General features: G+C 46.7%; 1 protein-coding gene and 1 non-coding gene across 2 annotated transcripts; one reads left to right on the forward strand and one right to left on the reverse strand.

Moving 5' to 3' along the window:
• The first annotated feature begins 25,688 nt into the window (after positions 1-25,688).
• Positions 25,689-196,025, forward strand: LOXHD1 (lipoxygenase homology PLAT domains 1). The gene is made up of 42 exons (XM_056849078.1): positions 25,689-25,741; positions 26,555-26,712; positions 37,485-37,599; positions 42,747-42,827; positions 44,157-44,341; positions 59,247-59,345; positions 60,362-60,510; positions 64,329-64,452; positions 69,660-69,910; positions 73,106-73,241; positions 78,414-78,574; positions 81,521-81,607; positions 83,965-84,100; positions 91,363-91,517; positions 97,511-97,671; positions 102,616-102,692; positions 105,708-105,904; positions 107,097-107,289; positions 108,097-108,257; positions 109,562-109,856; positions 113,028-113,179; positions 115,868-116,001; positions 116,498-116,643; positions 119,464-119,568; positions 125,071-125,199; positions 126,537-126,701; positions 131,623-131,804; positions 134,524-134,640; positions 141,812-141,974; positions 147,680-147,834; positions 149,190-149,399; positions 152,703-152,817; positions 154,018-154,226; positions 161,699-161,884; positions 163,630-163,757; positions 167,459-167,581; positions 173,631-173,803; positions 180,838-181,023; positions 187,274-187,444; positions 188,365-188,503; positions 191,005-191,172; positions 195,545-196,025. Exons 1-42 carry the CDS (start codon positions 25,689-25,691, stop codon positions 196,023-196,025), a joined length of 6,711 nt encoding a protein of 2,236 aa, XP_056705056.1.
• TRNAA-CGC (transfer RNA alanine (anticodon CGC)) lies at positions 161,020-161,091 on the reverse strand. The gene has a single exon. It is a non-coding gene; the product is annotated as a tRNA-Ala (tRNA).
• Positions 196,026-212,277: the final 16,252 nt, after the last annotated feature.

A 212,277-nucleotide genomic window follows, 5' to 3' on the forward strand; every position in this document is an offset into this window, starting at 1 on the left:
GCTGAGTGGGCCTCCTTACATCAGGGTTGGGAAGGGTGGTCCCGCCTCCTGCCCAATGACCTGCCTTCCCACAGGTCTGGGACAGGTGACCCCTTCCCCCCCACAAAGGGGCTGGTCATCCCTCAGGGTTGGAATGGATGCCCCCTGCCCCCTGTCCAACAGCCAGTTCACCTCAGGGTTGGGACAGGGGACCCCTTGCCCCCCACCACATGGGCCTGGCTACCCTCAGGATTGGGACTGGGGCTCCCCTGCCAACTGGGCCTGGCTACGCTAAGGGTTGGGATGGTGGCCCCCTCCCCCCTCCGACCGGGCCTAGTATTTTTCAGGGTTGCAACAGATGGCCCACTGGGTCTGGCTTCCCTCGGGGTTGGAACAGGTGGTCCAATACCCTCGCTGACTGGTCAAGGCATCCCTCTGGGTTGGAATGGGTGGCTACCTGCCCAATGGCCTGCTTACCTCAGGTTTGAGATGCCCCCCCTGCCACCCCCCTAATGGACCTGGCTATCCTCAGGATTGGGACTGGTGGCCCCCTGCCAACAGGGCTGGCTACTCTAAGGGTTGGGATGGTGGCCCCCTCCCCCCCGCCGACCGGGCCTAGTTTTCTTCGGGGTTGGGATGGTGGCCCCCTCCTCCCCGCTGTCTGGGCTGGTCATCCGTCAGGGTTGGAATGGGTGGCTACCTGCCCAATGTCCTGCTTACCTCAGGCTTGGACTGGTGGCCCCCTGCCAACTGGGCCTGGCTACTCTAACGGTTGGGATGGTGGCCCCCTCCGCCCACTGACTGGATTGGTACTGGTGGCTACGCTCAGGATTGGTACAGGCAACTGGGCCTGGTTACTCTAAGGGTTAGGATGGAAGCCCCTTCCCCCCGCCGACCGGGCCTAGTTTTCTTTAGGGTTGGGACAGATGGCCCACTGGGTCTGGCTTCTCTCAGGGTTGGGACAGGTGACCCCTTACTCCTGCTGACTGGGCGTGGCATCCCTCACGGTTGGAATGGGTGGCTCCCTGCCCCCACCCAACTACCTGCTTACCTCAGGGTTGGGATGGGGACCCCCTGCCCCCCACCCCATGGGCCTGGTTACCCTCGGGATTGGGAGTGGTGACCCCTACCCTCGCAGACTCGGCGTGGCATCCCTCAGGGTTGGAATGAGTGGCCCCATGCCCCCGTCCAACGTCCTGCTTACCTCAGGGTTGGGACAGGGGGGCCTTGCCCCCCACCCCATGGGCCTAGCTACCCTCAGGATTGGTACTGGTGGCCACCTCCCCCCCACCGACCGGGCCTAGTTTTCTTCGGGGTTGGGATGGTGGCCCCTTCCTCCCCGCTGACTGGGCTGGTCATCCGTCAGGGTTGGAATGGGTGGCTACCTGCCCAACGGCCTGCTTACCTCAGGTTGGGGACGGGGGGCCCCTGCCCCCCACCTCATGGGCCTGGCTACCCTCAGGATTGGGACTGGTGGCCCCCTGCCAACTGGGCCTGGCTACTCTAAGGGTTGGGATGGTGGCCCCCTCCCCCCCGCCGACCGGGCCTAGTTTTATTCAGGGTTGGGACAGATGGCCCACCATGTCTGGCTTCTCACAGGGTTGGGATGGGTGGCCCCCTACCCCTGCTGAGTGGGCGTGACCCCCCTCAGGGTTGGGATGGGTGGCCCCCCACTCACACGTCCAACAACCTGCTTACCTCAGGGTTGGGATGGGGGACCCCCTGCCCTCCACCCCATGGGCCTGGTTACCATCAGGTTTGGGACTGGTGACCCTTGCCCCCTGCCAACTGGGCTTGGCTACGCTAATGGTTGGGATGGTGGCCCCCTCCCCCCCGCCGACTGGGCCTAGTTTTCTTCAGGGTTGGGACAGATGGCCCAGTGGGTCTGGCTTCCCTTAGGTTTGGAACAGGTGGCCCCATACCCTCACAGACTGGGCGTGGCATCCCTCAGGGTTGGAATGAGTGGCCCCATACCCCCCATCCAACGTCCTGCTTACCTCAGGGTTGGGACAGGGGGTCCCTTGCCCCCCACCTCATGGGCCTAGCTACCCTCAGGATTGGTACTGGTGGTCACCTCCCCCCCGCCGACCGGGCGTAGTTTTCTTCGGGGTTGGGATGGTGGCCCCCTCCTCCCCGCTGACTGGGCTGGTCATCCGTCAGGGTGGGAATGGGTGGCTACCTGCCCAATGGCCTGCTTACCTCAGGTTTGGGAAGGGCCCCCCCTTCCCCCCAGCTCATGAGCCTGGCTACCCTCAGGATTGGGACTGGTGCCCCCCTGCCAACTGGGCCTGGATACTCTAAGGGTTGGGATGGTGGCCCCCTCCTGCTCGACAGATGGCCCACTGGGTCTGCCTTCTCTCAGGGTTGGGACAGGTGACCCCCTACTGCTGCTGACTGGGCATGGCCCCCACCCAACAACCTGCTTACCTCAGGGTTGGGATGGGGGACCCCCTGCTCCCCACTCCATGGGCCTGGTTACCATCAGGTTTGGGACTGGTGACCCTTGCCCCCTGCCAACTGGGCCTGGCTACTTTAAGGGTTGGGATGGTGGCCCCCTGTGTCCACTGACTGGGCCTAGTTTTCTTCAGGGTTGGGACAGATGGCCCAGTGGGTCTGGCTTCCCTCAGGGTTGGAACAGGTGGCCCCCTACCCTCGCAGACTGGGCATGGCATCCCTTAGGGTTGGAATGAGTGGCCCCATGCCCCCCGTCCAACGGCCTGCTTACCTCAGGGTTGGGACAGGGGGTCCCTTGCCCCCCACCCCATGGGCCTGGCTACCCTCAGGATTGGTACTGGTGGCCACCTCCCCCCCGCCGACCGGGCATAGTTTTCTTCGGGGTTGGGATGGTGGCCCCCTCCTCCCCGCTGACTGGGCTGGTCATCCGTCAGGGTTGGAATGGGTGCCTACCTGCCCAATGGCCTGCTTACCTCAGGTTTGAGATGGCCCCCTCTGCCCCCCACCTCATGGGCCTGGCTACCCTCAGGATTGGGACTGGTGGCCCCCTCCCCCTTGCCGACTGGGCCTAGTTTTCTTCAGGGTTGGGACAGATGGCCCACTGGGTCTGGCTTCTCTCAGGGTTGGGACAGGTGACCCCCTACTGCCGCTGACTGGGCATGGCATCCCTCTGGGTTGGAATGGGTGGCCTGTTGTCCCCCACCCAATGACCTGCTTACCTCAGGGTTGGGATGGTGGACCCCCTGCCCCCCACTCCATGGGCCTGGTTACCCTCAGGTTTGGGACTGGTGACTCTTGCCCCCTGGCAACTGGGCCTGGCTACACTAACGGTTGGGATGGTGGCCCCCTGCGCCCACTGACTGGGCCTAGTTTTCTTCAGGGTTGGGACAGATGGCCCAGTGGGTCTGGCTTCCCTCAGGGTGGGAACAGGTTGCCCCCTATCCCTGCTGACTGGTCGTGGCATCCCTCAGGGTTGGAATGAGTGGCCCCAGGGCCATGACCCCATCCAATGGTCTGCCTACCTCAGGGTTCGGGCAGGGGTCCCCCTGCCCCCCAACCCATGGGCCTGGCTACGCTCAGGATTGGGATGGTGGCCCCTTCCCCCCCCGCCGCCGACCGGGCCTAGTTTTCTTCAAGGTTGGGACAGATGGCCCACTGGGTCTGGCTTCTCTCAGGATTGGGACAGGTGACCCCCTACTCCTGCTGACTGGGTGTTTCATCCCTCAGGGTTGGAATGTGTGGCTCCCTGCCCCCCACCCAACGACCTGCTTACCTCAGGGTTGGGATGGGGGACCCCCTGCCCTCCACCCCATGGGCCTGGTTACCATAAGGTTTGGGACTGGTGACCCTTGCCCCCTGCCAACTGGGCCTGGCTACTCTAAGGGTTGGGATGGTGGCCCCCTGTGTCCACTGACTGGGCCTAGTTTTCTTCAGGGTTGGGATAGATGGCCCAGTGGTCTGGCTTCCCTCAGGGTTGGAACAGGTGGCCCCCTACCCTCGCAGACTGGGCATGGCATCCCTTAGGGTTGGAATGAGTGGCCCCATGCCCCCCGTCCAACGGCCTGCTTACCTCAGGGTTGGGACAGGGGGTCCCTTGCCCCCCACCCCATGGGCCTAGCTACCCTCAGGATTGGTACTGGTGGCCACCTCCCCCCCGCCGACCGGGCATAGTTTTCTTCGGGGTTGGAATGGTGGCCCCCTCCTTCCCGCTGACTGGGCTGGTCATCAATCAGGGTCGGAATGGGTGCCTACCTGCCCAATGGCCTGCTTACCTCAGGTTTGGGACGGGTGGCCCCCTGCCTCCCACTCACTGGCCCTGGCTACCCTCAAGATTGGGACTGGTGGCCCCCTGACAACTGGGTCTGGCTTCTCTCAGGGTTGGGACAGGTGACCCCCTACTCCTGCTGACTGGGCGTGGCATCCCTCACGGTTGGAATGGGTGGCTCCCTGCCCCCACCCAACTACCTGCTTACCTCAGGGTTGGGATGGGGGACCTCCTGCCCCCCACCCCATGGGCCTGGTTACCCTCAGGATTGGGAGTGGTGAACCCTACCCTCGCAGACTGGCCGTGGCATCCCTCAGGGTTGGAATGAGTGGCCCCATGCCCCCGTCCAACATCCTGCTTACCTCAGGGTTTGGACAGGGGGGCCTTGCCCCCCACCCCATGGGCCTAGCTACCCTCAGGATTGGTACTGGTGGCCTCCTCCCCCCCGCCGTCCAGGCCTAGTTTTCTTCGGGGTTGGGATGGTGGCCCCCTCCTCCCCACTGACTGGGCTGGTCATCCATCAGGGTTGGAATGGGTGCCTACCTGCCCAATGGCCTGCTTACCTCAGGTTTGAGATGGGCCCCCCTGCCTCCCACTCACTGGCCCTGGCTACCCTCAGGATTGGGACTGGTGGCCCCCTGACAACTGGGCCTGGCTACTCTAAGGGTTGGGATGGTGGCCCCCTCCACCTGCTGACCGGGCCTAGTTTTCTTCAGGGTTGGGACAGATGGCGCACCAGGTCTGGCTTCCCTCAGGGTTGGGACTGGTGGCCCCCTCCCCACCCACCGACCAGGCTTAGTTTTCTTCAGGGTTGGGACAGATGGCCCACCATGTCTGGCTTCTCTCAGGGTTGGGATGGGGGACGAGCCACCCGTTGACTGGGCCTGTCATCCCTCAGAGTTTGGTTGGTGCTCCCATATCCCCCCGCCCAACGGCCTGCTTACCTCAAGGTTGGGACGGGGGACCCCCTGCCCCCTACCAAATGGGCTTGGCTACCCTCAGCTTTGGTACTGGTGGTGCCCTGCCGCCTGCCATCTATGCCTTGCTACTCTAAGGGTTGGGATGCTTGGACTCTCCCCCACCCCGCCAACTGGGCCTAATTTTCTTAAGGTTTGGGACATATGGCTATCCTGCCTCCCCCCCCTCCCCATACCTTTCCCTTATCCTCAGGCTGTTGATCCTCCAGGTTGAACACTGTCAGGAACTGCTCCACGGAGACGTGGTGAAGACACCTCTCAGTCTTTCTTGGGCTTTCGGGACTTATCCTATGTTGTCTCTTCATCTGCTGTCAATGGGAAGAACACCATTTTCACTCGCCTTGCACACCCCAGTTGAACCGCTCTGCATTCATTAACCAGCTCCCTGCTGGTCACCAATCCCAGCCAAATATACTGCTTTCACAGCCATCTTTGAGGAAACAGGGGTGGATCACCTTTCCCTGCTTCAGCCCTATACTTGTGCCCTAGACCTGGTGCCTGGAGCTGTTCCGAACCCAGGTTGGCCACGCTACGGGACTTCCTGACCAGGATCCATCCAATTCCCCTACTTCAGCTCTAATCCTATTTGTCAAGGAGAATTGTGGGGAATTGTGGCTATGCAATGACTATTGTGCTTTGAATAAAATTGCTATCCTCGGCAGGTACCGACTATTCTTGATTCCTGAACTACGGGAGCCAGCATGGTGTAGTGGTTAAGAGCAGTGGACTCTAATCTGGAGAACTGGGTTTGATTCCCCACTCCTCCTCATGAGCAGCAGACTCTGATCTGGAGAGCTGGGTTCAATTCCCCACTCCTGCACATGAAGCCTGTTGGGTGACCTTGGGCTAGTCACAGTTCTCTCTGGACTCTCTCAGCCCCACCTATCTCTGTTGTGGGGAGGGGAAGGAAAGGTGATTTTAAGCCACTTTGAGTTTCCTTAACAGTGGAGAAAAGCAGGGCATAAAAACCAACTCTTCTTCTTATTTCCTAATATCCAGCCGGAACCATTCTGTCTGCAATTTAAACCCATTCTTGTGAGACCTATCCTCTGCTGTCAACTGGAACAGCTCCCTGCCCTCCTCTAAGTGACCACTCTTCAAATACTTCAAGAGAGCAATCATGTCCCCCCTCAACCTCCTCTTCTCCAGACTGAACATTCCCAACTCCCTCAGCCTTTCCTTGTAGGGCTTGGTCTCCAGGCCCCTGGTCATCCTCATCACTCTGGAAACACAGTTTGCTACAGAACCATTGCTTTCTCTGCCACCCAGACTCCCAACTGTCCTTTGTGGTGGAGACCGATACGTCCAGCGTGGCATCGGTTCTGTCCTGTTGCAACAGAACTCCCCAGGTGACTCCGAGACCCTGTGCTTATTTCTTGGGGCAACCTAGCCCTGCAGAGCACAATGGTATGGCCTGGGAGAGTCCGTTGTTGGCAATTGAAGCTGCAATTCAATTCAATTCAATAACCTTTAATAGGCATAGTACAAAAGACAGCTCATACAGATTCTCATGATCGAAAACAGATCACACAAATCCCTGATGAACAAACCGGGCCCCCTACAGAGTATACAATACAATTAAGTATGAAATATATAAAATGTACCATATTTTGGGATTAAACAAAAGGTTAAAATAAAGGATTAAAATAATCTAACCATCCAGCCAGACTGTGATATAATAAGCAATGATGATCATGATCATTAACCAATCTCTAGATCAGGGATGGGGAACCTCCGGCCCGGGGGCCGTATGCGGCCCCAAGGACATTTTTTGTGGCCCTCGGGAGCTCCAGGGCCCTGCCGCGGAGGCAGGGCACAGGGCGGCCCTCCCCAAGGGTGTTCCTGGGGCTGTGGCTTACAGGGGCACTGCGGCGCCCTTTGGACCTCCTCTCACCAACTGTCGGCTGTTGGTCGGCGAGAGGAGAGGGGAGGGGGAGGGACGCTTCCCTAAGGCTGCCCCCTACAGCCATGGCATGCAGGAACGCTGCGGCACATTGTAAACCCCTCTCGCTGCCTGTTGGCTGTTGAGCGGCAAGAGGGAGGGGGAAAGAGGCTGGCAGCTCCCGGCGGCACAGCATGCGTGCAGGAGCCGATCGGGCTTCAGGGAGGCCTTTTGTGGACTCTGGGGGGGGGAGGGCATGGAGACTGGGGCCCGGTCACGCAGGGATCCATGTGCTGCCGTGTGTGTGTGGGGGGGAAGCGGGGAGGCTGTGGCCCGGTCGTGTGGGGCTGGCGCGCACGGGTGTGTGTGTGTGTGTGGGAAGGCTTTTCTCTCTTTTCTTCCTCTTTTTCTGTCACTCTTTCTACTTTCTCTCCCTCTCTTTCTCCCTCTTTTTCTGTCTCTTTCTTTCCCTCCATCCTTTTCTTTCTCCCCCTCTCTCCATTTCTTTCTCCCTTTCTCTCTCTTTCTTCCTCCCTTTTCCTCTTTCTCTGTTTTCCTTCCTTCCTCCCTTGCCGATCGACTGCTGGCTGTGCCCCTCTGGCGCCTCGTTTGCTCGGGCCCACTGCTGGTTGCCCTCCCGCCTGGGAGGGGGGAGCGGGGGCGCCCTGCAGGTCTTCTCTGTGTGGCCTCCCCTGGGGTTGCCAATTTCCGGGTGGTGAATGGAGACCTGGCAACCCTAGCCTCTCCCCCACACACACCCCGTGAGTTCTACACCTGGTATGGCCCCCGAATGATGTTATAAATGTGCAAATGACCCTTGGAAGGAAAAAGGTTCCCCTCCCCTGCTCTAGATAAACCACATCACAGCAGCAACTTGAAATATTAGGCAGGCTTCATAGATCCCCATCTCAGTAAAATTACCAAACTTTTTGCAACCGAGGCAGTTGTTTCAGGCTTGACATCGGACAGTAGAGCAGTTAACATTTGGCTTTTATTATTGACTAAATCAGTATCAAGCAAATCTAATAGACAGTCATTACGAAGGCCCTCACCCAGGCGACATTCCAACATAATAAGCGAGTCTGGAGATCCTGAACCACAGGGGCAGAGTCTCTCCTGATACAGAATGTGATTAAATCTACCTTGTAAGACCTTCGATGGAAAGGCATTCATATGAGCTAAGAAAAAGGCTCTTCTTTGGTCTGGGTCAGCTAAATTATGAAAGTAATGAGCCATGGAGCTTGGCTGGCTAGAGATACCAGAAAAAGCAGGTGAACATATATACGCCTTAGTAGGGAAAAAGATTTGCAGTTCATGATCCTAAAGCCTTTGCTTGATTACTCAAAAGGCGGATCAATTGAAGCTGCTTTTGAGGTCTGGCTCCGTCACTGGGAGGGTGCCCGACCGTGGCATCTCAGGCCAGCCTCAGCGCTGCCACCCAGAGCCAAACCCGTGCTTTGGAAGCGTCTACACAGCCCCAGCAGAGGACCCTGCAGAGCAAGTCGGCTTGGTGGCCATTTTCTCCCGGGTTGGTGTGTGGACTTGTGGGTCTCTGCTGGGAGTCTTGCCAAGTTTTGGCCTGCAAGGGGTAGCTCCAGGACCCCATCCCTGGGGGTAGAGGACCGTCCCTCCCACCCACTGAACAGGACAACGCTTTTCCTGTCATCCTGCCAGCAAATTCGAGCCACTCCTGATGGCGAAGTTAAACTCCTCCTTAGGGTTGCCGACCTTCAGGTGGGGCCTGGAGATCGCCTGGAATTACAACTGATCTCCAGAAATACCCCTACCGCTAACTATAAAACAGTAATATCTCTAAGATCAACATCTCTATGTAAATTCAAACAAAACTTACTCTCAAAGCATAAAAATCTCAAACAGGCTTGTATCTACCTTGAAGCAAGCAAGTACTGTTAAAATGATACCAGTGAAACTGGAAAAAAACCAACGCATCCACAAATACACATGAAGCTACCTTATATTGGGCCAGATAACCGGTCCATCGAGGTCTACTCAGAGTGGCAGCAGCTCTCTAGGGTGTCAGGTGGAGCTCTTTCACATCACCCATTCAGTTGGAGATGCCGAGGATTGAACCTGGGACCTTCTGCGTGCAGCATGGATTCTCTGCCACTGGGCCACGTCCTCTCCCCAGTAATAATAATAATAATAATAATAATAATAATAATAATAATAATAATAATAATAATAATAATAATAATAATAATAATAATAATAATATTAAACCTTTATCTCCCTACGAAACTTTAAGGAAACTCAAACCAAACAGAGCCATTAAAATATAACCAGATCAGCTGAGCCTGGCTCTTTAGCTAAGCTAACTGACCAGCGCATGTACCGCCTTCTCGGCCCCAACTGACCAACTGCCCAGAGAGCCAGCAGGGGGTGATGTCACAAAGAAGGATGTGTTACCGTTACCTGGGTAACCACAATCCACGCTGGATAGGGTTGCCAACCTCCAGGTAGTCAGCACAGAGATATCGGTACAAAGTGGACACAGTGTAGTGATATTTAAACATATATTGAAACTAAGTGCAGTGATACATACAAGAACACATACAACTATATACAGATGTACAGTTCTTTTTCTGATGCCGTCTTTATGCAAAAAGATATTTTTGCGTGATAGTAATTGTAGGAGAATTCTTAAAACAGTCCATAAGGTACTTCAATAAATATCTTCATAGGGAAATAGTAGATGGGGGGACGGCCGTTACAAGAAAATTTCTTCAGCCCCAATTAAATTCAATCTTACAAAGTATATCACATATCTTATACTCAGTTAGCTGGTTCCCGTAGGATACTCCTCCTGAGTGCAGTAAGATTGAATTTAAATGGGGCTGAAGAAATTTTCTTGAAACGGCCGTCCCCCCATCTACTATTTCCCTATGAAGATATTTATTGAAGTACCTTATGGACTGTTTTAAGAATTCTCCTACAATTACTACCACGCAGGAATACCTTTTTGCATAAAGACTGCATCAGAAAAAGAATTGTATATCTGTATATAATGTATCACTGCACTTAGTTTCAATATATGTTTAAATATCACTACACTGTGTCCACTTTGTACCGATATCTCTGTGCTGATTTCCTAACCTTACGGTACTAGCACAGGCGTGCTTTATTTTTGTGGTTTGCTAACCTCCAGGTAGTAGCTGGAGATCTCCTGCTGTTACAACTGATCTCCAGCCAATGGGGATCAGTTGACCTGGAGAAAATGGCCACTTTGGCATTTGGACTCTATGGCATTGAAGAAGTCCCTCCCTAAACCCCGCCCTCCTCAGGCTCCGCCTCAAAAATCTCCAGGTCTTTCCCAACCTTGAGCTGGCAACCATAACATTGGATACTGCCTGGAATCTCCACATGGCCTTATGAAAAAAGAAAGAAACTGAAAAAGCCCAGCTTTTTGTCCACATGAATCATTGGATACATCTGCTCCATGTTTGCTTTGGAGTCAGGAGACATTTTGTTTTCAATTCGTTGGGGTGGCAGAGAGTAGCCAGTAATTTCACCCAACACATAGGGTTGCCAGGTGCCACTTGGCCACCGGTGGGAGGTTTTTGGGGTGGAAGCCTGAGGAGGGCGGGGTTTGGGAAGGGGAGAGACTTCAATGCCATAGACTCCAATTGCCCAAGTGGCCATTTTCTCCAGGGGAACTGATCTCTATCGGCTGGAGATCAGTTGTAATAGCAGGAGATCTCCAGCTAGAACCTGGAGGTTGGCAACCCTACCAACACGTATGGCCCTCCTGTTGAACAAGTGACATTCTTTTTAAAAGATTTCTTTAAAAAATGTTTATTTATTGAAACATTTATATCCCGCCTTTCCTCATGGTTCAAGGCGGCTTACAATAATCGTATAAAAACCATTTCAGTTACAACAAAAAACAAAATGCCTAAGGATCACACTGCTTTCTCCTGCACCACTATCTCTTTTTCCTCCTCCTCTTCCTCCTCTTCTTCCGAGATGACTTGACTGCTATCTTTACAGTGGTTTACTGTCCGCCTTTAGATTGCTTTATTGGGTTGGTAGATTTATTGAGCGTTTTTCGCAGCTCGCATTCATGAAATATTGAAAGGGCAACTAATCCCCCCCCCCTGCTTAAATCAACAAATAAGGCCAGGCGGGCCCAACTGGGGAGGCGTAATATCAACTTCCCTCTGCCAGAAAAGGTGAATCCAGCTCTGGTTTCTAGTATGTTTAATAAACCAAAATAAGAAAAGCCAGGATCAGATAGCCTTTCGGGGATGACGCCTGCCATTATGAACCGTAACTGGCCGCCGTGAGGTCATGTTCCTAAAATAGCCCTCACCTATTGACACCTTTGGCATTATTTATTTATCAGGCTGTGTATTTAATGGTTAGCATCCCGGTACCATTGGCTGGCTCATGTGATTTTGTAGCATCCATAGATGAAAAGGGAAGCCTTAATTCTCATTGTCAGCATGCTCTATTCAGCGAGTGTTTTCTCAGCCATGGCTCAATTCAATTTGGCAGCTAGCGCAATGAGCTTGCTTACAGCTGGTTAAGAGAATGAGCTGGGATCCAGGAAGTCTAGGGTTCAAATTTTAATCCCACAAACACATGAACACATGAAGCTGCCTTCTACTGAATCAGACCCTTGGTCCACCATAGTCAGTATTGTCTACTCAGACCGGCAGTGGCTCTCCAGGGTCTCAGGCGGAGGTCTTTCCCATCACCTACTTGCCTAGTCCCTTTAACTGGAGAGGCCGGGGATTGAACCTGGGACCTTCTGCATGCCAAGCAGATGCTCTACCACTGAGCCACAGCCCCTCCCCAAACTGTCAAGGTGCCCTTAGGGAATCCTTCTCAACTGCAACAAGAGAGATTAATAATATTAAAAGGTAAAGGGAGTCCCCTGTGCAAGTACCGGGTCATTCCTGACCCATGGGGTGACGTCACATCCCGACGTTTACTAGGCAGACTGTGTTTACAGTGTGGTTTGCCCTTGCCTTCCCCAGTCATCTTCCCTTTACCCCCAACAAGCTGGGTCCTCATTTTACCGACCTCGGAAGGATGGAAGGCTGAGTCAACCTTGAGCCGGTTACCTGAGACCGACTTCCTTCGGGATCGAACTCAGGTTGTGAGCAGAGCTTTTGACTGCAGTACTGCAGCTGACCACTTTGGCCTACCATTGAACACATGAAGCTGCCTTATCCTGAATCAGACCCTTGGTCCATCCAAGTCAGTATTGTCTGCTCAGACCGGCAGCAGCCCTCCAGGGTCTCAGGCTGAGGTGTTTCACATCGCCTACCTGCCTAGTCCCTTTATCTGGAGATGCCGGGGATTCATTAAGGGGTGTTGTAAGGAATACAAGAAAGATAACGAAAATGGCTGCTTTGGAGGGGGGACTCCTATGCCATTATGCCCCGCTGAGGTCCTTCCCTTGCCCAAGCACTGCCCTCCCCAGGATGCCCCAAGGTTAGAATTTCCTAACCTAGAGTTAGCAACCATACATAGAAGAAGAAGAGTTGGTTTTTATATACCGACTTTCTCTACCACTTAAGGAAGAATCAAACCGGCTTACAATCACCTTCCCCTCCCCACAACAGACACCCTGTGAGGTAGGTGGGGCTGAGAGAGCTCTTAAAAGAATTGTAACTTGCCCAAGGTGACCCAGCTGACTTCGTATGTAGGAATGGGGAAACAAATCCAGTCCACCAGATTAGCCTCCGCCGCTCATGTGGACGAGAGGGGACTCAAACCCGGTTCTCCAGATCAGAGTCCACCGCTCCAAACCACCACTCTTAACCACTACACCGTGCTGGAAGGAAAGTGAAGGGGAGCAAACAGAGGACAAGAGGCCCTTTTGTTACGTCCGCATTGCTCTTAGTGCTGCCTCTTGGTTTTCACTTCTATCGTCTTCCCTTCTCTCCCCAGATTAGGTACTTTCTGGCTTCATATTTTTTTAAAGGCCTCATTAATTCTGAAAGGGCTCTCTGTCGGCTGATGCTTAAATGCCAGATGTTAGATCTGGCCTGTCTTGACTTCTGGCTGGTGTCGCTCAAGCCTGCTTTGCCAGCCAAGCCGGACCTGGGGTAGCCAAGGACTGTCGACTCTTATTCCTTGGCGATAGCTCTGGTCAAGAGACCTCAAGGCATCCGGGTGTCGAGAAGGGTGGCGTGACATGCGGTGGAGGAAAAAACATCATTCTTCAGGTTCTCAGACTGGTAGGGAGGCATTCGGGAGGTTTTTTTCCCCACGGTGGGATGTGTTTTGTAGGCTGTTGTGTGAGGTAGAAGAAAAAGAAGAGTTGGTTTTTATACCCCGATTTTCTCTACCTTAAGGAGCCAGCGTGGTGAAGTGGTTAAGAGCGGTGGTTTGGAGCGGTGGACTCTGATCTAGAGAACCGGGTTTGATTCCCCACTCCTCCACATGAGTGGCGGAGGCTAATCTGTTGAACTGGATCTGTTTCCCCACTCCTACACATGAAACCACCTATGTGACCTTGGGCTAGTCTCAGCTCTCTTAGAGCTCTCTCAGTCCCACCTACCTCACAGGGTGTCTGTTGTGGGGAGGGGAAGGGAAGGTGAATGTAACCCGGTTTGATTCTTCCTTAAGTGGTAGAGAAAGTCGGCATATAAAAACCAACTCTTCTCCTTCTCCTCCTCCTCCTCCTTCTCACAACACTCACCTTGTGAAGTAGGCAGGGCTGAGAGAGTTTGGAAAGAACTGTGACTAGGCCAAGGTCACCCAGCGGGCTTTATGCATAGGCGTGGGGAAACAAACCCGGTTCTCTAGACTAGAGTCCACCACTCTCCACCACTACACCACGCTGGCTCTCCACACCTCCCTCTGGAGTCTATCATGTTAGCAATCAAACTGATATCTTCCTCGTGTGAAATATCATGGACACACAATTCTAGAGAGCAGAGCTTATGATGCACCAAGTAGATGCACTAGATTGGTCCAAGTTGGTTCCTAGAAAACATTTCCCAAGCTGAAAGAGATCCAGCACCACTCCAAGCTAACTACAACAGCATGTAATTCTATGTTTCAATTAGAGAGGAATGGTATATATTGTGGAAATTGGGGGAAGTTCTCTGTTTGAATGCACCAGTTGGTATCTAAGGGAGTTCTTTAGAGATGAGTTGGTGGAGAAAATAGTGCCTTGAAGTATAGGGCTGATGATATTAATATAGGGCTGCCAAGTCTCCCCAGCCACTGTCAGGGCATGGGGGTGGAGTTGCCAGATCCAGGTTGGGAAACTCCTGGAGATTTGAGGATGGAGCCTGGGGAGGGCAGGGAACTCATTGGGGTACAAGGCCATAGAGTCCACCCTCCAGAACATCCATTTTCTCCAGGGGAGTGGATCTCTGTAGTCTGGAGATGAACTATAATTCCGGGGGATCCTCAGGTCCCACCTGGAGGCTGGCATCCCTAGAGGTGAATGAATTTACATTAAGGCTATATGTTCAGCTTTGCATTTTGTGCAACTGAGCAATTTTGTATTAACCATGCATGCATAATTTTCTTTGTGACAAACTGTCTTAATCATTCAGTTTTTGTGTTCATTTATTTTTGACTTTGCCCTATACAAAATTAAGACTTTTCCATCTGCCTCAGTGTATGTGTGCACATATAAATATGTATGGATAGCCCAGGCTAGCCTGATTGCGTCAGATCTCAGAGACTAAACAAGGTCGACCCGGGCAAGTATTTGGATGGGAGGCCTCCAACGATTATCAGGGTTGTGACATGGAGGCAGGCAATGGCAAGTCACCTCTGAACGTCTCTTGCCTTGAAAACCCCACAGGGTCGCCATAAGTCAGATGTGACTCGATGGCAAAAAATAAAAATGGAAAGAAAGGTCATTCATCTTGTTGGAAGTGACTTGACGGCATGTAGCACACACACACATATAGAAAGAGCTGGAAGCTGAATGAGCTGGGTATGTTTAGCCTGAAGAGGAGACGACTGAGAGGAGATATGATAACCATCTTCAAGTACTTATATGGGCTGTCATATAGAGGAGGGTGCCGAGTTGTTTTCTGTTGCCCCAGAAGGTCGGACCAGAACCAACGTGTTGAAATTAAATCAAAAGAGTTTCCGTCTAGAGACATTAGGGAGAATTTTCTAACAGTTAGAGCAGTTCCTCAGTGGAACAGGCTTCCTCGGGAGGTGGTGAGCTCTCCTTCCCTGGACGTTTTTAAGCAGGGGCCAAATGGGCATCTATCAGCAATGCTGATTCAAAGACAGATCATGAGAGGGAGGGCATCTTGGCCATCTACTGGGCATGGAGTAGGGGTCACTGGGGGTGTGATGGGGGGAGATAGTTGTGAATTTCCTGCATTTTGCAGGGGGTTGTACTAGATGACCTTGGTGGTCCCTTCTAACTCTATGATTTTATGATTCTAAGAGTGACAGTTAAATCAGCTGTAATGATTTGCAGTGCCGCCCTAAGCAAGGTCAGCGGTGCTAGAAGGGTATAACTCTGCTTTGGTTGGCACCGTGATGTAGTTTGTGCGAGCTGCATTTCACGAGAGAGATCTATGGAAGTTTGCTGGGTCACTGGTAGGGTTGCCAACCTCCAGGTACTAGCTGGAGATCTCCTCCTATTGCAACTGATCTCCAGCCGATAGAGGTCAGTTCACCTGGAAGAAATGGCTGCTTTGGCAATTGGACTTTATGGTATTGAAGTCCCTCCCCTCCCCAAACCCCACCCTCAGGCTCTGCACCAACAACCTCCTGCCGGTGGGGAAGAGGTACCTGGCAACCCTGGTCACTGGGCTTGCATTGGAGTGCAATTTGAACTGAATTTGTGCCAAATTTCATAGTGAATAGCCTCCAGTTAATTTTCTGGTGTGTTGGATATTCAGTATCGACATTTGGCATCCAATGCTTTTTCAGAACCAGCCAATATTTGGCAATGTCTGATAGCATTTAGTATTTTTTTAAACTCTCAATTCTGCCATTCAGGAAAATGCCTCCTTGAATGGGCAAAACAAATGGCTGGAGGGGTAGAATCCAATGGGTAGCCGTGTTAGTCTGTCTGTAGCAGTAGAAAAGAGCAAGAGTCCAGTAGCACCTTAAAGACTAACAAAATTTCTGGCCGGGTAGGAGCTTTCGTGAGTCACAGCTCACTTCTTCGGGGTGGGGAGGATCTTATAATTACCTAGAGTTGCCTGCCTCCAGGTAGAACCTGGAGATCTCCTGGAATTGCAGCTATCTCCAAACCACAGAGATCAGTTCCCCTGGAGAAAATCGCTGCTTTGGAGGGTGGAATCTATGGCACTATACCCCACTGAGGTTCCTTCCTTCGCCCAAACCCTCCCTTGCCCAGGCTTCATCCCCAAACCTCCAGGAATTTCCCAGCCCAGAGTTGGCAACCCTATATGCTACCATTGATGAAGCAGGGCTTTAAATTTTTCACAGCCAATGACCTCATCTGTCTGAGGTTATGCCTCCTTTGTATTCGTTAACATTGGCCCTTTCTGTGTAGGATTTTCCCCTTATCAGTTTCCAAGGCTTGAGTTTCTTCTTACTGTAGCCCCTGTGTGAATGCTGAGGCTGCTGTTGTCTCTCTGAGATCAGGCACCCTAATGTTGCCATTGTCTCGGGGCCTTTTCTTCTGGGGAGGGGGGCGGCAAACCGGTGTAACTGTATCGTGCTGCTCCTATTTCTGGAGCCCGCTTGCAAAGCGGCAGGGCATTCTTTTATAATCCTGCCAAGCCCCTACTTAGATGATATTGCTGATTAGTTTTAAGTAACATCTCCAGACGCTTGACTACTTGGCGCTTAAGGATGTGAAGGAGGTAGCAGGGCTGTAATCCTACCAGAGTCTGCACCAGGGAAACCGGGAGGAGGGGGACCCCAATTGATCGCCAAAAAAGGCATGGCGTAGGGTTAAGAGCGGCAGACTCTAATCTTTTGAGCTGGGTTGGTTTCCCCACTCCTGCACATGAAGCCTGCTGGGTAGGGTTGCCAACCTCCAGGTAGCGAAATCAAAATTATGCACTTGAACAAAGCTTCAATAAAGCACATACACAGCAACTGCAATTAATTGTATTTTGAGGAGGAGCCTCACATCACAGTACCCCAAGGGTAAAATTCCAGAGCAATGAATGCAGTCTATATAGAATACAACAAGGTAAGTGTATATACAATAGTAAATCAGGTGCAAAAGGTTAACAATTCCCAACTGGAAATAACCATAGAAATACAAAGAAATTTTCAATCGCACATGGAGGCACGGAATAATATTCAATCGCAATGGGCTTCTGGTAAAATCCCCATTTCAGAGCCTTCATCAAGCTTCAACAAGTATCCATGTGCCAATGTAACCTGCAATGAAATGCAAACCTACATAACATTTAAGCCACTTTAAAACTGTATATCATAAATAAATTATTACACATAGAAAAATATTTTATATACAAAAATATACTTTTTACATACCAATATTGGAAAGAGACGTCTATTCTGCTGTTCTATCTAAGCTGCTTGATCTGCGTCTAAGGTGAATCTTACTCTATCAGTCTTAAAGCTTTCATGATTCCACAGGTGCATATGCTTTTCTCATGAATGCTAACTCTTGTTACCATAAACTCTAGAAAGGAGGTGACCTACTTCAATTTACTAAGGAGAGACTAAAGAAAACTGGAGAGATCCAAACATGAATTTAATCCGTTCGGTATTAGAGTATCAAAAAGAAAAATGAAGCGTGATTCCTGTTGTGCTAAAATCCTATCCACATTTTGGTTATGAAAAGGTTTACCCCGATACTGCCAAATAACAAAAAATTGCATGTCCATATCCGAATGTTTTAACTCTTTGTAGTGCACTGTCAATGGGGCTTCTAAATTAGAATTTCCTTATTCGGGATCTGTGTTCCCCTATACGAAGTTTGATTTCTCTCTTCGTCTTGCCCACGTAGAGAAGACCACACGGACAACGGATTAAATAAATAACTTCCGAGAGCTTCGTACCATCGCTGCTGCTGAGGGTGCTTCATGCTATGTGAGCAAAACAGCCCTCTAAGCACCAGCTGGCCTCCATTTCCTTCTGCCCTCAAGCCAAGGTTAGGACGAGGAGAGAGCGTAGCCAGAATAGCTCCCCTCCCCTGGCTATTTAGCTGAGCTTCCTCTCCTGTCACCCTGCGTTTGCGTGATCCGCATGGCAAACATGGCACCGATTTGCCACAACGCCTCCGTGCAAAGGATCCGGGGGGAAGGAGAGGGAACGTGTACAGTGGGTGGCAGACGGAGACAGGCGGCAGATAATCAGCAGTGCCTTGTGGAAGAAGCATGACAGCCGGGTGAAAGAGGAGTAGAAGAGCTCATGAAGTGTGGGAGCTTTATCACATCTGGCCTCCGTCCCCTGCAGGACTTAAGGTTACCAAGTCCAGGTTAGAGATTTGAACATGAACACATGAAGCTGCCTTATACTAAACCAGCCCCTTGGTCCATCATAGTCAGCATTATCTACTCAGACTGGCAGTAGCTCTCCAGGGTCTCAGGCAGAGATCTTTCACATCACCTACCTGCCTGGTCCCTTTAACTGGAGATGCCGGGGATTGAACCTGGGACCTTCTGCATGCCAAGCAGATGCTCTACCACTGAGCCACAGCCCCTCTCCACATGGAGCCTGGAGAGGGTGGGGTTTGGGGAGGAAAGGGACTTCATAGAGTCCACCCTTCAAATCAGTTGTTTTCTCCAGGGGAAGAAGAAGAGTTGGTTTTTATATCTCAATTTTCTCTACCTTCAAGGAGTCACAAACCGGCTTACAATCGCCTTCCCTTCCTCTCCCCACCACAGACACCTTGTGAGGTAGGTGGGGCTGAGAGAGTTCTGAGAGAACTGTGACTAGGCCAAGGTCATCCAGCAGGCTTCATATGGAAGAGTGGGGAAACCAACCCGGTTCACCAGATTAGAGTCTGCCACTCATGTAGAGTGGGGATTCAAACCCGGTCCTCCAGATTAGAGTCCACCGCTCTTAACCTCTACACCATTCTTGCTCTCGCTGTTGTCTGGAGATCAGTTGTAATTCCAGGAGATCACCCCACCCCACCTGTAGTTTTGCAACCCTACCTGCTGCCACCCTTTCCCCTCCCATGCCATCTGTCGACTTTTTCACCTTTTCCTGAAAAATTTGATCATTGACATATGATTGTAGTATTAGACTGTGATCGCTGTATGTCACTGACTGATGTTATAAGATGAAGACTGAAAGAGTCCTCCAGTGGTGTGTGAGAGCAAGCGTGGTGCAGTGGTTAAGAGCAGTGGTTTGGAGAGGTGGACTCTGATCTGGAGAACTGGGTTTGATTCCCCACTCCCCGCACAGGAGCGGCGGAGGCTAATCTGGTGAACCAGGTTGGTTTCCCCACTCCTACAAACAAAGCCAGCTGGGTGACCTTGGGCTAGTCACACTCTCTCAGCCCCACCTACCTCACAGGGTGTCTGTTGTGGGGAGGGGGAGGGGATTGTAAGCCGGTTTGATTCTCCCTTAAGTGGTAGAGAAAGTTGGCATATAAAAACCAACTCTTCTTCTTCTGAGAAGAACAAAAGTTAAATTTCATCTATGCATGAGCAGGAAAAAAAGGCACACTTCCCCATCCACGCTGGCATGGTGTAATGGATAGAGTGTGGGATTAGTATCCTAGGAAACCCAGGTTTGAATCCCTGCTTCTATCATGGAAGCTCGCTGGGTGACTTTCTCAAATTATCATCCTGGCCTACCTCACTGGGCTGTCGTGAGAAATGGAGGAGGAGAGAACCATGTTCTAAGCTGTTTTGAGTCCCAACTGGTTAGAAAAGCAAGATATAAATTAAACACATCCACCCAGTTTAGGGTTGTCCACCTCCAGGCAGGGCCAGGTGGTCTTCCAGTATTACAGCTGATCTACAGACAATAGAGATTAGTTACCCCTGGAGAAAATGGCTGCTTTGGAGGGTGGACTGTATGGCATTGTAACCCACTGAGGTCCCTCTTCTCCCCAAACCCCGCCCTCCCCAGGCTCCATCCCCCAAATCTCCAGGTATTCCCCAACCCAGAGCTGGCAACCTTAACTTTGCTGCAAAGGCACTCTGACTGCGATCCAAAAGATTGTACCGAACCAGGTTCTGGAAAGGTCTCAGCAAAGTGGGGGAGAAACGTGGAAGCAGGAGGTAAAGAGGCCGACGTTGTGTGGATGAGTCTGCCAACTGTGGTCCTGTTAGGTGAAGCATAGTTTAATTGTGGAACTCCCTGCCCCGGGGTGTGGTGAGGGCTGCCAATGTGGAAGGCTTTAAGAGGGGAGTGGATGTGTTCATGGAGGAGAGGGCTATCCATGGCTACTAGTCAAAATGGATACTAGTCGTGATGCATACCTATTCTCTCCAGGATTAGAGGAGCATGCCTATTATCTTGGGTGCTGTGGAACACAGGCAGGATGGTGCTGCTGCAGTCGTCTTGCTTGTGGGCTTCCTGGAGGCACCTGGTTGGCCACTGTGTGAACAGACTGGTGGACTTGATGGGCCTGGGTCTGATCCAGCATGGCCTTCCTTATGGTCTTATCCATGTGGAAAGAGCCATGGATCTCTCAGAGCTGCCTTCGGAGCCTTCTTCAGTAACCTGCTTTGCCAGGAGGGTTGCAGCCAGTACCAGAGACTCCTTCTCCCTCCCCACATCCACTTCACCCACTACAGTTGCTTGTTTACCTCCTTCCCCTTCAGCAACGAATGCCAAAAAGCAGAAGACGTTGCCCTCTTCCGTTCTGTTTTGTTCCTTTTCATTCCTTTCTACTATCTGCCTAAGTGTGTCTTTTGGAAGTAGCCAAACGGCCAAACTGTGCAAGACCAGGGGGATGATTTTATCTGTTAAAACAATAAAATATGCACGTCTGGTGGTTTTGTAAAAAAATAAGGAGGTTTTGGAGATTAGTTTTGAATGAAACTAATAATTTGATTAATTTAAAAATTAAGAGAGATCCCGCCTTTTGTTTATTGGGTGTTCCAAAAAAAGATTTAGATAAAGGTGACAGAGTCATATGTCAATATAGTTTTGCAGCAGCAAGAATTATAATTGCAAAAAAATGGAAGCAAACAAATAAACCTTCAATTAAAGAGTGGAGAGAAAAATTATGGATGTATATGCGGATGGCCAAAATTACAGTTTTTTTACATGGTAAAGATATGGAGGAATTTAAATGTACATGGGCAAAGGCCGCCGCATACTGCGATAAAGTGGCAAAAACGGATTTTAAAAGTATAGTTAACGAATTATAGTACAATATGATTTTTAATATGATATAATAATAGAAATTTTTCTTTTTCTATTGCCATAACACTCCATCGGACGTTCAGTGGTGAAGGGCACTGTGGTGGTGGGGGTGGGATTTGGATTCAGGGCACTATGGAGTTTATAAAGAGAATAGAATAATGTTTTAGTAGATAATTAATGCGCTGTACAGGTATTTTCTTTTCTTTTCTTTGTGTAAGTGTATTTTATGTTTTTTTTCTTTTTTGTGTTTTTATGTGTTATTATAAAAATAATAAATTTTTTTTTAAAAAAACAATAAAATTGGAAACATCAGCCATGAGGGGAGTACTCCAGTCCCAAAATTGGGGCTGCTGGTGTGTCTGTATCACATCAACTTTGTTCTTACTGGGTCGCAGCATACTAAGAATTTTAACATTTTGTGCCAGGAGAGGGCACTCTAACCTTAGTCGGAGAATCCACAGAAATCGCTGTCCCTTCTGAAAACAGAAATGCCCTTCTATGGAAGGAACTGTGTGGCTGGATACTTGCTTAACAAGGAAAACTTCTGCTTCAAGAGATTCGTTTGTCTTTAGTGCCGCCAGACTCCTTGTTCATTGGGCTTTCACAGGTGTGCAGTGCAGTCCTAAACACGTATAACCACTCAGACGTTTGTTCCATTGAGTTCAGTGGGACTTATTTCCTAGTAATAAGTAATCCTAAAACAGGTGCCGTTAAGACATGTACATAGGGTTGCCAACCTCAAGGTACTAGCTGGAGAGCTGCTGCTATTACAACTGATCACCAGCTGATAGAGATCAGTTCCCATGGAGATAATGGCCGCTTCGGCAATTGGACTGTATGGCATTGAAGTCCCTCCTTTCCCCAAACCCTGCCCTCCTCAGGCTCCACCCAAAAAACCTCCCACTGGTGGCAAAGAGGGACCTGGCAACCCCAATGATTTTCCAGGGCATTGGTTGCCAGTGCCATGTTTGAATAGGTTGATACTTGCACACAACTTATGTGGGAGACATATACAGCCCAGCATAAAAACCTAAGACAATCCTACCGGATGTTGGTGTAATTGGTAATATATACAACCTATACATGCCTAGTCTGTTGTGTATTGCCTGTATATGCAATGCAAATATATTTGTAATGTGTGTGCATGTTTTATATATGATTTAAATAGACCACTGAGGAAGGCCATATAGGCCGAAATGCATTTGGCTTGTGGTGACAGACATCAACCTTAAGAAATGCCATTGTGCTATTTTAACTGTTTTTAAATAATTTTAATTCTTATATACCACTTCTAATAAATTATATATCTATATATCTATATCTATATATATCTATATATATCTATATATCTATAGATATATATATATATAGATAGATATATAGATATAGATAGATAGATAGATAGATAGATAGATAGATAGATAGATAGATAGATAGATAGATAGATAGATTTCCATTCCACCCAACCTTGGGTACCCAACTTATGTTTTCTAGGATGGGTTCCATTCCCCTCTTTTTTCTTCTATAACCTTAATCTTCAACATAGCGGTGCTTTATTCTGATTGGTGTATTCTGGTTAACATCATTTGGGGCCCTGGCTGCCTTCCAGGCCATAGCAGCTGGGCCCAGCTTTCTGTGGCGGTGGCAGTCCCAACCAAAGAAAGATGGGCCCGGCTGACGGATTCCTCCCCTCCCACGAGAGGGAGATCAGATTCCTCCCCATCCATGAGTTTTGCGGGTCCCCACTTGTCATACATAGTTTGGCCCTCAGTCAACCCTATGGTCTGCTTGCTGTTGCTTCTACCACCTCTGTGTCCTTCAGGTCTAGATCTGGGTACAACTGCTTGCAGACCCAGCCAGGTCCCGACACAGTTTTGGGTGCCTTGTTGGGAGAAAAGCATCATAAAACAAACAAACAAACAAATGTATGACTTTGTATTTTTGGGGATGGTGTTTGGGAGCAAAGTTTGGCTTGAGATCGTTTAAGGGAAGCCCCATGAAGAACATAAACCCATTATGAGTCCTGCCAACAGTTTTAAGTAACTGTTCTTGCCCGTGTCTTGGTTGCTTTCCCGGTCATTCTCTATGCGCCAGTAATCTCCATTGTGTTCCCTCTGCCCATCTGCTATTTGAAGAAAGGAGGAAAAGTTTGGAGTGTTCTTCGGCGACTTACTTTTAATTTAGTTGAGGAAGATATCAAGAACAATGACTTTGATGGAAAACGGTGATCTTTGGCTTGTTGTATTCGGTCGTTGTATTGGCTTATGGTATTCATTTCCTAGAGGGCAACATACCGTTTTGATTGGGCATGTTGGATTTTCATCGGCTGCCTCCACTGGCAATAATACCTAAAATAATACCTAAAATCGAGTGCAGACATGACTTTTTCAGGAGAATGGCAGAGAAGAGTTTCAGGAGGATAGGGTTGCCAACCTCCAGGTGTGGCATAGAGATCTCCCAGCATTGCAACTGATCTCCAGGTGTTAAAGATCAGTTCCCTCAGATAAAATGGCTGCTTTGGAAGGTGGGATCTATGGCATTATACCCTGATGAGGTCCCTCCCTTCCCCAAACCCTGCCCTCTCCAGGTGGTCCCCAGGCTCCACCCACAAATCTCCAGGAATTTCCCAGCCCATAGCTAGTTGGAGGACAGATAACCTGCCCCTTTTAAGCAGAGGAGAAGACTGAGAACCTACTGGGAGAAGACTTCTTGTAGGGCTTTTTCTCTTTTTGTAAACAGCTGTAGGAGGCACTGATTTGGAGAGGGCCTCTGGTACGATGGTGATTGTAAGCCAATTTGATTTTGCCTTAAGTGGTAGAGAAAGTTGGCATATAAAAACCAACTCTTCTTCCTCTTCCTCTTCTTCTTCCTGATCTCTATTGGATGGAGATAAGTTGTAATAGCAGGATATCTCCAGCTAGTACCTGGAGGTTGGCAACCCTAGGAAGGGGGTTCACTCACTGGAGCTGAGCAGCAGTGTGGGTGTTTCTGTAGGGACTTGATCCTTTGCCCCATGGTGGGGTGAGTCTGGCCTACTGGGATCAGGTAGTGCCATAGAGGGTATCTGTAACACTCTCCTTCAACACCACATTTCAAAGGAATCTACTTTCTTCCTATCCGCTTTCTTCATTGTCCAGCTTTCACACCCATACATAGTAACACATAGTACAGAAATAGAGTATCTGATATCAGTAAAAAATATCTATAGTTTAAGGCACTGAGAAAAAGAGGACAAGGGAAAATATACACGATACGGTTCTGACATAAATAAAGGTGAGAGTGTTTCAGAAAGTAATCTCAAAATGGCCTCTGCAATATGTTGAAAATTACTGATGCTGCTTTCCAGAATACCATCATAAATGCATCTATTATCCCAGAAAAGATAATAAAGGTCTTTAGGCCAGCGAGGTTCCTCTAGGCATATGATTATTTCAGTGGTTTAAAAAAGGAGAGGGCTGTGGCTGATGGAGAGCAATATTACCAAAAGTCACACATTGAATACAAAGTTTGATGCGGGGGATAAATCCTGATTTAGTGCATTGCAGATACAAACCAAACAGGTCTCCTTTCTCACAAAAGATATATCACTATATGTGGAAAACTAGTCTTTCAAGGAGAGAGTTACACTTTTACTTGGCATCCAGTTTTTGGGGAGAGTGCTAGAGCGTCCCCAGCACGATGCCGGCACTTCCATTTCAACCCGGAAGTGACATCATCATTAGGGTTGCCAGGTCCCTCTTCACCACCGGCAGGAGGATTTTGGGGTGAAGGCTGAGGAGGGCGGGGTTTGGGGAGGGGAGGGAATTAAATGCCATAGAGTCCAATTGCCAAAGGCAACATTTTCTCCAGGGGAACTGATCTCTATCAGCTGGAGCTCAGTTGTAATAGCAGATCTCCAGCTAGTACCTGGAGGCTGACAACCCTAGTCATCATATCAGGCATGCAGATTGCTCCGCCCCCTTCTGCTGGCCTTCTTCTGCCCGCCGACCAGCTGAGGCGCGCCCTAGGCAAAGATCATTTCGTCAGATATCCTGTTTGACAAAGTAAGCATTGACTCACGAAAGCTTATACACTGGACTAAGGCCTCAAGGTGCTCCTGGCCTCGAATGTTGCTCGTTTGATTTATATTCTTCTCAGAACCTTTAGGAAAGCAAGGGATTGAAAAATTAAATACCAGTTCTAAAAAATATCCACTGTGAACAGGTGTTCTTGCAACTGGGGGAAAAGTAAAACCACTTTGCAAATATGAAGTTGGAGGGGGGAGGCTCTAAACCCCCCTCCCCGACTCAGAAAGGCTCACTGTGACAAAGTTTGAGGTCCCCTGCTGTAAAGCAATCCTGAGACCCATGAATAATGGAGTTGGAGTTGCAAACCAGCCAGATAAGGTAGCGAGATGTCTCGGTCTCTTTTCACCCAGCTGTCTGTCTTAGGGTCACCTGACCACAGGTAATGTTTGTCTTCTGAAACTCCCTAGGTGTACTCTGAGAAATGCAGCAATAGGTTTTCTCCCCCTTCCTAAGTCTACCTCTGTGCAAAGGGCCAGCTAGCGTTTCACGGTGTATCTCCTGCTGACCTATATTCTACCGGATCCTCACTTTCATTGGCCAGGTGTGATACAGTAGACCCGTTGCATGGTTTAATCTAGACAGAGGAAAGTGCTTTTTTGGGGAAGAAAAAACCACGTAGAAGGAAGAGGAGGAGGAAGCCGTCTGCTCAGGCCAATGAATAAATAATGGTGCCGAAAAAGGAGACAAGGCGAAGGGAAGGAGAAACTGAAGATGAGAAAGGGAAAAGAGAGTTGACCGAAGAGAGGAGAGACAGAAGAGATCAAGGGATGGGATAGTTACAGAGATAATCCACGACTGAGGAGGAAGGAATATCTGTGACACGAACATCAGGGAAGAAGGAGGGATAGAGAGGAGAAGTTCGAGGCAACCAACGATTCAGGAATCCACGAGAAGAGCATCGATTGTAGAAAGTGCCAAAGAGGCCGGGAGGAAAAGTTGCGTGTGATGAATAGAAGACGGATAATGACATGAGGGACAATTGCAAAGGCCGATCGTCAGAGGAAGAAGAGGAGGATGAGGAGATGGAGGAAGAGGAGGAGGAGGAGGAAGAGGAGGAGGACAGGAAGAGGGTGAAGCGATCCAGGGGGTCGTCGAACGAGGAGAACGACAGCAGTGAGGAAAGGAAGAAGAAGAAGAAGAAAAAGAAGAAGAAGAAGAAAGCGTGCAGCGACAGCGATGAATCTGACGGCAGCCGGAAAAAGCGGAAGAAAAAAGGCAAGAAATCCAAGACCAAAGAGAAGAAGAAAAAGAAGGAAGAGGAGAATTTTGCAGAGATGTATGAACAGGAGCTTCGAGATTATCGATCGGAAGAGTCCCACGAAACTGAAGATGAATATAACAAGAAAAAAGGTAAGAGTGGATGGTAGTGGGAAGGTCTGTTGTGACCTGGAGCCACAACCATCTCTGAGACCAACCTGGCTCATAGGATTGTTGCGATCATAGAACGAGAGAGGGAACAGGCCGTGTATGTTGGCTTGGCCTCCTTAGAAGAAAGGTGGATACCAATCTAATGCCTAAATGATACCCTGGGTTCGGTAAGCCCAAAAGAGGTTCTCTGCCTCAAGGAGCTTACAGTCTATATTTAGAGATAGGGGAGGCAATTGAGGGAGGACAGGGAATGCCTAGGTAGCAAAGGATGACTGTAAACAAATACTAAGCTTTCAAGTTCAGTCCGGGTGAGGGCCAAGGGCGTCGTGGGAGAGGTGGGTTTTGAACTTGCATCCGAAGGAGAGAGTGGAGGCAACGCATGGCGTTTGGGAGGAAGTTTACTTTTGGGAGAACGGGCAGAGCTTTTTAAGAGGACAGGAGACTCTGGCCGAGTTGGAAGAGTGATAGTGTCAGACTGGGATATGACAGGAAAATAAGGCCAGCACAATTAGGGACCTTTCTGAATTTCTCATCCTGGCTGGCTCTCTTTGAAAATCCTGATTTTGATTTTGCTTCTCCCTTGTGCGAATCGAACCTACGAGTCTTTGTTTTCTACGTCATTTTTCTGATTCTTCCTGTTGATTCCCCCCCCATTAATGTTGTAACATTATATTTGTGTTATTTTTGTCATATAATGGATAAATAGTGGGAAAATGGCATAATGTAAGCGAATCAGGAATATCAGGAGTGCGGTGCAGTGGCTAGAGTGGCTATGATCTGGGAAGCTCCAGGTTTGAATCCGTGCTTTGCTGTGGAAACTTGCTGGGTGACTTTAGGCCAGTTTCACACTCACAGTCTAACCCAGGGGTGTCAAACATGTGGCCCAGGGGCCGGATCCAGCCCCTTGAGAGCTCCAATCTGGCCCATGAGCCAGCCAAGACTGGTGAGGCATGGCCTGGCCCGACCAAGTGACATTGATGTTGTATCTGGCCCGCCTAACAAATGGTCTAACCTATTTTTCAGGGTTCTTGTAAAGATAAAATGGAAGAGAATGAGGTAAACCACTTTGGTGTCCACATAGGGGAGAAAGGCAGGGTATAAATGAACTAACCAAATAAAATGGGTGGAAAAGCCTCACAAAGACAAAATATGAAAATAAACAGAAACACTGAACTGCTTTTTCAAACTTCTCCATCAGCTAGAGATCAGTTGTAATAGCAGGAGATCTCCAGCTAGTACCTGGAGGTTGGCAACCCTAAGACTGACCTTGATGGACCAAAGGTCTGGTTCAGTAGAAGGCAGCATCATTTGTTCATGTGAGTTGTGAAGTCTGGAAGGAAAAGGCAGGAGAAGAGGCAGGAGAGCCAGCATGGTGAAGTGGACTCTAATCTGGAGAACCAGGTTCGATTTCTCACTCCTCCACATGAAGCCAGATGGGTGACCTTGGGCTAGTCACCGTTCTTTCAGAACTCAGTCCTTGTTTTCTTTGTATTAGGATTCACTCATGTTGATCTGTTCCTGTCTTTTACAAAGTTTAATGGGTACATATTTAGCTGCCCTTTTCTTCTGAAATGGAGATGCCATTTTCATAAATAATAACGGCCTGTTATTGAACACCAAGGGGATCAGAGGGCTCATAAACCTTATTTCAGGTGTCCTTACGCAGCCTTGTAAGGTTGGGCAGTATTATTGCTCTCCTTCCTGCTAATTGGGGGGTTTATAAGCCACCTTGAAATATGCAAGGAAGAAAGACAGCTAATAAATGTTTTAAATAAAATAAATGTGTGAAAAGGCCTTCTAAAGGATGTGTGCAGAAAGCAGCTGCTTACACCCTGGTTGATTGGTGCATAACTAAAGTTGTGAGAAGTAGGGCTGTTGAATTTTTAAAAAATCATTTTAATTTGGATTCGGGGTTAAATGGCCTTTTTTTCCCGAGGAACCCCAAATTCCCCTATGTCGGGGTAGGTAGAATTCAGGTTTAAATTCGGGATTCCCAAAAAATTTGGCCATTTAAAGCCATTTAAACCCATTCGCGGTTTTCTGCGGCTTGGGGTGGGGGCATCTTTTGAGCTGGAGATCTGTTTGCCTCACCTTTCTTCAGCTATTTGGAAGGCAGTTTCTCAAGAGCTAGTTGCAGAGGGTAAGCTGGAGACGTATACAAATGCAAAATAGGCAATCTCCTTGCGATTCATATGCAGATTGAGCCAGCTTCAAGCACAGAGGAAAATGTCCTTTTAAAATCCAAGCCTCTTGCATGGGATGAAACCGGCTTCTATTCATTCCAATGGGTGGATGGGGGAGACCCCTTCCAGACCCCATAACTCTGAAACCCCTGACCCAATCTTCACTAAATCTGGGGGTTCTTGCAAGGAGGGTCCCGCCAAGCTACCCTGAACATTTGGGACCTCCAGCTCAAAAGATACCCCCCCAGGAGCCATGAGAAAGGTTTTCCTATTCTTTTCTGGTACATTTTTGTTTAAAATACTTCCTTGTTTGCGGTTTCACACTGTAGCCGTCCCACGCCCACAGTGTAAACCACAAAAGAGGCAATGTTAGCAAGAAAGTTCCCAGTTCAAAATGGAGAATCCCTTCTGATTGGCCAGAAGAACCAGCTGGCCACTGCTGGTTGGCTGTTTGTTTGTCTCCTTAAGAACATAAGAAAAGTCATGCTGGATCAGACCAGGCCCATCAAGTCCAGCAGTCTGTTCACACAGTGGCCAACCAGGTGCCTCCAGGAAGCCCACAAACAAGACGACTGCAGCAGCAACATCCTGCCTGCGTTCCTCTGCACCCAAAATAATAGGCATGCTCCTCTGATACTAGAGAGAATAGGTATGCAGCATGACTAGTATCCATTCTAACTAACAGCCATGAATACCCCTCCCCTCCATGAATATGTCCACTCCCCTCTTAAAGCCCTCCAAGCTGGCAGCCATCACCACAACCAGGGGCAGGGAGTTCCACAATTTAACTATGCGTTGTGTGAAAAAAATACTTCCTTTTATCTGTTTTGAATCTCTCACCCTCCAGCTTTAGCAGATGACCCCGTGTTCTAGTATTATGGGAGAGGGAGAAAAACGTCTCCCTGTCCACTCTCTCCAAACCATGCATAATTTTATAGACCTCTATCATGTCTCCCCTCAGCCACCTTCTTTCCAAGCTAAACAGCCCTAAGCGTCTTAACCGCTCCCCATAGGACAGTTGCTCTAGTCCCCTAATCATTTTGGTTGCTCTTTTCTGGACCTTCTCAAGCTCTGTAATATCCTTTTTTAGGTGTGGTGACCAGAACTGTACACAGTATTCCAAGTGTGGTCTCACCATAGATTTGTACAAGGGCAGTATGATATCAGCAGTTGTATTCTCTATTCCTCGTCTAATTATGGCCAGCATGGAATTTGCCTTTTTTACAGCAGCCGCACACTGGGTTGACATCTTCATTGAGCTATCCACTACCATCCCAAGATCCCTTTCTTGGTCTGTCGCTGCCAGCACAGATCCCATCAGTGTATATGTGAAGCTGGGATTTTTTGTCCCAATATGCATCACTTTTCATTTACTCACATTGAATCTCATTTGCCATTTTAATGCCCATTCTTCCAGTATGCAGAGATCCTTCTGGAGCTATTCACAGTCCAGTTTTGTTTTAACCACCCTAAATAATTTGGTGTCATCTGCAAACTTGGTTACTTCACTGTTTAACCGCAACTCCAGGTCATTGATGAACAGGTTGAAAAGCACCGGTCCCAACACAGATCCCTGAGGCACCCCACTGCTCACATCCCGCCATTGCAAGAACTGACCATTGATTCCTACTCCCTGCTTCCTATTTTTCAGCCAGCTTTCAATCCATAAGAGGACTTGTCCTCTTATCCCGTGACTATGAAGTTTGCTTAGCAGTCTTTGGTGGGGGACTTTGTCAGAAGCTTTTTGGAAATCCAAATACACAATATCCACAGGCTCATTCCTGTCCACATGCTTATTGACGCTTTCAAAAAACTCTAATAGGTTAGTGAGACAGGACCTACCCTTACAGAAGCCATGTTGGGTTTTGCCCAGCAGACCTTGCCCTTCTATATGCATGACAATTCTATCTTTAATAATGCTTTCCACTAATTTACCCAGAACAGACGTTAAGGTAACTGGCCTGTAATTTCCTGGGTCCCCCCTGGGACCTTTTTTATAAATGGGTGTTACATTGGCCATTCTCCAGTCCTCTGGTACAGAGGTTGATCGAAGGGACATATTACATATCTTTGTTAGAAGTTCAGCAATTTCCCATTTGAGTTCTTGAAGAACTCTAGGATGAATACCGTCTGGTCCCTGTGACTTGTTAGTTTGCAGTTTGTCTAGACGTGCTAGGACTTCCTGCCTTCTTACCACTATTTGCCTCAGTTTCTCATTTTCCCCTCTCCAAAATCTCTGTTCAGGAGAAGGAATCTGCCCTGTATCTTCAACAGTGAAGACAGATGAGAAGAATTCATTTAGTTGAATTCTTGAAGACTGCCTCAAGGAGGAAGAGCTTTCTTTGTTTCAAATTATTTCTAATTGAAACAAAGAAAGCAGGCGCCGCCTCGGCTGCATTCCCTGAAGTCGAACTTGACAAATTCAAAGCAGAGACTCCCTGAAGCTGGCAAGTTCAGATTCGAGAATCTCTGCAGTTTTTGCTTTAGGTTCATAACGAACTGGGAAGCCCCGATTCAAGCTTGCTTCAGGGGATTTCCAGTTCAGCACGAAACGAATCGACAGGCCTAGTGAGAAGTGACATCAGGCAAAAGTTGTGGGGACCTGTGTGTGAGTTATGGCTGTGGTGAATATGCTGAATCCAAAGACCCCAGAAAGTCGGACCAGAACCAACGCATTGAAACTAAATCAAAAAAGTTTCCATCTAGACATTAGGAAAAAATTTCTAACAGTTAGAGCACTTCCTCAGTGGAACAGGTTTCCTCTGGAGGTGGTGAGCCCTCCTTCCCTGGAGGATTTTAAGCAGAGGCTAGATGGCCATCTGTCAGCAAGGCTGACTCTATGACCTTAGGCAGATGATGAGAGGGAGGGCACCTTGGCCATCTTCTGGGTGTGGAGTAGGGGTCACTGGGGGTGTGTGGGGGAGGTAGTTGTGAATTTCCTGCATTGTGGAGGGGGTTGGACTAGATGACCCTGGTGGTCCCTTCCAACTCTATGATTCTATGATTCTACCTAACATCTGAAAGATCCAGTAGCTGGAAATACCCTCAAGATTCCTTTCCCCCTGCTCTACTAGGATTTGTGACTCCATTTCTACCAAACATGCGTTCCGGCTTGTTTCACATTGCAGGGGACCTTTTTTTCTTTTTGTGGAAGCAAGCAACGGGTGTTGTTAAATGTTTTATAAGGTCTGAGCTGTGGTGTCTGTTGTGCCTGAGGTCATCTTTATCTTCTTTTCCTTTCCTTCCCATCCTTTTGTTTCATTGGCCTGGTTGATGTATACAGATGGAGAGCTAACATGGAGGGGAGGGGGGGGGAACTGACAAAGCTGTACTTTAAGCCAGCGGTTCCCAAACTTTTTGAGTCATGGAGCACTTTTCAGGAGAGAAAAGTGCTTCGTCCCGGAGCACTAATTTTCACCTAGCACCTATATACTAAACTAGATGTTTCTCAGAGCACCAAGTGGTTCGTGGAGCATAGTTTGGGAACCTTTGCTTTAAGCAACAGGACTGGAATAGCTTTTATTAGGACCAACCAAAATATCAGAAAATAATGAGCAAGCTTTCAGATTCTCCAAAACTCTTAATCAGGCTGGTTATTAAGAACAAAGCAAGTGGTGTAGTGGTTAAATTGTTGGGCAAGGATCTGGGAAACTCAGGTTCAGATCCCAATTCTGTGAAGGGAGTTTGCTGGGTGACCTTGGGCCAGCCACACACTCTCAGCCTTGCCTACATAATAGGGTTCTTGTGAGAATAAAATAGGAGGAGAGAAGAATGATGATTATTACTTCCTGTAGAGCGTTTGGTCCGAGCGCCATTGTTTCCTGGGGGCTCCCAGGAAACACCAAGAGTCGTTTAGATTTGGAGTGCAAAAAGCACTCCAACTCGGTCCTAAATAGTGGATCGGGAAGCAGGAAATTCCCCTGCAGCCTTCAAGAGTGGTTTGGACTCCCATATTCTCCGAGAGAGCTTTTTTAAGCCTCCCGTTGAGTTGGAAGTTGTCCCCGCCGGCATAGGGGCTACCATTGCCACGGACGACTCTTTGGATTATAGGCTTTGACCTCCTCTATACATTAACATCAAATAATCTATGAAAAGAACAAGAAGCCTCACCTTTGGAAGTCAAAGTGAGTAAAAAGACACTTTTTGCCTTTATCTTGATTGAGAAGACCTGAATGACGATAAAAACACCTACGAAAACCGGCGACTCCCTGCCCAGCGTAACGAGACTTTTAAAATAAACAAATGCCATTAAATGAACTGACTAAGACCTTATCAACTTGATCAGTGAGTAGACGCAATAAAAGGGACTTCTGAATGACTTTACAACTACCAATTAAATGCTTTGAGGGGAGGGAGGGAGACGAGAACCTTCCCCCCCCACTTCCGGCTTCTTTGATTCAATGTCCAGCCACGTCGCCTCTTAAGACCGGAAGATAACAAGAAGGGCTTTGTTACCATCGAAAAGACAGGGCAGATTGGAAGACTTGAAGTGAATCTCCCCGGTGTAACCATCAAATCGTTCCTACTACTTAACCACCGAGAGGAGACGACGCAGGGTCTATGATACTGCAGTTTCCTGTCTACTTTCTTTTCTTTATCTGTGCTGCTTTGAAGCATAATTGAGGATATCTTGAAAATTACAAAGCCTGCTTCTATATAAGAATACAAGCAGATATGTCAAACAAGAGGTTGGAAGAGATGTTACTCAAACAAATGGACATGTTTGCAGTGCAACAAGATTTAGTCTTCGAAAAACAACAAGCGCTCTCACATCAAGCATTTCAACTAGCTGAGGTGATGAATATCCTATTTAAATCAATTAATGGAAAACTGGACACAATTATTGAGGAGATCCACAATATGAAGACCCAAGATTTTAAAGAGGTAGCTGCAAGTGACCAGTTGGCAAGGAGAGAGAGCAACATGAAAGAACTCAATACCTCTACAATTTACTTGTTTGAGTCACTGCTGACAGGAGGAGCATTATTATCCCAAGAAAACACTTCCTGGCAGCCAGCGATGGAGGGAGACATGATGAAGGATTTTACCAAGAAGATGCTGGAAATTTTAACAAGAAGCCAATGGATACAATCACCGGGATCTTCTTTTACATCTTCAGAGGCCAGAATTGCAGCTACTATATTGAAAAACGGGGGGTGGGGATTGGGAAATAAAGAAGGACTGGCAGATCCCCTCCCAAAACAAGATAATGGCTAAAATGATGCTTATTTTTGGGGTGTAAGGGAGCCACGGTGGATTTACTTTGATGAATTTTTAATGGGAAAATTTGTTTATGTATTGATCTAATCCCTTTAATTTAGAATAATAGAATGTTATATAGAGACAATGATGATAATATTATAACTAGGTAGGACTTGAAATTGCTTATAGAAGTAGTATAGATAGCTTAAAGCAAGTCTGTATGAGAGAAAATAAGGATTAGAAATTAATTTGAAATGCAAAAGTGTTAACCAGTAGAATTAGTGACTGAAGAAGATGCGGGGAAGTCACATATAGTAGATAGCATAGAATATTATAGATAACATATTCTCAGTAATAGCAATGAACTTTTTTTGTTACAAGCAGTTACAACTGAATATATTGTTGAGATATGTTTATTTTAGTTGAATTGTAGAAAATAATAAAAATAATTTAAAAAAAAAAAAAGAAGAATGATGATTAGAAGAAGAAGAGTTGGTTTTCATACCCCACTTTTCTCTACCAAAAGGAGTTTCAAAGTGTTGTGACCCAATTATCTATAAAGTCCAATGAAGACAATAGGGAGGAGGTTGGATGAACTACAGCTCTTTTATTTGGCCAAAGCAGAGAACCGGGTGCACAGACTCCAAAGCAAACAGAGTCGGGAGCCTGCCACACCCGGGCAAAGGAGACACAGTACTTCTTATACCATGAAGGCGGTTACATTCCATTAAAAGATATATTCGACCATACGGTCTCCAGCCGCATCATTGCCTATTTAAGATACGAAGTCGGCACTTTCATTTGTGCAGGCGCGCCTAATCGGTCTTTCGCTATATTGAAGGAACAAAGCAATCTATGTGGGATCAGAGAGTTCTTTTGTGTGCACGAACGGGAAAGGAGGGAGGGTGGTTTCTGTCCTTGGGTAAAAGACAGTTTAATCGGATGTGTGTTTGTGTCTGCAGCATCTGCGCTTTCAACAATGGAGTGTGTGTATGTGAGTGTGTGACTGTGTGTCTATATGTACCGTTTGTGCTTTCAAGCAATGGAATGTGTGTGTGTGTGTGTGTGTACGTGTGTGTGACCTGTATGATTTTCACGGACACAACAAAAGCGGCCTACAATTACCTTCCCCTCCCCACAACAGACACCTTGTGGGGGGGGTGAGAGAGTTCTGAGAGAACTGTGACTAGCCCAAGGACGCCCAGAGGCTTCATGTGGAGGAGTGGGGAATCAAACCGAGTTCTCCAAGAGAGCCAGTGTGGTGTAGTGGTTAAGAGCGGTGCTTTGGAGTGGTGGAGTCTGATCTGGAGAACCGGGTTTGATTCCCCACTCCTCCACATGAGCGGCGGAGGCTAATCTGGTGAACTAGATTTGTTTCCCCACTCCTCCACACGACCTTGGGCTAGCCACAGCTCTCTCAGCCCCACCTACCTCCCAGGGTGTCTGTTGTGGGGAGGGGTTTGATTCTTCCTTAAGCTGGTTTGATTCTTCCTTAAGTGGTAGAGAAAGTCAGCATATAAAAACTAACTCTTCTTCTTCCTCCTCCTCCTCCTCCTCCTCCTCCAGTTTATAGTCCGTCGCTCTTAACCACAGTGCCATGGGTTGTGTCCCCATTGGGGAGAATGGTGGAGTAGAGAATAAAATTTGAGGTGGGGGGTACAAAACAACAACAATCTTGCAGGGCATTGTGAAGGAGCCACAAATCAACAGGCCTTAAGATTGGACAACTTGAGGTTTCACCGACTTTAGATGGTGCTGGGCAAGAAACAGGTCCCCCATTGCGCCAAAGTCTTCTGGGACGAGCAAACAAAAACTGTCTTTATCTCAGTAAAAACATAACAGCTCAGCATAAAGCAGATCTCTCTCAAGCATGAATGGGAACCCCTGGGTCCCCTGTAAGGCAGAGAACAGAATTTTAAAAACCAGGAACAAGGAAACCAGAAACAATATGAAAAATATAAATAATACGCCTCTTTTTGCCAATGCTCTGGCCAAAGTGGGCTTGCGTAACAGTCTGTGGAAATAGTTGGCAGCTTTTCGTGATGACTTGCAATGCAGGCAATTCCCTCTACTCACAGTCTCATATTACTGTTTGTGGTGAGCTTTTCCAGTTTTGCACCCCATAATAGTTCATAAAGGGCCCCCACTTACTGTAATATTTTTATGTTTAGAATTTTTTCCCCCCATAAGAGGGCACGTGAATAGAATGATACAAGCAGGGGACACACGAGGACTTGCGGGGGGCGTCTCAGGTGGGTCCCACACAGGAGGAAGAGTTGGTCTTTATAGGCCAACTTTCTCTATCACTTAAGGGAGAATCAAACTGGCTTCTAATCTCCTTCCCTTCCTCTCCCCACAATGGACACCTTGTGAGGTAGGTGGGGCTGAGAGAGTTCGGAGAGAACTGTGCTTCAGCTCTCCCTCCCAGTTCTGGACAACATTTTCCTGGAGCCTGTTTCTTGCTCGCAGGGGTGTGGGCTAGCAGGTTGGAGGAGTAAGACACGATGCTGGGTAGTAGACAGATCGCTAACGGTATGGATGTAGCATTTCCCAATGTTGCCTCATTATATGACCTAGGGCTGCCAACTTCTTGCTGTGGTAGCAAAATAGGTAAATGGGCTTCAGCATCGTAGACCGCTATACAAAATTAGTGCAATATACAATATTAGTGCAATGATGTTTATATTAAATAAACATAGACATAGGTTCTTGTAGGTTATCCGGGCTGTGTGACCGTGGTCTTGGTATTTTCTTTCCTGACGTTTCGCCAGCAGCTGTGGCAGGCCTGCCACAGCTGCTGGCGAAACGTCAGGAAAGAAAATACCAAGACCACGGTCACACAGCCCGGATAACCTACAAGAACCAATGAACTCTGACCGTGAAAGCCTTCGACAATATTTTAAACATAGACATAAATTGACCATATCTATCCTACAACCTGACAATACAACTAAACAGCAACCTGACAATACAGCTCAACAACAACGTGCGTAATAACCAAACAAGAGAGGAGAGTTCGAATTCTTCACCCGGTGAGTGTCTGTCTGTTAAGGCTGCAACAAGCTGGCCAAAGTCTGCAAAAAGGCTACTTTCTACCAGCGCGTATCATTTTGCTTGTAACTTCTAGGTGAGGCCTGGAGAGCTCCTGGAATTACAACAGATCTCCAGACCGCAGAGATCAATTCCCCTGGGGAAAAGGGGCTGCTTCGGAGGGCGCATTCTGTGGCATTGCACCCTGCTTAGGGGCCTACCCTTCCCAAACCCTGCATTTTGATAAACAGTTCCTTGCCTGACCCTCTCCATACAACCCCTGACAACAAGACTAGGTCTTTCTTGGGTTTTCATGTCCTGTCTGCTCTTTCTTCACAGTCTACGAAGTCGTGACGGTGACGGGCGATGTCCGAGGAGCAGGGACGGACGCCAAGATCTTCGTCACTCTCTTTGGAGAATTTGGCATCACCCCAAAGGCCCACCTGACTAGCAAGTAAGCATCTTGGGAGGTGAATCTGATGAGCTCAGTGGTTAGGGTTGCCAGCTCCGGGTTGGGAAATACCTGGAGATTTGGGGGGTGGAGCCTGAGGTTTGGTGGAGCGGGGTTTGGGGAGGGGAGGGATTTCAGTGGGTTACAATGCCATAGAGTCCCCATTCCAAAGCGGCCATTTTCTCCTGGGGAACTAATCTCTGTCTCCTGGTGATCAGTTGTAATAGTGGGAGATCTCCAGCCACCACCTGGAGGTTGGCAACTCTATCGGTGGCCCTTTTCAGTAAACTATTGGAGTGCTTTGGTTGCAAAATATGATAGTTTCCTTGCTGATGGATGGAGCACATTTCTGAAAGCATGCAAAGCTTGTAAGACAAATTTACTTAGACGTGCATGAATTACTTGAGCATGAGTGAATCCGCACATGTACCTTAACCCTTTCCCTACCACTTCTTTGCAATGCCCACTCAAAAGTTGGTGTTCTCTTTATGTCTCATCCAGAGATACAACCCAGCAATTTCTGTGACATCATATGAAGTTTCCTGTAGTGAACTGAGCCGCATTGAAGTGGATTAATATACCCAGTGTGATTATTTTTTTAGCTGCCCATAGGTGGAGATGTTTCTTTACTTAATGCTGTTTGCAGACTGGTGTGCTCAAGGGAATAGAACTGGTGGCTTTTATGTTAAGAGCTAGGTTTTTTTTTTTTTTAATGTACAAATTGCATTGCCTGCTGAAAGGTAGGTGGTGGACATAATGAAATGACCTCCGCCATGTGGCCAGCTTTGAGTGTGGCTTTACTGGACCCACATCTGGGCATGTGCAGAATACCATGGGAATTATAAATGGGGTAGGCCATCTGTTGACTCCGTAGAGCTTATTCTATTTATTTTCCCCCTGGCCTACTTCTGTAAAAGCAAACTGTCTTTGAATTCCCCACTGCGTAGTTTCTTAATTCTTTGCAAAAGAATCTCAGTAGGAAATGATTAAGCCTCTCCTATCTGTGAAGTCCGATCTGAGAAGTGCCTCTGTGCACGTCTTTGGATGTCAATGTTTTTTTTTTTTTTAATAATGTTAATCTTGAATCATAACTTCACATTTTCTCCATTTCAGCTCCGGCAAGAGGTACCAGCAGCTAATTTAAATTTTGCCCTCAAAAGCGGTTCTCTCCCCCAAATGAAGCAACTCAAACATGAAAATCTTGTAAAGGCAAATAATGTGGGACTGGTAAAGAAGATACATGAAATTTCAGACCTCTTTGCCATATGTGATGTAATAAATAGGGAGTCAATGGAGATTGTCACTTTCATTGCACCCATTCAGGACAAAAAGAGGTTTTCGTTGAGGAACCATCGCCCCTGCTTACAAAGCCTTGACTAGGATGGGGAGTGTTTTTGCCCCTGTTTTTTAAGGTCACATGTGAGTCTTCCTCAAAAACTGGCTCTAGTCTGTTTTGGTAACATTGTACCTGGGTTCAAATGTAGTGGTGAGAGTGTCGGACTAGGACCTAGTAGACCCAGGTTCGAATCCCCACTCTGTCATGGAAACTCATTGGGTGACCTTGGGCCAGTCACACACTCTCAGCGTAATCTAACTCATTTGGTCATTGGGCTTTTCCACACATGTTATTTCATTGCTTGTGTGCCCCTATTGGTCAGTCCCCCCCTTTTCTGCATGTGCTTTGCTCCCTCTAGTGGTCTCTTCGATATTTCATCGTCGTATCACCGGTTTACCCCCAAGCACTTTAAAAGCAATGAAATATCGAAGCAACCACTAGAGGGAGCAGAGCACATGCAGAAAAGGACCCCCCCCCCCCCAAGCAGTACGGGTACACAAATTAAGAAAATAATAAGTGCGGTCAAGGCCGTTGGGGAGGATAAAACGGAGGAGAGGAGAATGATGTAAATTGCTTTGAGTCGCCACTGGGGAGAAAAGTGGAGTATAAATGATATAAATAATTAAATAAATCCACTCATCTCTCTCAGCCTAATCTACTTCACAGTCTTGTTGTGGATATAAAATGAAGGGAGGGAAAGTACCTCTTTGGATGCCTTGCATTTCTTGGAGAAAGCACAGGATAGAAAGATAATAACGTGAATGTGAGTAAATAATTGCAGGACCAGATCCCACGTACGTTTACTTGGAAACTAGTCCAACAGGATCTATTCCTGTGTAACAGTGCATAGGCCTGCAGTCTTCAGATACCCAGCCTTTTTTTCGTGTCTATCTTTAATCAATTTAATTTTTCAATTTAATCATGGGGCTATACGAAATTTCCCTCGTTGAGAATATTCGTCGCTTCTAGAGATTTCTCTCCTTTCCGAATCCTAAAACAGCAACCTAAGGCAAAAATCGGTAGCAATGTTTGCTTCTTCTGTATCTCCATTTGGCCTTTGTTATGTTTTCGTTTTTGCTTCCTGATTCCAGTTTTTTTCCTCTGAGGGTCTCCTAAGTGTTCCCATGGGAGTGGGGGGGCATTTGGAGAGGGGGAAAAAGACCCTTTTGGCAAAATGAGGAGAGGTCTGTTTCCATTTGTTAGTCCTGCTGTGTTTTACAGTATTAATGGATTTCTTGCTAACTCTTGGGATGCTTTGTAAGGGGGGGGGGAACATTAGTGGCTCCCAGATTTGTTACATTGCTCACAGACTATGGCAAAAGGATGGAATTTCACGTATCTTCCAATGAGCTGTTTTCACACTGATGAAATGACTTCCAAAATGCATGACATTTTATATCCCTGGTTGTTTTTCACGGCATCGATGAGATAAAATACCATGCATTTCCTCAACCAAGGTACCTTTCTGGCTGATCGTCATGCTGCTTTTGTCTTCCCTCCCCTTTCACGGCTGTACACTAGCAGTAAAATGCATGGCAATTTCCACCAATGCGTTTTGCTTATGCGCTTGTGAATGGTCACTATAAGGCATGCGAATGTCTTACGAAGCACCCTGTATTGTAAATCACGCAAACGCTTGACAATTTTCTAAGCTACTTGTCATGAGGAATTGAAGTTCTGGAGGTTCCCAAACTATATTTGGTTTAATTCATATTTATGTAGTTATGGTGTCTATAACCCATACTTGCTTCTGGGTTTCCTTTCTGTACTGGGCCAAACCCAACCAAAGGTATATTGATCACCGTAGCAGAAACCCAAATGATACTTTTCTCCTCTCCTTTTATCAACGGGTTGAACTTTTGTTTTTCTCACTAATCAGTGATTAAATGCCAATCATTTTGCATTTTGAAAAAACTTTAACAAAGGCGCCTTCCTGAAATACAGGAGGAAACGGACGCAAGCTTATAGTTAACTAAATTGGAAGAGGCTACTCATTTGAGCACTGGGCCATTTCCATGCAGGGTTTTTTCCTTGGGTGGGACACAGCATGCCCCCACTTTTCTGTCTGTCTGTCTGTCTGTCTGTCTGTCTGTCTGTCTGTCTATCTATCTATCATCATCATCATCATCATCATCATCATCATCATCATCATCATCTTCGCTTTATTTATACCCCTCCTTTAATGGCCACCTAACACATGCACTGCTGGATCAGATGGTCTATCTTGTCCACTGTTCCATTTCTTGCAGTAGCCGGCCAAATGCCCCTGGCAAGCCCATGAACAGGGGACAAAGGCCAAAATAAGGCTGCCTCCTCAGCTGTGGATGTTCAGGGGTGCTTTGCCTGGCCACTGTCAAGGTTTCATCAAGCCATCATGACTAATAGCTGTGGACAAGGCCTGTCTGAATTTATCTGGTACCTTTTTAAAGCCCCTTAAGCTAGTGGCTGTCACTACATCCTGTGGCAGCCAGTTCCCGAAGTTATTTATGCCTTGTGGGAAGTGCTTCCTTTACTCTGTGCTGAATCTACGGCCCACCACCTGCGTCAGTTTCTCACTATCCTCTTTCTACACTCCTCACTTAACTTTATAAATCACTGTCATGTCCCCCCCTTATTCATTTTTTTTAAAATTTAGTAAGTTTTTTATCCCGCTTTTCTCCCGTATGGGGACCCAAAGTCTTGTACATGTGTGAGAATTTTTGTATATCCAGCAGCGATGTGAGCTTTCTGCACCCCACCCCCTTAATGGTCCCTCTTTTCCTCGATTTTCTGCTTGTCTTCTCAGGGCTCCTTGCTTTTTACCTATTCTGGGATCAGATTCTCGTGTTTGATCTGCTGCTGGTCCCACCCCATCTCTTTGGCTGCCATGTCTATAGCTTCTGTTGTTTCATGGGATCTTTTCTCTTTCAGCCTGTCTGCTTTGCCAACACATCTCTTTCTGCCCCTGGAGCCAAGGTTAACTATACCTTAGAAGAGACTTCCTGTGCACGTTCCACACTTCCTGTTTCGTTCATTCTGTTCATTTTCAAACATGTCGAATAATTCACTTTCAATCCACTCTCAATGCACTTTGCAGCTGGATTTTGCTGTTTCACGGTTGCGAACAATTGTTAAAGTGCACTGAAAGTGAATCGAAAGTGCATTATTCAGGATGTATGAAAGCGCCCGCTGTCTGACTTAGTATGTTCATGAACATCCTAAGACATTGATCCTCAGTGTGGGGCCTGTGGGTGCCGTGGTACCCACCAGTATATTTCCTGGTGCCCACTTCCTTCTACTCCAAAGCATCACTTCCCCAAAGCAAAGAGCCAGTCCTGGTGTTCTCCCACCTCACTGGAGATGCTTCCAAAAATATAGGAAGCATCACTTTTGGGTCTTCAGAAACCATTAAGAACCCACTGACTCTGCCATAAACCAATGCCTGGCTTGGAACCTCCTGACGTTTTGTGACTGGTCCCAATCAACGTGGAAGCCATTTTGTGGCTGCCTGTGCCCCACCCATGGCAGCCATTTTGGAGTGGCACCCACTAATTGTTGACACAATTTCAAAGTGCTCACAGGCTCAACAAGGTTGGGGACTCCTCTTCTAAGACATTGTGCCCGAGGGTTAAACCTCCCTATGCAATACAATTTTGGTGACGGGTTCATCACATGGAAGTCTTTGTGGTGCAATCCTGTGCAGAGCTACCGCAATGTAAGCCCGTTGATTTAAGTGGGTTTAGACTGGAGTAACTCTGCATAGGATTGCACTGAGTAGGATGTATGTGTATGTATGAATCAATCCTAACTTTTTTTTGGTGTGTGTATATTTCAGGAGTGAGAGTGCATTTGAGAGGAGCAAAACAGATGTCTTCCGAGTGAGAACCAACAACGTTGGAACGATAAGGAAGATAAGGTATTGTAATAGAATTAATGCCATCCTCTCAGTGAACTGGCTGGAGTATAGTCCTAGGGAATAAGTACGGCAAGCGGATGACGGTCTCACACAATTCCTAAAGGCTGTCCTTCTGATCGAAGTTGGTATTGATGATGGATATGCCAAATTCCTGATTAGCTGCCCATAAAGTAGACAAGAGCTGTACTCTGTACTACTACTACTAGTAGTACTGCAGCAGTAGTAGTAGCAGTAGTAAAAAATATGCTTCACATCTCTCTTAAATAAAGGAATTCTCCATTGACTTCAGTGGGATATGTTTCATACCTGATAATTAGGCCTAATTTTGCTTATATAGTGGTGTAAGGGAGGTGAACAACCTGGAGAAAAAATGTCCTGCCCCCTTAGGTAAAGGTAGTCCACTGTGCAAGCACTGGGTCATTCCTGACCCATGGGGTGACGTCACATCCTGACGTTTACTAGGCAGACTTTGTTTACAGGGTGGTTTGCCATGGCCTTCCCCAGTCGTCTACACTTTTACCCCCCAGCAAGCTGGGTGCTCATTTTGCCGACCTCAGAAGGATGGAAGGTTGAGTCAACCTTGAGCCGGCTACCTGAAACCGACTTCCATCGGGATCGAACTCAGGTCGTGAGCAGAGCTTTTGACTGCAGTACTGCAGCTTACCATTCTGCGCCACGGGGCTTTATTTATCAGATTATGCTTGCTGTTCAAACAAATAAGACTTGCAATGCTATATTTGTTTATTTGCTGCCATACAGTATATTTGCTAGTATTTATAATATTTGTTTATATTTCTGGGGATGAAGCTTTAGAATTTTGTATTCAATCACTGGGGAGGGAAGGAGGCATGGTATAGCCCGATCTCCTCAGCTCTTGGAAGTCAAGCAGGGTCGGTACTTGGAAGGGTGACCACCAAGGAAGACTCTGCAGAGAAAGTAGCGGTAAACCACCTCTGCTTAGTTGCTTGCCTTGAAAGCCCCTTGCTGAGGTTTCCATAAGTCGTCTGCAACTTGACTGCACTTCACACACACACACACACACACACACACACATTCAATCACTGTCTATTGATCTCAAGTGTTTACCCTATAGCCATTTCTCTTGGGAATCCTGTAATCTGCAATGGGTCAATTCCTGTCAGAGGATCTATGACAGACGCCCCAAAAACCATGCTTAGGATTGTGCTGTAACAAGGCTACAAGCTGCAAATAAAACACAATATTAACAATCAAACAAATAAAAAACCGCACTGCCAGATCTCTCCAAAACATTCAATCTGAGTAAGATCCCACACTTGAATCTGATTCCCCTTCCGACTTGCCTTTCAGAATTGAGCATGACAACACGAGTATGAATCCCAGCTGGTTTTTAGATCGTGTGATCGTCACCGACATGAACAGGCCGCACCTCCGTTTTTATTTCCCGTGCAACAACTGGCTCAGCAAGGATGACGGCGACGGGCTGAACGTGAGAGATCTGCTTGGCACCCTTAATCCAATGGACGTTCCTAAAGGTATTGTTCTGGATGACTCTTGCCAGGCCCGATTCAGATATAGGCTCGGTTCTGAGAAGCCCAAAGCCTCCGCTTAGCTTTCCTATATCTGATTGTTAAATCTCCTGGCAAGAAGTACACCCAACAACGCTTTTTGGTTCGTTGTGGGTCAAGAATGCAGGCAAATACATTCTTGAGAGTGTTGCATCCCTTCTATCTTTTACTTCCATCTTTAACACCGACTAGTTTGTAAAAGGATGATAATACCACCCATTAATTCTGTATAGATAATTGTAGGACAGGAATTACACGAGTCGTCAAATGTGTTAACAGGATCAACAGGCACGGAACATCTTCTAAGACACTGATAATTAGTCAGATTTCCATCTATATAAGCTTTGAGAATCATCTCAAACTGTCCCGCTTGACTGGGCGCACATTCTTGGCTATCTAAGATAGGCACAAAAAACAAACTTCGAAGATCTATACACATGTCTCCTCTAAAATTATATAAATAATAATTTATGTTTATAAATTATAATTTTATATAAATTGTATAAATATGCCCCATTTTTGAACTATATAATCTTGCTACTTTTAGTCACAAAAAATATCAAAAATAATGATTACGAGTTTCTCATACAGATGATAATCTTTTGGGCCACCTCCATTATACCCAGTCCTTGAACTGTATTTTCACTTCTTTCCGTGGCTAGAAACTCTCACGACCTTTCTTGTACCTGAACCCCACCGAATGCATATTATATCTAGTGATATGAGCTATACTGTTTCTAATCAACTAGTTGTACTGTTTCTAATTGATTATTTTGCAGCCTCTTTGTCTGTCTCCAAACCTGCTTCATCCTCAGTTTCTTGATTCGCCATTTAACATGGCCTTGCAGAGATACTCCATGTGGAGCAGCAAAATCGGTCAAATCACCACCACCCCCCAGTTTGGTTTTTGCACAGGAAAATGGCTTGAGGGGATGGCTGGAGCCCTTCCTTTCCACATGGCGCCGTTCTGAGCCCATTTGGGTTCTCCTTTTAAAAAATTATCTAAGAAGCCTTTCTCCACAGCTGCTGTGAGGAACTATTTAAAAACTGTAATTGGTAGCCCTCAGAATTGTACCTTGGTGAGGGTGTTGAGAATTCTCTGAATTCTGTCCCCTTTCTTAGAAATACAATTGCCAGAGATCCCTGGTGAAAGAGCGTGACTATGACATTAGCTTTATTGAACACAAGAAAGAAACTTGCCTAACCCATCGGTCTGCTCGTTGAGCTCAGAGCTGTCTGACTGAGCAAATGGAGGTCCTTCAAGTTGAGATGCCAACGGCCAAATGTTGGACCTTCTGCAGATGAAGCAGAAGCATGATTCCATGGTGTCGATCTGTTATTAGTTTAATGGTGTTGACTTCATCGGACAGGCCACACCTGGAGTATTGCGGGCAGTTCTGGAGGCCTCACTTCAAAAAGGACAGAATAGAGCGGTGTAGAGGAGAGCGAAGAGGATGATCAGGGGCCTGGAGACCAAGCCCTACGAGGAAAGGCTGAGGGAGTTGGGAATGTTTAGTCTGGAGAAGAGGAGGTTGAGGGGGGACAGGATTGCTCTCTTGAAGTATTTGAAGGGCTGTCACTTAGAGGAGGGCAGGGAGCTGTTCCTGTTGGCAGAAGAGGATAGGACTCGCAATAATGGGTTTAAATTGAGGGAGGAAAGGTACTGGCTGGATATTAGGGAAATTCTTTTTACAGTAAGAGTTGTTTGACAGTGGAATCGGCTACCTAGGTAGGTGGTGAGCTCCCCCTCACTGGCAGGCTTTAAGCAGAGGCTGGACAAGCACTTGTCAGGGATGCTCTAGGCTGATCCTGCATTGAGTAGGGGGTTGGACTAGATGGCCTCTATGGACCCTTCTAACTCTATGATTCTATGACTTAAATCCCACACAGTCTGCCAGCCGCCTGTGGGTACCCCTCAGTTGACACCAGCGCAGTCAGCCTGAGGAGCTTATAGGTAACATGAGCAAAGGTGTGACCCCGGTGTCAGGATTGTGAAAACAGAGCCTGAAATGTGTAGGTGAGCAGTTCAGCTCTGGCAGCTGAAAGGTCGACTCGAGGAAACTGAACTTGGCTTACCCTCTCCCCGACGAGGCGGATTTCTAACTGGCGGATTCGCGTCGGATGTAAAGGTTTAAAACTGTGGCGGGAGAACGGGATGTTAGGCAGGAGAAAAATCTCTAGCAAATAAGCAGTTTTAAACTATTTCTATTATCAGTATGAAGCTGATAGTCCCTTACGAGTTCCCAGCTGAACAGTGTTCGTTTCTCAGGGAGACGATGTTGCATTTGATGGCCCTTTGTTCCTCCTGTCGATTTCGCAGGCTGCCATATGCGCCGCGGATGTTCTGACGGTTATGCCACGGTGGATTCTTATTTACCTAAGTGCTGCCGTGTAGGGTTGGTTTTAACTTGCATTGTGGGTATTAATTACAAAGAAAGGGATATTGTTCTGCCTCGTGCTATTTCCTTTCCCCTAATAAATTCTTAACTCTGGGTGACTTAACTTTGAATAGCTGCGAAGGACAAAGGCCCTTCTGTCAGGAGCCTGTTCAGCTAATGGGGAGTTTCCACACTGGGTTCAGCAGGCATGTGGATCAGGGCCACAACAGAATCAGACAAAATGTATTCCATTCATCATTATAAAGTAGTGGTGTTGGTGGCTAGAATCATAGAGTTGGAAGGGACCACCAGGGGCATCTAGCCCAACCCCCTGCACAATGCAGGAAATTCACATCTACCTCCCCCCCACACCCCCAGTGACCCCTACTCCATGCCCAGAAGATGCCCAAGATGCCCTCCCTATCATCTTCTGCTTAAGGTCATAGAATCAGCATTGCTGACAGATGGCCATCTAGCCTCTGCTTAAAAACCTCCAGGGAAGGAGAGCTTACCACCTCCCGAGGAAGCCTGTTCCACTGACGAACCACTCTAACTGTTAGAAAATTCTTCCTAATGTCTAGACGGAAACTCCTTTGATTTCATTTCAACCGTTGGCTCTGTCCCGACCTTCGGGGCAACAGAAAGCAACTTGGCACCATCCTCTATGTGACAGCCCTTCAAGTACTTGAAGATGAAGACTAGTTTAGATGGCTTTAGAAATAGCTGCTTTGGAGGGTGGACTCTATGTCATTATGCCCCACTGAGGTCCCTTCCCTCCTCAAACCCCATTCTCTCCAGGCTCCGCTCCCTAAATCTCCAAGAATTCTCCCACCCGGAATTGTCAGCCCCACCCCTGACTTCAGCAGTCGATGACTTGAGGAAAGATTGGGAAAATATGCTGAGATTACAACATGTTATAGGTTGTGATAAACTATGCATGACCAGGAAGGAAGAGAAAATGATGAGGCTCCTGCCAGTTCTATCTAACTATGAACGTATTGTTCCACCCTAACATACTAGACGCAATGGAAAAGAGCAAGAGTCCAGTAGCACTTTAAAGACTAACAAAAATTTCTGGCAGGACATGAACTTTTGAGAGTCCCAGCTCACTTCTTCAGATATCTGAGATCTGTGACTCACGAAAGCTCATACCCTGCCAGAAATTTTGTTAGTCTATAAGGTGAACATAAGAAAGGCCATGCAGGATCACACCAAGGCCCATCAAGTCCAGCAGTGTGTTCACACAGTGGCCAACCAGGTGCCTCTAGGCAGCCCACAAACAAGACAACTGCTGCAGCATTATCCTGCCTGGGTTCCACAGCACCTAATATAACAGGCATGCTCCTCTGATACTGGAGAGAAGAGGTATGCCTCATGACTAGTGTTCATTTTGACTAGTAGCCATGGTTACCCCTCGACTCCATGAACATGTCCACTTCCTTCTTAAAGCCTTCTGAGTTGGGAGGTACTACTGGACTCTTGCTCTTTTGTACTACAGACAGACTAACATGGCTACCCATCATGATCTATAGAAGAAGAAGAAGAAGAAGTAGAAGAAGAGTTGGCTTTTATATGCCGACTTTCTCTACCTTTTCAGGAGACTCAAACTGGCTTACAATCTCCTTCCCTTCCTCTCCCTATAACAGACTCCTTGTGAGGTAGGTGAGGCTGAGAGAGTTCTGAGAAAACTGTGACTAGCCCAAAGTCACTATACTATACTAGACCCAAGACAGCCTCCAAACTTATTTCATAGCCTCATCTATAGACATTGGCCCCGACTAGTTAATCAACTCAAGTGTCAGTTGATTCACCTGCTGATTAAACAAGTAGTCCACGGTGACTCTGCATGTCATAGTGCCCACTAGAGGCTTCCTGTGGCTCTCTTCCCCAAAGCAAAGAGCCAATCCTGGCTTTCTTCCATCTCATGGAGCAGAAGGTGCATCCCTAGAAGGCATTTCCATTGGATCTACAGACAGGGAGCAGCCATTTGAAAATAGCCGCCCCCATCAACGTCTCCTGTTGACTTATTGTAATTCATAGGGTTCCCAACCTCCAGGTGCTAGCTGGAGATCTCCTGCTATTACAACTGATCTCCAGCCTATAGCAATCAGCTCACCTGGAGAAAATGGCCCCTTTGGCCATTGGACTCTATGGCATTGAAGTCCCACTCCTCCCCAAACCCTGCCTTCCTCAGGCTGCGCCCCAAAAACCTCCCGCCGGTGGTGAAGAGGGATCTGGCAACCCTAGTAATTCACCCCTGGCAGCCATTTTGTGACTGGCCTCCCATGGCCGCCATTTTGTGGTGGCACTACCACCCCCTCTCAAAATCCCCCCCCCAAAAGGCTCACAGGTTCAACAAGGTAGGGGACCCCCCACCCCGCCACCCCAATTAAACTAGTTAAATTAAAAGCAAGCAATCATGTTTTTATAAAACCGTGGGCCTTGCCTCTTGGCTATCTCAAACGGGTTTGGCGCTACGGGGGTTGCGGCAGCTGGCTTCTTGGCTGCTGAAAAGGTGGCTAAAGAGGAGGCACAATGGGTGTGAAATGATTCGGATAACAGTTTGTGTCAACCCGGAGATAAGGCCGCTCATTCAAAAAGACGGTTGTAGCTCGTGAATGGCCGGAAGCGGCAACTGTCTTCGGTTCCCATAATTAGCGCAGATTCTTTCTTTGGGTCGTGTTTACACCTGTCTGGTGTTATTAATAATAAATATGATTACAAAGAAGTCCGATTAGGTCCCCAAATTGGGAAAGAATGCCATGCCGGGGCGGTTTTCTTCTCTGTCAACAAGTAGATGAGAGAGCATCTTCCACAGGAAGAGAGAGAGAGAGAGTGAGTACAATTAGGAAACAAAACAGGTTTATATTGTTTTAATATAATCTATAATCTACAGGTTTTATATTGTTTTCCTCCTGATATGAAGTGGGGTTTCCACACTATGTCACTTCTGAGGAGGGTGGGGTTTGGGGAGGGACTCCAATGCCATAGAGTCCAATTGCCAAAGCGGCCATTTCCTCCAGGGGAACTGAGCTCTGTCGGCTGGAGCTCAGCTGTAATAGCAGGAGATCTTCTGCTATTACCTGGAGGTTAAAATGAAACGGCAGCACCAGGGCTCAAGTCTGACAAAGTTTTACGGCAAAGAAAATCTGCATCCTATAAACATACTATAAAATTGTCCAAAAACCCAAGTTCGAAGAAATAGTTCAAAGTAATAAAGGGCTGGTTGCTTCACCTGGGTAGAAATTGGCTGGCTGTTTCACCAGAGCAGAAAAGTACCAAGGACAATGCATTCCCACAGAATATGCAGAATTCAATCTTCAACAATGCAAAATTCCATCTTCAACTAACAAAACGGCACCTCCAGATTGGTGTTCATTTCGCAAGGGTTTGCTTCATCAGTTGATTTCCTTGTAAGTTAATTTTCTTATAATTCATACATAAGGCTTCTTCAGTTTATTCCTAAGGGCACAAGTTTATTTATAAGGGTACGACGACCCCTCCTGGGTGTAACACCTCTGTAATAAATAAAACATCTTAGCTAATACAGAATGTTACAAACCTGGGCTATGCATTGCACATCATACAGCTTATAATATAATGGAAATTGCAATATTGCTTACCACGTTCAAATCTGCGGAGCCACCTTTCGTGGCTCCCGTCAAGTGTTATTAGGAAGTAGTGGGGGCTTGGGACCAGTAGGAGTCCTGTTTGGCTGTGCAGATTAAAACGTATCCTGTTAACCAGAGCTTTTGCCCAAATGTTGGAAGGGTTTCTATGAGAGTTATGCATAACCTTGTTCCCTGGTCGTGCCCACCACCCGGTCTCAGAATCCCAAAGGTGCCCTCAGGCTCATAAAGGTCGGGGACCCCTGCTCTATGGTAAAACCATAGCTTCCGGTGATTCCTAGAGTTACCCTACATCACCTGTTTGTTTTTCTGGAAGTGATGCGTCAATGCAGCTGACATCGTTTTTAAAACATTTTCTCAGAGCAGTGGTGGGAAAAGATGGCTGCCAGCAAACACACTAGTCCTGTTCACAAGTTACCATGAATGCATGTGCAATCTGTGTGCAATGTACACTTGATTTTCCTTTCTTTAGGTGTTGAGTAATTCTCATATTACATGTACAGCGGAACATATGATTGAAACCCCACATTTACCCAGAAACTTGTCCCCAGTTTTATTTGCAAAGTGAAGACATGTGGGCTTTTCTTACAAACAGGCGCACACATGTCCATGCAGGTTGTAGGTGCGTTCACTGTAATGTGAACAGGGCTACACATACAATAAGATAACTGGCAATATTAAGTATATAACCAGTACTGTAACTTTTTAAATTACCAGAGTACCTTTGAGAATGTAGAGTGGTGTAGTGGTTAAGAGCGGTGGTTTGGAGCAGTGAACTCTGATCGGGAGAACCGGGTTTGATTCCCCACTCCTCCACATGAGCGGCGGACTCGAATCTGGTGAACCGTGTCGTTTTCGACACTCCTACACATGAAGCCAGCTGTGTGACCGTGGGCTAGTCACACACTCTCAACCCCACGTACCTCACATGGTGTCTGTTGTGGGGAGGGGAAGGGAAGGTGATTGTAAGCTGGTTTGATTCTTCCTTAAGTGTTAAAAAAGTAAAGGTAAAGGTCCCCTGTGCAAGCACCAGGTGATTCCTAACCCATGGGGTGACGTCACATTCCGATGTTTCCTAGGCAGACTTTGTTTATGGGGTGGTTTGCCAGTGCCTTCCCCAGTCATCTTCCCTTTACCCCCAGCAAGCTGGGTACTCATTTTTCTGACCTCGGAAGGATGGAAGGCTGAGTCAACCTTGAGCCGGCTATCTGAATCCAACTTCCGTCGGGATCGAACTCAGGTCGTGAGCAGAACTTGGACTGCAGTACTGCAGCTTACCACTCTGCGCCACGGGGCTCCTTAAGTGATAAAGTCAGCATATAAAAACCAACTTTTCTTCTTCTTCTTCCTGCCTGCCTCCCTCCCTCCCTGCCTGCCTGCCTATCTACCTACCTATCTATCTATCTATCTATCTATCTATCTATCTATCTATCTATCTATCTATCTATCTATCTATCTACCTACCTACCTACCTACCTACCTACCTACCTACCTACCTACCTACCTACCTATTATGGCAGAAGTTCTGCTGCTAGCACCCCTCTTTGCCCACTATCACTTGGAATGGCAGCAGGAGAGAAAAATACACCACATTGGTGGCATCACAATTTCACTTCCAGGAAACACCCAGAGGAGGGGCTGTAACTCAGTGGCAGAGCATCTACTTGGCATGCAGAAGGTCCCAGGTTCTATCCCTGGCATCTCTAGTTAAAGGGACTAGGCAAGTAGGTGATGTGAAAGACCTCTGTCTGAGACCCTGGAGAGCCTCTGCTGGTCTGAGTAGACAATACTGACTTTGATGGACCAAGGGTCTGATTCAGTGTAAGGCAGTTTCATATGACATGGAGTATTTCTAAGAATTTCCGGAAACTCTATGGCTGAAGTTGCACCCCCGTGTCCCCAGACTTCCTGCCTGGCAACGCTAGTCCCGGACGTTCGATTCCAAGCTTGGATTCCCTGAGTGCATTCTCAGCATTCTTATTAAACTACAATTCCCAAGATCCTCTGAGAATAGTCGTATATGGTCATTGATGCATGGTCGCTTTACTCTCCTTTATTCCCTGTTTCAGCCAGGATCAAATTTTTCAGTATGCACATTATGCCGTTTCAACGCAAAACAAACCCGGCTTTTCCCATTCCTCTTCCGGCCTGAATTAAACCGTGCATCCTGGCTCGTTCTGGAATCACTGAGCGAGCGCACAACTTTCTCGGGTTGAGCTTCGCCCCACCCTTTTCCAAACCCCTCTTCAAGGCAGCGTGCCGATAGCCAAACAGGGGAAGCACAGAAGATTGGCTTCTCTCACAGCCAATCACAAAGCGGTATGTAAAGAGGCGGGGATTCAAGTGTTTCCTGCTACCTCGGAGCTCTTTCTGAGCGAAAGAAAGGCTTTTTAAAAATGAGGCTTGGATTCCTCCCCCCTTCTTTCAGATTGCTCCGTTTTTTTGTTCTTTGTTCTTAAAATGCTTTTTAATGCGGCAGTTGAGTCTGGGGGGAAGGAAAGCTTCTGTCAGGGTGAGTACTTTGAAGTCAGCCAATTACAGAGCCGCATTTAAAGGGGTGGGACTTGATTTGAACTTGGGAGACTGCTTTTCTGTATTTATGCCTCTATTAGCACACAGTTTCGTCCCTGATCATTCCAGCCAATGCATACAGTTTCCCCCAACCCGGGTTACTTTGATCCCGGCTGAAATGGGGAATAAAGGAGGTTAAAGCGACCATGCATAAATGACCTAAATTTTTAGTTTAGATACGCCTGAGTTGTGATTAGAGAGGAGCCAGCGTTATATCTCCTGCAGCTGACAGAGCCGACATACAGTTTGCTGAGTGACACAGTAATTATTTCCCCTATTCCTCCCACCCATTTTGGTTTCCAATAGACATTTTCTATAGAGTGCTGGAAGGATTACCTCCCCCCCACACACACACACATAGGCATTTGGAAAATCAGTCCTCTCCATCTGTTTGAATTTCAATTCATTACTGGTTCCTTGCACTGTTTGCCAGGGAGCTGGTGTGGATCTGAAAACTAGGAGCTTGTCCAGGTCTAATTAGTCTTTCCTTCCTGCCAGAATCTGTGCTATCACTAACAGCTTTGCAGAGTGAAGAATGACCAGAGCAATGCCCGCATAGCTTTTCCTCATAGATTTCTTGGATAGCCTTTCTTGGGCTGCCAGGTACCCCCTGGCTACTGGTGGGGAAGGGGGGGGGTCTTACCAGGTGCAAATTGAGGCCTAGGCTTCGATGCTGTTGGCGCATTGACATCACTTCCTGAAGACCCCCACCCGCCCCGCTGAACAGCACCAGGGGGAGGGGGCCCAAAGTGGGGGATCCCCCGCCCCTGGCGGGAGTCTGGCAACCATAGGCCTTTCCCAAGCACAGTATTCTAAATGTAATAAAAGTGAAGAGGTGTCCTTCCGTTACCGATATCTAGCATCACAACCACCTGGTTGGCTAGGGTTAACAGTTCCAGGTTGGGAAATACCTGGAGATTTGGGGGCGGAGCCTGGGGAAGTCAGAGTTTCAGGAGGCAAAGGAGCTCCATGGGGATGTGATATCAAAGAGCCCACCCTCTGAAGATGCCATTTTCTCCAGGGGAACTGATCTCTGTAGCATGGAGATCAGCTGTAATTCCGGCAAAAGCCCAGTCCCCACCTTAGGCTTGCCAGCTCTGGGTTGGGAAATACCTGGAGATTTTGGAGGTGGAGCCCAAGGGGGTCAGGGTTTGAGGAGGGAAGGGACTTCAATAGAGTACAATGTCATAGACTCCACCGAACAAAGCAGCCATCATTATAAAGTAGTGGTGTTGGTGGCTAGAATCATAGAATCATAGAGTTGGAAGGGACTACCAGGGGCATCTAGTCCAGCCCCCTGCACAATGCAGGGAATTCACATCTACCTCCCCCTCACACCCCCAGTGACCCCTACTCCATGCCCAGAAGACGCCCAAGATGCCCTCCCTATCATCTTCTGCTTAAGGTCATAGAATCAGCATTGCTGACAGATAGCCATCTAGCCTTTGCTTAAACTCCAGGGAAGGAGCACTTACCATCTCCCAAGGAAGCCTTTTCCACTGAAGAACCGCTCTAACTGTTAGAAAATTCTTCCTAATGTCTAGACGGAAACTCTTTTGATTTAATTTCAACCCGTTGGTTCTTGTTCGACCTTCTTGGGCAACAGAAAACAACTCGGGCCATCCTCAATATGACAGCCCCTCAAGTACTTGAAGATGGTTATCATATCCCTTCTCAGTCTTCTCCTCTTCAGGCTAAACATACCCAGCTCCTTCAACCTTTCCTCATAGGACTTGGTCTCCAGACCTCTCACCATCTTTGTTGCTCTCCTCTGGACACGTTCCAGCTTGTTTACATCTTTTTAAAATTGTGGTGCCCAAAACTGAACACAGTACTCTAGTTGAGGTCTAACCAGAGCGGAGTAAAGCGATACCATCACTTCACGTGATCTGGACACTATACTTCTGTTGATGCAGCCCAAGAAGGCATTTGCCTTTTTAGCTACCGCATCACACTGCTGACTTATGTTCAGTGTTTGGTCTACTAAGACCCCAAGATCCTTTTCACACACACTACTGCTCAGACAAGTCTCCCCCATCCTATAATTATGCATTTGATTTTTCCTACCTTAAATGCAGAACTTTACATTTGTCTTTGTTGAAGTTCATTTTATTAGTTCTAGCCCACTTCTCCAGCCTGTCAAGAGCATCCTGCATCTTGGCGCTGTCTTCTACCGTATTTGCTACCCCTCCCAATTTAGTATCATCTGCAAATTTAATAAGAATCCCCTCTATTCCTTCATCCAAATCATTTATAAAGATGTTGAACAACACAGGGCCCAGGACAGATCCCTGAGGAACTCCACTAGTCACTTCTCTCCAAGTGGATGAGTAACCATTAACTAGCACTCTTTGGGTACTATCTGTTAGGAGTTGGATTTGTGTTGTACATACTTGTTGTTGTTGCCTAAATTTGTATTTGTGTTTCTTTATAAGTGTGAGTCAAAGTTAATGGTAACGACTATTCACTAATAGCTTGCAACCATGGCTTGAAGTACATTTCACGTCCACACATAACACACGCGTCAGGAAAGGAAGCATGCCAGGAATCTAGCCTAGCTTCTTCCTTGACACACTATATTTGGATATGCAGGGTTGTTTTTTTAAATGGAGGAACATTCAAACATGATCCTCTACCTTTATTCTGACGTGATTTTCATGATTGTGCCCCTTGTGATGAGGTGAGCTGGGTAACGTGCCATCTTGTATCCCACTGTACATGTTCACCAGAGGGGATAACATTGGATAGGAAAAAGCTATTGATGTTTTAAAAGAGCTACAGTACGTTGTACCTCCTTGTCTTTAACCTAAATAGCTCTTCCCCCTTTTTCATCCAATGGCTCTCAGATTTAAGTTGGAAAACAGAAGGAGATGGTGAGCTGCTAGTATTGGAAAATTAATGGAACAGTTTTCAGGAGGAGTTGAAGGAGCAGAGAACTGTACCAGCTATAATTACTATTTTTTGCTGAAGCAAAATCTTAAATTAAACCCATCCCACCCCTAAAATCTTCAGATAAATCTTCTGTTAAACATTGGGCTTTTCCACATTCTCATTTTCCTCGCTTTTAAGTTCCTGTTTCTTTTTTTTTGGGGGGGGGGTTTCCAGTTCCGCACGTGTTTTGCTCCTTTGAGTGGCTGATTCTAAAACAGACAGGTTTATGTCTGGCATATCTCCCTGCAGATTTAAACTGCCGGTTTTTTATGCTAGACATAAACCTGTGTGATATCAAATCGACCACTAGAGGGAGCAAAACATGTGCAGAACAGGACAAAAACCCTTGAAGAGACAAGAATTTACAAGCAAAGAAAATGAGAATGCGGAAAAGCCTGTTTATTCTGAATTAACCTTTTTAAGGCTGTTATTGTAATAGTTTGACAGAGATTTAAGATGAAAATCAGACTTGGCACCTGCAAGTCATAGGAAAGAGAGAGGAAACCCAACTCCCTATATTTTAGGGCCAAACTACATGTTACAGCATCCATGGGTCCAACCCAAGGCCTCTCATGCCATTTAAGAGAAAAAATCAGCCATTTAAAAATTGTAATGAGGGGTCAGTTCTTATTGTGCCCATGCTGTGGTGGCACCAGACAATCTTGTCCCCCACCATGACGTTTCAAGTGCCAAACCTTATCACAGCTGTTTCAGCACTTAAAAATGTGCAGGGAAAATACGATAGCCTGGTGCTGCAGTAGCATGTGCTTGCGGCCATTTTTAAACGGCTACATTTCCCTCTAAAATGTGTTTGTTTGTTTGTTTGTTTTATACCCCGCACCCTCTCCACGTCGGGGTTTCAGGGCAGCTTACAACATTTACAAATACAATCAATACAAATACAGTACAAATAAATAAATGCAATACACAGAGCAATAAAACCAATTAAAACATCAACTCAACAACAGACGACTCATAGAAATTAAAAACAATTGGCCAGTCGCCCGATTCGTAACGTTAACCAAAGACCACACGAAAGAAAGCAGCCTGACATGCCCTACGGAATTCTGGGAGATCCCGCAGGGCATGAACGTCCCCAGGGAGCTGATTCCAGAGAGAAGGGGCAGCCACTGAAAAGGCCCTTACCCTGGTGGCTGAAAAGTAGGCAATTCAGGGGCCAGGCACCTGTAGAAGGCCCTACGATGGTGACCTAAAGAGGCAAGGGAGGTCATACTGGGAGAGGTGGTCCCGCAGGTAGGACATGGGTTGAATTTATGACTGCCATAACATGCAGTTTAGTACAGGAGCGAATATTATTGGAAATCAACAAATTCTTATTGTGACTACACACATATATATTACAAAAATAGTCACGTTGACCATCAACATACAAAACGCAACATGCATCAGACACTAAAGGTGGGTAATAAATAGGGTGAGTACACTTCAGTCATAACAGAAGTCTCATACATTCCTATGTTATCATCCATGTTGCACAATCCCTTTAGGGTAAGGTTGCCAAAGTATTGCAATATCAAAATATCCCAAGCAGGGTAAAATTCAAAGTTCCTTCCTCTAAGGGTAAGCCTTTTTCTGACCTGTGCAACATGGATGATAACATAGGAATTTATGAGACTTCTGTTATGAAGGACTGATGAAGATTTGAATTTTGAGACTTCGAAACGATCGTATCCTCTTGATGAACTTGTGTCCATTGACATCCTTTCGTCCATACAAACCTGCTCCTGTGGAAAAAGAAACATAGAAAGATTATTGACTGGAGTGTACTCACTCTATGTATTACCCACCTTTTGTGTCTGATGCATGTTGCGTTTTGTATGTTGATGGTCAACGTGACTATTTTTGTAATATATATGTGTGTAGTCACAATAATAATTTGTTGATTTCCAATAATATTCTCTCCTGTACTGATTTTCTTATCCCCTGGATATTTGTACAGAGGTGTCTTTTTTCCTTCTCCACATAATATGCAGTTTGACTGTTGTTTATTGTTACTAGAACATGTGTATTATACCTACACATATAAAGTGAGTAATTACTTCCACTTGGTCCCTTCAGGTACCTTATTTTTATAGTCCTTATTGTCTGTGTCTTCAGTTTGCTCAGCAATGTTACAGATAGTTCCCCCACTCTTGATCTTGACACCTGATTCCTCCCCCGCCACCGCATTAAGTCATTTTTGAGAACAATCCTAAGTAAGACCATTGAGAAGTAAGTTCTCATTTTCTTCAACAGGGCTTACTCCCAGGAAAGTGTTCCTAGGATTGCACCGTTGGATTCTTTGCATAATGAGCAATCATAATGCATCTATTTTTGATTGTACAGTCATCCCCCCCCCCCATTAGCAAGTTCTCCAGATGCTCAATTTTAAAAAGAATAACTACAATGGCAGTTCAAATCATGTCTAGCCAGCAGGGGGAGCCGATGTACTACTTTTTAGAAATTTGCTCTAAAGGATTTGTTTCAAATGTCAGTGACATGCGAATGCTCTTCCACCCAAGGACCATTCCCAGAACTTCACCCACCTTTGAACGACTGAGGATTAAGAATCTTTTCAAAGATCAGGCTTAAAACAGTTGTTTGCTTTAATACTTTTTGCGCTGAGAACGCACAGCCTGCATTAGCTAGAATGGTAAATGATGTTACATACCCTGTCCCCACTGTCTCTTCTACGTTAACAAGAGTGGAGCCAACGATCACACAGGAAAGACTCAAAGGCCGTTGAAGGCATTAGGGCTGCCAAGAGCCACCATGGGCCCATGGGCAAAGATCCCATCTGAGCCCCTACCCTCATATGACCCTGATCCAAATGAATGAGATGCCCTTCAGTTAATCCTTATGGGTCGCCTGCTTGTTTTAGTATGCTTCTATCTCAGGACCACCGTGGACAAGCAAAGGACTACCGCCAATCTGATGCCTTGGGTGCACCTTTTGTCTTTCCACTTACTGTTCATGTGTTACTATTTAAACATACATCTTCCGTTGCTTACTTTACTGCAAGGTTATATTCATTTTACGATAGAGCCAGGCAATCTTTGAGAAGGCCAGAGTAGCCACCAAGAAGTTGGCCACCGCTGTTCTAGAGGAACGCATGCACCTAACTCAGAGCAGCACAGGTAGCTTACTCCAAGCATCACATGGGAAGAGGTGGTACGTATCCTGGGGTAAGATGAATTTATCTTTCGTAAATGGCGTAAATGAAAGACTTTGCATGAAGTGTTCATAGGTAAGCCATTGGTATGAAGTAGATGAGATTTAATACACACCTAATATCAGTCTTCATCTTGCATTGTTATTGAGAATGTGGTTTTTCTCTCTCTGTCTCTCTCTCTCTCTCTGCAGGAAATAAATATATTGTCAGAGTATACACAGCTGATATAAATGGCAGCGGAACAGATGCTGATGTTTTCATTAATATCTTTGGCCAGTATGGAGACACAGGTATTGTCTAGGCATGAGCAAAGGGCCCATATTGCATTTGTTTGTATATTTATATATATACTTATTGGCACTTTTGGTGTCCTCTGGTTTTTGGTGCTGGTTCTTTACATTTGTTTGTGTTGTGTCCGCATGCTGTGTGGCGTGCACATGCAATTTATATGTGCAACATATGTCACTGATCTGTATAAGGGCACATATCCTGCTGTCCTCTACTAACACCAAAGCCATTAGCATGGGTGTTTTTTGTTTGTTCGTTTGAAGTTACAGTACACTGTCACGCAAAGCAAACCCTGTTGGAGCCGAAGAAGTATGTCCATTTGGACAAGGCAGAGTGCTCGCAATAGACGTTTGATTTAATTATTGTTTTAATTTTAATTTTTAATTTAATAATGCAGTGAAAGAATGGTATTTCCAAGTGGGAAATGGTAAGTGCTTATGATTGTGGAAGGATCAGGCCTCATCCAGTGCTGCCTCTTGTTCAACGGTCCCTGTTTTAATGGCACACCGCTTAGGTGGGGATGAACTTCGCCTGGAAGATATATGACAATATATGCGTACTGTATAATTCGTGCACAATTAATGTTGAAAAACGTGCACATTTAATGAGGAAAATGTGGGGCAATGAAAAAGGAAACTGGGTGGAAACAAAGACTCCTGGGTTCCATTTGCATAAGGAAAAGGAAAATGGTGTAGTGGTTAAGAGCGGTGGTTTGGAGTGGTGGATTCTGATCTGGAGAACCGGGTTGGATTCCCCACTCCTCTACATGAGCAGCGGGCGCTAATCTGGTGAACCAGGTTGGTTTCTCCACTCCTCCATATGAAGCCAGCTGGGTGACCTTGGGCTAGTCACAGCTCTCTTAGAGCTCTCTCAGCCCAACCTACCTCACAAAGTGCCTGTTGTGGGGGGCGGGGGAGAGAAGGCGATTGTAAGCCAGTTTGAGACTCCTTAAAGGTAGAGAAAATTGGGGTATAAAAATCAACTCTTCTTCTATTCCTTTGCTTCTTGTTTCGCTCAGGAGAGAGGAAGCTGGACAACGATAACGATAATTTTGAGAGAGGGCAAGAAGACAAGTTCACCCTGGATGCTCCTAACATGGGACGGCTCCGGAAGATCAACATCGGCCACAATAACAAGGGGGGCTCTGCGGGTTGGTTCCTGGACAGGGTGTGTACACTGGGACAAAGTCTGCGATTTGGGGTGGGGCTGTGTGGCTCAGGGAAAGAGCCTCTGCTTGGCACTCGGAAAGTCCCAGGTTCAATCCCCGGCATCTCCAGTTGAAAGGACCAGGCAGTAGGTGATGGGGAAGACCTCAGTGGCTCGGTGGTAGAGCATCTGGTTGGCATGCAGAAGGTCCCAGGTTCAGTCCCCAGCATCTCCAGTTAAAAGGATCAGGCAAGTAGGTGATGTGAAAGACCTCTGCCTGAGACCCTGGAGAGCCGCTGTTGGTCTGAATAGACAAGACTGACCTTAATAGACTGATGATCTGATTCAGTAGAAGGCAGTTGCATTTAGCAAGGACCGGTGGCTCAGTTGCAGAGTGCCATGGCTGAGTGGTTCCCGGACAAGGTATGTGCAGCCTGACAAAGTCCGTGATTTGGGGTGGGGCTGTGGCTCAGTAAAAGAGCCTCTGCTTGGCATGCAGAAAGTCCCAGGTTCAGTCCCTGGCATCTCCAGTTGAAAGGAACAAGCAGTAGTAGAAGAAGAAGAGTTGGTTTTTATATGCCAACTTTCTCTACCACTTATGGTAGAATCAAACCGGTCTACCTTCCCTTCCCCTCCCCACAACAGACACCCTGTGAGGTAGGTGGGGCTGAGAGAGCTCTAAGAGAACTGTGACTAGCCCAAGGTCACCCCGCTGGCTTCATGTGTAGGAGTGGGGAAACCAATGCAGATCACCATATTAGCATTCACCGCTTATGTGGAGGAGCGGGGAATCAAACCTGGTTCTCCAGATAGAGTCCATCGCTCCAAACCACCGCTTTTAACCATGCTGGCTATCCACCTGAGACCCTGGAGAGCAGCTGCCAGTTTGAATAGACAAGACTGACCTTGATGGACCAAGGGTCTGAATCAGCATAAAGCAGCTTCATGTGTCCATGTGAGAATAAGGGCCAACAAGTAGAAAGAGAGCCTGGTCACTGTAATTAAGATAAGGAGATGCAAATCCAAGGTTAAGTAGAGTTAAGGTCATACAACTGAATGTACCCAGCACCAGTGATAATGAAATAAAAGAACAGATCAACTCCCTAGCAAGCGAGGGACCATGGCTCAGTGGTAGATCATCTGCTTTGCATGCAGAAGGACCCAGGTTCATTCCACAGCATCACCAGTTGAAAGGACCAGGTGGAAGGTGATGTGAAAGACCTCAATGGTTCATTGGTAAAGCATCTGCTTGGCAGGCAGAAGATCCCAGGTTCAATCCCTGGCATCTCTAGTTGAATGGACCAGGCAGTAGGTAATGTGAAAGACCTCAGCCTGAGACCCTGGAGCAGGGGTGTCAAACATAAGGCCCGCGGGCCATATCCAGCCCCTTGAGAGCAATTACTTGGCCCACAAGCCAGCCAAGGCAGCCACTTCCCCTACTCTCGATCTGCGCTGGCGAGGCCTGGCCCAGCCCGATCACGTGGCATTTATGTCATATCCGGCTCTCATAGCAATTGAGTTCGACATCCCTGCCCTAGAAACTGCTGCCAGTCCGAGTAGGGAGTACTGACCTTGATGGACCGACAGTCTGATTCAGTATAAGGCAGCTTGATATGTGTTTGTGTGTGACTTGCTTATTGAAGGCAGTGGTCTTGAAGACTATGGCTGTACTTTCGAGATAGAGTTAAGGGAGACCCAGAGATGCATTTAATTGTTGTGCATAACCAAAGCCTATGTAATGACCTGGTGGGGACCCTCTTTGCTGAGAGCTGCCCAACCTTGGTCATTTATGCCTGGGAGTTTTACCGGAGGTTCATTGCTTGCCGGACCCACACTTAGAAGCTATGCACCAACAGTCTCCAAACTCAAAACAGGAACCCCACTCCTTGAAATGCTGCTCTGTGATTGGCAGTAGTTCTTTCTTTGAGAGAGAAGTCACCCCCCCTGCGGAAATCCAAGCACCCAGCCAAGATGCATTTTAAAAGACAAACACAAAACAGAGCACCCTAAAAGGAATTTGGGGGGGGAAACCCTAGCTTCATTTTAAAAACCAATTCTTCTGCCCAGAAAGAACTCCCAGGAAGTATTTGAATCCCTGCCTCATTACACACTGCTTTGTAATTGGCTGTGAGAGAAACCAAGCTTGCAGGCCCCACACTTTGCCTTATGCATGGGGATTTCACCCGGGCTGAGATGGAAGGAGAGGGAAGAATCAGGTTAACAGAGGGACGGAAAGTCCTGGGATCTGCGAGGGTTGGCAGTGAGGTCATCTCTGATGGCGGGTAAACTCATGCATAACTCCAAGGAACAACCGAAACAGACCAGGGGTGAACGTGAGTGAAAGTACCCATGAATAAACTACCCTCGTTGTCTGCCGTGTGACACTGGTACCGTTCCACTTCAGCCACAGAAGCAGCAGGGACACTTCCTGGTTTGGATGGAGAGGCTCAGTTACAATGCTCGCTGGTGTTCCCCAGACCACACACACACACACACACACACACACACACACACACACACACACACACACACACCATTAGGGTTGCCAACACTGGGTTGGGAAATTCCTGGAGATTTGGAGATGGAGGGAGCCTCAAAGGTTGAGCTGAAAACTCTAAACTAATAACAAAATAATTATATTTATTACAAGGTGTACACAATAAATTTGTTACATACACCAGGCCTTGAATGCAGGCTACATATAAAAACATCAGTGACAAAAATCTCATACATGGTGGATATACATTCAATATAAATGACCAATACAGGACCATACACATTTTGCCTTGAATAGGCCTTCCTCAGTGGACATAAATATTCAACGTGATTATTAAAAACACATCTGGAAGTGAACCTTATGGGGTATTTTTATCTTTTATCTTGTGTGGCCTGATGTAAGCTCTTAACCCAAACCTTGGGTCTTGGCACATGGAAAATTGCTCACACACCAATCTGGTATAGAACTGTCAGTGTTTCCGGAAGTGTGTACATCAGCCAGGGATGCTGTAGGCTGATCCTGAATTGAGCAGGGGGTTGGACAAGATGGCCTGTATGGCCCCTTCCAACTCTATGATTCTATAACGAGGGATTGATTCTATAATACTATAATGAAGGATATAGAATCAGAGTTTGAAGGGACCACCAGGGTCATCTAGTCCAACCCCCTGCACAATGCAGGAAATTCCAAACTACCTCCCCACACACATCCCCAGTGACCCAGACTCCACGCCCAGAAGATGGCCAAGGTGCCTTCCCTCTCATGATCTGCCTAAGGTCATAGAATCAGCATTGCTGACAGATGGCCATCTAGCCTCTTCTTAAAAACCTCCAGCGAAGGAGAGCTCACCACCTCCCGAGGAAGCCTGTTCCACTGCAGAACCTCTCTGTTAGAAAATTCTTCCTAATGTCTAGATGGAAACTCTTATTTATCTTTGTTGAAGTGCATTTTATTAGTTTTAGCCCAATTCTCCAGCCTGTCAAGATCATCCTGTAACCTGGTTCTGTCTTCTACCGTATTTGCTACCACTCCCAATTTAGTATCCTGCAAATTTAATAAGCATCCCCTCTATTCCTTCATCCAAATCATTTATAATATATTGTTTGTATTTTATGTTTGGACAACATATGGTGTTTGTGCTGAAAAACTGAAATCCCCAGTACTGACTGTGGTTTTTTAGATGGAAATAACATGATGACTGTGTTAAATGTCTGTATGTTTGTTTACTTCGTTTATAGTCCCTCTTTCTCCTGGAGAGCCGAGGTGGGCTGCCCCTTCCTTGTGCTCATCTGTCCTCTCCCTCGAACATCTCTGCCTAAGTTCTGTCCTGCTTTCACCCAAGGTCCTCATCGAAGACATCGGCAACAAAGCCAATTATGAGTTCCCGTGTCACCGTTGGCTCGCGCTGGACGAAGACGACGGCAAAATTCAGCGGGATATCCTTGTGGGAGGAGCGGAGGCCACAGGTAACTCTTCTTGGGGACTGAGGCTAGTGAAAATGTTTAACTTTAGAGGCCATGAGCCGGATCCTTCAGTACGGAAGTCTTTGAGCAGTCTTGCTTGGACTTCATAATCATAGGAAGTCCATGTGAAGGGAAGGGGCTGTGGCTGAGTGATAGAGCATCTGCTCAGCATGCAGAAGGTCCCAGGTTCAATCCCCAGCATCTCCAGTTAAAGGGACTAGGCAAGCAGGTGATGGGAAAGACCTCTGCCTGAGACCCAGGAGAGCTGTTGCTGGTCTGAGTAGACAATACTGACTTCGATGGACCAATTGTGTAACAGTTAGAGGGTTCCTCGGTGGAACAGACTTCCTTGGGAGGTGGTAAGTGCTCCTTCCCTGGAGGTTTTTAAGCAGAGGCTAGATGGCCAGTTGTCAGCAATGCAGATTCTATGACCTTAGGCAGATGATGAGAGGAAGACCATCTTGGCCATCTTCTGGCCATGAAGCAGGGGTCACTGGGTGTGTGTAGGGGAAGTAGTCGTGAATTTCCTGCATTGTGTAGGGTGTTGGACTAGATGACCCTGGTGGTCCCTTCCAACTCTATGATTCTATTCTAAGGGTCTGATTCAGTATAAGGCAGCTTCATGTATTCAGAGCTCTATTTGGGGGAAGGGCCAAAGCTCAGTGGTAGAGCATCTGCTTGGCATGCAGAAGGTCCCAGGTTCGATCCCCAGCTTCTCTAGTTAAAGGGACTAGGCAAGTAGGTGATGTGAAAGACCTCCGCCTGAGACCCTGGAGAGCTGCTGCCTGTCTGAGTAGACAGTACTGACCTTGGTGGACCGAGGGTCTGATTCAGTAGAAGGCTGAATGTGTTCATGTGTTCATATAATAGTCTTGCCGGGCCACAGTTGGCAAGCCCTGGGAGAAATGGGGGGGGAGGGGCTGATGTGCTGCTGCCACGATGGTGTTCTGATGCAACTTCCAGTAAAAACTGGAAGTGATGTCATTAGGCACTGTTGAAATTACAAAAACCAACTATGGTTTTATCATAGGGTTTTTGTACATTCTAGAGCAGGGGTCCCCAACATGGTGCCTGTGGGTGCCATGGTATTCACTGACACCTTTCCTGGTGCCTGCCAAGTGTTTTTAGAAAGTGGGCAGGGCCAGGTGAGGATTTTGTTCTGCAGTGTTTCTGATTGGCCACAGGTAGGGTTGCCAGGTCCTGCTTCCCAACCGGCGGGAGGTTTTTGGGGCGGAGCCTGAGGAGGGCGGGGTTTGGGGAGGGGAGGGATGTCAACGCCATAGAGTCCAATTGCCAAAGGGGCCATTTTCTCCAGGGGGACTGATCTCTTTCTGCTGGAGATCAGTTGTAATAGCGGGAGATCTCCAGCTGGTACCTGGAGACTGGCAACCCTAGCCAGATTGGCTGTGTAGGTTTTAAAGATGGCTTTGGCAGAAGCTGCCACCGCAACACAAGGATCTTCCCTGTGTGACTAAAGGGAAGCTGTGATTATGCAAGAAAGTATCTTTAAACAATGTGTTCGTTTTAAAAGGCATCCTGTTAATTAGAGGTTCTGGCTGAAATGTTGAACCGTGGAGGGCAATGCCGTTGAGTCAATCCTCCAAAGCCTCCATTTTTTCCATGGAAATTAATCTCTGCAGTCTGGAGATAGGGTTGCCAGGTTTCTCTTCTCCACCGGCAGGAGGTTTTTGGGGTGGAGCCTGAGGAGGGCAGGGTTTGGGGAGGGGAGGGACTTCAATGCCATAGAGTCCAATTGCCAAAGCGGCCATTTTCTCCAGGTGAATTGAACTCTATTGGCTGGAGATCAGTTGTAATAGCAGGAGATCTCCAGCTAGTACCTGGAGGTTGGCAACCCTATCTGGAGATGACCTGTAATTCCGGGGGATTCCCAGGTCCCACCAGGAGGCTGGCATCCCTAACCCCAGTGGGGTACAGTACCATAGAGTCCACCCTCCAAAGCATCCATTTTCTCCAGGGGAACTGATCTCTGTATTGTGGAGATGAGGTGTAATTCCCAGGGGGATTCCCCAGGCCCCACCTGGAGGCTGGCATCCCCTAGTCTCTTGTGTGTGTTAAGTGCCGTCAAGTCGCTTCCTACTCACGGCGACCCTATGAATCAACGTCCTCCAAAAAGTCCCATCTTTGACAGCCTTGCTCAGATCTTGTAAACTGAGGGCCGTAGCTTCCTTTATTATTGAGTCAATCCATCTCTTGTTGGGTCTTCTACTTTTCCTGCTGCCCTCAACTTTTCCTAGCATGACTGTCTTTTCTGGCCTCCTCCTCTGCATATTGCTGAAAACTGCAGAGGAGATTATTACAAAGCCCCCGCCCCCGAGCATCCGAGACCTTCTCCCGAGAAGGAAACAGGAGCTCCAGAGGTTGCCCAGAACTTCCTACCCCCTGGGAGAGGGAAAGAGCACAGAGTAATATTTTAGGCTGCGAGGCATCTGTGCAAACCACAGGCCTGCTGAGGAGGGCTACTGGGAACCTGTGCTTAATTCAGGCTTCTCCCGGTTGAACAGCGGCCTCCGTCATGTGAGGCGCCCTTTTCTGAGCCGCTTAATTATTTATTTGAGCCTCTGATGGATGCGCCGCTGGCGAGGTCCATATCAATCAACGTTGCGCCTCTTGGCTGGGAAGAAGCCGAGTCTTCCTTCTTGAGCTCCTGGGGTTCCGACCACAGTGTGAGGCCCGACACTGACATTTTTTAATTATCTGGCTTAATTAAAACCCCTGCTAACAAAGGCCGTATCCTCTTTGGACAAAATAAGCCCTGAACTGGCTTAGCAGCCTGCCACAAAGGCAGTTGGAGCTGTTCCAGGAGGTCTTAGATAGCCTTCCTGAGAGCCAGCGTGGTTTAGTGGTCAAGAGCGGTGGTTTGGAGTGGTGGGCTCTGATCTGGGGAACCGGGTTTGATTCCCCACTCCTCCACGTGAGCGGCGGATGCTAATCTGGTGAACCGGGTTGGTTTCCCTACTCTTCCACGTGAAGCCAGCTTTGAGCTATTTACAACTCTTAGAGCTCTCTCAGCCCCACCTACCTCACAGGGTATCTGTTGTGGGTAGGGGAAGGAGATTGTAAGCCAGTTTGATTCTTCCTTAAGTGCCAAAGCGGCCATTTTCTCCAGGTGAACTGATCTCTGTTGGCTGGAGATCAGTTGTAATAGCAGGCGATCTCCAGCTAGTAGCTGGAGGTTGGCAACCCTAATCATGCATGCTGTTTCCAACCATCAGAGGTCACCTTGCTCACTCCCTGAGTTCCCCCGCATTTTGTGTGCATTTTCAGGGACCTGTTTTATCTTGAATTTTAAAACTCGGGGAAAGGCAGGGGGAAAGCGAGGCTACCTCTGATGGTTGGAAACGGCATGCATAATCACAACAAAGACCCGAAGTCATCGGAGGGGTGATTGCAAGTGAAACAGCCATGCTTAAAAGACCTTAGAGATTGCCTCCTTCAAGTCTCCTCCGCATACGCCCCTGACTTCTATCTCCTTTACTGGCTGTATTCCAATTCCTAACCATTTCTCTCCAGCCTCCACCTGAGCATCTGGGCTGTGTTCATAGTTTAGAGCCGCCAGCTTTAAAAACCTGTTGATGCTGATTGAAGAAAGCATCTAACCCACAGTGCCCGTTGTAAACATGTTAAACTATTAATGATGGAAGAGATTAGGAAAAAAGGTCATTTCCTTCCTCGATGATCATGACAATATTGTTTGTCTCTTGGGAAAAGAATATGGGATGGGAAGTTGGGGCAAACATGCTGTTGGCTATACTGACCGTAGGATATAGAGCAGGCTATTTATTTTTCATTGTCTTATTTTATTTATGTTAATTAGAGTTCATCTTGCTCACCGAGACTCAAGATGGGCCAGTGTGGTTAAGAGTGGCAGACTCTAATCTGGGGAACCAGGTTGGTTTCCCCACTCCTCCACATGAAGCCTGCTGGGTAACCTTGGGCCAGTCACAGTTCTCTCTGAACTCTCTCAGCCCCACCTACCTCTTAAGGTGCCTGTTGTGGTGAGAGGAAAGGAAGGCGATTGTAAGCCTCATTGAGACTCCTTAAAAGTAGAGAAATGCATGGTATAAAGACCAACTTTTCGTCTTCTTCCTCCTCCTCCTCCTCCACATTGTCAATCAATAGGATCAGCAGGCTGGAACATCCAATAAACTAGGGGCCCCCAACCTTTTTGAGCCTGTAGCAATTCTGACACAGTGTGGTGGGCACGGCCACAAATGGCGACCACAAATGGCTGCCGCAGGAGGCACAGCCAGCCACAAAACGGCTGCAATGCCTTACCTTCAGTCCTTCAACGAAGATCCTTGTTCTGGGGTTACTGCTGCTGCCAAAGCAACTTTAAAAAAATCTCCATAGCCAATCAGGAGCCTTGCTAGGCAAAAGACCCTCCCACTTTCTAAAAACACTTGGCAGGCTCCATGGTGCCCACTGGTACCATTTTGGGAACCACCACAATTAACAATGCCGTAGGGTTTAGGATTGCAGAAGTTTGAAAACAAGCAGAAATTTATACAGAGCTGAAATGATGCTGACAGAGCAGAAGTATTTAAACATGCCACGCTAAACAATGTAGAAATTACCTAACAGGAACTTACTTACAGCAGCAGACAGTAAATAGTCATCTAGTCCACATTTACCATGAAAAAGAATGGCAAAGCACTTATACAAGATAAAAGGTGCCATGCAACTAGTAAGTTCTAGTAGCGTCTTGCAGACTTCATTTAGCCTGGAGAGGAGAAGACTGAGAGGAAATATGATTACCATCTTCAAGTCATATAGAAGAGGGTGCCGAGTTGTTTTCTGTTGCCCCAGAAGGTCGGACCAGAACCAACAGGTTGAAATTAAATCTAAAGAGTTTCCATCTAGACATTAGGAAGAATTTTCTAACAGTCAGAGCAGTTCCTCAGTGGAACAGGCTTCCTCGGGAGGTGGTGAGCTCTCCTTCCCTGGAGGTTTTTAAGCAGAGGCTAGATGGCCATCTGTCAGCAATGCTGATTCTATGACCTTTGGCAGATCATGAGAAGGAGGGCACCTTGGCCATCCTCTGGGCATGGAGTAGAGGCCACTGGATGTGTGTGGGGGAGGTGGTTGTTAAGTTCCTGCATTGTGCAGGGGGGTGGACTAGATGACCCTGGTGGTACCTTCCAACTCTATGATTCTATGACTCTGAATCTAACGCCTGTTGTACACTTCAGGTATGGTTTATAATGTTGCCGTTTCGACGGGGGACGTCAGAGGGGCCGGGACCAACTCCAAGATCCACATGGTCATGCATGGCTCCAAAGGGTTGAAAAACAGTGGGAAGGTTTTCCTGGAGGGAGGCGAGTTTGAACGGGCCAGGACGGACCTCTTCAACATCGAGATCGCCGCTCTTCTCAGTCCCTTGAGCCGCGTCTCCATTGGACACGATAACGCCGGTATCAGCTGTGGCTGGTATTGTGAGAAGGTGAGAACAGGTCACTTAATGCCTCGGGACAGCTCTCCAAACGTTTCCCCGTTTGCAGCCCAACCGGAGCGACCTTGGAAGGTTTGAAAAATGCTGCTCTGATTTCAATTACGAGGCTGCTAGGTTAGCCGGTCAATATACGTATCCCGTGAATCCAATTTCTCCTAATATATGCTGTGAGACCACAGCCAGATGCAAAAAAAAATTAAATTAGTGATGTGCCTGTTAAATCGATGGCTCTTCTGTGGTTGCAGGGGAGGGTGATGTTCCATACTTTATAAATGCACCCCTAGAATTAAGCATATAAAAAGCAACTTCTCCTCCTCCTCCTCCTCCTCCTCCTCCTCCTCCTCCTCCTCCTTCTCAGCAAACAAGCTAAGCTTTTCCAATGATTGCTGGCCTTAGATCTGAGCTATCTAGACCTTAAATCTGAGCTATCTAGCATGCTTAGCTTGGTATAAGGGCCAACTGTCCTGACCTGCACTCACATGTGACTTTGGGGGACTACGATTCCCAGGGCCTGAATTGGCTTGGGAGTGTGGCCCAAAGGCCCCATGGTCATTTTGTGCCAGGAAACCTGTGTGGGAAGGTAGGCTGAAGTCTCTTCCTGTCTAGTGCTGCACTCTGAAGAAGAAGAAGAGTTGGTTTTTATATTCCGACTTTCTCTACCACTTAAGGGAGACTCAGATCGGCTTACAACCACCTTCCCTTCTCCTCCCCACAACAGACACCCTGTGAGGTAGGTGGGGCTGAGAGAGTGTGACTCGCCCAATGTCACCCAGCTGGCTTCATGGTAGGAGTGGGGAAACCAACCCAGTTCACCAGATTAGCCTCTGCCGCTCATGTGGAGGAGTGGGGAATCAAACCTGGTTCTCCAGATCAGAGTCCACTTCTTCAAACCACTGCTCTTAACCACTACACCCCAATCAATCAATCTTTAATTTACTGCCATTTGACCAAATCAAAAGCCACTACACCATGATGGCACTCTGATTTGAGCCCCAGAGCTCTTGGGAATGTTACTGCCCTGAAATAGGGTTGCCAACCTCCAGGTATTAGCTGGAGATCTCCCACTATTACAACTGATCTCCAGCCAATAGAGACCAGTTCACCTGGAGAAAAAGGCTGCTTTGGCAATTGGACTCTATGGCATTGAAGTCCCTCCCCAAACCCCACCCTCCTCAGGCTCCGCCACCCAAAACCTCCCGCTGGTGGCGAAGAGGGACCTGGCAATCCGACCCTGAAGACATATATGACTGCAAGTCAGGTTCGGGGCTCCTCACCTAAGGCAGTCAGGCCTCCCAGAGTGGTTGCAGGAGAAATTGTTTGTAAAGTGTCTCCACTGAGTATGCTGTGATGTCACTTCTGGGGAAACATGGAAGTGAGGTCAGGTAGCTCTAGGAATCACCAGAAACTCTATGGTTTTTGCCATAGAATTTCCGGTGATTCCTAGAGCTACCCAAAGTCACTTTTGTTTTGTCCCCAGAAGTGATGTTATGGCATGCACAACCCTGTGCCCCTCCATCTCCAAAGCTCAACTCTGCCCTGACCCAACACATGTTACAGTATCATCTAGTTTGGCCCTGACTTGTAGCACAATGGAAAATCTCCTCATTTGATTTTTTCCCCCTAATCTGTTTGGTTATTGTTTTAACATTCTCAGTCATGTTGTTGGATTTGAAGGTACCACAAAAACAATAAGCTTTGAAATAATCAGTATTGAATTGTCAAGCTGAACTAGACCGTTAGACTAATCTTTTGCTATTTAGTTGCAAGGAATTCCCACTGTGTTCAATTGGATTTATTTTCTACTAAGTATGCACAAAATTACAGCCTTAGGATTTTTGTTTAAAGTCCCTTCGAGCCAAATCTGAATACTTTAAACTTTCCCATTCTAATCTTGATCATATTTGCAATTTATGCATGGTTTTTGTTCCTGTTGAAGTCTTGAAGAGTGATTTAATCTAATGACTCTGCTCTGGAAAATTTGAATTGCCAATAGTTTTACGCAGAGTTGGTGTAATCATAGTGATTACAGCTATGAGTGTGAAGCCCTTGGATCAAATTTAAGGTCCGTCATTGGTTAGGAGGTTGTTGGGTTGCCAGCTTCAGGTTGGGGAATTCCGGGAGATTTGGGAGTGGAGCCTGAGCAGGCTGGGGACCTCAGCAGGGTATAATACCATACAGTCCATCCTCCAAAGCAGCCGTTTTATCAGCAGATCTTTGTAAACTGGAGATCTGTTGCAATTCTGGGAGATCTCCAGGCTCCTGCTGGAGGCTGGCAATTCTAGGTTCTAGAAAAGCCAAAACTTTCCAGCGTCAGCTCTGAGGCTAGGGTTGCCAGGTCCCTCTTCGCCACCAGCGGGAGGTTTTTGGGTTGGAGTCTAAGGACAGTGGGGTTTGGAGAGGGGAGGGACTTAGAGTCCAATTTCAAAAGCAGCCATTTTCTCCAGGTGAACTGATCTCTATTGGTTGGAGATCAGTTGTAATAGCAGGAGATCTCTAGCCACCACCTGGGGGTTTGGTAAACCAAAGTTAGCTTGCTGTATAGTGTTGCCCAGGGGCAACATCGGAACCACAAGGCTACAGACGCTGAGAGTACTGCAAAAACGTGGGACGTTCCAACGCATTTAATAATAGGAACTATACTCAAGCATCTAGGACACGATAGCTGTTGGATATTATTTCAACTGATTTTGTAGCTTGTGTTAGAAATTGCCGTTTCACTATTACATGATATGACTGTTAATATCATGAAAACCTCTAAGCTTACATAAATTATAAGCATTGGTTTCAACGCAACAATTGTTGTAAATTTGAGTGGGCTAAACAACTGCTGGTTTTGTTCCACACCACCTGGAGGTTGGCAACCCTATATGAGGCCTACCTTAGAAAGTCATTATAAGGATTACAAGTAAGGCTGTTTTTATGTCTTTGTATGTATGTTAACTGTTTTTAATTCATTTCGATGATGTGTGTTTGGGGGCTTGATTTGAATGGTTTTAAAATGTGATTTTATTATGGGTGTTTTAAATCGTTATCCGTCTTGGTGGCCCTTATGAGGGCAGAAAAGAGGGATACAAATGTTGTGAATAAAGAGATAATAATAATACTAGTTGGGGAAATGGGTAAAAGTAAATTGGGATTATTTATTGTGCCGGGTTGTTCCCCCCCCCTCCCTTCTTCTCCCACTAGGTGACGGTGTATTGCCCATTTACTGGCATTGAGCAGACGTTTCCTTGCGGGAAGTGGCTAGATGAAGATGAAGGTGATGGGCTGGTGGAACGGGAGCTCTACGAAATGCTCTCCATGCGCCAGAAGAGATTGAAAAGTAGGTGCCCAAGACCGTGAAGCTTGAGATGTTTTGTTTCCCCAAGCAAGGAAGAAACCACCCCTTCCTGTGCTTGAGCCACCACAAACCAGGTCTAAGCCTAGGGTTGCAAGGTCCCTCTTTGCCACCGGCAGGAGGTGTTTGGGGTGGAGCCTGAGGAGGGCGGGGTTTGGGAAGGAGAGGGACTTCAAGGCCATAGAGTTCCCCCCAGCGTTTCCCCACATTTTACCCGAGTTTTCAGAGACCTGTTTTATCACGAATTTGAAAATCCGGACAAAATGTGAGGAAATCAGGGAGAGAGTGAGGTGACCTCTGATGGTCAGAAACGGCACACATGATCAGAAAAAAACACCCAAATTGGAGGGGTGACCATGAGGGAAACAGCCAAGCATAAAAGGCCTCTGTCAGAGGAGAGCAAGAGTCCAGTAGCACCTTAAAAACTAACAAAAATATTTTCTGGCAGTCTGTTAGTCTTTAAGGTGCTACTGGACTCTTGCTCTTTTCTACTACTGCAGACAGACTAACACGGCTAACCCACTATAAATTATCTGTCAGAGGAGACTGTACTGAGAGGGGTGACTTAGTATGAGGCAGCTTTGGATGTTCATGTAATGAGAGCCAGTGTGGTGTAGTGGTTAGGGGTTGCAGACTCTAATCTGGAGAACTGGGTTTGATTCCCCACTCCTCCACATGAAGCTATCTGGGTGACCTTGGGCCAGTCACAGTTCTCTCCAACTCTCTCAGCCCCACTTACCTCACAAGGTGCCTGTTGTGGAAAGAGGAAGGGAAGGTAATTGTAAGCCAGGTTGAGTATCCTTGCAGGTAGAGAAAACTGGGGTATAAAAACCAACTCTCCTTCTCCTTCTTCCTCTTCCTCTTCCTCTTCTTCTTCTTCTTCTTCTTCTTCTTCTTCTTCTTCTTCTTCTTCTACTACTACTACTACTACTACTACTACTACTACTACTTCACTGTACGGGGAGCCAATGTGCAAGGATAGTTAAGCATGGGAATTTCTCACCTCAAGGTGAGATTTGAAAGAGAGGAAGAGAAATTGTTCTCACTTCTGTGGTTTTGCACAGACATGATGGAGCAAAATTTGGAGGTGACAACAGCAGGTGGCAAAGGGTCAGTGTGCCTGGATGCCGTTGCTGCGTTCTCCCACCCTGCTTGCAGCCGCTGCCATGGCAGGTTTGCGGTTTTCGCTCTTCTCTGTGGAAGCAGCTGTAGACACAACTGAACAGTGACTCCGATGCTCTTTTCAACGATACGTACAGAATATGTAAACCCCTTTGAATAATACAATCATAAGACAACTAAGAGGTGCTTCAGAAGAAAGCAGAAAGGCTCGCCACCTGGCCAGGAGGATTCCAGCTCTCTCTCCGCTCCCTAATCATGTTAGGCTATGAACACTTTGGAAAATGGGTTAGGGCCCCGTACACTCAAGATGCTTTTGCAACGAGCCGTTCGTCCTGTTTAAGAGGCAATTCAGTTGAAAACAAGCTCATTACCGCAAATATTACTTAATGTTGCCGCCACTATCTCCGCGCAGCAGTCCATTCAGCGAAAGTATTTATGACCTCTAAACTGCCCCATTATCCACCTTGATTGCTATTGACAGTGTAATTCCTTTGTGGCTGCTGTATATTAAATGGGCGGGAAGCGCTGGCCTGAAGTCAATGGTGCCCTTTCGCGGCCGTGTGGTGGGATAATTCCTATTGTCATCTCACCTGCTTCCCTGCCAGGGCAGGAGCGTTCCTCGCGTTCCCTTTTCGAGACCTCTGACGGAATTAATTTTCCAACGCGGATGCTGACAAGTCTTCCCGAGAAAGATTAAAAAGAAAAGAAAGAATAATAGTGGCACGGTTATTATTCATGGCTACAGTGCATTTCATTTGTATCACAGCCTTTCTCCAGGTACCTCACATGAAGCTGCTTTAATTATTTATTATTAAGGGTGGTAGGGGAAGGGCTGTAGCTCAGTAGTAGAGCATCTCCTTGGCATGCAGAAGGTCCCAGGTTCAATCCCCGGCGTCTCCAGTTACAGGGACTAGGCAAGTAGGTGATGTGAAAGACCTTCTCTGCCTGAGACCCCGGAGAGCTGCTCCCGGTCTGAGTAGACAGTACTGACTTGGATGGACCAAGGGACTGATTCAGTTTAAGGCAGCCTCATGTGTGTTTATGTGTTCAGGTCTACATTTATAGCCCACCCTCATTCCCAGCCAGAGCAGGCTCAGAGTGGGTAACAACATTTAAAACCATAAAACATCAGCTAAAACCACAATAGGAGCATGTTAAGCTGCAGTACTGCAGTCAAAAGCTTTGCTCACGACCTGAGTTCGATCCCGACGGAAGTCGGTTTCAGGTAGCCGGCTCAAGGTGGACTCAGCCTTCCATCCTTCTGAGGTCGGTGAAATGAGTACCCAGCTTGCTGGGGGTAAAGGGAAGATGACTGGGGAAGGCACTGGCAAACCACCCCGCAAACAAAGTCTGCCTTGGAAATGTCTGGATGTGACGTCACCCCATGGGTCAGGAATGACCTGGCACTTTCACAGGGGACCTTTACCTTTTTTAAAACCACAATATCCAACACAGAGAGAGATAAAATAACAAGATGGCATTCTTATAATAAGGGAATAGCAGCCACTAAAGACTTGGTCGGGCGCAGTAACCCCCACACTGGAAAAAAGAGGGTGGGAGAGGATGGGGAGTCCAGCAATGATGTAAAACTTCACCTTATACTGAATCAAACCCCTGGTCCATCAAGATCAATACTGTCTACTCTGAGAGGCAGTGGTTCTCCAGGGTCTCAGGCTGAGGTCTTTCACATCACCTACTGACGGGGGTTGAACCTGGGACCTTTTGCATGACAAGCAGATGCTCTACCACTGGCCCATGGCCCCTCCCCAAACACATAAAGCTGCCTTACATTGAATCAGACCATCAAGTCCACCAAGGTCAGTATTGTCTACTCAGATGGGCAGTGGCTCTCCAGGGTCTCAGGCTGGGGTCCTACTTGCCTCACCCCCTTAACTGGAGATGCTGGGGATTGAACCTGGGACCTTTTACATGCGAAGCAGAGTCTCTTCCACTGAGCCACAGCCCTTCCCTAACCTCAAGGCAACACACAGTGAGTTCTTTACGGGGTTCATTTTATCTGTACAAGAAGTCCTCAAAATAGGTCGGCTGAGGGGTCTCTGTGCTGCATCACTTCAGAGTACATGACACGGGGTTAGATCCAGCAATCATTTTCATTTGAATGGATTTCTGTTAGAGGAATGGGTCATTCTTGCCTCCTCTGTCTTGGTGATGCCCCAAATGTTCCCCGAAATAGTGGTTCTCGGGGTCGGGGACCCTCAGGATCAGTTTGAAGGGTGAATCAGAGGTCTATGGTGAAAATCTTCCCCCTTTCCTATTATTGGAAATTTAGCACTGGATCCATCCCCAGATCACATGAAGCTGCCTTATACTGAATCAGACCCTTGGTCCATCCAAGTCAGTATTGTCTACTCAGACTGGCAGCAGCTTGCCGGGGTCTCAGGCAGAGGTCTTTCACATCACCTGCTTGCCTAGTCCCTTTAACTGGAGATGCCGGGGACTGAACCTGGAACCTTCTACACGCCAGGCAGATGCTCTACAATCTGAGCCACAGCCCCTTCCCAATGTTCCCCAACGCAACAAAGGTAGAAATTCTGCAAAGTTAGAATGGGCTCGTGATACAAATCTCCTTTCAACTCTGAGTGAGTCTTGCAAATTATTACTCCATTCACCTTGAAAGTCAGATGTGCCCTGCCTCAAATTTGCCTTTTCCTGGTCAGGAAACTTGTAGGAAGTGTACAATTATTGACTGTGGCTTGAGGCCAGTATAATTGGCAGGGTGAAGAGGACTTTTTATTAATCAAACGGAAGCCTTTCCTTTTCACATCACTGCATCTCTGTGCTAAGAAAACCTCCGTCTGTTATTCCAGTATTTTAGCACGAGTAAGAGCTTAACATAAATTAGGTGCATACACTTACAAAAACAGTCAGTGGTGCGGGGAAACAGAGCTTCACAACAATCAAGAAAACTGTGACAATCCTTTCTCTCTCCCCTACCCCACTGAGGGGACGCACACAGCCTCCTAAGATTTTTGAGATCTAGGTTCATCTTGAACTATAAACCTTCCCCTCAGTTTCCAGGTTTTCTGAAAGTAGCGAGTGCATAGGCTGAGGGCAGAGTATAGGCTTTAGGTTTGTTGCTGTGAGGAACGTTTTGTGGTGTACAAGGAAGAAGAAGAAGAGTTGGTCTCTCCAAACTCTCTCTACCCCACCTACTTCACGAGGTGTCTGTTGTGGGGAGAGGAAGGGAAGGCGATTGTAAGCTGGTTTGATTCTCCTTAAAAGGTAGAGAAAGTCGGCATATAAAAACCAACTCTTCTTCTTCATCCTCCCTCTCCTCGAAGGTGACTGGATGCTGGAGCTCATCTATGGGTTCATCTGAGTGGCTGATTTTCCCTTCAGGGGCTGGTCAGCCTCCTGACCGTCACAAAGTACTTTAACAGAAGCAAGGGGCTCAATAATACAGTTATGCACGTTGGATTTACGTACCTAGCATTCTGAACCCTGACTGCACATGAACAAAATCCCTGCTCACACATGTGGCAGTTTGTCACCAGCATTGCCTTTTCTGGTTTTATTTTATTTTTACTTTTTCAACATAATATAAAACATACAACAGAAAAACACGCAAACTACACCACACAACTGTTCTACCTATCAATACAGGTCTTGGACAAGTTGCTGTTTATAAATAGCTGGAGTGAATATAAACCTTCTAACCTCAACTAATATAAAACCATTGAATACTTACAAAGCATAATATTAGTTAATTAACACCCTATTGTCCTGTTGTATACATACATATATCTATATGTATATAGGTATTTTACCTAAGAGATTGCACTTTCATGTTTACTGATGTCAGAAATTTACTTATATAATATTTAGCATGCAGAATACTAATAAAAGAAAAAGTAAAAGTAATAAAATACTTTCATATATCATAACCTTATTTAGTTATCTCATTAGAATGTAATTATTCTATATAATAACACTAAGCTATCTTCAATTGTTAATTGCAGGACAGAGCCAATATTGCCTTTTCAATGATGTAGAATCTTTTCTTTTTGTTTGTAGAAAATCCTTGGTCGCTGTGGATCTGGACAAGCGACATGAGGGGGGCAGGGACAGATGCCCCCATCTTCCTCCAGATTTTTGGAGACAAAGGGAAGTCGGACGAAATGAAGCTGGACAACAACTCCGATAACTTTGAAGCGGGACAAACGGACAAGTTCATGGTAGGGCTTCTCGTCTAGCCAAAATTTGTGCACGACCCTTAGACTACTTTTGCTACTGTCCAGCATGAGAATCAGCCCAACTTATTACACTTGTTGTTTTCAGCTAGTGCTGCTTAGAAGGCACAGAAGAATAGCCAGGCCCAGGCTGTTGATGTGAAGGGACTGAATACCCTTCAGAAGAGGTTAATAGAAAGCATGTTGACATTTTTGTAAGATGCTCTAAACTTTGAGACTCTGAATAGCGCATGTAAGGAGAGGCATACATCAGAGACAGGAGAGATGCTGGATGCTGACTTAGCGGCTGCCTTTATGGACAGCTGTGGAACAGGTTCATTGTGAAGGCAATCAGAGAATTTGGGATTTTAGCAGCAGGACCCTTTCTTCCAGGTTAGATTGGCCCAGGGATCTTAGAGGGTTGTTGTTTTTTCTTCCTTCCTCTGGGCACAGAGCAGGGGTCACTGGAGGAGTTGGGGGGGGAGGTAGTTTTGAATTTCATGCATTGTGCAGGGGGACTTAGGGCTGTTGAAAAAAAAATTTGGTATAGTTCGGCTTCGGCAAAATTCGGCCCGTTTTTATTCGGGCCGTGCCGAAGTCCGAACTCCCCCGCTTCGGATCCCCGGAAATTTGGGGTGATCTGGAGTTCGGGGGAAAATTCGCCCCTCCCGCGCGCCTTCAGGGGGATTCCCTGAAGGCGCGTGGCGGCCCTTTAAACAGATCTGCGCCACCCAGCTGGGAGGCGCAGATCTGTTTAAAGGGCCCCCAATCGCCTTCAGGGAAGCACCCTGAAGGCGCGTGGGGGGCCCTTTAAACAAGCCCCTCTGTGCTGTCTGCGCAGGCAGCGCAGAGAGGTTTAAAGACCCCCCTCCCCCCCTCCCGGGACTCCCGGGAAGGCAGGCGGGGGGCTGTCAAGCGCCTCTGCGCCCTCTGCGCAGACAGCACAGAGGGTTTCCAGACACCCCCCCAGCCCTGCCTGGACTCCTGGCAGGGCTGGCGGGGGGCTGGCAAGACCCTCTGCGCTGTCTGCGCAGGCAGCGCAGAGGGTTTCCAGACCCCCCCCCAGCCCTGCCGGGACTCCCGGCAGAACTGGGGGGAGCTTTAAATAGATCTGTGCCTCCCGGTAGGGAGGCGCAGATCTCTTTAAAGGGCACCCTGCGCCCCTTCAGGGGGCTCCCCTGGAGAGGCGCGAGGTGCCCTTTAAACAGATCTGTGCCTCCTGGCCGGGAGGCACAGATCTGTTTAAAGGGCACCCCATGCCCCTTCAGGGGGCTCCCCTGGAGAAGCGCGGGGTGCCCTTTAAACAGATCTGCGCCGGAGGCGCAGATCTGTTTAAAGGGCACCCCGCGCGTCTCCAGGGAAGCTCCCTGAAGACGCGTGGGGTGGGGGAAAGTGCCCGAATCGGCCGAATTTATTCGGGAACACCCTGAACTCGGCCAATTCGGCTCCCCGGTTCCTCCCCCTTTTTGAGTTCGGTTCGTCCAAACCAAAAAACCACCGAATTGAGAGAAATTCGGCTGTTTTTCTGTTCGGGCCGAACCGAATCAACAGCCCTAGGGGGACTAGATGGCCCTTGAGGGTCCTTTCCAGCTCTACCTTTCCAAGTCCACAGCCAGTCTTGTTTTCCTGCTCAGTTTACCAGGAGTCAGTTCACTCCTTCCATATAATCTCCTAGGTCAGCGGTTCCCAACCTTTTTGGTATGGTGACCCACAAGTCCAATTTTACTTGGTATCGTGACCCATCCAGGGCTTCTGGTCCAAGGTTTCTCAGAGCCTCAGAAAAACTGTGACCTCGGCGCCCATCTAGTTCAGCATTCCATTTTCTGCTGTGTATATTTAAGTGATTGGCTACTTGACCCAGTTAACCTGCTCAGACATGAAAAATAACTGTATATTTATCTCTGTACGTGTGCAGATATTTTCTGAGACCACTGAGGAAGGCCTTTTGGCCAAAATGCATCTGGTCACAGTGGTTTATGCATGCTACCAAATTGTATTGTTTATATATGGTGGTTTTAATACCACTATGAGGGTTTGGTTTTTAATCTTTTTTAATGGATTTGTGCACACAATAAAGAAACTATTATTTTGGGTATTCACGCTAGCTCAACCTAGAAGGAGATTGAGACTGGGAAGGGCAGCCATGAAGGAGCTAGAAAATATTCTGAAGTGTAAGGATGTGTCACTGGCCACCAAGATCAAGTTAATTCATGTAATCGTATTCCCTATTTCTATGTATGGGTGTGAAAGAAGGACAGTGAAGAAGGCTGATATGAAGAAAGTAGATTCCTTTGAAATGTGGTGTTGGAGGAGAGTGTTACAAATACTGTGGACTGCCAAAAAAAAATAATCAGTGGGTTATAGATCAAATCAAGCCTGAACTGATCCTAGAAGCTAAAATGACTAAACTGAGGCTATCATATTTTGGTCACATGATGAGAAGACAAGAGTCAATGGAAAAGACAGTCACATTAGGAAAAGTTGAGGGCAGCAGGTAAAGAGGAAGACCCAACAAGAGATGGATTGACTCAATAAAGGAAGCCACAGCACACAATTTGCAAGGTCTGAGCAAGGCTGTCAAAGATAGGACATTTTGGAGGACATTGATTCATAGGGTCACCATGAGTCGGAAGCAACTTGATGGCACTTAACACACACACAACCTTTTTTGATTCCTAACATGTTTTTTGGGTTTGGGTTTGGTTCCCTTCTTCCTTGTTTGAGATTTCCTTGGAAAACCAAGAAGTTTGGATTGGGGGGAAATACATTCTCCTGATGTAGGTAACATAGCAGAGCTGTCTTGCTTTACTCCCACTGACGTGTGCAAGAACCCTCTGGTACAATCCAGCTCCCACTCTTTTCAGTGAGCCTTGATCAAGAGTAGTCCCTGGTGGTGGATTCCCCCCCAGTGGGATGATGCTACTATGAACTTCTTGGTGCTTCTTCCTGCAGATCGAGCTCCCAGATCTGGGCACCTTTTACAAGATCCGAATATGGCATGAGAAGCGGACCCCGTTTTCTGGCTGGCATCTGCAAAAGGTAATGAGCCCACAAGATGGATTGTGCCATGGAAACTAGATGGACTCCTGGTTGTGAGCAATGTGCAAAGTTCTAGTCCAACTCCCTGCTCGATGCAGGATCAACCTGGAGCATCCCTGACAAGTGTTTGTCCAGCCTCTGCTTAAAGACTGCCAGTGAGAGAGAGCTCACTACCTCCCTAGGTAGCTGATTCCACTGTTGAACAACTCTTACTGTAAAAATTTTCCTAATATCCAGCCAGTACCTCTCCGCTTGTAGTTTAAACCCATTATTTCGAGTCCTATTATCTGCTGCCAACAGGAACAGCTCCCTGCCCTCCTCGACGTGACAGCCCTTCAAATAGTTAAAGAGAGCAATCATGTCCTCCCCCTCAACCTCCCCTTCTCCAGGCTAAACTTTCCCAATCAAATGCAGTTCTCCAGATTAAAGTCCTTTGCTCATGTGGAGGAGTGGGGAATCAACCTGATTCTCCAGATTAGAGTCCGTTGCTCTTAACCAGTGCACCACGCTGGCTCTCTAAGCCTACAGGCTTTCAAATGTGTTCCTTTTACTACACAATCCCTATTTACTTCCTAATGAGGTCAGGCTGTTTCTTGATCTCAGCATTTGGGTCTCTAATGCAAGTTGATAGGTTTCTGCCCCCTTTTGTGCTTAAGAGGATCTAATGGGGTTAATAAACCATGAAGCCCCACAGGGGTAGACCAAATGGTCATTCCTGCCTTGTTAGCTTTGGTCTGCTGTCATGTCCATTCCCGAATGAAAGGGTGGCATTCAGCCAGAAAAGGCGACTACCTGCTTCCTCTTGGTCCAGAAGACCGAGGTTAGGTCAACAGACACCCTGTGAGGTAGGTGGGGCTGAGAGAGCTCTTAATAGAACTGTAACTTGCCCAAGGTCACCCAGCTGGCTTCCTGTGTAGGAGTGGGGAAACACATCCCGTCCACCAGATTAGCCTCCGCTGCTCATGTGGAGGAGTGGGGAATCAAATCTGGTTCTCCAGATCAGAGTCCACCGCTCTTAACCACTACACCACACTGAAGGTAAATGAAGACTGGAGTTTCGGACTCCTTGCATTCTGGTCCGTTAGGGTTGCCTGGGAAAGTCGGGGATGATGTGGCTTCCGGCGCAACCTGGAAATGATGTCTTTGCTATGGGTCTATAATGGGTGAATCCTAGATTGTCACGCATTGTGGTGACATCACTTCCAGGTTGCGCTGGAAGCGGTATTATCACGTCAGAGACGCCAAACATGTTCCCCATTTTGCCAGACATTTTCTCCAGGCATTTGCCCATCTGAGTGGCAGTGGTCACTGGGAGCAGGGGGCGGGAGATCTCCCATCCCCAGCAGGAATCTGGCGACACTGTTCTCAGTCCATGTTTGGACGAGCAACTTGCTGGAATTCTCAGCATCTGAAAGCGGTGCTGTGGGAAAAGCTCTGTCCCGCCCCAACCTGCTCTTGCCTCCAGCCTTGTGAAGCTCCAAATGTATTTTAAGATGTAACTTTTGCCTATAGAGTCCTCAGACAAAGGTGTTTGCAGCATAAACGAAAGCAAAATAGATTTTGTCACATGTCAGATGAAGCCTGTCTCCCTTTGCATTCTGAGAACAAAGAACCTGACAGCATGTTTAGCTGAATTTCCAGGTTGCAGAGGACAGAAAGTCTTAGAAGCATCCTAGCAATTAGCTCAGATCCTCTCACCTTGAGATCTAACCTGTCTGGTAACTGACTTGCATTGTTTGTTTACCCCTGCATACCTATCTCTCTATCTTTCTACCTTAGGGTTACCAGCTCCGGGTTGGGAAATACCTGGAGATTTTGGGGGTGGAGCCTGAGGAGGGCGGGGTTTGGGGAGGGGAGGGACTTCAATGCCATAGAGTCCAATTGCCAAAGCAGCCATTTTCTCCAGGGGAACTGATTCCTATTGGTGGGAGATAGGTTGTAATAGCAGGAGATCTCCAGCCACCACCTGGAGGTTGGCAACCCTACTCTATCTGTCTCTCTGCTTATCTATCTATCTGTCTGTCTGTCTGTCTGTCTATCTGTCTGTCCTCTCTCTCTCATCTCTCTCTCTCATCTATCTGTCTATCTATCTATCTATCTATCTATCTATCTATCTATCTATCTATCTATCTATCTATCTATCTATCTTCCTCTCTCTCATATCTCTCTCTCTCTCTCTCTCTCTCTCTCTCTCTCTCTCTCTCTCTCTCTCTCTCTCTCTCATCTGTCTGTCTATCTATCTATCTATCTATCTATCTATCTATCTATCTATCTATCTAGTTTGTTCATTCATATCTTCATTTGTTCATTCATTGTTGCTGCTGTGAATTCTGATGGCATCGTTGCTTAATTAAAAGGTAACCCTCTTGAAAACGTTGACCAAAGAGAAGTACACCTTTAAGTGCAATCGCTGGCTGGACTCCAACGAAGACGACAGGGAGATTGTGAGGGAACTCCCAGCCGAGGGACCGCTCGTGAAGGAGGTCATGCCAGGTAAGAAGAGGGAAGTTCTCATCAGGACTTCAGTATCACTGACGAGTCGATTTTGGTTAAGCAGTGCCTAGAGAGGTTGAGGCCCTTGGTGTGGGCTGTTTCCCTTTATTGGCACAGTCTCTGCTGCCGTTTTTGCAAAGGCCTTTAGCAGGATGAATTCTGGGAATAATCATCATCGGCTTCTCCAAACGTTCGGAAGACCACGCATTACTGGTTCTGGGTTGTGGGACATGTTCAAAGAATTAGAATGACAACTGATGTTTTGGCTACATCTTCACCATGCAGAGCTCCTTCCAGGAAAGATTGGGTACACATTTCATCTAAATTAAGCACATTCTTTAGAGATTGGGAGGGACGAGGAAGGAACACATTTTTGCACACCGGTAGAAAAGGGTCTTTGCTGCTCCTAGCCCTTCAATCTGGAAGTCCAGCTTTTCCTGCTCTTTAGCTTCTGGGATTCTGCTTAGACACAAGCCATGTGGTTTTCCAGCTCATTGCCAAAACATGGGTGTTTTCCTGTTGTTGTTGTTTTTTTAAATCTCAGGTTCTTGAAATGCTGACTTTTCCCCAAGTAAGTGGATGTCTTCCTCCCCCACATAATCCAAGTTCTCCATCTCTCTAATGATGCATCCTAGACCTATAAGGCTGTACGTATGTCCTCTTACTATTCAGCCCAAAGCAGACTTTCCCATCTTTCTCCAACTGGTCCATCCACAAACCCATTCAGAGCTCCCCAGATTCATATTTGCCAATAGACCTATCTTGTAACATACATCAGATAACAAATGGGTCATTGTCTTAGCCAGTCACAGCCTGGCAGTCGATGGGAGATAAACCCAGCCTGGTTTACAACCATCAAAATATAAAATAGTACCCAACTATATGGTGTGAATTTATATTCAAAACTCACAAAGTATTTGTATATAAATATGAATTCAATAGTAGCCAAGGTACATATTACATTTGTAATGAAAGTCTTACAAAATGACACCTTTTAATACAGAGTGAATATAAAATCATTCTTTTATACAGTGCTTCTTCATATATCATATGCTGCAAGTTGTCTCCTTCATGTAGCAGCCAAATTCTGTGTTGTTGACAAGCTCCTAGGTTTCACTTGTTTCATAGGGGTTAACTTTCTCAGAACATTCTCAAACTTCCAAACTTCTTTCTAACAAAATTACAATGACAAATCAAATACTTTAAAAACTTATTATCGAAATGTTTCACTATATATTTCTGAATAGTATATTACAATAATTGTACCTGATCAGGATCTTAATAGGATATATTAGTATATACTAATATATACTATACTGGTATATACTAATTAGTATATACTAATATAAATGAGCCCCGTGGCACAGAGTGGTAAGCTGCAGTACTGCAGTCCAAGCTCTGCTCACAACATGAGTTCGATCCCAACGGAAGTTGGTTTCAGGTAGCCGGCTCAAGGCTGACTCAGCCTTCCATCCGTCCGAGGTTGGTAAAGTGAGTACCCAGCTTGCTGGGGGTAAAGGGAAGATGACTGGGGAAGGCACTGGCAAAGCTTCCCATAAACAAAGTCTGCCTAGTAAACGTCGGGATGTGATGCCACCCCATGGGTCAGGAATGACCCAGTGCTTGCACAGGGGACTACCTTTACCTTTACCTATATACTAATATATATTTACAACCATGGCATGTTTTTAAAAAGTTCACTCCCGCATGGACTCCAGATACGACTCAACTTGCCATAAGCTCAGAGCAGCCTTGGATTTTCAGCCAAAAGCAGAGGTTTGAGCTATGTGGATCTGAGCCACGTTTGGTAGTTCCATCTTGCTTGTTGATCAATATGCAGAGGAGGCCTGTTCCTGAGATGTTGTGAGAATGATTATAATTGCAAATGCTGTGATTAAAATGTCAACAAACCTTTGATGGAGTTTATTTTTAATCCACTGTGAAGCAGTTGATGGAGAGGAACTGCAGACATTTCCCGGATGGATGCTCTTTGCCAGCTGCATGGGGCAGTGTGACCCACCCTGGTGGAAACTCTTGTTTGTATACTGAAGAATATACAAAAGCCGCTGAGACCCAGGGCAGATGGCATGCTGTTTCCCTGGATATTATGGTTTGAAATCTGGAGCTGCCCTGAGAACATGCATGTCTTCCTTCAGTGTCATTCACAACGTTCCTTTCCTTTCATTATAATTTTAGGCTTAGCGTGGGTTTAGATAGGATTAGATGTCTAAGTAGCACAGAGGTCGTTTAAGCCTGGGAGTTTTACCTGAGGTTCGTTGCTGCCTGGACCCACGCCTTCCTGTTGGTAGTCTAGGCACCAGCTGTCTCCAAGCTCAAATCAAGTCCTGCCCCTTTAAATGCTGTTTTGTACTTGGCTTACTTGTAGTGCTTACTGTGAGATAGGGCTGTTGAAAAAAAATAAATTCGGTAAAATTCGGATTCAGCAAAATTCGGCCCATTTTTATTCGGAAAATGCCGAAGTCCAAACTCCCCCTATTCGGATCCGTGGAATTCCGCATGAAATTCAGCGTTCCCAAATAAATTTGGCTGAATAAAGCCATTTAAAGCACATTTGCGGCTTTCCACTGCTCCAGGGGGGCATTTTTGGAGGTCGAGTTCCCAAACTTTCAGGGTAGCTTGGAGGGACCCTACTTGCAAGAACCCCCAGGTTTGGTGAAGATTGGGTCAGGGGGTCCCGAGTTATGGGGTCTGGAAGGGGTCCCCCCATCCACCCATTGGAATGAATGGGAGCAGGCAATCCTTAATATGCATCTCGAGAGCGGCAAATCCAAGGCAAAACCTCCCATTGTTTCTCGTTGGCTATTTATGCACGGGAGGTTTTGCTTTGGATTTTCCGCTTTCTAGATGCACATTTCCCCCATCCAAATTCTCAAAACTTTGCAGGGGGGCTTATTGTTGAGATTTGAGAATTTGGATGGGGAAAATGTGCATCTAGAGAGCGGAAAATCCAAGGCAAAACCTCCCATTGTTGCGGACTGATAAAAGGCGTCGTCGTTTACAATTCGCTCCGCTTTACCTTGGGAGCAAAGCCCCACCGCGGTTCTTACTTCTGAGTAAGCAGGCCGGAGGATCAGGACTGCCCGCCCTTTCCTCTACATTTTGCTTCCTCCTGTCACCGCTTCCTCAGCCACGGGGGCACCCAAAAACAACAAAGACCAGGGGGGAGTTGAGGGAGGAGTCAACATGGCTGAGCTGTCACTGTCAGGGGAAAGGAGAAATCCTGAGCAGGGACACCCGGGGGGGGGGGGGGCGGAGAGGGGGGTAATAAGCAGGATGCTGCATTGTATGGCACACAACACCACTGGCGCATACACACATGCACGCCCGCTACACGCCATTCCCCCCCATCGCGCAAAAGAAGGCAAAAGCTCGGATTCTATGGACACGGCCCACAGAGACAATCAACCCCCCCCAAGCAGAACAGCCCACCCCCCGCGACAAGAAGACGCAAATTCCAAACAAAGGAGAACAACGGGGTAGCCAGCGAGAGAGACTCACCGACCCACACTGACCTCCAGGCGAAGGTGGCAACCAGTGAAAACAGCAAAAAAACACTAGTGCAGAGGCAATCAACCCCCCTCCAGCAGAACATCCCCCCTTTGGCTTCCCCCCCACAGAATCTCCCCCCCATACACACACAGAGGAAAAAAGTTATAGAGAAAAGCCCCAAAATGGGTCAAACTGTGGATGTCTTCTCTTCCAGCAGAAGCAGGGGTCAGGAGGAGTAATCCAATCTGATTCCAGCAAGCAGCAGCAGGTCACCTCAGCTCAGGATCTCTCACGATCAGCACAGGAGCAGCACAGGAGCAGCAGCGATGGAAGGAATGCAGACTCACACACACAGACTCTCTGGCCATTTATGCACGTGAGGTTTTGCCTTGGAATTGCCGCTCTCTAGATGCACATTTTCCCCGTCCAGATTCTCAAAACTCTGCATGGGAGCTTATTGTTGATTTTTCAGAATTCGGATGGGGAAAATGTGCATCTAGAGAGCAGCAAATCCAAGGCAAAACCTGTGCATATATGGCCTCTCTCTCTCTCCTTCCCTCCCCTGGCCGCACATGCACCCCACACACACACACGGGGATCTCTCTCTCACACACACAGACACTCTCTCCCCCCCCCAGGCTGCGCAGCAACCTGGGACCATGCACATGCCCCCCCAACGGGGATCTCTCTCACACACACACAGACACTCTCTTTCTCTCCCCGGGCCACGCAGCAGCCGGGCTCATCCGCGACTGATTGGCCAGAAAAAGACCCAGCTTGGCCACCTATTGGCCGCGGGAGAATGCTGATTTGGGGGCGCCGAAGTTGTACGAATTTATCCGGTGTCCGCCTGAACTCGTTGAGTTCGGCTCGTCGTTTTCCCTCCTTTTTTGACTTTGGTTCTCTCCGAACTAGAAACCGCCGAATCGGGGCAAATTTGGCTGTTTTTCAGTTCGGATGGAACCGAATCGACAGCCCTACTGTGTGTGAGAGAAACCCCCAAACCCAATTGCCACATAAAAAAGCATTTTAAGAACAAACAAACAACAAAAACAAACAGAGCAATCTGAAAGGAGGGGTGGGGAGAAATCCAAGCCTCAGAACGAGCTCTGAGGAAGCAGGGAGTATTTGAATCCCAGCCTCTGGACATGCTGCTTTGTAACTGGCTGTGAGCAAAACCAAGCTTGAGTTCTCTGCACTTTGCCTTCTGCATGGGGATTTCACCCGGGCTTTCCTCAGGGAAAGAGTTGGGCTAACAGAGGAATGGGAAGACCCGGACATTGCAAGGGCTAGGCATGAGGTCATCTCTAATGGACGGAAAACTCTTGCATAACTCCAAGGAACAACCTAGACAGACCGGGGGCAAACATGAGTGAAAGTAACCATGCATAAACGACCAGGAGATGCTGAAATAGCCCAGACTAGTCTGAGCTGGTCAGAGGTCAGAAGCTAAGCAGGGTTGGCCATGGTCAGTACTTAGATGGGAGACCACCATGGAAGACCAGGTTGGCTATGCAGAGGAAGGTAATGGCCAACGATTCCTACTCTCATGTCTTGCCTTGAAAATCCCATGAGGTGGAATTTCATGGGGTCACCATAAGTCAGGTGCGACTTGACAGCACTTAATTATTAATTATTAGATCATTTTGCCATTTGCCTGCTGGCAGCAGGCAGTCTCCAGCCTAGGGTTGCCAGGTCCCTCTTCCCCACCGGCGGGAGGTTTTTGGGGTGGAGTCTGAGGAGGGTGGGGTTTGGGGAGGGGAGGGACTTCAATGCCATAGAGTCCAATCGCCAAAGCTGCCATTTTCTCCAGGGGAACTGATCTCTATCGGCTGGTGATAAGTTGTAATAGCAGGAGCTCTCCAGGTTGGCAACCCTACTCCATCCCTCAATCCCTACTGTTGATAATCTGAGAAAAATGGCATTGAAAAAATTGGGAGGATGGCACTGATGGCGACACTCTAGGAAGTTCCCCTGGTTGCTATGGTCTTTACCATAGAAATAAGGGCCCTAAAGTGGGGGATCCCCTGCCCTCTGAAGGGGTTTGGCAACCATATTCCATTTTAGGAAATGGAGCAGGCCTAATTTTACTTTTAAGCAAAAATACCTGCAACTTGGCCACTAGGTGGCAATTCACATGAACATATTTTTACATGCGCTCATCTGGTTTGAGATGCTAGTTAAATCATTCTGTTCAGTATTAAGCATGAAGAGTGTTGGTGAAAATACAGCACTAAAACACGGTTAGGGCCCACATAGGAAATGGAGGGAGGGGAATTTGCAAGACCAGCTCCCAATTTGCACAGCACAGTTTGCCCAGAACCACTTCTGTACAGGAACGTCAGATCCAATGGCATCTCTTCCAGGCACTTCGTTTGAAAAGGCACTAAGTAATCTTAATTGGACTATTCTTCGATTGCTTCAGTGGGTGCTGGCCAAGGCGGGGAAGGGATAACTTTTAATCACAGTGCATTGTGGTCTATTCACATGAATAGGGTTTGCATTTTAGGGACTGTAGATGGAAGCCCAGATCTCGGAAGCTAAGCAGGGTTGGCCCTGATTAATTCTTGAGTGGGAGACCACCAAGGAAGTCTAGGGCTGCTACACAAAGGCAGGCAATAGCCAACCACCTCTGTTGGTCTCTTGCGTTGAAAACCCTACAGGGTCGTCATAAGTCATTCGACATGACAGCATTTCCCACCAATACATAGTTGCCTTGTCCTAGATGGGTCATGCTATCCCAGTCTTGTCAGATCTCAAAAGCTAAGCAGGGTCAGCACTGGCTAGCACTTGGATGGGAGACCATCAAAGAAATCCAGGGTCACTAGGCAGAGGCAGGCAACTGCAAACCACCTCTGTTCGCCTCTTGCCACTAATCACACTGACTCTCTGTGAACACTCATCTGTGAAGAATTATTTATGCATACAAGGTGGGGTTGCCAACTTCCAGGTACTAGGTGGAGATCTCCTGGTATTACAACTGATCTCCAGCTGATAGAGATCAATTCACCTGGAGAAAATGGCCGTTTTGCCAATTGGAGTCTATGACACTGAAGTCCCCCCCTTCCCCAAACCCCACCCTCCTCAGGCCCCACCCCAAAAACCTCCCGCCGGTGGCGAAGAGGGACCTGGCGACCCTAATACAAGGACATAATCTCTTCAGGAGTCCATAAGTCTCAACTGGCTCAAATATTCTCAAGGGATTCCCCTCCCCCCAGTTTATGCTATTTTGAGCCACTGAATTCCTGATCAACCCAGTTTCCACACAGCATTTTGATTAAACAACTATTCTGTTAACCTGAAAGGAAGACTAGGGTTTTCCCCAGGAGTGGCGTCCAAAAAAACAGGGGTCATCTTAAATTCTCATACGAAGTTACAAATACATATGGTAATAAAACTCTTCTTTATAACCTTTTAAAGGGAGAGTCATCTTACATTCAGGGTTGTCTTCCTTTTTGTTAAATATGGTAATAAGCGAGTGGGACAAAATCAATGTGTTTTATGACATATTCATTCAGCAGCAGGCTACTTTCCACTGTTGCTCAGAGCCTCTGCTTGGTTTTATTATTCTTGCGGGGATGACCAGCCTCGTAGATGTCCGAAACCCAATAATACTTCAGGAGAATTGCCCTGTGGGAATCGCGTGCTGTGAAGTAGAACACCCTGCTCTACAGCGACAGCAGTCAACCATATGGAAAAAGCTGAACAGCTTCTTCGGGGGATTTTTTTTTTATTAACCTGTGCCTTTGCAGTGATAAAGTACCGAGTGACTGTGCAGACCGGGTCGGTGAGCGGAAGCGGGACAGACGCCAAAGTCTTTACTTGTCTCATCGGCGACCAAGGAGATACCGGGGACCGGATGCTTATCAACAGCGTGAACACTACCAATAAATTTGAGAAGGGCAGTGTAAGTTTACGTGTGTGTGTGTGTGTGTTTGATTGATTAAAAACCTTGTGTAATAGATGTGACAGGAAGAAAGTAGACTGCTTTGAAATGTGGTGTTGGAGGAGAGTATTGGAGAAGAGTGTTACGGATACCATGGACTGCCAAAAAAAAAAAACCAAATCAGTGGGTTATAGATCAAATGAAGCCTGAACTGACCCTAGAAGCTAAAATGACTAAACTGAGGCTATCGTATTTGGTCACATTATGAGAAGCCAAGAGTAACTAGAAAAGACAGTCATGTTAGGAAAAGTGGAGGGCAGCATGAAAAGAGGAAGACCCAACAAGAGATGGATTGACTCTATAAAAGAAGCCACGGCCCTCAATTTGCAAGAGATGAGCAAGGCTGTCAAAGACAGGACATTTTGGAGGACATTGATTCATAAGGTCACCATGAGTCGGAAGCGACTAGACGGCACTTAGCATACACAATAGATGTGGAGAGGCAGTGAGAGAGATAGTGAGGGCCAGCCCAGCTAACAGACCCAGAGATTGAGTTCTACCAGGCTTTTGTGGGAATCCTGAGCAGCAGGGAATGCAACTTTTAGTCATCCCAGGACTATCTGGGGGCTGGTTGGTTGGTGTTCTGTCTAAGGCAGTGATGGCGAACCTTTTAGAGACAGAGTGCCCAAACTGCAACCCAAAACCCACTTATTTATCGCCAAGTGCCAATACAGCAATTTAACCTGAATACTGGACATTATTGCTAGGGTTGCCAGGTCTCCAGCCACCACCTAGAGGTTGGCAGCCCTAGTAGGGGAAGGGGGAGGGATGGAGAAAGGAAGGAACTGGGAGAGGAAAGAGAATGAAGGAACTGGGGAAGGAAGGAAGAAAGGAGAAAGAAAGAAAGAAAGAAAGAAAGAAAGAAAGAAAGAAAGAAAGAAAGAAAGAAAGAAAGGGGGGAGGGACAGAGAAAGAGAAAGACAGAAAGAGAGAGAGAAAGAGAGAAGAGAGAGAGAGAGAGAGAGAGAGAGAGAGAGAGAAAGAAAGAAAGAAAGAAAGAAAGAAAGAAAGAAAGAAAGAAAGAAAGAAAGAAAGAAAGAAAGAAAGAAAAAGGAAAGAGAAGGAAGGAACTGGGGAAGAAAGGATGTAAGGAAGGAAGAAAGTGTCCTGGGTCGGGCCTCAAGCCCCACCCAGGACTTGCTCCAGGATGCACACCCGAAGTTCTCCCCCCCCTTACCGGCAGCTCTGGGGAGGCGGCGAGGCGACGGCATGGGACAGCGGAGACGTTGGGCCCCGTCGCAGTGGCATTGGGCAGGGGAGGAGGGGCGGCGAGGGCGAGCGCGCCAACACTTGCGACCCCGTCAGCCTGCGGGCGACCTTAGGGGGCGGGGAGGGAGAAGGCAGAGGCCATGCAGCCACGCCCAAGCCGGAGGACTCGAGGGTGGCTCTGGCTACCCCACAAGCTTACCGCAGGAGTCAGGGATGAGCGCGAACGGGGGAGAGGGGGAGGACGGCGGGAGATGGCAGGCCTTTCTCCGGCGGACGCGCGGCTGTTGAGGGGCCGCCTGGCCCTCCACGAGCGCCCGGAGGAGGAGGAGGTGGGCGAAAACAGCAGGGGGAGAGGCGCCTGAGGAGGAGGAGGATGGCGGCGGCAGCCTGGAGCTGGACTGCTGGGAGCCGCCTGAGGGGGACAAGGAGGAGGAAGGTGGTGAGGAGGAGCTGCTGCTGGAGCCTAGAGGAGAAGGCCCCGCCTCGTTGCTGCTGGCCTCCCCGCCGCCTATCAGCTGTTGTGGGGCAAGAGGGGGGGAGAGGAAGAAGCCAGCCGTGTGCGTGCGAGGCAGGAAGTTGACCCGACGATGCACGCATGGTGTGGGGGGAGCTCAGCTGAGAGAGGGAGGGGCACAGACGACCCAGGAGGCCTTTTGGAGCTCACCCACGCGTGCCGGCAAAGAGGGCTACGTGTGCCGGAAGTGGCACGCGTGCCATAGGTTTGCCAACACGGGTCTAAGGCAAACTCATTAGTCAACAGAGCCAAATATCAACAGTACAACGATTGAGATTTCTTTTGAGAGCCAAATTTCTTAAACTTAAACTATATAGGTAGGTACGCTGTTTATTAACTTAATAAACTTTAACTAAAGTTTTAAGTCTTAATTAAACTATAGGTACACTGAATAAAACTTGATATCATACTTAATAGCGATCTTATTTATTGATAAAAATTTAATTGTAAGTAAGGTATCCATAAAATTAAATCATGACAATGACTGACAAACACTGTACATTTTCCCCGTCTGCATTCTCAAAACTCTGCAGGGGGGCTTATTGTTGAGTTTTGAGAATCTGGATGCGGAAAATGTGCATCTGAGTGGCAAATCCAAGGCAAACTTCCCATTCATAAATGGCCAATAACCCCCCATGCAGAGTTTTGAGAATCTGGATGGGGAAAATGTGCATGATTCAAACATGGCTTCCCCCCCCCCCCGGGGCCCAACCTCCTCCTCCTCGCCGCCGCCTGGGCTCCTTCCTTCCTTCCCTCCCCGGCTGGCCTGTCATCCGCCCGGCCGCCCCTCCTCAGCACCTCGGCCTCTGAGGAGGAGAAGGAGGAGGAAGAAGAGGAGGAGGAAGGCGGAGAGGCGTCCTCCCCCCCTCCCCTCTCGCAGTCGTTCTCCAGCGGCGGAAGGGAAGGGCAGGCCACGAGGGCTACGCACTGGAGTTTGCAGGTGAGGAAGGTGGGGGAGGGTGTGTGTGTGCTGGATTGGGGCCTCCCTCCCTCTCCAGCACGTTGCAAAGACCCGCCCCCCAGGCGCGGTGGCGGCGACGGCTCTGGGCTGGCGGAAAGGTGGAGAACTTTTGCAGGACTTCTGCATGCGCGCAGAGCCCGGCGAGGACGGGGAAGGGACGCCAGGCTCTCCTCCGCCACGCCGCGCAGCCCCGATCCTCCGCCGAAGGAAACCAGTCCCCCCGCGCCCTCCGCGCCTGGGGAAGGTGGCTTCTCTCAGGTGGGCGGCCTCGATCCTGCAGTCCAGAGCCGCACTCAAGGGGCCAAAGAGCCGCATGCGGCTCAGGAGCCACGGTTTGCCGACCACTGGTCTAAGGTTAAAACTCTGGGTTGGGAAATTCCTGGAGATTTGAAGCCTGGGGAGATTTATGTATGCTAGAGATAAGATTTACACTCATTTTGATGCTCAGAGGACATGTTCTCCGCTTGCCCTGGGCCTGTTATCTAAGGGTAATCTTCCTTCCTGTATGGATTCTCTGGTTAGTCCAAAGTTATGTAGAATCTTTATGCATTCAAGATTTAATTGCCCTTTTTCAATTATTTTGCTAGGTCATATGCTAATCTGGCCTGGAGGAAAATTGCTCTCCAGGGTCTCAGGCAGAGGTCTTTCACCTGGTCATCTCAATGGGAGAAGAAAAAGAAGAGCTGGTTTTAATATGCCAACTTTCTTTAGCACTTAAGGAAGAATGAAATCGGCTTACAATCTCCTTCCCTTCCCCTCCCCACAACAAACACCCTGTGAGGCAGGTGGGGCTGAGAGCGCTCTAAGAGAGCTGTGACTAGCCCAAGGTCACCCAGCTGGCTTCATGTGTAGGAGTGGGGAAATAAATCCAGTTCACCAGATGAACCTCCGCCACTCGTGTGGAGGAGTGGGGAATCAAACCCGGTTCTCCAGATCAGAGTCCACCTCTCCAAACCACCACACTACACCACGCTGGGGATTGGACCTGGGATGTTCCATGTGCAAAGCAGCTGCTGTGCCCCTTCTGGCTCTCCAAGGATGTTGTGGGGCAGATTTTGGATGCCACTGAAGAGGAGAAAATGATCAGCTGCTGTAATCTGCCTGTCTGTCTCTCACCAGGCAGGGAGGATGGTCTACCTCAGCTTCCAAAATGTTTAGAGCTGGCAGCAGGTGATCTTCTTCTCACTGGCTGGCACATCATTTCGTAAAGTGATTTAATGCTGCTTCTGCGGGAGGGCTGTCTCCCCTGACAAAAGCCAAGGAAGCCGTACCATGAGACAACAGGAAACCGAAAAAGGGAACATCTCTGGGAGCTTGTAAATAACCTCAGAAGAAGGCTGGTTGAAAAAAAGAAATGGAGTTCCTATGAGAAGCCATGGCTGAGATTGACAGACTCTGATCTGGAGAACCAGGTTGGATTCCCCACTCCTCCACATGAAGCCTGCTGGGTGACCTTGGGCTAGTTACAGTTCTCTCTAAACTCTCTCAGCCCCACCTACCACACAAGGTGTCTGTTGTGGCGGGGAGGGAGGGGTTTGTAAGCTGCTTTGGGACTCCTTAAAGGTAGAGAAAAGCGGGGTATGAAAACCAACTCTTCTTGTATAGCAGCATTTATAGAAGCAGAGTGGATCGCAGCAGTGGCTGGAGACCCATGCAAAGAGAGTTCACATTAAATATACTGATAAGCAGCTTTGGACCTTTCCTTTTATTTTGGGGACTGTGATGTATAAGCCCCCGTGGTTGCCAATTTCCAGGTGGGGCCTGGAGTTCTCCCAGAATTACAATTCATTTCCAGAGTACAGAGATCAGTTCCTAGGGTTGCCAGGTCCCTCTTTGCCACTGGTGGGAGGATTTTGGAGTGGAGCCTGAGGAGGGGAGGGGCTTCAATGCCATAGAGTCCAATTGCCAAAGCGGCCATTTTCTCCAGGTGAACTGATCTCTATCAGCTGGAGATCAGTTGCAATAGCAGGAGATCTCCAGCTAGTACCTGGAGGATGGCAACCCTAAATGCTGCCCTGATCTCCTTCTAAGGAAGGTGGGATGATATCCTTGCCATGCATCAAACAGGGCTTCCATTATCATGGAAATACCCCCCAAATCTTCCATTGTTCAAGTTCTTGACTGTCATTTCTGAGTAGGTTGGTTTCTTTCAAAGACTGTCATATTTGTGTTCTCACAAATTAATTTGGAGAAGATACCAAATTTGTTATTGCAGGAGGAGGTTTTAATTCAGCAGTGACACCGCTAGTATAAAAATTAACTCAGAAAGGTGCCGGGAGGTGGCCATTTTGAATATCCTCTGGGGCCCACATGTCAACTGTCAGCTGACTGTTCTTCCCTAGTTGGCCTTTCGCATGTGTTGCTTAGCTAATAAGAATAATAATTTGTCTTCATTAGTATGTACTGGTTTAAGCCACGGCCTGTCTCAGTTGATTAAGATGAAAGCAGACTGCAAGTCTATGAAGGTAGCACAGGACAGGAATACCTTTTCCTCCACCCAACAGATTTGAGGTGGTGCAGAGTAAAAGATTATCGCTCTTCTGGCCTTTGGGCCCAGTTGGTTTCCCTCAGATTTCCATCATTGATTTTCACCATACAACGTGTTTTCTGGTCCTTGTCTCATTGATTCCTGTGACAAATCCCATTGCCGTTTTTGTAAAGAATTGCTCTGTGTTTATGACCGTCCACCATCCTTATGAGGTGGGCCCACGTTCCATACGTTTTACAAATGGTGGAACTGAGGGAGTCTTGCTTGTTGTAGGGCAGGGGTGTCGAACCCAGTTGTTACGAGGCCTCGCCAGCCCAGATCGAGAGTGGGGAGGGTGGCTGCCTCAGCTGGCTTGCGGGCCAGATAGGAGCTCTCAAGGGGCCAGATCCAGCCTGTGGGCTGTATGTCTGACACCCCTGTTGAGATGGTGGAAGAGATAGGACTTGAACCTGATTTCCTCAGGTCCATGCCTTGCTTGCTTGCCCCTATCTTGTAGGGTTGCCAGGTCCCTCTTCGCCACTGGCGGGAGGTTTTTGGGGTGGAGCCTCAGGAGGGCGGGGTTTGGGGAAGGGAGGTACTTCAGTGCCATATACCTGGTGGTTACACAAGCAAGAATTCACCAATACTATAAAGTAGATTAGATAAAGTAATAGTACTCGGCTCTGATATGAAAACACATGGTGGTTGGCAACCCTACTTTCTTGGCATGACGTGCCTGTGTTTGTTGACCTTCCTGTCCTCCTCCTTAACACTTTCCTTTTTTTCCTCTCCTTCCACCAAAGATCGACGAGTTCATCATTGAAGCGGTCGACCTGAAGCAGGTGAGAAGGGTGAGGATAGGGCATGACGGCAGAGGAGGAAGCAGTGGCTGGTACCTTGGCAAAGTGATAGTGAGGCAAGATGGACAGCCAGAGAGTGAGGCTGTGGACTTCCCCTGCTACAGGTACTAGAAATGAATAGGCTCTGCAGTGCTCTGTCAACTGGCTCGATCAGGCAGTCCTGCTCATGGGGAAGAAAATCTTATTCTAATTAAATGGGACTTACTTCTTAGTTGGACTGAAGGATGGGGCCGTAAAGTGGAGGTACTCCAGAGTCTTTGTACTTTGCGAATACAAGGTCTTAATTTTCACATTCCCATGTGAATCTTGAGGGTCTCTTGAAAATAGGTCATCCAGAGTGGCCAAAGCCTGCAGAACCCAGCGTGCAAGGGGAGACATATGACCCTTGCAAAAGGAGGAATGGTCCCTCACCTGTAAGCACTTGGCAATTATTTTGGGGGGCAAAATTACAGACATGTATTCTTTCCTTTCCCCCTTTCAGTCCAGTGGCCATGAAAAAACGAGAATGCGTCCTGCCCAATAAAGCCATAATTTGGGTTTCCTTTTCACATCATCCACATCAGGATCAATCTGTAATTTCCCTTGCCATTATGCAGGCCGGCAATACAACACTGCAAAAAACGGGAACACAATCCCATCACGTACATCAGCGTGAAGGCCCAGACTGTAAGAACCACATCTTTTTTGCCCAGTGGGAGGGCTGCTACTGAAATAGGGTTGCCAACCTCCAGGTACTAGCTGGAGATCTGCTATTACAACTGATCTCCAGCCGATAAGAGATCAGTTCTCCTGGAGGAAATGGCCGCTTTGGCCATTGGATTCTATGGCATTGAAGTCCCTCCCCTCCCCAAACCCCACGTTCCTCAGGCTCTGCCCCAATAACCTCCCGCCAGTGGTGAAGAGGGACCTGGCAACCCTATACTGAATACAGAATTGTCCTGAAAAGCACGCATGAGCCCAGTCTGCCTTCTTGTTTGGAGGCTTCAGGTCCCAAGGTGATGCGCATTGGTTCATTTGGCAATGGCTGCCATTGACACAACATTGTGTGGGGCAATCCCAATCATGTTTGTTCAGAAGTAAGACCTGCTGTGTTCAGTGGCGCTTACTCCATAAGACTGCAAGCTAACACTTTCCTGAGGCAAATCCACTGAAGTCACCGCAAGGCGGAATTCATACACAACCAGTATGATTTCAGACTTGTAATGGAGACATTAACATCTTCAATAGCAATTTAAAAAAAAACAAAAAAAACCCTCCTATGCTCATTAAAAGCACCCCAGTTCCATGCTCAGATACTTTTCTTTCTACAATTACTCCTGCCCTCCATGAGTACAAATACTAAAAGGCAAGGTTATCTGAACATTATCTTCTCTGGTAGTTAGTACAGACGCTTTCAAAATAAGGGCGATAGCTTTGGGAAATTTTGTATCGCAATTTGGGAAAGGGGTTAAATCCAAAACTCTTGTTTCAACTATTTATTAGGCATTTTCTTTCCCTTTTCCTTCTCTCACACAAAAAACCCGAGAGAACAGAAAGGGATACAACCTTGGATACGAACCAATTTCATGCGCTTGTGGCCACGCGCAACAGAGTCATTGTTCCACTGAAGGATTATCCTGTTCTCCACTGACCAAGCGAGATTGTTGTCTCTTAGGGAAATGTGCTCTGCTGTCCTTGAACCTCTTTATCCGAGTCAGATGGAAGTGTCCCATGACTGCCTGCCATGGAAGCAGCCAGACAAAAAGGCTGCCTTCCGTGTGACGGTCACGTCATGGGCTCTTGAGAAATTTGAAGACGAAGGTACGCGGCTACTGCATCCTCCTCCATTCTGAAGGAAAACCACCTCTCTCCATGACCTGCCGATTTTGGAGGGCTCCCCCATTCCAGTCCTGCTGGTCATGGAAGGCTTCCAAATGCTTGCTTTTTTTTTGGCTTTGAGAGGCTTATTTCTTCAGGATACACATTTGACTGGACTATAGCCAATAGGTCTCTCTCTCTCAGGGCCGGTGTGGATCTTACACTCACCACAGAGATAGCCCAGAAAAAACCTTTCTGTGGTGAGTGGCCCTGAGTGTAATGGGGACCCAAATGGGAAAGTGTTAATGCTAATGTAATGAGAGCCAGCGTGGTGTCGTGGTTAAGAGCGGTGGTTTGGAGTGGTGGACTCTGACCTGGAGAACCGGGTTTGATTCCCCTCTCCTCCACATGAGCAGCGGGGGCTAATCTGGTGAACTGGGTTGGTTTCCCCACTCCTCCACATGAAGCCAGCTGGGTGACCTTGGGCTGGTCACAGCTCTCTCAGCCCCACTTACCTCACAGGGTGTCTGTTGTGGGGAGGGGAAGGGAAGGTGAATGTAAGCCGGTTTGATTCTTCCTTAAGTGGTAGACGGTATATAAAAACCAGCTCTTCTTCTTCTTAAAAAGTTTCCAAATGACAGAAAACAAGAGGAGTCTAATTTGGGTGTGTGTGTGTGCGTGTGGAGAGGGGGTCTTATTCAATCTGACATGAGTAGATAAGGACCTTTATCCATCCCTTCTGTCACTCTTCCTTTTTCTTTTGGTACATGGCGATCTTTTGTGCTCGTTTCAACCACCACCATCTTTATTCAGGATACCAGGCCATTGATGGGTAAAGGTTTTGTTTCAGTGGATATTTTCTGATTATGCTGTCTCCTCATGCAAGTAGTAGTGGCTATTCATCTATTCCCACACACAAAGTTTTGGACCATGCCATCTTCCTGGTGTGGGATCTCCAGCTTCCATCAACACCAGCCTATCTGCTAGCGGCAGGCCAGACGGCTTGCAGAATGTCACGGTTCAGATTTAATCTGCGCCTACTGGCATCGCCGACTGCCGCCTTGAAAGCATGGCTTTGAATCCTCATGGCTACCAGGTGAGCGATGGGATCAAGGGCATCATCTCAGGGAGCTTTTCCATCGATGTGTTACCCATGTGGCAAGATGTCTTTACCGTTGTGATGACTTATCCTCTAGTCGTTGGACCCTGGTCCCAGGATGGGAACCCTGAACCAGCATCAAGGACTGCGTGGTACACAAGTACTCAGGACTGGTTGTGTCAAGGTAAAATTAAAAACCAGTGCCTTTGAAGACTCCCTTTCTTAAGGCACAAAGGATCCAGGTCACTTCTTCTTGTATCTTCCTTACAATTCACACTTGGTTCCATTCTTGGCCTTGTTCCTCAAAGTGGAGGTGGTTCTGACTTCTTTATCTCTGTCACAAGACTTCTCATCCATCACAGCAGAGGATTATCATGCCTGATCCTAGACTCGAGCGGAAGATGCTTCACTGGCCTCCAAACCTCTCCGGAGACCTTGTGTGGCCACATCTTTTAGGAAGTGAAAGGGGAGAATACTGCCTTTCCTTTAATGGTACCGCTCCTAGCAAATAGGCTGTAAGCTAACCTCACTGAACTGTTGGGCAGAATTTTAAAAATTATTTTATTTTATATAATTCATTTAATTGTGTATATGTTCTTTAGCTTATCCTTATGTCTCTTAAATTCAAATAAGCCCAAATCAAATTTCACTACTGGAACTGTGATAGCTGAATCACAACCACCCAACAGGAATTGTAACTTACTAGCTACAGGCATGGCTTTATCAGGAATTAATGGATTGATCAGCTGTGTTCTTAAGTGCTTATATCTTTCACAATAAAATAAAACATGCTCCATGGTTTTGATAGAACCAGTTCCACATCCACATAGACACCCGGGGTAGGGCTTTTTAGAATAGCGCCCACTCAAAATGGCTGTGGGTAATTCATTGAATCTTGCTAAAAAGAAGGCTCTTCTGTAGACTGGGATGGTTAAGAAATCAATATACGGACAATGAGAATTTCAATATGTACACCCAAAAAGAAGGGAAGAATACTGGTTAGAGAACATCTGCCAGTGAGTTTTCGGCAGCTAGCGACTGTTCAGCAAGGGAAGTGGAATGATAAACATAAAGACCCCTTGATTTTCCATGAAGATAATTTCAGCCATTTTGGTCTGCACTAGAACAGTTAGATTGGAGTCCAGTAGCACCTTAGAGACCAACCAGATTTTCGGAGTATAAGCTTTTGAGAGTCAAAACTCCCTTTGTCGGATACCTCAAAACATTATACCTCAAAAATCTGGTTTGTCCCTAAGGACTTGAATCTAGTTGGTTTTCCATGTTGCCTATTCTGCTGGGTTTTTTTTGGCAAGGTTCTGGCTCTTCTTCATTCTAGGGCTAGAACACATGGCTAGCAGATTTATGGGGTTTATCTCCTGCTGGACTGCGCCACTTTGGATCGTAGGGGGGAGATTAAATATATGAAATCTCTGCCATATTAAAAAGAAAGCCCTATACAAGCCAAACCAGTTGAGGAGAAGAGCTCGAGGCTAGCCTCTTCCCTGGCTTGCCAGCTGTATGTGATGGAGCATTCCGTCATTAGATCCCCCTCCTGCAGTTTGAAATGGTACAGCCCATCCATAGATAACATTATTTTAATGCTGCTTGTCATGTAGTCAAGCTCGTATTTTCAATATCTGGGGGAAAAACTTTTTGGGTTGCACCATGTTTCCTTTGCTGTTATAAAAGTCTCATTATACAGTATTTACAATTTTATCATTATTATTGTATATATATAAGTACTTGTTGCCACTGCATGCTACAGTTCCTACGGCGTGACTCTTTGGTGATCCTTCACTGTGTGGGAGGAGATGCTAATCCTTGCGAGCAGATTGGAGCTAGGAGTGTTTGGTTGAGGGATTTGCTCCTCCTTCCCTCTTGATTCCTTTTCACTATAGTCGAGAACTGCTGCTCAGCTCAGAGAGCACCAGGCTAGATGGACCACCAGTTAACACTTTTGAGTTCTTATAAATCACAGCAGAGGGAACTTGCAAAGAGGTTGAATCAGGCCCTTTGTTCTAGATTCCCCCCAACGACGTCTCTAAACACACAGCGCTGTCTTTCCATACGCATTGTGCTTTCCTGGATTTTGGTAAACTTTCTCACAAACGGTCGGTATTAGCAGATAACCAAACTTTTGTTTGCCAACCAGATGGTTTGACAAAAACGAGGACGATGGCCTGATTATTCGGGAGTTAGTGCCGGAGGGGAAATCGTATATTCTGGAAAGTGAGTTTGTTCAGTTTTTGCTGAATCCCTTGGGCTATACTATTCCTTTTCCGTTTGTGGGAAAACATTATTTTAATCTGTCCCTTTTTCTGAACTGTATCGGGGCTCCTGGCTTAGAATGGGGAGGAGCTCTGTCTTTGAGTCTTGGGGCTCTTCTGCACTCTCATTTTCGTTGCTTGTGTGCCCCTGTTGCTTTGAGGGAGGGAGAGTTCTTTCCTGCAAGTGTTTTTCTCCCTCTAGTAGCCGCTTCGATATTACATCACTGTTATGTCCAGCTTATTTCTCTGAAGGGAAGTATACTGGAGATACAGCTATGTAATATGAAAGTGAGGGAGCAAAATGCATGCAGAAAAGGGGGGAAATGAAGCAATATAGGCACATAAAAGCAACAAAAATGAAAGTGTGGAAGATCCCTTTACTGTTGCTAAGGTTTGCTCATTAGCTCTAATCAACTCCCTTGCTATGTTTGTTCTTTTTTCCATTATCTTGCAGATCTACATAGGGGTGTTGTACTCACACCATATGGTCCCTTCCTCACCCAATCGCTGCCCAAATTTCTGAACGTGCCCCAATATTTGTAGATCACCCCATTAAGAATCATTGGTGCAGAGTAAGGACAGAATTACACATTAACGTAAAAAGCTGGGGCTACCACCCCAAAAGATAACCTCATATCAGGCTTTCCTTTTCAGTCCCGTAATTCATCTTCCTCTGTGCCCTGACATCATCACAATAGACCAGGGTCTCCAACCTTTTTGAGCCTTTGGGCACCTTTGGAATTCTGACATAGGTGGTGGGCACAACCACCAAATGTAGGGTTGCCAGGTCCCTCTTCACCACTGGCAGGAGGTTGTTGGGGTGGAGCCTGAGGAGGGCGGGGTTTTGGGATGGGAGGGACTTCAATGCCATAGAGTCCAATTGCCAAAGCAGCCATTTTCTCCAGGTGAACCGATCTCTATCGTCTGGAGATCAGTTGTAATAGTGGGAGATCGCCAGCTAGTACCTGGAGGTTGGTAACCCTAACAAAATGGCTGCCCAAGAAATGGAGCCACACACACGCACAGGAGAAGCCCAAGTGCAGGGAACAAGAGGAGTAATTTTTTAAAAATACTCTGGGGAAAGAGGTATGGGAGAGAGAGAGAGAATAAAACCAACACAGTTATAACTGCTGCCACCAAAGCGACATTATTTTAATCTGCACAGCCGGTCAGATCCCTAATGGGCAATCAGAAGCCCTGCTGGACAGGAACCCTGCCTGGTCCCACTGACTCTCTAAAACACAGGTGTTGAACTCAATTGTTACGAGGGCTGGTTTGGCCTGGCCATGCCTTGCCAGCCCAGAATGAGAGTGGAGTGTGTGTGTGGCTGCCTTGGCTCACTCACGGGCCGGATAAGAGCTCTCAAGGGGCTGCATCTGGCCTCCGGATCTCATGTTTGACACCCCTGCTCTAAAAGCACTTGGAAGGCACCATGGAAGGTGTTGGTGGGTGCTGTGACACCCATGGGCATCACACTGGTGACCTCTGTAATAGACATTTCACAACCATCAGGCACAGTCCCACTTCCCTACATGTGCATACCATGTTCGTGAATCTGAATGTGGGCACAAGGCTCCTGACATCTCAGCTGACTTGACCTGTAGATGATGGAGGGGAAGGGGATACTGTGTATATATGGAGCTCCTATTTTCTGAGGCAGCTTATTGTTTATTATTTATTTTATTTTATTGGATTTATATCCTGTTCTTTCCTGGCCTAGGCCAGGTGTAGGGCGGCTTACAACAATAAATATTAATACAATAAATATAAAAGTAAATTGAATAAGAAAATACAAAAATATATACCAATCAATCTCAATACAGGTTGAGTATCCCTTATCCGGACTGCTTGGGACCAGAAGTGGTCTGTATTTTGGATTTTTCACATATACATAATAAGATGTTTTTGGAATGGGACCCAAATCCATGTTTTATATACACTTTATTCACATCACCTGAAAGTAATTTTAAACAATATTTTTAATAATTTTATGTACATTGAACTATCAGAAAGCAAAGGTGAAGATATCTCACCAGAATATCTGCACCAGCTGTTAAACAAGAGCAACAACTAACAACTAACAAACTAACAATGGCAGGCTTTCAGTCTCCACCTTTGATACAGAGTACACTGTATTTTTTTTTTTAAGTGAAAGGAAACGCTGAAAGCAGGCAGAATGGATCTGCCTGCATGCCGGCTCAAAGGGCCCCATATTCAGATCAGTCCGGATATGGGATGTATTGGGATATCTGTATTGATATCAATGTATTATAAAAGATAAGGTTGCTATTGCAACTGATCTCCAGCCGATAGAGATGAGTTCACCTGGAGAAAATGGCCCTCCCCAAACTCCGCCCTCCTCAGGCTCTGTCCCAAAAACCTCCCACCAGTGGAGAAGAGGGACCTGGTAACCCTATTAAAAGATGGCCCCATATCTAAATCTCATACCTTATATTATATTAAAATCAATATTTTCTAGCAGGACTGAATAAAAACCCTAACATGTAATGGTCCTGGTGACAGTAAGAAGACTAGAGGAGACTTCAGGAGAAATGGGGGAGTCCAAGGGAGGGTCCAGAAATGGAGTCCGGCTCAAGGTTGACTCAGCCTTCCATCCTCCCGAGGTCGGTAAAATGAGTACCCAACTTGCTGGGAGTAAAGTGTAGATGACTGGGGAAGGCACTGGCAAACCACCCCATAAACAAAGTCTGCCTAGAAAACGTCGGGATGTGACGTCACCCCATGGGTCAGGAATGACCCGGTGCTTGCACAGAGGAACTTTACCTTTTTAATTCTAAGCAACTAGTAGTTGTAGATTAAATCTCCCTTTCCTATTTGCCCTAACTCAGTATTCTGAACCAGATATCATTGCCTGCCTTCTCTGTTTCCCACGGGTCTCCCTCTACTTTGATCCTCGATAAAGCGTGGGGACGGTGACTTGTTATGCCCTTGTATACACATGTTAATATCTCTGTAGATGTCGGTTACCACATCAGCATAAAGACTGGAGATGTCCCTGGAGCCAGCTCGGATTCCAAGGTTTTGATCAAGATGTATGGAGAAAAAGGAGACACTAAAAAAGAGTTTCTCTTGGTTTCCGATAATGACTTGGAAGATTACTTTGAACGTGGCCGGATCGATATCTTTACTCTAGACACAAGGGACATTGGAAAGGTATGAAAGGGAGTGCAAATCTGGATTGAAGTCATTACAAGGAGTGATTTCATGGCCTTTGTATCGTGAAGGTCCGCTTAAGCGTTGTCAGATTGACTTCAAAATGCCTCCCCCCACCACCATGGCTTTTCAAACTAGAGGAAATTTAATGAAAGCAATATCTAGGACCAGAGTGTTAAAAAGACCATTTGCATCTGTATGAACCTGCCCCCCCGATGAGTTAAGATTGTCTACTGAGGCCTCATCTCCTGATGAGAGTTGGTTGGCCACCAGAGATAAGTCCTTTCTTTAGTGGTACCTCAGTTATCCATCCACTATCTCAATTTAAGGAAATGGGTTAAAACTTTGTTGTTTAACCAGGCTTAATACATTTTTTCCCATTTAACCCTCAAAATACATCATGGTTAAAATTGGTGGGTGCCTTTTAACCAAGCAAGCTGACGATTTTCATTTCAATTTCAGAATTTATAATGACTTTTTGATGTACAAAATCTAGGGTTGCCAGATACCAGGTAATGGTGGGCAATTGCCCACCAATTAAGGGGGCTGCTGGAAGCTGGCCAGCTGAAGGGGTGCGATTAATGTCACTTACAGGTTTACCCCGGAAGTGATGACGACACCCTAGTCCAGTCCTCCAAAAACTTGTTGGAAATATTTTTGGAGAAATGTGGTACATCGTCCCCTTTGCTTCTGGGGTAAACCCAGAAGTGACGTTATTGCGCTAATCACCCCCCCAGCCCCACCACAAAAAAGCTAGCACCTGTGGCAAGGGGGGGACCTAGCAACCCTAACAAAATCCCTTGCTAGGGAAAGAGTGATTATTAACATGAACTTTAACATTACTAAATTTGGGATGTTTCCAGGATAGGAAGTAGAGGAGCCAGACTTCCTTCCTGTTATTCTGCACCACCACCCTTGGTTGGAGGTTGTACTGCTGATACTGTCCCAGAAGAGATCAAGTTTTATAAGCAGCCATCTGTTTCTATAAAGCTGCTGATACTGGGCTGGCTGCTCAGTCTTAGCTGCTACCCAGTCCTTTTCAGTGCTTAGTTGGACTACTTATCCCTGTGTGCCTTCTTGCCACCCAAATCCCCAGGCCTGGTTTTTTTCCATCCCTAGTTCTACACGATTTAAAATAAATGTCATTCCTTCATAACACACACAAACTCTCTCTGCCCTTTTGTTTCTCAAGATCAAACGGCTCCTGATCGGGCATGACAACGTTGGGCTCCAGGCTGGCTGGCATCTTGGCAGTGTTCAGGTTAACATTCCAGTCCACGGCCTGCAGTACAATTTCCCTTGCAACCGGTGGCTTGACAAAAATGAAGCCGACGGGAAGGTGGAGATAGAGGTCTACCCGAGCGAGATCATACCGATCGAAATACGTAAGAGACGCCCAGCGCTTTCTTGGTGATTAGGTTAGAATTTGGGGTGAGAAAAAGGAATGAAGGAACAGCTCGTTTGGTTTGCCTCGACTGGAAGTAGAGAAAGATAATCCAGTGTGGTGTAGTGGTTAAGAGCGGTGGACTCTAATCTGGAGAACTGGGTTTGATTCCCCACTCCACCACTTGAAGCCAGCTGGGCAACCTTGGGCCAGTCACAGTTCTCTCCGAATTCTCTCAGCCCCACCTACCTCACAAGGTGTCTGTTGTGGGGAGGAGAAGGGAAGGTGATTGTAAGCCGGTTTGATTTCTCCTTAAGTGGTAGAGAAAGTCGGCATATAAAAACCAACTCTACTTCTTCTTCCCTCCCTCTCTCTCACCCTATAGCTGCCAATGATGGAAAAGAGCACGGAGCTATTCAGGACACTAAAACTCCCTCTCCAACCTTCTGTGACCATTTTTCAGCCTTCTGGCTTCTGAGATTTCAGCATGCTTTCATTAATATCTTCACAATCATTAGGACTATAAACCTGATATAAAAGTAATTGCTGAGGTTCTCAGGAGATCATCACCTACTGCCATATTTTATGCATTTTCTGTGCTCAAGAAAACATTGCCTAGACAAGATTGAAATAAAACAATGTAGGGAATCTTCAACCATCCCTATCTCAGGGTGTTTTTTTAAATGCCTGATTTTATGCCAACTGTGACATTTTCAATCTTTGGGTGTAGAATTCTGCAGCATCTGAAAACCATCTTAATTTCCATAATACCATCATTTGTTTGTTTCTTCCTCTGCATTGAATATAGTGATAAATTATGAGGTGGTTGTAGTGACTGGCGACGTGCGGAATGCAGGCACCAATGCCAACATCTTCATGCAGATGTATGGGGAACTCGGGAAAACGGAGGTGCTGATTTTGCAGAACAGGTCAAACAACTACGAGAGGGGAGCAACAGAGCTCTTCAAGGTACACTGGTAGAAAGGGTTTTCACTGTAAAGCTTGGGGCTAGCTTTTCCTTTCCTACCAATGTTGTGCAACTGAATCTTTGCGAGACATTGAAATTAGGTGGGACTTCAGATCCTGTTCCTCTAAGGCAGGGGTGTCAAACATAAGGCCTGCAGGCTGGATCCGGCCCCTTGAGAGCTTTTATCCAGCCCACAAGCCAGCCGAGGCATCCACACACACACCCTTGGTCTGGGCTGGCAAGGCATGGCCCAGCCCGACCAAGTGACATAAGAAATCGATCCCAAAAGCTCTGAAATATAACACAAGCACATACAAGATTGTGTGGGAGGGGTCATGCCTCAGTGGTAGAGTATCTGCTTGGCATGAGGAGGGTCCCTGGTTCAACCCGCGGCAACTCCAGTTAAAAGGACCAGGGAGTAGGTGATGTGGAAGACCTCTGCCTGACACTCTGTTGAGCCATTGCAAGTCTGACTAAATGGACTGATGGTCTGATTCAGAGATGTAACACACAAACCCCCAATTTCTGGGGCTTCAGTGGTAAATCAGCCACGGCGATGCTGCGCTTCTGGAAGTAAAGCCAGAAGTGACGTCATCGCATGCATGTGCCCATGCACACACACGATTGCCACTCCAGAGTGGCTGGGTGGATTGGTGGGCAATTGTCCACCAAAACCACCCAACTGGCAACCCTAGGGAACAGCCACAAAATGGCAGTCACAGGAGGCAGAGCCATCCACAAAATGGTTGCCACAGGAGGGGAGCCAACTGCACAGAGGAAGCTCAGGCACGGTGGAGAAGAGGGGTAATTTTTTAAAAAATACACTGGGGAAGAGTAGTGAGTGAGAATAAAACCAACTATGTGGCAGCAGCTGCTGCAGAAAAAAACTTTTTTTAATCTGCGTAGCCAGTCAGATCTCCGGTAGCAAATCAGAAACCCTCCTGAGCAAGTGTCCCACCTAGGGTTGCCAGGTCCCTCTTTGCCACCAGCGGGAGGTTTTTGGGGTGGAGCCAGAGGAGGGTGAGGCTTGGGGAGGAGAGGGACTTCAGTGCCATAGAGTCCAGTTGCCAAAGCGGCCATTTTCTCCAGGTGAACTGATCTCTATCGGCTGGAAATCAATTGTAATAGCAGGAGATCTCCAGCTAATACTTGGAGGTTGGCAACCCTAGTCCCACCTGATCCCACCCACTTTCTAAGAACAATTGGTGGTCACCTGGAAAGGTGCTGGCAGGCACCATGGCACCCCTGCTCTAAAGCATAAGATATAAAGAAAGCTTAAGTAACAATAATTATCGTTATATTAAAGATAGAGGCAGCCGACGTTGGCAAGATCTACAAGATCCGGATTGGCCACGATGGGAGTGGCATTGGGGATGGCTGGTACTTGGAAACAGTCAGCATTAAGAAGTTTGCCACCAAGGAAGAGAAGAAGAAAAAGAAGAAGAAAAAGAAGTCTGGCGACGAGGAGGAAAATGAGCTGCCCTCGATGGAAGGCACCATTGAGACTTACGAGTTTGCAGCCCACCGCTGGCTGGCCAGCGATGAAGAAGACCGGGAACTGGTGGTGGAGCTGATGCCGGAGGAGGGATCGGAACTGGAGGGTAACTTTTATTTTATAATCTTTTTTTATTTTAAAATTACATTCAGAATCAGATTTATTAGTACAGCATACGCCAGGAAAACATTTGTATCATCTATATATAAGATAAAAGATTACATTTGTATCATCTGTACATAAGATAAAAGATTACATAGATTTTTTAAAAAACAATACCCGGTTAAAATTCTTGACTAATATTTAATCAACTAAAATTCACTAAAATTATATTAACGTACACATAAAACAAAACATACATCTTAACATATAACCTAACTACAATCTAACATAACACAACATAGCAGATGAGCTTAACTATCTCCTAAACTGACCAACTATTCCAACAATTCTTACTACTTTCCAAGATATCATATTATAATATTATCTATATTTCTCCTTATGTTCTAATATATATCATTTAAAACTAACTATTAAAATTATGTTAACTTTCTTAAACATCTGTATTTAGGGTTGCCAACCTCCAGATAGTAGCTGAAGATCTCCTGCTATTACAATTGATCTCCAGCCGACAGAGATCAGTTCCCCTGGAGAAAATGGCTGCTTTGGCCATTGGACTCTATAGCGTTGAAGTCCCTCCCCTCCCCAAATCCCACCCTTCTCAGACTCTACCCCAAATACCTCCTGCTGATGGCAAGAAAGACCTGGCAACCCTATCTGTATTAAACCTTTCTCCCAGCTATCACACCTATTTTTTATCCTCTAGTATTTATTGTTTACTATAGATTATATGTATCTGGAGAGTAACTTTTGATCACCTGAGCTTGTTTGCTTCTAAATGTGTCCCATTATACCTACTTTTCTGGGAATATGGCCACTGTGTCAGGAGCTTAGTGAAGAGGTAGAAATCTGTGCAAAGCTTAAACAGCGTCTCCCAGTTTTCTGAGAGTTGAGGCATACTTTTTTTGAAATTAACATTGAAGGAACACTCAAAAATGTTTAGTTTTAGGCAGGGGTCCTGAATCTTGTTGAACCTGCGGGCGCTTTTCGGGTTTCGAGAATGGGTAGTGGGCGACACGGGGGAAAACCATCACAGGAAAAAATAACAAAACATTGGGAGGTCCCACAAAAGGTTAAGACCCAAGACTGAACTATTTATATCAGCTGTCATGGAACTACAGAACTAATCTCTGGAGTCACTCTAAACCAGGGGTGTCAAACATAAGGCCTGGGGGCCAGATCCGGCCCATTGAGAGCTCTTATCTGGTCCGCGAGTCAGCTGAGGCAGCCAGCCCCCTCCACTCCTGATCTGGGCAGGCGAGGCATGGCTCAGCCCCCACCAAGTGACATTTATGTTATATCTGGCCCTCATAACAATTGCATTTGACACCCCTGCTCCAGACAAAGTAATTTGGGGGAGCGAAGAACTCAGATGGGAATATGCCCTTCGATCAGCCTCTGTGGACTGGAGAACGGCCAATGTAACACCCATTTATAAGAAAGGTTCCAGGGGGGACCCAGGAAATCACAGGCCAGTTAGCTTAACGTCTGTTCTGGGTAAATTGGTGGAAAGCATTATTATTGTCAAGCATATAGAAGGGCAAGGTCCGCTAGGCAAAACCCAACATGGCTTCTGTAAGGGTAGGTCCTGTCTCACTAACCTATTCGAGTTCTTTGAAAGCGTCAGTAAGCATGTGGACAGGAATGAGCCTGTGGATATTGTGTATTTGGATTTCCAAAAAGCTTTTGACAAAGTCCCCCACCAAAGACTGCTAAGCAAACTTCATAGTCATGGGATAAGAGGACAAGTCCTCTTATGGATTGAGAGCTGGCTGAAAAATAGGAAGCAGAGAGTAGGAATCAATGGCCAGTTCTCACAATGGCGGGATGTGAGCAGTGGGGTGCCTCAGGGATCTGTGTTGGGACCGGTGCTTTTCAACCTGTTCATCAATGACCTGGAGTTGGGGTTAAACAGTGACGTAGCCAAGTTTGCAGATGACACCAAATTATTTAGGGTGGTTAAAACAAAATCAGACTGTGAAGAGCTCCAGAAGGATCTCTGCATCCTGGAAGAATGGCATTAAAATGGCAAATGAGATTCAATGTAAGTAAAGTGATGCATATTGGGGCAAAAAATCCCAACTTCACATATACACTGATGGGATCTGTGCTGGCAGCAACAGACTAAGAAAGGGATCTTGGGTGGTAGTGGATAGCTCAATGAAGATGTCAACCCAGTGTGCGGCTGCTGTAAAAAAGGCAAATTCCATGCTGGCCATAATTAGACGAAGAATAGAGAATAAAACTGCTGATATCATACTGGCCTTGTACAAATCTATGGTGAGACCACACTTGGAATACTGTGTACAGTTCTGGTCACCACACCTAAACAAGGATATTACAGAGCTTGAGAAGGTGCAGAAAAGAGCAACCAAAATGATTAGGGGACTAGAGCAACTGTCCTATGGGGAGCGGTTAAGACGCTTAGGGCTGTTTAGCTTGGAAAGAAGGCGGCTGAGGGGAGACATGATAGAGGTCTATAAAGTTATGCATGGTTTGGAGAGAGTTTTTCTCCCTCTCCCATAATACTAGAACGTGGGGTCATCTGCTGAAGCTGAAGGGTGATAGATTCAAAACAGATAAAAGGAAGTATTTTTTCACAGAACGCATAGTTAAATTGTGGAACTCCCTGCCCCAGGATGTGGTGATAGCTGCCAGCTTGGAGGGCTTGAAGAGGGGAGTGGACATATTTATGGAGGAAGGGGGTATTCATGGCTATTAGTTAGAATGGATAGTAGTCATGCTGCATACCTATTCTCTCTAGTATCAGAGGAGCATGCCTAGTATTTTGGGTGCAGTGGAACACAGGCAGGATGGTGCTGCTGCAGTCGTCTTGTTTGTGGGCTTCCTAGAGGCACCTGGTTGGCCACTGTGTGAACAGCCTGCTGGACTTGATGGGCCTTGGTCTGATCCAGCAGGGCCTTTCTTATGTTCTTATGAGGTGGCAAAGACCATTAATAGTGGACCCAGAATGTAGCTATACACATTAAAAGCATGATTTAAAGAATGGAGGTGAGTAAAATTTTAATTCATGCTGTAAGACTGTGTGCCAAAATCGTCCTTGATGAGTCTGAGCCCCCCTAACTGGAGGAACATGGATTCCTCCCACGGAAAGAATTAAGTGAATGAATATCTGATTATGATTTAATTTCCCCAGCAAACGTCTATGAAGTCCATGTCATCACCGGGTCTGTGACGGGTGCGGGGACAGACGCAAATGTTTACGTGGCCATCTACGGGGAAAGGGGAGACACCGGGGAACGTCACCTGAAGCGCTCAGACCACATGAACAAGTTTGAGAAGGATCAGGTAAGAGCATCACATTTGCTGGATACAGACCAAAGAACCATCACCCTGAAGAAAACCAAGAGAGGCAACATGTTCTAAGCAGAGGTGGTCCTTATCAGGAGGACACCTTTAAGAACAAAAGTATATCAATGGTTAAAAAATTAGCAAAGAGTAAAAATGAATATGTATTTACAGATTCCCTGACCTGGATAGTCCCAGGCTAGCCTGATCTCATCAGAGCTCAGAAGCTAAGCAGGGTCGGCCCTGGTTAGTATTCGGATAGGCGACCTCCAAGAAATACCAGGGTTGGGAAGTGGAGGCGGGAAAGGGCAAACCACCCCGAACGTCTCCTGCCTTGAAAACTCTATGGAGTCACTATAAGTCAGCTGTGACTTGAGGGTACATACACACACACACACACACACACACACACACACTTGCACAATAATTGTGAACATTTTTACAACCAATTACACATCTGAAGTTCCAGCCACTTTACTCCAACATGTAATTTGGTGCAAGGCAAAGATCTGCACTGATGTTTTGGTATATGTGTGAAGGTGATGGGGGTGGGGGGGAACCCCCACAGCATTCTGCAAAACAAAAGTTTTAAAAAATCATGGTTAATTTCTCCCTCTTCTGTATAATTTGTGCAAGGCTGGGTGGAAGCAAAGCTGGCATAGAGCAGGGAGTCACTGGAGGAACTAGGTGACCCTTGAGGTCCTGCTCTATGTTTCTGTGTTTCTGTTAGAGAGGCAGCATGGTGTAGTGGTTAAGAGCAGTGAACTCTAATCTGGAGAACCAGTTCAGTTCCACACTCCTCTACATGAAGCCTGCTGGGTGATCTTATGTCACACTACAGTACCTCGTTGCGTTTCTCTCATAAGGAACTTCACTCCAGACATAGTCGCGAGTTTGAAAGTTTTATTAAGAAAGCCAGCGGGTTCAGTAAGTCCATAGAAACATAAGGCTAGAATACAGATGTGGGGAAACACCAGTACATTTATAGGGTACATACAATAGGAATGATTATGTTCAGGGTCTAACACAAAAGGACGAGGTGCAGCAGAGCTGTCTTGATAGTTCAGATACAAGGAAATAATACAGAAGGTAACTGCCGGTAACTACTAATTGAAAACGCATACAAGGAATTAACGCATGAATTAGCTAGATGATCTCCAGGTCTCCCCGGCATTGTTCTGCGGGACCTGGTATCATACTAGCGATTATCCTGGGCGGGTCTCCATTGTGGTGCAGATGCTGGGTGGGGGACAGAAGCCCTAGCTGACACCTTGGGCCGGTCACAGTTCTCTGCGAACTCTCTCAGCCCATGTGGAAGTAGGCAACGGCAAACCATCTCCGAACGTCTCATGCCTTGAAAACCCTACGGGGTCACCATAAGTCAGCTGTGACTCGACGGCAGACCCACACATTTTTATTTGCAATGATTCAACATTTGTCAGTATTTTCCATTTTACTATTCAAAGTTCAATTGTGAAATTTCCAACAAATTCTGAACATGAAAATTTTATCTCCACAATTTGAAGTTTAAATGTTTTATGGTCTTCTTAGCAATATCAGGTCTCAATTAAATATGAAACTGTATATGCTGCTTGTTTGTAAAATATAGAAAAGTATTGCATATCCCTATGGCGCAGAGCGGTAAGCTGCAGTACTGCAGTCCAAGCTCTGCTCACAACCTGAGTTCGATCCCGACAGAAGTCGGTTCCAGGTAGCCGGCTCAAGGTTGACTCAGCCTTCCATCCTTCCGAGGCCGACAAAATGAGTACGCAGCTTGCTGGGGGTAAAGTGTACACAACTGGGGGAGGCAATGGCAAACCACCCCATAAACATAGTCTGCTTAGTAAACATCGTGATGTGATGTTATCCCATGGGTCAGTAATGAGCTGGTCCTTGCACAGGACATTGTGTGTGTAAAGCACCGTCAAGTCGCAGCCAACTTATGGCGACCCCTTATGGGGTTTTCAAGGCAAGAGACTAACAGAGGTGTTTTGCTGTTGCCTTCCTCTGCATAGCAACCCTCCTATTCCTCAGTGGGCTCCCATCCACATGCTAACCAGGGTTGACCCAGCTTAGCTTCCGAGATCTGACGAGATTGGGCTATTCTATGCTTTTTTCTCCCTACACAGGGCACTACCTTTACCTTTACTGCATATCCACCATCAATCACTATTTAGTACAGTGGTTCTCAACCTTTTTTGCGCCATTCCCCCTTTCACCATTGTTCAGAATATAATCCCCCCTTCCCAAAATAATCATAAACTTTATTGAAGATTAAATTAAAAACAAACTACAATTTTGCAGATTGTACATAATCTACAGGACATCACACTTGGCTGAATAGTGGTCCCAATTCCGCCCCCCCCGTAACCTGAAAATTCCCCCCGGGGGGAATTCCCCCCTTGTTGAGAACCCCTGATCTAGTATTTATTACTGGAATTAAATACATCGTGAATATTCATTAAAAATGTTGAATATTCATTAAAATATTGAAATTTCAGAAATTGTTGGATGAATATGTGAAACCATCCTTCTCAGATGAGAAGTATTTGGAGGGGGAAAACAGTTTCATCTCTAATGCAGAACTGACAGATATTAAAACACTTACAACGTTGGGGAATACAGAGTTCAAAGCATCAGCTCTTTTACAAACGTACAGGACTGTAATTCGTTCTTGCTGTTCTGCAGGTGGATATATTCACTGTCAAAGCCGTCGACCTTGGAGAGCTAAAGAAGTTACGTATCCGACATGACAACTCTGGAAGCAATCCAGCTTGGTTCCTGGAGAGAGTCGAGATTATCGACACCAAGGAAGAAACCACGTAAGACAATTTATTTATTTTTATTTATTTAAAAAACATTTATTTGTCGCCTTTCTTGCTTGCGGAATCCAAGGTCCCTTGCAATATAAATAAAACAACGATGATAAAAACACATAAAAGGTCACAGTTTAAAAACTCCAGTTAGGACTGCCAATAAATGAAAACTCATGCTAGGAAAAGTCCAAGGCAGCAGGAAAAGAGGAAGAACCAGTGTAAGATGGATTGACTTAATTGAGGAAGCGAGAAAAATGAAAATGTGGAAAAGCCCAGCACTAAGGGGCCCAAATCAAAGATTGGCTCTGGGTTCGCATTCTCCCCCCCCTTTTTTTCCTTTGGAGATTCTTCAACAGCGTCTGCTCTTTGATTGACATTCAGATTCTCTGGAGGTCCAACAGCGGAGTCCCCTTCATCTCGAACTGCAGAGGTCTCTTTTTTTGGAGAAGGATTTTCACCAGATTTTGCAAAGGCACACGACTCATTAGTTTTATTCTTGCAGATGTTATTTCCCATGTCAGAGATGGTTGGCTGTGGAAGAGGACGACGGGCAGGTAGCGCGAGAACTGGTGCCGGTGGCCGAAGCGTTTGTGAAGAAGGATCCAAACAGTTCCAGTTCTGCAGCGACGCTTGGCCTGGAGCAGAAAGGTTGGCCATTGGCCACTTTTATTTCTTCCCTACTAATCCTGAAAATGAAGCCAGAGCAACTGCTGAGATGGAGGAAATTCCGATTTTCTTTCAGGACCAGCACGACTGGCTCTGCCCCGTGTTTGGAGGCCTTCAAACATTATAGCATAGAAAAGGGGCATCCTCTGCATTAATGGAACATTTAACACTACACATGAACACACATGAAGCTGCTTTATACTGAATCAGACCCTTGGTCCATCAAAGTCAGTATTGTCTACTCAGACTGGCAGCGGCTCTCCAGGGTCTCAGGCAGAGGTCTTTCACATCACCTCCTGGCCTAGTCCCTTTAACTGGAGATGCTGGGGATTGAACCTGGGACCTTCTGCAAGCCAAGCAGAGGCTCTACCACTGAGCCACGGCCCTTCCCCTAATGGAAAATTTGACATGTAACAGAGTTTATTCCTGTATAAAATTTCCAGTATAAACTTTCATGAGTCAGTCCCTGTTAGGTTGAAATTGGGAGGTTGGAAATGGGGACATCTCTCATCATTAATGAAGTGTAACAACCACATCTCTTCCAGTCTCTTTTGTAGGGACACTCAATGGGTTTACAACATGTCAAATCATGGTGTGGTTGGTTAGGAGTGGTGGACTCTAATATGGAGAATGAGGTTCGATCCCCCACTCCTCCACATGACCAGCAGACTCTAATCTGGACAACCGGGTTGGTTTCCCCACTCCTCCACACGCAAACTGGTTAGGGTTGCCAACCTCCAGGTACTAGCTGGAGATCTCCTGCTATTACAACTGATCTCAAGCCGATAGAGATAAGTTCACCTGGAGAAAATGACCACTTTGGCAATTGGACTCTGGCATTGAAGTCCCTCCCCTCCCCAAACCCCACCCTCCTCAGGCTCCGCCCCCAAACCCTCCCATTGGTGGCAAAGAGGGGCCTGGCAACCCTATCTATATTAAAACTTTCTCCCAGCTACTACACCTATTTTTTATCTTCTACTATTTATTGTTTAATATAGATTATATATATCTGGAGGGTAACTTTTGATCACCTGAGCTTGTTTGCTTCGAAATTTCCTCTGGTGTCTGTGGTAAAGACCATAGAGAGTAGTGAAGGCAGCCTACAGCATCACCCAGAAGTGACATCAGATCCTCCGCAAACACCCCCCTCTCCAGGCACCCCTAAGATTGCCAAGCTTGGCAACCAGCAGGAGGTTTGGTGGGGCAAGGTCATGGGGGAGCATGTGAAGTTGGTGACATTGCCAACGTCACTCATCACTGCCTGGTAAAACCATAGAGTTTCCAGTGATTCCGAGAGTTACCCATTGTCACTTCCAGGTGTTCTCCTACTGCTGCTCAGAGTGGCAGCGGGCAACAGTAGCAATTGGTGGGAGGCCTGGCAAACCTAGGCACCCTTGTCACAATCAGTGGGCCAAACTAGAGGTGGGCCAAACTAGAGGTGACAGCACCCACAGGTCAGACCCATGGACACTGCCATGTCTAGTTTGGCCCCGTGCAATGGTGTTTCTTCTGTTCCTCCAAGATTTTCCAAAAAGGGTACCTCAGACCTTACCCTCCGCCCCCAAACCTTGAGAACTCAACATTGCTTCCAAAACACATGCCAGTTTTTCCTATAATTTCAATCAGCCTCTCCCCCGTCAGGCCTCACTGGCACCGTGCTTTTGGACAATCCTTTGGCAGAGATCCTGTTTCTCCTCATCAAGTGTCACGGCAAACGTTACTTATAAGTAATGATTGCTGGGAAAGGACAGCTCATCAAGCTCAGCCCGTCTGTCCCCTCTGATGTGGCGGCTTCCTGGTTAATTGCTGAGCCACAGAGCGTAACAATGACAGCATCATCTTCTCTTATGATGAGCCTCAGGACCGGGAAGCGCGGGGGGAGGTTAAAGCCCGGTGGGGGGTCTTTAAACTCCTCTACGCTGCCATCCCAGGCAGCGCAGAGCACTTTCAAGACCCCCCGCCTGCCTTTTCCTGCCTTTAAAGACCGCCCGCCCGGTTTCCTTGGAGTCCCAGGAAATTGGGCGGGGCGGTCTTTAAACTGCTCCATGCTGCCTGGGCAGGCAGCACAGAGCAGTTTAAAGACCCACCGCCCCACTTCCCAAGTCCCAGGAAACTGGGCGGGGCGGTCTTTAACAGCGGGAAAAGGCAGGCGGGGGGTCTTGAAAGTGCTCTGCGCTGCCTGGGATGGCAGTGAGGAGGAGTTTAACCTCCCCCCAGCACTTCCCGGTCCCAAGGCTGCGCTGGGCGGCTGGGAGGGGCCTCCGGCCCCCTGCTGGCTGGTGGCGTCTCAGCTGGCTCCCGGGGCGGCCCGGCTTCACACCCCGCTGCTGGTGCGCTGGGCGGCTGGGAGGGGCCTCCCGCCCCCCAGCTGGCTGGCGGCTTTAAAGCCAGCTCCCGGGGCACGTGGGCTCCGCACTGGGCTCCCGCTGTGCTGGGCGGCTGCTGGGAGGGGCCTCTGCCCCCCAGCTGGCTGGTGGCTTCCTAGCTGGCTCCTGGGGTGCGCCGGCTCTGCACTGGGCTGCAGTGGCCGGGGGTCGGCCGTGGCTCCCAGGGCCTCTCGCAGCTTTGCCCTTCTCCCTGGGGGCCGGATTCACACACATTCACTCCATAAGACGCACAGACATTTCCCTTCGCTTTTGAGGAGGAAAAAAGTGCATCTTATGGTGCAAAAAATACGGTAATAAAAGTTTTGTTTTATTTTGATTCCCAAGTCCCATAAAATTACCCAGTCACAGGAGAAGAAGTACCACTCACATTCACTCAAAAGCCACCCTTCCCAAAAGAAATTCTTCTTTTTGACAGCTCAGTCCACTACATACACCGTGACTGTGAAAACGGGGGACAAGAAGCATGGTGGGACAGACTCCAACGTCTTCATTGTGCTTTATGGAACCAAAGATGATACAGGTAAGAACCAAACCCAGTGGGATGTGGCTTGGTGTTTGTTTAAGAGTGGTGGTTTGGAGTGGTGGAGTTTGATCTGGAGAACCGGGTTTGATTCCCCACTCCTCCACATGAGTGGTGGAGGCTAATCTGGTGAACTGGGTTGGTTTCCCCACTCCTACACATGAAGCCAGCTGGGTGACCTTGGGCCAGTCACAGTTCTCTCCGAACTCTCAGCCCCACCTACCTCACAGGGTGTCTGTTGTGGGGAGGGGAAGGGAAGGTGATTGTAAGCCGGATTGATTCTCCTGAAAAGGTAGAAAAAAATCGGCATATAAAAACCAACTCTTTCTTCTTCTTCTTCTTCTTCTTCTTCTTCTTCTTCTTCTCCTCCTCCTCCTCCTCCTCCTCCTCCTCCTCCTCCTCTTCCTCCTCCTCCTCCTCCTCCTCCTCCTCAATGTCATGAAGATAAACATTATGGTCCTAGGTTGAAGTCTATTGTATTACTTTGAAAAATATGCAATGCTGGAGCAAATGCTATGCATATCTTAAATGTGATTGTTGCAATACTTGCCAAAGAATATACAGGAACAAGGAACAAATGCAGTTCAAAAACTGACTGAGAAATAACAGCGACATTCAAATCCAATTCAAACATAACAGTGACTGAGGAATGATGACAAAGATAATGATGAGTAAGGAATAACAATGACAAGAAAACAGGAATCCGGATGTAAGCTTGTTTCATAGGATTCTTCAATATACAAATAACAAGTAGATGAAATTGTTGTTCTGATTTCCTGTGAAGACATTCACTACAATAAGTAACAAACAACATTCAAGCTAGATATTATTTTTTAATTTTTTTGATGTAATAAAGAAAAAATTCTACAGAAACTTATTTAATCAGGCTACAATTTCAAATAGTTTCTTTTCATTTAATTTTTGTGTTCTTTTGTTGTTGTTGTTGTTGTTGTTGTTGTAAAGTAGCAACCCACTTGTGGTGACCCCATAAGGTTTTTAAGGCAAGAGACATATAGAGGTGGTTTGCCATTGCCTGTCTCAGCATATCGAACCTGGACTTCCCTGGTGGTCTCTCATCCAAATACTAACCAGGGCTTATCCTGCTTAGCTTCTAAGATGATGAAGAAGAGTTGGTTTTTTATATACCAACTTTTGCTACCACTTAAGGGAGACTCAAACTGGCTTACAATTAACTTCCCTTCCCCTCCCCACAACAGACACCCTGTGAGGTAGGTGGGGCTGAGAGAACTCTAAGAGAGCTGTGACCAGCCCAAGGTCACCCAGCTGGCTTCGTGTGTAGGAGTGGGGAAACAAATTCAGTTCACCAGATTAGCATCCGCCACTCATGTGGAGGAGTAGGGAATCAAACCTGGTTCTCCAGATCAGCGTCCAGTGCTCCAAACCACCACTCTTAACCAGTACACCACACTGGATCTGATGAGACTGGGCTACTCTGAGGTATCCAGTTCAGGGACATTAGTTTATTTGCTTCATTTATGTCCCCTTCCTTTTCCCCAATGGGAACCTAAAATGACGTACATCATTCTACTCTCCTCTGTTTTATCCTTACAACAACCCTATGAGGCAGGTTAAGCTGAGAGTGTGTGACTGGCCCAAGATCACTCTGCGTGCTTCCATGGCAGAGTTGGGATTCGAACCTGGGTCTCCCAAATCCTAGCTCGACACTCTAACCCCTGCACCATGCTGGCAGTCCAAGCTAGTATTTAATAATGCTGACCATTTTAGTAATGCAAAATTATTCACTCCTTATCTGCACCCAGCCTGAAACGAGCTACACAAATTCACTAAATTGGAGTGCATTCTTTTGCAAGCATTGTGATAATTACATTTAATATATTCCCAGAGTTTTGCTGTGGAATCACGTTTTATTCTGTCACTCAACACTATGAGTGTTGCTCTAGGTATCGTTGAAAAGGAATTCTGGCAATTGGGCCTTATACTAAGTGTGTGCATATCGATAAATCCGAACCGAAAATAAACCCGAAATTAGCCATTTCGGTAAATTTCCAGTTCAGGTTTACCAAATGCACAAACCTGGGGAGAAAGCTGAAGCCTAATAGGGAATTCTGGAAAAAGCTGATTAATATTTTGGCTTTTTTGGGTCCTGGGGTGTGTGTCATTTTTTGAGATAGAGCACCCAAATTCACAGTGTAGCTTGAAGGGACTGTCATTGCACAAACCCTAAAGTTTGGTGAAGATTGGGTCAGGGGATCCGATTTTATGGGGTTTGGAATGGGTCGCCCCCTTCCTCCATAGAGAATCATTGGGAAGTTTGGAGGAGGGGAGAAGCCCCTTCCGGACCTCATAAAATCGCCCCCCTGACCCAATCTTCACCAAACTTTGAGGGTCATGCAAGGAGAGTCCGTTCAAGCTACATGGTGAATTTGGGGGCTCTGCCTTGAAAAATGACACACACCCCCAAGGAGCAATTTCCCCCTGAAATCTGGAAATAAGCCGAATGCCCAAATTTACCAGTATGGGTATTTGGGTTATTTAAGGTTTCCCAAAAAAAATCAGGCCAATAAACCCAAAGCCGAAATTTAACAGATTTTTTTTTTTTGCGCAGTCCTACCTTATACAAATTCACACTGTAAGCCTGTTAAGAGCAAGTGCGATTCTTCCATTCCTTTCCTGGATTGTTCTGGGAGTATTCTGTGTACGGTGCTCATTCGCCGTTTTAGAAATCCTCCCCATTATCCTGTAGTTTACGTACATAAGAGCCATCAAGTCACAACCAACTTATGGCAACCCCAGCAAGGGGCTTTCAAGGCAAGTGAGAAGGAGAGGTGGTTTGCCATTGCCTTCCTCTGCAGAGCCTTCTTTGGTGGTCTCCCATCCAAGTACTGACCCTGCTTAGCTTCTGAGATCTGATGAGATCAGGCTTGCCTGGGACATCCAGGTCAGGGCCGGGAGATCAACTACCTCAATATGTGCTGTCAAGTTGCAACTTACTTATGGTGACCCCAGCAAGGGGCTTTCAATGGAAGTGAGAAGTAGAGGTGGGTTGCCATTGCCTTCCTCTGCAGAGTCTTCCTTGGTGGTCTCCCATCCACGAACCGACCCTGCTTAGCTTCCTAGATCTGATGAGACCAAGTTATACCACGCTGCCTTCCCTCCGATCCTGTAGTTTAGAAGGGATGAAATATAGCTGAAGCGTGTTCAATTAGCCACACCTTTCAGATCCTGTTCCATTTTCCCCCTTTCTGCAATATGATGCACGTGTATGCAATGATAAAATGCTGCAAAAATGGTATCTTGAGGTAAATTGGTATAGTACAATTGCATCAAGATTCTCTTTGTGTGTTGTTTTACTGATCCACCAACAACAAAGGGGGGGGGGAACGTAATCCTAAAAACAACAGAATTAAGTACCCAAAGGTCAAGAAAAAAAATCAACATCCAAGGCCAAAGGTTATACAATGTAAGGGTTAAATCAATACAAAATATGTATATATTTATTACAGGCCAAAATCAATATATAGGTCCTGCAATAGCCTAACAAACCACAATTTAAGAAGGATGTTGACAAGTTGGAGCGTGTCCAGAGGAGAGCGACCAGAATGGTGAAAGGTCTGGAATCCATGCCCTATGAGGAGAGACTTAAGGAGTTGGGTTTGTTTAGTCTGGAGAAGAGAAGGTCAAGGGGTAACATGATAGCCATGTTTAAATATTTGAAGGGATGCCATGTTAATGAGGGAAATAGCTTGTTCTCTGTTGCTCCAGAGACTAAGACACGGAGTAATGGATTTAAACTAAGAGAAAAACGATTCCACCTAAACATTAGGAAGAACTTTCTGACGGTGAGGGCGATTCAACGGTGGAATGCGCTGCCTGGGGGTGGTGGAGTCCCTGTCTTTGGAGGTCTTTAAGCAGAGGTTGGATGGACATCTGTCGGGAGCGCTTTGATTGTGGGATCCTGCATGGCAGGGGGTTGGACTGGATGGCCCTTGTGGTCTCTTCCAACCTTGTATGATTTTGTGAACCAACATGTTCATGTAAATAAACAACCCAAATAGACAGATCACAGAATTAGACTTTGACCAAACGTGTTTTGGTCAAATGGCCTTCTTCAGTGGTCAAAGCAATCACAGTTCCAGATTAAAAATGTACACGTCTTTCTAAAAATCTTTATGACTGTAGGTATGTTATGTTCTGCAAAGCTTCCTCATCTGTTTTAGGCTTCCATACAAATGGGCAACTAATTCCCTGTGTGTGTTTCCCTCTTAATGAGGAGATGTTATATTTCAGCCATAAATAAAATTGTCAACATACTTTATAATGGCTCCAGACTTTGTGACATTTTTATGACTAAGATTGCTATAACCCTTACATTGTACAACCCTTGTTTTACTGATCCATCCATGCACACCACACAGAAAGAATCCTGATGCATCCGTATGTTGTTGTTGTTGTTTTGCTGTGTTTTATCGATGCACCAGTGTGCGTTGGTAATGTAGAGGAGAGGGAAAGACACATGAACCAAAATTAATGTCATTCGTTCTTTCAACAAAGTCCAGAAATCAAAAGAGAAAGACAGGGAAATGTCTAATATGCCTGCTCCATTTTAGAAACAATGCCTGTGATTCAGAACTACAAAATGTGAGGAGAAATTCAGTTAAGGAAAATGTTGTGAGCATCCCTAATGTGTATCCACTCTTTATTGGCACATTTGGAGTTCCACTCCATGGAAGTGTGATGTTACTGTGACAAATTGTACTTCAGAGACCTCAGGGGGCACACTTCCATTTGATCTATGGACAGCCAAGTCTTTACGCAATGAGTGATTAAAATGTGGAATTCGCTGCCAGGGGATGTAGTGATGGCCACAGGCATAGACGGCTTGAAAAGTGGTTTAGACTGATTCACGGAGTGGCTACTAGCCATGGCGACTGAAGGGACCCTCCATATTTAGAGGCAGTAAACCTCTGACTACCCATGCAAGGAGGCAACATGAGGAGACAGCCTCGGCCTCTATGCCATTTTGTTGCCTCTCCAGAGTAACTGATGAGACAGGATGCTAGATTAGATGGAGGACTGGTCTGATCGAATAGGGCTGTTCTGATGTTCTTGTGAAGACCTCAGCCCTCCAGAGGAACTGGTTCCCTGCTGTTGGCCCGCCAGAGGAACTGGTTGGCCACTGTGTGAGAGGGATACTAGGCTAGATGGATGACTGGTCTGATCCAGCAGGGCTCTTCTGATGTTCTTGTGAAGGCCTCAGCGTCCATTCCCTGCCATTGGCCTTCCAGAGGAACTGGTCGGCCACTGTGTGAGACAGGATGCTGGCCTAATGGATGACTGGTCTGACCCAGCAGGCCTCTTCCAATGTTCTTGTGAGGCAAATGGCCAGCTTTCTAATGAAGAGGGGGACCTGGCAGCACTGTTTGTGGGGGTTCAAATGGTCACTGCCTGACCAGATGTGCAAGTGTGGTGAAGACAGGGCCCTGCCTTCCTCTCCCATAATCTGTGATCGAAACAAAACAGGAACAATCTACTTGATGGCCTCCAAGACGAACAAGAACAAATTTGAACGAGGGAAGACTGACATATTCACAGTGGAGTGTGTGGACCTTGGAGACTTGAAGAAAATAAAGATCGGCCATGACAACTCAGGTATGTCAGGTTGCAACGATGCAGCTGCCCTTCCTCAGTTTTGTTGAATAAATTTCAACCAGAAAGTTTTAGTTTGATTTTGAATAGATGTGCAAATAATTGTTACTGTTCTGCAATTTTTTTGTTATTATCTTCTTTAGTGAGTCGTGCAAATCCCTAATGCTTTTTATAGGATAGGGTAGGGGGCTTTGGGGTTGAGTGAAACCAAGGAAAAGTGACCCGAAAGGTTTGGGAACCACTGCTCTAGATCAACGGTGGAGAGTAAAGTTGTGAGGGAAGTCCACATTTCTGTCTAACCTGTCACTGGGACTGTCTTTAGTTCCAAGCTTCTGTTGCTCATGGTGATCACGCTAAAGACAATGTGGTTGTGACAAGACTGTCTCATAAATGAATATGCACTCATATGGATGCTGACCAGTTTGTAAAATACTTTTTTGTTCATATACGGGTGGGGGGGGATTCTACCCAGGAAAGTGCAGTGATAAACAATGGAGGGTCCATGGTGGTGAGAAGGGGAGAGGGGACAGAGAAAGGGATGGGCATGGCTAGGGTTGCCAGCTCCAGGTTGGGAAATACCTGGAGTTTTGAGGGGTGGAGCCAGAGGAGGATGGGGTTTGGGGAAGGGAGAGGCTTCTATGGAGTATCATGCCATAGTCCACCTTCCAAAGCGGCCCTTTTCTCCAGGGGAACTGATCTCTGTCACCTGGAGATCAATTATAATAACCGGAAGTCTACAGCCACTAGGGCTGTTGGGGGAAAATATTCAGGAAAATTCGGGTTCGGGTTTAATTGGCCTCCCCCTCCCCCGCCGGGGAAACCCGAATGCCGAATTCCCCTATACGGTAAAGGTGGGAATTCGGCTTTAAATTCGAGAATCCTGAAAAATTCGGCCATTTAAATCCATTAAACCCATTTTGTGGCTTTCCGCAGCTCCTGGGGGGCATTTTTGCAGGTAGAGGTCCCATATGTTCAGGGTAGCTTGAAGGAACTCTCCTTGCAAGAACCCCCAAGTTTGGTTAAGATCGGGTAAGGGGGTCCGAAGTTATGGGATCTGGAAGGGGTTGCCCCCTTCCTCCATTAAAACCAATACAAACTGTTTTGAATGCATGCCTGTGGAGAAAAGGGGAGGGGGCTTTCACGGTTAGAAAATTCTTCCTAATGTCTAGACGGAAACTCTTTTGATTTAATTTCAACCCGTTGGTTCTGGTCCAACCTTCTGGGGCCACAGAAAACAACTTGGCACCAACGTGTTGGTCTCTAAGGTGCTCCTGGACTCCAACGTAGCTCACCCAACACACTTTGCGTGGAAAGTTCAGGGTTTTTTGTTTCCGCTGCAGGTAAAGCTTCCGGTTGGTTTCTGGAGTGGGTCGAAGTGGATGGCCATTGCCTGGGTCTGTGCCTTGTGTTCCCATGTGGCCGTTGGCTGGATAAAACAGAAGACGACGGCTCTATCGAAAGGGTCCTCTTCCCTGCAGAGCTTCAGTCAAGGACCTATGTCCCATGTGAGTAAGAAATGCCAGCTTTGTGCAGTGGTTAGAGCAGGGGTGGGGAACCTTTTTTCTGCCAAGGGCCATTTGGATATTTATAACATCATTCGTAGGCCAAACAAAATTATCAACTTAAAAATTAGCTGACCAAGCCCCAAGCAGGCAGCTGCCCCAGATGACCCGCCCACGCGGGCAGGCATCCAACTAGTGGAGCACTCACCCACCTGGTGGCACAGGATGGTCTGTTGCACCAGCCAGGCATAGCCGTCCAGCCACACGCCGTTGCTCCTGCTCCACATGGTCAAGGCCGGATTCTACAGCCAGCTCCTGCTACCTCCGCCTGCAGGGGTGAAATGAGGACACACTGGCTAAGAACTTGTCCCCGCCACACACACATTCTGGCCCTGCCCCCTTTAACCCCTCCATTGTCGCCACTTCCGCCCCCAGCCCTCTTGTAGTACAGAGGGAATACGTTTCTCCATGGCCCAGGTGGGAAAGGGTTAACACAGTTTCTTGGGTGGTCCTAGCAGCTCCATAGCTAACGACTCTTCTGCAAGGGGGGAAAAAGGTTCCTTTTCTCAGCAAAGCAAACTCACATCCGCCTTGAATAGAGGCTATTCCTGTCTGCGGGAGGGGCTGGATCACCAGTCTTAGATCCTTCTGAGCTAGAGATCTGCCAGGACCCACAACTGGCCATACCAAATGATTTTGCGGGCCTTAAATGGCCCCCTGGCCTGACGTTTCCCACCCCTGGGTTAGAGGGTCAGATTAAGATTCGAATCCCCACTCTCTGCAATGGGTAAACTTGGGGCAGTCACACACACTCTCAGCCTCACCTACCTCTCAGGGTTGTTGTGAGGGTAAAATGGCAGAAAGGAGAACTTCACTTTTACTTTATTTTAGACTTATACCCCTCCCCTGCCCTGGGTCACAGGGCCCGGGGCGGTTTACAGCATTCGATAAACAATCAGCCAGCAAAGATAAAAAAGTACAAAACCTTACAATACAGTTTATAAGATAGTATCCTAACTCAGGCCTCAATTTAACACATAGTGAACTTGTGGAACTCCCTGCCCCAGGATGTGGTGATGGCTACCAACTTGGAAGGCTTTAAGAGGGGAGTGGACACCTTCATGGCGAGGGCAGGGTTCGGGGATGGGAGGGACCTCAGAAGGGTATAATTCCATACAGTCCACCCTCCAAAGGAGCCATTTTCTCCAGGGAAACTCTGCGGACTGGAGGTCTGTTTTAATTCCAGGAGATCACCAGGCCACACCTGGAGGTTGGCAACCCTATTTCCAAGTGATTCAGGATTGGCTACATCTTGAGCTGCAATATACTCATACTAAGCTCAAATGTTTAATGTAGTTTCATCCCTGGCCTCAAAATTGACAATGAGCTGGTCTTAGACAGTCTAGGCCAGGAAGGGATACTCTCGCCCTAGCGGGCTTCCACATGGTCGCTCTGCTTAAATGAATACTTGGTGCTTCTAACCATAATCCAATTTTCCGGACATTAACCTCACAGATATAGTTAGTTGGCTGGAAGAAAAGAACCCATTGCAGGAACGTTTGGCTGTCGCCACGAAGGAAGAGTCTCATATGCCATTGCACATCCCAGTTAAATTTGCACGGTAGGGCATGTGGCTGGGAAAACCGCACCGTGACACTGACTGTAGACCGAGGGTCTCCGACCTTTTTGAGTCTGCGAGTGCATTTGGGCCCCTGATATAGCATGGCGGACGCAGCCAAAAAATGCCCGCTGTCCCCGCCAAAGTTTGGGAGGGCAGCATAGGAAAAATGGGTGGGGAAAGCATTGTTATGCCGATGGCATAACATCATACCGTCACTTCCTGCACAGACCTGAAAGTGATGTCACCATGTTGGTGTGACACTCTTGGATTCCCCCCCCCCCATGTCATGGTGGCTCACTGTTGGTATGATGTCATTTCTCCAGCCCTGCCCCCTCCCTTTCCCACTGGTGGCAGCCCTATGCAGAGGAACCTTCATTGACACTCTGGGATTCCCCCCCCCCCAAAAAAAAACCCTCTATGGCTTTATCATAGAGTTCTGGGGGGGATCCAAGAGTGTCACACCAACATTGTGACACCCCTTTCAGGTCTGTTTCAGAGAGCGTTTGGGGGAGGGCAAACAGCTTTGGCAGATTCGGCTGTCCTTTAAATCTACATCCTTGTTTCTAAGCTGGGCAGCTTTTCGAAACATGTCTGTGTGTCAAAATCATTATTTTTAATTCGTATTTGTTTTTAACCATTTTGTTTTGAACTTGTGGGCTTGTTTCCATCTGGTTAATGTGTTGCTGTCATAGTTCTCCCGGCATTGCGACTGATTTTCTGACTTCGGAGGTCATCTCTCTTGTAGGAGGGGACAGCTTTGGAGGGTGGACTTTATGGCATGACAACCCTGCTGAGCTCCCTCCGAAAATTTCCCAGTCCAGAGTTGGCAACCCTAGAAAGAATAATAGAAACATAGAACTGGAAGGGACCTCCAGGGTCATCTAGTCCAACCCCCTGCATAATGGAGGAAATTCACAACTACCACTCCCCCAGTGACCTCCTACTCTGTGCCCAGAAGAAGGCAAAAAAACCCTCCAGGATACCTGGCCAATCTGGCCTGGAGGAAAATTCCTTCCTGACCCCAAAGTGGCAATCGGCATTACCCTGGGCATGCAAGAAAGGGCCAAGAAACCCAAGCACTGACTGGGAGCCAGTGTGGTGTAGTGGTTAAGAACTCTGATCTGGAGAACCGGATTTGATTCCCCACTCCTCCACATGAGCGGCGGATGTTAATCTGGTGAACTAGATTCGTTTCCCCACTCCTACACACGAAGCCAGCTGGGTGACCTTAGGCTAGTCACAACTCTCTCAGCCGCACCTACCTCACAGGGTGTCTGTTGTGGGGAGGGGAAGGTGATTGTAAGCCAGTTTGATTCTTCCTTAAGTGGTAGAGAAAGTTGGCATGTAAAAACCAACTCTTCTTCTTCATCACCCCTTTGTGCCCTCACTTACATGATCTGCCTAATTTCACAGAATCAGCATTGCTGACAGGTGATCATCTGTGTGTGTGTGTTTGTGTTAAGTGCCGTCAAGTCGCTTCCGACTCATGGTGACCCTATGAATGAAAGTCCTCCAAAATGTTCTATCTTTGACAGCCTTGCTCAGATCTTGCAAATTGAAGACTGTGGCTTCCTTTATTGAGTCAGTCCATCTCTTCTTGGGTGATCATCTAGCCTCTGCTTAAAATCCTCCAGGGAAGGAGAGCCCACCACCTCCCGAGGAAGCCTGTTCCTCTGAGGAACCACTCTGTCAGGAGGTTTTTCCTAATGTTGCATTGGTAGCCTCCATGAGGCTAAAGCAGTGGTTCCCAAAGTGGGCAGTACCATCCGCGGGGGAGGGGGTGGTGGGTTTGCCTAGGGGGGCACTAAGAGTCAAAGGGGCAGCAGAGGGGGCGCTAGAGGTGGGCCCCTTCAACTGTGTTGTTCACTAATTTACAATCGATCAAGCTAATGCACCATGCTGGCAAATTTGGTGGAAACTATCAGAATTTTTTTCAGACTTTTACGAGCTGGTACCACTGGATCAAGACCCTCAGTTTTGTTGAATACATTTCAACAAAAAAGTTTTAATTTGATTTTGAATAGATGTGCAATTAATTGTTACTGTTTTGTATTGTTCTTATCTCCTTTAGTGAGTCATGCAAACCCCTATTTTGAATAATGCTTTTTATAGGATAGGGTAGGGGGGCACTGGGGTTGAGTTTGTGGAGCCAAGGGGGCAGTGGCCTGAAAAGTCTGGGAACTATTGGGCTAAAGAGAGAAGGTGGGAAGTACATGTTTTAAATTAAAAACAAAAAACCAATAAAGGGCCGCATGGAGCCATGTTGCAGCCTGCCATGAGTTTCTTACCCCCTTTACTCCCACTTTCTAGTTCACTCACCACAAGGGGCATCAAAACACGACTTTGGGTAAACGTTTGGGGTTCTTATCCTTTGACTGGATTGGTAAAATGTCGTTTGACTGTTCACAGTGGCTGTTTATGCTTGGTAATTAGCAGCGCATTCCAGGCTGAAGTGCCCGGCATGTTTTTTTTAGTTTTTCACGCTGAACCGTCATTCAAGAAGTGACTGCAAAGCCGGCGCATACCTGCTTTGCATTTCTTAAGAACCCCTTTAACATGACCTTTTTGTGTTTGCTCCACCCCCACCTCGAAGAATCCCCTCAAGGAAGCATGCAAAATCACAGCCTCGTGTTAGCTATGCAAGCGGCGATTGCTAATGGCTATGGAAACGAAGGAACGAAGGAGTAGGCAATTGTGGGGGTGGTGGAATTTCTCCTTTTGTGGCGGGACAGTGAATAGGCATTTTAAAGGTTTCATTTAAAAAATGAGCTCTGAGTGAGCATCAGCATTGTGTGTTGTCTCATCATAGGGTTTTCAAGGTAAAGGTTGGTCAGAAGTGGTTTACCAGTGCCTTCTTCTGCGCAGTACTAACCAGAGTTAGCCGTAGTGGCACTGCCGTTGTCTACGAAAGATCTTCCGCCAGTGTCACCTTCCACTACTGCTGCTGCCCAGTAGCTAACCTTCAGGGATTCCTCTACCCCCATCCCCATTGGAACTGCCTGTTCTCTTCTGCGGATGTGGCCATTGATCCCTTAAGGGGGTGGATGCATCTTTGGTGTCTCAGCTGTGACCATTCCGTCTTGAGTGACTCTGCTAGGAGTTTAGTCTCTTGATAGAGTCTAGACCCCTTACGGTATTGCTCTCAGCTTCCCTGACACTCACAAACCCCCTCACCACGTTAAGGTGTGCATCCAGAAGGGGAGCATCAGCATTAACCCTGTGTAAATGGCCAATGAGAAGCAAAAATGGTCCTTTGTGGTTTTTGCCTTGGCACATTCTCTGCTCTTCCTGCCCATTTTGCAGTTGTTCCCTACGAGGTTACTGTTTACACGAGTGACGTTTTTGGAGCTGGCACCGACGCGGATGTTTTCATTATCCTGTACGGAGCTGATGGGGTTTGCACTCGACAGAAATCCTTATGCCAAAACAAAAGGGAGCGAAGGATGTACTTTGAGAGGAAGTCGGTGAATCAGTTCATCATTGAGGTAATGTAAAAAGATGTGACACAATAAAGGTGTTATAAATTTACACTCTTCCCTGCGTGGTGTAGTGGTTAAGAGTGATGGTTTGGAGCGGTGGACTCTGATCCGGAGAACCGGGTTTGATTCCCCACTCCTCCACATGAGTGGCGGAGGGTAATCTGGTGAACTGGATTTGTTTCCCCACTCCTACACATGAAGCCAGCTGGGTGACCTTGGGCTAGTCACACTCTCTCCGCCCCACCTACCTCACAGGGTGTCTGTTGTGAGGAGGGGATGGGAAGGTGATTGTAAGTTGGTTTGATTCTCCCTTAAATTGTAGAGAACATTGGCATATAAAAACCAACTCTTCTTCTTGTGACAGTCATTTTGTGGCTGGCTCCGCCTCCCTTGGCAGCTATTTTATGGCTGCGTCCACCATTCTGTGCCAGAATTCAAAAAGTGCCCACAGGCTCAAAAAAGTTGGGCACCCCTGGGTTAGGGAGAGAACAGTTTTAATAAAATCTTATCCCTGCCCCAAAGCTCTTACAATCTCCAAACTGAAGGCAGACACACCACAAAATGGAAGGTGGAGGGAGGTGGAAACATGGATAAACAGAGGGAAAATAGGCATTTGTTCCAGTTACAAGTACTTGGTTTGCCTCGGGGAGGAGGGATAAAGGCAGGAAGTGAAGGAGAACGGTAGGAAAAGGAAAGCGAAATGCCCGTTTTCTGTCACTTGTGAGAATCTGTAATCTGAAGTTTAATAGACCTTGAAAACAATTCTTGGAGACCAGATCACCCAGAGCCGTGGATTGCCTTTTCTTTCCTTTTAGTAGTTTTACTGCCCAGCCTGCTTTGCATTCTGCAGACGGCGTTCTAGAAGCATTTTGAAAACCATTATCAGCTACACTTCTAGGAAGTGATTTGCTGGCAACATGCGAGGCTGTGTAATAAATACACTGTTTGAGCTGCGTTGTGTTTGAGTTTTCTTTCTTTTTTTGGTAGGTTTATGTCATTGCCTGTCTTGAAAGTCACATGGCATTTTGTCTCTATGTATAGAACAAAAGCCGGCTATTGCTTTGCAACGGGCAGAGGAGAGAGAAAATAATTTCTTTCCTGTGTGGTTAAAATGTGTTCAGATAAAGGAAGGAGATTTTAAATGCTTCCTTCTCCCCAGCCATTGACTAAGGCTGCGATTCACAGAACACTTTCCACTGAATAAAAGGGCGCTTGCTTCTGAGTGGACCTACTTAGGATTGCTCTCTAAGAGCATCACCTCAGCCAGTCAAGAGACAGTGGAAGAAGAAGAAGAAGAAGAAGAAGAAGAGGAGGAGGAGGAGGAGGAGTTGGGTTTTATATGCCGACTTTCTCCACCACTTAAGGAAGAATCAAACCGGCTTATAATCACCTTCCCTTCCCCTCCCCACAACAGACACCCTGTGAGGTAGGTGGGGCTGAGAGAGCTCTAAGAGAGCTGTGATTAGCTCAGTCACCCAGCAGGCTTCATGTGTAGGAGTGGGGAAACAAACACTGTCCACCAGATTAGCCTCCTCCGCTCACGTGGAGGAGTGGGGGAATCAAACCCGGCTCTCCAGATCAGAGTCCACCACTCCAAACCATGGCTCTTAACCACTACACCATTATGGCTCTATCTATCTTTCACTTGAGATTAATTTTTCAGAGCTGGGTGCCAGGTGGATCTACCCTAGTTGCAAATTTTTGATCGACAGTAAAGGCAGGAAATTCGACAGCGCAACAGGAGAGGGGTTGTGGCTCAGTGATAGAGCATCTGCTTGGTATGCAGAAAGCCCCAGATTCAATCCCCGGCATCTCCAGTTAAAGGGACTAGGCAAGTAGGTGATGTGGAAGACCCCTGCCTGAGACCTCTGGAGAGCCGCTGCCGGTCTAAGTAGACAATACTGACTTTGATGGACCAAGAGTCTGATTCAGTATAAGGCAGCTTCATGTGTATCACTGCCCATATCTCAGTGGTCCCCCATCACCCAGAGACTGTCTCAAGGAGCTAGCGGATTAGATTAGAGTCCTCAGGATACAATCCAGAAACGCCAAGCTACAAAAACCAGTGTTTGTTTATTTACAGTGCACAGATTATTTACAGCAATCTCCAACACTCTTGACTTCCACCAAAATCTCCCCACACCCAGTCACAGGGTAATAGACATTTATACCTTTCACAGGCTTCAGGAACCAATCAGCTTACAGCTGAGTCATTGCTTAGTCATTGCTCCTATTTCACCTTATTTCATCAGCCATGGTTACCACCTGTTCTAACCAGCTCAAGGCAGTCTCCCAGGATGCAGTGTGTTCCTGAGCTTTCAGTTTCTGATATGCCATGACTTGCAATTCTTGACAGTGACAACCGGAGAAAAGACTCCATCCTGCAACAAGATCGGAGCTCAGTGTAGTGAATGTTCTTGAATGTCTGAATGTTTGAATCAGCCATTACATTCATGTAGATTTTGTCAAGTTTCCTTCACTTGCACACATCCTAGTGGCCCAGTTCACAAGCTCAGCGGCTCTGTCAACGTCCTCAGCTAGCCATACAGAAACGATATCTAACATGCTTCTGGGTTTGGGACACCTTGAGAACCTCTGCCCGAGATTGGTCCCATGAGGAAAGAAGAGATGAAGGAAAGGAACGAACAACAGGTTTGGGGATCGAGAACATGAAGCCAGGCTCACTTTGTCATGTTCCCCCCCTGCCCTTAATTTTTTTTTCCAGCTGGAGGACATCGGAGACATTACTGAAAAGATTCGCATAGGGCATGATGGTGCGGGAATCAATCCGGGGTGGCATCTGCATAAAGTGGAGGTGCGCAGGCTTCTACCCAATGGAAAGGTGGGTGTGGAGGGCAACTTTTGTTCCCTGCATTCATTTCATGTTCTTATGAGAGGGCTATCCATGGCTACTAGTAAAAATGGATACTAGTTATGATGCATACCTGGAGACACCTGGTTGGCCACTGTGTGAACAGACTGCTGGATTTGATGGACCTTGATCTGATCCAGCATGGCCTTCTTGTGTTCGCCAGAAGCAGGTGTGGGCTGTTTTGCTTGGTAAAGCACAGGTGGGAATTGGAGACTATTGCAGAACCACAGTGAAGGGAATGAAAGGCATGACATTTCCAGTGCACATCTTAAGTCTGCCAAGAGCTCACTAGGAGGTTTTAGACCTGCCCCTTTCCATCAGCCAATCAATCCCTTTCCCTCCCACTCCATAATATGTTGTTAGCTAACATCTGAATTATTGCCAAGGCTATTGACAATAACCTTGGGTTATGGTCAATAACCAAGGGTTACTGTCAAGGGCTACTGAGATGAAGTGTGCTCTTCAAAGCTAAACAGGGTCAGCCTGGTTACACTTGGATGGGAGATCACTAAGGAAGTCCAGGGTCACTATGCAGAGGCAGACAGTAGCAAAGCACCTCTGCTCATCTCTTGCCTTTGAAAACTATCCAAGTCAAGGCAATAAAGATTACCCCATAAAAGAAATTGATCACCTCTGAAACTACAATTTGCACAGCAATCAGAGATCAGCAGTCAAGCAATGCCCTCCAGAACAGAGCATTAAAAACACAAGACAGAAATGAGTTTGGGAGTCACGAATGTGTCTTGGAAGGTGTACATTCTGCTGAGCTGGGAGGCAGAAAGATGCCCCAGTGATGGAATGGTGCATGCAGTATCAAGGGGCTTTGGGGCAACAGCAGCAGCTCTAATCCTTCCTGCCCTGCAATCTGCAGGCAGGCCCAATCAAGTCTCCTCTGGAGCAATGCCCTCAGGCATGGAAGTATCAATACAGACTTCCGGTGCTGACGCTGGGCTGATTGCCACGTCCTCCCAGGGGCTCCTGGGGAGAATCCAAGTTTGCGTGTAATTTGGGGTGTTTTACCGCACCCCAATCCAGCCCTTGCAAGTGGGCTGAGAAGCAGGAATTCCCTGCAGCCATATATGCGGTTTGATCTCCTGAATACTCCGAGGAAGCTTTATTAAGTCCCCCGGAGTTTCAGACGTTTGATCCCGTGGGCACGAAGGGATTGAAATCGCCAGCGCGCAACTTCGGCTTTAGAATCTACCCCCCAGCACCTTATAAACATCATAAGGACTACATCAAGATTAAAACCTCACCTCCAGACGCCCAAGTGAGTAGATATGAATCCTTCGCTTTTCACTGGCGTTATCGAATAACAGGGGGTTGAAGAAAACATTCCTGGTAACCGTTTCCCTCCCTTAATTGAACTGGATGATTTTGCTGCATGAGATCCATCAGACAAAGCAGCAGGAGCCTTATCAAACTGATCAACTTAAACTAAAACAACGAGCTTGAATGATTGACGTAAGATCTGCCAATCCGACGCGTTCTTAAAGGAAGGGGAGGGAGAAACCTTTGAGAATTTGCTTGGGGTAAAAAAGGTCCTCCAGCCACGTTTTACAACAAAGAGGATTTCTTGACCGGAAGACTCTGTGCTTCATTCAATATCCCTCTCTATTGTTCTACAAGCAAATCAACAGGAAGAAGGTCGTAGGACCGGAAATTCGTCTTACTCGTGTTACACCAAAACCATTCCTGAAGGTAACAACCATAGAGAAGAGACGATAGAAGGTCCGCGATTAGGCAACTCCTAGAATACTTCCTGGTTCTGCCGATCTAGAGCGTCTGGTAAAACTCATTGGTATTTTCAACTTTAAAAAGTTATTTTAAGCTTAAATACTCACTTCTTCAACCCAAAAAAGATATTAAGCTGGTCAATGAAATATTCTCTATCAACTACATGTAATGGACTCCTGCTAGATGACCATCAATTTTTTAACTAAGTTACATATGTAAATGTCTGGAACCTCTCCCTGATCTGGCTAAATTCATAGCCCTGCCCTTATGAAATTAAAGGAAACTTTACAGAATTTAACCATGGAAAAAAAAGTACAGGACATGCTTGCTAAACATTCTGAGGCGACAATTAAACAAGTAAAACAGATATCAACACAGATGGCTCAACTGATTTCAATGATGATGACTCTTGACCAATCATCACAGATATGTAATCAGAAGTTGGATCTGGTTACAGAAGACATAAAAGTCATGAAAACTCAAATGATGGCCACAAATACAGACATACAAGTAATGGATTCTTCTGTCCAAAAAGTCATGGAAGAATACAAGGATACAAAGAAGAAGACAGAAGTCCAAGAAGGTAACCAGCTGGTGACAAAGAGATCAGACATACAAGAAATGGACTTTTCATCTAAAAAAGTCATGGAAGGACGTGTGGATATAAGGAAGAAGAGAGCAGGTCAAGGAACACAGATTGAAGCCATGATGGAAATGAAGCCCAGAAAGAATTATTTTTGGACACGCACCCTGTCTGAGGAAATGAGAGAGAATAAAGAAATCCTGTTCCCATACCTGACTGACTTATTTCAGTTGCAGAAGGAAGTATTAGACCATGGTTAAAGGACTGATTTAAATATGATTGCTGGATTGGAAGGCTTTGACAGTGTGGATGGGTGGCATGGCTATTAACGATGTAGTGGAATCAAGATTTAGACATCATTTTGGGATTATGTAAACAAGTCCTCCTTATATAGACTATCAATTGATATAAAAGTATACTGGAATATGTGATTATTACTTTAAGGAAAATGTTGGAATGTACTAAGGATATTGGTTTTTTCTCTTTTTTTATAAGGGGTGGACTTGTGATATGGATTTGGGATATGATTTACACTGAAATAAGATCAATTAAACAGGAAATATCCCTAAAATATTGGAGAGGATGTTGTTTAATATGATTAAATTTATGTTATACTGGCTGCAATCTTATGCAGCCAAATGGAAAGGGACAAAGGTTTCAGAATAAAGGGATTAAATCATTTAAATGTTAGAACTGGTGGAGTTGGAGAAACTAGGGAAAAGGGGAGAATTGAAGGAATCATTGTGATAATGTATAAGATCTGGGAAAAATGAAAGGTTACTTTTTACTCTGATCCAGAATGTAACATTTTATATAACATGAAACTTTAGAATGAGATTAATACTAGGATCAGAATATGTTAACGAAAGATAATAACACTTCATTAAGAGGTAGATGGAGGTGATGGGGAAGTCGATTTATTTTTTATGTTTAATGGTAATCAAGACAACAATTAATGTAATTGTGATTGTGATATTATTTTTACATTGTTGTTAAAATTATGAAGAATTTATAGTTTTAAAAAACCAATAAAAATTTATTAAAAAAAAAAAGGCATGGAAGTATCAATAGGTGCTGGAACTGGAGGCAAGCAGCTGGAACACAGGCTTGCATCTAGTGGACCAGTTGATCCAGCAAGGTAGTCTTCCCTGGTGTTAGATTAACAATCCTGGAAAGTAATTGATCCCTTTGGCTCTGCTGGCAGGTGTTGGAGCTGCAGATGCTGCGCTGTGCTCCCAGGATCCTGCAAGGAAGTACTTCTCTCAGAGCACGGCTCTATATCCACAGAGGGGTTGCGCACAGCCAGTCTGGTGGTTGGCCTTCTTTGTGCCATCTCAACCCAGGCTTTCTGCCATCATTATTCCTGCAGAGTGAGTGCGATCCTTGGGGGGTTATGGGCCCAAGTTCATGTCCTTTCCAGTGGAGACCTGGGGAGAATTTCAGGGTCTGGTTGCAAGGTGTCTGTCATGGCCCAGCCTGGGCATAGGGCCAGCAAGGATTCTGAGGAGGAGGAGGCCTGTGAATACAGACCACAGTCGACTTCAGGGGATCAACCTGCTTGCTCAGAGGCACAGCCAGAAGATCAACCACAGGCACTCCCAGACGCACAGCTGTCAGGAAGTTCAGAGGTACCCCCTGACCTCAGGACAGTGGATCAGCCTCTGAGCCCCAAGTCCCCAACACCCCTGGAAGCACACAGGAAGCAGCTGAGAGCAGACATGTAAGCTGGAAGATGCAGAGTGCGCTTGGCTTGCACTCCAGGAACTACAGCTGGAGAGTGATTAATTGCTCCTAAACCCAGGAAAACATCAGCTCTAGGAACGAAGAAGGCCTGACTCTGTACATGAGCCTCTGCAGGCTGTCTCTAAGACGCTTTGATCTCCCTGGCAGAACCTGCCGGATTGTTCGCCTCCCTCCTGTGCTGGTTCCTGGGCTTCTCTTGCCATGCTGTAATGAGGCTATGGGAGGGGAAGCTGAGCAGAAAGGGCCTCTGAGGAGCTCAGGGGGCCAAGGGATGAGTGGCAAGGGGCTGAAGGGTAGGCTGTTAATTGAGAATCAGTGGGGAGAGGAGAAAAAAATGAATGGATCAGGGACAGGGCAGAGGCACCAAGAAGAGGCAGGGGGAGCAGGAAGCTGAAAAAAGAATGATAGAATCAAATATAAGAATCATAGCGTTGGAAGGGGCCATACAGGCCAGCTAGTCCAACCCTCTGCTCAATGCAGGACCAGCCTAGAGCATCCCTGACAAGTGCTTGTCCAGCCTCTGCTTAAAGACTGCCAGAGAGGGGGAGCTCACCACCTCCCTAGGTAGCCGATTCCACTGTCAAACAACTCTTGCTGTAAATTTTTCCCCTAATATCCAGCTGGTACCTTTCCGCTCTCAATTTAAACCCATTATTGCAATTCCTATCTTCTGCTGCCAACAGGAACAGCTCCCTGCCCTCCTCTAAGTGACAGCCCTTCAAATACTTAAAGGGAGCAATCATGTCTCCCCTCAACCTCCTCTTCTCCAGACTAAACATTCCTAACTCCCTCAACCTTTCCTCATAGGGCTTGGTCTCCAGGCCCCTGAGCATCTCGTCGCTCTCCTCTGCACCCACTGAGAAGGAATCTGTGTTCCTAGGGGGGGCGAATGCCTCATGCAGAGTCTGGAGACAAGAAGGGCTACCTAGGAAGAATGGTTAGACTGGAGACCGCAGCGCAAGGGAACTGTGAGAGCTAGATTGCATTTAATCTGCCACTTCTGGCATACGGTTAGAGTCAGCACTCTGGATAGCTCCCTTGGCCTGAGGCCTTTCTGTTTCCATTCCTTCTCGGTGTCAAACCAGCTCTTTGCAACCCAGAAGAGCAGCAGGCATCGTGTGCCTCTAGGAGCTCAGAGAGCCACATGGGTATTCTTGCTGAGCTTTTGGATTTGGGCGATGACGAGGAAGAGGAGGAGAAGCCAAGAGAAGTCAAGTGCCGCTCCATCGTGCCGTCATCCGCTGCAGGATGCTACGGCCTGCCATGGGATAGCAATAAGCTGCCCGATCTCTGGAAATCCACGCTACCTGATTAGACTGTTAAGATGTGTCTGTGTTCCCGGAGGGCGGGGAGAAACGAGGTCAGGCTAAATTGGTTGCGTTTGGGCAGGGCAAGCCGAATTCACTGCCGAGAGCTAAAGGCATGCTGTCGCTTGCCAATTACGTCTCATAATTATATTTCATCCTCTGTGCTGGATGTTGAAGGGAAGGGCAGGCAGATCAGGGCATTTTAGTTCTGTCATCATGCAGATGAGAACGGGAGGGGCTGTGGCCCCAGTTTGTAGAGCATCTGCTTGGCATGCAGAAGGTCCCAGCTTCAATCCCTGGCATCTCCAGTTAAAGGGGCTAGGCAAGTAGGTGATGTTAAAGACCCCTGTCTGAGACCATGGAGAGCCGCTGCTGGTCTGAGTAGACAATGCTGACTTAGATGGACCAAGGGTCTAATTCAGTATAAGGCAGCTTCATGTGTTCATATCTGTTCCCTGGGGAGGGGCTGTGGCTCAGGCTGAGCAGTAGAGCCTCTACTTGGCATGCAGAAGTTCCCAGGTTCAATCCCCAGCATCTCCAGTTAAAGGGACTAGGCAAGTAGGTGATGTGAAAGACCTCTGTCTGAGACCCTGGAGAGCGGCTGTCGGTCTGAATAGACAATACTGACTTTGATGGACTGAAGGTCTGATTCAGTACAAGGCAGCTTCATGTGTGTTCATTTGAGAATCGCATTGGATAGCAATGCAGTGATTCTGACAGTGTGGGATATGGGCAGTTGATGGACGAGGCTATTTATTTATTGACATTTTTCATTTATACCCTGCTTTTCTGCCCGCTGGGGACCCAAAGCAGCTTACAGTGTTTAATCCTCACAACAACCTTGAGAGGTAGATTAAGAGGATATAGAGCGACCTGGCCTAGGTCACCCAGCGAGCTTCCATCACAGACCAAAACTGGATTGCATCCAGTAGGTTGTTCTGCTTGGTTTGAGATTATAGTTGTGTAAGGGTTGTGTTATTGATTTGCTTCTTGGGACTGCCATGGACTGTTTTGCTGGAGAGGTGATGTGTAAATATTTTAAATAAATAAATGTGTTCTGGGCCACAGCCTCTCCAAATATACCAACAACTGGATTTGGTATATATAATATATATATTTGTGCAGTTAAAAAACTGATCTACCTTAAGACACATGCAGGGACTGAGCAACTACAAGGTGTGTGTGTGTGCGTGTGTGTGTGTTAAGGGCTGTCATGTTGCTTCTGACTTATAGTGGCCCTATGAATTAATGACCTCCAAATGCATAGTTAAATTGTGGAACTCCCTGCCCCAGGATGTGGGGATGGCTGCTAACTTGGATGGCTTTAAGAGTGGGGTGGACATGTTCATGGAGGAGAGGGGTATTCCTGGCTACTAGTTAAAACGGATGCTAGTCATGATGCATACCTATTCTCTCCAGGATCAGAGGAGCAGGCCTATTATGTTAGGTGCTGAGGAACACAGGCAGGATGGTGCTGCTGCAGCTGTCTTGTTTGTGGGCTTCCTAGAGGCCCCTGGTTTGCCTCTGTGTGAACAGACTGCTGGACTCGATGGGCCTTGGTCTGATCCAGCAGGGCTTTTCTTATGTTCTTAAACTGTCCTATAGCAGGATCTGAAAAGTCGATTTAGTCGAATGTTCAAAATTAAATAAATGAACTGAGTCCAAGCAAGCTCTGCCCACTATCAGAACTTTCACCCCATAATCTAGGTCAGCCCCGGGTGCAAGTATTGTTCTGGTACTAAAAAGCTTATTTGTTTCCTCTTTGCACCAGGGTTCCGAGAAAACCACCTTTCCGTGCGACAAATGGCTAGCAAAATCCGAAGAGGATGGAGAGATCATGAGGGAACTGGTCCCGTCCCACATCTTTACCGAGAAACTCCTGAAGGATGGGACGCTTAAGCAGATCCATGAAGAAATTGAAGATGCCCTGGAAAGTATGTCCGTTTTCAGCTGTTGTCCCGTTATGGATATCTTTCTGGGAGGAGTCGGCTGGTAATGATCGAGGCTGGTGGGTGGATCCAAAACTGTTACTTCTCCCTGCCGGTGGGACATGAACCGCCCTCGAGAATGCTGTGGAATATTGTCTGCCATTGGTATATGAGAAACCCCCTGAACACAAGAACATGTGAAGCTTCCTTGACCATAACAAGTCTTAGCAGTAGTGTGTGCAAAAAGGATCTTGGGGTCTTAGTAGACCAGACACTGAACATGAGTCAACAGTATGATGCGGTAGCTAAAAAGGCAAATGCTATCTTGGGCTGTATCAACAGAAGTATAGTGTCCAGATCACGCAAAGTGATGGTATTGCTTTACTCTGCTCTGGTTAGACCTCACCTAGAGTACTGTGTAGAAAAGAGTAGGAGTCCAGTGGAACCTTAAAGAGTAACAAAATTTCTGGCAGGGTATGAAATTTCGTGATCCACTGCTCACTTTTTTCAGATACCTAGAGTATTGTGTTCAGTTTTGGGCACCACAATTTAAGAAGGATGTAGACAAGCTGGAACGTGTCCAGAGGTGGGCAACAAAGATGGTGAGGGGTCTGGAGACCAAGTCCTATGAGGAAAGGTTGAAGGAGCTGGGTATGTTTAGCCTGAAGAGGAGAAGACTGAGAGGGGATATGATAACCATGTTCAAGTACTTGAGGGGCTGTCATATTGAGGATGGTGCCGAGTTGTTTTCTGTTGCCCAAGAAGGTTGGACCAGAACCAACGGGTTGAAATTAAATCAAAAGAGTTTCTGTCTAGACATTAGGAAGAATTTTCTAACAGTTAGAGCGGTTCCTCGGTGGAACAGGCTTCCTTGGGAGGTGGTAAGCTCTTCTTACCTGGAGGTTTTTAAGAAGAGGCTAGATGGCCATCTGTCAGCAATGCTGATTCTATGACCTTAGGCAGATCATGAGAGAGCATCTTGGCCATCTTCTGGGCATGGAGTAGTGGACACTAGGGTGTTTGGGGGGGGGGAAGGTAGTTGTGAATTTCCTGCATTGTGCAAGGGGTTGGACTAGATGACCTGGTGGTCCCTTCCAATGCTATGATTCTATGATTCAAAGTCACACCACAGGCCATATATGTTGTGAGCCGCCCTTGGCCGGGGAGCGAGGGCCAGATACAAAACTAATAAAATAAAAATAAATAAATAGAGCTCAGGATTTCCTGCTCAGACTGGCAGAAGCTCTCTTGGGTAGAGGGTCTTCCTCATGAGATCCTTTGATGAGCAGCCGCCAGGTAGTAAACTTGGGACTTTCTGCATGCAAAGTGGGTGCTTGACCACCAAACCACGACCCCTCCCACCCTGCACTGTGACCGTTGTAATGTATTAAGGGGCAGACATAAGAAGAGCCCTGCTGGATCAGAACAGCGGTCCCTCTATTCCAGCATCCTGTCTCAGGCCCCTTTCTCATTGCCGTTCTAAGCCGCTAATTATCCTCTGTTGGCCCGATTCTGAGTAAAGCGATATTGGGACGAGGGTTTCATCCAGCATAAGTAAATCCATTTATGGGCTGTATCTGAAAGCTGGCAATATAGCTATATTGGTCTAGCACAGAGGTCCCAAACTTTTTAGGATTGCCAGGTCCCTCTTCGCCACTGGCACGAGGTTTTTGGGGGCGGAACCTGAGGAGGGCGTGGTTTGGGGAGGGGAGGGACTTCAGTGCCATAGAGACCAATGGCCAAAGCGGCCATTTTCTCCAGGGGAACTGATCTCTATCGACTGGAGATCAGTTTTAATAGCAGGAGATCTCCAGCTAGTACCTGGAGGTTGGCAACCCTACTGCTAAAATGGATTATAAAGGCTCTTTGAAAGGGGCCTCACGCAGTGGCCGGCCAGCTCCTCTGGAGGACCAACAACAGGGCACAGAGGCTGAGGCCTTCCCCTGATGTTCTTTCCTAGCACTGGGGTTCGGAGGTTTACTGCCTCTGAGTGCAGAGGTTCTAGGGTTGCCAGGTCCCTCTTTGCCACCGGCGGGAGGTCTTTAGGGTGGAGCCTGAGGAGGGTGGGGTTGGGGAAGGGGAGGGACTTCAATGCCATAGAGTCCAATGGCCAAAGCAGCCATTTTCTCCAGGGGAACTGATCTCTATCGCCTAGAGATCGGTTGTAACAGCGGGAGATCTCCAGCCACCCCCTGGAGGTTATATAGTACTAGGCTCAAACCAATTAATTTAAATAGTACACAAGCAAACTATGCAAACATATATTGTGAACAATGTGTAACATCTACAGACAAGTGAAAACAGCAGTGATAGTATGTACAAGCAAATCTAAGATGGAAAGTCTTTTTCAAGGTAAGTAAGAGTCTTATCTCTAGGTTGTTTTCTTCAAAAAGCTACACGAGGAAGGCTGAAAAAGTCCACAGTAACGCGGTCCGGATGCACACTAGCGTTTCACTGCAAAATTGCAGCTTCATCAGCTGGAATCTTCATAGATATTAATTGGTTTGTCTTTGTAGATGCAATAATAGCAATCTAATACAGAGAGAATAATTCAGTAGCCATTTTGAGCAGCCTTTTTGGTGCAACAAGACTGAATTATTCTCTCTGTATTAGATTGCTATTATTGCATCTACAAAGACAAACCAATTAATATCTATGAAGATTCCAGCTGATGAAGCTGCAATTTTGCAGTGAAACGCTAGTGTGCATCCGGACCGCGTTACTGTGGACTTTTTCAGCCTTCCTCGTGTAGCTTTTTGAAGAAAACAACCTAGAGATAAGACTCTTACTTACCTTGAAAAAGACTTTCCATCTTAGATTTGCTTGTACATACTATCACTGCTGTTTTCACTTGTCTGTAGATGTTACACATTGTTCACAATATATGTTTGCATAGTTTGCTTGTGTATTATTTAAATTAATTGGTTTGAGCCTAGTACTATATTTTCACTACTATCCCAGTAGTACTTGTGCATATTTTTCTCAGACCCCCTGGAGGTTGGCAACCCTAGGAGGTTCCCTTCAGTCATCATGGCCGGCAGCCGCTGTTTAAAAACACATGCATCCATCAGGGAACCTGCGATTCGCTGACTGTGTGTTCAGTCGCAAACCCTGGCTTATTGACGTGAAAAACGCACAACAGCACTTAACGCTTGGGTTAAACCGTGTAAATAAATGGAAAACAGTATCAGGTGCAGGGCCTTCTAATTCTCAGCATGAATGGCTTATATAAACAAGTGCTTACAGAACGTGTTAAAACCAAACCAAATATTGTCCAAAGAGCTTCCAGAACGGAATCCTTTTCACTGGTAATTTTTCTTTTCCCTCAAGCACTCATTTGGACGCAAGTTTCCTTTTCCAAGTTCGTCTCGATGCTTTCAGGCCTGCCCTTTTGGAAAACAAGGCAGTGCCAGACGAGATTAAACCCTTTAAACGTTTATGTTCTTAGCTTTGTTTCTTGCATCGAAGTGATGTCGCTGTCATTTAGGGACGATTGAGGGAAGCCAGCTGACGAGGGCCTGATGAATCTCATCAAGCGAACCTTGTTTCCCCAACAACAACAACCCAAAAAAAACGCACAACCTTCAAGATCTTGTCCCCCCAAACACTTATGGGTGCCGAGAATTGAAAAGGGAGAAGTACGTATTATTCCTGCCAGTTTCCATCTCGGTGATAGAGCATATGCTTTGCTTGCAGAAAGGGATCTTTCTTTAAAAGATCTCAGGAGGAAGGTCAGAGAAAGAGAGACCCTGGAGAGCTCCTCCCAGGTCGTGTACGCATGGGTCCTTTCACTCACGTCTGAATCGGTTGTTCCTTGGAGTTATGCATGAGTTTTCCATTCATTAGAGATGACCTCGCTGCCAGCCCTTGCAATGTCCAGGACTTCCCGTTCCTCTGTTAACCCCACTCTTCCATCTTCCCTGAACAAAGCCCGGGTGAAATCCCCATGCATAAGGAATAGAGTGGGACACACAAGCATGGTTTTGCTCACAGCCAACTACAAAGCAGCATGTCCAGAGGCGGGGATTGAAATACTTCCTGCTTCCTCAGAGCTCTTTCTGAGCAGAAGAAAATCTTTTAAGAACCGAGGCTTGGATTTCTCCCCCACCCCCTGTTTTCAGAGTGCTTTGTCTTTTTTGTTGTTGTTCTTAAAATGATTTTTTATGCGGCAATTGGGTTGGGGAGGGGAAATTTTCTCTCACAGTAAGCACTACACGTAAGCCAATTACAAAGCAGCATTTAAAGGGGCGGGGCTTGATTTGAGCTTGGAGACTGCTGGTGCAGAGATTCCCATCAGGAAAGTGTGGGTCCAGCAAGCAATGAACCTCAGGTAAAAACCCCAGGCATAAATGACCTTAGTCTGCTGTAGTAGAACAAAACGCAAGCCCATTAGCACCTTGGAGGGGGTGGAAAGTGCAGTCAAGTTGCAGCTGACTTATGGCAACCCTGTAGGGTTTCAAGGCAAGAGATAAACAGAGGTGGTGTGCCATTGCCTGCCTCTGTGGGGCAACCCTGGACTTCCTTGGTGGTCTCCCATCCAAGTACTAACCAGGGCCAACCCTCCTTAGCATCCCAACAAATTTTCCCAGGGTATAAGCTTTCGTGAATCAAAGCTGGCTTCGTCAGAGATCCAATGAAGGGAGCTTTGACTCACAAAAGCTTGTGTGTGGGTAAAGTGCCGTCAAGTCGCAGCTGATTTGTGGCGACCCCAGCAAGGGGTTTTCAAGGCAAGGGAGAAGCGGAGGTGGTTTGCCATTGACTTCCTCTGGCATCTACCGAGTGCTTTTAGACAGTGGGCAGGGCCAAGTGGTCTTTAGCCAAGCAAGGCTTCTGATAGGCCACTGGAGATTTGATTGGCTGTGCAGATTTTTTTTTAAAAAAAACCATGGTTTCAGCAGTAGTTATCACCACAACACAAGAATCTTAATTGTGTGACTGACTGTTAACTGTTGCAGCCATTTTGTGGCTGGCTCTGCCTCCTGTGGCGGCCATTGTGTGGCTGCACCCACCATGCTCTTTCAAATGTGCCTGCAGGATCAAAATGGTTGGGGACCCCTTATTTAAGCCATCTCGAAGCCTTTCCTTAGCCGGTGGGGTACAGTGTTTTAAAGAAAGAAAGAGATAAATCAGTCAGTAGCCCGCATAAGGGAGTTTGACAGATGTATGCAGCTTAGCAGGGTCAGCTAAGCAGGGTCAGCCCTGGTTAATACTTGGATGGGAGACCACCAAGGAAGTCCAGGTTCATGGTGTGGAGGGGCAGGTGATGGCAAAACACCTCTACTCCTCTCTTGCCCTGAAAACCCTATAGGGAGGCTTCCTCCGGAGTTGGTAAGCTCTCCTTCCCTGGAGGTTTTTAAGCAGAGGCTAGATCGCCATCTGTCAGCAATGCTGATTCTATGACCTTAAGCATATGATGAGAGGGAGGGCATCTTGGCCATCTTCTGGGCATGGAGTAGGGGTCACTGGGTGTGGGTATGGGAGGTAGTTGTGAATTTCCTGCATTGTGCAGGGGGTTGGACTAGATGACCCTGGTGGTCCCTTCCAACTCTTTGATTCTATTATTCTAGGGTTGCCACAAGTCTGTTGCAACTTGATGGCAACAAAAAAATAATGCAGAAATGAGTTTCGAATTAAATAAAGGTGGTAGCTGCTGACTCCTCTTCTCTAAATGCATAAATTAATCTTGTTTTTGTTTGTTTGTTTTTGTACAGTTTGTTCATACAATATTGTTGTTTACACGGGAGATATTTTTGGTTGCGGAACGGATGCCAACGTGTTCTTGACCATATACGGAGATCTGGGAGATACAGGGGAGAGAAAACTGAGCAAATCTGCCACTAACATGAATAAGTTTGAAAGAGCACAGGTACATACGTTACCGATGACAGGCTTTCCCCCCTCAGGTGTGGGTTCTTAATTAAGTTGTCAACTCTGGATTGGGAAATTCTTGGAAATTTGTACGTGGAGCTTAAGGAGGGACCTCAGCAGGGTATAATACCACATAGTCCATCTTCTAAAGCAGAGCTAATCTTTGTAGTCTGGAGATCAGCTGTAATTCTGGGAGATCTCCAGGTCCACTTGGAAGGTGGTAACCCACTTCTTACATCAGGGGTGGGGAACCTCTGGCCCGCAGGCCATTTAAGGCCCACGACATCAATGGCTGTGTGTGTGTGTGTGTGTGGGAAGCCAAGAAGGCTTCCCCCGATCGCCGGGACACTAGCGCAGCCTGACAAGTGTGTGTGTGAATGTGTGGAAGGGCTTCCCCCGATCGTGCACGTGTGTGTGTGGAGGGCGGGAAGGCATGTGTGCATGGGGGGGAGAAGCCTCCCTCCCTTTCCTTCCTTCCTTTCCTTCCTTCACTCCCTCTCTCCCTCCTCTGCATAGCCTCTGCTAGGGTTGCCAACCTCCAGGTGGTGGCTGGAGACCTGGCAACCCTAGCCTGCCTGCCTTCCTTCCTTTCCTTCCTTCCTTCCCTCCCTCCTCTGCATAGCCTCTCCTAGGGTTGCCAACCTCCAGGTCGTGGCTGGAGACCTGGCAACCCTACCCTGCCTACCTTCCTTCCTTCCTTCCCTCCCTCCTCTGCATAGCCTCTCCTAAGGTTGCCAACCTCCAGGTCGTGGCTGGAGACCTGGCAACCCTAGCCTCTCCCCCCTGCAGGGAGATCTACACCTGGTATGGCCCTTGAATGATGTCATAAATGTTCAAATGGCGCTTGGCAGGAAAAGGGTTACCCACCTCTGTCTTAAATGGTGCACTCTAACAGTCCTCCTCTTCTCACTGCAGACCCTTGAAAAGCCACTAGGGATGCCAGCCTCCAGGTGGAGTACGGAGATCTCCCAGAATTACTAATCTCCAGACGAGAGGGATCAGTTCCCCTGGAAAAAAGGGCTGTTTTGGAGGGTGGACACTATGTATCACATCTCTGCTGAGGCCCCTCCCTTCCCAAAACCCCGCCCTCTCCAGGCCCCAGCCCCCAGAATCTCCAGACACTTCCCATCCCTGAATTAACAATCCTAACAGCCACTCAAAAAAGGGTCAGGGGACCCTCAATCTCAGACTTCAGGGCAACACAAGATGCTTCGCAGTAGGAACAGGGAACTCAGAGAGCAAATCCAGAAATGACAGGGTTCTTAGACAGGGCTGTTTTCATAGGACCACATGGCTGGATGGCTTAGCAACTGTAGTACTGAAGAGAGGGACTGTCCGTTTCTGTTCCAACAGGAAGACATATTCCGAATGCAGGCGGTGGACCTTGGCATGGTGTACAAAATCCTGATTCGCCACGACAACAGCATGCCGCGACCTGACTGGTACCTGGACAAAATAGAGGTTGTGAACGAGAACACCGACGACTACTTTTTGTTTATGTGCGAGCGCTGGCTGTCGAAGAAGAAGGAGGACGGCAAGATCGAGCGGATCCTTTACGAAAAAGTAAACCGGAATGGTCTTGCGTGCCGCCGCTGAGGGTTCATTGCATTGTTCAAAGGCTGGCTCTGGAAAATACCCATGATTAAATTTCGAATTAATTCCTGACCTTTGTTTCGGGATCTGTGGTTCAGGAGGTTTGCATGTAGAAGGTCCCCGGTTCAATCTCTGAGTATCTCCAGCTAAAAAGGGATATTGGATAAGCAGGTAGGACCTTTCTCTGCCTGAGATCTATGACAGCTGCTGCCAGTCTGAGTAGGTAATACTGAACCAAGGGGACTAGAGGGAAAGGGGTTTGTGCCTTTGGCATGCATAGCTAGCTCAAACAGGCCCATTTTGCTGTTACATGGAACATTCACAATCAGCGCATAAGCACAGGCGACTAACCTCCACAAGTAACTTCTCATTCAATTATGAACTATATGAACAGTACGGTTGCCAACCCCAGGTTGTGAAATCCCTGGAGATTTGGGGGTAGAGTCTGGGGAGGGCAGGATTTGGGGAGGGGAGGGACCTCAGCAGGGTACAGTGCCATGTCCACCCAACCAAAGCAGCCATTGTCTCCAGGGGAAGAAGAGGGGTTGGTTTTTATATGCCAACTTTCTCTACCACTTAAGGGAGAATCAAACTGGCTTACAATCACCTCCCCCCCCCACAACAGACACACTGTGAGGTAGGTGGGGCTGAGAGAGCTCTAAGAGAGCTGTGACTAGCCCAAGGTCACCCAGCTGGCTTCATGTGTAGGAGCAGGGAAACCAACCCGGTTCACCAGATTAGCCTCTGCCGCTCGTGTGGAGGAGTGGGGAATCAAACCTGGTTCTCCAGATCAGAGTCCACTGCTCCAAACCACCACTCTTAACTACTACCCCACTCTGGCTCTCTGATCTCTATCACCTGGAGATCAGCTGTAATTCCAGGAGATCTTTCGTACCATCTGAAGGCTGGCAATCCAAACCTTTGGAGGAACGAAGTAGACAACATTGTATTGTCGAAGGCTTTCACGGTCAGAGTTCATTGGTTCTTGTAGGTCAGAGACACTGTCCTTCAGTGTTACTACTCTGAAGATACCTGCCACAGTTGCTGGCGAAACGTCAGGAAAGAAAATTCCAAGACCACGGTTACACAGCCCGGATAACCTACAAGAACCAATAGACAACATTGTTTCTTCCTTTTTCCTGAACTGGACATCTGACAAGTCACCTTTTCGTCTACTTGGGAAGGCAGGAGGCTCACATAATGCCTGCATTACCTTTCACTGGGTTGGATCCAGACCAAACTGGCAATTCCCACCAATTCCTCCTTCACCGTGGTGAGTGGTTAAGAGCAGTGGTTTGGAGCGGTGGGGTCTGATCTGGAGAACCAGGTTTTATTCCCCAGTTCTCCACATGAGCGGCGGAGGCTAATTTGGTGAACTGGATTTGTTTCCCCACTCCTACACATGAAACCATAGAGTTTTTGCCAAAATACCAGAAGGTCCCCACATCACTGCCAACAGGATGACATCGCTCCCAGTGTACGCAGAAAGTGAGGTCGCTGGCGACAGGGGCCTAGGCCTCAGTTTGCTGCCTGCAAGTTCTCCCACCTCCCATGCCTTGCCAGTTGCTGGAGGGTACTTGGCCACCCTACCCGTTGCTTCTGGGAGGAAAAAAAAAAGCAAGCTCTTACATTCCACAGCCACTGAAAATGTAGCTAATTAACATTCGAAGGATGTGGATCAATTAACAGGATCAAAATTAATAGGTGGCGCCTGCCCTTTTACCCAGCAAGGGCCTGTTCTGGTGGTAACCAAAGCTGGTTTTCTTTGCCAGGGCTTGTTCAACAAGGCAGGGCGATGTTTTAATTGCACGTTTGTGACTGAAACGATTACATATTAACACCGGGGCAAACGGAGCTCCCCTGGGGACGAGCTTGATGGGTTGCGTCTAACACATGGCGTGGCTGCCGAGAGCTCTGGTGGGACCAGGCCGACTTACTTGCTATTATTAATTCCTTTGAAGGAGGCAAAACTAATTAGGTTTAGCAAAAACAATTTCCGCGAATGTGCAATGGGATTTTCACTTTTCGGCACGCTGTTCCAGCAGCCCGAACCCCCTACCCAATAATTTTTATTGCTATTTCCCCTTCTTATAACACTTTGCCTATTAAGAGTGGTGGTTAGGAGCGGTGGACTCTGATCTGGGCTAGTCACATCTCTCTTAGAGCTCTCTCAGCCACACCTACCTCACAGGGAGTCTGTTGTGGGGAGGGGAAGGGAAGGTGATTGTAAGCCGGTTAGATTCTTCCTTAAGTGGTAGAGAAAGTCAGCATATAAATACCAACTCCTCCTCCTCCTCCTCCTCCTCCTCCTCTTCTTCTTCTTCTTCTTCGCTCTTCAGAATTCTTAGCTCATTGATCCTTACCAACCCCCTTTCAATAGGAGATATAATGTCCTGTAGTAGGATTGATGCTAATGCAGCATATGCTCTTCGGAGTTACACAGAACCTGGCAACCCTACTTCCAAGGTAGCTTAGAAATCATAAAGCATCACACATATTGTAAAAACCCAGATACAGCAAAAAATGCATTAACATTAAGGGGGAAATGATGTAAAGGGAGAGAAATTACTGTGAAAAGGTGCATTGGTTTGAAACGAAAACAAAATGGTGATATTCAAATCCAACCGGCTAGTTTTTGAAATTCAGTCCCATTTAGAGTTGCTAGGCATGGCTTGACAACCAGTGGGAGACTGGGAAGCAGGGACGTGTTGGGGTGCCATCAGCATGACATCACTTATGGAGAAAACATCATGCCTCTCTAGGAATTGCTGGAAACTCTGTGGTTTTTCCTAGAGAGGACTGACATCACTTCTGGGGGAAATCCAGAAGTGATCTCAGTCCTCTCTAGGAAAAACCAGAGTTTCCAGTGATTCCTAGAGAGGCATGATGTCACTTCTGGGTTTTCTCCAGAAGTGATGTCATGCTGATGCCGATGGTACACCAACATGTCCCTGACATCACTTCTGGGTTTCCTCCGGAAGTGATGTCACACTGTTAAGCCTATACCATTTGTTTGCTTATTTTTCTTCCACCCCTGAAAAACGGGAGACAGAGGGATGGCAGCCCTAGTCCCATTTTCAACGTGTTTCTATTTAGGATAATAATAATAATTATTATTTCAAACCTTTTTATGCCACCTTTCCATTTGATCAGGGATAATGCATGCCTGTAATTGTGGCACTATTGTTCTTTGAGGTGGAAAAAAAACCATTTCCAGGTTCATGAGAAGGATCTTGATTAATTTGCTGGGTGTGTTTTATTCTCTCCTATTAGAGCTACGATCGTAACCAGAAAAGCATTGGTGACTCATCCCTCAGTAAGGACGACAATGCAAATGTGAAAGACAAGACGTCTGATGGCGTGGCTGGATCTCCTGCGCAAGGAGCAAGTAAGGAAATGCTACATGGGGCGGGGAGGAAGGACACATGGCCATACCGTAATAATTAAGTGCCCAAAAGGTCAAGAAAAAATAAACATCCAAGGCCAAAGGTTATACAATCTTAAGATTATATCCATACAAAATGTGTATATATTTATTTCAGGATAAAATCTAATATCATATAGAACACATATGAGGCTCATGCTCATATAACACAATAAGACAACAATAACACAATAATCACACCATTTGGCTCTGACCATATGGGTTTCGGCCCTACAGCCTTCTTCAGTGGTCTAAGCAATCAACATTCCAGACTCAAAGATATACATAGGTATAAAAAAAATCTTTATGACTATATGTGCATTGTTTTTGCAAGATAACAATTAAAATGTATAACTGCAAAACGTCTTCCTCTCGTTTTAGGCTTCCGCCCACAAGGGAAACGAATCCTCGTGTGCGTTTCCCTCTTAAGTGAGGGGATGCACGTTTGCAGCCATAAATACAATTATCAGCACCACATAGTCATGAACCAGTCATACAGACCGGAATAGTAATCGAGAAAAAAACCAACCCATAATAATACTTGAACAAGGCATGTTGCGAAACGCCTCCCAGAGTGAAGCCTAATTCTCATTGAGGGAATGAAATTGTGTCTAGGGTTCCCCTACTTCAAAGTGCAGGTCCGAATGTCCATTAAAAAAAATCCCTTCACATAGAAAAGTAGGCTGCCAGTGAAATGGGTTTTAGCCTAGCTTTCTCCTATGACATGTTAGCTTTCTTGGCGCAGGGTTTGTTTTTTTTAATGGAAGGGCACTCCATCATAGGCACTCTCACCAGCAATCAGAAGTGGACAGCCCTCATATGGCCAATAACCACTGTGGCCTCACAGTGGTTAATAGCCCATTAAAAACATCAGTAAAATAATACACAGAAAGAGCCCCGTGGCGCAGAGTGGTAAGCTTCAGTACTGGAGTCCAAGCTCTGCTCATGACCTACCTCACAAGGTGTCTGTTGCGGGGAGGGGAAGAGACGGTAAACCAGTTTGAGTCTCCCTTAAATGGTAGAGAAAGTTGGCATATAAAAACCAGCTCTTCTTCTTCTCAATCAATCAATCAATCAATCAAGTTTTATTTCAATACAATATCAGCTCTACCTTCTCCTTCCCCTTCCAGTCTTGCCTTGACCGAACGTTTTGTTTGCTTTCAGTAATTCCTTACCATGTAATCATCACCACCGGTAGCGAGGTGGGCTCCGACACCGACAGCCGAGTTTACATTATCATTATGGGTCCTGGGAAGCTTCGGACCCACCGCCTATGGCTGGATCTCCCGGACGGCCAGACAGAATTTGCAGACGCATCAGTGGAGAAATTCTCTGTTTTGGGGTTGGATGTGGAAGAAGTCAAGAAAGTGGAGGTAACTACATGACCGAGGAGTTAGGTTCAGGGAATGGACGAAGATGGTATTAGTCACACTTTCGGAAAAAGGGGGCAGAGAAATCATTTTTTTCCAATGACTCACATGTCAGTGCTAAAAAAACAAAACATTAAAAATATTAAAATTAGTCTCTGGAGAGCCAGTGTGGTGTAAGTGGTTAAGAGTGATGGTTTGGAATGGTGGACTCTGATCCAGAGAACCAGGTCTGACTCCCCATTCCTCCACATGAGCGGCGGACACTAATCTGGTGAACCAAGTTTGCTTCCCCACTCTGCCACATGAAGCCAGGTGGGTGAACTTGGGCAAGTCACAGCTCTCTTTGAGCTCTCTTAGCCCCACTTACCTCACAGGGTGTCCATTGTGGGGAGGGGAAGGGAAAGTGATTGTAAGCTGGTATGATTCTTCCTTAAGTGGTAGAGAAAGTTGGCGAATAAAAAACCAACTCTTCTTCTTCAACTGTATAATTTATTCTACTATTATTTCTGTTATGCATAATTTATTCTGCCTCTGTGAGTCAGGGAAGGGGCAAAAACCTACATAGGTCAGGTGGGTGGAATTTGGATCACTGTCACCCCAACCTTAACCCAGGAGTCCCCAATGTGATACCTAGGCTTGCCAACCTCCAGATACTTAGGAAAAAGTAAAGCACCGATACTAAATAGACAAGCTGTGAGAAATAATAGTATCAAGCTCACTAAGTTATATGCAAAAGTGTGATTATATTATGTACAAGTGCAAGGAGCCAACAATGATAAGGATACATACATGAACATAGGAGGAAGGACATTTTAAACTTCATCTGGCAAGGGAAAAAACCTAGGATTGCTTATAAATATTTGGTGGACCTTAAAGTCAGAGGAGGTTTAGCATTACCAAATTTTCAACTTTACGCTGAAGCGGTAGCCTTAACATGGCTAAAAGACTGGATAACCTTATCAAATACACGTTTACTGGAGCTTGAAGGCTTTAATAATATTAGTGGATGGCATGGCTATTTATGGTATGACAAAATCAAGATACAAGCATCATTTAGGAATCATATAATCAGGTCCTCTTTATTGCGTATTTGGATGAAATATAAACATATTTTGGAACCAGCAACACCGATGTGGATTTCACCGCAAGAAATGTTAATGCTACGTCCACTTAGACCGGACAAATTTATAATCTACCAGGAATTAATTAAATGGGAGGGGAAAAAATGTTCATTAAAGGAATTTCAATTTTTTAAAGAGGATCTACAATGGTTGCAATACTGTCAGATTAAATCAGTTTTTGTACAAGATATGAAAAATGGATTTTCTAAAGAAAAGTCCCCTTTCCACAAAATGTTATTAGATAACAATTTGAAACTGATCTCGAAAATGTATAATCTACTTTTAACAATATATTGTGAGCAGGAGACGATTAAACCAACTATGATCGACTGGGCTCAAAACATGGGACATGATATTGCTTTAAATAAATGGGAAAGACTATGGTCAAAAGATTTGAAAGGAATAAATGCGCAATCAATTCGAGAAAACATTTATAAAATGATGTATAGATGGCATTTAACACCTAAGAAGATTGCAAAGATATATAAAGTGACATCCCCTAAGTGTTGGAAATGTAATAAGGAAATTGGTTCCTTCTATCATATGTGGTGGACTTGTGATAAAGCTAAAGATTTTTGGGATATGATCTACAATGAATTGAGATTAATAGTACAAAAAAATATACCCAAAACACCAGAAATGATGCTATTAAGTATGATACCTGACGATTTGCTAATACAAAGAACTTTTTTGATCTATGCTACAACAGCTGCGAGACTGCTTTATGCAGCAAAATGGAAAGGGGCAGAAATTCCCGAGAAAAAAGACTGGATTGGGAAAATGTTTGAATTGGTGGAAATGGCAAAACTTACAGCCATTTTAAATGAAAAAGACAATGTTCGATTTTTAGGGGAATGGGAGGATTGGATGAAATATTGTGAATATGAATTAAAACTGGGGAAAATGGAAGAATACTTATTAATCTGATCTAGAGGACACAATTAATATTAAGAGTTATAATCATTTATATTAATAGAAGATGTTTTATGAAAGTTAAATGAATTTATGATAGTTAAGATCAGACCAATTACGATGGGATGAATACTTTATTAAGAGGCGGAGAGAGGCGATGGGGAAGTCATAAATTTTCCTTTAATTGTTTTTTTTGTTATGAATTTAAGAAACCATAACAACATAGAGTTAGAATTTTGAATTTCATATTGCCTTTATTGTTGTTTGCTATCATGGAAAATTTGTATTATAAAAACCAATAAAATTATTATTTAAAAAAAAGGATACATACATGAACATATATACAAAGATAGAATGTAGCTAGCAAGCTACCAAACAAGATGGTCAGTTTCACAAATTCCAAAACTTTCAACAATTGTCTTTCAAAGGTAAGTACAATGACTTATTCTATATATTTCTTATTCTATATATTTCTTTCCAGGGAAGAAGATGGAGCCTGGAGCAGATAGAGATGTGCCTCTATCTGCTCCAGGCTCCATCTTCTTCCCTGGAAAGAAATATATAGAATAAGTCATTGTACTTACCTTTGAAAGACAATTGTTGAAACTGTTGAAATTGTTGAAACTGACCATCTTGTTTGGTAGCTTGCTAGCTACATTCTATCTTTGTATATATGTTCATGTATGTATCCTTATCATTGTTGGCTCCTTGCACTTGTATATAATATAACCACACTTTTGCATATAACTTAGTGAGCTTGATACTATTATTTCACACAACCTCCAGGTACTAGCTGGAGGTCTCCTGATATTACAACCGATCTCCAGCTGGACTTGATAGGCCTTGGTCTGACCCAGCGTGGTTTTCTTATGTTCTTATTTATTTATTTTCAGCAACATGATACAGAATCTTCACATAAAAACTGTTAGGCCTGCAAGGGGAAGAAGAGGTAGATGTTAGCATGGAGAGATGGGGAAATAAGCCAGCCCTACACATGCGGGGTTGCATTCTACAACGTTTATTGAAACCACAAGGAGACTGCAAGAAGCAATAACTAACTATAGACTTTCTATGAACGGCAAAACCTTTTATGACAAAGGGGGACAGGAAGCACAACAAGAAGGGGGGAACAAGAGAATTCTATAAGCTCACGATACCAGAAAGCATAAATTACAGCTCCCACTAGAGTTAGAGTGGACTAAACACACCCTGTATCTTTATTGACGTTAACCTAACAGCTTACATGCTGTTTCCTCTCCAGCAGTAGAACGCACTATACCACTGCAAGCTGCAGGGGTTGGATTCTAACTTTGAATGTTCCTTCAAATAACCTGTATTCACACAGAAAGCCAGCACAGCAGAGGGGAAATTTTCTTTTCTCTTTGATTTGGTTTTCTGTTCTTGGGGAGTATTTCGCGCAAGTGCATTAAAAACAAAATACTCGACAAAATGTTGATCTTGATCAGAGATTGGATTTCATAAACGGCCTGCAGTGAGAGCGTCTTGTATAATTTTCTGCCTCGGTGTGGAAATTGTTTTCGCAGCGTGCCAGACCTTGGGAGGCCTCTCATAGGAGAGCCTTAATCATAGCTCATAAGCAAGGTGCACAGATCAGAGATGCCAGCAAAGGAACCCTTGCAAAACGGAAGGTTTGAGAGGCGACATTTACATAGACTATCACTCTGCTCAGCTTTCAAAAATATTCAAGGCGGCCTGCAGACAGCACATCAACCTACACCTCATAGCTTCTGCTTCATTCTCCCCAAGGGTTGCCAGGTCTGGATTGGGAATTACCTGCAGATTTTGGGGGTGGAGCCTGAGGAGGGCAGGGTTTGGAGAGGTAAAAAACTTCAATGCCATAGAGCCCAATGGCCAAAGTGGCCATTTTCTCCAAGGGAACCGATCTCTCCAGGATCAGAGGAGCATTACTATTCTATTAGATACTGTGGAACAAAGGCAGGACAATGCTGCTGCAGTCAACTTGTTTGTGGGCTTCCTAGAGGCACCTGGTTGGCCACTGTGTGAACAGACTGCTGGACTTGACTGCAGACTGCTGGACTGATCCAGCATAACCTTTCTTATGTTCTTATGATCTTCGTAGTCTGGAGATCAGTTGTAATTCCAGGAGATCTCCATGCCCCACCTGTTGGTTGGCAAATCTAGGTGAGCAGAAGAATTAAAATCTGTCGATCTCTACTTGCTTCTCCTGGCAGTAGTAGTAAAAGTTGCTTATTTTTGTTGCTTCTGTGGAGGAGGAACAAGGCTATAGAGATAAATTCCTCACTGAGGACTAGTGATTTGGGTCAGTGGGTAAAGTTCCCATTCCCATGCTAGAGTAGAGTTGCCTCTGGTTTCTGTTCCACCACACTTCTTATGTTTCTCTGTGTTATTTTTGTTGACTGGGAAACCACATCTGTCAAATAAACCCATGAACATATGTTATAATTAATCAGACCCTTGGTATGTCAAGCTCAGTTTTGTTTACTCCAGCTGGCGGTGGGTCTACAAGATCTCTCTCTGTGTGTGTGTGTGTGCCATCAAGTCACAGCTGACTTATGGCGACCCCATAGAGTTTACAAGGCAAGAGACAGCTGGATAGGCCGCGGCCCGCTCCACGCGCTTCCCCTCCTCCCATTAATACAGCCAGGCTCGAGCCTGCTCCAGGTCTTATGCTGTTGAGGATCGACGAGAGGGGGGTTTACTTGGAAGTAAGCCCCTGTTGGGTTTTGGTGGCATTCCTCCGTAGGAGGTCCAAGCAAGGGAGGAAGAGCAGCCCAGCAGCGCAGCCCTAGGCAGAGTCTCCCACTCCTTTGATACGGGGTGGACTTAGGTCGGCCTGTCTCCACACTGTGGAGTGGTCGCCCCCGACCTCTGTGACTGGGGGAGACCGAGGAAATCAGCTTCGGGATCAGGACTGTGCAGCGTGTCAGGAATGCATTTGCTGTACTTGGGAGTCCAGTCCCCGCCGCTGTGACACGGGGGAGAGCTTCATTCATGCTGTAGATCAAGCGTGTCTGATTGCTTCCTGGAGGGACTCTGTCACCTTCGCTTATCCTGCTTATCCTGCCCTATCTGTCACTTCCCCCCCACCATCTGTTAGTCATCAAAGGAGTTCAGCGTAGTGTACAGGGTTCTCCTGGAGTAGAAAAGAGCAAGAGTCCCTCTTGTTTGTGGGCTTCCTAGAGGCACCACTGTGTGAACAGACTGCTGGACTTGATGGGCCTGGGTCTGATCCAGCAGGGCTTTTCTTATGTTCTTCTGTAGAGGTGGTTTGCCATTACCTGCTTCTGCCTGGGCTGCGAGAGTCCTGAGAACTGTGAATGACCCAAGGTCACCCAGCTGGCTTCATGTGGCGGAGTGAGGAATCAAACCTGGTTCTCCAGATTAGATTCTGCTGCTCATGTGGAGGAGTAGGGAATCGAACCCGGTTCTCCAGATTAGGGTCCACCACTCTCAACCACCACACCCTGCTGGCTCTCCCAGGATTTCTAGTGGAGGTCCTTCCCATCATCTGCTTCTTTTTGTGAGAGATACCAGGGATTGAACCTAGAATGTTCTACATGTCAAGCGGATGCTCTGCTGTTGAGCCACTGCGCCTTTCCGCAGCTTTAGGTTAGTTGGGACTGTATTGCTTTTATACCATGCACAGCACCTGGCACACTGTGGATGCTAAAAGAATCTTCCTCTGGCAGATTTAGCCTAGGGGTAAAAAAAAGCAAGCAGGAAATAAACCCACAACCATCCAATCTCCTTTTTTGATTCCTGCTACACTTCAGGAATTTGAGCCGTAACGCAGATCACCAAATTCCCCCAGCGATTCGCTCTAATTTTCTGTAGCTGTGCAGATATTACCAGGGTAATAACATCCCCAATGGGAGCGATGACTGAAATGGTTAGATAACGTGATCAATTGTTTGGAGCGGGGGTAGGGGAATGGGAGAGATACAAGCCATCTATAATCTCAGGCGGTGTGGCTTATGAAAAAAATATATTATTAAGATATGAAGGCCGGACTAGGAAATCATTTCTTTGTTTGAAACGGAGCGAGCGATTAGGGGTTTCTGTGCCACCGCTAATGACGAACATGTTTCCTTTGAACACGATGAACCGTGAGCCCTTCCAGTGTTCTTGCGAAACAGGTTATTCATTAGGGCTGAGTGGCTGGGAGGTTTCCTTGAAGTGATTGGGATACGTAACGACGCTGTTGCGCGGCGGTGACGCGTGCAGCGATTCTGAGCGAGAAGTCTGCAACGGCGAGCAGTTTATCAGGCCGTCCTGACTGCCGCAGCAATCCTCGTCTTGGGGGAGCTAAGTAGGGTCGTGTTAGTTCAGGGAGCAGACGGGGATCCCTGCTGGGTTGTTTTCCTCACTCTGCCACTCCTGAAAATGTAGTCCTGCGTAGAGCCGAGCTAATCTTCTCGCAGTTTTCCACAAACCATTTTCAGCTCTACTGAAAAAAAAAAGGCCTCCCTCTTTCAGACTGTTTTTGTGAAAACACTTACCTTGTTCATTTATGAGGCCCCCATTTGCTGTCACTTCCCACGACCTCAGGGATGTATTTGTGTAGTCAAATCTGACTAGCTGCATAATTTTAAGATGTCGTTTTGCTTGCTACGTGAACACACATGAACACGTGAAGCTGCCTTGCACTGAATCGGACCCTTGGTCCATCAAAGTCAGCATTGTCTACTCAGACCAGCAGCACCTCTCCAGGGTCTCAGGCAGAGGTCTTTCCCATCACCTACTAGCCTAGTCCTTTTAACTGGAGATGCTGGGGATTGAACCCAGGACCTTCTGCATGCGAAGCAGATGCTCTACCACTGAGCCACAGCCCCTCCCCAAACAAACAGATGAACATAAATACTTGAAGCTGCCCTATACTGAACCAGACCCTTGGTCCATCAAAGTCAGTATTGTCTACTCAGATCGGCAGCGGCTCTCCAGGGTCTCAGGCAGGGGTCTTTCACATCACCTACTTGCCTAGTCCCTTTAAATGGAGATGCCGGGGATTGAACCTGGGACCTTCTGCATGCCAAGCAAATGCTCTACAAACTGAGTCACAGCCCCTCCCTGGTTAGCTAGGATGAGGCATGTGACTAATTAGGAACGCATTGTTCTTAGTTGCCTTCAGTGATGCTCTCATAGCGAAGTCTGATTGGCTACCTAGAGCTATGACATGGTCCTGTTCGTTATGTGATCCCTGACTGGCTTGGATCATCCAGGTGATAAATTCAGAGGAGAAAGAAACAGCAGCCTGGGAGGAAAATGGCTGTGAACAATAGTTTATCCTGGCCTTTCTCTCCTGAGCTCCAGGTGGCATATTTGCTTGGGTTCTTCTTCTTCTTACATGGCTCTCTCAGGTCCTAGTCCTACACTCTAACCACTACAGTTCTTTGTCTCACTTCGACTGACGGCATTTTTTCCTATGTCTGGCTCCCACAGGTAGGCCATGACGGGGCGACGCCAGAAAGCTCCTGGCTCCTGGACGAGATGACAATCATCGTGCCGACCAAAGGCGTCATGTATACCTTTGTCTGTAAATGCTGGCTGGCTAGGGACATGGGAGATGGACTTACCTCACGAGTCTACAACATCCTGGATGCCGATTGTGTGTTCATTGGCCTGAAGGTAATTTCTGCTTTCTAGTAAACCTTGCTGTTAGATTGTGAACTGTCTCCCAAAACACACATGGCAGCTGAGGGTTCTTTCTCATGAATGTTTTAAAAAAGAAATTAAGTAGACTAGGCAACTGAACTTCAGTTATACCCATGGGTTCCCTCACGCTTGTGCAAAGATGTCATGGGGAACACAAAACCGTGGTAAATAAATATTGTAAGTAGGATTTTTTGCATTGTTTAATGTCGGTAGAGTTGCCAGCCTCCAGGTACTTTGTTGTATATATGCAATTGGTTTGGTAGTACATTGTCACATTCAGTATACTTTTGTCATTACATATTGTTATCAGCCTGTTTCTGTACTAATTTTCTAACCTTAGGTAATGGTGCAGAGGTGTTGATTTTTGATTGCTTAGCCTCCAGGTACTAGCTGGAGATCTCCTGCTATTACATCTGATCTCCAGCCGATAGGGATCAGTTCACCCGGAGAAAATGGCCGCGTTGGCAACTGGACTCGATGGCATTGAAGTCCCTCCCCTCCCCTAAACCCCGCCCTCCTTGGGCTCCGCCCAAAAACCTCCCACTAGTTGCGAAGAGGGACCTGGCAACCCTAGGTGTCAAACTCAATTGTTATAAGGGCTGCATATGACATAAATGTCACTTGGTCAGGCCGGGCCATGCCTCGCCAGCCCAGATCGAGAGCGGTGGCGGCTGTCCTGGCTGGCTCGTGAACCAGATAAGAGCTCTCAAGGGGCCAGATCTGGCCCGTGGGCTTCATGTTTGACACCCCTGATTTAATGTCTCACGTTAATCCATAGGCTTTACTTCAGTTCTGTTTTTAGATTCCCCGTTGGTTCTACAACCCTAATCCTATTGCATTGTTTACTGAGTTTCCCGTTCTATTGATAGTATTGATGCTCTCTGTGTAATCTGCCTTGAGTCCAAGTGAGAAAGGTGAGCTATAAATAATGTATGTATGTATGTATGTATGTATGTATGTATGTATGTATGTAAGTAAATAGACAGACAAGACAGACAGATAAATATGCAATCTCTGAATTTGGGCTGCTGCATCAATAGCTGATAAGATCCTGAGATTCAGGGGCGGAACCTGGGAGCTAAGGGGTGTGTCCTGGCAGGTGAGGGGTGGAGGCTGGTATGTTAGGGGTCAGGCTTCCTGTGCCTGCTGTGTGTCAGAGTGGGGCCTGATGGTTATGGGGTGGGGTGGAGCAAATAGCAAAAGCTTACAAAGAAAGGAAAAAGTAGCTCACATCCCCCTCCGTGATTCTGGCCCTTACCCCTGAGAGTTTACTTCTTTTAGAGATAGGCTTACCAGGTCCCCCCCTTTCCTCCAGCAGGAGGTTTTTGGGGTAGAGGTGAGGTGAGATCACATGCGCGGCTGTGTCAACGCAATCGCGTCACTTCTGGTTTACACCCAAAAGTGCCACATCGCAAGGGGCCTTTACTGGGAGTTTGAGTGGTAAAAAGCCCCTTGCGATGTGGCGCTTCCAGGTGTAAAATAGATCGCAAGGGGCCGTTTACCACTGAAACTCCCAAAAAGCAATTCTAGCACACATTTTTGAACACAGAATTTGTCTTCTTTACCTTACCTAGATATTCCACTAATTCCAGATTTTGAGGAACCATCCCCACGTATCCCATAAGCCAGAGACATCTTCTTCTATCCATCCTATCTCAAGAGTGGTTTTTTGTTGGTTTTCTAAAAGCAAATTCTCGATGTGCTACACTTTCCCCCAGATTCTCTACGAAGTGACCGTTGTGACCGGAGATCTCCCAGGTGCCGGTACAGATGCCAGTATTTTCATCATGCTCTTTGGATGCAACGGGTGTACTGAAGAGATGCAGCTAGAAAAAGATGGAGATAGGTAAGGGTTACTCTGCCAGCTCCATTGCTTCAGAAGGGCCCCTCTCTATCTCCAGGTTGGATCATGGGTCTCTGTAGGGATAACTATAGAATCATAGAATAGAATCATAGAACCATAGAGTTGGAAGGGACCACCAGGGTCATCTAGTCCAACCCCTGCCCAATGCAGGAAATTCACAACTACTTCCCCCGCACACACACATTCCAGTGACCCCTACTCCATGCCCAGAAGATGGCCAAGATGCCCGCCCTCTCATGAACTGCCTAAGGTCATAGAATCAGCACTGCTCACAGATGGCCATCCAGACTCTGCTTAAAAACCTCCAGGGAAGGAGAGCTTACCACCTCCCGAGGAAGCCTGTTCCACTGAGGAACCGCTCTAGCTATGTTGGAGTGGAGCCTGGGAAAATTTCTTTAGGATCCCATACTACCCAGTGAGTTGCTGAATGGCTTTGAGAGCAGTCCCTGTCTCATCTGAAAAACAGAAATGACAAGACGGTCCTGGTGGTGGTGGTAAAGGGCCGTCAAGTTACAGTCAACTTATGGCGACTCTCATGGGGTTTTCAAGACAAGAGACTTCAGAGAAGGTTGTTGTGAGGATAGAACGGTGAAGGGGAGAATGACGTAAGCTGCCTTGGGTCCACACTGGTGAGAAAGGCCATTTATAAACAAAGTAAATCAATAAATATTGTGTGATGCCCCCACTTTATATATACAGTGCTGGCAAATACAGAACATTCATCACAAGGAAATTGGACACATTGATGGAGAAGAGGTCCAGCAATAGCCATCAGCTAGGATGCTACATAGAACCTCCATGCTCAGAGGCAGTATATCACCAAGTACTAGTTGTTGTGGTGAGCAGCATGGAACACATGATGCAACCCTAGTCACCATCCCATTGGGCAGGTGACATTCCCCCCCTCCCCCCCCCACCAACAAAACATAAAAACAGTAATGCCAAAAAACCAACACAAGAACACATGAAGCTGCCTTATACTGAATCAGACCCTTGGTCCATCATAGAATCATAGAGTTTGAAAGGACCACCAGGGTCATCTAGTCCAACCCCCTGCACAATGCAGGAAATTCACAACTACCTCCCCCCACACCCCCAGTGACCCCTACTCCATGCCCAGAAGATGGCCAAGATGCCCTCCCTCTCATCATCTGCCTAAGGTCATACAATCAGCATTGCTGACAGATGGCCATCTAGCCTCCTTAAAAACCTCCAGGGAAGGAGAGCTTACTACCGAGGAAGCCTGCTCCACTGAGGAACCGCTCTGTTAGAAAATTCTTCCTAATGTCTAGACGGTATTGTCAGTATTGTCTACTCAGTCATCAAAGTCAGTATTGTCTACTCAGACTGGCAGCTTCTCTCCAGGGTCTCAGGCTGAGGTCTTTCACATCACCTACTGCCTGGACCTTTCTACTGGAGATACCTGGGATTGAACTTGGGACCTTGTGCATGCCAAGCAGATGCTCTACCACTGAGCCACAGCCCCTCACCAAATTTGTAATGACTGAAGGGCTAGAGGTCTGGAAATTACCCCAGTGTGTGATTATGTGAGACTCAACAATTTAGGAAGTTGTCATTTGTCTTCAGAGCCTTCTGTACATAATAACACCCGGCGATATACAGTTGAGGAAGAAACCTTCTCTTCAAACTGTCACAGATAATTAGACAATTTAATTTACATTAGCATCAACCGCAGATAGCTCCCGGCAACAGAAATATTGATAAGTGGCCGCCAGAGCAGGAACGCCCGGTGGAATCCTCTTGATAAAATTAGTTCCTTAAGGAAGGCACCGTGCCAAGCAGTTTCTCAGCACCGTTCCCTTCGTAGTCTTTTATTCAGATTTATGCTCTCGCGCGCATACAAATTAGAGGTATCAAAGACCTCTTGAGCCTTCCAGCTCGTCTCCTTAGGGCGATAGCCTCTGTGTAATTTAATCAGTGTGTTGGAGTAACGAGGTGGAGACGAATCCGACAGGATTATTAGTGGGAAACTTCAGATGTGACATTGGAGGCGGCGAACTGCTAGCCGGTCACTGAGCCCGGATGGATTAACCCGTATGGTCCATCCGGCTGATGCGCTGGGCTGTGGTGGTGGTATGCACATTGATTTACATCAGTTACACCACTGGTTCCCAACCAGGGGTCCGTGGACCCCCAGGGGTCCGCGAGAACTAAATTAAGGTCCGCAAAACAAAGTTATTAACCCATAATAAATTAATATTTTCAATTAAAAGTTCTCTATTATAAAATATATATATATTCAAATATTATTCTAAGTTTAATGTTTAACTAACAGTTATGATTAAAGTTTATTTTCAAATTCTCAGAATTTTTATTTTGAACCTTGGGGTCCCTGCACTGAACAAAAAAGTCCTAGTGGTCCCTGGTCAAAAAAAGGTTGGGAACCACTGAGTTACACCCTGCCTTTCTCCTCCATGGGGACCCAAAGCGGCTTACGTCATTTAAGAGCGGCGGATTCTAATCTGGAGAACCAGGTTTGATTCCCCGCTCCTCCACACGAGGGGCGGGCTTTAATCTGGAGAACCGGGTTCGATTTCCCCACTCCTCCACATGAAGCCTTCTGGGTGACCTTGGGCCAGTATCAGTTCTCTCTGAACTCTCTGAGCCCCACCTACCTCACAAGGTGCCTGTTATGGGGAGGGGAAGGGAAGGTGATTGATAGCCACTTTGAGACTCCTTAAAGGTAGAGAAAAGCGGGGTATAAAAGCCAACTCTTATTATTCCTTTAAAACTCTGTGTGTCCCCCGCTCAGCTGTTTTTTCCTGTTACCAGTGTCTTGGACCCATATAGTCACACGCTGGATTTATATCATTCTGTTACCATGTTACTGGCCTGGGAAATTCCTGGAGATTTGGGGGCATTGCTAGCCTGGTGTAGTGGCTAAGAGCGGTGGATTCTAATCTGTTGAACCGGGTTGGTTTCCCCACTCCTCCACGTGAAGCCAGCTGGGTGACCTTGGGCTAGTCACAGTTCTCTCTGAACTCTCTCAGCCCCACTTACCTCCCAAGGTGTCTGTTGTGGGGAGAGGAAGGCACTTGTAAGCCGGTTTGAGTCTCCTTAAACGGTAGAGAAAACCAGGGTAACCCTGTGCCAGGACTGCTTTTGACAGGGCAGCGCTCTGAAGTTGTGATTTTCACCTGAAACCACTGCCTGAAATGCCCCCGAGTTCTGAAACATGATTTAGATGCATCAATGGCAAGCTTTCATTTTTGACAAGTTGGGGCACCTGCCAAACCTGCCAGGTGTACTTGAATCCGTGCATTCAGCGATGGCATAGTAGGGGGGGGGGAGCTTTGAGCTTTTAATAATAATAAAAATAAGAGTTGGTTTTTATACCCCAATTTTCTCTACCTTCAAGGAGTCTCAAACCGACTTACAATCGCCTTCCTTTCCCCTCCCCACAACAGGCACCTTGTGAGGTAGGTGGGGCTGAGAGAGTTCGGAGAGAACTGTGACTGGCTCAAGGTCACCCAGCAGGCTTCATGTGGAGGAGTGGGGAATTGAACCTGGTTCTCCAAATTAGAGTCCACCGCTCTTAAGCCCTACACCATGCTGGCTTGGCTTGCAAAGATCTGCCCCCCACCCAATTCCCTCACAAAAGAAGATGCTCTAGTCTGAAGAAACCAGCTCGAGATATCTGAGGAAACTTCTCATCTCTCCAGATTTGAAGTTGGCCAAACGGATATTTTCATCATGGAGATTCCGGATATTGCACCATTAAGGAAGATGAGGATACGGACAGATGGGGAAGGATGCCGTCCTGATTGGTTTCTAGAACAGGTAATGTGGTTCTTTAACTACTGTATTCCGGAAAGGCTTTCTACAGCCTTTGCAGACAACTGCTTGTTTTGGAAAACAATTAATGGGTTCTTCGGAGTATCAAAGCCTCTCCCGCTGAAGTCTGGAAGTTTTTCTCAGTTTTTTCTCCTGCCCGACATTTCAACAGGTATCGCTCACATGCTGACCACTTTATTTCTGGGCTCTTAGGGTCTAGAAACTTGCTTCTTTTTATTGGGATAGTCATTTAATAGAGCAGAGTTTGCCCCGTTTCTCCAGGTGAACTGATCTCTATCAGATGGAGATCAGTTGTAATCCCAGGAGATCTCCAGCTAGTTCTTGGAGGCTGGCATCCCTAGCAATACAGATCAGGCCATAGATTTATCCATAGACATTCTTAGCTCAATAAAAGCTCACAGAGCTGACAGTGTCCCCACAAACCTCCGTTCCTTCCAGAAAAACCTATCCTGTACAGAAATTCCCTGGTCTCCACAATATACAGCTCCAGTCCATTGTCTTTCGAAAGTTTTATGCCTGTTTCATTCCAAATGTTTTGTTCCTCATTTACAGAGTTTCCTGTCCCTCACTGTTTTTAGCCCGAGGGTTCAGAGGGAAGGGTACTTTCTCCTGGCAAGGGCGCATATTGTGATAACGTTTCTTCCAATCCCTCATTTCTTGGCAGAACTGCAGAGAAAGGAGATGTAGGGAAAAGCCAACTAAAACCTATAATTTTACCCAAATGGACTCTCCGCTGTTAGGTTTTATCCAGAAAGAACATGGGCTCTGTGCCACTGCACCTGCAGCACATTATGAGCTGTCTTTTGTGAGATCCGTTTCTTAGAAAAATATTAGCTACTGTGGACCTTGGGAGAGAATGTTACGTACTTGTGGGTGGTAGGTGGCCATATGAAGGCATATTATTCCTGAAAGGACATCTTTAGATAAGCTCAAGGGGTTTTTGGCATCTTCTTTTTCTCCCCCAGCCATTCATAAAATGTATCTGTCCCCTTTTCCCCACTTTGGTGTGCCAAGTATTGAAATGCTCAATGCTGCCTTCCCTGTTAAAAATACAATTAAATCTCACAGCCATATGAAATAAAATTACATCTGGGGGCTATGCACGCTGCTTTATAGTTCTTCTTGCAGTTTGGATATTTTGGTTCCTTATTAGGGTTGCCAATAGGGTTGCCAACCTCCAGGTAATCAGTACAGACACTGACATTAGTAAAAGGCAATATCTATTGAGAGTGAATCAAACTATTATACAAAGCATACATACAACATAACATCCTAAGCTAACTATTGCTTGCAACAAATACAATAGGATGTAATATGATGAAATGTCCACTTGGATCACATGTAAATCATTGGATCTCCCACTTCTAATCCAATTCTTAATGCTTGTTATCCACCTTATATGTTTACAGCATTTTAACAATGATTTTCTGCCTGAGAGTGGCTTACAGGTTCCTCATCAGGATACCAAAGACAAGTTGTAAGTGGGACTGAAGAAGACTTCAAAACGGCCGTATCGCCTTCTATTGTGGAGGCTTTGCTCTCCTCTTCTATTATTGGAATAATATTCTGGCTGAGTTACCATAAATGGACCAGTTTGAAGATTGGAATCCAATGTTTACATGTGATCCATGTGGACATTTCATCATATTACATCCTATTGTATTTGTTGCAAGCAATACTTAGTTTAGGATGTTATGTTGTATGTATGCTTTGGATTATATTTTGATTCACTCTGAAGAGATATTGCATTTTACTAATGTCAGTGTCTGTACTGATTTCCAAAACCATTCGGTAATTGTACAGAGGTGTTCTTTTTTGGTTGTTAAAAGCCTCCAGGTGCTAGCTGGAGATCTCCTGCTATTACAACTGATCTCCAGCCAATACAGATTGGTTCACCTTGAGAAAATGGCTTCTTTGGCAATTGGACTCTATGACATTGAAGTCCCTCCCCTCCCTAAACCCTGCCCTCGTCAGGCTCCACCCCAAACACCTCCTGCTAGTGGCGAAGAGAGACCTGGCAACCCTACTTCAATGCCATAGAGTCCAATTGCCAAAGTGGCCATTTTCTTCAAGGGAACTAATCTCTATCGGCTGGAGATCAGTTGTAATAGCAGATCTCCAGCTAGTTGGCAACCCTAGGTCAGCCTATGTGATGACAGGTGAAGGAGACATTCAGCTCAACCCTGCACAGCAAAGGGAAGGAGGCATGGGGGGAGGCTGGCTCCTTTGAGGAGGGAGGGGGCAGGGCTAGGGTTGCCAGCTCCGGGGTTGGGAAATACCTGGAGGTTGGCAACGCTACTCCTCCGGCCTAGCTCAGTTCTGACGTTGACCTCTCCTCACCTGCTTGAAGAAGAAGAGTTGGTTTTTATACGCCGTCTTTCTCTACCACTTAAGGAAGAATCAAACCGGCTTACAATCACCTTCCCTTCCCCTCCCCACAACAGACACCCTGTGAGGTAGGTGAGGCTGAGAGAGCTCTGAGAGAACTGTGACTAGCCCAAGGTCACTCAGCTGGCTTCATGTGTAGGAGTGGGGAAACTAACTTGGTTCACCAGATTAGCCTCCGCTGCTCCTGTGGAGGAGTGGGGAATCAAACCCGGTTCTCCAGATCAGAGTCCACCGCTCTAAACCACCGCTCTTAACCACTACAACATGCTGGCTTTCTTGCACCTTTTGTTGTTCACTGGGCGCATTCACACACACACCCCAGCAGACATGTGGAGCCTGTAAGTGCTGTGAGGTGTCTGCCAGCCCATGCATCCACAGTCTTTTTGGTGTGAGCTCTGGAGGCTAGCGGAGGCCCCTGAGCAGGCCCAGGGCTCGGATCGGAGAAACAACCATCTGCTATCTGTGCTCAGCTGAGCAAGCATCATCACTGAATCGGACTACTAATAGAGAGAGGGCAGTACTTTCTTGGCCTCTCCCTGCCTAACAGAGGCGGATTCAGTGATCCCCCCCCCACCAAAAAAAAAGCCACAATGAATCATGCAAATTTTCCTTAATTTGCTTAATTTCTGCATATCTTGGAATCCCACATTTCTTGCTGCTGCATTTGATTTACCTCGGCCAAGAATGAGTTTCCACCCCCCTGCACATAGGGGAGCCAACTCCAAGTTGGGAAATACCTGGAGATTTTGGGGGGCAGAGCCTGAGGGGGGTGGGGTTTCGGGAGAGGAGGGACTTCGATGCCATAGTCCAATTGCCAAAGTGGCCATTTTCACGGGAACTGATCTCTATTGGCTGGAGATCAGTTGTAATAGCAGGATATCTCCAGTTAGTACCTGGAGGTTGGCAACCTTACCTGCACAGGTGACACGCAAGCCCTGGAATCATGTAGGGCACGGGTGTCAAACTCAATTGTTATGAGGGCCAGATATGACATAAATGTCACTTTGTCGGGCCGGGCCATGCCTCATCAGCTAGGGTTGCCAGGTCCCTCTTTGCCACCAGTGGGAGGTTTTTGGGGCAGAGCCTGAGGAGGGCGGGGTTTGGGGAGGGGAGGGACTTCAATGTCATAGAGTCCAATTGCCAAAGCAGCCATTTTCTCCAGGGGAACTGATCTCTATTGGCTGGAGATCAGTTGTAATAGCAGGAGATCTCCTGCTAGTACCTGGAGGTTGGCAACCCTACTTATTCATCATCTCAAAGATGGGTTCATGTCTGAATCTCTCACCACCAGTTTTACAAAAACCACAGGGGGCGGGGCTTGGGGAGATTTTTGGGTCTTAGCCTGAGGAAGGCGGGGTGTTGGGGAAGCAAGGGGCTTCAATGCCATAGAGACCAATTGCCAAAGCGGCCGTTTTCTCCAGGGGAACCGATTTCTTTCGGCTGGAGATCAGTTGCAATAGCAGGAGATCTCCAGCTACTACCTGGAGGCTCCAACCCTATCGCCAGCCCAGATTGAGAGTGGGGGGAGGGTGGCTGCCTTGCAAGCTGGACAAGAGCTCTCAAGGGGCCGGATGCGGCCCTCGGGCCTTAGGTGTGACACCCCTGACGTAGGGCACCCCTGCCCCCGGGTTATCAGGACATTAACATGCTCCATGATTGCACTGAGTAGGTTTCAAGGGGGGTGCCCGTGGAGGCATGGAAACTGATCTGTGCTCACCTCCGTTTCTATCAGCGAAGCAGAGAAGAGGCGACATACGGGGCGGACTTGTGGGGGTGGAGCGGGCTTGTCAGACAGATGGCTCACCGTCAGTGCTAAATAGACAAGACGAGAGGCACATTAAGCCGACAGCTTGGCAATTAACCGTTTGTTGCTACAGATCTTCCCACACGAGACGCTGAGTCTTCCTGCTGCAGCACAATTACAAAGGGAGGTTAGGGGTTGGGTCCCGTGGAGAGCCACTGTGGTGTAGCGGTTAAGTGTGCAGAGTCTAATCTGGAATGCCGGGTTCGATTCCCCACTCCTCCGCATGAAGCCTGCTGGGTGACCTTGGGCCAGTCACAGTTCTCTCAGAACTCTCTCAGGCCACGCAGAGGCAGGCAATGGCAAACCAACTCCGAAAGTCTCTTGCCTTGAAAACCCTATGGGTCGCCATACTCACAAACACTCACTTGTGGAGCTGTTCCGTTAGTGGAGGCGCTTTCCTCTAGTTGAAGGTGTGTGTGTTATATTCCACCAAATCGCTTCTGACTTACGGTGACCCTATGAATCAATATCCTCCAAAACATCCTATCTTTGACAGCCTTGCTCAGGTCTTGCAAACCGAGGGCTGTGGCTTCCTTTATAGAGTTGATCCATCTCTTGTTGGGTCTTCCTCTTTTCCTGCTGCCTTTGACTTTTCCTAGCATTATTGTCTTTTCCAGTGACTCTTGTCTTCTCATGATGTAACAAAAGTACAATAAGCCTCAGTTTAGTCATTTTAGTTCTAGGGAAAGTTAAGGCTTGATTTGATCTAGAACCCACTGATTTGTTTTTTTGATGGTCCACGGTATCCATAAAACTCTCCTCCCATGCCACATTTCAAAAGAATCAACTTTCTTCCTGTCAGCTTTCTTCATTGCCCAATTTTCATGCCCTAACATAGGAATGGTGAATACTATGGCTTGAATTATCTTGATCTCCACTCCTTGCCTAATCTGGGACTTTCTCTGACACCCTCCTTCTCTTCCTTTGTGTTCTATCTCTTCTCCTCCTGATCTTGCAAGAGGCAGGATATCTCAGTGGGTTTCTCCTGAGAGAGACTATGCTAGGCAAGTCCACAGTTGTCTGAGCAGCTTAAACTTGCCTAAAAACAAATCATACTTTGCATTCACTCAATGCTAGATAAGCCAGGCAGTTATTTTAGGGGGGAAGTTAGGTTGTTTAAATTAGGTTTTTACCTCCTTCCTAATACAATGGATGAGGTCAACTTACTAAAAGTAAGTTTTATCTCAATCAATCAGTCAGTCTTTATTTTGGCCCACGTAGGGTTGCCGGCTCCAGATTGGGACATACCTGGAGATTTGTGGGTGGATGCTGGGGAGGAACCTCAGCAGGGCATAATGCCATACAGTCTACCCTTTAAAGCAGCTGTTTTCTCCAGGGGAGCCGATCTCTGTAGTCTGGAGATCAACTGTAATGCTGGAAGATCTCCCATAATTTGCTGGAGGTAATGCTGGAGACGAGCCACCATGGTATAGTGGTTAAGAGTAGCGGACTCTAATCTGAAGAACCAGGTTTGATTCCCCACTCCTCCACATGAAGCCTGCCCGGTGACCTTGGGCCAGTCACAGTTTTCTCAGAACTCCCTCAGCACACGTGGAGGCAGGCAATGGCAAACCACCTCCGAACGTCTCCTGCCTTGAAAACCCTACAGGTCGCCATAAGTCAGTTGTGACTTGATGGCACTTTCCACCCCCACTAATGCTGGCGATTGAGAACCCTTACCTCAAGTAATGTAAAGTAAGTTTCTAATATGTTTGCCTTATACATGTTTTCTGTCATGCTCTCATGTTTTACCTAACTGCAGCTTTGCTATGCTAACTAATAAATATCCCCAATACTTTGGATTGCTGCTAGACTTTCTGCTGTTGAATTGATCCTTCCTAGATCAGCATGAAAAACCTGACGACCCAAGAGGTAACCACTTTTACGTACAATGAATGGCTGTCCACAGAGCTGGGCGAGAACCGTACTTTGGAATGGGAGATGCCGGCGGTGATTAATGGGGAGCAGATGATGCAGTATACCACGTATACCGTTCAGGTGAAAACCAGTGATACAAAAGGTAAGTTTGTACTTGTCGTTCCCACATCTAGAATCACAGAATCATAGCGTTGGAAGGTGCCATAGAGGCCATCTAGTCCAACCCCCTGCTCAATGCAGGATCAACCTAGAGCATCCCTGACTAGTGTTTGTCCAGCCTCTGCTTGAAGACTGCCAGTAAGGGAGAGCTCACCACTGCCCTACATACATGATTCCACTGTCAAACAACTCTTACTGTAAAAATTTTTTCCCTAATATCCAGTCGGTATACCTTTCCGCCTGCAATTTAAACCCATTATTGTGAGTTCTGTCCTCTGCTGCCAATAGGACAGCTCCCTGCCCTCCTCTAAGTGCCGGCCCATCAAATACTTCAAAAGAGCGATCATGTCCCCCCTCAACCTCCTCTTCCCCAGACTAAACATTCCCAACTCCCTCAGCCTTTCCTCATAGGACTTGGTCTCCAGGCCCCTGATCATCCTTGTTGCTCTCCTCTGCATCCGCTCTAGAAGAATCTGGTTCAGGTTTTGCCCACAACTATAAGTTAAGCCAACATTTCTGTCCAAAGAAAGATTTTTTTAAGGAAAACCAAAACCCCAGTGGAGGGATTTCACTTATCATCCCTGGCCTGAAGAGAAACCTCCAAATTTGCTTGGAATCGCACTTTAGTCGAAATACAGTATCAGCCTAGGGGTATGCTCATGATTCAAACCCCTTTGAGAACCATCATTAGTCTTTTCTAAGCTTGCGTTGTCTTCCTTCTCAGTTCCTCAGACGTTAGCAGGATGAACTCCCAGTGTGCCTTAAATTTTGCTTTAGATGAGAATTTGATGGTAACTCCTTGAACAATTTCGGTGCCTGCCCACAATTCCATTGTTGTGGCGAAGGCAGAGCTCTTCATCTTTCCACCCACGCACCTTGCGTACTTCGCTGTCTCGGTTGGAGATACTATCATTACTGTCATTAATTTCCCTCCCTGCACCCATCTCTCTTATTCCCCACTGATTCTCACAGTATATGCACAGATGCTCAGAGACAAGCCTCTCCTCTCAAACGTGGAATCAGCATGCCTTTGATTATTTGAACATATGAAGCTGCCTTAAACCAGGTGAGACCACTGAAGGTCTATTCTGTCTAGTAGCTGCTTTCAAGGGGTCACAGGCAGAAGAAGAAGAGTTGGTTTTTATATGCCAACTTTCTGTACCTTTAAGGAGGCTTACAATCACAATCCCTTCCTCTCCCCCAACAGACACCTTGGCCATTTATGCAGGGTCAATTTTGATGCTCGCTCAAAGCTCTCTTTTTAAGGCGACCTTTAAAATGCCTATTCACGGTCTGACACCAAAGGAGAAATTCCACCACCCCCATTTGCCTGCTATTTCATTCTTTCATTTGCAAATCTATTAGCAACCTCCGTTTGCATAGCTAACACGCGGCTGTGATTGTGCATGCTTCTTTGAGGGGATTCTTCGAGGCGGGGCAGAGCAAACACAAAAGGGAGCGTCAAAGGGGCTCTTGAGAAATGCGAAGCAGGCATGCACCAGCTTCGCAGTCACTTCCTGAATGACGGTTCAGCATGAAAAACACAAAAAAAATATGCGGGGCACTTCATCCTGGAACGTGCTGCTAATGACCAAGCATAAATGGACCTTGTGAGGTAGGTGGGGTTAAGTGAGCTGTAAGAGAACTGTGACTAGCCCAAGCAGCTTCATAACTTTCATTCATGCCAGGATACTGGACCTTGGGATGATTCTGCGAGACTCGGCAGTACAGTGCTTCAAGAGTTCTAATGCTAGGAAGCGCTAATCGATTACTTCATTAGTGAACCAGCAAAGAATCAGAAAGAGAGTGCCTTGAGAGTAGTGAATATTCCATTCATCAATTCCTTTTTAAGCTGAGTTTTAATGTCTGCATGGGGGAGGAACAGCTTGGGAGGAAACCACTTTGAATTGCTGAGCATAGAGAGTACGCAACCCTTCAAGGGACGTGGCAATTGTACGGATGATTCCTCCCTCCCTTAAGCACATGAAGTTGCCTTATATTGAATCAGACCACTGGTCCATCAAGGCCAGCAGGGTCTCAGACAGAAGTCTTTTACACCCTCCGCTACCTGATCCTTTTTACATGGAGACCCTGGGGTATTGAACCTGGGACTTTCAGCATGCCCAGCAGAGAGGGGCTGTTCCCCTCTCCATCACCCCTCTGAAGACTTCGGGTCTTTGTGTTGATTATGCATGCGGTGTCTGACGGTCAGAGGTCGCCTCACTCTCCTCCTACCTTTCCCTCATTTTGTCTGCGTTTTCACATTTGAGATAAAACCGGTCTCTGAAAACATGAGCAAAACGTAGGGGAAACGCAGGGGGAGAGCGAGGCGACCTCTGACGGTCGGAAACGGCGTGCATAATCAAAACAAAGACCCAGAGTCTTCAGAGGGGTGACGGCGAGTGAAACAGCCCTGCCTAAAAGACCATTGAGTGTTTTCCTGTTACAGCTGGATGGAAAAGTAAATTTCAGAATCTTATTAAAGTGTTCCAGTCAATGCAGTGATTTTTAAAATGGGTGTATATGTAAAATTCACATCCCTTCTTACACACTGCAGCTTTAAAAATACTGAACCTTAAAAACCAGCAAAAGAACCCTAAAACTTGGATGGCATGTTTATGAGTTTGCTACTCCTTCGAGTAGAACTATTATTACTGCGAAATGCGAGTTTTTCTGAAACTGAACTCCAGCTCATAAAGGCATAACTGCAGATGACAGCATCAGCGGATCCATCAACGTTTGTCCAGGAAATGAAGGGAGATGGATTCTAACGATGGAGGGTTCTGTCTTGTTATGAGCTGAGACAGCCAGTCGGAGAGAGAGAAAATAAATTAGATAATGAATGAGGTGAGCTTGTTTTCAATCAGGTTATGTAGCAGTCGGCGTCTTTTACTGAGAAGTAAAAGGTTTGGAACTAGCTAGATGGCCATATCTCCCCACACAGAGCCAATGGTCTTATTCATATGTAGGGTGGCCAGCTCCGGGTTGGGAAATACCTGGAGATTTTTGGGGCAGAGCCTGAGGAGGGTGGGGTTTGGGGAGAGGAGGGGCTTCGATGCCATATTGTCCAATGGCCAAAGCAGCCATTTTCTCCAGGGTAACTGATCTCTATCGGTTGGAGATCAGTTGCAATAGCAGGATATCTCCAGCTAGTAAGTAAGTAAGTAATAGCTTTATTTGCATTTAGCCATAGGCCATTGCAAACATGTCCAGGATACCACAGATATGTAATAAAAGAAAATATGGGGTTAATAAAATGCTGGATTAATAATAGATATAAATAATAAAACTATACTAAATTGATGCATACAGAGAAATAATAATAATTAAAAGTTGCAGTGGTGTCCCAATCAGCCAATGGGACCTAACAACCATTAAAATCAACTCAAAGGATCAGCTCTCTTAGCAACCATATTGGACCTTATTTTCTTTGCCGCCAGAACATACAGGGAAGTCTTATAAGAAACAAACCCATTGGTGTCTTTTAACAAAAATACTAATTTCTCAGCACTAGGACAAGTGTAAAGGCCAGAAACCAACCCAGCAAGAAATTTAGCCCTGGGTTCCACATATAGAGGGCATTCAAATAAGTAATGGTATAAGTCCTCCAGAGCAGATGTTCCACAGATGCAAAAACACTGAGATCTCCAGCTAGTACCTGGAGGTTGGCAACCCTATTCATATGGGAGTAATTATGTTGTGAAATTCCACGCAAGATTTGTTCCACAGCAACTCCAGGCCATTGTGTGGCAGTGTGGCCAGCCGCCAGGTACTATCTGGAGATCTCCTGCTATTACAACTGCTCTCCAGCCAATAGAGATCAGTTCACCTGGAGCAAATGGCCGCTTTGGCCATTGGACTCTATGGCATTTAAGTCTCTCCCCTCCCCAAACCCTACCTTCCTCAGGCTCCGCCCCAAAACCCTCCCGCCAGTGGCAAAGAGGGACCTGGCAACTCTATCGTATGGTGTGGCAGTGCGGGAGGCATCAGACCAACACAACTGGGAATTAGTTCGCATTGGCTCACCGCTATTTTGACTTTGATTTCCGTGAGTTTTCCATCAAATGGAGCAGCTCCTGATGATGCCTTGCTTTTTTTCTTTTTCGTTGACCCAGCGGCAGCTGGATTGGGCAGGGCGGGACAGTTTGGAGGGCAAAGCCTACGCTGATTGTACAGTTTCGTCTCTTTTCTTCCTTGCCCCCGGCTAATTGCTCCCCAAGTCAATACCACCGCATGAGGCCCCCGCCAGCTCGATCCTGCTTTTGCTAGGGAGTGGTTACGTCTGTACCTTTCAGGGTCTTTGATTAATTGGGAGCCTGCTCTTTGGCAAAGAAAGGCAGACCTCAGTGGGTTTTGTTCATCACCTCAGCGAGCTTCGGGGGTCATAAAAGGCGCTGCCGGGGCGAACGGCATGAATAGCTAGCACTCCGTGGCCTTCAGGTTTCTGCAAGGAACTAATGAGAAGTTAAGTCCAAATTGACATAGCCAGTTTCCATCTGAATGGAGCTAGGCTCCCACATCCTCCTTTCTTTGTGCCGTTTTTTCGGCACTTCGTCTTTCGGCTCTACACATTGACATGTGTGCACACTCACATTCTTTTTAGGGTTGCCAGGTCTCCTCTGGCCACCGGCAGGGGGTGGGAGGGTAGGGTTGCCAGCTCCAGGTTGGGCAACTCCTGGAGATTTGGGGATGGTGCCTGGGGACGGCAGGATTTGGGATGGAGCCTGGGGAGGACCTGGGGGGGCGGATACAATGCCTTAGAGTTCACCCAACAAAGCAGCCACTTTCTCCAAGGGAGCTGATCTCAGTAGTCTGGAGAGGAGCTGTAATTACAGGGGATCTCCAGATCCCACCTGGAGGCAGGCATCCCTATGCTGTTTCCTTTTTCCATTCTTAAGTACTGAAGTGCCATGTTGTCTTATAGAGTCCAATGAAGACAACTAGGAGGGGGTTAAAAAGAGCAACAGTTCTTTATTTAGCTAAACACAGACCTGGGGGTGAAATCACCCACAAATAAGATGCAGAGTTACTCACCCGAGAAACAAAGGAAAGTCAGTATCGTTTATGCATTCGCATGGGGCAGCCCCATGGCTGCTGACAAGCAGATTGATACACAAAAGCACCAATGCAAATTAAGTGTCTACTCCACTCTAATTAGCATAACTTATAGATATTTGCCGAAGGCTGTCTCTAAGCAAGTTCTAGGTCTTGTGATCTTAGTAACTAGAAACCACATACCTAAAGATGAAGGTAATTCAGAGCTCTCTACTGGTGAGAGGCCGTACCAAGCACAGAGAGCATGATTTGTTGGTTCATGGCTCCCGGATGCCAACTTCCCAAAGCTTCCATGTGTGTGCGTATGAATACATAGTGTTCTAAACCAGCCCTGATATCTGGGCATTACAGTACTGAGAGAATCAGGGCCTTCTTTAAAAGCATGATTTTCCTACGGAGGAGAGTCCAAGCCCAGGTTGACCTACAATAGGGTTACCAGGCAATGTCTGGCAACTGGAGGGAGGGTTGTGTGTGGAGGGGTAGCCTCCCATGAGAAACATTAAAAGAAAAAACAAGGCATACTTACAGGAAGTTCTTACCATAGAGTGTTCAGCGATTCCTGGACCTACCTGTTATTATTTCCAGGTTCCTCTAGGAATCACCAGGAACTCTATGGTAAAAATTTCCTGTAAGCAGACAAGGCCTTATTTTTCTTTTTAATTTTTTTCCCTGGCACTGCTGCAGCAATCTGAAAAGGAGGGGGGGGGGAGAGAAAACCAAACCTTGTTTTTAAAAGTCCTTTCTTCTGCTCAGAAAGAGCTCCAAGGAAGCAGGAAGCACTTGAATCCCTGCCTCTTTACAAGCTGCTTTACAAGCTGCTTTCTGTGATAGAAACCAAGCTTGGGTGTCCCGCGCTTTGCATTATGCATGGGGATTTCACCCGGGCTGAGCTCAGGGGAGAGGGAAGAATTGGGTTAACAGAGGAACGGGAAGGTCCGGGATTTGTGAGGCATGGCAGTGAGGTCATCTCTAATGGAGATGCATAACTCATGCATAACTCCAGGAACAACCGAGACAGATGGGGAGGGGGGGGTGAACATAAGTGAAAATACCCATGTATAAATGACCTATGTGTGTAAAGTGCCATCAAGTTGCAACTGCCTTAACGGCAACCCCAGCAAGGGAATTTCAAGGCAAGCGATTAAGTGGAGGTGGTTTGCCTTGGCCTTCCTCCGCCTTCCTCCGCAGAGTCTTCCTTGGTGGTCTCCCTTCCAAGTACTGACTCTGCCTAGCTTCCGAAATCTGATGAGATCGGGCTATACCATGCCGCCTTCCTTTCCTGAAAGAAATCAGTAGCCTGCCATTACTTCTGCACTGAGATCAGCCGTCTGAAACCGGATAGAATATGAGCCAGGTAAACTGTGGTGTTGGGGGAGAGTGTTAAGGATACCCTGGACTGCCAAAAAAAAAAAAATCAGTGGGTTCTAGATCAAATCAAGCCTGAACTAACCCTAGAAGCTAAAATGACTAAACCGAGGCTATCGCGCTTTGGTCACATCATGAGAAGACAAGAGTCACTGGAAAAGACGGTCATGCTAGGAAAAGTTGAAGGCAGCAGGAAAAGAGGAAGAACCAACAAGAGATGGATGACCTTAGGCAGATCATGAGAGGGAGGGCACCTTGGCCATCTTCTGGGCATGGAGTATGGGTCACTGGGGGTGGGGTGGGGAATTAGTTTGGAATTTCCTGCATTGTGCAGGGGGTTGGACTAGATGGCCCTGGTGGTCCCTTCCAACTCTATGATTCTATGACTCTAAAGGGAGCCATAGCGCTCAATTTGCAAGACCTCAGCAAGGCTGTTAAGGATAAGACATTTTGGAGGACTTTGGTTCATAGGGTCGCCATGAGTCGGAAGCGACTTGACGGCACTTAACACACACACAAACTGTGCATGGGTTATGTGCCTTCTTCGCCCCAGTTGTATGTTTAATGGTGCTCTGCCCTTTTGTTTTCTCCCTGCAGGTGCTGGAACAGATGCCAATCTGTTCTTAAGTATCTTTGGGGAGAGCGGAGACACGGGGACCCTGCCTCTGAAGAAGTCCAATCAGTCCAACAAGTTTGAGAGGGACCAGATGGACGTTTTCAATTTCTCCGATATCCTAAGTCTCGGGGACCTCTGCAAGGTGCGCGTCTGGCACGACAACAAAGGTAATCATAGAATCATAGATGACAGTGTTGGCAAGGAAAAGCCTTGTTACTCTGGAAAACCTGGATTGAATAGAATCATAGAATCATAGAGTTGGAAGGGACCATCCGGGTCATCTAGTCCAACCCCCTGCACAATGCAGGAAATCCACAATTACCTCCCCTCTCACACCCCCAGTGACCCCTACTCCATGCCCAGAGGATGGCCAAGATTCCCTCCCTCTCATGATCCGGTCCTCGCTCCCCTGCCAAGGGCGGCTCACAACATATATGGCCCGTGGTGTGACTTTGAATCATAGAATCATAGCGTTGGAAGGGACCACCAGGTCATCTAGTCCAACCCCTTGCACAATGCAGGAAATTCACAACTACCTTCCGCTCCCAAGCACCCCCAGTGTCCACTACTCCATGCCCAGAAGATGGCCAAGATGCCCTCTCATGATCTGCCTAAGGCCTAAGGTCATAGAATCAGCATTGCTGACAGATTGCCATCTAGCCTCTGCTTAAAAACCTCCAGGGAAGGAGAGCCTACCACCTCCCGAGGAAGCCTGTTCCACTGAGGAACCGCTCTTACTGTTAGAAAATTCTTCCTAATGTCTAGACAGAAACTCTTCTGATTTAATTTCAACCCATTGGTTCTGGTCCGACCTTCTGGAACAACAGAAAACAACTCTGCACCCTCCTCTATATGACAGCCCTTCAATTGCTTGAAAATAGTTATCATATCCCCTCTCAGTCTTCTCCTCGCCAGGCTAAACATACTCAGCTCCTTCAACCTTTCCTCATAGGACTTGGTTTCCAGACCCCTCACCATCTTTGTTGCCCTTCTCTGGACACGTTCCTGCTTGTCTACATCTTTCTTAAATTGTGGTGCCCAGAACTGAACACAACACTCTAGGTGAGGTCTAAAATCAGATCCCCAGGGATCATTTGTATGCAGTGAGCAATGCAGAGTTTCCCCGCTCATTCTTAAAACCAAAAAATGTTGCATGACAAATCGATCAATCAGGGAGGGGCCGTCGCTCGGTCGTAGGGCATCTGCTTTGAATGGCAAATGTCCCAGGTTCAATCCTTGGCGTCTCAAGTTAAAAGCTTCTGGTAACGAGTGACATCGGAGACCCTGGAGAGCTGCAGCCTGTCAGCGGAGACAATACTGACCTCAATGGACCAATTGTCCATTGCGAGTGGCATAAATGATCGGTTATCCTGAGAAAACTGGCCTTGAACTCACTTTGACCTCTGATTTATGGACATGTCCGAGGGGTGAACAATGGGCTGGATGTGTCTGAAATCAAGCCGGCTACCGTTGCCAAGATCAGGAGTTCTAGAATAACTTCTCGTTCATCGTCAGATAAGTGATCTGAGTAGCAGAGATATTATCTCTAGGGATTCTGCCGTGAGATCACAGTTCCGCTGAGAAGCACCACGCACCTGGTGTGGAAAAAGCCATAGCTTCCATGACCACGTATCTGAAAGAGCAGGCAGCACGACCGTGCCATGCTTCCCGTTTCTCCATATTGACATCTCATCCAAAGTATAACTTCCACAGCTTGATCCCTCAAGGCCCAAGAGGACACCACAGAGGCGTGGGATGAATTTGAAGACTCATCTAGTTTTCCTAACATCGGTGCCCCATGCAAAACTCTCATGGCTGCCACTAAATCTTACAGAAGACACAGGCCATTTTTGCATGGTCAATTTTGATGCTCGCTCAAAGTTCTTTTAAAAAATGCGACTTTAAAAATGCCTTTTCATGGTCCCGACGCAAAAGGAGAAGTTCCACTCCCCCCACTCGCCTGCTCCTTTGTTCCTGTTTGCACATCCATTAGGATATGCATAGCTAATACGCCTCTGTTGTTTTGCATTGTTCCTTGAGGGGAATTCTTCGTGGCAAACACCAAAGGTCATGTTAAATGGGCTCTTTTGTAATGCGAAGCAGATATGCGCCGGCTTCATAGTCACTTCCAGAATGATGGTTCAGCGTGCAAAATTCAAAAAAGTATGCGGGGCAATGCAGCCTGAAACACACTGCTAATTACCAAGCATAAATGGCCACAGGGATGCCAAAGAAAACAGCAGCAGCGTGTCTAATTCTCCCTCCCCCTCCACTTTCTCTGTAGCATTTACTTAGAATGGGACATGTTGAGGAGGCCCTAGCTTAAACATTAGCCGAAATTAAAGCACGGATCTACCATGTTGATGTCTCTCTGCATCTTGAAGTTAGAAGTTATTGATTTACTTGACTTTTATGTCGATATATGCTATGATCCGAAGTCCATTTTCTTAAAAAATCCACTGAAATCACCATTGTTTTAAATCGATATGTTTGGGCTCGGGGTAGGAGTGGGGGAACCAACCTGGTTCATGAAATTAGAGGTCGCCACTCGTGTGGAGGAGTGGGGAATCAAACCCAGTTCTCCAGATTAGAGTCCGTCGCTCATGTGGAGGAGCGGGGAATGAAACCCGGTTCCCCAGATTAGAGTCCGCCGCTCATGTGGAGGAGTGGGGAATCAAACTTGGTTTTCCAGATTAGAGCTCACCGCTCATGTGGAGGAGTGGGGAATCAAACCCAGTTCACCAGATTAGAGTCTACTGCTCATGTGGAGAAGTGGGGAATCAAACCCAGTTCACCAGATTAGAATCCACCGCTCATGTGGAGGAGCGGGGAATTAAACCCGAATCTCCAGATTAGACCCGCTTCTCCAGATTAGAATCCACCACTCTTAACCACTACACCACACTGGCTTGCCTAGCCTGGACCTGTCTGTGACCAGACTCACCACGGTCTCCCAAAGCACATGAGGCAAAGGGCTAGGGCAGAGTGCCCCACCTGGCAGCCCTCAGCCTCCCTTCTGCTAAGAAAATGCTGGCAGAGACCGATAAGTCATCATAGGATCTGATCCTAAGTACTCCTCATGAATAGAGGAGCTGAGTCAGCTTGCAGGGAAGAACCTAAGGGGGGGGGGGAACCAGTGGCACCTGTAGGGAAACTCCCTCTATAAGTCTAAAGGCTTTTGAGTCTGCGGGGGTTACCGCATTATGTATTCCCAGCAATGTTATAAAAAATGTTAAAAAAAATACTGTTCGCACTTTGTTTGGCCCCTTTAGCTGTGAAGACGTCTTCCAACCATTTTTTAGTCGTGGTATCCAAAAACCCTTTTAAAGCGATGTTTTTTATAACATTTTCAAACTCTTAATACATTGCTGGGAGTACATAATGCGGTAACCCCCTGCCTTTTGGAATATTATTATTTTAATGATATTGTTCATATAGCCAATTCGGCCCTGAACAGTGTCACACTGAGATCAAAATAAAAAGGAAGAAAAAAGGAACTATCTAAATAGCCCATGAAATTAGTATTTTTTAATCTTAATTGACTGGGAAAGAAATTTGGCGGCTGCCAAGGTAATATCAATCAATCAAATTTTATTTCGATACAATATCAGCTCTGAATAAAAATCAAAGTTAGGTTAAAATAATAAAAGTTGATGATTCTGGGAGGGATGATTTGAAGAAGAGGAGGAAAGATCTTCTAGGGGGAAAGGTTTTCAATCAGCCATTTATGAATCCCACTAGACCAGAGGCAAAATTTGGCTACTTGACTGGTTATCTCCTGAGAGGAGTCTGCTAAGAGAAGGGAAACTTTAGCTTCTTCCGATCTCCCAGGAAAGGATGACAATATGGGGAGAATGCACTGCAATCTTATGTCGTTGTAGCCAATGTAATATTAAAATCCACCCCTGCTAAAAGAACCCTCAGATTATCCAGTTTAGAGACAGACTCCCGAATATCTGTCTAAGGAACAAATTACACAACTCTAGTCCACGGTGTCAGTCCAGGATCTTTTTGGAATATGTCACCTGGGCTGACACCTTGGCCTGGCGTTAATTTGTCCCTTAGACGGATACACCTTCCGTCGTCTTCGCAAACGTTTACTGATCTCTCCAAATATAATATTTAGTTCATGTTTGCAATTCTTTCAGCGCTGCTGTTTCTATTGGAATGATATTTGTACCGTTCTTGGTCAATAAGGCAATCAAAAGGGAGCACGGATGCGCTCTCAGCTATTGATGTCCGCTTCCCGTTCTGCCTTTCGGAGCATCGGTGACATCCCTGATCTCCATGCGCTGACACCTGTCAGTCCAATTACTGGTTTTAGGTGGGGAAGCGTCGGCTGCCTGCCAAGAGATCAGGAAATTGGCTTTCGGAGCAGCGCTGGCTCCCTGCTTCATGCATGAATCGATCTGTTTCCCCAGCAACTCCGCCTGCCATCTCTTGAAGAAGTCATTTTCCTAGCAGCTAAACTAGGCGTGAGGAACACGGGCGTGAAGCTGCCTTGTACTGAATGAGACACATCAGTCCATCAAGGTCAGCACTGGAGGTGCTGGGGATTGAACCTGGGACCTTCTGCATGCAAAGCAGAGGCTCTCCTAATAAGCCATGGCCCTTCCTGATATATTTCCAAAGGATTTACTTCTCACAGGGTTTTTAAAAAATTACCTTATCCTTCCAGCTAGGGTTACCAGCTCTGGGTTGGGAAATTCCTGGAGATTTGGGGGTGGAGCCTGGGGAGGGCAGGGTATAATGTCATAGAGCCTACCCCCCAAAGGAGCAATTTTCTCCAGCAGGACACATCTGTGTTGTCTGGAGATCAGTTGTAATTCTGGGAGGTCTCCAGGCCCCACCTGGAGGTTGGCAACTACTTCCAGTACCAGGTGAGGTATTGGTAACCCCCTACAACATGCTGCCTTCTGGAACTCAAGGCTTCATTAATAGGGTTGCCAGTCCCAGGTTGGGAAATACCTGGAGATTTTGGGGGTGGAGCCTGAGGAGGGTGGGGTTTGGAGAGGGGAGGGACTTTCAATGCCATAGAGTCCAATTGCCAAAGCGGGCGTTTTCTCCAGGGGAACTGATCTTTATCGGCTGGAGATCAGTTGTAATAGCAGGACATCTCCAGCTGCCACCTGGAGGCTGGCAACCTTATTCATTAAGTAAAGGCTGAGTGCTCCTTGCTCTTTGAGAAACAGCAGGGATGTCGAAACAGCAGCAGAATTTCTTGGGGAAGTATTGTCCACACGAGAAGAACACAGTCTGGTCCAAGGCTTTTTGCTAACCTAGAAATTGTGGATGTTCACCTACGCAAGTATTCACACACACACACACAAACACACCCTTGTATGGCTGAATGCTATGGGTATAACTGAGCAGTGTTTGAGCAGAAAGGAAAATGAACACAAGCTGCATCCACATGGCAACAGAACTCGGTTTTCACTGCTGCAACGATCAAATCTCAAATGGCCAATCAGAAGCTCTGCTGGGCAAAAGCATTGCGTCCAGCTCTATGTCCCATCTGTTAAAAAAACCTGGAAGTAACAAAGAGTAGCTCTAGGAATTGCGAGAAACTTTGTGGTTTTCCAGCGATTCCTAGAGCTACCCTGTTTCACTTCCGGGTTTTTACTGGAAGTGGCATTGGGCCACAGTCGGCTCCTGCCCCCCTATGTCCCCGCCCTCAACCCTCCCACCAATCGCCATAAACCTCCTGGCAACCTAGGGTTGCCAACCTCCAGGTAGTGGAGAGAAAAAAAGGCACCACTGTACCAATATCAATGGATAAGGAACTTAGTGCAGGAGCGAAACATACAACGCTGTGCAAAAGTACAAACTTTTTATGCTACAAAAATTCAAAACATACAATGTGTCTATACAAGTAATAAACCAACAATAAAGACAAACATAGTGGCTATGTACAAAATATAAAGTAACCAGGTATCAGTCCATGAAATAGAGTTACTTTCTCATCATATGACTTTCTATAGTTGATAGGTCGATAGGTAACCTCCAATTCTGAGGAATCCAGAAACGAGAAGACACTTCAAAAAGATAGAGATCAGTTCCCCTGGAGAAAATGGCTGCTTTGGTAACTGGACTGTATGGCATTGAAGTCCCTCCCCTCCCCAAACCCCGTCCTCCTCAGGCTCCACCCCAAAAACCTCCAGGTATTTCCGAACCCAAAGCTGGCAACCCTAGGACAACCTGACCCACACACAGCTCAAAGAAATTGCATAATTTGCCGCGCCAGTTGCGAATAAGGATTTCAAGAGTCCATCTTTAGGTTGCCAGGCTCCCACCTTTCCTGTGTCTCCTCTAGCACTGGTAGGTCTGAATCTCATCCAGTGTGCTGTCCATTTGATTCTGACTTTGTGTCCCTGAGCAGCAAGGTTCTTTCTCTCTCTCCCCCCCACCCACCCCCAGGATTCGGGCCCGGCTGGCATCTGGAATACATCGAGGTCGAAGACTCCCTCATGGACAAGTCGTTCCGTTTCCAGTGTGACCGCTGGCTGGCAAAGGACGAAGATGACGGGCAGACCATCCGAGAGCTGGCTTGCGCCAACAATGACATCCTGGAACTGAAGGAGCGCACCAGTACGTCTGATGGCACAGCTTGACTGGGGTTGCCAGCCCTCCCGGCTACTGGGGGGGAATGGGGCATAGGGTTGCCAACCTGCAGGTACCAGCTGCAGATCTCCTGCTATTACAACTGATCTCCAAGAGACAGAGATCAGTCCACCTGGAGAAAATGGCTGTTTTGGCCATTGGACTCTATGGCATTGAAGTCCCTCCCTCCCCAAACCCCCATCCCACCTGCATGGTGTAGTGGTTAAGAGTGGTGGTTTGGAGCGGTGGATTCTAATCTGGAGAAGCGGGTTTGATTCCCCACTCCTTCGCATGAGCGGCGGACGCTAATCTGTCGAACCGGGTTGGTTTCCCCACTCCTCCACATGCAGCCTGCTGGACTAGTCACAGCTCTCTCAGCCCCACCTACATCACAGGGTGTCTGTTGTGGGGAGGGGAAGGAAAGGTGAATTTAAGCCGGTTTGATTCTAACCCTAAGTGGTAGAGAAAGTCGGCATATAAAAAACAACTTTCTTCTTCTAAACGGCAGGGTGAGAGAAGGATGTACACTACCCTCAGTTCTTTAGAGGGAGGGTAGGGAATAAAAATGTAATAAATAAATAGCAAACAAAATGAAAAATAAATAATAAAATACTAAATGAGTAGTAAATTGTTCACTCCTTCTTGTTTTCCTTTACAAAAGCTTGAAAACTTGCCCCTTTTTCCTAGCTTTGGGATCTAATATTAGATTCCCATTTTTGCTGTTTGTTATTTTTGTAAGTTTTTTGTTATGCTTTGATCTTAATTTTTGTAAAAAAAATCATATGATCGTTTTTGTGGTTCAAAGCGGCTTCAAACAGCTGGAGGGTAACCGGCGTAAAAAGGGTGTAAAATAGATAACATCTCATCGTCTCTTACTATTCAATGTATGTCCTCTTTTGCCTTTCAAGCATATGAAGTCTTGACAATTACTAGTGATCTGGAGGATGCAGAAACCAAGGACAGCATCTGGATTATTCTGGAGGGCAAGAAGGGCCGTTCCAAAGAGTTCCTGTTGGAGAACTCAACCAAGAAAAGGAGATTTTTAAGGTTGGTACAGAGTCTCTTCCCTGTACGGTCAAAGGGCAACACCTACATTTATCTCAATAATCCTGACATATTCCTACTAAGGTGGTGGTGGAAAGGGCTGTCAAGTCAACTTATTTATGAGGAACCCGTAGGGTTTTCAAGGCAAGAGATGTTCAGAGGTGGTTTAAGAACATAAGAAAGGCCATGCTGGATCAGACTAAGGCCCATCAAGTCCAGCAGTCCCAGTGGCCAACCTGGTGTCTCCAGGAAGCCCACAAACAAGATGATTGCAGCAGCATTATCTTGCCTGTGTTCCACAGCACCTAATATAGTAGGCATGCTCCTCTGATACTGAAGAGACTAGGTATGCATCATGACTAGTAGCCATTTTGAGTAGTAGCCATGGATAGCCCTATCTTCCATGAACATGTCCACTCCCCTCTTAAAGCCTTCCAAGTTGGCAGCCATCACCACATCCTGGGGCAGGGAGTTTCTCAATTTAACTATGCATTATTTGCCACTGCCTGCTTCTGTGCAGCGACCCTGGACTTCCTTGGTGGTCTCCTATCCAAGTACTAACTATGGCCGACCATTACGGTAGGCTGCTAAAATTATTCAGCTACAGATATGGGAATGGGCTTTGAATGGTTTTGGCTTGCCTAAAGATATGATTAGCAGGAATTGGATGTATACATTTTAAAAAGCAAATAAAAGAGGAAATATTATGTGGAAATAGGTAATTCTTTTAGCTACATCTGGAATAAGGCAAATTAGTTTCATTTGCAGAACAGGATAACTCTTGTTGGATTTTGGACTGAAGAATATTTATCCGTCTGTCTGTCTGTCTGTCTGTCTGTCTGTCCGTCCGTCCGCCCGCCCGTCCGTCCGTCCGTCCGTCCATCCATCCATCCATCCATCCATCTATCCGTCTGTCTGTCTATCCGTCTGTCTGTCTGTCTGTCTGTCTGTCTGTCTATCTATCTATCTATCTATCTATCTATCTATCTATCTATCTATCTATCTATCTATCTAACATCTCATCGTCTCCGTCCGTCCGTCCGTCCATCCGTCTATCTATCTATCTGTCTGTCTGTCTGTCTGTCTGTCTGTCTGTCTGTCTGTCTACCTACCTACCTACCTACCTCAGAAGCTAAGCAGGGTCAGCCCTGGTTAATACTTGGATGGGAGACTACCAAGGAAGTTCAGGGTTGTTATGCAGAGGTAGGTTATGGCAAACTACCTCTGTTGCCCTCTTGCTTTGAAAATCCTGTTGCAGGGTACCCAACATGGTCCCCATGGATGCCATGGTGCCCATGGACACCCTTCCTGGTGCCCCAAGTCTTTTTAGAAAGTGGGGGTGGGCAGGTGGGGCTTTTTCCCAGCAGAGCTTCTGATTGGCCATTGGAGATTTGATTGGCTGTGCAGCTTTTTAAAAAAACATTGCTTTGACAGCAGTTGCCACACCAGCATAATGAAATTCACTGTGTCGTGGGAAGTAAGCTATGGCAAAAAAAATCTAGTCCATCTAATAATCTATCTATTTGCTGTCGAAGGCTTTCACGGTCAGAGTTCATTGGTTCTTGTAGGTTATCCGGGCTGTGTAACCGTGGTCTTGGTATTTTCTTTCCTGACGTTTCGCAGTTGCTGGCGAAACGTCAGGAAAGAAAATTCCAAGACCACGGTTACACAGCCCGGATAACCTACAAGAACCAATATCTATTTGCTTTTTGTGCTAAATAATTTGCAAGCTAAATGATTATTTTGGACCACATTTTACAACCGCATAAATATTAATTCATATCTTCATGTCACTAGTGATTGCAGGCCAGTGCCATATTGGTATCGCTTTACTCTGCTCTAGTTAGACCTCACCTAGAGATTTGTGTTCAGTTTTTGGCATCACAATTTAAGAAGGATGTAGACAAGCTGGAATGTGTCCAGAGGAGGGCAACAAAGATGGTGAGGGGTCTGGAGACCAAGTCCTATGAGGAAAGGTTGAAGGAGCTAGGAGTGGGAATATTTAGCCTGAAGAGGAGAAGACTGAGGGGTGATATGATAACCATCTTCAAGTAGTTGAAGGGCTGTCATATAGAGGATGGTGCCAAGTTGTTTTCTGTTGCCCCAGAAGGTCGGACCAGAACCAACGGGTTGAAATTAAATCAAAAGAGTTTCCGTCTAGAAATTAGGAGGAATTTTCCAACAGTTAGAGCGGTTCCTCAGTGGAACAGGCTTCCTCGGGAGGTGGTAAGCTCTCCTTCCCTGGATGTTTGAAAGCAGAGGCTAGATGGCCATCTGTCAGCAATGCTGATTCTGTGACCTTAAGTAGATGATGAGAGGGAGGGCACCTTGGCCATCTTCTGGGCATGGAGTAGGGGTCACTGGGGATGTGTGTGGGGGTAGGTAGTTTGGAATTTCCTGCATTGTGCAGGGGGTTGGACTGGATGACCCTGGTGGTCCCTTCCAACTCTATGATTCTATGCTTAAAACTGTTTTCTTGGTGGGGGGGGGTGTTGTCCCTGCAGAGGAGCCAAAGATGAATTCCAGTTTCCTTCAAAGAACGTTGGCGACGTTGCAGCCATCTGCGTTGGTCACTGCCCAAGAGATGGAAAGAAATCAAAATCGAGCACCAAAACAGAGGTCTACTGGCACGTCAAAGAGATTATCATCACAGAGACTGAACTTTGCAACCAGTAAGTGGCTCTCGATGAAGAAATATATGAGTGGCAGAGCAGGTATAGAGCACATCTTACAGTCTGAATGCTCCAAGTGGCTTAGGCAGGCAATGGGTGTTTGTGGCATGCAGAAGGTCCCAGGTTCGATCCCCGGCATCTCCAGTTAAAGGGACCAGGCAAGTAGGTGATGTGAAAGACCTCTGCCTGAGACACTGGAGAGCCGCTGTCAGTCTGAGCAGACAATAGTGACTTTGATGGACTGCAGGCCTGATTAAGTATAAGGCAGCTTCATGTGGCCATTTTGGGAGAGGGCCCAGGGTCCTGGATATGGCAGAGGTTGAGAAAGGGATGTGGCTCAGTGGTAGAACACCTGCTTTTTGTTGAGAAGGTCCCAGGTTCAGTCCCTGGCATCCCTGCTTGAAAGCATCCATTAGGAGGTAATGTGAAACATATCCGTTGTACACACCAGAATTGGATCCAGGATCTCAGACTGTGGACTTGGCTTGTACCAAAAAGGTCAGCCACCTCTGTACTAAAGGAGAGTGAGAGCAAGCAACGATGAGTTACAATCTAGACTCAAGTTGCCAAGCAAAGTAATATTAATAATAATTGTGTGCAAGTCGCAACTGACTCATGGTGACCCCAGGGCCATGGGGGTTTTCAAGACAAGGGACAAACAGAGATGGTTTGCCATTTGCCTTGCTCTGAATAGCAACCCTGGACTTCCTTGGTGGTTTCCCATTAGGGTTGCCAGGCCCTTCTTTGCCACTGGTGGGAGGTTTTTGGGGCAGAGCCTGAAGCGGGCAGGGTTTGGGGAGGGGAGGGGCTTCAATGCCATAGAATCCAATTGCCAAAGCGGCCTTTTTCTCCAGGGGAACTGATCTCTATCGACTGGAGATCAGTTGTAATAGCAGGAGATCTCCAGCTAGTACCTGGAGGTTGGCAACTCTATCTCCCATCCAAGTACTAACAATGGCCAGCCCTGCTTATCTTCCGAGATGTGACGAGATCAGGCTAGCCCTGGTTATCAGGCTGCTAAGCAAATAGTGTTTTTGCACAATTCAGAAATATTCAGAATTCATCAAAGAAGGCGATCATCAAAATATTTTGAATATTTCCGAATCCAATTTTTATCATTCTGAGTGTTCGGAATAATTCCGAATATTTGGAATCTCACTGATTCCTGGAGAAAGCCGAGTGGGCTGCTCGAGAAAAAAAAGTGAAACATATTCCTTGGAAGTCACTAGAAGCTGACAGAGAGTTGCTTTAAAGTTGCTAAAAAGGTAGCAACTAAAAAGTATTTCCTCTGATAACAAACTATTTGGCACATTCCATTCTCAAGGCCTTTTACAGTGTTTAATTATAGAGTCAGCAGAAACAACATCTCTGAAAGTGAACTTATTTCTTGACTGGAATAAAGAGTCTTTTCCCCAGGCTTGTCTAGAAGCTAAGGGAAGACAAGCTTTTTTATGAGAATTAGGATTCTACAATAAGGAAATTCTGTCTATGTATAATACTAACATAACAGTTCATATGTTCCAACATGTCAAAGCCTGCAGCAAGCCCAAGGTCACCCAGCTAACCTTATGTGTAGGAGTGGGGAAACCAACCCGGTTCACCAGATTAGCCTCCGCTGCTCATGTGGAGGAGTGGGGAATCGAAGCCGGTTCTCCAGATCAGAGTCCACCTCTCCAAACCACTGCTCTTAACCACTACACCACGCTGGCTAACATTATTTATTCTGGTTTGAGGAGGAGGAGGAGAAGAATTGGTTTATATATGTCGGCTTTCTCTACCACTTAAGTAAGAATCAAACCGGCTTACAATCGCCTTCCCTTCCCCTCCCCACAACAGACACCCTGTGAGGTAGGTGAGGCTGAGAGTGTTCAGAACTGTGACTAGCCCAAGGACACCCAGCTGGCTTTGTGTGTAGGAGTGGGGAAACAAATCCAGTTCACCAGATTAGCCTCCGTTGCTCATGTGGAGGAGTGGGGAATCAAACTCGGTTGTCCAGATCAGAGTCCACCGCTCCAAACCACCGCTCTTAACCACTACACCACGCTGGCTGGGGGGAAAGTGTAGATAACTGGGGAAGGCAATGGCAAACCACCCCGTAAACATAGTCTGCCTAGTAAATGTCAGGATGTGACATCACCCCATGGGTCAGTAATGACTTGGTGCTTGGTCAGGGGACTACCTTTACCCTTTGGGCAGTCCGTTTCCATAAACTGTATCCCTCATATTGCCAAAATGTTTGTAATTAGTATCATTGCTTCTTATTTCCAATGCCTTTTCCCGCCATTTTTCAGTTGTTGTTTTTCGCATACCCCTAAATGTCCTGGTTTGTACCCTTACACTTTAGTTCTTTTCCAACTGAAAGGCAGGCAGAGCTGCTTTAGAGTCCCACTTCTGTCCCTGGATAGTTGGTTAATACCCTGCACGCGAAAACAGTCTTCCCTTTCCTGCTTCATCCTTTAGCAGATCTCCACTCTGTCCTTTAGTGTGTGTATATATTTACTTAATATTTAAGAATAAGATTTTGGATGAGTAGATTCATAGATAAATTAGGTTGTAGAGTACTAGGAAATTTAATATTTATATTAGGCCAATTTTAGGCATGTTGGGCATACGGATAAGATTAGATAGATAGCTTTAGATTAGTTTCAGCTAATGGATTTATAGACTTTGTCTGCAGGCGCTGTCTGTGCGCGCACACGTGTGTGTGTTTGAGAGATAAATTTTCAATTTTGTTTCTGATTGTTGTCTGCTGCAGCAGATATTGTTCTCAGCGGTTCTTGCTTGATGGGAGTGAACTGTTGGCAAGGTGGAGGAGGCTGACGCCTGAGCAGGGGTTGCAGGAACACCACCTGCACCCTCTGCAAGCCAAAAGAGTTTGACCCACTGAATACTGGGCCAAGACATGGTCTGTTTGGGGGAGGTCTGCCTCTGGTGGTGGTGGGAATGATGTCCTGCTGGCTAAGCTGTGTTCCTGGTGAATGGGTGTTCTCCCAAGCAAGGGACATTGTCCATCCACACTGCTCATGCCTGGATCCTCCTGGGCTGGTGGAAACAATGGTTGTCCATAAGGTCCAGAGGAGGGCAACAAAGATGGTGAGGGGTCTGGAGACCAAGTCCTATGAGGAAAGATTGAAGGAGCTGTGTATGTTTAGCCTGAAGAGGAGAAGAAGAGGGGATATGATAACCATCTTCAAGTACTTGAAGGGCTGTCATATGGAGGAGGGTGCCAAGTTGTTTTCTGTTGCCCCAGAAAGTTGGACCAGAACCAATTAAATCAAAAGAGTTTCCGTCTAGACATTAGGAAGAATTTTCTAACAGTTAAGAGCAGTTCCTCAGTGGAACAGGCTTCCTTGGGAGGTGGTGGGCTCTCCTTCCTTGGAGGTCTTTAAGCAGAGGCTAGATGGCCATCTGTCAGCAATGCTGATTCTGTGACCTTAGGCAGATGATGAGAGGGAAGGCAACTTGGCCATCTTCTGGGCATGGAGTAGGGGTCACTGGGGGTGTGGGGGGGGAGGTAGTTTGGAATTTCCTGCATTGTGCAGGGGGTTGGACTAAATGACCCTGGTGGTCCCTTCCAAGTCTATGATTCCATGATTCTATGATTCTAAGGTCATCCTCCAACTGTTGAGCTTTCCTGAGGTTCCCTGGGAATGCAGTTGGGATACCAGCCTGTCCTTTTACCACCATCTATCTTCTGCTCCAGTCTACCTGACCAGGGTATTTGCCCATCTCCACCACCAGCTGTCCTTTGCTGCATCGTGCCATATCCAGTGGCACTCTGGTGTTTCACTAGGGTTGCCACCCTCACCCAAGAAATGCTGGTGGTTTTTAGGGCAGCTCATGGGAAGCGTGTAGTCGGAGGGGCAAGTCACTTCCTTCATGCCCTTCTCAGAATTCTTCCAATCTCCGGTTGGTCTTCACCATAAAGATTGAGGGAATCCCAGAAGTAACATCACTTCCAGATAGGGGTGCATGGTTCACTGGCCTTGACATCACTTCTGGGTTACAATCTAGGAATCTCCCCAGTCTCTATGGGCAAATGGCAACCTTATGTCACACTGTTCTCTGGGTATAGCACGAGCCCCAGGAAAGGGGGATGGGCTGAGGGAAACCTTTTACACAGTGGGTTTCCTTAATAGGAAATGACTGGTTACTATTGGTCTTAATGGAAATCCAAATATTTGAATCATTCAGCATTCATTAAATTCTGTATCCAAAGGACTACAGTTCCCAATTCTGAATCCCAGTTTTGGTCCTGGTGCACATCTGTACCACCCCAACAAGAAAATTTGTGCTCCTAAGAAAAATTTGTGTCCTAAATATTAACCATTAATCCTTCCCAGTTCAAGGCTCTGTTCTTTTGCTCCGGCAGGTATTTCTTCAAGTGCAACGCAAAAATCCCACTCCGCAGCAAGAGGGGCGACTACAAAGTCTTCGAGTGTGCCAAGGTGATCGAGAGCTTTGCCAGCAAAGCTCGGAGTCTGGTGCCAGTCAAATACGAGGTCATTGTGGTGACGGGGTTTGAGAAGGGAGCCGGTACAGACGCCAACGTCTTCATCAACATCTTTGGAGCGAACGGGGACTCGGGCAAGCGGGCCCTGAAGCAGAAAAACCACAATCTCTTTGAGCGAGGGAAAGATAACCGGTTTTACCTTGAAATCCTTGAACTCGGGGAGCTGAGAAAAGTTCGGATAGAGCATGACAATACTGGCATATCCTCCGGGTGGCTGGTGGAACGGGTCGAGATCACAAACTCAGCTACCGGTGTGACCACGAACTTCCCCTGTGGGAAGTGGCTGGATGAGAACAGAGGGGACGGGTTGATGTGGCGGGAGATATTCCCACGGAACTAATAACAAATAGTTGCAATTTTAAATATACACTTTTCTGCAGTGTTTAAGCCTGCGACGGGGAAATTACAGATTTTAGCTGGGTTCACAGAAAGGGTCCAAATCACTACTAATAACTAGAGTAGAAACTCTTTCCCTTATTTGTTGATCATGATCAAGGAAAGCATCTATTCCTAAGAAAGTTCAAGATGCTGACACCGTTCTTTGCTTGAACCAAACGTATATAGACAATTTTACATCATCAAGTCCATTTCCATATAACCAATAGAATTCATACCGTAGAGCCTCATCAGATTACAACAGAATATGGCAGCCCATCAGTGTCAAGTATTTCCCCACCATTCAAGTATCCTGCTCGTTGGTATCCCGGAGCTTCCTTATCTATACGGTTTTCTCTTAACCACACATTCTGTGAATACCATTATGTGTAACTGTAAGTAAAACACGTTGAACACATAGGACCTTGAGACAAAGGAGAACAAGATGGTCGAGAAAAGGGCATGAATACCAAACAAGGATAAGGAATGGAAACTGACTGTCTTTTACAAGAGATTAAAAAAAAATATTGAGAAAGGCACTGGATCAGTCTGACTTGAATGTAGGGTGAAGGATCTCTAAAGCATAAGTGTAACTCTATGGCCTTTTATGCACAGGTTGTTTTGGCGGCAATCACTCCCCGCTGACTATTTCAGGGCTTCGTTTTCATTATACACGTCTTTTCCAACCTTTAGAAGTCACTTCGCTCTCTCCCCGCATTTGACCCGAGTTTTCTGGACGCCGTTGAAAACGCAGGGAAAACGTGGGGAGAGAGCGAAGTGACCTCTAAAGTTTGGGAAAGACGTGCATAATTAAAACGAAGCCCCGAAGTAGTCAGAAGGTGATCGCCATGGAAATAACCAGTGTGTAAAAGGCCTATAATATATTTTATTCAGGACTGTCAGAACTTATAGAAACTATCGTCTTATTTTCCTCATCAGCTGGTCTGGCAATGGGATTTTTGCTCTGGAGTCTCTAGTCTAGATTTCTATTCCATTTCTTCTCCAGAATGAATTTCAAAATTTACCACTAAGGTTACAATACAAAACTATCCATTTCTTTCAACAAGCTTATAACATAGAACTGGGGTCATTTCATCTTTAAAAGAAGAAGCAGCAGCTTTTCTATCAAAAATATTAATTTTCTTCAAAGCCTCTTTTTTAAAAGGAAACAGTTTTTATAAATTATTCTTGACTTACCCCAAGGTATCCTCATACTTGATATGCTTCCCTTTGCATACCTCTTAGCTATGGATACAGTTCAGAAGTGTGTTTTATTTAAAAAAATGTTTTTAATAAAATGCTCTAGATTTCACAGTTTTTAATAAGAAAAACCTTTTGGTTTAACATTTTGTATAAGAAGAAAATAGATACTTTTTAAAATACTTACTTAAAAAAAATCAGACCCTTTTTCTGGTTAAAAAAAAATCCAGTGTGTGCTATGGGGCCATTTTAACTTTGCCAGACCATGGGCTGGTTCTAAAGTCCTAATAAAGTTGCTTTTAAACCAGTTGTTGTGTTTCATTGCAGACATTGGCAAATTCCACTGGCAAAAAGAGGGTCAGCATTGTGTAGTGGTTAAGAGCGGCGGACTCTAATCTGGAGAACTGGGTTTGATTCCTCACTCCACATGAGCAGCGGAGGCTAATCTGGTGAATTGGGTTGCTTTCTCCACTCCTCCACATGAAGCCAGCAGGGTCACCTTGGGCAAGTCACTGTTCTCTTCAAGCTCACTCACTTACCTCACAAGGTGTCTGCTGTGGGGAGAGGAAAGGAAGGAGATTGTAAACTGGTTTGATTCTTCCTTAAGTGGTAGAGAAAGTCGGCATATAAAAACGAACTCTTCTTCTTCTTCTTCTCCTCCTCCTCAAAAGGTAAAGAAAATCGGCATATAAAAACCAACTCTTCTTCCAAATAATGAGATAGTCATGCCTATCCAGAGTTCTGAACATACTGATTCAGGACTACCTGGCTTATTTATTTATTTCCTTCATATAAACCCCATTTTCCCCCAAAGCGGGGACCTAAAGTGGCTTACAACATTCCTCCATTTAATTCTCACAACATTCTTGTAAGGTTGGCTTGGCCGAGAATATGTGACTGGTCTAAAGGTCACCCGGGAAGCTTCTGTGGGAGAGCGGGGATTCGAACCTGGGGCTTCTACAGGCTTACCATCCTCCTGGCGGGGGCAGGGGAGCCCCCAACCTCAGATGCTGTTGCCTGCTACTGCTCTGAGTGGCAGCGGGAATTTTTTTTAAAACCCCATTGGCATGCTCTGCACCACTACGTCACTTCTGGGGAAGCCTGGAAGTGACATGGGGTAGCTCTGGGAATTGCCAGAAACTCTGAGGTTCCATAGAGTTTCCGGTGATTCCTAGAGCTACCCTACATCATTTCCAAATTTTTCCCAGAAGTGATGTAGTGACGCTGAGCACATCATGACTCCTATTTCCGTACCCGCAACCCTCCCACCAATTGCCAGGCACTACCTGGCAACCCTAGTTTTCCAGATCCTTGTCCAACACTATAACCACTACAGCATGCTGGCTAGGGTTGCCAACCTCCAGGTGCCACCTGGAAGGTGGACTCTATGGCATTATACCCCGCTGAGGTTCTTTCTATCCACAAACACCGCCTTCCCCAGGTTCCACCCCAAAAATCTCCAGGTATTTCCTAACACAGAGCTGGCAACCCTAACGCTGGCTAACCCTAAGTTACCATGGAAGCTCTTCAAAGTGAGGGAACACTCTATACTAGAACTGTAGATTTATCCCCCCCCCCCCGGTAAATTTCGGGTTCGGGTTAAATGGACCCAATTTTTTCAGGAAAACCGAAATAAGCCGAATACCCATACCCAAGTTTGCAGAAAAATCTGAAAAGTTAAAAAAATATATGGATTGGGGGTTTAAATTCCCCCTGATTTTAAAAAGTGGCTTTGCATGCTCAGACAATGCACTTACCAGTTAAACCGGCAGCCGACACCTCAGGGATCCACTCTAGCCCTGGCCGCCACAGTGGAGGAGACCAGTAGCTGCCCCGGGCCCGGTTGCCGTGGTGGTGGATGCAGGGAGCGGCTCTGTATCCTGGCTGCAGCGGTGGCAGATGGCAAGAGAGGCTCTGAGCTTGACCACGACGATGGAGAATGCCAGGAAAGGTTATAATCCCGGCCACCCTGGTGGAGTACACTGGCCCCGGCTGCTGTGGCAGACGACACCAGGTAGGGTTGCCAGCTCCCTCTTCACCACCAGTGGGGATTTTTTGGGGTGGAGCCTGAGGAAGACAGGGATTGGGGAGGGGAGGGGCTTCCACGCCATAGAGTCCAATTGCCAAAGCAGCCATCTGGAAAACAGTGGTAATAGCAGGAGATCTCCAGCTAGTCCCTGGAGGTTGGGAACCCTACCAGGAGCTCCTCTAGGCACCGTTGCTGTTACCGTTGGGTGGTGGGGCCTGGAGCTGCAATGGGGGGAAAAGATGGGATTCCTCCTATGAGTCTTGTGGGCCTCACCCTGGTCCATTTATTTATCCCATCTAGTACACAGTAGACAACATACGCGGCAACAGTGGGAAGGGAGTCAGCTGCTGGAATGAATGAATAATACTGAGCTTTACACACACACATCACTAGAGACTACAAGTTGGGGATGTCCGGTTGCCAACCTCCAGGTAGGGCCTGGAGAACTCCTGGAATTACAAGTGATCTGCACATAACAGGCATCAGTTCCCCCAGAGAAAATGGCTGCCTTAGGAGGATGGACGATGTTATACCCCACTGAGGTCTTTCCCCTCCCCAAAGCCAACTCTCCCAAGACTCCCCCTCCAAATCGCCAGGAATTTCCCACTTAGGATTGCCAACCTCCAGGTACTAGCTGGAGATCTCCTGCTATTACAACTGATCTCCAGCCGATATACATCAGTTCCCCTGGAGAAAATGGCCGCTTTGGCAATTGGACTCTACGACATTGAGGACCCTCCCCTCCCCAAACCCCGCCCTCCTCAGGCTCCACCCCAAAAACCTCATTCTGGGGGTGAAGAGGGACCTGGCAACCCTTTTCCCACTCTGGAGTTGGCATCTCTAGAGGGAGAGTAATTTTTTGACCTTTCCCTACATTTAAAAATGATCTCGCTGTAGTAAATTAGCACGTATGGGAAAGGGCTACGCAAACGCCAGTTCTGATGTCCTAGTTTTGTAAAAGCAAGAAAATATATTCTATTTAAAAATGCAACTCCTCCCCCAAATTCTGACATGGTACAATCCCAGAATCACTCACCTTCATCTAACATCCTGTGCTGCATCGCATGTCCAGGGGCTGGAACCTGACAGTGGCTACTTCTGGAATGGTCCAGCCACCGAGAGCTGGTCCATTCAATCCTTCCCAGTTTTCTCTCCTATGGGCATCAATTAGCTTATTCATGAAGGTATGATCTCGTCGCCCTTCTGTCATTTCCTTTCCTCTTTCTAAAATCTTGCTTACCTTGTCATCCCATTTATTCTTCTGGCAGGGCTGGCGCATCTTTTAAAGTGCCATCCTAAACAGAGTTACTCTCTTCTAAGCCCGTTGGCTTCAACAGATTTCAAAGGATGCAGCTCAGTTTAGAATTGCACCGTTTAGTTATTTGGGGGCAGGGAAGTTATAAATATTCTTCCGCCTCTGTTTCCTGCCTGTGTATTGTATAGTGTCTCTCACGTCCACAGTGTTTTCCCCCATGGCAAGTACAGGAAATAGTCAAAAAGAAAGCAGAATATCAAAGGGAGGGCTTTTAGCTCTGGGTTCATATCTGGTGGGCTGAAAGTCTCAGGTATAGGCCCCATGCTGACCAGCTAACTGGATCTTAAGGTGCAAATAGGGTCGCCAGGTCCCCCCTCTACACCGGTGGGATGTTTTTGGGGCAGAGCCTGAGGAGGGCAGGGTTTGGGAAGGGGAAGGACTTCAATGCCATGGAGTCCAATGGCCAAAGTGGCCATTTTCTCCAGCTGAACGGATCTCTATCGACTTGAGATCAGTTGTAATAGCAGGCGATCTCCAGCTAGTACCTGGAGGATACTATTGCACATGACTCTCTAGTACACCAAATTTGGATTAGAGCCCAAGACCCCAAGAACATTCCTGGTAGCCGCTGCCTAATAAGCACAAAGCTCAAGAGCCTGGATTCTTGCAGAGACAGAAAATGCCTCTGCTCCCCTCCTCTTTCTGCTGCATTAAACTTTTGACTCCCCTCCTGAGAGCCATTCTCGTTGCTACAACAACTAATGCTGCCAGCAGCATAAGATTCCCGTGGAACTTTTCCAGTGCAAGGATTTACATATATTTCTCTAAAACGGCTGCGTTCTTGGCAAAGGCAGACGGGAAGCTGTGGATCTGCCAGGCGTGGAGACCTTGTTTGCCGCAATGACTTCTTCATTTGCCGAACCCCCCACCCCCACCCGCTCCTGACTGCATGGATGTAGAAACCTGGATTAAATTGGCATGATCCGAGGAGCAGAAAATTGCTAACCTCAACGGAGCATGCCAAAATTAGACGTTCTTCTCGCTACTCCTGAGTTGTTACTTTCATGAGCATCCCATCTTTGCTTTGAGGTGCTTGTAGTAGCTATTAAGCCTCACAACAACCCTGTGAGGCAGATCAGCTGACCCGTTACCCTTGGGCTGTTTTCAGACATTACCTTTCTCCTTTGGAGAGAACATATTTACTCTTGGCTTTACTACGGATTTCAAACTGGCTTAACAGTTACTTCCATTTCCCTAGAACATTGGGAATGATGGAGTTGAGTGAGACGAAGGGGAATTTGGGGGCCTATAACAAAGTAGTCACAGTTCCTGAGATTCTTAGGGAGGAAGCCATGACAATTACACTGGTATAAAAACCAATATACACTTGTACTATACAACATACATCTTAAGATGCCTTATGCTGAATCAGACCATTGGTCCATCAAAGTCTGGGTTATTTCTTCACCCAAAGAGATGTTCACTTGTGGAACTCTCTGCCACAGGAGGTACACATGAACACATGAAGCTGCCTTATACCGAATTAGACCCTTGGTCCATCAAAGTCAGTATTGTCTGCTCAGACCGGCAGCTGCTCCCCAGGGTCTCAGGTAGAGGTCTTTCACATCACCTCCTTGCCTAGTCCCTTAAACTGGAGATGCCGGGGATTGAACCTGGGACCTTCGGCATGCCAAGCAGATGCTCTACCACTGAGCCATGGCCCCTCCATGAGTTTTGTTGGTTTTAAAAGAGGATTAAAGGAAATTCATGGAAGAGGACAGGTCTATGAAGGAACACACGTGAACCCATGAATGCATGCACATTAATCAACACTATCTATTATGCACACCTTGAATGTAAGGTCAGCCCAGTCCAGAAAGAAATATTCAGACTGCATTCCACGTTTGTGTGCCTTTACAATTTAAAATGTATTTTAATAACGATCTGACACTGTAGGCGCAGAGTTCATTTGGAATACATCCTTAAAGACATACCCGGGCTATTACACATTAATCAACAGATAAAACAATTTTGTATGTGTTCATAAGATGTTACATTAGACCACTGATGAAGGCTTGAGGGCCAAAACACATTTGGCATGTTGTCTGAGACTATCAACCTTGGATTTGTTGCCATATAAGCTTGTTTTTAATATCTGCATGAGCGCTTTATAATAAATATATTTCATAGTATAATTTAGTTCCTTTCCACTCAACCTTTGGGTACCCAGCTTTGTCTTTATGTTGGGTTCCCTCCCTTCTCTGTTTGCTTTGGCTTCACCCATGACCTGGACCAGATTCCCTGGTACGTTCTGGGTGGAGCATGGAATAATCTGAATTTTACTGTGGCCATTTATGCAGAGTCAATTTTGATGCTCGCTCAAAGCTCTTTTTTTAAATGCAACCTTTAAAATGTCTATTCACAGTCCCGATGCAAAAGGAGAAATTCCACACACACCCCTCGCCTGCTCCTTCATTCCTGTTTGCATAGCCATTAGCAACCGCCGTGTGCATAGCTAACGCGCTGCTGTAATTTTGCATGCTTCCTTGAGGGGATTCTTCGCTGATGGGGCAGAGCAAACACAAAAGTTGGCATTAAAGGGGCTCTTAAGAAATGTGAAGCAGGTATGCGTCAGCTTCGCAGTCACTTCCTGAATGACGGTTCAGCATGAAAAACTCAAAAAATATGTGGGGCAATTCAGCCTGGAATGCGCTGGTAATTACCAAGCATAAATGGCCTATGTGTTTTTTTCCCCCAGATCCTGTTGCTAGTTATGTTACAAAGTTTTTTCTGGCAATTAAAATACTGCCTGACTAGAAGCCCTGGCCTTCAATTTAAAAAACCCACTGTCAACTTAAGTTTTAACAAAACAAAAAAAATCCCTCCCTTGGTCTTTTCACAACACCACCACAAGCACTCCAAGGAAGTAGTTAGCAATGCAATTCGTTTTTATTAGTTATAAATAAAGTACAAAAAAATCCACCAAAAGTGAATCTAAGCATTTACACAATTTCTAATGTCTCTTCGATCCCCTCCCCCAAAATGCGCTATTGCTTTAATATTAATAATAAATATTTTTTCTAGCTTTCGCCTAAAAAATAGTCTATGTAGCAAAATGTTGCACAGCACAACAGAACAGCAGTAGGAATACAAAAAAAAAATGTGGACGATCCATTCACTTTCCTCTGCCGCTGAGGGAAAACGGTGTGTTTGTACCGTACGGACTCTCTAGCGCCCCTTGGGCTGGATGAAAATAAACATTCCCCATTGGGGTAGGTGCCTGATTTTAAAAAAAAATCCTGGAGAAGATAGTTAAGTATTGCGTGTGTGTGTTAAGTGCCGTCAAGTCGCTTCCGACTCATGGTGACCCTATGAATCAATGCCCTCCAAAACGTCCTATCTTTGAGAGCCTTGCAGACATTATATAATCAAATTATCAAAATTCTCTCTCTCTCTCTCTCTCTCTCTCTCTCTCTCTGGTCCACTCAAAACCCCCGAATGATGTCACCATTTTGCATCAACAGGGTAGGACCATGCAGATTGAAGGGGCGGAGCCTTGAAGACATTGGCTGGTTTGTTTCTCGATGGCTTCCACTGAATTCTAGGGGCCGAAGTCAACGGGTCACAATTCAAGATACAGTTGAGGCAAAAACTGCCCCTTGCAGCCTGCTAAGTTCACAAGGACATTGGTTGGGTCAGTCAGCTGCCCGATGTTTTCCTTAATTTCATCACAGAATCATAGAGTTGGAAGGGACCCCCAGGGTCATCTAATCCAACCCCCTGCACAATGCAAGAAATTCCAAACTACCTCCCCACCCCACACCCCCAGTGACCCCTACTCCATGCCCAGAAGATGGCCAAGATGCCTTCCCTCTCATCATCTGCCTAAGGTCACAGAATCAGCATTGCTGACAGATGGCCATCTAACCTCTTCTTAAAAACCTCCAGGGAAGGAGAGCTCATCATCTCCCGAGGAAGCCTGTTGCACTGAGGAACCGCTCTATTAGAAAATTCTTCCTAATGTCTAGACGGAAACTCTTTTGATTTAATTTCATCCTGTCCTTTTACTTTTTGTCTTATAAACAACTGACTGCCGTACACACCTTGGAGAATATGGAAGCGCGGGATGTGCGGATGGTATTGCAGAGCGAAAAGAGTTGGGGGAGAGGGTCCCATCCTCCATTGTCAGGAAACCCACAACTGATAATTCTGCTTCTGGTTACACACAGCACACAGAAGCCCTGATCATAAGTTACAGTGGATGGGCATACAGTCTATGTACAGCATACACGCGATGGTTCTTTGTACATGCACTGAGTAATTCCCATGTTACACGCAACACATGTACAGCTGAACATGTGATACAAACCCATCATTTATTCAGGGACCGGTTCCTGGTTTCATTGGTCAAGTGAATGCGCATTAGCTCTTTCTTACAAACAGTTGTACGCATGCACAATTAGGATGTTCGTGCATTCACTGTAACATGAACAAGGCCTAGCAACCTTCTCCCGAAGAAGAAGAGGAGTAGGAGTAGGAGTAGGAGTTGGTTTTTATATGCTCACTTTCTCTACCACTTAAGGAAGAATCAAACCAGCTTACAATCACCTTCCCTTCTCCTCCCCACAACAGATACCCTGTGAGGTAGGTGGGGCTGAGAGAGCTCTAAGACAGCTGTGACTAGCCCAAGGTCACCCAGCTGGCTTCGTGTGTAGGAGTGGGGAAATAAATCCAGTTCTCCAGATTAGCCTCTGCCACTCATGTGGAGGAGTGGGGAATCAAACCCGGTTCTCCAAATCCGAGTCCACCACTACACCACGCTGGGTCTCTGTGATCTGCAAGAGAAAGGTAACTGAGAGCCGGAATCAAGCACAATCTTATTTTCTAACTCTTCCGGATGTATGCACAGATATTCGGTTGGGACGCAAGACTCCGCAATCCATTCTAGGGCAGGGAGACAAACAGCCACCCAAATGGAACCCTCTAGACAGATGGCTATTAGATGCGAGTTTTGATGTCCGGGGGCCAAAAAAGCCGCTCCAAACGTCACTCATGACTCGCCATCTTCTTTCTTGAGTGTCTCAGATTTGAGTTGCACGAGGTGGAATGGGTTCCTCCACCTTGCATTTTCCTGGGCACATGGGGCAGTGGTTCCAGATCTACTCAAAAGCGTTGGTAGGGCTTTGATCAAAAAATGGTGCCCATGGTTGTCTCACCCAACTCTGAACATTCCAGAAGAAAGAACTTCCCTTGGCTGTAGACCTCTGGTTCCCCTACCATACTGAGTGGCTTTCTGCTAGTATTAAAAGATGAAAAACAGGCTTCCTATCACTTCCAGCCACAGAAGCGCTCGAATGGCTTATGCTAAGAGAAAGGACTCACTACACAGCACACAAGCCTTCTATTATCTGGAACAGGTTCCAAAACCCATTGATGAACTCAGAACAAGCATCAAATGGCACTGGAGAGAGAGAGATGCGGTAAGTAACATCGGTCTTAAAGCACTCACCCGGTCAGCGTTATTGAGCTATCCTCTAATTTCTAGGGAATTCATTCAAAAACCCATGAAAAGGGATGCAGAAACATCCACCTGGGATGAAAGGAACTTTCCTCTACAGAAGGTCCTTGTGTTAAGCACCCAATTACTTAGCTTGCAACGATTTCCAAATAGTTGGGGCAAGCTCCCATGCCACCCTAGATGATATCCACAAGGCAGAGGAGAGCATCCTCTCCCATCTTGCACAGATCCTTCAGAATGGACACTTACATGAGTAGACCCCCATCCATATAATATTTCCCCTTTAACCTTTGAAGACCTGGATGGCCCAGGCTAGCCCAATCTCGTCAAATCTTGGAAGCTAAGTAGGGTTGGCCCCAGTTAGCATTTGGATGGGAGGCCAACAAGGAAGTCCAGGGTAGAGGATGGCAATGGCAAGCCACCTCTGTGTCTCTGGCCTTGACAACCTTACGGGATCGCCATAAGTCAGTTGTACATGGCGGCACTTTACACAACCACTGAAGCATGTTAACTCTGGTTTCCACTACAGGTTCTACGCATGACGGAAGAGGGGGCGCGCTTCTCATGCTCCATCCCAGCATGCTCGGAGCACCCCCTTCCTCGAGTCAGGTGTCACCACGTCCAGTCATACGGCATGTCTCGCTTCGGCACCCATCCTCAGGGGAAGGAACGTCCCTTTGGGAATTTTGTCCAAAGCTTTCGGGAAGAGATCCGTCCCTTCTATTTTGGTTTGGAGGATTACCACGATGTTTCCCTCAGAGCAAAAAGGAAGCAGTGGGTGGATCGTCCCAGTTTCATGATGAGTGCAAATAATAGTCATATTCATATATATGTTTGTGTGTGTATGTGTGTGTGTGTGCGTTAAAACACAGCCACTATATTGCAGATTTTTTTCCACTATGTCACAGCATACAGAATCAAAGGTTTGCATTTTTTTTTTAATGGAATGTCTCCAAGGTAACAGCACCACGAGTAATACAGTTTGTCACACACCCTGAATAATTTTTTGTTTTGTTTTTGAAACGATAAATGTGCCCCACCCATTTACTCTGGTTTTTTAAAACTTTTAAACTCTTTGAAAAGTACCGACACATGCAAAGCATTCCATTCCCAGAAATTATGCAAAAAAAAAAAAATATCATGAGGTAATAGAGGAGCAATTAAAAAAATTAGTATTTTGTTTCTAAATAAATAAATTATAATTAAAAATGCAAAAAAAGAACCCAACTATAAAAATAATTAAATAAGAACCCACAATATCTACAAGTTAGTCATAAATTATGATTGTTAAATATAAGGCATTTAAACTCACAAAACCCTGTAAACTATCAATTTTTTTTGTTGTTCTAGAGATTTTTTGTGTGTTCTTGTTAAAGATCATTCTGTCTTCTCATTCACACAAGGCGTGTTAACCGTGAAGATGTCTAATGCAGCGCCGAAGGTAGGCACACCTTCTCTAAACGCAAGCGGACCTCACTCATGCTCAAAAAAATCAACACAAGTTTGGTGCTTCGCTTCACCATGTTTTTTTAAAAAAACTGTGCTTATTATTCATTAGGCAAATAACATTATATAGATATATATTAATACTTTCACATAGGCTTTAAGCACTTGGATCGGAAGTTCGGCCTTCCTCCCCAAGGAATGGTTTCTTCCAAGACATGGCTAATAACAGCCTCCCCGCCGCCCCTGAAAATAGTTTCTTCCTGGCCTTGTCAGATTCTAAGTACCTCCTACAAGTTCCCATTGATTGGGGCTGTTTCTCATCAATGTTACACCTTTCAGATAGGGTTGCCAACTAGGGTTGGCCAACTAGGGTTGGCAACCTCCAGGTACTAGCTGGAGATGTCCTGCTATTACAACTGATCTCCAACCGAGAGAGATCAGTTTGCCTGGAGAAAATGGCCGCTTTGGCCATTGGACCCTACGGCATTGAAGTCCCTCCCCTCCCCATACCCCGCCCCCTCCTCAGGCTCCGCCCCAAAAACCTCCCGCCGGTGGTGAAGAGGGACCTGGCAACCCTAATGCCAACTCTGGCCTTGGAAATTCTTGGAGGTTTTTGGGGGGGCGTGCCTGTGGAAGGGGGAACTGGAGAGGGATTTTACGTAGAATATATTGTATACTATAGAGTTTGCCCTCTGAAGTGGCCGTTTCCTCCAGGGGAACTGAACTCTGTAGTCTGGAGATCTGTTGGATCTCCAGGCCTCACCTGCAATTTGGCAATCCTACTTTCCCGGCAGGGCTAATGCTAGAGCCCAGCTCACACAAACAGCAAATGAAGTGGTGAACTGGTTTCTGAGCTGTCTAGAGTGGCCTTTCCATGCGACAGGCTCCCATGTTTGCCTCAGCGCCAATGGTCAACATGTAGGGACACATGAAGCTGCTTTATACTGAATCAGACCCTTGGTCCATCAAAGCCAGCTTTGTCTACTCAGACTGGCAGGGTCTCAGGCTGAGGTCTTTCACATCACCTACTTGCCTGGTCCCTTTAACTGGAGATGCCGGGGATTGAACCTGGGACCTTCTGCCTGCCAAGCAGTTGTTCTATCACTGAGCCACCGCCCCTCTCCATGGCTCTCCAGGGTCTCAGGAAGGGGTGTTTCACATCACCTACTTGCCTGGTCCCTTTAACTGGAGATGCCGGGGATTGAACCTGGGACCTTCTGAATGCCACCCAGCTTCCTGTACTTTAGAACTAGATGATAGAACTCTAGCCAGATTAGTATACAAACTTTTTACATGCAGGAAATCTTGGATCACAGATAGGGTTGCCAGATCCAGGTTGAGAAACTCCTGGAGATTTCGGGATGGAGCCTGGGGAGGACAGGGACCTCAGTGGGGTACAATGCTATAGCCACCCTCCAACACATCCATTTTCTCCAGGGGAACTGATCTCTGTCATCTGGGGATGAGCTGTAATTCCAGAAGATCCCCAGGCCCCACCTGGAGGCTGGCATATCTAATCAAGGAGCAAGATTAATCCACGAGATCCCAGTCTATGATCAGTTTTATCACCTCATCTCATGTGTGTAAGAACAAAGCCTACGTTTCTGGGAATGAATCGGGCAAGAAGGACCCCTTCCTGTACAGCGGTCTGAGGGAGGCAGGCGCAATGAGGCACCTCAGCTGAGGCGATGCCTCAGAAATGCCAACATTGCCAAGCAGGAAACAATTTTCTAGCCCGAAGCATCTGGTGAGTGCTCAGCGTCAGACACTAGCTGGGTCCCCAGAAAAAGTGAGATGGCGGCTCTGGATGGATCTCTTATAGGGTTGCCAAGTGCCAGGTGGTGGCAGACAAACCCCTGCCAACCCACCTGGCTGCCCACCGACCAGCTGAGTGGTAAAGGCCCCTTGCGATGCGGCACTTCCAGGTGTAAACTGGAAGCGATGCGATCGCGTCGGCGAGGCCGCATGCGTGATCTTGCTCATCTCCCCTCCAAAAACCTCCTGCCGGAGGAGAGGAGGGACCTGGTAAGCCTAAGGGAACTGTACTTTGGGAAGTTGTCAATCCCGCAAAACACCGCTACTGCCCATGTTTCAGAGACTGGGAAGCCGAAGACATCCTAGATGACACATTGAGGGTTGCCGGCCAGTGCCTGGCGACCTGTGGGAGGGTTGTGGGAGGGGCAGAGTCCCAGGAGAAAGCTTTTAAAAGAAAAATAAGGCTTTGTCAACTTCTAGGTGGTTCTTACCATAGAGTTCCTGGTGATTCCTAGAGCTCTAGGGTAACTCTAGGAATTGCCAGAAACTCTATGGTAACAACGCCTAATATATAAATGAGGCCTTGTTTTTCTTTTTAATTTTTTCTCCTGCCACCACTGGAAGTAGAGCTAGTAAACAACAAACCAGCAGTATACTGCAATTAACATAATTTATCCACAATAAAGAGAATGGAATAGGTTATACATATAGTGCAACAACGGACAATGTCCAAATCAAAAACATTCACAATTGCCACGATTGTGAATGTTTTTGATTTGGCCATTGTCCGTTGTTGCACTATATGTATAACGTATTCCATTCTCTTTATTGTGGATAAATTACGTTAATTGCAGTATACTGCTGGTTTGTTGTTTACTAGCTTAACTTACAGCATGCTAATTTTTGTTTGCCACTGGAAGTAGAGGCAGGCAACGGGACCAGGGACAGGGGAGCCCCCCCCCCCCACACACACACACAGTGGGGTTTGACAGCCCTAGACAAAGCACAGAAGAACCCTGCACAGCTTTAGATCTTGTTCTGTGTTTGGAGGCGAACCTGACTCCCCATGAGTGCAGGAAGCCCCTTTCTCGAAGTGCCCTCTCTCCTGCACCTACAACCATGCACAAATGTCTCGAAGGACGGCAAATGAACATTGCCAGCTCCGCTACAAGCCTGTTAATTCTGAAACGGGATTATGGCACCCAGCAATGGACAGGTCGCTTAAGGAGCTGGCTGTGACCAATGTTTAGGGTTGCCAGGTCCCTCTTTGCCACCGGTGGGAGGTTTTTGGGGCAGAGCCTGAGGAGGGCGGGGTTTGGGGAGGGGAGGGACTTCAATCCCGTAGAGTCCAACGGCCAAAGCGGCCATTTTCTCCAGGTGAACTGATCTCTATTGCCTGGAGATCAGTTGTAATAGCAGGAGATCTTCTGCTACTAAAAACCGCCAATCAGGGGAAATTCGGCTGTTTTTTGGTTCTGGCAGAACCGAATCGACAGCCCTACTTCTGCTATTACCTGGAGGTTGGCAACCCTACCAATGTTCTGTCCCCCATGATGGCGCCATGTCTAGGAAGGTAAAGATGCAAGAGAGTTCAGCCAGTTTGGGAAAAAGGATTCCCTTCTCTGGGTCTGCACACAAACCCTGGCATGACCTAACCTCCAGTTGCAATGCTGAGAATGTCCCCACCTGCTTTATTAATTATTATAACTACTAATGCTATTAACAGAAGGATTTACCATGGAAACGTGCTGGGCAGTTTTTCTTCTTTTTACTCCCAAAGGCACTCAACTCTTTGTGACTCTTTTAGAGCCATCTCCAGCCCCAAGAGAACATTTAAACTTTATCCCAGGTGATTTTTTTTAAAGACAAAATTAGGAGATATCTGTTCTTCTTAGAAAGCTACCAAACCCTTGGAGTGCCATAGCCACATGATGGAACTTTTTATCTAGAGCAGGGGTGTCAAACATAAGGCCAGCAGGCCGGATCCGGCCCCTTGAGAGCTCTTATCCAGCCCGCAAGTGAGCTGAGGCAGCCACCCCCCGCCCAGTCTTGATTTGGGCACGGCCCGACCAAGTGACATTTATGTCATGTCCAGCCCTTGTAATAGGGTTGCCAAGCTCCAGCTCCAGATCTCCTGCTATTGCAACTGACCTCCAGCCGACAGAGATCAGTTCCTTTAGAGAAAATGGCCACTTTGGCATATAGACTCTATGGCACTGAAACCCCTCCCCAAACCCTGCCCTCCTCAGGCTGCACCCCAAAAACCTCCCACCAGTGGCAAAGAGGGACCTGGCAACCCTACCTTGTAACAAATGACTTCAACACCAGAAAATCTCTTACCAAGAATTCTCAGCATGCAAAGACGTGCACCCCACTTCCTCACACAAGGGGAAGCCATGCTGGTCCAACCAGCTGAAATTCATAAGCCCCAATCTAACAGAGTGTGAACGCTAAGAAGAAGAAGAGTTGGTTTATATGTGCTGACTTTCTCTGCCACTTAAGGGAGAATCAAACCTGCTTACAATCGCCTTCCCTTCCCCTCCCCACAACAGACACCCTGTGAGGTAGGTGGGGCTGAGACAGTGTGACTAGCCCAAGGTCACCCAGCTGGCTTCGTGTGTAGGAGTGGGGGAAACCAACCCAGATCTCCAGATTAGCCTCCGCCGCTCATGTGGAGGAGTGGGGGAATCAAACCCGGTTCTCCAGATCAGAGTCCAACGCTCCAAACCACTGCTCTTATCCACTACACCAGGCTGGCTCTCTGTGCGTGCATGCGCAGTAAAATAAGCTGAATCTCACCCCGATCAGCACTTTGGCAGGGCAGGTGGAAGACTGTAACCAGCCTTTTCCTTTCCAAGTGGCCGACCAACGGGACGACAGTTTTATTTGCCAAGCTTTGCACATGCAGGTCCAGGGACTAATCGGGGCAAGGGATTTTTGCGCATGACCCATGCATAGAAGTCTGAGCGCTCGTTGGACTGGCCAATAGAGGGGAAAGCCCTAACAACCTCAAT

The sequence above is a fragment of the Euleptes europaea genome, chromosome 4 (assembly GCF_029931775.1).
Source record: "Euleptes europaea isolate rEulEur1 chromosome 4, rEulEur1.hap1, whole genome shotgun sequence".
Classification (NCBI taxonomy): Eukaryota; Metazoa; Chordata; class Lepidosauria; order Squamata; family Sphaerodactylidae; genus Euleptes; species Euleptes europaea.

Excerpts from the sequence above, each read along its gene's own strand:
- LOXHD1 (XM_056849078.1), top strand. The coding sequence starts at position 25,689 with ATGTCTCGGTCTCTTTTCACCCAGCTGTCTGTCTTAGGGTCACCTGAC. Across the intron at positions 161,885-163,629 it reads GTGTGTTCATTGGCCTGAAG|ATTCTCTACGAAGTGACCGT; the intron begins GTAATTTCTGCT and ends ACTTTCCCCCAG. Across the intron at positions 173,804-180,837 it reads GAAAACCAGTGATACAAAAG|GTGCTGGAACAGATGCCAAT; the intron begins GTAAGTTTGTAC and ends TTCTCCCTGCAG.